Source organism: Chelon labrosus, assembly GCF_963514085.1.
Source record: "Chelon labrosus genome assembly, chromosome: 20".
Classification (NCBI taxonomy): domain Eukaryota; kingdom Metazoa; phylum Chordata; class Actinopteri; order Mugiliformes; family Mugilidae; genus Chelon; species Chelon labrosus.
Window position 1 is genome coordinate 19659666 of NC_140353.1, and position 286263 is coordinate 19945928.

Here is a 286263-nt window from a genome sequence, read left to right on the forward strand (position 1 = left end):
TTATTCCTAGATTGTGGCAGCTGCTGAACTGAATTTGACACATGGAGCTCTAGCACCACCCAGTGCTTTGTAGAGGAGCTGCATTGTGCTGATATCGCAGGTGAGTGAGCACTAAAATGGTAAACAAAACATATTTCCACAGAGACTGACTGAATGCATTTCCCACACTATAGCTCAGTACATTTTCTACCCATCTCAGAATTCTTGAGCATAGACTTTATCTCTGCATAAACATGGAAGTTTTGTGCGAGATCATCAGAAATACTTTTGTTCCTTCTCGATTTTATTTTTGTTTTGTGTGTGTTCTCCGGACATTGGCTTGGTGGCATAAAAATAGCCCGTAATGCAGTGCGGCGTGCAGACAGACAAATATCTGTGTGGCAAAAGCTCTGAACCTGATGAGTATTCAGAGGAAGACACCAACACGTCTGCAAGCAATCAGAGCACCCAGATAGAGTTTGTAAGGATGCCATTGATTAGCAGGCTGCAACAAGAGAGGGAGACTGGTGAAGGCTTTACCCCGACAAGAACAATAGATGGTTTTCTTTTTGTTGTTGCCTCTGCAGTCACTCGATATTCACCACTTGCACTTGGCTCCAATCAACAATCCATTGTTCTCTTTTTTTTCCCCACAGACAAATTCATCATCAGGGGAAGCACTTATCTTTACCACAGAGTAATGTGTGAAGCGTCATTATGTTATCAGCGTGAGAGCCATAACAGCTGCCATCAGGCTCGGCAGGTGTAAGTAAACCAGATTATCTCACAACTGGGAAGTGGAGATTCATAGTTTTGTCACGTCCTCCTACGCACACATCGGTATTCAATGACATTAAGACTAATTTGATGTGATGTGCTTTCATTTCTAAAGGATGAAAATGTGGTTTTCCCTCTGGATAGGGTGCGAGATCAGCCAGCAAGTGGGATTAAGTGTCTTGCTCACGGACACTTCAGCACGAAGCCAAGCAGTCTGCTAAAAAGATGATCTCACTGAGCACGGGGAGACTCTGCAGTCTGGTTTCACACATGCGACGAATGTGAGAATTAGAAACTGGGAAGCAAATGTCATGACAAAAAAAAAATATCACAAAATACTTTCATGCATTGATACCAGTTATTAGTTAAGAGTTTACACTTACAAAACAAATGTTTCACTTTTTCAGACTTTTTCAGTTAAATGAAAATGTCCCATCTCTTCTGATGGCTCTCAGAGCACACAGCTAGCTTGGAGATGGCCACTGTAACAAATGATATGACCTCGGTTAATAATCTGATACCATGTGTGATCCTCAGGAGGCATTATTGGTGCGTTGTTAGCCTTAAAAGTAGTAGCACTTCACAAAACACTTGAAGTTCAAGAGCAAACACAACGCTCTTGAATTGTATTGTTTGTGTGAAACCATGACTCCAGAGTGTCCTCATGCTTACTGAGATCTTGTCCTCCGTTCAGTTCAGTCCCATTCAAAAGACCTGTTAACAACAACAGGACTTCTTTCACACCTCCCTCTTTTGGGTCTGCCTCCGTGCCCCTATTACCATAATGCTTGGTCTGGTTCCAGGCACTGTGTTTTGTAAAGTGTGTTGGCCCCATTTAGAGTTTTACTGATGCTACATAAATAAGACCAAAATGAGGGACTTCTTCTTTTCCTTTCGGCTGTTCCCTTCAGGGGTCGCCACAGCAAATCATCTGCTTCCATCTTGGCCTATCCTCTGTATCCTCTTCTCTCACGCCAACTACCTTCATGTCCTCCTTCACTACATCCATAAACATCCTCTTTGGTCCTCCTCTGGACCTCCTGCCTGGCAGCTCTAACCTCAGGATCCTTTGACCAATATATTCACTATCATTATTCTGAACATGTCCAAACCATCTCAACCTGGCCTCTCTAACTTTATCTTAGCTGTTGCTCTAATGTACTTATTCCTGATTCTGTCCATCCTGGTCACGGCCAGAGAAAACCTCAACATCTTGAGCTCTTATACCTCCAGCTCTTTCTCCTCTCTTTTCCTCAAAGCCACTATCTCTAAACCATACAACATCACTGGTCTCACCACTGTTCTGTAAACCTTCCCTTTCATTCTTGCTGCTACTCTTTTATCACACCTTTCTCCATTCATTCCATCCTGCCTGCACATGCCTGTTCACCTCTTTTCAATCATCCCCATTGCTCTGGACCATTGACCCTGAGTACTTAAAGTCTGGCACCTTCTGTACCTCTTCTCCCTGTAGCCTTACCCTTCCACTCGGGTTCCTCTTGTTCACACCAGCCAAGTATGTCCATTTACTTGTAATGACAGTAAAAACGTGGGAGACACTTGCAATACGTATGTATTGGGTATCAACCTATCGGAAGAATTGCAGCTTAGAAGAGGAAAAGAGTTTAGACCTTGTATACATAGAGCTGCGTCGTCTACGGCTGCCGACAGGTGTGTGGTTCTTTAAAAGAGCATGAAATACACAGCTCATAAAATGACAAAGCATTCTCAAGAAGAAACACAGTAGCTGCATTGTTACAATTTAGTATTTTAAAGACAGATTTGCATAATGAGATATGTTCCCAGTCTGCTCATTATTGTTTGAAGTCTTTACAGTCTTCAGTCTGTGGTATTTAAAGTATAACAAACTGTTTCCCTATAGATTCCACAAATATGCCTCTTGATGGGTTGAATCATCAGAAACCGGTCTAGTCATCTACTGTAAATGAAATTTCTAATTAGAATTATCTCTTTGACAGGAGCCTTTTCTGTTGAATTCTTCTTTTCTCATTTCTTTCTTTTTCTCGCTTGTTGTTCTACAATACTGACAGACAGGCTCTGATGAACATGGATTTTACAATGTGCATGTACGGTGCCACCGGAAAGTATTCACAGCGCTTCACTTTTTCCACATTTTGTTATGTTACAGCCTTATTCCAAAATGGATTAAATTCATTTCCTCCCAGATTCCACACACAACACCCCATAATGACAACGTAAAAGTTTTTTTTCACAGTCAGAAGCTCAAAATTGAGTTCAGGTGCATCCTGTTTCCACAGATCATCCTTGAGATGTTTCTTGAGCTTAATTGGAGTCTACCTGTGGTAAATTCAGCCTATATAAGGTCAAACAGTTGACAGTGTCAGAGCACATACCAAGCATCAAGTCAAAGGAATTGTCTGTAGACCTCTGAGACAGGATTGTCTTCAGGCACAAATCTGGGGAAGGGTACAGAAAGATTTCTGCTGTTTTAAAGGTAACAATGAGAACGGTGGCCTCCATCATCCGTAAATGGAAGAGGTTCGGAACCACCAGGACTCTTCCTAGAGCTGGCTGGCCGTCTAAATTGAGCGATAGGGGAGAAGGGCTCTAGTCAGGTACGTGACCAAGAACCCGATGGTCACTCTGTCAGAGCTCCAGCTTTCCTCTGTGGAGAGAGGAGAACCTTCCAGAAGGACAACCATCTCCACCAATCAGGTATGGTAGAGTGGCCAGACAGAAGCCATTCCTCAGTAAAAGGCACATGGCAGCCCACCTGGAGTTTGCCAAAAGGCACCTGAAGGACTCTCAGACCATGAGAAACAAAATTCTCTGGTCTGATGAGACAAAGATTGAACTCTTTGGCGTGAATACCAGGTGTCATTTTGGAGGAAACCAGGCACCGCTCATTACCAGGCCAATACCATCCCTACAGTGAGGCATGGTGGTGGCAGCAACATGCTGTGGGGATGTTTTTCAGCGGCAGGAACCGGGAGACTAGTTGGGATAGAAAGAAAGATGAATGCAGCAATGTACAGAGACATCCTGGATGAGAACCTGCTCCAGAGCACTCTTGAATTCAGGATGGGGTGACGGTTCATCTTTCAGGCTGTAACATAACAAAATGTGGAAAAAGTGAAATGCTGTGAATACTTTCTAGATGCACTGTAGTTTAGAGAAGAAAACATTGTTCTTACTCTTAAGTGTGCAATATTATTACACCACAAGTGTAAAAACTTCTCACATATGTGCAATAGTATTACACTATAAGGTTTAAAAACTCCAAACAACAGCTTGACACCAGTCTATGCAATATTTTACAATTCAACCCGTGCAATATTACAATTCAATCTGTGCAATATTTCTATCTGATTCTATTTCATTATTTATCTTTTATAGCTACTCTTTTTGCTCTTGTTATTTTTTATTCTGCATTTTCTGTAAGCTGTTGTGAACTGCAATTTATCCATTCCGGGACTAATAAAGGTTTTTCTTATCTTATCTTATGATTTATTTATAATAAATATTGCATGATGACCAGTGACATTTATGAGTAAATGAATATTAACATTTAGTTTGAAACTATTGTTTAATGCGGCCTAAAATTTGTAGCCTAACATACAGTAAAGATAATGTTTAAAGAAACAGTGTATTTGAATCATGCTTTCTCGCTTAGTAGTGACTTTCTCTCAGGACAGATAGGTTAAACAAATCCCTGTCACTGCAGCCTCGACAATTTATTACCTTTTACGAAGGAAATGGCCAAACAGAGGCGTGTGAGTGAGGACTTAATGACCTTTTACTGATTAGATGTACCATAAAACTGTTTGATTAAATGATCTACAGGAACATTAGACTGTCAGACACCTGCTTGAACTCTGCTGGAGAGGTTGTGTTGTGTAACATGGGACTGAAAGAAAAAAGAGCAGGGTGATTACAAAAGTGGAATGAGAGAGAACTTTTACCCTGCGCCTGTACATTTCAGTGAATCCAAAGATTAAATCAAACTACGATTACATTAAGAGAATTGGTCGAAAAAAATATGTTAAACTTGTTTACTGAGAGCTCTGAGTCACCTGTTTGTTTTGTTAAGTCGAAAATAACAAAGGTGAAGATGTTAGCAGCACATCACTGTATAGTAGTTGCGGGTCATCAGGACCAGCAAAGCCTTCTCTCTTTTACCCATTAATCTCATTAAATTACTCTCAATAGCCTATTCTTTTCATGTTATGGCTTGTCCGTCTCTCAGCTGCAGCGATTCCTATAGTGTAACTTTGCATTAGAGCTTTTATGAAATTATATTTCAGCCATCACGTGTTCAGTCAAAGAAATCTGTCTGGGCCTTCACAATTAAATCTGCAGGAGGCTGAAGCTTGAAACACATTGTGATGATGCTGTTCCTCTAACCAATCACATTTCAAGTTTGTATTCTTCGGTCTTCTCTGTGGCCTACGGTAGCGTCAGTGTTTTCGCGTCCTCTGATTGGAGGGTCAGAGAGCTGCTCTGTTTAAACCTCATGCATCAATTAAATTTACGACCCTCTTGAGTCTTTAAGGACAAAAATGTCCGAATCCAAAAAACTGCCATAAAAACTTAACAGATTGATATTTTCTCTGCTTTTTCCTGCATAAATCTCTTAAATCACTTCAGCACTTTACAAAACTACTAAAAATTCAATCATTTCGAGGATTTTAACCCTTTAAATGCCAGTTTGATTACTTAAAGTCAATGTTGTTGTTTTTTTGAAAAAAATAAAAATAAAAAATGGGTTATTTTCCATAAAACTAATGTTGGTCTGGGGCATTTTTTTCAAAACAGTCTTGGATATGACCAAGATTATCTAAAATATTGACTTGATTGCATTATTAGTTTTTGTCAAGCATCATATTTTATATTTACTACCCTCTTGTGACCTTAGTGGACATGAATGTCTCATTGACCCCCATTATAATCACATTTATTAATCTCTCAGCCATGACACAATATAAATATTCATTCTGCAATATTAGAGATTTTTGAGAAAAATGGTCAAATTTGTCATTTTTAGTGTTCAACACTAAAATCAGCCATTTCCCCCATAGGGCCTACGCATAAAATGTTTGTTATTTCAGTCGTTTTTGTGCTCATGTTATTGAGCTTAGCAGGCTATTTTAAGCTGTGTGTGTGTGTGTCTGTGTGTGTCTGAGTGTGTGTTCACTTTCAAGAAAATAAAAACATGGGCCACTTCTCTTACTGCACTTCACTGCAGAGAAAACAAAAATGGTTAGTGAGTTTATGCACCTGGCTGGAGCCCTGTCACAGACTGTTTGGAGCTTGGCTGTCTGCTCATTTCATTCCTTTGACAACCAAGGAGCAAGATGAACATGTTCTTCTCTCTGTCCTGTTTTATTGCGTATCCGTGTATTATAGATGGTTACTATTGCAGTGGCATCATAGCGATTGTATTAAGAAGTGTTTTGAATAAGGTTGCAGGGCATTGAAGGCCAAGGTGGAAAATGCATGGCCTGCCACTGCTATATAGGGAAATTGTACCGTACTTGAAATCTACAATATAAACCTCAGGATGTCTTCCTGACACCACCTGCTGGGGATAAAATTACATAGCAGCTTTTCTGAGGGGTATAAATAATGAAAGGTAAACACACTGAAAGTGTATTCTGATATTGTTCCATGGCAGGGGTGTCAAACTCATTTTAGTTCAGGGGCCACATACAGCTCAATTTGTATCTCAAGCGGACAGGACCAGTAATATAACAGCACAATAACCCATAAGTAAGGACAACTCCGGATTTTTCCATTTGCTTTAGTGAAAAAGAGAACAAGTAAATTCGGAGAATGTTTACATCTAATAAATCAAATTAGACCATCTAAGGTCGCTTTTGTTTGATATCTGTTTTTATATGTTAAAAACATGTGGGGGGTTTTAAATTGAAACTTGAAAAAAAAAAAGATTGCACTTGTTGAAAGTTTTCTGAGCTGCCATGTATGCTCAGACTTTCAAAGATCCTCTGTCTCTGAGCTGCAACCATAACTTCTGGAAGACAGAAGGTTGGATCGTCTGAGATTTAAAAAAAAAAGGAACAGAATAAATCAGTGGTGGTGTGCAGTAAACGTCAAGAGGAACCTAAATTGTTCTGTAAGGATAAGATAGAGCTTTGTGTACTGTCGGTGAGTTTTCTCTCCACCAAAGTCATGAACAAGCAGGCAGTGACCTGAAGGAGCAGCTAAAATCTGACTTAAATTATCTGCAGGAAAGGAAGGACAAATGCAAAGAAGTGGAGAAATCATACAATGAGGTGATTCAATACTCCATGGAAGCAGCTGTAACAAGAGAGGCAGACTAGAGCATAGTCTAGTGATCTCTACAAGTTCCTGAAAGAGGAAAAGGAGTCTGGGTTGGCAGCTCTGAAGGAGGAGGAGGAGGAGGAGGAGGATGAGCAGGATGAGCAGAAAGCGAAAACTGCAGACATTATCACTGTTGTTGAAGGACACCTGCGGAAAACCCACTCAGAGTGGAGCCAGCGCTCAGTCCTCACTGTCAAAACCTCAATTGTTCTCTGTGGCGCTGATAGAGGTGACCAAACACCTTGGCAACTTGTCCTCCAAAATCTGGGAGAAGATGAAGGAGGTCCCCTTCGGTCCTGTCATTCTGGACCCAAACACTGCATACACCTGGTCTGTTTATCTGAAGATCTGACCGGTGTGAGGGGGTGGAGACACAAACGTGCAGCTTCCTGACAATCCAGGGAGAGATGCAAATTATGCTGATTTGGCTCTGAGGGCTTCAGTTTGGAGATACAGTCCTGGAGGTGCGAGATCATTCTGTCTGGAATGTGGGCTGGGTTGAAGAGTCAGTTGACAGCGAGAGAGCGTCCTCCGTTCCTAAATCACAGTGGAAAATACACTAATGGTGATGGTAAGACTCTCCAGAGGATCACAGTCAAGCTGGAGACTTCCTTCTACAACCCTAAGGACATGACTCACATGTCACCCAAGAAGATTCGAAGCTGTAATTACTCTCAAAGGGCTTTTACAAAGAACTGAAATCAGAGAGTTTTCACTATTTTAATATAGGCTGTTAAGTATGGATTGATGGGGAGATAAAAATGCCAATTTTATCCATGTCAAATAAGAGATGATGATACTAAATTCTATTTTTTTATTTCGGTGCCTTACTACTTAGACCTCTTCATCACTTCTTTTTTTTTTTCACACCTCAACTCCCCCCCCCCCCCCCCCCACGTAATCTGTCTGGAAATCTGTGATTGTGACTAGAAGAGAATGGAGCAGTAGTGATTCACTGTACTGCTATCTTGTGGCAATAAGTGGAACCGAGTTACTATTCTGCTCACTGAGCCCACAATCACTGTGATTACATCCCGTTTTTAAGTCTATAAATTATACATTGTGTGGCTTGCATGGGAAGAGAGACTGAGCTGTAATCACCGTGTTGCATATTTGATATCTGCAAGAGCTAGTGCTGTTTTGATAAATAATGTTTAGGGGAAAACAACAGATTTTAAAGGCAGACTACACATTCATATCACACATGCCCTTTCCAAGCAGCATCCTATATAAGGATCCTGCAGGAGTGATTACTTAAAACAGAGACATCTGTGCACCATTTCTGTTTTAAATCATGGCTTTCCAGTCCCAGAGGTGCATCCTTTCTTTTTCCTTTTTTTTCTCTTTGATGATATGTTGAAGAGGAGGTGTGGTGCACAGCTGACTGAAATTTGCATTAAACTGCAGTCCTATATTGCATAAATAGTACTGCTGCTCGTGGGATTGACAGCAGTTTTCATAGGGTTGTCACTATCATTTCTCCTCTGGCGTTGTTTTGGTTTCTCCATGCAGTCTGCCTTTGCAGTGGTTGTGAACTAGAGGGGTGTGTCCGGGTAGAAATAACTCCAAAATAAAGATCACGTGTTGGCTCGAGTTTTTACTGGCGAGAAATACCGCCCTCCCGCGGAGCACAGCAGAATAGCAAAAATAACAGCCTCTCCGGATGAAACCATTCACTGGACAATCAAACGATGCCATCACAAATTAGCCCGAATGAGAGACATTTTTCACGAGAGCCTTAATATGGTTTCATACGTAACATCACAATCACATCGAATACACGTAACGACACAATTTCGAGCTGATTTATTTTTTAATATTTGTTTATATTGTTTTGCTCCCCTCGCCTTGACAACAAGTGGTGCGTTCCAATAGTATTGAAGGCAAACCTGAAAAACGGTTTGTTTTTACCGAGGGGAGGAAGCGTCGCTGGAGTTCACCTCTACGGCACCGATTTAAACAACGGTTGTAACATTTCTTTCGTAGCTGGTTGGCTTTCAGGCAGTGGTTATCTTAGCTCGCCATGGCTCTGTGTGGGGGTGTCGGAGCCATGGCTTTGCCCAGCGAGCTTATCGTGCACATATTCTCCTTTCTGTCCGACCGAGACAAGCTCCGGGCCTCGGCCGTCTGTTCGCGATGGAGGGAGTGCCTCTTCTACCCCGCACTGTGGACCGAGCTCAAACTGCGGATAGGTGGCGGCTGTAACGGCAGCGGCTCCAGCTCTGACGAGACCCCGAAGCTGGAGTTCCTCATGCGGAAGTTTGGCTCTTTCGTGCGGGAGCTGCAGCTGGACCTCGCGCCGGTGGAAGGTAATCTTAGTCACCTGAACAGCGACCCGTCGTCCAACAGGATGGACCAGCCTCCCGAACCCGACAGCGACCCACGACTCTCGGAGCGATGGAGAGACGCCATGGCTACCTACTTGGACCAGGTGTTGTGTGTGTTCAGCAGCGTCCGAAACAACAGGTAACACTGAATGCACAGCAGGGTTTATTTGTTTTTATTCGGTTTTGGGGGGTTCGCGCCACACATTCTCCCGTGGTTTAAAATTTCACGGTTATTTGTTGCGTCGCAGTGAGTTAGCAACTAGCTAGCTTAGTTAGCTATAAACAAACCCTGGCATTAGGAGTTACGTAATGGTGCCATGTCTTTGCGGTGGAGCTAGCAGCCAGCGTCGCGCATCCGAAGACATTTAACGGTGTGTCACAGCCTAGTGCGACGTTTGCCTCCATCAAACAATGATGTGTGTATCGGTGTCAATGCCAGTCAAACGCTGCTCTGCGTTTCTTTTGTTGCCAGTTCTGCTTTGCCATGTTACATTGCTGTCCACACCAGCACATACAATGCAGCACTGGTGGTCGCTGGAGAAGGCTTTGTTGCCTATGACTTGCTGATATCAGCACTGACACACACACATATATGCACTGTGTTTGTGGATATATTTAGCTGCGGCATGTTGCTTTATACTGTACTGCTGCGTGCATAAAAATATCCTCACTTGGATCATGGCTGTGCACGTTTATTTTGGGAAGCGTTTGAATGATAAAACCGATTTCAGTGCAGCACCCCCCATTACCATTACTTCTCCGGCGTGCTCTATTATTCTCTACAATGCTTTGTAGTACGGAAATGGTTCCTGTCCAAAGCTGTGAGCCTACTGTATGTCTTGGTCGTGCTGAGGGGGCGGAAACCTTATCTGCTGTCTGAATTCATCCTGTCGAGCAGTTTCTCTTTAAAAAAAAAAATCTACAGACGAAACCTCACCTGTGTCACTGCTCCACTTTACACTCATTCTAACATGGTTTTGAAATGTGACTAAATCAGGTGAATCCAGATGCTGGTATGCTTGTCGAGTTTGTTTCATTTCAGACCAATCCCGAAAGAAGTGGACTCGTTTCCAGTCTCTGATGTTTTTTCGAAATATTGGATGGCGATGACAGGGCTTCAGAAGTATCTCAGATAACACGAACCTTTTTGAAACGGGACACAGAATTACCTTTTCCTGTCTGTTCCAAACATTAAAGCTAATTTCTTATGCACTAAACCCCCTATCAAGATCCGTTTACCACCAATCAGGACAAACCATTAGAAAACAGCTGTTTCTAACGTCAGCCCTCATCGAACTAGAGAAGTGTGTGTTTCTTTTGATAAACACATTGATCAGCTCAACTGGCATGCGTTCAGAATGGGTAAAAACAACCCAGTGTTCCCTTTTGAGGGCACTAAGCAGTTGCACATGAGGCTGCAAAGCTCCGCTCAGCTGATATAAAGGAAGTCGGTGCATAAAACACAATGCCTTACCTTGTAAGCAGCCTTTTGTCTTATGTGGCACACATTGTGGTTGCTGAGTATATCACCTTCTACACTGATGTTGGAGAAAGCGTTCGTGTGTGTCGTGACCTCTGTGCGTACATCGACTGCATCAATTTTTTATAGCATCAAATTTTGGCATATAGCCTGCTGCTTGATCTTCGCCAATCTATTTTAAGTGCCAGGGTATAAAGGGCTGTAGACAGCAGTGCAGCGAAGTGCAGGACAGCCATAGCTCTGTGCAAAAGAGAAGGCTGCTCAACAGTCTGCAGATCCAAGGCCAAATTCCTCAAAATGGCTGCAGTTTAACTAACAGGTGAACCTAATATAAGCTGTTCGGTAAGGAAAGCTCAGCTCTTACTTGCTGTTGCTTCTGTTGATTTAGAGCATCCCTCGTGTGTGTGCTATGTGGGAAAACCAACTTACTGAAATAATGACTTGCACAAATGTTGACAGAACAAACAGACAACAGACGTCACCCTCCACAGATAATTACCATGTTGCATGAGTGTCGGATAAGAACAAATGCAAAGGTAGAATATAGATGATTTAGCAATGTCACGGACTTTCCATCAGCAGACTGTGTTGTTGCTGTAGAACAATCTGTCATTGGGGGTTTTTTGTTTCATTTCTAACATTGTCTCTTTCACTCTGTAGAAACCTGCAGAAGCTCAGCCTGTATGGAGACACCTTCATTCTCCAGCAAGAGGGGCTATTAGACAGCTCGAACCTGCACCAGATTCACCAGGGGGACAAAAAGATCAATGAGTAAGCCTGAACATTTGACGACGAGGGCAGTTTTCTTTAGAATTGCGTGACATGATATTTTATGTAAGAATGTAACGCAGTATTACATTGGCAACTGAATGCAGAGCATGATTTAATAAAACAATTTGTCTTCGGTACTGGATGTTTAGTCGTGCACGTGGGCGAGATTAAGTATTATATGCAAAATGGCACTTCTGGCACCCTTGGAGGTTTGGAAATGGTGCAGTGTTTGGTGTCTCAGAATGATAATTCAGTTTCAAAATTAAAAAATACATCAGATACATCATCTGGTTAGAGAATACACGGAATAGCACACTCTCTTTTTGTCCGGCCTTTTGCTTACAAAATGTATAAGATACATCGCAGCAAGGTACAGACTGTGGATTCCAACAAACCCTGTGGGACTGTTAAAAGACTGAGAGCTGCAAACGATGATGTCATGGTCTATAAATAATCCATTAGGCAACAGGCTGGTTGGCAGACATTGGCCCTAAAAAATATTTGAGAATCTGATCTAATCAGAAATTATGCTCGCATCAGTGCCCCAGAGTCATCAGGGTTGTCTCAGAATTCACCCGAAGAGACCTTCTTACACAATGTACTGTATACCTGTGTGTGTGTGTGTGTGTGTATATGTGTCAATTTCAGGACCACTCAGACACGGACTGCTTTCTTGGGTAGTGTACAGATCTTCACGAGCCTCAGTAGCTTTACTTTTTGATGCGATACTCTTTTATAGCTGTCAAACTGTCATGAGGTTGTTTTCCAGCTCAGTAGGATGTAGGTGATATGACATGAAAGTGAGATGTCACTGCACATAAGTGCTGTACATGCTTTGCTTTGTACAACAGGTCTGGAGGATTTGGAGCAAATGCAATAATTTAATAATGAGCTTTAAATTAGCCACACAGTGCAAATGAAATGTAAGTTAATGCCCTTTTCGGACCTGGTTATGAGAGTAATCTGATCGCAAGTGGCCAGCTTACAGTACATATGTGCATGCTTTAAGACTTTACAGCCTGTTTCAGAATTTGTGTTGCACAAACAATGAAGAGTTGCCGCATGTGGTTCTGATACACCATTAGATAGCTATCCATTAGAGACAGCAGCTGCTAGAATATTCTACTGACTAGGGCTGGGTTTGAAATATTTTCGGATTCTAGTCTATTTTGATTTGAAACGGCGGTCGACAGTATCAATACTCAGTCCTGTTACTGACCAGATGATTGTGGAGTGGGATCGGATCTCAAGATGAACTCTCTCTAAATTTCTCTTCCTCTCTGCACTCAACAGAATCCAGCAGTTGTTCATGGAGTTGTTATCCAACAGCAGGCAGCTGAGGTGGTTGTCTTGTAGCTTCATGCTGGGTCTGGTGACTCCCTGTTCATTAACCTGCTTGTCAAACCCTTCAGCTGAGACCCTGCAGCACCTGAGTTTACTTGACCACCAGTTAGGTATGTATATGTCTGGTAATCTGCCTGTGTGAATAGTGAAGTATAATAGAGTAGTGTGCAATAATAGAGTGCTGGAAAACTCTGACAAAGCTAGCTCTTATTATAAGTTCTGACAGCGTTTCACTTTTTTTTTAATAAATTCTTCCCAGGTCCCCTCATCTCACCATCAGAGTTGGATCGTCTTTCTAACCTTCATTCTCTGGCTTTGGATTTCTCTGACTTCACGTCCGAGCTTTGCGGTTTGCTGGCATCTCCACGCCGAACTCCACTGCATCGTCTCTCCCTGCTGCTCAGCGGTGCCGCCCTGGAGTTCAAGCCATTAGAAGGAACAGCTACAGAAGACGATTGGAAGGCGCTGGTAATATAACAGTTTACGATTTTCCTTGCGTTTGGTTCGGGTTGCTGCAGAATTCTTGCTGAAATGCGTTTTTGTGTGAATAATTCAAGCAGTTACAAGTGAATGAAAACCTAGAGTAAGGAACTGAAGTGCAGTTTCTCTGCTGGAACATCAGCATAACAATAGTCAACTGTGGCTGCCGTCGGCAAGTATCCAGATATCAATCGAGCTTACGTGATCCCGCAGGTTCGTGTGAGTGCCAACCTGCGAGTGTACATCATGGCCCTGGAGGTCGACAGCTCGGAGCTCCTCAGAATCCTAAAGCCAAGCCTTCCGCTGGAGCGCCTGCACCTCGACAGTTACAGCACGCTGGTGACCGACGCCACATTGGAACTCATCTCTCAGCAGTATAACAAAACGCTGACTCACTTTCTTCTCCTGAGGGATGGCACCAACTTCCCTGACCTCAGCAGCAATCGCAATGAAGACCCTTTGGTCCTCTTGGCATGGAGATGCACTCAGCTGGCTGTACTGGTGATACATGGTGAGTTCAGTTTCTTTTAGGGATATAAGGAGACCTACTCTCTGTGCGTGGTTTGTACTACATTGTGGTGGTATACAGGTGAATCTAGTGACATGGAGAAATTGATCCAAGCTTGCTTGGAGTGAACCGCATTGGTTTAGGTTTGATCAAATTGACTGTTTACAGAATTGATTTGCTGAATTGCTAATTTTCTAGAGGTCTGTAGTGATTATTTTCTAAAGCTATATGGAAGTCATGGGGGTATTGCAGTGAGCTGTAAACACTGTTTAGTTTCTAAAAGTCAGAACAAACTAATTTCCACAATTCTTCTGCAGTTCTGACTCTACTGCTTGTTACTTCCTGTTTATTTAATTATTTACACGGTATTTTAGGCTTGCGTGATCATTTTGGTCTACAGACGTTATTGTATGAGCAATTATGTGTGATGAGGAAGAGATTAAAAGAAAAAGGAAGTTATTTTTAGAAATGGTTAATTCACCAGTTAATAGGATTTTCATTTGTTCGCTTTTTCACAGTCTGTTGTCTTATACTGAGGCTGAATAGCATATTCATTATAAATCTGTAGTATTTGTAAGATTAGTCCAGTGCTCAGGGATCTGTCTCTTTCTCTCTAAAGGTTACACCATTTGGTCTCATAACCTGGTGGCCATCTCTCGGCTGCGAGGCTCCAGCCTCCGTGTCCTGACTGTCTCAGAGGAGAGCATCGACTTCGACCCGGACCAATCGGTGTATGTGGAGGGCGACCCAGTCCACAACCTGGTCAAGGAGGTCTCGCTGGGCCTAGGCCGCGTCTGGCATCCCTGCCTGGATTCCAGCCTGGTTTTGGCTGAACCCACCCAGCAATTCCACCGCGAGCTGCACGCCTTCAGCATGGGCATGTAGACAAAGAACGGCTAACCCAACACGTCACAGCCTAAACAGTGTCAAGACCAGGCCAGACCAACAAAGTCCAGGTCAGCTGAACCGAGCCAAAAGCAGACAGAAATGACAAATCTAAAGCGGATCTTGCAACAATCGATAAATTACATTTATGTGATCTGATGTGAGCGGATTGTTTTTATTTTAATTTTATATTGCGTTTCTCTCACAGGGGTTTTAGCACACAATCAAGTCCTACCACTTTCCAGTAGATCCCCTGTTTTCTTGCTTTACCTTTTCATTCTATTTAGTTTCTTAGAAAAACAGATGCAGCTTTTGACGTTTTAAAGATATTTTGCAACTAAGAACCTTCAAACTGACCATTCTATTAAATTATGTTATTCGTTCAGTTTGAAGGAATATCACTCTGATCTGACTACAGGGAAGACTTCACAGATTTTAATTTGTCTGCTGCAATTGGTCGTCTTGCTGCTTCAAGCGCCCACTTAGCCCAGTCTGGTCTGGTCTTGCCCTCAAGTATTCAGAGCTCTCTCCTTCACCTTAATAACCTCCAGAGCCTCTGTATTGTGTAACTTTAATTAGTTTCTTGTTTTTCTTTCTTTTTTTTTCTTTGACTGTTTTCCATCCCTCCCTGCTCTGTGTATAATCTTGTTTTTCCCGCGTGGTGGTTCCCTTGTCCGTATAGGCTTTGTGTGTATTTAAATACAGATATATTATTATCCTGCTCACAGCTAGAACAGGAAAGACAGGCAGGTTGAGTGATGACCCATAGGGATTTGAATGGGGATGTGTGTTCAGACACAAGTTATTAGCTTTAGTTATGAAAGTGTTTTTCTGTGGAGCTCCACTCCAGCAACTCCACTCCCACTGGACAGTGTAAACTTACCAATCAGAGACTTCCTAGGTAATACAAACATAGCTGCTTCTTTTGTTGCTCTGAAGGAGCGTCTTGTGCACTTGTCCACTAGGTTGAGAGCGTTACCAGCAGGGTGGGAACCTCCACTGTATAATGGCTGACTTTGGCTTGTGCTAATCGGTCCTAATGCAGTTTTTAGCAACAGCCTTGTCCACTCCATGACTCAGGTCATTGTCAGGAGAGTTGCATTTCAAACCCTATAGGTTTTTTAGTAAGGGTTTCAAGCAGTTACCGATGGTGTTACGGAGAATATTGTTACACGATTGCCGCCAAGCCACTTCCCACCCTGCTCACTTGTTGACTTCTTGGGAAACCTCACCAGTCTAAATGGGAAGCCTCATTTAGCAACCGTCAGAGCCAAACTATCTCACAATCTGTCCACCCGCAATACAATATACCACTGATCTGTAGTGAGCCGATAGTAAACTGTTGCATTTTTCTATATTCAGGATGAATATATCTGCCTTTCTGGTTAGTATGACTGGTTCCAGAGCCCTTTTCTATTTAAGATGTCATCAGTCGTTTTGGTGCACCATTCTTATTACATTCAGGCGTGGAAGCATCAAAGTCAACCATGACATGAAGTCAAAGAAAAGAGCAGGAATGTGCACCATGATATGAAGGGCTCTGAGATCAAAGACCTCTTCGAATAGTTTTGCGTTATTAAGAGAAGAGGGGGGTCATGTTCCATAATGCCATATTTGTCTGGGTTTTGAGAGGCTTTGTAACTGCTTCCAGATTCTTGGTGATGCCATGCTGAAACAGCTTCGTGTGGCGAATTCCAAACCCAGGTTTTGCAGTCATGGCCAGCAGCACTGTAGTCTGGAGCCCGTTTTTTTTTTTTTTTTTTTTTTTTTGGAGTGGAACATTTCATGACTAAGAAAAGGATGCACTGCATGTAATTTAACTCACACTTTCTGTTGGCCAGTCGCTTAGTTTTTTTTGTTCTGTATCGAATGCTTATTGTATAGCTGTATTTGGCGCAGAAATCTCCCAGGGCTGCCTAATAACCGAGTGTGGGACGTACTGCAGATTCCACTGACAGCCGAGACAGCTTTTTATTTTTGCGACAGAAATGGCACCTACAACGCAGCAAGGTTTCTGGGTCATGTTGCTCACGTCTGTGGCGAAAAAAGTGCTTCGCTGTCAGTCTCAGGTAGGCTTTTAACATCACTATGACGAGGAAAGTGGTGTTGATGTTGCGCAGGATGTGTGAAACAATCAGCTAATGTGAGAAAAAGTAGTTTTTGTTTGTTTTTTGTTGTTTTTTTTTTGTTTTTTGTTTTTTCCTCTTGAGTCACAGTTGCCTTGGAAACAGCCCCTCGTTTTCTCGATACAGTTGCTGTCGTTGTTGACGATGTTGTTTATCTTGCCATCCGATAAACCCTCGCTCCGGCTCCGTTGGAGGGTCAGCAAACCTAATCATACATTTGTTTTCAAAGATTAAGGTTGATAAAGACTAAAGAATGGCAAACGTGCAAGCTGCTCGTTGCACGTGTTTTCAATCTCCAGTAGATGTTGTTGGGGACAGAGAGTGGCTGTGGATTGGTGGAAAAATCTGTGCTGTCAATAGAGGACCTGCTGGGCCTAATTAATGTCTGAAGCGGTCGGTTTTCTGGGGTGAAATGATTTCTCCCTGGCACGGCGGATCTTGTCTGGCTGAGCTTGTTCTTCAGAATTCATTCAGCAAGGCATGACTTTGATTAAATTCCTGAGGGGAATGCCTTTGTTCAAATAAATGAATGCTTTCCATGCTCTGTGGAAATGCTGCCATGTTTGTGGCACAGGCCAGCCAGAGTGGACCGTATCGCTTTTGCTCAGAGAAATATGATTATCATTTGTGGAGAACTGGGGTCCAGTGTGGCAACATGTGATTCTCCAGTGTTGTGACTGCTTGGCGGTTATGACGGCTGCACTTGTGTCTTAGTAAGGAATTTCCTTAGCTGACTTGGGACTTTACCAGAAAAACTCAAGTTAGTTTGGGACTTGTTAGCTGATTTTCCTGAGAACGGGCTACTGTCAGAAAAGTACCCTCCCAAGTGGCATCAGCACAGACATCGTTGTATACACCATGGCTTTGTGGAGGTAAGAACAACGGCACTGTAGACTGTGATGGACCATATCAAGGTATATAGTTTACAAAGCTGACCTGCTATCTTTTCCCTGATATGGAGCCAGCGTCACACAGTGCCAGCACTTTGCTAGCTTCAGAATGAACTGGTCCTAATGATCAGCCTCTTGATACCAAATGTTTGTTCCGTTTGTTAAGGGACCTTGATGGTTTAGCCACGATAATCTCTGTAGTCCTTGGTTCATATCTCAGGATAAATGCACTTTGGTACCAGGAGTTTCTTTTAAAAGCTGTGTGTGGCTGTATATAGCGCTGTACATTCAAACACCTGGAGGGGACACAAACGCCAACATGACACATTCAGACCAAAATATGTTGGTTTTTATCTTATCTTCCTTCTCCCCTCCTCTCCTCTCACTTTCCCTCTCATCTCTTTTAAGAGCTCAACTTTGTTTCTTTTATGTGAGGCATTTAATCTGTTAGTGTTTGTATTGTGTATAGATAAAAGCCACTTAAGGGGTGGAAAAAATCATAGCAGTTTTTAAGTCGAATGTAATGTCAGACAAAATATTCATCTCAGCTGAGCTAACGGATTTTTACAAACAACTATTTTTAAAAAGAAGCAGATTTTACTTCCTCCTCTGTTTCCCGTCTTCTCAAGTCTCTAGATGTTCCTGGCTCCACACAAGAAATCAGATTTTGCTGTTTGGGTCGTCCGGCCTTGCCCTTGTTGCGGTGTTTCAACCCAGAATAAACGGAGGGGGTGTGATGTTTGCCAGATACAGTAAGCTTGAGCACATTAGAAACTTGATTTAGCTCTAACGTTCCCAGTGTCAAAATGTAAACAAAGTACTGTTCATAGTCATAGAATATTTACGCCACAGAACTGGAGGTGGAGACATACCAAGATTTTTATGAAGATTTCGTGGAGAGTTCTTTTCCTGTCCTTGCAAGGAGAGAAGAGCGGAGACAAAGTTACGCTCGGCAAGGCAACTTACTTTGAGCAATTCTGGGACAAACATGGTTGCAGCACAGCAGCATCATGTGCCTGAAAGCCTCTGGAGTCTCACGGCTTTTTAAACCTCAGCTCTCCGCAAGCGATGGCCCTGTATTAGGTGTTAGTGGTTGCTGTGATTGTTAGTTCACTATTTAGGGAGTCGGCGTTACCAGCTACAGTGGCTAAGGTTTTTAAATTCTCTCGGAGCGTGCCTGTATTCGCTGCGCAAGTTTTCATGTATATCCAGTAGAAAGGTGTGAATAAGTGTATGTAAACAAGTTGTCAGCCCGTGCAGCCGTCTGACATTTTCTGCATGCTTGTGTGTAAGTGTGCGTCGGGAGGTGGGGTGAGGTGGGGTGGGGGGGGCTTGCTCATGATCAGCCGTGTAGTATCACTCCCATCGCAGCAGGAACAGAAATCGTTCGTTCTCAGGGTACAGTTGGTCTTTTAAAAAAACAAAAGGAGGAGAATGGAAAGTTACGATGCTCAGGCCTCTAGCTCTCTCACGTGAATATTAGGAGTCACTGGATCTGCTTTCCTCCGTTGATGTGTTCTAAGCTGCCAAAGACCACAGTGGAACAGACTTAACCCAGACACAAGTCTATCTGAAGTGCCCGCATATACACACACACACACACTGGCTGGAGGCTGATTCAGTGTTCTTTTTCTGCTCTACACCTCCTTTTAACACTTTCTGTTCTCCTTCTCCGAGTATCTTCCACTGAACTCTCGTCTACTAATAGTCTCTTTGTGTGTCTACGCCCTGACCTTGCTTTACTTAGAACCATTCTGTGCCAGACCTGGTAAAATGTCAACAGTCTTGTCGTACGGTTGGAGTGAAAACAGACCAAAGCAGACCTGCAAGCAAAGGTTTGGTCCATCTTGTGTTAATGGCTGTACTCTGTGTTAAGAAAAATAAGTGTTTCGGAAGGCATTATTGGGTGTTTATATTCAACACGACACTTATAGGTTAGCAGCATCGTTGCACGACTTGTACAATGTGGCCAAATTCTTACCTCTGAATGGCACTCAGGGTCCACAGTGCATGTTGCCAGGCCTGTCCAGTCCAGTCCAGTCCAGTGTGGTGCAGTTCTTCATTGTGACAGAGGTTTAAGCAGAGAGGTCTGGCGTTGGACCGCTCGCTACCATATTCCTACTTCTTTCTCTTTCCTGTCCAGCACTTGTTACACTGTGAGGAGTGAGTGAATGTAAAACTAAAGGCGAAGGGGACAAAGCGCTTGGTTCAATCTCAGAACATGTCAGGGATATAAACACTCCCACAGATGCTTCCAGAAGTTACTTTCTGACAGACAGCAGCTTCCCAGCCAGGACAATGGCCAGTGTGTCTGATGTGCTGTGTTGTGTTGTACGGCCCGTAAGCCAAGGTTAGATACGACAGGAAGTGTTTACTCCTGGGCTTTTGGAGCTCTGAAGTGATTCGCTGCTAAAGATCTGCTAGGGACAGGACATTCCACACGGGGGGCCGCTCAGGCCGTCTGACTAGCAAAAAGTTTATTACATGGCTACAGCGTCTGCATGAAAATTAGACTCTATATACAGATATTCTATATTTTTTTTACTTTTCATGGGATCGAAGACACAGCTAGCACTGACGAGTCACACCAGAACAGCAGCTGGTCTGAGCAGAGGTGAGGTGTGATACCATTTAGAAGTGGTCGTGTAGAGTGTGTCGCTCTTTCAAAGGTCAGCTGTGTTTCTAACGGATGTATCTGCGATGCCATGCTTCAGCATCCTGAGGCCGTTTCTGGGGCCTTTTGTGTCCGGTACACAAAAAAAAATAAATCACGACTGAAGGCGACACACTGTAAGTGTGTTAAATATGAGGAGCATGGGGTTAGTCACAGAAGTAACAGTATATATATATTCACTGTGGATACACAAGAGTGTGGGCTGAGTTTATTTATACACCGTGTGCAGACAGAGGTTTGTTTTTTGACTATGCTATACTGTGTAAACACAGACAGGCTGAGACACAGCAGGCAGGGCCTTATTCTCAATCAGTCCTGCCAAAAGAATCACAGATCTGAAGGCTCTAGACATGAGAGAGGGTGTCAGTTATTCAGGAGACCATTACCAGCAGTTACTGTATATTTAAGTGGTTGTAACCAGTTCAACCTGCCCTTTTGACCTTTCTGGTTTTTTTTCCTGTTTTCCTTTGAGTTTTTTTCTTTTTTTTCTTTTTTTTTGTGCATTCATAGAGTATTCCCGGAACATAGCAAGGCCTGATGAGTAATTGAATCCACAGAGCTGGCCTCTAATGAAGTCCATCTGAGTCCGCTGCCAGTGACGGTGTGTTTAACACTGTTGTGATTGTAGAACTGTAACGATACAGGGATCTGTTTGTATGATCGTGCCCATATACAAAGAATTGGGGTTGGAGACCTGGCCAATACCAATAACCACTGACACAGAGAGGAGGGAGTGTGTCTTATTTTAGTACCAAAGCAGCAGACTGTCAGATCTGCATCAGTCTAAACACAGAGCCACAGGCAGACACTCATCAGACTTTCATATCCACTTTGATCATTGCTCAGACTCGATGCCAACTGTGAGTGTTTATAATGTTAACTACCAGGATGTTTGCAATGTGCCGGAAAAGAAACCTAAAAATAGAATGGTTAAATGTTTCTGAAGAGACAGGGTTTCCTCATTACAATCTTCTATTTGTTTTGGGGTTGTTTTTTTATCTAAATGCTACGACCATAGAGTACTACCGGTAAACTGAATGGTCTCTCAGAGTGCTGCGCTCTTGTGAGAATGTGGCAGATCTGATTAACATCCTGATATCTTTCAGTAAGAGAAAAACACTGGATGTGCATTGCACTGGTATAAAATCAGTCCTGTGTATTAGATATAGATCTGTGTATGAGGCTAGATTCTCAGTGAAGGGGAGGCTCACACTGAGAGGAAGTTTGGATTCTCCAGTTCTCGATTTCAGACTTGGCTGACACTAAAACGGTTTCCTAGCCGGTATGTGATGATCATGATGATAATCTCAGCCTCCATGGGATATGAAGAGTATTATCATATACTGTCAAAAATGGCACTGATCTTATAACCTGGCCAGTTGTGTCAGTAGCTCTGGCGCATTACTGATATTCTTGCAGCGCTTGGCTATAATCAAGGAACTGATGGACATTCATAGTTGGTGTCAGCCAGCAGTCTTCATTTAGGTTTCAGCTACTGTGGTTCTGATGTGTCTGGCTGGTAAACAAAGTCTTTCTTGTCAAGTTTGGAGAGCCAAACCTCCTAATTAGCCAGGCAGGCAGGCCTGCTGCCCGGTCCAGCCTCACAACTATGCAAGAGGAATGCATATAATCCACACTCACTTAATTTGTTTTTCCTTTTTGTTTCAGTTTTTATATTTTCTTTTTCTCACTATCACACAGTAGAAATGAAGATGTAATAAGAATTTGCAATGACAATACTTGGCCTTATGATGATTTATGAAATCTTATCATTTAATTTTAAGATCTTTTGATTCTGGTCAGCCAGCCCAGCGACAGCAGCGGTGACGGCGGGCTCACTCTTGGTCTCTGTGAGACTGGCTAGACGGCCCCAGTTTTATCGTGGTACGAATGTTGTGCATTTGTTTAAAATCAGGACAGTTTGCAATAACAGCAGTCTTACTAGTGGCCACAAAGGGGCACAAGCAGTGCTGACAGCGCCCGGCTGCGTCTTTAGAAAACCATAGAGGAAGAAATATAAACTATATAAATAGATATATAAAGTCACACAGTGAATATTTGTATAGGTTTCAACAATGCATTACCATGGTGTACTCTTATGCAACACATGTCCGGGTTCAATTTATGAACATGAAGTATATTATGAAATCACACAGACTTTGTAAATCAGGAGCTATGTTGTTGTATGTTTTTTGCAGAAATGGTTTTACCATCATTGTTGTTGAATATTCTGAGCATAAAGTTCCTGTGTGATTCTGTTTGTTAAAGTGAGCACATAGCACTGGGTTCTACGTTTTTCTGAAAGCAGGGAACCGGACTTGATCCAAAACGCGGCTTCATATACATTCGGTAAGCTTCCTAAAGCTTTAGTATGTGATCTATGCAGAGGTTTTAAAATAAGTCTGCATTCTTACCCACCTGAAATATATGAACAGCTTTCAAAAGGTGTGGTTAAAAATTTAATATATTACGTTTTGTTCGGACCAAAAGTTCCAGCTCTGTCAAATTCCCACCAATACTGAGATATATAAACGTATCTTAGTTGAGGACCTGACTAACCCTTGATGAATTTTAAGTCTAAAATCCTATACAACAGTTATTTGGAATCTTCCCAGCTGTGTTTTGGATTAATGTCCAGGGAAAGAGAATCCTCTCCATCTAAGAGGACCCGTTTTATCGTTGAGAACAGTGTTGATCCATGGCTGTATTGTGGAGAAAAGGGAGGATGCATTACAAACCTCAATGTAAAACCTCTTAACTGACAGATTGCGTACACTTGAGGGGTCAACCTGCCGAATGTTGATTTGAATAAATGTTGAATGAATGCTTCTCTTCTTTTAGTCGGTGAATAAAAAAAACATTAAAAAGTCAATTGCTTCTGGTGTCTTATTTTTGTCTTTATCTGCTGTTTTAGCTCGCCTGGGAGCCAGCCCGACTTTCCCTGCTCTCAAAATTCTTGCTGCAGAAAGCTGGTCTGGTGTCGCTCCGTTGGGAACTGATTGTGCTCTGGCAAAGATCTGCTGGGCCAGTCAAATCATTGGGTGGGCTTTCGGCGATGATGGATAAAATAGTAGCGGTGATATAGTCATACATGTCATCTGAGCGCAATGAAGTTGAATTTGGTCACAACACTACAGTTCTGATTGGTTGTTGGAATACTCTGAATACTTGCAGAGATATTTTTTTTTCTCTAACACACTGCATAATGAAATCATGCCTACACCAGGCTAGTTTTTAGCTTCAGCAACTAGAACAAGTTGATCTGCAGATAAAAAAAAATATATAATTATTATTATTATTCAAACTGAAATTGCCAGAATTGTGCCTTGACTCCACGTTCTCCACAATAGTGAAGCCAAAATATATAAAGCTACTGGAAATGTGAATCAAAATGATCATGCAAAGGGTTCACAGAGATGTAACAACCACAGAGAGACACTACAAAGAACAATATTCTAAGCAGACAATTTAAGAATGACAAAGAGGGAGCACAGACAACAAAAAGACCACATGACGGCAAACAGAAAATATAAAGACAACAGAAGAACAAAGATACAGAAAGAGAAACCATATGGCATCAGAAAATACAAAGACTACAAAGATACAGAGAGAGAAAATGAATCAAAGCTGAACCTAGAGAAATGACACACCATCGATGATATATCCACAGCAGAGTACATTCACTGAATAGTAAAATGTTCCCCCTGTAGACCCTGTATTACTTCTGTTCAGTAAATCTATTCTGTCGGATACGTGTACGCTGAATAAAACGTTAACGGCTCCATTTCAAAGCAGCAGGGGGCGGTAGTGCGCCGCAACGTCGCATGGCAAGTCCCGTTTGAACCAATGGAGAAGAGCCGGCGAACGTAGAAGAAGACGGACACGTGATTCGCGCTAACTGGAGGCAAGATGGCGGTGGCGGTGCGGAGTTTGCAAGACCAGCTCGAAAAAGCCAAGGAAAGCTTGAAAAATGTGGACGATAATATTCGTAAACTGACCGGACGTGATCCAAATGAATCAAGGTTAGATGCACAAAAGCTTATTTAAGGTTTTTACGCATTTCTGGGGATAAGCTAACCAACGTTGGTAGCGTTCAGACGACAAGCGACGTGTGCTCGGCTAGCATGAGTCGGCTAACTAGCAAACATTTCCCCCTCCTTGCTTTTATGTGCTAAATGGTTAACTCTATATAAGCTCGCCATGTGTGTGTCAGAAATGCTGAGTTAACCACACAAACGTAATAAAAAACGATACATGCATAACCCAGGAGTGGGTTACTAAGCTCAGTGGCTCAGCTACGTTTAGGCCCCAGTGGAGGCGTTGTCCGAGTTTCACCTGTTAAGTAATATCAGGAGGGCGAAACTCTTAATAACCAGAGTATATTAACTGATGTAAGTTTGATTTTACTTTTGGGTTCATCTTTTTTGTTGCTGTGTTTACAGACCGGGTCAGACCCGTCGGCTCGGCGGTCCCGTAGCAGGCCCCGGAGGAGGTAGAGGAAGAGGAGTCAACCTGCTCAGGTAACCCGCTAAATTCAGCGATTCGACCAAAGACGCCATGATACTTTTTTGTCCCGTACGGGGGTGGTTGAAATGAAACTGTCGAAATGATTTATGTGGGCGCTCTTTAGTAAAAGACCTAATTTTCCTGTCTTTTTTTTTTTTCCCCTCAGGCGTAGTCTCTCGGACATTGGAAGCGGCGGCCCCCCTGCCAAACAGAGGGACATTGAAGGAGCCCTGCTGAGGTGGGGTCTTGATTTTTAATATTCACGTTATAAATATCAACTCGGCATAAAATGGCTCTCTGGTACATATGAAAGCAGGATTTTGCATTTTGGTGGAGTATTTATTTTGTGTGTCTTTTTCCACATGTGTGCAGGTTGGCAGGGGACCAGAGGGCCAGGAGAGACTCGCGTCACGACAGCGATGCCGAGGATGATGACGATGTCAAAAAGGTAAGAGACTTTGGTAATGCTGCTCTATAGTGCATCCTCAAGGAGCCTCAGGTTTACAGGTTTATCTGGTGGCATAGTAACGACTTGAATCTTGACATAGTTGGACATACTGATTTAAACAGAGTGGTAACTGGAAAAAAATTCTTTGAACGTTAATGGTCAACAATAATAATAAACACTAACATCTGGGTGGTCAGTTTTTGAAAGCTGATATTCATCAGTGGCTCAAAATAGTTGTATCTCCCAGAAGGAGATTATCATGATTGACTGCTAAGACATGTTGTAATAGCATTTTTTGTGAAAGACAAAAGCGCCCTAACAAACTGACTCACTGCATGCTTTCTGCTTTCTTCAGCCGGCGTTGCAGTCGTCTGTAGTAGCTACCTCCAAGGAGAGAACGCGCCGAGATCTCATTCAGGATCAAACCATGGATGAGAGGGGCAAACAGAGGTAGGCTAGTTCAAGCCTTGAGCTGTTATGATCAGTTGTTTGTTTGCATCTACTGAATAGTGAATGACAATGATATTAAGGAACATTAATGATTGCACAGCTGAGACTTGTCTTTGACATTGGGCTTTTGTGGTTTTGGACAGGAATCGGCGCATGTTTGGCCTGCTGATGGGGACCCTGCAAAAATTTAAGCAGGAGTCCAACGTCTCTACAGAAAAGGTGAGGAAATCTGACCTGTTTATTGGTGAACTGTTCAGCTGATTGTCATCATCTTGCTGTTTTATCGCTCACATGTCACAGATGAGCCTAGATGTTGTCTTTTGTTATTGAGGTTAATTCTCAATGAAGTGTAGTTTCAGGTTATGCAAGTGGTTACCATTGTGTTCACAGTAGCATTCCTTTTAATTATTGACACAGAAATACAGCTGCTTATACTGCCATGATTGTGTTGAATTGTAGGTCTTTGTCTTTCCTTTTAACTCTTTGCGACTGTCATCTGTTGTTGACCCCACAGCAAAAGCGACGTTCAGAGATTGAGCAGAAGCTCGAGGTTCAGGCTGAGACTGAAAGAAAGAAGGTGGAGAGTGAAAAGAGGGAGCTGTTTGAAGAGAGGAGAGCCAAGCAGACAGAGCTGAGACTACTGGAGCAGAAAGTGGAATTAGCTCAACTAGTAAGAAAATATTATTTAACATCCCTAGAAATAGAAGCCAATATGATCTAGTTATCTATGTTACATTAGTTTTCTTAAATCATTTCACATGGGATCTCATCCTGGCAAACTAATATCACCACAAAGTCCATCTAGAAGCTGTTATGTAGCTTCCAGTTGTATGTCATAATATTCATCGGCAGTTTGTCTCTGTAGCATAATAGTTGCAGGTTATCTTCTGCCATAATTCTAGAAATGTTGATAAAATTGAAAAGTTGTAAGACTGGAATAGAAAGTAGGGTTGGCTTTAATTTTAAGACGTGTATATATAACAGTGTTGTTGTTTTTTTTGCCGTCCACAGCAAGAGGAGTGGACCAGCCACAATAATCACCTGGTGAAATACATTCGCACAAAGACCAAGCCTCATATCTTCTATCTGCCTGGAAAAATGTGCTCCGCAACACAGAAACTCCTCGATGACTCCACCAAGAAACTAAACGGTCAGTAGATTTCTTATTCTGGAAATGCACTTAATATGTTGCAGTAATGTCCATTGATAAATCTGTAACCTGTACGTTTGTGATTTTTACTGGGCAGCTGTGTTTGAGGAGAGGCGTGAGGCATTTGCCGAACACCTCAGCAAGATGGAGTCACGCCCCAGGCGTCAGCCTCTCCGTGAGCAGGATGGCAACACAGCGGCAACAGGAATGGAGCAACCGACGGAGGGTAAGCCAGCAGGTCAGGTAGTCAAGCTGACAGGTAATAAGGGTCGTGTAGAGATGGAGGAAGAGGAGGAGGAAGATGAGGATGAAGAGGAGGAAAGGGTAAAAGAGGGGGATAGAAAGGTGACAGAGAGGGATGAAGGGGAGGAGAAAGAGGCAGGAGGGAAGGAAGTATTGAAGAAGGTAGAGGAAGAGGAGGAAGCGATGGAGCTTAGTGAGCAGGGGGGTGAGGAGAAGAAGGAAAGAGAGGATCAGAAGGACAAGGGAGACAAGGAGGTGAGTCCAGGATCAGAGGAGATGGAGGTGGGAAAACAGGGGGAAGAGAAGGAGGGCAGGGGTAAGGAAGAGGAGGTTGAAAAGGACAGTAAGCAGGGACTCGCAGACATCCATAATGAAAAGACTCAGGACACCCAGTCCCCTGAACCAGCTATAAGCACTCAAGTACCACCAGCCACCAGTCACCAGCCCAGCCACACTGCAGGGGAACCAGCAGTGCCATCTCCTGTGACCCAGGGGACCTCTCCAGTCCCAGAACCCCAAACCATCTCCACCACATCTGCACAGGATCTCAACATCTGTGGGTTTAAGGGTGAGGACACAGGAGTGGAGAACAAGGCAGAACAAACAAAGACGGTGGAAGAAGTCTCACAAAAACTGCCTGATTCCATGGAGGCCCCTGTCATCACTTCTACTAAGGAGGATGGGGATGGTAGCAGAGGGAGGAAGAAGGAAAAAGAACAAAGAAAGGGCCGCAGTCGTAGTAACAGCTCCTCATCTTCCTCCTCCGGCTCCTCCTCCAGCGGAAGTTCCTCTTCCTCCTCCGGATCTAGCCACTCCTCGTCATCCTCTTCGTCCTCATCGTCCTCTTCATCCAACAGCAGCAGCCGAAGTCGCAGCCGAGACAGTGGAAAGCGCAAGAGGAGGCCGTCGGATAGAGTCAGGGACAGGAAGAAAGGAGAAGAAAGAAGTCACCATAAGAGAGGAGGGAGCAGCGGAGGAGGGAGGGACTCAAAGGGATCCAAGGAGAGGAGAAAGAGGAGGAGCGAGGAAGGGAGGGGCAGGTCGTCCCGGAGCGATAGGGATCATAAAGATAGAGACAGGAAGGACAAAAGACGCTAATCTGGTTCTTACTCAGCTGTTAAATGCAGAGAAAATTAATCTCCCAACTATTCATGACAGGGGTTTTTAAACTAGTATGTCTCATTAAAACGTTTCACCTAGACTCATTGAAATTTTTAACATAGGAGGACTTTTCAGTGTCAATATGGCATTATCAGAATTGAACTGAAAACAATGGCTGGTTATTTTCTCCTAGCTTGCTCCTTTTGCTTGGCAGAGAAACGGCCCTTCTGGCCACCTTGCAGAGCAAATCTGTTCTACTGTCTTTAATTGGACCCCTGGCTAAAAAGTTCAGATAGGAGACACTAATGGAGATCTTTTTAAATCCAGATGAGTTATCCTCAGTCAGATTTGTGTTTTATAAAGGTTATTGTGGCACGATGAGGTAGAAATGTTTTTGATTTTTCTGTTTTTCATCTTTATCATAATGCCTTAGGCTGGGCTGTTGATGGTGACCGTTCACATACAGTAGTTGTATTTTCAAGTTGTTGTGGCAGCGCTGTTATCTCCACTGTTTGACCAATGTCGAGTATGATTTGCTCATACTCTGGGCTTTGAAACAGTTTTTCCTTTTTTTTGTATCGACTGATAATCTGCTTCAAATTAAAGGTGAGGTATCAATGGATGTGAGTCAATGAATTATTTTCACAAATGTATTGCCCTACTGCAGAAAACTAAAATGTCACACCTGAAGAGTTCAAATCTTGCATTTTTAACATGAATATTCAAGTTCAATAGGTTAGCCTTTCTAGCCATAGTCTAATAGTTACGAAAAACTCACTGATCTAACTACGAACGCTTAATGAGAAATGTCCACAAGTCAAGTTATTTCAAAAATCAGTTTAATAGACAAATCTTACAGCAAATGGCTAAGTCACCAATAAATTCACAAGTTCCACTTGTCCTGTAAAAGAAACCAAATGAACACAGCCTTCTTTTCTGCTGTATGAACACAAGTCTGTTCAAGTAACAAATTTCCTTGCTAACAGAAAAGTGTTCATGATCCAGTCCCTTTTGGATGCAGTTTTATTGCCAGCATGAGACCACAACCTGACGTGGATCCACTGTTTTCAGCAGCACTGAGAATATTTTCCTAAACATGTTGTTATGCTGAAAGTCATGTAACTGTCCAGCTTCATCTTCATTCTTGCTGATCGGCAAGATCATTCTGCTCAAAGTATCTGCAGGACAAACAAGAGGAAGTCAACGTAACTGCATGTAGAGTACATCTACACCACAGTAGAAATCATCAACATGGTAAGCCTTGGATATTAGTTGTTGGGTCATAAGCTCTTACTCTCATATTTGATTATGTGTAACTAAACATGCAGACCGTTGTCACACTTTTGAACTAATGACAAAATTTTTGGAGTCACCTGGCAACAAGACAGATGAGTAGGTTGAGGGCAGGCAGTTTCTCATCCTCTTGGTTATCCTGCGGAGTCATTTAAGCAGAACAGCGTCACTTTTCAGATCAGAGTGTATAAATTAGCAGTTTCAACAAACAACTTCTCACATTCTCACATTTCCTCTCTTGGTTATTCATAAAGTCTTATCTTACTTCTGTTCTCAATTGAGTGCACTGTGCAAGTGGTAAAGTACAATAAACTTCAAAATCAATCTAATGTAGGCCTATATGCTGGACAGCTGAATAGCTTTGCAATGCTCCAAGAACAGAATACCTGCCTCCAAGCTATCAAAGATTTATATTTTACACCAGTTGAGGCTTCTTCATTGTGCAAAATAAATAACATTACAAGAACTAAAAACTAAAACACCTAGGAGTTGGATGGTTTTAACAAACATAAATGACCAGCTAACACGTATAGTTATCTTAATGAATAAATATTTTCACTGTCACAGCCAATACTAAATCACAGTTCTGCTTCGACCAGCATTATAAACTGCTTCTTGGTTCTGTAAAGTACCTCCAGATAACAAGTCATGTTCTTTAGCGTTTGGCTTATTTACAGCAGTTGTAAAACAAATACAAAGGATGTGGCTTTGCTACGTGCTCCGTCTGACAATCATTATATCTTATCATTTGCCTGATCAGCCGTGATATCGGTCTGCTGATACCCATCAGAACATCCCCATCATATAGTGCATAACAGAATGTATTAATCCAATATTTGAACTACATTTTTGCTGCTAATATATACACTGTGTGCTTTATATTTTTCATATAGATCTTAACTTTTGAGTGTTTCTTCCTACATTGTTGTATTGGTTCTTTGACTTTAGTAAAGGATCTGAATCTTCTGCTAATGCTTGTAGATTTTAGAGAAAAGGCAGATTGAGTACAGTACATGGGTGTTGCAGCATGGAGGATGGTAAGATGGGAGCCTACCAATGTGCTGCGGAGCTGGGCACATCTCCTGGCCAGCTGTCTGATGGATGAGTGGGCTTCTGGGAGCAGAGGCTTCTCCAAGCAGGCTAACAAAGCGTACAACCAGCGACCCTGTAACCAACAAACAAATGTGAGTGAACTGAACCATTTGTGTTTGTATTTATAATGCAGAGGAGTCAATAAAAATAGCTACTGAAAACAAGATTAGTCCTTCTCCACATGTCCTCAGTGACACAATATAAAACATGACATAAAACAATTGTAGAAACCAGCAGAAAAAATGAGGAGTGACTTAGTCCCAGACTCACCAACTGTGGAACAAACTCTCGTTCCTCAAACCAGCTGATAAGGATTTCCAACACCATGAGCACCGTGGACTGTAGACACACAGTGGTGGGAGAAAATATAGGATTACTGAAACCAGTTTGGAGTGTGATACATGTCTAAATGTGAAGGCCATTTACCTGATTTAGTCTGCTGACAATGCTTTGAAAGGGAGGGAACCCCACCTGAACACAAACAAAAGCAGCCATCAAAAAAAGTGTGTTTTAGCAAATTAACATCTTCATTGTGTGCTCACACATAAAGATTCATACAACCTTCCTATAATCCAGTGCTGGCTCCGGATCTGCATCTGTATGGCTGGCAGAGGTGCCAAGATAAACCTTCTCTCCTAAACAAAACCTCTTCCAGCCCTCCTCATCTGTCAGCTTTGGCTGCAAAACACACATACATAAAGATATTATATTTTGAACTCAGAACAAATAAGTGCTGTGTAACATATAACACTCAAAGTCCCCACACTAAGTCTTTACACCTGAATCTGGCTGGACAGTGACAATCCAGTCCCAATGCTTCCATTCCATTGTCATTTCAATACAAACTATTGCAACAAGCTCTTCTGCGACCCACCAGGTTTAATTATATTTCATGCTGCAATAAATAATAGTACACATTTTCTCACAAATATAAAGCTTTTCTACTTATGCGCAAAAAAAAACTGGATTTGTTTCTAGCAGGTTTATCTTACAGTTTAACAAAGGCAGATTAACAACAGATTTGGAACTATATGTGAACATCACTTTACAAACTCGAAATCAGACTAATTTGAGTCTATGCAGGAGCACGTGCACTCGGGCTAAAACATCCAATATGTTGATATGAAACGTGCGCAGTACAATATGTGTTCAACGACTGAATGAAGTCTGTGATGCCTCCTCACCAAGAGCACGTTGTCATCCAGAGTCTGGCTGCTCCAGTGTTTCCTGTTCTTCGCGATGCTCTGAAAGAAATAAAAAGCAACAAAAGGAAGGTTTAAGGTTTCAAGGTTTTTATTGTCATTCTAAAACGCGAGGCACATGAAAGGGAACACAATTAAGCACTGAGGTGCAGTCACAGCACAGTACAAAAACCAAATGTTTGGACTTGGAGCTCGGGAACACGAATGTGGTCTCTAGTATCTTCAGATGGGCTCATTTATTTGATAATGGGCATAGATAATAGAAGCATTCATTCATTTACCTGTCTGACATCAGAGAATTTACTGACTTGCTGCTGTTGCCATCTGAGGCTGGGGGAGAAACCTGCTGGAGCAGCAGGGCACCCTGCAACCTGAAACACAGAGGACATATTCATCACAGCTCTATGTCTGTAACTAAGGTTTGTAATCGCTTTTAAACCAGCTTATGTGGTGTTCTTTACTTTGAGTCCTATTAACAATCATATAAGATAATCCTTTATCCTTAATCCTTTATTTAAGGACAGTGCAGACAAGAGAAGGGAAAGTAAACATTATATGATACAATAGTGGTTCTACGAATGTGGTCTACTGGGAGCAGGGTTGGTGGTACAGCCTCACAGCAGCAGGAAAGAAGGACCTGAGGTAACGTTCCTTTACACAAGGTGGGTGAAGCAGCCAGCTGCTGAATCCACTGCCCAGTGCTGTTATAGCGCCATGGAGGGGGTGGGACTGGTTTTCCATTGGGGATGACAGCTTCGCTTCCATCATCGGATCACCCACCGCCTCCACAGGCTCAAGAGAGCAGTCCAGAACAGAGCCGGGCTACTTCACCAGTCTGTCCAGTCTCTTTATGTCTGCTGCTGAGATGCTGCTGCAGATGCCACATACAGAGTCATAGAAGGACCTGAGTGTCCTTAGCAGGTAGAGTCTGCTTTAGCCTTTCTTGTAAAGTGTCCCATAATTCCCAGCTCCAAAGACAAGCAATAGACTGCGTTTTTTTACTCACAGATACTTGAACTGTTTGTTTCTTCTTCAGTTTCTTGGGGTCGATCTGAGCAACAACCACTTCTGGACACAATGACGCCTCCAGCCTTTTGAAAAGGAAACACATCACTCAAGCCGCCATACTGGCTTAACTAACACAGATTACTAGAAGAGGTATAGAAGGTAAAAAGACTTTTAACAGTGTTTTAACAGCATAAATTGTAAATAAAGGTATACAACCGAATCATGCACGACACACACACTATTACTATACACTATATAAACGATTTCCGGTGGCAGTATCAGTGTAGCACACTCAATAAGTATCTCAGTGTGGACGTACTGGACCTGTCGGAGGTATTCCTGTGGGTTTCTCGGCGGTCCATTCAGGTCCAGGTCCCCCGTGCTGGCTCCACACTCCACGGGCAGCAGCCTCGGCATTAACTCTTCCGCGTCCGACTTCATTTTGTATCAGTTGTAAGCTATCTTCAAACTATATGAGGCAAAAGTTTGACGAGCTCGAATAAAGTACCGACTCATTCCCGACCAAAAACACAAAAGTTTTAACAAGTGTGTAGGCTACAGACAAACTAAGCAGCCATCTTGCTTGTAAACGCGGAATGATGACGTTGTCTTTGTGCGCGAGTTTTGTTGCCATAGGAACAAAATGCCCCATGCGTTGTCAGCTTTTTTGGCTAAAGGGCGAAGTCCAGAACATGTTTTGGCAGCCAAAAATGTATCTGTCGACATGTTTGTTTGTTTATTTCGCAGTTAAATGTAAGTTTAGTAATATGTCATCTAATATTAACGTCCAAAATAAAATAAAAAAACTTTGACCACTGACCAGATACGGTTTAGTATTGCAAGCAGCTCTCGGATGTTAATGATTATCCCCATGCTACGCCTTATATCTTATCTCAACTGTTGCATTTACCATTGAGTCTTCATCACAGCAGCTTAGAGGCAATGTCCACTTGCCAGCACAACTGGCCGGAGTTACAGTATTTCCAACCCATTATGGACATTTTCTTCCTGACACATTTCTGCTAAAACACCAACAATGGATGTGTCACATGCTTGTAAATTCCTGTGGATTATAGGTGTAGCTTTTGTGATTTTTCCTCACTTATATCTGGGATTGCTGTCTGACTTCAAAATCTGTGGAGATTCGGAGTGTGAAAGTAAGTCCAAATATATTGCGCTTTTCACATTAATTTGAAAACAATCTTTCACTTATCATCATCACGTCTTTGTGCCTGTACTGTTATATATGTGTGTCCATGCGTGTGTGTGTACAGGCCTGATGAGCAGAGTGCGGGCAATAAGCGACCACCACGGTAAGGACTGCCGTTACCTGAGCTTCAGACGGGGAGACACCATCTTTGTTTACCACAAACTGACCGGAAAGAGGGAAGACCTCTGGGCTGGCAGTGTAGGTCCCATCTCTCCATGTCTTTGCCTGTTTGTCTGTCTCCATTTCTTTTTAGAGCAAAATGTAAAGAAGAGATTCCCTTATTCACAGAGCCACTCATCTCAGGCTCTAGGTGAAAGAGATTATGAGATAGTTAGCTGAGGTTCTGAGCACTGATTGGCTGGATGGGATTATGTTAATTCCTGTTGTTTTGCACCACTGATTAATGCAAATGTCAGTGAGAGCATCCTTTGAGTTAATTTTTTAAAATGATATATTACTGTACGCACTGAAACAGTCACAGACCTACACCGATATATAACTTTTAATTAGTCATTAAGATATTATTCAGCTGTATCCTTTAACTATACATAAATGTCATATAACTGGCACTGATGAACAATAAGAATACCATCAAATAAGTGGGAAAAAAGTGCTTTCTATCTGTTTGTTTCTCACTTTTTCCCTTTTATTCTCTCCTCTGTGCTCCCTCTTTTGTTTATCCCATATGTCAGTAGGCAATATGAAACTTTGACTGTTGCCCTGTGTTGTTTTTTCCCAGATCGACAAACAGTTTGGATATTTCCCGAAGGATGCAGTGCATGAGGAGCAGGTTCATGCAACCGTGGAGAAAGTGGTGGAAACACAGGTAATTTCAGCTGTTCTGTTAAGGTCCTTTAAACAAAACATACTTTGAACATATTAAGTGTGTGAAGTTACTTTAATATGTAAACTTTTAGAAATTATCATCTTTGCATCTTACCCCATTATTTAAGAGTTCTATTTCCCTTTTTTTTCCATTAGAAATCAGATTTCTTCTGCATGGATGAGTCTGGCTTTCCCATTGACACCTCTGATTTGGATGATAATGAAGATGGTGCCAATGTCAACGATCAAAAAATCCAAATCCAGGAGTCAGAAACTACACACATCCTCCCACACACTGATGACATGAATCCTGAAAGTCCTTGGACATCTACAGAGACCTCCACAGAGTCTCAGGTTTCAACGCAGGGAGCAGTAGGAGATGAAATCGTAAACGCTGGTGATGCCGTAACTGGGCTACACGAGGAAGCACACGAACCTCCAGCGCCTCAGAACGAACAAGGTGGGTCCCCCCCCTCTTCCTGGCTCGGTTCTTCAGTGACAGGATGGTTAGGTCTGGCTAAAGATGAGCAACCTGGCAGTTTGGCAGAAGCAGAGAAGGAGGATGAGATGAAAGAGACTCAGGCCGACCCTTCGATCGCTTCCTCTGTGACAGGGTGGCAGGGGTATGGAGGAGAAGGAAAATCTGATGAAGCCGAAAAAGTTGCGGAAATTAGAGAAGAAACTGCTGATTCTTTCACTTCAACTATGACCGGGTGGCTCGGCTTTGGAGCTGAGAAAAAAACCGATACTGCAGAAATAGAGCAATACGTAGAAGAAGAGGAACCAGTGGAGAAATTCAGGAGTAGGAGGATGTCTTTGGACCTAGAAGGTAGCCAATTACAGGAAGAAGAGAAGGGTGAGATGGGCACATTGGATTGGTTGGGAAATGGGCTGTCAAGCACGCTAGGATTTGGTCAGACCAATCAGGAAACAGGACAGGAGACTGTAAGTGGAGGAGACGCTGAGGAAGAGAAGGAACTGCCAGCATCTGGTTCCTGGTTGGATATGGGCATTGGAGGCATTTTAGGTTTTGGGATAGGTAATGTTAAAGCAGATGAAAGCACAGGACATGACGCTACAGAAACAGAATATGATACAACCCTACAGCAACCAACAGGATCACAGAATGTGGAAACCAGTGAGTCACAGACACAAGACATAAATTCTGAGAGTAGGAGTGAAGTAGAACCTCCTCAAGACCAGAATGTCCCATCTACAGAGGGACTCAATGCTGACACTAATGATAAAAATACAGATACTTCAGAAAGTAGGAAGGATACTGACTTACATGCAGATGCCGGATCCGAGATTGATCACAAAGATATCTCTCCTCATACCAAGTTTGAGGAAAAATCCCAGGCTGTAGATGGAATGTCCTCCATGATCAACGGCATCGGTGATGAAGAGGACAAAGAACATAATTTAGAAGGTAACAAAAAAGAAAGAAATGAAATAGTTGAGGAAAGATCTGCAGAAATGTTGGATGAAAGTCATCAGATGTCATCAATGGGAAATGGGAATGTGGATGATAACAGGGAGACAGGAGGGGAAGAAATTCAAACTGAAAGTTTCATCCCAGGCCACAGTTCTGTGGATTTAAAGTCAAACCCCATAGAGCAATCTGTTGGGGTGCAGGGAGGTGAGGAACAGCAAAGCGAGAAAACAGAAACTGTGCAGGAGGAAGGACCTGAAATTACATCGGTGGAGGAATCCATCGATATGTCTGCTGAAAATATTAGGGATGACAATCATGAAGAAGAGGAGGGTAATGAAGAGACAGAGCCAGTTCACAGAGAAATTTTCACAACTCAGATTGGGGAATCCACAGTTGAAAGTCAAGTCAGTGGTGATGCAGAAGACATCAGTGCTCAGCTTTTATCGTCAGCTGAGGAGAGAAATGAACCGATCCCAGTTGAGACTGATAGTTTGACAAGTAATGCAGATAAATTAGCTACAGATATTAATACGGAAACAGAGAGTCATAGTGAGTTAAGACAGGAAGCAGAGACAGAAATTGTTGAGGGCAGCTCTCTGGACTTTGCACCTTCACATTCTGATAGTGGAAATACTGAAAGTCTTAATGAAAATGTCTCTGAGGGGTACATCGACACTATGTCCTCTAGTGCAAACACAGATCAGGCCCCGGTGTCTCCACAGGTGGACCAGGGGATCACAAATAGTGATAGTGATGCAGACAGGCTTTGGGAAACTGTGGAAGAGACAACACCCTTTGAAGGCGTAATTGATCCAACGTCCACCATAGGCTATGAAATACAGAGCAACAATGTGGAGGAGATGGTGGAGGTGAAAGAAAGTGAGAAACTGGAGGATTTAAAGGAGCAGCAGGAGGTTGAGGTGTTAAAGGAAGAGGATCAGCTGCAATATGTGTCGGGGTTAAATGATGAGAAGAAAGAGGAGATGCTGAAAGAAGAGGAGACACTGCAAAAAGAGAAGGGGGATGAGCAGGAAGAAAAGCAGAATGTGATGGAGGATTTACAGGTGGATGGGAGGCGGGAGGAAGCAGAGGAGTTGATGGGAGCAGTGCAGCAACAGGAACTGGGGGAGTATAACGAAGAGACGTTGAAGGAGATGGGTGAGATAAAGCAGGAGGAGATGGAGGGGGTAATGGGAGGGGGAATGGAGACTGAAAAAGAGAAGGAGGACAAGGAATTAAATGAAAATGAGAATTCTTTAACGGAGGAAAAAGAGGAGAAAGTAGAAGATTTGGAGAAGAAGGAGGTGGCAGAGTTAAAGGAGACAAATAAGGTAAATCATGAGGAGAAGGAACTAATGGAGGGACAGAAAGAGCAGAGGACTGAAGAGTTAGAGGAAGAAATGCAGACCAGGGAAGAGGAGCTTAAGGAGGAACAGGGGGAGTTAATGGAGGAGGAAAAACAGGGGCAGTTAAAGGAGGAGGAGGAAAAACAAGGGGAGTTAAAGGAGGAGGAGAAATGTGTGGAGTTAAATGAGGAGGTGAAACAGGTGGAGTTAAAGGAGGAGGTGAAATGGGTGGAGTTAAATGAGGAGGTGAAAGAGGTGGAGTTAAAGGAGGAGGTGAAATGGGTGGAGTTAAATGAGGAGGTGAAAGAGGTGGAGTTAAAGGAGGAGGTGAAATGGGTGGAGTTAAATGAGGAGGTGAAAGAGGTGGAGTTAAAGGAGGAGGTGAAATGGGTGGAGTTAAATGAGGAGGTGAAACAGGTGGAGTTAAAGGAGGAGGAGAAATGGGTGGAGTTAAATGAGGAGGTGAAAGAGGTGGAGTTAAAGGAGGAGGAGAAACAGTGGGAGTTAAAGGAGGAGGTGAAACAGGTGGAGGTAAAGGATGAGGAGAAATTTGTGGAGTTAAATGAGGAGAAACAGTGGGAGTTAAAGGAGGAGGTGAAAGAGGTGGAGTTAAAGGATGAGGAGAAATGGGTGGAGTTAAAGGAGGAGGAGAAATGTGTGGAGTTAAATGAGGAGGTGGAACAGGTGGAGTTAAAGGAGGAGGTGAAATGGGTGGAGTTAAAGGAGGAGGAGAAACAGTGGGAGCTAAAGGAGGAGGTGAAACAGGTGGAGGTAAAGGATGAGGAGAAATTTGTGGAGTTAAATGAGGAGAAACAGTGGGAGTTAAAGGAGGATGTGAAAGAGGTGGAGTTAAAGGATGAGGAGAAATGGGTGGAGTTAAAGGTGGAGGAGAAATATGTGGAGTTAAATGAGGAGGTGAAACAGGTGGAGTTAAAGGAGGAGGAGAAACAGGGTGAGTTAAAGGAGGAGGAGAGATGGGTGGAGTTAAAGGAGGAGGTGAAACAGGTGGAGTTAAAGGATGAAGAGAAATTGGTGGAGTTAAAGGAGGAGGAGAAATGGGTGGAGCTAAAGGATGAGGAGAAACAGGGGGAGTTAAAGGAGGAGCAGAAATGGGTGGAGTTAAAGGAGGAGGAGAAACAGGGAGAGTTAAAGGAGGAGGAGAAACAGTGGGAGTTGAAGGAGGAGGACAAAGTGACACAAGATGACAACATCTTAGGGTCATCATTTATTGACAGCACACAGGCGGAGGAGGAAAGGGTGGAGTATGAAGAAAGTAAACAAAAGGAGGTGGAAGAGATAAAGGTTGAAAAGCAGGAGGGGGAGGACGTGGGAGAAAGGCAGCAGGAGAAGGATGTGGAGGACTACAACCTTAAATGTCCAAACGAGCTGTCTCCTCCTGGTCAGGAAGGGCCTGGGATAGAAAGAGGTGGAGGTGTCTCTGAGGATGGAGCGAGTTCAGCAGGTGAAGGACAGCAAAATGAACAAGTTGACAAGACAGGAGAGAGGAACACGATACAACCTGATGAAGAACCGTCAGATAACCCTTCCAGTGGGGCAGAAAACATTCATATACCCAATCAGGGGGATGAAACTAATAATGGGATTTACACTGTGGAGACAACACAACAAATACAATCTGACCAGGAGATACACACAGATGGAGGTGTTCTTATAAACGATAATGAGGATATACAAATGAGAAATAATGATGCTAAAACAACTGATGATCCAACCTGGACAGAGGGAGGGTGGGAGCTTTCAGCCTCACCCAGTGAACCAGTCGAAAGTCAGGTTATGACGCCTGAACAAACTGAAGCTCCTGCTGGGTCACTTCCACCTGATGATCACAGTAGTGGAGCTTTTGGTCTTCTCAAAGATGCCTTTGGCTTTCTGAGCCAAACACCGACCGCTGAGTCTAAGGAGTCCACAGAATCACCTCAGAGTTCCGACGCCAATCCACAGCCGCATGCCTCTCCAACTCCTGAGCAAGAACTGGCTTCCACTTCTGATTCTATCCAGAATCAAAATGAGCAAACTGACTCTCCACAGCCTGATCCTCCCTCGGCCGAAATCCGTCTCCATACTGCATCTCCAAACACAGAAGCGCCCCATCAATCAGCAACCCTCGATAAACACTACAGGAACCTTCTCGCCCACATGAGTGTGGAGGAGACGACTCTTTTGATGGAGCTGTTTGGGCGGCACAAGCTCCAGTTTTTGGATTACATTTTGGACACTTCAGAAGGCATGATTGAAGATAATGACGAGTCTATATTGTTGGATGTAGAGAGACTTCTGCATCATCACAAGGAGACACTGGTCACTCCTAGCATCAGCCTCTCTGATGCACCACAGGAGGACAAAGAAAAGACCAGCATGCTCATTGCACTTCAGAAGCTGGAAATGCTGCTGGAAAGAGTGAAAGAGACCTTTAACACACGAAAATCAGATGTCAGTAATCATCAAGGTACTTTTGCCTACACTGCCTTAACCATCATGGCCGATATTCATGATATTTTATTTTTATGAGTCTTTAAGTTCAGGTATGATTTTGGATTGTGTCAATCAGAATGTATGTGTTCCCCTGTCAAATGCAGCTGAGGCCAGCTGTGCCGGTGCATCCTGCTCAACTCACAGCAGAGACAGCAATGTGAACACTGGGGAAGAGTTAAGGAAAGAAGCTTCTTCTGTAGCCGAGGATAACAACATCCATGGAGGTGAGGGAATGGCAGTGGAGAATGACAATGACCGAGTGGGTGGTGGCACAGATAAAGAGAGGAAAACTGTAGATGAGGAAAGAGGACAGAAGGAGAAACAGAGTAAAGAAGAGGGAGTGTCCCCCCCTCCAGGATCACCACATGCTCTGGAAGGTATGGGTGATAATCAAGGGGGATTAAAAAAAAAATATTAAAAGTTATTGAGACATAACATATGAGAACAACATATGAGTGCTACCCGACCTGTTGCGTGCTCATTCCTGCAACGCACAACCTCACAACCTGGCGGTCATGGCCACAACATTAATTCCTCTTTTTGTTTCACACTCCTAGGCTTATCACACATTATGATTCAAGTTTGGATTATTGTACCATATATGTAACTGTGACAAACAATAGAAAGTCTAAATCCTAAATACCGTTCTGTGTGTGATTGTAACTACAGGTGTAATGAAGAAAATACTGGACTTTGTTTATCAGAGGGCTGAAGACTCCGCCATTTATGCACATGCGCTGAGGGAGCAACTCGTATGGTTTGTGGAGGTAAGAGTTACCGGTGTATCTTCAATTCAGGGAAACTGAATATAGGTGTGATTTGTTTGGCATATGCCATCCAGTTATACTATATTTTCATTAATCTGCACATATAACTCTATCGTATTTGAGAAAATTACTTTAAATCCTGGAAGAAAAGAACTACAGCTTGATCATTTTGTAAGGACACCTTTAGGTCCCATTAGGTGTAGCACCGAGCAAGGCTGTTATTTCAGTGTCAGCATGGTGTGGTGTGTCTGGTTCTTTAAGACACTGCACAACCAGTGGCATGTTGATCTGACTCTCCCTCTGGCATTTAGCTTTGCCTACGTCTCAGCTGTCAAGTTGACTTGGCTCAGTCATATTTGGGCCTGGATCACTATCTGGGCCAGCTGGCAACACAGCTGTAAAGACACCAGGTTTACATGTGTTTAGAGGTCAAGTGAGTCTCTATTTTCAGATGGAAGAAAATGAAGCCAGGTCGGTGAGTATACCTTTGGGTGGACATTAGCTGTCAGGCTGTCTCAAGTCTTCACCTGTGTGTTTAGCTTGTTATTAGCCTGTGGTTGTAACTCAAAGTAGAGAACGCAACGACGTACACAGCTCGAAATACAATTATATGCGGGTGTCCATGTGTTAAAATTGAGAAATTTATAATAGTTAGTCAAGAGGTTACTGAAAAGACAGTGAAATCATTTCAGTGACACCTGTTTCCTTTGGTGTCACTTTGAAAACGCTCCGATGTGCCTGTGTGGCATTTTACAATTGGTGACGTTGCGGTTAAACCATTTGCACCACCGGGGGTGTAATACTATCTGTGTCAAATTATAAATCCAGAAAACAATATTTTTATAATGCCAGTATTTAAATAAATGAAATACCTAAAGTGCTGTTCATTTGTGGAATAATTACAGTATATAGAGTTGTTGCATATAGTTTACAGAGAGAATACAATATTCTTAACCCCCCTGCTACGTATATCTAGGCGTGGTATACTCTGAAGCGTCGGTGTTGTGAATAGGATGTGAAATCGCCGCTAACCCGGGTGACGGCGTTAGTTTCTTTTTGCTGAATATAAGGATTTTAACTAAAATATAGGCCAAATGCTATAGCTCAGACATGGCGGAACATCCGACAAGTGACCAGTTGGCCAGCAAAGCGGTCGACTTCCAGGCGACGGCAGAGGCTTACTACAGTATCGCCGTGGAGAAAGTGAAGGATGTACGTTATGTGGCAGGTTTCGTTAGCATTTCTCAATTAGCCTTCAGAGCAGAAATAACGTAACGGGCTGTCATGTAGTCGAAAACACGTCAGTAGTTATTCGAAGCAGATACATGTTGTTACTTCGTCCCTCTCGCTTTTGACTACATGTGTGTTTTGCCAGTGCCGCTGAACAGCTGTCAACACTATTTGGTGATTTTATGTTGCTTTTTTTAAACGTTTTTAGGAGTTAGCTGGCAAATGTTAGCTAGCTAAATGTCAGTAATATTAATCTTTTATCGGGTGTTGTTGAGCTGTTCAGCTGCTTGGGATATTTTTGGTAAAAACTATACGTGAATTACACCTGTAGCACATAATTATACCACCATCATTTGTCAATTCTTCACACTATTTTGTTTATATAATAGCTGAACTGTCACGGCAATGCTTATTTTGTATATTAAACATTTTTTTCCAATGATTAATGAATAAACCACTGCAAGTACAAGAAGATAAACTTAGAAAAGTGCTTTGGCCCTTTTGAAAATGTAAGAAACGTATCCCAGCCTAATGAAGCAGCAGCTGTTTTTAAACTAATGCAACACCTAAATGCTGTAACCCCAAGGCAAGACGTATTAAAGATAAGATGTGTATAAAACAACTGTTACGTTTAGATCATTCATTGAAAGAATTAACAGACCATTGTGCATTTCCCGCATTCATTGATTAGTTTGCAGGACAGTCATGCTCTACTGAGCTGGTCTAGTGTGTTGCACTGTGTACTTAAAAGGGCACCAAGTGAAGAACGACTACCCTAATGCTGTTCGCAGACTCGCATATGTAAACAGCTCCTGTAATTGATGCTTTTCTATTTGTCTTCCTTCAGGTTGTATCAGCACTGCCTGACGACATAAGACCCGGGCCAGACCTGTACGGTGTGCCATGGGAACCTGTCATCATCACCGGTCTGTTGGGCCTGGTGACAATGCTGTTATTCACGTGTAGATGTTACAGCTCTGTGAGTGTTCAGCCACGCATATTCACATAAACATCACAACATTTTTTTATTTTATGGTGCATTCGGGAATTTCAATCCCTCCATCGACAGCTTGTTTACGGTTGTTTTCTTCTTATTTCCTCAGATCAAAAGCAGACTGTATCGAAGTGAGTGCTCACTGCATATTCCTTAATATCACATTTTTATGTATGACGTAAACTCGTCATTGACGCCTGTCCGTTTAATCTCCCTCCTGTAAATAAAAGCACGAGCCAGAAATGTTTTAGAAATAACAGAAAAGTATTTTGAATGTGTCTATATATTCGTTGTTTTTCAGGTAAAGAGCGGTGGATGGCTGAGCAGGTCGCACAGCTGCTGGATGAGAAGTGTAAAGTCCTTGAGACTCTCAGTCATTGTCAACAAGAGGTTGGTACTTTAAATCTGAATGACTGCTGACTAGAGACAGATTCCATCTAACACTCAAAACTAATATCAGATGAAATTCATATGATACATTTATAGGAATCTGAATAAGAAGACTTAGTTTCATTCATGTTTTCTATAGTGAGATCAAAAAGTAGAGATGTAGATGTCCTTATAGAGTAATATATATTATGAAAATAATTTTAAACACTGTTGCAATGCATGTTTGTGATTGTTATCATGCATGCGTACTGTGAAGTTTATTTCTTCATCATGTTTCATTTGCAGTATGATGACTTGGAGACTTCACTGAGGGACAGTGGTGTTTTGGCCCAGACTCAAAAGACAGAACATCTAGAGGTAAGGCACAGAGAACAGGAACTGAAAGGGGATTAAGAAGTGTGTGAAAACCTTGTATCATATATATTAAAACCTGACATCCAGACTCTGTGTAAACAGAACATCTTTGATCTGAGTGGCATTGCTGTTGGATGTGTCTCACATAGCCTGGTACTGTGTGCAGATTCAGATTCTAACGGAGTCTAACTCCATTTATTGAAAGTCAGCAGATGTTCATATGATGTAACTGGATTCACTCACCCATCTATCCCTGAACGTTTAAACTGGACTACCCAATGGAACTGCATTAAAAAGGCTTTTAGATATGTTCTTGTGCAACTCAGCATCTGCACTTCAGCAGCCACATGACTAGATTTGGTGGAATCAGACATGTTACACAATGAAGAATAATCAAATTACTCCTATATGCAATTCCAGATACATGGCTGCCCTCCATTGCGTCGTGTGTTTTGGCACTAGAATATTACCCTTCCTCTGGCCCAGTGTCCCTGTTACTTGAAGCAGCTTTATGACTGCATCTTGTTGTCTTGTGTACTCTAGGTCAAAGCTAGGCAGCTGGAACACTCTAAACAGGAGCTCGAGAGAGATCTGGAACAACTGAAGGATCAATTGGACCAGCAGAGAGAACATAGACTAGAACAAGAGAGGAGGGTAAGGACACATATGACACATCACTGTCATCAAAAGGCTGTGGTTGTCTAGTTACCTCTTCTAACCAAAAGTGTATTTTTGGTTCTCCCACCAGATAGCAATGCTTGAGGAGAGCATGAAAACATTCGAAGAGGAATCTAAAGACCTCCAGTCACAGGAGGAGCAGGTACAGTCCCCTATTGATCTCTTTGTACCTTCTTATGCACTTTATCTTCCCTATACTGCTTCTTCTTTTTCTCCTCACTCCATCCCTTGGGGTCTCATGTGTCATAATTACTGACTACCATCTGTCTCTAGGCACAAACCACTCTGAAAGTGTACAATATGAACAGTGACAGACTACAGAGGAACCTAGAAACAGCAGGAGAGGAGAACAGGGTGCTACAGGAGAGCAATGCTCAGGTAGGATGCTCTTACAACTCTTACAATACTTTGTATCATAGCAGGGGGTGGGTTTGGATCTACCTGGCCTTTTCAGTACATCCACTTGCATACCAAAAATTGAACCAAAATTCATGCAAAGAATTGTTGGCTTATTTTTGTATCTGTAGGCACACACCTTTATAACCCGCAGTATCACTTGAATGTGTCTCACTGCTTATCTCCTTCTCTACAGCTGAAGCAGCAGGTGGAGGGATGGGCAGAAAGAGTGAGTGAGCTGGAGGCAGAGATGAGGAGATGTGAGGACGCCCACAGTGGGATGCTGCGGGATGTGGCCAACAAGGATGAACGCATAACGGTATGATTGGTTCCAGCATTAATCACAGTGTATTATATCTAGTTACTATATTAATATCGGGTCTCAAATATTGGTCAAATCTATCTCAAGATCTAGTTCAGAGGAGAATTGGAATTCGATATGCAAGATTGGTAAAAGGATGAAGTTGTGTTATGTGATGTAATTAGTTAGATATGTTTGTATTCTTCCAGTCCCTGACAGACCGGCTGCTAAGTATGAAAGCTTGGGATTCTGATCTGGAGGAGGAGGAGGAGAAAGGAGGAGGAGAGAATGAGGCGACCAATGGCGCACCAGGAAAAGGAGAGGAGAATGGAAGAGGGAACATAACGGGCACTCAGGGTCATCTGCAGAAAGTCCAGAAACTCATTTATGCTGCTAAGGTAAATGAATTAAGTGGACACATAGTGTTATGGAATGCTCCATATGGGATATTAATACATTTGATAGATTTCTACAGTGCACTTTCTAATAAATAGTCTTTTTTATGTGTAGCTCAATGCAGACCTCAAATCAGTAGATGAAGATAAGGACAGAGTATTTGCCAAACTGAATGACGAAGTCAAAGCGAAGGAGGACCTGCAATGTAAGTTAACTGTACTTTGAGATGTTGCATGTCATTAATAGGTCAAACCAGATGTTTTACAATAATGGAACATATAAGCAGCAGGTTATAAAACAATTTTATGTAATGATACCAGACAAACTGTGTCACTAATGGTGTGTTTTGTGTTTTTTTTTCCTCTCAAGTGAGCATAAAGGAGCTGGAGAATGAGAAACGCTCTCTACAGTCTGACGCTGGGCATTACTCAGATGAGGTAGGTGACCTCAGCTACATATTAGTGTGGTATTATAATAAATTGGTTTCCCACATTTGTTAATAATTCATCTGAAATGTCTTTCATATGTGTTCAGGTACAACGATTACAACAGAAACTCCATATTATGACAGAAATGTACCAGGAGAATGAGCTCAAGCTGCACAGGTATACACACAGAGATAAACACACAGATGCATGAGTGTAGCTATGACAGCTGAACCATTCCACATGTGTTTTCTTTAGACTGCTGACAGTAGAAGAAAAGGAGCGCCTTCAGAAAGAGGAGAAGTTAAATAAAGCTGACAAAAACATTGCGATGGCTATGGAGGAGTTGAACAACTACAGGTAGTATTAAGAAATACATAAACTGCACGTAACATCTTGTAATCGTCCACGCACACACAGTCTCACTTCTACTTTATTTCAGACAACGAGCAGGAGAGATGGAGGAAGAGCTGGAGAAAACCAAACAGTCTTATCAGACTCAAATATCTGCGCATGAGAAGAAGGCTCATAATAACTGGGTCAGTAAAAGACCACCACAAAGCAATCCTAAAGCATGAGAGAGAGTTTAACATGTGTTTATTCATGTTTGACTGCTTAGTGGCTATCAGTTAATGTTGGTGTGGCTGTGGTTTGAACTTCAATGAAAATTAGTTCCTGCATTTTAATGACGTATTTAAACACACTGCGCTTGACTGTGTCTGTATCATTGTACACATGTTCTGTTACTGATGTTCACCTCCAGCTGGCAGCCAGAGCAGCAGAGAGAGAGCTATCCGATATCAGAAGAGAGAACTCCCTCTTCAGACAGAAGTAAGCATAATGTAAAGGTTTGGAGGGAGTGGGGAAAACCTCTGCAAGTTAGTACCTCATGAATAAAACTACATTCGTATGCCAACATTTTGGCACCTCTTGGCAAATCACTTATTTAGTTGTTTTTTTTTTTTAAGTGAAGTAACTACACTTTTTAAACGTTAAGGTACAGTTACTTTTTATTTTTTGAATTTAAAACACTAAAGAATCCGTAATTGTACTAGAATTTCAGAAATATAAAATGTAGTGAATTATAATGAGAATTCTTACTGTACATGTATATGCAGTACTGCACTACACATTACATAGTCAGGACCAGAAATGTTTGTCATACTTTAACTTTAGGTGTGTTTGTTCACAGGTTGACAGATACACAGTTTAAACTGGACGCCCTTGACAAAGATCCATTTGCCTTGGACACCCTAGCTAGACCGATGCCTTTCCGAGGTACACACACACACACACACACACACAGTGCATCCATCTGATGTATTACTAATGTGTCGCAGTGGCAAGTTAACCCTTCTTAAATATGTACATTTAGGTATAAATATGAAAATACTCAGAATCTTTTCCAACTAATAACACACAAATTGTATTGACACACCTTTGTGTATGTCAAGCACAGGGCAAATGATATAAAAAAAACTAACTGAAGTCAAGAGGTAGCATACCTCAAAATATTGAGGATGGGAGGTTTGGGTTAGAACTACTTAGATATATTAAAATGCCAAAACATTTAGTTTTCTATTCACACTAAGAATCTACTTATTATGAACCACACCAAACAAAAACAAAGATGTCAGGTCTTTTGATTGGTCTGGTGACCGCCAACCAGAGGGCTCCTTCTCTTTGACACATGCCTGCTTCCTTTGTTACTGTTGCTAGGTTAGACAAGCCTTAGTGTAGCCTTAGTTAGCAATGAAACGTGTAATTGTGGTCCTTCAAAAAAACAGAGTCATGTCATATGCAGAAGTTCTTAAATGACAATGCAATTGTGGAGTATATCAGGGATGGACAAGAACAGGAGTACAAGAGTCCAGTGAACAGCTGCTGGACATGTTCTATCAGACTTTCATTGCCAGTGCCCTCTTCTACGCTGTGGAGGTGCTGGGAAGGCAGTACTAAGAAGAAGGGCACTTAGTGGCTGGACAAACTGATACAGACCACAGGCAGGCTCTGTGGTAGGGGCAGAGCTGGAGTCCCTGACATCGGTAGCAGAGGAAAGGACCTTGAACAAACACAACACCATAGTCGGACAGAGAAGCTCATTCAGTGACAGGCTGCTGTCTCTGTCTTGCTCCACGGACAGGTTGAGGAGGTCGTTTGTATCCCTCAGGCCATAGGACTGTACAACGCCTCCCTATGAGGAAGCAACTGGATTTTGGTTATTGCTGCCTGTACTGTATATTTTTTACAACCCCTGCATAGCTTTTGTTTGTCTAAACCAGCAGCAGTAACAGGATGTTAGGGCTTGACACAGGGTGGGAACTCTGATTGGTGGTCACCAGACCAGTCAGAAGACCAACAAAGAGTCAGTTGTAGATTTGCAAAAGGTTGGAAAGGGTTTAAGTTATTCATCAGGCCACCCACTATATATACTGTGTAAAAGTATCCTTTTGTAGTGAAAATGGATAAAATGGCTCCAAAATGGGTTAGTTAGTCAGTTAGTCATTAAATATTTCCAGGTCTAGTAAAAAGGAAGGAACACTTGCATTTAATAACTGTGTTTAATAAATTCACTATAACGTGTTATAAGCCTAAACACATTGGGTTTGTCTGTAGAGGGACTTGGATGAAGATCAGATCACTTTTTATGACTAATTAATGCAGAAAACTACAAGTTCACCCACTTTTTGATGCCACCGTGTGTCTGATTACAGATTTCTTTGCCTTTGCATTCACTATTCTTTTCTGATATTTCTAGCTGAAAGGTCACCATACGGGCCTTCTCCTCTGGGTCGTCCTGCTTCTGAAACCAGACCTTTCCTCTCTCCTCCTACATTGATGGATGGACCACCTGCTAGACTGTCTCCCAGAGGTAAACACACCCAACAGGAAACTGAAAAGAGAATGATTTGCAAAACACTACAAACATACATTTCTTTGACCTAACTTGGAACCCTCTTCTGATATATTCTAGTGTTGAAACCATGATCATTTTGTTTATCCCTGATTTTGCAGATTGAGTTTACTTCCGTCTTTCTTTACACACTACACATTTTCTCATTCAGCCTAAAGAAATGCACTAGACATGTGCATGTTGCTAATGACTAGCTGACGGTAGCATGATGAGCTGTAGATGCTGATATGTGCTGCAGCATGGTGTGTATGCTGGCATGCTATGTGCAGTCTGGACTGTACAGAGGAGATCTGACTATGTTATGACAAAATGACTTCATGTTTCTCAGTCCTTTCTTGTTGACCTAATATATTTATACATTGTCCTTACTGTCTTGTTCTCTGTCTTTGGGTTATCACTTCTGCCCGTTCCACCTTGTCTCCCTCTCTGTCTTTCTCACTTCAATCACGTCTTCTGTCCTCCTTTCTCCTTTGGACTATTTCCTCCACTCCTTTCTTCCCCAGTGTCTCGTGGGCCAGGGGAGCCCCCGGGTGGCCAGGGGGAGATGGAGCGCAGTGGAGGCCCTCATTCAGACAGCGGCTCAAGCTCTCCTACATGGGACAGAGATCGCAGGGGACCCCCACCAGGACCCCCGGGGCCTCTAGGACCCCCAGGTGTGTGTATATCTAAGAGGAAAAAAGACTGAGAGAATCAGAGTTTTATGATAAACGGCCAGCACCTGCCTGGCTCCGAACATATCAGAGTTCATGACTGAGATCATAGCTGATTTCCCCCCCCCCCCCAGAGTTTTGTTTTGGATCAAAGAGTTTTTAACTAAGTCCTCAAGAGTTTCTGTTTACTAAAGGTAATCTGTTCATTGCTTATCACAAAATTTAAATAACAAGGTGGTCAAAAGAAAAAAAAAACTATGCTGACAATACTATTCCCACATTGTGAAAGCAAGAATGAAATTCAATCAGTTATAATCCTGTTGATTCCTGAACTCAAAGTGAGAAAATAACGTCATCAGTCTTCAGTCTTAAGATACATAAGATATTTGCATGTGGCACAGCTGCATTTCTGTTGCATCATCAAATATTCCAAACTGGGTATACTGGCTGCTGTTGTTCTGTGTGCATGTGCATCTGGATTGTATTCAGGACCAGTATTTGGAAACCCAAAAGCCTCTAAATGAATACAAGTAAGATAATGACTCATGTTTCCATGACACACAGCACCAGGCTCTGGGTTGCAGCCGTATTTGAGAATATACGTTGCACAAAGTTTGAAAAGTTACAGTGTGCACGTGAATGATGAATGCATGTTGACAGTGCATGTGTGCTGTCTTAAATGCATTTTGAGTTTGCAACTGAACTTGTCTGTGGTAAAAGTATATCAGATTATTCATCTCATGATCCTCAAAGAGGAAGTCCACATAAAAAGATAATTTATACGTTGTGTTGTTGTGTCCACAGGTAAAACTGACAACTTATTTTCAAGCTGTCATTCGCCCTACATCAGATTCTTGTTTTAATCTTTGCCCACAGTGTAACGCCTGTAAATGGACCAGCCTCATAGAAATCGACATCACAGAACAGATGAGAGCTATGTTGAACTTATTTACGCCTCTTGAATATCTTTGTGTACTCTCTTCTTCAGGTTATATGTTTCCAGAACCGGGGGGCCCGATGTACAGGAGACCTCTACCTCCTCCAGGAGCTCTGGGTCCTCTGCCTCCTCCAGGCTCCCTCCCTCCTGGGCCTCTCCATCCCAGGGGACTACCCCCAGGACCCCCTCCCCCTACAGACATGGCAGGTGAGTCTCTGAGTCCTTTGATGGTTTTATGATAAACAGCAGAAGCAAGGTGAGAAGCTGTTCAAAATAAGTGAAGCGGATGTTTTCTATGCCGTGTGAATTTCTTCCCCTGGAACATAGCCCAACTTCTGCTTTGTAACGCTGTGTAACATTCACTTCTCAAACATGTTGTAATGCAGGTCATGTTTTAAAAGGCACCAAAGCAAAACTGTGTTGGAGTGCACGCTCACTGCTTACATTTCTTTAATCCATTCACCAAATGTTTGTCAATGCAGATGGCTCGTATAGAGAAAACAGCCTGAGGCCTGGTGATTATAGAGAAGAACACAGAGAGGTAGGAGATGTGTGTTGAATGAGTGAAGCACGTGTGGATCAACGGTCCAGTCTCTGTAAAATCAGTTTTCCTGTGTCTGTCTCCAGTCTGGTCCTGGTGACCGAAGGACTCCCCCTGAAGCAGATCCAAGGATGGGTGGTCCACTCCCTCCTGGACCCCCAATGGGTCCCATGGATGGGCCCTTTCCTCGTAGAGCCCCTTATGGACCCCCGCCTCCAGCTGATTTCTACCCTCCCAGGATTCCAGGGGGGCCTCCCATGATGCCTAGTAAGAAGTCATCCTCCTTCTTTACAGCATGCAACACCTTATATCCAATATGCATCAGTTTAAACTTAACTCTTTGTTTCCTTAATTGTCCCTCCAGGATGGGCCCCCCCTCCTCCAGGGATGATGTTCCCTCCTCGATTCCCTCCTGACGGACCTCCACTCCCTCCTGCTCCTCATCCTCACATGCCCTCCTATGGTCACCCAATGCGCCCCCCTCCTCCTGAAGGACTCCCACCTCCTTCTATGGGCCCTCCCCCTCCTCAGCAGTTCCTCCCATCGCCACCACACAGGCAGTCGCAAGAGGAGAACACACCCTCGCCTGAAGACGCCATTTGAGCGTGACAGTTTCTACTTGAATGAAGAGATGCACATTTCTGGTTAAAAGGTAACTAGGTGGATGATGAATCAGGTTGCCCTTATTCTGTAACATCTATTTATTCACCAAGAGGATGTACTAAATGAATTATGTGTTAGTGGAGGGGCAACACCGGCCGTCACTCGCCTGTTTTGTTGCTCTACGTCTGCTTCAACTCCGTTTCTCCTCCAGTCACATCCTTCCGTCTGCCTTCTTTCTGTTATTCCCTCTCTGTGCCCCATCTTCCCTATGAGCTAGCTGATGTTGTGAAATCATGGTGACAGCAGTTATGCTCCTGCTAGGTTGTGATATTTGACAGGCAGTCTAAACTGTGCGGGTGCCACGTGAACAACAGTTGCTTGCTAGCTCACCAATGCCAGGAAGCTTTTTAATGGGACTCTGGTTTTTGCAGCATGTTGAAACAGTCTCACCATTTCTCCCGCAAGACACGGAAAAAGAAATTTTAATGATCACATGCCATTACGTTGGACTTTTATTCCTGGCCAGGAATAGTACACACTCGTCATTGTCATACAAAAATATCTAAATGTAGCCTCTGTGTCTGTTTACCTGGATTTGGCCACACTTCCGTCACATCACATCATGGCTTGTTTTGTCTGTGACTGAACACAGTTGATCTTAAACTTGAGTATACCCCAAAGGTCAAATGAGACAGTTTCTTTAAAATGTAATTGAAGTGTGTAGCTTAATGTCACAGACTTCCCTGTGATATTTGGGGGATTTGGCATTATCAACAAAGCTATTATTTTAAACAAAGAACCGTATGTAAACCAATCTTTGATCATGTTACAGTGATTTTCACATGGCCGAGGCTTGAAAAAGTCTTTTAACAGCTGCTTGTGTTCTGTCAGCGTAAGCTGCGACTCACCCTGACAGTCACGGAGTGGTGAATTATACGGACTGACTGGAGTAGAAGCTCCTTACAGAGCCAGTGAGTTGAGACCCATGTGAATTTTGTAAAAAGTGATTATTGATAGATGAATAAAGACTCTAAAATTTTACGTGTCTCTATTTCACAAATGTAATGTGCAAGTTGTGTCATCAGTGGCCACCATGAGTAACCAGGCATTGGAATGCAGTTATAATAATGTACCTATAACATACACAATGAAGATTGTTGGTACATCTATAACTGCAAAATAATCCAGAATATACTTTGATTTACTATAACCCTGATTGTAACAGTACAGTTGGCATGAAGTGATTTTTAACTACCCTACCTGACCAGCCTATTATAATATTTTAAACATGTACAGAATATGTATTTAAAGGTGCACAAAGGATTCTGAAAATAAATGTTTAGCTATAAACAAATTCAATGCAATTTATGCAAACAATATCCAAATAATCAGACTTATACACACAGCCCGACTCAGTGAAGCCTTCAGTGTTTTGATGCCATGGTCCTCGTTTGCTTTTTCTGTCAGAAGCCTCTGAAGCACGTTTACCAATCAGCATCTCAGAACTGAAGACTGTTCTGTACCGAGAAATTGGCTAAAATTCCTCCCAGCCTCTGTAGACGACTGATCAGCAGTTACCGGAAACGCTTAGTTGCTGTTATTGCTGCACAAGCGGTTCCTCTGCAGCAGTCCGCTGATGTTTACAGCAGTGGGATTTCATATACTGGCACAGATATTCCCAGAGCCTGCTCCTGCTCCATTAGACATTCAGCAGGTCAGCATATTTTATTTTTTCATAGGCTGGTTGAGCTGCACCTGAATGTCTTAAACGTCCAGCTACTTTACAACAAATGACCACCGCATCCGCAAAGCTTGAGCCAGAAGACATTATCTCATTAATAGCCAGCTAACTCGTGTCTACCACTGCACGGTTGCTGCATTAAATAACCTCTGCCTTGGTGTTTTTGCTGCTTTAACATTAAAGAGATGTCACAGTTACCTAGAAAACAACTTTAATTGTAAAAACCATACATGTAATTAAGAAAAAGACCAAAATTACCCAAAACATTACTGAACATAAATGATCAGAAAATACCAGTTTGAATATTCTTACCCACTTACTCTTTAAAATAAAATAAAATAAAATGAAATGTTCAAATATAAACAACGGGTTATATGTGTAAAGATTAAATGGCGTGGTAGTAAGGATGTGGTTTGGTTCTTTCCCCCTATGAATACAAAGAGCCAGTGAACACTGTAGGCGTTAGTATAAACCAGCAAATGATTTACTGTTTTCAGGTTGGCCATAGAGACGGCAGCATTTACTTGACATGGACTGATACTTAACTTGTATAAGAGAGAGAAGAGGTAGATATAAATCCCAGGACACAACAATACCTGTTGAATAACCTTTAAAGGGATGCCCCTGATTATCATTAAATTTTCCCCTCAGTAAAATCTGTTACTTATTTTATTGAACAGATTAACATCATTGCATTATTGAGACTGGTTTACAAATGCAGTGGCAGAGTTGTTAAACAAAGAGAGGCCTTTGACTTGGAGGCACATGAAAATAACCAGCTATGCAGACGGAAATTCTGAACTGTATGAAAGTATAAAAACGCCCAGGCATCCATGAATACTGTGAGTGTTATGGGACGGGATAATTAATGTACAAGGAAGTTTACTGATTGTTCTAAACTAACAGTGACTCCTTTCTGAATGCACTGACTAACCAGCCGTGTATGCAATTGTGAAATATCTTTTTTCCCCTACTGGATGCTCTCCAAAGCAATAGAAAACTGTACAAAATGTCTTATACTTACCACGTAACTATTCAAAACATCAACAAAAAAATTATTATTTGTCTTGTATTTAATCATATCCACATAAAATAAAAGTACAGAAATCCAAATGATTTTGTGGCACCATGGACTAGGCTTGTAGCTGAACAAGTCTGACTCTTATGTCACTGGAAGGCTGATCAATAACCATCAAGACTGAAAATCTCATTGCTTATGCCGAATCCATCTCTATGACCGGGTCAATAAGCGCAGAATAACTGTGACTTCCCGATTTGAACAGTCTATGTTGGAAAAACCTTCTGAAAGATTTGTTTTTTTGGCAAGTTTAAGGCTTTTTTAGCAACTGATCGATACGGTGCTACAAAGCTGTACAACATGCAAAAACCTCAGGCACTGACACTGACTGTGAACTAGATGTTTAAAAAAAAAAATAATTCAAGGTCCTCCGGAAAACCTGGCAAATTCAACGCTAGACTTTCATATTCCCACTCATTTGATTTAATTATCTTAACATGAAAAGACAACTACGCTCTCACCAAATACTAGCTTCCAGGAGGATTAAAACCTGTGTTTGCGTGGTATTCTAGTGTGTAGTTCATGTCAGGAAATTTCCCCCACAGACTTCCACCGCATGGACCAGGGTCTAAAGTTCCAGATATTATTTTACGTTCCCAAAAGTTGGGGAGAAACTTTGTATGTAGGGGTTGCAGTGCTGAATATTTCCGACTGGCTGAGTACTCAGCGTTTTATCTCGTGTTCAATCTCAGCAGTCGCTTGTAAAATGGGTTTGTTTACTTTAAAGGTGTGGTATTTCAGGTGTTTTGATTTTGCTTTGCTACCACTGCTTGACACTTTTCTAGACCAGACTTACTGTCTGTGTCTTTAAAACACAGTGTAAATGCAGACAAAAAAAAAGTCACACTCAACCTTTAAGTTCCTCAAAAAAAAAAAAAGTTCCTGAGACTAGACGTTTCCAGTATATTGGATGGAGACACGTTTTTTTGATGTACGCGTATGGATCTGTTCCAGATGTAAACGAGGACTGAAAACTACTTGTGTGTGATTATTTCAAAGTAAAACGTGTCACTTATTTTGAAGGCATACACTTGCTTAGAGGTGGAACAAACACTGTCTGAAATGATCTAGAACGCGCACATGCTCGAGTCGTGTTCAGATCATACTAAAAAGAATGTCAACAAGAAAAAAAAAAAATACATGAAGGTTTTGCACTTCTATGCACTAAATCGGAGCTCTAAGTAAACACATCATTTCTGTTGTTCAGTGATGCTTCAACTGCTGCATCAACAGAATTTCACTCCCTGAAAAGAAAATCTAGAGCTGCGTTTTTGTTAGCATGAAAAATATGAAATGAAAGGTGCTGAATGCTGCGACAAATGGGTTTCATTATCAAACTTGCATAAACCTGCATTGTCTGAGCTTGAACTGAATCTAACATGTCAGTGGGAATCAATAATGGTTCCATTCCTGTTTTTCCTTTCAATGGGTTCAAACCCATTGAGTCCTTGTTTTGTGCGTGACCATCGGCTCGAGAGGCAGCTTACAGACCGGTGTCGCCAACGGGAAGAGTTGCGGTCACTGTTAGCTGAGGAGTGTCGAGGGCTCGTGGAAGATGTGTGTGTTTTTATTCTTGTAGAAGTGATATGTGACATGTGTTGTGCGTGTGCTTGAAGTCCTTGTGTGTTTTGTCATGTGTGGCTCCATGAGTGTGTGTCTCAGCAGTTGAGAATGGGCCTGTTTCTGTCTTGTCTGAATGGGAAGACGGTGCTGTCCGAGTCGGCTCTCCCTCTGTGGGGACCCAGCGTAGCCACGGCCTGCATGACAACACACACGCATAAATGCTTATTACAACACACACACACACTGCTGCCAAAAGGGGGTAAAGACACATCTCTACATATTTACAGACACCCACCTTCCTGATAGCTGTCCAGTCCTCCAGGATGTCCAGATCGGGAAGCATATAGACAATATATGGACGTGAACAGAGTTAAGGAAAGTGACCAGAGTGCAGAAACTGAAAGGAACTGGACACATCTAGATGCAAGTATTTGGTATTTTTAGAAGCTGTAAAAGCAGAAATACTTAATAGTATTATCAGTGTAAGCAATGATGGAAATATTAGCAGGGGGAGGATATCAGACACCACCGAAGGTCGTCTCCTCTTCTTGTCCGGACTTAAAGCATCTCGCCTCTTCTTCTTCCCTGACAACTCATCATTCCACAGCTCTGATGGAAAAGACACAGTCGGAAGGATAAGGTGTTTTGGGTATATACTGAATATAATGTGTTGGATGTGTAACATATTACAATAACTGTGTTACCTGATGTAATGTCTATGCTGTGTCTGTCTTCCTCCAGTCTTCGAATCTTCTCCTCCAGTTCACTCTGCACTGTATCAAACAGCAGCAGCTTCTCACTCTGCACACACAGAGACCACATTGTGTCAAACATACACATCAAACATACATATCTCAATTTAGTCATTTTTTGAAAGAGGATAGTTAGTGTGTCCAACCTCCCAGTGTTGGCATGCTGCCTGGATCTCACAGTCATACTTGTTCTTCACAGACTCCAGACATAACTCTCTGTAGATACCTGACAAGGAGAGACACACAATAACGGAGTGAATGCAGAGACCGGAGTGTGTAACACTTTATGAGTAGGTCTGGGTGTGGAAGTTACCTGCCACCTTGGTGCGGACCTGCATGTTCTCCAGCAGAACCGCCAGAGGCTCCAGATACTCCGCTGCCCGGCCAGCCTCCACCTCTGCCAGCTTGCTTTTCACTTGACTGAGACGCTCACGATACAACCTGAACACAATCACAGGTGTGATTAGTACTGTAAGGCATTGTTATGTGAGACTTTTTTTTTTTTTTATTTATTTAAGACAGACTTGACGTGAATTTGTGTCAGTCTTACTGGTCTTTGAGATCGGTGAACTGTTTCTCCAGGTTGCACATTTCATCCAGACATTCCATCCTTCTCCGCTCACAGTCCTCCTCGTCCATTTCTGGAGCAGGAGAGAGTGTCAAACACACACATCTACATGTAACGTATTACGACACTGGACAGCAATGGAATAAGGAGGCAGCTCAGGAGCTCATATGACATTAATAAGATGTGCAAACCTCACTGAGCATAACTGCTTTTTCTTAATCAGGATCAGAATTTACTCAAACAATTATTTTCATCGTGACAGTTATAATAATCAGTTTAGTTTCAGAGTTTCTCACCGGAGCTGTCTCCATCCTCAGACACAGAGGAGGTGTCTGAATCCTCCTCCTCTGAGCTGGAAGCATCTTGGTCCTGCTCCTCCACCTCCATCTCCTCCGCTGTACTCTCCTTCTTCTCCCGGTCACGGTGCACCGGCATGACAGCAAGTTGGCGTCAGGCTGGTGGTGTTATAAAAAAAAAATATTTGTCAGGCTCTTTTGACTGTTTCTATGCCAGCACATTAGATGGAAATGGGGCATACATTTAGTATTGCTTATGTTCTCTCTCTGCATAATTAAAAATGATCACCAGATGGTATAATTGAAGAAGTGTCACTTGAAATTAGGAGCATGATTAAACATGAAGGGTTCCTATACAGCCCAACAACTCCAAAAATGTATTCTTAGTTTGCTGATACAATATTTTGGTTCCTGAACATTTATTTTAAGGGATGTGAGGTTGATTGCAACAAATAAACAGCACCTAGAACATGTTTTTAGATTTTGCATATCTATCTTTTTCTCTATTTGCCTGCGTAATATCCCCATTTTACCAAATACTGGTCGGGATGTGGGACTGCTGTATAGGTCGCACTTTCTTTTATAATATTTTTTCTTGTACTGATTATATTTTAACATGGATCAAACTGGACAATTCTTGAAGCGTGGGAAATACTATAATATGTAAACGAGGGACGCTTAAAAGCACTAATGGACCTATTTTGGTACTCTAAATCATGTTTGAAAAAGGTTCCGTTCACTTTATCTGAATACGAACCCTCTAGCTGCTACACTTCTACACATTCACTACACAAGACAAACAATAAACGTCAACACATTAAGTTAGCATGTTAGCAGAGTTAGCAAGTTTGGTAGCAAGAAAAATTACCACGACTTACTGCAAACAGAGAATGACAAGAAAGCTTAAACTTAAAACAAAACTCACGAGGTGGTGGTGTGCTGGACGTTTGCGAGAATGTTTAAAGAAAAGTTATTTTCTGGGGAAACTAAAACCGTATTGTTTTTACTCGGCTACAATTTGTACTCGTGTATCACAGCTAAGCTAAAAACAAATCACCGCAGGGCGCTCTTATTTGCGTTGGGAATTGTAGTTATCTTCATCGCTAACGTTCCCACAATTGAAGGTCTAAGAACTAGGCGTGAACTACCTTACCCATAATTCCGCGCTGCCGCTGGAGTCTGAGAGATCGAGCAGAAATGCTCAGAGGTGTTGAAAATAAGAGTTCTAAACCCGGTGTATTATATTGTATGTTTAAGACATGCACACATTTAATTTAGTTTTTAAAAAAATCAACTCGTGTACACTGCGAGCATTGTTTGTGTTGAATTTATCGGGTATCTATTATTTTATTTTCCCTCCTCCCTCCTCCGCCATGATGTTTTCTAAGTGATAGCTAACCAGTTAGTTTAGCTCTCAAGGCTGCGGGCTGTTGTGGAAGGGAGGTGCAATGGATGGATGCGTTGCCCCGCTCCGCTGTACATATTTGTCTTAGTTTAAACAAAATGCGTCCTGTCTGACAAATTGAACATATCGATATACTCCGCGCTGTGGCGGAGGGCTGCTAATCCGCAGCACGGCGTTAATAAATGATCCAGGAGCAACGGTTTTTCGTTTATAGTTTGAAGATTAACGCTAGCTGAGGCTGTTTAAGTGGCTATACAGCATACGGCTAGCTCCTCCTTGCTGTCTACCGTCGCATTCTTGAGTCTCCTGCCTCAGGAATGTTTTCCAAAAAGCCTCATGGAGACGTTAAAAAATCAACACAGAAAGTGTTGGACCCAAAGAAGGACGTGTTGACGAGGCTCAAACATCTCAGAATAGTCATAGGTAAGTTAAAAACCATTGTTAAGCAGCTAATAGGTTAGCTTCTGTGTGCAAGTCTGTTCATACACTTCATGTCACACCAAATCCATCTCGAAAATTTCGAAATTCAAAGTTGTTTTACATGTAAACAGGGATGCAGTCCTTTTATTACAAACTATAAGGCAATTTCAAATTTTATAGTGTCGTTCAGTAATTCGGCATCAGTTCTGTTGTCCATTATGAAGCCTTTTATCTTTTAAAGTAATTTTATCTAGTTTTTAATCTTCAGTGTCACTGCATTTCCCTTACACTGACAGTAGGACACACAACATTGCGTATGCAGGCTGAAAGTAAATTAGATGAGGGCTTTTGTTTTTGATATCAACAGAAGACTTAGATGAGATGTGATTTATATTATGCTCAAGTAAATTTAAATTCCACAACATCAGATCAAATGTCAGATTTTCTGAATGGTGTTTGATATAGAGTGTTTGGATAAGGGAGACTTGGATGTGACTTCTGTTAAGCTTATCATGAAATGCACACACAGTGATGCCACACTGTGTTAGTCAGGCTGTTGTGATTTCTCCAGGGGCGTGACTGTATGTTGAACAAAAACCTGATGTGGGAGAAAGGCTCTGTGTGTGGTTCAACGTAATTTACGATGTTTTACGGCACAACACCGGTTTTAAGATTTTGAATGTGTGGGAAAATAGAGAAGGAGACAGTGAAAGTGATGGCAGTGTGAGTCGATACTGATTCACAGATACAAGCGCACACACAGGCCGGAGAGGGAAATGGCCTCTACTATTTCCTCCCTGTGTCCAGTACAGTAGCTCAACTTCCTGTTTCTATTGTAAGAGCTACTGGGCTCTGTGTTTGTGTATGTGTGCATGAGACGGAGAGAAAGGGGTGTGCCTCCTCTCTGTGCTCTATAGGGAACAGAAGACCGTGATAACAATCGCAAAGACAGACGCACACAAACACAGTTGCAGTGACATTTTTGGAGAGAGAACACTTAAAACATTTGAACAAAGTCAAGGAAAGTGTAGTACTTGCTGCAAAACTGTAACAGGCTTTATAAAACACCCCAGAGCAGTGAAGTCCGAGTTGCTGATGTTGTTCTAGCTGTTGTTTTCCTTAAACTGAACTTGTTTCCTTTAGCATTTCCCAGGAAATGTTGTTCAGCATTGTTGAAAACAGAAAGTGAGCACCAAGAGAGTTGGGTAAATTTTAATAGGGTAGTCTGTAACTGATTTGATATAATGATTAAACAAGAAGCTGTTACATTGGTTCTGAAACAGGTTTTCCATGTCCTTTTTGTTGATTACTGACCAAAGTCTAAAGAACAAAAGTTGGGCATATATTGTTTTCAGCTCTTCTTAAAAAAAAAAATGTCTCGCTGTAAATAGTAGATATATGCTTATTTTGACTTCCTCACATATACCCACAGACCTCTATATAGTATATAACAGTCCTGTCCACACTATCTAAATATATCCCCTTGTTTTTCTTTTTTTATTATACGTATACCCTGTTGAAGACCACTGAGAGCATCGTGTAACCACGGTCAAATTCCTTCTATATGTGGGCATACATGGCCAAATAAAGCTGCTTCTGATTTTGGATAGTTGCATAACCTTGACTGTGTTTTCATAGAGTTAAAATAATCAAGCCATAGTCTAAATCAGATTTGTGTTAGAATCAGTCCATTACATGAGAGAAAATCCAATTGCAGTTTAACATTACAGGGCCAGGAAGTCTTTCTGTTTTGTGAAGTCAGACTCTATAAAGAAAGCATGAGTTGTCAGTCAGGTGGTGATGCGTGTTTCGTTAAACGGGTCAGCCCCAAGTGGAAAAGATAAAGAATCTCTCGGCCAGGCCACCGAGACCTTACAAGGACAACCGCTATGGCACGGAACTCAGATGTCCTCGGTGCGCCTGTGTGGCAGAGTTCAGCCTTTGGTCTTCATATAAACAAACCCGAGGACTATCACCAGCGGCTCCTCTGAATGTGAATGTACCTGTGTGTCGGCGCGGAGCTTAAACTCTGACATGCTTGTGTACTTTCTTTCAGTTTTGACCCTGAACTATGGGTATGGTTGTATTCTTAACACAAACCTGTGTTTTATCTCAGTGTCTCACTTAGTAGTAGTTCTTTCTGATGACAGCCGGTAGTGCTGAGGTCTAAAACACATGAAGATAAACTTCCCATTCTTGAGAAGAATTTATAAAGTAAATTGTGGCTGAGACCCAACGTGGGTTGTGTGTCTTTTCTACGGCAGCTTGACCTGCCATCAGTGTATTTAGAGAACTCGGATGTGGCTGTGAGGTTACATTAGTGAAATAGACTTCCTGTGTTGAAAAGTCTGCAAACATGGTCTTCACAACTGAGCATATTATTCTTATTATGATAGATTAATTTACACATCTAATTCTAAAACCACTGGATTATAAATGGAAACACAAGAACATATAATTATTATTGTAAACTTATCTTCATTTTCACTTGTATTTTGTTGTAATGTGTATTTTATGTGTGTCTCATACTTGTAATAGAGCGGAGGAAAACATTTGTGCGTGTTACTTTGAAGAAGTTAGTGGGGTTGTCAGTGGAAAAGTTTTATGAACATCTGATGTGAGGGACGAAAGTAGAGGCACACACAGCGGCAACTGTGAACAATTTGACTTAACCTTTTTGTTCTGAAGGTTTAGCCGGTTAATTCCCTGCTTTATTCCCCGTCTCATTTCCCAGAAAATGCAGAGCCGTCAGAGCTGAAGCAATTCTTCGACCTGAACTATTCCCATATCTACTATGTCTTCTTTGAGAACTTTGTCACCATTGAGGTCGGCCTCAAGCAAAAAGGTAAGTTTACAGATGGTCAGAATCAAAAACAGTGCTCTAGCAGGCGATCGATAGATAGATAGAGATAGAGAGACAATAAGGTGTTGTAATTAAAGCTACATTAATGTGCTGTCTTTAAGCTAATGTGCATTTTTCAGGTCACAAGTCTCAGAGGGAGGAGCTGGACTCAATCCTCTTCATCTTTGAGGTATCACAGTCTTGCATATATCTACTTTTCTAGTGAAAATGATCAGATTAGAAATATTGTGGCGTTGCATTTTAAAATTTGAGAATGTGTGACATGTGTTGCACACCACCCCTGCAAACCAACAAACTAAACCTAACAGGAAGTCATTTCTAAATGCTAAATGTTCCATTTTTTCTAACCACATTTGTTGTCAAAACAGTTCATGCAGCTTTTTTATCACTTTAAAAACATTCATTGGATTTGGTGTAGACAGAAATTTCACTCCCTTACTGAATGCAGTACAGCTACAGAATAAAGCCCTGGCATTCAACTAATGTACAGAGATGTTTGTGATCCTAAGCGCTCTAACTTTCTGTGGGTGGTCCTGCTCAGTGCCATAAAACTGGCTGACACTGACCATAATCTAAGACCGCTGGCATTTAGCAACACCCAGGACTGAGTGGTGGTGCTTGGAGTAACCAGGATAAGATAGCTTTGTGTGTGTGTACACTTGTATTTCTTCAGTTTGAGCTTGAGACGTGAGGATATTTTGACCTGTACATGTGCTAGAGTACAGTTTGTACGCGATATAGTTTACATTAGCGTTAGTGTAGTGTTAAGACTCTGTAAAGTGGTGCATATTTTTGGGCAGAGTCAGTGGAGGATGGAGGTACCGGGAGATGATCATTTCCTCGATCCTAATCTTTTTTCTTTCTTTTTTTTTCTCTAGAAAATCCTCCAGCTTCTGCCAGAGAGAATCCACAATCGATGGCAGTTCCACAGCATCGGTAAACCCACAGTTTAAACACCTTGCAGCTGATTCTGTAGACAGGTTTAACCAGTTATGGACAGCGTCTACACTCACATGGGTTTTACATTCTCCTTAAAACGGCTTCACTGCACGTTTTCTGTTCATTTTGTACATAAGCAGGTAAAACAAGCTGTACATTTTAGTTTGAAATAAATGATCCGACCTGCCTTCCTTTTTCAGGGCTAATCCTCAAGAAGCTGTTGCACACTGGCAACTCTCTAAAGGTACTGCTCTGATTCCTTCACCTGTCAGTCATAACCTCTCGATCCAGATTCTCCCAGCCTGCTTTCAGGATGTGAATGGTAATAATTCCAATGTCCTAAACTTATCTTTATCTTTTTAATAACTTTTCTCTTTTATCTGCATTGTAGATCCGCCGTGAGGGTGTGCGCTTGTTCTTGTTGTGGATGCAGGCGTTACAGAGTAATGCAGAGCGCGAGCAGCTCTGCATGTTCGCTTGTTTGATTCCTGGTTTCCCAGCTCCACTCTGCCACGGCACCCCACGCACCCTGGACACTCTGATCAACCCATCGCTGAGTTTGACTGAGAGTTAGTGCAATAAACACACACTCATATACACATGCACATAGGCTCAGCTTTCAGCTAATATGCACCTTTGAGATGATACAGAATTCCGGATATGGTATTTTGCAGAACTGGATTTCATTTTAACCTCCATACTTTTCCTCCTTGCAGCTCAGGTGACCCCAGAAGAAATCACTCCACTTGTTCCTCCCCAGTCAGGTGACAAAAACCAGGAAGACCTCACCGCTTACTTCCTAGAAGCTCTATTGAAATATATGGTAAACCAGGTATTATCATCAGTCTTTACTAACACAATTAACACAACATAACTGCACTGTTGAAACTGTTGCAATGCTTTACTAATGTCACTAATACTAAACGCAAACCAGATATTTGGATAATCAGGCACTGGTGCTCTTGTGTACATCTGACTGTACATTTGAAGTATTGATCTAATTCCTTCCTGGAATCATTAACCTTCTAAAAAACAAGATGCATCCACACTAACTTTGTGCTTGAATTTCCTCTGCTTGCTGCCATCGCACACTCGCATGCAGTCACACACACATTGATAACATTCTCCCCTGAAACAATGGTGCTCTTCTCTGCTTGACCCTATTTTATGTGCGTAATGCCTTCTTTATAACACAGGCTTGTTTGTCTGTGTGTGTGTGTATCGACCAGGCGAAATCTCTCGAGTGGCGGTGTAAAGACAACCACGAGCGTGGCTTCAGCTTCCTCTTCGGTCACTTCAGGAAGTTTTACCTTCCTCACATCTTTCCCAACTTCGCTATGGAGACCAGCCTCTACAACCCCATGCTGGGTTAGTACTATTAAGACATTAAGAGTTACCAGATACAGTAAATCCAAAATACACTGGAACACAGCAAATTAAACAAGTTTTCCCGTTTCTCTGTAGATGTGCCTCCAATGCGTCCTAAGCCGTATTACAGCGCAGTGCGCAGAGAGCAGGATGGGGGTGAACCGCTGTACTGCACCAAGGAGAGTTTCCTTCAGGCACGAGTCATCTTTATCCGCTGGTTGGTTTCCTTCTGGCTGGAACCAAGACCCAACACACAGACACACATCCCAGGAACAGAGGGAGAGAATGTCCCTAAGAACATACAGGTAGGTCGCACATACTGTATCTTTTGTGTGCAGATATGACTTTGCTGTTACTTTATTACTGTGCAAATAGTTCAAGAACTCATTCTGGACAAGCTTCTTGTATACTCCGCAGCACTGTAGAACCCACTCTGGCGGGTGTTTATGCTGCTGTGGCACAGTCCCAATGAATGGGGATGAATTCAAACATTTCGATGTATCAATGTAGCTGTAACAGGAATTGTTCCTCTGTTTTTGTTTTTGTTTTTCACCGTTTAATCTAATTCTCTCTCTCTGCCCATCTCCAGCGAGCAGCAGCTGGACTGGCCGCTCGCGCCGCAGGGAGCTCAGACGACAGCGGCGGAGGAGGGATGCGGTCCGACAGCCACCTGGAAGGGAGCATGGGCTCATCCGGGCCGTCAGGAGGTAGCATGGGGCTCTCTGGAGGTCCAGGGAATGTTGGTGAACCTGAACAGAGCCACTCGAACACATCCACTCTGACAGAGAGAGAGCCCAGCTCCTCTTCACTCTGCTCCATGGATGAAGAGCAGCTGACTGACATGGAGGTGGTGAGGAGGGTGCTGACCAGCTCCAGAACCAACGTCAACTTCATCACGGAGATTTTTAGACAGGTTAAGGAGAAATACTTCTCAATCAGGGAGCGGGAAATAACAAATACCTTTTCTCTACTGGGTATATATCACTGTTTTACATTGACGGGTGAAAATAATTGACAATATGTAGTATATTCTGAAACTGAACCTATTTTCGGGCTCCTCCTTTATAGGCATTTCTTCTTCCCATGTGCGAGGCAGCCGCAATGCGTAAAGTGGTCCGTGTTTACCAGGAGTGGATCTCCATGGAGGACAAGCCAGTGTTTATGAAGGAGCCAGAGGAGGGCCCCTATCCTATAGCCACAGCCACCAGCCTGGATACAGGCTCCCAGCTTGGTGACAAAGAGGATGAGGTGAGAAGTTTCTTGAAAACATATATTGAAGTATTTAAGATCTTTACGTTCAAAAATCGGACTCCTAAACACCCAAGCCCTAAGCCCAAGCTGAGATAACCCAATCACTCTTAATTAAACTATGAGAGCTGTTTTTTGGAGCTGTGTAGCAGTCTGCGTAATGAGTAAACATGCTTTCTCTCTTTTTCAGGGAATACACAAAGTGATTGACAGTGAATTGCTGGAGTACAGTGTTCACGCTGGAGTTCAGACTACACTACAGGTATAGTTCTCACACTGACTAAACATCTGTTACATTGAAGCCCGTGATAAACAAGCTCACACTAGAGCAGGCTACAGCAACTTGTATTGGCCCATGTTAGAAAAGTGGGAGTTATGAATACAACTTAGGTTCCATGAATTCACTGCCTCTGATGATCAAGAAGCCACGAGGACAAAAAGAAAAAAAAAAATCACTCATGAACACAAAGGTTTCATTGTTGCTGGATCTTGTTTTTCTTCTTTAACCGTTCTTTCAATCTGTGCTTATTTTCTTTCTCCAGGTATTTATCACCCACTCTGCCAACGTTTTCCTTCTGGAACCAGCCAACGACATCAAGATCCTTTTAGAGGAGCACGTCGACATGTGCAAGCGAGTCCTGAACATCTACCGCAGCCTTGTTATGCATGAAACCATGGACCAGAAAACATGGTAAAAAAAAAAAATAAATAAGAAACATACAGTAACTCTAAAGCTTGCCACATCAACACGTGTAATGTCATTATTGATATTGAGCTCAAAAGTTCCAATACACAAGCTTGCTTCTGATTGAAATTAGCTTTAACTTTTGTGCATGCATTTGTTTGTAGGGAGCAGATCTTACTGGTTCTGCTGAGGGTGACGGAGTCTGTGATGAAAAGACCTCCATCCATCATGCCTCAGGGAAAGAAGAACAACACGCTGTCAGGCAGATTGGCAGGGCCTATCTTTCAGGTACATCACTTTCACCACCATACACTGGCTTAATTTTATTAATAAGGGCTGAACATAGAAAAAGGAGACGGTCTAATACCTAAAAATGAATGGAGTTGTTGAAATCGTAAGTGTACATTATGTCATTACTTGTGTGGTGTGTGAATTTTGACATGGTTGCATTGTTTCAAATTGTACCCTTCAAGTTGTGCATTCACCAGAATAGATGCAGCTGCTCTGCTGCTCTAACCATAGCTGTTGCATTTTGCAAAGTGAAATAATTTCAGACTGCTAAATCAAGACTGATGGTTTCTATCTGACAAGAACATAGTGGTACTCGGACGTGTGTGCCTTAGTGTTTTTAGGGTGCAGTGTTTGCAGTTCCGATCTCAAGAGCTGCAGCTTCATCGGCCAATATTTACAAATTTGAAAACTGTTTGGTCGTCGTTCCCACTGCTCTGTTTAGCCAAGCTGGCGACTAACCTACATGAGATGTGTCCTTTTTTTCACCCAGTCTTTGACTATTAAGAGTACCTCTTAGCACTCGGGAAAGGCGATGTAGTTTAAATCTTAGCATATCAATTATCTGCCTGCATATCTTCTGTTGAGAATGCAGTATGTTAGTGGACACCATTGTTTCCACAATGATGCAATTTTAATATTTACTAAAGTACGCCAATGATATACAACACTGGTGCATATGACATGACACTTACTTCATTTCAACACTTTTTTCTGTGCAGACACTGATAGTGGCCTGGATTAAAGGGAACTTAAACGTCTATATCAGCAGAGAACTGTGGGACGACCTCCTCTCTGTTCTCTCCTCTCTAACCTGCTGGGAGGAGCTGGTCACGGAGTGGTCACTCACCATGGAGACCCTTACAAAGGTACTGAAAGCTACCGTATTCTCATAATGTTATTGCAGTGAAGTAATGACTACATATAATTTAAAATGAACAAACTGTTAAGCTGCTATCATAACAAAGTGTTACAGCAGCGTTTATGTCTCTGTGTCGTAGGTTTTGGCAAGGAACCTGTACAGCGTCGACCTGAATGAGCTGCCTCTGGACAAACTCAGCGAACAAAAACAGAAGAAACACAAAGGAAAAGGTTAATAAATCACGTAGACGTTCACAGACCTTCAAAGTACACATGGCTTATTAACAGCAGTTCTGAAAGCCCAGAAGAGCCAAGACATTACTAAAGCTAACTGCGACTCTTAGACAGTTGCTTTATGCCTTTTCTTTATTTTTAGTAGAGGTAGTTTTCATCCTAAAAAATATGGACCAGAGTGAAAAATTACATACATCCAGTGTAAAATGAAGCTTGGCTTATTTACAGAAATATAGCAAATTCCCAAATATGAAGGAAAACAGAACTGTGCATGCTTTCTGCTTGTTGGACCTTTCATGCACACATATTATCAGCACAAAGTCACAGATATCGACAGCAAATAAGCCCCAGTAGCTGCGAATGTGCACATAGATGACCCCACTCTCTCTCAACTTCCCTCCACTCATATCCCAGGTATCGGTTCAGAGGGCCAGCGGCAGATTGTGGATCGTTCCTTCTCTAAAGGCTGGAGCAGAGACCAGCCGGGTCAGGCGGCAGCTATGAGGCAGCGCAGCGCCACCACCGCTGGATCACCAGGCATTGAAAAAGCCAGAAGTATAGTGCGTCAAAAGACTGGTCAGTATCCACTGGTATTGGATGTCTGCCATCCACCTCTATGAATGAGTTGCTATTACTTGTGTTCATAACACTGACTGTCTAACCAATCTGGCGCTCTTTTTGTTGTGTGTGTGTGAGTGTTAAGTGGGGAGCAACATGCAGACATCCTCAGTAATCTTTAGATAGCGCCTCTTTCTTTACAAGGCATTTTCATTTGACTTGACGTCTTCTCTGCTTCTCTCTTCTTGCTTATCTGTCTGACAGGAGGTTGTGGTGTATTTCTCCTAAATAGATAGTCTTCAACTGAAACCATTTGTGGGACATAAACAGTCACAACATCAGGGTACTGACAGTACCGAGAGCACTAGCTTATGGCAAGACTAGAATAATAACAAATCAGAAGATGATTCGAGGATGTTGAAATTCAGCTCAGTGAGGATATTTGGAGGAGCTGATAAGGTGTTAACCTCTGTAACTGTAGGGCTAAACACTAAGTAGTAATATTGTATACTTGTCAAATTGGCAAAGTTAAAATGTTGTTGTGTTTTCACCTGGAACTCACACACATGCATATTTACTTTGAAAAACCTGTATCATCAAGGATCTTTCAGACAATAATGGACACAATCCATATCTGTTTGCCCAGTATGTTATGTCAGCACAGTATGTTATTAGTTTCAATGAAGGAGGTTCCGCTCCAGTTCTTTGTGATGATGCATCTATAACCAGACAGAGTGGTGTAAAACAAATGAGCAAATTAATGCAGAGGCCTCTGTGGATTTTAACCAACTAAATGAATAGTGTTGGTGTGGTAGGACCTAAACCACTATCTATATGATATATAAATATATTTAGTATCCCCAAATATCCTAGTAATCCCCTGTTTACAGATGAGCCGCCTCATTCGTTATGTTGCATATTGCAAATATGTTTAAAAAATATCACTGATATGGTCAAACTGATATTTTCTTTCTTGTGACTGTGAGTTACTTGTGCATCAGGTCAGAACTAAAGCTCTTCAGATTGCCAACCTACTTCCAGCCTCTCACTGTCTCACTGTCTTTCCTCCAGAGCTAACCCTGTCTCACTCGTCCTCTCACCTTCCCTGTTTCTTTCCCTCTACATCCGTCCTTAAACCCTCCTCTTTCCTACTCTATCCTGGCCCCTTTTTCACTGATTTCTGGTCTTTCTCCCTAAATGATTTTTTTATGCTCCATCGGTTTTATTTTTTTCCCCATTCCCACAATTTTCTCTCTAAATCCTTTCTTTCCATCTTCTAATTTAACTTTGTATTGTCTTTACTACGTTTTGCTTTCTGTTTTTTTTTTCTGCTATTTTCATTTCTCCTGGTTTCATTTCTTTTCACTTTTCCGTCGTCACCTTTCTTCCACTCACCTCTTTACCTCACTTCTCACTTCACCTAAACTCTTGTCTTCTGCCTTCCTTGCTTTCCTTTTCTGTCCCACTCTATCCCCCCTTTCTTCTTTTCCTGTTCTTCCAACTTCCTCAGCCCTGCGTAGCTGTTCTACGGGGGACTCTCTGCTGTCCTCAGCCTTTATTCGCAGTGCTAAGAGTGCTCCTGCTCTGGCTCCGCCTCTTCCTGTCCTCCTCCACCACCACCACCACCCTTTACTACCCCCCCTTGCCGACCAGCTGGCAGGTACACACTCTTTGCACTACCTGTCTTGCCTGCCTGCTGCCTGTCTGCCTGGAAACTGTAGTTGTCTTCACGTGTGTCAAAAACTGAAACTGTGCCTGTCGTTTTTCTCTTTCAATTTTTCTGACCGTCTATTTGTCATGCAACAGTTTGCATGTGCTCCATCAGAAATCATCAAGACTCTTATTAATTCACCTGTAACAGGGATGGTGTGATTTAAAGAAACACTTGAATGAGAAAAAGCAGCTGATAGCAGTGCTGGTCTGGTGCAGCTATTGTTTTAATAAAAGTTAGCTGCATATTTTCATTATGGTTTAATCAGACTCTTCTTATTGTTATATATTATAAATATAATCTTCTTTTCTCACGTATTTCTACAAACTAAGGTCTAACTTTTTTTAGTGGGTACTTTTCCTCAACACAAGCGGAGCCTTGACTGACATAAGTGTATGGTGATTTGTTCAGACGTCGCAAACGTTGCTCTTCATCTCTAAATAAAGGGTGATTTGTTTTAGTTAAGAGAACTTTTTCTGTAGAAGCCTCGAGCAATATATATTTCATAAGTGATCACATCCTGGATGTGATAGTAAATAAGAGCGTTTGGAATATAGCCTGTTCAGCCTTCCAGCCATTCAGCTGACTGGTGCATTCGTGTCTAATACTGGCTGTCATTAATTTCGAAAGAATTCTTAGAAATATTAAATACTGTCATCTTGTCCTGCACAGTCTGCTAAAATCTCATTTTCACTGTGATATATTGTTGAATTTATCCGGACGTATATTTTTCTACAGGTAGTTGGTGACAACCTATGTGTCGCTGTTTCTGTTGTTTCCTGCATGAGACTTGACATTCCTGTTTTCCTGTTTCTCTGCCTGTTAACCTGCATCCTTTACTTATCTTCTTGGCCTGCACACATGCATGTCCCTCTGTCATTCCATTACCCCCGCATGCCAGTGTCTCTTTCTTACAAGCGTTATTTTCCCTTTGTTTCTATGGTGTTCTTGTTGATCTTTCCTCCAGTGGTGTTTTGTGTTCTGTTTTGTTTATATTTGGCTTGACATTCAGTTGGACTCTTTCCTTTTTAGCAGGCAGTGATGATGACTTAATTTGTATGCTGTTTGTTACATTTGGTGTGTGTTTTGTCGTCATATTTTATAGATGATTACTTTGCTTTTTATTAATAATTTAACATCCAATGAAAGCTGGCAAACAGACATTTTCTGCTTCAAATATGCAAACCAGTGAGTTCACAATATGTGATGAATATGAATGATCTCAAGTTGTGAATATAGTTAAAGCAGACATTTAAAAGGGGCTTGTTGAAGTTCATAAAGGTGTAACAAACTGCTGCCATCAATCCATGAATTATACGCGCAAAGATCCTGTTCAAGTCTGACTTTAAAATGTCTGATAACAAGTGGACAAGACTACGTACAGATGTGAGGGCTTGCTTTAAGAGCCCACCACTTACACTACATTTGGTGTCGATCTTGGCTATATTCACCATATTCTATTAGCAGTTTAAACACAAATGTGTCCTGGGCCCATATGCTCAAAAGGACATATTTAAGATTCACAAAACAAAAATATGATAGTCATTGGAAGGGCTTTTAATATATTTTTTCCCTATAGTTGTAAAAAAAAAATGTCATTCGTGTTTTTGTTTTATTCATGATTTATTTAACAAATGTTTTCCACGTGTGGTTAATTCAGTGTGTTCATATTGATTTGTGCAAATTATCCCTGTGGAGTTACCATGTTTCTCCAAATAGTGACTGGGGCCTTTATTCATTTATCTTTACCATGGATGTACATAGAGCCGCCCTCTTGTGATTGGATCACTCACGGCTCATGTTAATGTCAGGTGTGAACAGGATCAGAGTGACAGTTGAATACTGATTTCAACGTCAATCAAAATGGGAAATCATGACTCAGAAGTTTATCATTTTGGTGCTTCGACAAACTCCAAACAGGCCAAACAAAAGACACAAAAAAAAATTCCAGCACGAAATATGAAGCTTGATATAAACAGGTTTTTGTCTTTACAAGGTAAGTCAGTGACCACAATTTGACAAAGGATCAGAGATTAGCTTCTGCCGACACACTGCTTTGTGTTTTAAAGCTTGACTTGGGTGTGTGTCATGTGTCTGTTCCACTAACGTCAGTCCTCTCCCTTCATTTTTCTTCCAGTAGACCTGGAGGACCCGCCCATCACGCTGACATCTCGCACATCTCGGATGCGCCACTCATCCCAGAGCGACGAGGCCCCTCCCACATCGTGTTCGGAGGTCTTCCAGGGAGGTGACCTGGACGCTCCGGCCCCGTCCTCTCTTGCAAGGAGCAGCAGTGCCTCAGACATCATGGAGCCTTTCATCGCAGAGCGGGTCAAAGGTGAAGACCCCCAGAGGGATCCCGCTGCGATCCCAAATCCCCCACACCACCCCTCCACAACTTCTTCCTTACTTGCAGCCAACAGCCACGCACCTCAGCCACTCTCACAATCCCTCACCTCCCCTTCCCCTCTTACCTTCCCTAATGGTGTTGTTCCCTCGTCTTCAGAGGGACAAGATGATAGTTATGACCAGTTCTGGCACCAGGTTGGCTCTCAAAGCCGTGGTTCTAGTTCTGATTGGGTAAGCGACTGGGACTCTGCCTTCACCTTTTCATGTGAAAAGGAAATTGATGCAGAAGAGGGTGAAACTGGGGCTGGAGTAGAGGAGGATGATCTATTCTCATCTATCAGGGACTACCTCACAAATAAAGGAGGTGAGAGGAAGGAGGAGGTTGGAGAGAGAGATAGTCCTGGTCATGTTTTAGAAGAAAACAGTGTTACTTTACCAGCAGCGGTGCAAACAGGGATAGCTAGAACACAGGTTGAATATACAGGGCATGAAGTAAAGCAGGTGGTAAGAGGAGACAGACAGGTAAGTAAATCAGTGAGACATAGCAGTGTAGACTCCATAGAGGAGAATGAGGCAGACCAGCGGAGCATTTATGAGTGCCTGGAATTGCAATGCCAGTGGCCTTCAGCCAATTCTAGGGGGAGCGGTAGCTTAGAAAGAAACACGGTGGAAAAAAAGGGAGCAGGAGGAAATACTGGAAAGGCAACTGGATGGGGAGGAAAATGTGACATGTGGAGTGAAATAGGAGAAGAGAAAGAAGACAAAGAAGCAGCAGTAAATGATAGGTCCAATTTGATTAGAGAAGGTACCATTGAATCTAGCACTGAAGTAACTCCCCAAACTTCAGACCCAACTAAGTCTAAGATGTCCCGTAGTACCGCTAAGAGACACCATTCTGGAGGTGTTCATGTCAGCTTCAGGCCCTCAACTGAGTCTGTCCAGTTCCACAACCCCCTTGAGAATAAGGAGGCCCATTGGAAAGCCAGGTTGCGCCGACTCAGTCACTTCCACACGCACAGCCACTCAGCTGGGGAGAGGCTAGGGCCTGGAGCTGGGGCAGGGTCAGGGGGAAAGCTGGGAGCAGGGGGTGCAGGTAAGTTTGGCTCTGTGTCTGGAATTAGCCATAGAACAGGGGTCCATGAGAAATTTTCTTCTGGAACTGTTGCGGACAGCACTGGGGTGGGGGGCACAGCAGGCGCTGGAGGCCTGGAGAATTGGCCTGGGACTGGAGGGGACAAAGACAAGCAGCATCCTGGATCCTGTGTGGGATCTAGCCTAGGCTCCGAGGTTCACTCAGAGGTATTATCAGGTAGTTCAGGTTCCTCGGGCGTGCCCTCAGGAGTACGCGGACGCTTGGGACGCTCGGCCTTGCGATCTCGAGGCTCACGCTCACGCTCCCAGGAGCCCGGTAGCACTGCTGCACGACACCACCAGGGGGCTCTTCTTGGTGGGGTCTATAAGACTGTGGTTCACGCTCTGTCCTCCAAGCCCCGGCCCAGAGGTCAGGGGTCATCCCAAGGCTCGTCGCCACAGCGACAGGGCCGAGCTGCCATGGGTGACGCATCTCTAAGGGATCTCTACTCTCATGTCCTGGGCTACTTTGGACGAAAGACGACTACGCCAGGTGAGGATCGCAACGAACGAAGTGCTCACAAAGGACACACCAAATAAAACAACTGTGGAAAGAGAGATACTCACCAATACACAAAACACCATCAACTTTCTTTTCCTTTTTGGCTGTTTTTAACTGGTTTGTTATGATGGAATGATATTTTTTTTTTTGGCTGAAACTCATCATCTTGCTGCTGGACTGAAATTCAAACACCCTATTGATGTGTTTACTCTTGAACGTAGCCCCTCCTCCAGCCTGCCTCCTGTCAAGGACCCAACCCTGTCTCCCATACCTTCCCACTTGTTTCTCTACCTCAGAAGCTCCCTCCCTCCTCCTTCTCCTCCTTCTCCTCCTCCTCCTCCTGTCTTCTTTCTTCTACTGGTTTGGGGATTTAAACTTTCTCACCTCCTTCCCCTATATCCCGCCTCCTCCCTTCTCCTCGATGTTGCATGCGGCCTCCTTGTGCCTCTTCGCCTCCCCCTGGACGCCAGCCCCTCCACAGCTACACAGAACGAATGAGGAGTCTACAGAAAAGCACAACTGTCTGTAGAAAAGATAAAAGCACCGGCTAAAAGAAAACTGATATTGTTATACATAATGCTACTCCAGAAAGCTCCCTGATATTTTATGGCGCTTTCCAACGTTAGAGCTTTGTTTATTGTTATAAGCGGATTGTAACTGAAGAACAATCTGTGGTGTGAGTTTACTTTGAGCCACTAATGCATAGATTCATGGAGAGTAGAAGCATCCTGCTGCAGTTCATTGTCACACCACTAGATTGCAGCATAAGATCTTTTAAATACGGCCATTTTGATAACGGTACACACACAGAATTTGAATGGATAAAAAAATGATGTGCACTTTTAAATCACTAATCTGGAATGGTTATTTGCCTTGTACTCTGCCATGTGATAATATCAGCTGATTGATACAGCTGCACATTTAAATCAGCAGTACAAATATCCTTTTTCTATTCATTCTAATTCTGGGTTCAGCAGACCATAGATCTGAGATACATGATTTTGTGTCGAGGTTCCAATGTTTGATAAGAGCACTGTGATTCATCGCCTGAATCGGTCTTGATGTGGAATTACTGTTAAGCAGTCAAATTTTTTATTTTTTTTTCTTTGCTTTTTTTAAATCTTTACTCAGGTGTATTGCTTGGCAACGTGTGCCCAGTGTTTACACCGATATGTTTGGTTTGTCTACTTATGTGCCAGATGTATGGGATTTGCCATATATGATAACCGAGTAGAGGATTGGATTATTTTTACGTAATGGCTGGAAGCTGGAATGGCATTAATGCAACACTGTTGACTGCAAAATCACCTTTACATTGTGTGAAATGACTTTAAATCTAGTCAGTTAATCATCTGGTACCACTTGAAGACTAAAACCAGACATTCTGCTCTGTGACCGGTTGTTTGTCTGGCCTTGTGTTGAACGGTTTTAACAGCTGATGGCTATGCATAATCCTTGTTGTATGAACAAAGGTGGGGCTCCATAAACCTGACCACACAACCTTACTCTGTGGTCAAGCGTAACATGCATGTCTGTGCCCAGTCGAATGAGCTTACAACTACATGGGGATTGAGCCTAAAAAAAGTGAACAACATCCTGTTCCACATTGAAGTCAGTTTTGAAATTGGCACAGAGCTTCTTCAGTGTACTGTATCACTTGTACTGTATTTGCTTCCCCATGGCAGCTGGCTCTTTTACTGGAATGTACGAGGAGTGTGGAACCGGATGGCGCAAGTCCTTAGTAGCTAGTGGATCAGCAAGAATGCTTGCAGATCCATGCTGTACTCTTACGTAACTTTGTAAGAGTACCTGCTTACAAATGTTCATACTGTTACTGTTGCCCAGCAGTATAAACTGTGTAGAACATGCAAATACTCAGTTTACACAGCACCAGAGATGACTTGTCAAGTCTGAAAGAGCATGTTGGAGGGAAAAAGGTTGCGTGAGATGTCTTTACTGTCAGCTAACAGTACAGCGTTGCATGTTTATTTTTTACTTGAACCAAAACATCTACGCTGATGTGGTCCTGGTGGGAAATGCATTGTATACGTAGGAACTTCAGTGTCTGTTTACCTGACCCTTTCAGGTTTCCATGTCGTATCGTAGACAAAGTCTGATCCTTGTTGCTGTTGGTGATGTCACGGCAAATAACCATTACAGTTGAATAATGTAGCAGTAGACACAAGCAGATATTTAACATCTTGAGTAGAGGAGATATGCACCTATTCTGAATATGGACGTGAATAGACAAAAAAGTTTTAGTGAAGGAAGTAGAGACATTTGATTTGCCAGTTAAGTTTGCTCTCTCCATACAATCACAGCAGCAAGATACATTCTTCTAATGAGCACATTTTAGAGGCAGGGACAGGACAGAAGAAGTACTGATCTGATGATTTGCAGGTCCTTGCATTTTGAGCAAAGCTTTCTCGTTCTGTTGTGTGTGTACCTTGGTGTTTTAAATTCAGCTAGGTGGCAGCAAAGTAAATAGTTTCATCCTGTGTTCAGTAACCAGGCTTATTGACCTAAATCTTAGTATTGAGCGAGGGGGAGAAACCGAGCTTCTTCAACCTTATCAGCCACAGGTTCAGGAATTAAAGATTAGCTGGTTAATACTGAACGCAGTAGATTTGCTCCCATCTGACTTTGGGTTGATGGAAGTTCTCTGCTTTTAGAGTTTACAAACTCACACTGACCGCTGTCGTTGCATCCGAGCTAACAGAAATATAACCCATAGTAACATAACTGCACTAATGTAGGTCTCTGGTATGCTGCTTGTTTGGACCTAACAAGGTGATACTCTCTGTCGCTCCTTGTGCATGGTGTGAATTAATCCTGCATTGCTTTTCTGGTGGATTCTGATGTGCCTGCTGTCGTGGCTTTCTATTTTATTTTTTTATTTTTTTAAACATTAGCCTTTTAGGAAACTCAATGCCTACAGTACACACACATCAGGACTGCTCTTACAATCCAGAGAAATGTTTCCTGTGTGGATATTGTGACATTTTAATGTAACATGTAATAACTCATGAATCAGCAGCTGCACTTCAAATAATGTTAGGCTTTTAATTATGCGTCAGGGGTGCTTCTGGGAATAAGAGGATCGGTTTCTGATCAAAATCAAAATGTCACCGTATCCCTAGTACAATGTAAAAAGAATTAGTCAGTAACTTAGCTCTGATTACATAATTAACTCAGTTCTTCTGTCTTTTGAGCTGCTTGTGTGGGTAAGCATAAGATAAGATATTCCTTTATTTATCCCACAGTGAGGGATTTCTGTCTGCTCCAAATATTCATCTACACCTTCACGGTCTAAAATTTTTCATAATTTCTGTGCGTATCTACATGTTCTTTTATAATCTGTCTGCTTGCCGGTGTCTTAATGTATGTTTGTGTGTGTAGTCAACAAAGAGGAGGTGGTCCCGAAGGCCCGTCCAGTCTCCAGTGACGTAGGAAGCACCAACCCAAACTTCTCTGACCTCATGGATGAGTTTATCCAGGAGAGACTGAGGGCCAAAGGAACAGCGGTCAGTACAACACACACTGATTTAAGGATAATGAAGTGTCACGAAGCATAGATGCTACAAACGCTCTACTTGATGTACAGGGTCGCCGTGGCAGCAGCCCAGGTAGCCTGGAGGTTCCCAGGGACCTGCCAGAGCTCCTGGAGGCTGGTCAGAGTCCTGGATCACGACCCTCGGATGATCATCGTCCTATTGACGATCCGGGAGTTCCCTCTGAGTGGACGTCACCCGCCAGCGCCAGCGGTTCTGATGTCATCAGCTCCGACAGCCAGTCGGACTCTTTTAATGCCTTTCAGTACTCTACCGGCAAATTTGAAAGTAAGGAACAATTCACCAGTGGTTTATTTCTAATATACTCCAAAATGTAACCCTGCTACACCTGTAATTTTTAAAACATGCTGTATAAAACTGCTTTTATCTTGCTCAAAATAGAAGTAAATAAATTAGGGCCGGGACTCGATTAAAAAAATTAATCTAATTAATTAGAGGCTTTGTAATTAATTAATCGAAATTAATCGCATTTTAATCGCATGTAAATATTTGACCTGAGAACAGTGAGAAGTAATTTTTTTCATATGGATTTTTAGTATACCATTGAATAATGACTAAATTTCCCATCCACGGGGCCAACCAAAGCGGTCTCATCAGCTTCTTCTTTCATGTTCACTGTGGTTTGTTGTTGTCTGAAGTAATGAACAGTGTTGCCAACTCCTCAGGAAAGGAAAGTAGCTATTGGCTGTCCTAAAAGTCGCTAGAAGTCGCTAAATGACGTCATCGGCTAATTTGCATAATTTACCTTTTGGATGTAATTGTGATGGACGCTGTATTATTAACGCGCCTCCTTTATCCGGGCTTGGTATTGGCAAAATGACTCTAAAGAGACACTCTGGCACAGTAACTTAAGTTTTTTTTTTGTTTTGTTTTTTTTAGTTTTCTTAAGTTTGGTTTAGTTTCTAGCCTACAAGTCACAGGCACAGAAGAACATGAGCATTTTTTGCCATAACTAGAATATTTTTAACATTTTTTGTACAGACGGGTTTTACTTGACAAAATTAACAATCTAAATGGATTATTATTTTATTATTTATTTTAGTGTGACAGTGAAGAAACATTTACATCCCGCTCTGTAAACCAGGGCTCACGGCAGCACCCGCTGCTTGTTGAGGACACTGGTAATGAACGCTAGTTGGTGCTCCAGTATAATCGGTCCGCCGAAACTCATCCAGTGAGAAACGTTCCGCGGTGCAAAAATAAGTGTGATTAAAATGCGTTAAAAAAAATTAACGCGTTATTTTTGTGTAATTAATTAATCTTAATTAACGCGTTAAAGTCCCGGCCCTAAAATAAATACATCCTTGTGAGTTTCATAGTAAAATAAAGTTAAGCAGGAAAAGGAGCAAGAAAAACCAGTGATATTCATTTAAGAATTATAAATCAGCAAGGCTAAGGCATTTCTTCTTCAGTGTAACTTTTAAAAGCCTTATACTTTAAGCTTCTTCAACATGTTTTTTAGGTCTGTAACCGTTAAGTGGAAAACCAGGTTGGAAGTAAGCACTGTGTATGACTGCATAGCCCTAATGAACGCCTTCTTTGTTAGATTTTTCTTTTAGTACAGAAACATGTGGAGGAGGAGGTGGATCTGCAACAGGTGGAGGAGGTGGAGGAGGAGGAGGGGGTCGAGGTAGTTCACTGGACCAGGATAGTCTAGGTGGTAGCATGGCCTGTGAAGAACAGGAAGTAGCCAGTTTGACAACACTTCACCTTGACTCAGAGACCAGCAGCCTCAGCCACACTGTCACTGTTACTGGTATGTCCATTATTTGAAGGTCCCTCTAACTAAATTTATGTAGATACATTAATCTATATAACGTGCACCCCCCCCCCCCCAATATTGTGTATTTATACCATGTAGGTAGTTACAAATATTTGCTCTTGTAAAAAGTGTGCGTGTCCACCTTCCTGTCTAGGATCTGAAAGTGCGTCCCCCATGCATTCCCTTGGAGGATCTCGCTCCCAGACTCCCTCCCCTGCTACGCTGACAGCAGAACACACTGATCACACACACTCCCATTCACACACACACTTGCAGCTGGACCAGAAACTCCACAACTCTGTCCTGCAGACCCCCGATGACCTGGGTATGCACACATTTGTCCCCTTCAAATTACATCTTCTCTGTTTATACAGAGTGTGGTATACTCATTACATCCAAGCATGTCTTTTAATGAGAGACAGGAGTCAATGAATATTTCTTTGATTCATTGTAGAAACAAGCGAGTTCCCCAACGAGGACTGCAGTGTGATGGCGGGTGGTTCTCTGACCGGTTGGCACGCTGATGTTGCCACAGTAATGTGGCGGAGGATGCTGGGTATCCTGGGAGATGTCAACAGCATCAAGGACCCTGAGATCCATGCTCAGGTCTTTGATTACCTGTGTGAGCTGTGGCAAAACCTGGCCAAGGTGAGGACTGATACACATAACTGAAACTCTGCTATGAATCTCTCTTGATTGTGTGGGTAAAAATGGGCTTTTCGTTTTTCAGATCAGAGATAATCTGGGCATTTCTCTGGACAACCAGTCATCTCCCCCACCTCCTGTTCTGATCCCACCCCTGAGGATCCTCACCCCCTGGCTCTTCAAGGTAGGTCTGATAGGAAATCCCTGTAGGATTTATTATAATCAGGCAGACATTAGAGTAAGATTCATCTGTGTATAAATGTTTCAGTGTTGACTAATTACTTCTGGATTAATCTAGGGGAATTTCTCTACTTTGTGCCAGTTTCCTTGATTATATAGCAGTGGAATTTCTTATTTGTTATACCACAGAAAAATATGTACATGTATCTTGTATGTGTTCACACACGTTTACGTGCATGCGTCTTTTTTTTCTCTGAAGGCCACCATGTTGACGGAGCGCTACAAGCAAGGGAAGCTTCACGCCTACAAACTTATCTGTAGGATTATGAAGAGACGGCAAGATGTGTCCCCGAACACAGACTTTCTCACACACTTCTACAACATCATGCACCAGGGACTGCTGCACCAAGACCAGGTAGAGTTTGCAGTTGTGTAAAAGCTTAAAATATTGTATTCCCCAAACATATAACAACTCCATAAAAAAATCAGTAATCTTTTGGAGACAGGGGTTAGACAGAGCATATGGTACATGGATTGTTAGAGGGATTTAATAGCTTCTTTGTTTGCCTAAAAGCAAAGGCGACTGGACTTCCTCCAAATGGTTTCTGTGGTTCTTATTGACTGGTTGAGGAGTTATTTAAAGGAACATCTGTGGGTGGTGCCCACTTGATACTCACATGATTACGGTGTGTTAAAAAGTTCAAAGTTCAGTTCGTTTTGCAGTTGAACACAAGGATAGGAGACTTTATAATAAATGAATCAAAATTCACCTGCAATTAGAGGGTGTTGTTCAGATTAATCTGGAAGATGTGCGGTTTAACAGCTGCCTTTGACCTGGATGACTGAGAAACTTCCCAGACAAAGTTTGTTTGCATCAGTCAAAATCGATCGTAAACTTGGACTTATTGGTTAGCTGTGTCTGGGGCAGGAGCAAAAGAATAATAATTCCAGGAGAAATGTACTGCGTTGTCGAGTAGTGCATGTATAAATATTGCAATTCAATTTCACATGGAGCGACGGCAAAGTTGGCCTTTTCTCATAATTGTGGCAATTATCTGTCCAATATATCAGGCAAAACTAAACAAACAGGATGTCAGATGCAGTATGTGGATTTGTCTTGAAAATACGAACTGCTCTACACTGAGGATGGATCACATTCACACCATAAACGTTTATTCAGGACCGACCAAGACCACCGGCCCTAAAGGGTCTCAGGGGCTGCTAAGACCTGGTTTTAAAATGCATCCTGTGTGTTCCCAGATCAACTGGTTTTCTTTAAGTACAGGTGTGGACACACCCAGGACTCTTTGATGAGATTGAAATATTTTTCTGCACCAAAGAGCGCAACAGTGAGATTACTCTGTGTATGGAAGCTTCTGGGATTCAATTTATAGTCTGGGTTTTGTGCGGGTAACTAAAATAACTAACATCAGGGTAGAGATACAGTGAACACATAATAACTTAAAGTATAGTGAGTGAAACTTTACAGCTTGTTCCAAAATGTGCATTATCTCTGCTCATGTCAGGGCGCACACACAATGAACAGCGCTTTTCATGGTTCTGATACAGCAGTAGGTCACAATCCATTAGTTCCAGCTACTGCAGCTACATTCTGCTGTGCCCCAAATGATGTCTGTGTTTATTATCATACAGAGTGTTAAAATTAGATCTGATCTTGAGACAGATTTGCGATAAGTTGTTATATGTGAATACATATTTTTCAGCTGGTTAATTGTCATCTGATCACTCAGGACACATTCAAATAAACAATAAACAGGTCTGCACTGCGCCTTGGTGTAGTTGTTTTGGTGCACACCCGGGTGAAATTACTCCGGTCACATTTACCCAAACTAACTAAATCAAGGGGTCAAAAACACAAGCGTTAGATTCAGATAGGCTAAGTGCTGAAGGGGTAAAAGCCATCTTAAACTACAGAGAAGTGAATATTTGTTTCTTAAATGCTGTGCTACTTCTACAGGACATTGTGAACACTATTATCAAGCACTGCAGTCCCAGGTTCTTCAGTATTGGTCTACCTGGAGCCACCATGCTGATCCTGGACTTTATCATCGCAGCTTCTAGGGTCACCAACTGCTCATCACTAAATGTAAGGCACAGAAACACTCCCGTGGCAGTGTGGTTTACCATTATTAATTCCAACAATAGTGTGACTAGATGCACAACACAACCTTGATCTTTCGTTTCATTTCTTACATTCTTCTTGCTTGTTTTCTCTGTGTCTTCTTCTGTCTTTGTCTTCATTCAAAGGCTCCAAGAGTTGAGGCCCAGATCCTTCTTGGATCTCTGGTGTGTTTTCCCAACTTGTACGGGGAGCTTCCAGCTCTCCATCCCACCACAGCTGATGTGGTACTTACCAAGTTCCCTGATGTCAAGGTAATCAAAAAATTATTTATTTGTGGGCCTGAGAGAGGTCATAGTAAACCCAAAGTTGAGGACTTAGACAAAATGAAATGGGCATGTCTACTCCTGCTATATATTTTAAAACAAAAATTCAAACATACACATATAAAGTAAAGCTTCCAAAGCACTGTTTAAAAAAAACTGTTATCTACTTGGTGTGTAATGTCAGTCCAAACTTTGTAACACATGTCTGCTGTCCATAGGGGATCTCAGTCCCACACTAATAGGTTAATGTCTCATCAGCCATTCTTGTAACAGCTCAAGGCTCCGGGCGTAATGCTGTTATTGTTGTTGTTGCTGTGTAAACAGCTAATGCCATGCGTGGCAGCACCTCAGACCCGCTCACTGGTTTCTTACGAGGCTGGAACTTGTTTTGAATCACTAAGCGGTCATTAACACTGACCGGAGGGACAAGACTAGTGAGTGTGTGAATGTGTCTCGGGGCGTCTGAAGTTATACTGTGTCCATATTTAGTTCAACACACGTGGATATAATATATTAGTATATAATAATGTAATTCCTTGAATCAGTTTTCTTATTATCTGACACAGTGTTTAAGCTCTTAGTCAAATACTACACACCTGGAGGTTACTTTTTTTTGTGTGGGGCATGACAGACAGGTTGCACACTATCTACATATTGACACAACGTATTTCATTGTTTTTTTTGCTTTGTTTTTTTAGGAGCACATTATCAAAACCATCCTGACCTCTGCCAGGGACGAACCCTCCGCTCCTGCTAGGTAAAGTGTCTGTTTGTGTGTGTCTATGTGTGTGAACACCAGAAAATGTAATGCAACCCAAACTTGTGAACTGTTGTTTAAGAGGAGTTTGTTCAATTCTGTGCTTCTTTATGATATTGTTTGAAGTTGTGTGTGGGGTTATATTGGTTAGCACTATTTCTAAAGGTGTGTTAAATAGATAATAATAAAATGCAAATGCATTTAAAATGCAAACGAAGATGTCAAGCATTTTGCATGACTCCAGTATACAGCATGAATGTGTATCTGATTGTTTCTATATGTGCACAACTGCTGGCTCACACTGTGATTGTTTTGTCAGGTGTGTGGCTCTGTGCAGTCTGGGTATCTGGCTGTGTGAGGAGCTGGCTCACGGTACTCAACATCCACAGATTAAAGACGCTCTCAATGTCATCTGTGTTACCTTGAAGGTCAGTCACACATCAGCACTGTTATAAAAAGTTTTGTTCCGTCTAGATTTTGAAAGTCCAGCTCCCAACATCACCACACACACATTTTTTTCTTTCAACTGTGTCAAACCCGCTAGTTAACATTATCATTAGTGTGGTGTGTTTGTTCTCAAACTTTGTCCCTGCTGACCGTGGCGATCCAGTGAAATAAGACCAAAGCAATGACTCTGACTCAAAGAGGCTGCTGACTGGCTGCTTGCTACACTGGTCTGCACAGCACAGAAGCTACTGAACATCTGTTACTCTCTTTTGCCCGGATGTTTGATTAATATAATTAAAAAAAAAAAAATCCACACTTCAAGTTTAACTGCAATAATATATCCCGATAGAAACACATATAGTATACTGTGTATAAAAGTGGATGGATGCATTCAGTATCCAGTAGCATCATTACACTGAGACAGGAACAATTATAGTCGGCAAAAGGGTCGAAAATAAAATAAAGAGAGGTACCATGTATAAAAAGTATGTTTAAAATATACAAAAGTGTATATATAAAATACACAATATGGTAGATGGGTAGATGTAGATATAGATATCATGTACAGTACATAGTGAGATGTATAAGATTCGTAGTTGTAAGATATATAACATATTAAATATGTAAAGCTGTAAAAAATATATATATATTTTTCTCAGAAACTATTTTTTTGTTTCTTTAATTATTAAATGTATTCTATTTTTTGATATCACAGAATGACAGTATAGTCAACATGTACCGTCTTGATTTTTTTTTAGTTCTTTCTCCCAGTGCCACTGCAGTAAAATCTTCAAATTTGCCCATTTTTTTTTTGCAGGAGATTTTAACGCAATGCCTATTTCATAAAGTGTAACCCAGGGAAACTTAAGCTAGATATCCAGTATAAGCACAAAGTCATTAATACAGTTTTAGTCATGTTAAATTAAGAAATACTGACTAAATAGTGAATGATTAGGTTGTGGATGTGTATAACATGGTGTGCTACAAGCAGCCATGGTCTGACGAAAAACATAGTTGGAGATGTTTGTGGGTGAAATTGCCTCAGATGGTATTGTCTGTTTTCAGACTGGGAGGCCTGTGGATCAAAATAAAACTGTCCAACATTCACTGTTTCATCTTTAGCCAAGTGGCTCGAGATGAACACACACACACATACCTTTTCCACCTTGGAATCCCTAGCTCATGTATCGGCAGCCAATGGCCCGCTAAGACACTACAGCAACACACACACACACACTTACATTCACTTACTCCTGGGAGCGAACCCTGGACTGTCAATATGTTTGGTCCTCCTTCAGATAGGAGACTAATCCAGCGGGAATGCTGCAAGCTGTGTCTCCCTCAAACACACACACACACACTCAGATCTTGTCCACTTTTGAATCTCTTGCCTTCATACCAGCAGCCAGGAGCTTCAGCCACGGGCTCTGTGACATACACACACAATTATACACACAATTATGCACACATACACAAAGCTTGAGGGATTGTCATATTTCCATGCAAAGCCACTTCCTCCTGTTGTCCTCCTTCCCTTTCATCTGTAAACATTTTTTTGTATGTTATATCTCTTCTTTATAACCACGCTCATGTTTATTGTGATGTTAATATTATTTACACCACAAGTGTTGAGAATAATATTAATAATCCTCTTGGACAAGATCTAAGGTGTCTGTTTTACATTAAAGCAAATTCACGTCTGTAAAATCATGCCAATGACTGATGTAAAAGGAATGTAGAATATATATTTATAATAACAAGATTATTATTTCACACACAAGCTAAGAGAGGGAATCTAGAGAGCTACCACGGTCTTTAGAAGAAAGAAAACATGCTTTATTGTAAACATGGTTGACCAATTGATGTTGAGCTTAAGCTATTTAACACAACTGCTTAATAGCCCTGTGGTGTCACTTATCCTTTCCCTTTGTCCCAATCCCTCTGCTACTGATGTGAAGAGACTATTTGCTGGACGAGGATGAGCCTCAGGATCTCGAGATTGTTGAGTAATTTGTCTCAAAAGCATGGAGTCAAAGATGCCACATTTGTGTTAAGTTAATGTGTAATTTGCTCAGCAAGTGTTTGATAACTGACACTGGTGGTTTTGGCAATTATTCTAACTAGCACTGTGCCAGACAAGTAGGGAGGAGGTGTGTGTACAGTTGGTGGTTTGTATTGTGTTGGCTAATCTGCGAATTTAACCGACAGAAACTGTAAATTAACATTAACATGTGTCTTTCATCTTCTAGTATCCCAATAAGAACGTAGCACTGGTGGCGTCAGACATCCTTCACCTCCTGATCAGTCACGTGGATCATCTCCAGAAATTCCCCCCTGACACTCCAAAGAAGATCGTAGAGGTGAGACATTAATTATTTTTATAAATTTGTAATGTAATATTTTGTCACCAAGTCTTCACTGTTGACGGCCTCAAAAAGCCTAGAATAAGACTTTAAATTTCTTTTGGAAATTATTTTAGCACCATTAAACATTTTGCTAGTGACAAATTAGCGTTTCTTTTTATTATTACATTGCTAACTTAATGCTTAATGATTTGTTCTTACTTGTTTATCCTTGTGTTGGAGCTGTTTTGGTAAAACAATGTCTGCTTTCCTTTAGATTTTAATCGCCACCATCACATACTTGCTGCCTACTACTGAGTCCTCTCTTCATGAACTGGATAAGAGGGTAACACCTGATCAGTCATCTCTAGTTTTACGGCCTGTATTATTTGTTCTTCATAGAGAGTAACTTTGTGCCCGTGTGCCCGTGTGTGTGTGTGTGTGTTGCAGCTGGTAGTTTCTCTCTTGTTGTGTCTGTTGGACTGGGTCATGGCTCTGCCTCCTAAGACTCTCCTTCAACCTGTACAAACACGAACCCCTCCAGAGAAGGACCAGCCCACCAAGACCCTGCTCAGCTGTATTTATAAGGTAGGTGTGAGTGTTTGTATCATTATAGCCAAGACACACACTCTGTATTACATTTAAATAAATATTAATTCCAATAGAGCCTCTTCTGTTTTTTATCAGGATTAATACAGTAAGGCTTGTAATCCATCATTAAACAGCATTTCTTTTCTGTTTCAAAAATGTGTCCAGGTATTACATGGTTGTGTGTATGGAGCGCAGTCCTTCAGCAGTTCCAAGTATTACCCACTGCAGCTGTCGGACCTGTGGAGTCCAGACTACGACCCGTTCCTGCCATTAGAGAACCTCAGAGAACCAGAACCACTGCACAGCCCGGACTCAGAACGCTCCAGCAAACTGCAGCCTGTCACTGAAGGTAATTTATGTAACACTCGATACACAGTACTGAAACCCACTGTAGCCACCGTTTGGTACCGAGACTGAATCAGCTAATCAGAAATACAGCATCCAGTACATCTCTCTATTGAGTCTATCTGTTTTCTACGTATGTGTGGTTGCACACAAACCCTCAAAATGTCTGTACAAAATGACCTAGAGCCATCTAACAAACCACTGCCTATCACTAAAGACTGAAGCAGGTTGGTATGTGTATGTATGCACACCTGTCTGCATCCGTGTGAGAGTGTGTATTGTCCCCTGCTGTGGTCCACCAGGACTCCGTGACTAGTCTAATGACTGGAGCACCCCGATAGTCCATGCTTTTCTTCTCCTCTCCTCTCCCGTCTTCTTCTCCTCACTACTCTTCTGACATTATTTGCTGCTAACATTCCTGTCACATCTATTGTTTTCTTCAGAAGTCACATAATTTTATTATTTCCTCCTCCTCCCCTTTATTACGTCCTCCCTCTCCTCGTGCCCCCTGAGGTTTAGGAAGCCATTGAGAATGTCTGATCAATACATATCTGTACTCTACGCGGAGCCTGTCGATAAGAAGTTGTTGGGAAGTGTGAGCGTGTCACAGTGTGTGTGTAATGACGTTGATTAACAGAGATCTCCTGGCAGCACAGTGTGTGATGGCATCGGCTTCTTCTCAGCAAGGGGCAAACTATGTACAAGCTGAAATGGTGTTTGTATCTTTTCCTAGTTTTCCAGTAATGTATTAAGTTTGGCTGCAACTTGAAACATAAGAAACTAGAAGAACATTTAAACCCACTGTGGAATTGCAGGTTTGATACCTTTTTAAATTATCATTCTCGGAAGTAACACTCACTGATGCCTATATGAGTTCATTTATCAAAAAAAAAAAAAACATGAAATCATGGCAAGTGGTAAAATATTCCACTTGAATATCTTCTTCCTTGAATATATTGGATATACTTTCCATAATTTTTCATCAATTGTTGTCTCTTTTTGTCTCTGCAGTTCGTAGCCGTATTCAGCAGGGCTTGGTATCCATCGCAGCCAGAACAGTAATTACCCACCTGGTCAACCACCTAGGGCATTATCCCATGTCCGGAGGGCCCGCTACTCTGTCCAGTCAGGTACTGTTATTTGTGTGTCCAGCAGTAACCGTGGCACCAGTACAGTTTACATACTTGGTGATGATTGCCAGTTATACGAAGGAGAATGAGCTCTACAAAGTGTATGATGCTAGTGTGACACTATAACCCATGCTCTGCAGGTGTGTGAAAACCAAGACAACCCGTTCTGTGAGAGCGCAGATCTTGGACCAGAACTTTTCCATTCACCAAACCTACAGTTCCTGGTTCTGAACGGCTCCACACTGCTCTCAGTGCTTCAGGTAACCACAGCCATGACTACTTGATTCCAGGGACGGGAATATGAGTTTGTGTGCATTCTAATATTTATGTGGCTTAATAGTAGTTTAGTTTATAATTCCTGCATAGCATGTGTGCAAATATTTCTTCCCCTTAAATGCAGCAAGTGAGTATTTATTAAACTCAAAGATGAAGCAGTAAGAAATACTAGATTCAGTAAGCAGTTCTCTTTGAGTTTGTTTTAGATATGATTCTTCGTTGCTGTGGATCTTCTTATTGTGCACTGCCTCCGTGGTCTGGCATAAAAATGTTTTGGTAGTTTTAACTTTTCAGGCTTAATACCGAGTGTGATAGCCCTTTTAGTGTTTCTGCTCCAACACGGCATCAAACTCCCCTAGAGCAGGAGATCCGCTACAGAGCCACATTTAAAAAGAGCTCCATACACACCCACCTGGGTTAGCTGGAATTTTCACAACTGAATAAATGTGTTTTTCTTTTTATATTTTGCTATGTTTTCTATGTTTGAGGATTCCCTGAATTTTTTGTGTATTTCACGATGAATTCGCAACAGATTTATAATATGTTTTATGTGCACTGGTGAGGCGCAGCGTTGATTTTAAAGGCGCTATAGAATTAAATTTATGCTTCGTTCTATCCCATCTGCAAACATTGTGTCCAGAGCAATTTAGTTTTTGTCTCCTCCCTACTCTCAGAAACCCCTTGAGGGATGTTTACAAGTCTTTACACAAATGCCATATCGGATAAAGTGATCAAGTAATGGTGCTCTCAAAGGTCAACTGTCAAGATATATAATACATATATAAGTCTGGACATGTGTGGATGTACACAGCTACAACATAATGTGATGTGGTTGGAAGGTTACAAAGCTCAGGAGTAGACTTGTGAGCATGTATGAATACTCATGTTACCAAGGTCAAACAGAAATTATCTGATTCTTTTAATTGGAACTTTTTTCTTAAAAGTATTGGATAGTATCCTGAAGAGGTTCTGAAAAAAACAAGAGAGGCATTTTAAGGTGGCTTCAGTTGAATTTGAGATGTGAATTATGTGGAAGGTGCTGCAGCTTAGTATCAGGATGATTTCTTCAGTATTTGGAGAAGTTAGTGTTTACCACTTGTCCCTTGTCTACGCTATTTTCTAGATCCGGTCAGAGTCTGGTGTACCAGGAGGCGGAATGACTGCCGGTTTGTCCTCTGCTCCTGCCTGTGTTCGTGTCATCATTCGAGATGTGGCCGGAAAACACTCCTGGGACTCTGCTGTCCTCTATGGGCCTCCTCCATGTTCCCCAAGCAGTCCAGCGCACACACTTTTACCACACACACAGTCACCTCACAGTGCGAATCTTCATTTACGCACCCCACCAGGAGGTCCGCCGAAAAAGATGGGAGTGAAAAGAGACGATAGCGAGGAAGATGGGCAAGAGGAGAGGGGGGCAGAGGAGGGAGGAAGAGGATTGGAGGGCGACAGGCAAGAGTTTCAGGAAGAAGGAGAGGATGAAGAAGCGGAGAGCCAAGCCAGTGAGGAGGAGAGGGAAGATCAGAGAGGAGGTGGAGATGAAGGAGAAGGGAAAGAGGAGGAGCAGGAGGAGGAGAAGAATGATCATAGAATGGATGGAGAGGAGGATGGGGGGAGTTCCGGCCTGGAACAGCTTCTAGCTCCACCACTGGCTAAACGTGTTTGTCGGGAGGCGGTGCCAGCGTGGGATTCACTGAGAGACGGGGATGATTCACTGGATGAAATGCTGCAGTACCTGGGATACTCCAGTCCTGAGTGTCTACAGAGAGCAGGTACGCCACGTATTGTAGTTTAAACTTTCATGATTATTAAATTTATAGCATTTAAATATACTAAGGAACCTGAAAACATTCTTAAAAGAAAAGAAAAACGCTGAACTTCTGACGGTTTAACTCCTGATTGTTCCTGTCAGGCATGCCGCTCAACATCCCAGCCCCTCCTCCGGCGTGTGTTTCAGAGAAGCAGGAGAACGATGTCATCAATGCCATCCTGAAACAGAGTGCTGCAGAAAGAGAGTTTGTCCTCCATGTGCGTGGTGTCCATATCAGTATGAGTAAAAACCATGTGAATTTCTGAATGCTTAGTTCCTCCATGAAGGGTTTACTGGCCTACTGGATCCTCACTAGTGCAGTAACAGCTAGTGTATACTAAGGCTAGCACCACTTGGTTGGAAGCTGGAAGATGTATCACAATATCATAATACTGTCAGACTCATTTTATTAAACTTTGCTTAACAAAATGAGCACAGCGATGATTCCAAAGGCCTTTTCACACAAGATATGTATTTACATCAAAGCAAGAAAATTAATAACGGGTTACTGAGATTAGTGTTTACCTTATTCTCAGCACCCTGCTGAGAAAAAGGTCAGTTATCCCTCCCTGATAGCAGATAAACATGCTTCTTAAATGTAAATCTAAATACTGCATTATTGCTTTTACATTATGAAAAAATAAATCTACGCTATCGGCTTCTGTGCTCTGATCCGATTGTTTCATACTGGAGGAGAGGAACATTTTCATTTTATCCAAGTGAGATCACTAAAAGAAGAACCACTAGAGTACTATTTATTTTGTTGCTTTTCAGTGTGCTTCTTTTTGTGCATTGACTGAAACGAGTGTCTGTTTCAGAGAGGCGAGGAGTTGAACATGAGAGCAGTGCGGCAGCCTGAACCAGAGACCCAGACGCCACAGTCAGCCTTCTACTACTGCAGACTACTGATCAACATACTGGGACTCAACTCCTGGGAGAAGAGGTGAGAGCAAGCACACACTGAGATTTCCCTTCCTGGCCACTTGTTTCTTAATCCTTATCCTGGGTGGATTTAATTTTTTTTTAAATATTATGAATCTGCTTTCAAGACAAGGTTGTGTATTTTATCATGTAATGCTTTTTGCACAGTTTGTACCGTAAAGTAAAAAAAAGTCTTTTTGCTGCAGGTGTAAGAGGTGTTTTTTGTGTGTTTGTGTAAGACATGTGTGGGATGTATTTCAAAATTTTGTGTCTGCCCTGGAACAGACTAAATACTTGTTTTAATGCAAATGAGGGGGGACAAAAAATCAAATTCATCCAAGTATTCTGTCCTCATTGGACTCCACACTTTGCCATTCACAGGGCCCAGCATTTCATCTTCTCAATGACTCTGTGCTAAAATACACAATGTCAGGGTATCACTTTAAATGTGTCTGGCCAGCTAATGGACACTCATCGCTCTTTATACTTTATCCAGGGAATTACACTTTCTGCATTCAACCCGCACAATAGACTTTTTAACACACAGTGTGTGTGCGTGTGACAGTGTGTGATAATGAGTATAGTGCTCTATTGATCAAACTCAACCCATTTGGAGTTAGAATAAAAGGCAGTAGGTGAAGAAAAGAATGATAGAGGGTGAAGTGGCAAATCAGAAAACATGATGAATAATAAGGCACACGTACGTAGGTTTAGAGTAAAAAACCAAAAAGAGATGCAGTCAGAAAAGGTTAGTGAATATGTAAGAGGATAAAAGAGATGAGAAGCCTCGAGAAACGTGGATGTTGGAGAGAAAAAAAAGGATAGAGTATGAAAGAAAAGATTGTCTAATCATCTGTTATTGTGTCCTTATGTCTCTCCAGGTATTCATATGGGGCATTACAGACACTAAGATACTGACAGTCAGCCATGTGTGTGCATGTGTGTGGCCTCTTTTATGCTTTTCCCTATAATCCAGGGTGTAAATGGAGTCTTTGAGAGCAGAGAATGAGGCCATTACCAAGTATCAGTTTAATAAAGAGCAAATTGCTGTCTCTCTCTCCCTCTCTTTATCTCCTGCTCTTTCTCTTTTTTCCCCTTTCTCTAAGAGTGAAAAGAATGACGTGTCATTATCAGTCCACTCCAACCTTCACTGCTCGAGTCTTGGTTTTATATCAGCAGTGCAGAGGTTGGTGACTAGTCGCCGGGACATTTTGAGCGACCTCTGGACGAGCTGTTCTGTTGTGAAAGGCTTTTGTTTTCATTCTAAACCAACAAGGCCCTTATCCTTTTCTGTTTGGACTCTCAAAGTGGTGATGACACAAGCTGTGGTCAATATGAGCTGATGTATTCTGTCATTTGTATTTCACCATTAATAATACCTAGATGTCTTGGTAAGGTCAGAGTCGAGGTGGCGGTCTGTTCCATGCCAATATGGTTTCTTCTCAAAACGTTTTAAAACAACAGTATGGACAAAGATTATTTCTAAAACGGTGCATAAAAAAAAAAAACGCTTCTGGAAACGCATGACGCGCCATATACATTTTGATAACGTTGCCAGGCACAAGAATGGCTGCTAATAATTGAATAATATGTTAGAGTAATGTGTAGGCATTAGTATGTATTAAAGGGGAACTACTGTTTTTTTTTTTTCAAACCTGGACCTTATTTCTACCATAAAATATGATCGTTTACTCACCCATATAACTTCGGTGTTATTTGCACTCGTTCAGGAGATAATTAGATCAGCGTATATCCATATAGTGAGAGTGACTGGGGCACCGAGACGCAGCCTCTAAATAACGCATTATCTGCCGCGAAACTCGTTCATTTCACCAATATTTTGTTATGATACGCTAGTGCTATTCCCCATTGAGTCTGGAGTTACCTGTTATCATCGGGGTCTGTAGATTGACGTACAGACCCCGGATGATGTCTTCTGACCTGGATGATGTCATCTCTGAGCGCCGCACACACCCACGACGGTCGGCTTGTTTACCTGTAATTTGCTACTGCTATTTTTTTACAACATGGCTGAATATTTTTCAGATTCTGAGGTTGTGTACGAACCATAGCAGTAGCAAATTACAGGTAATTTTTTTGGAATGAAACAAGGTAGAAGCTTTAGAATTAGACCTCAAGTGCCCCATATGGAGTTGATGAAATGATTATAATTGCTTTGCTGCATACATTGGCAGGTCACTTTTCAGGCTATTTACAAGCAATATCCTGTCTTTAAAAGAGGGCTTTGTTTCCTCTTTAACCAGTAGTAACTATTGGTAATTGGGGGAAAACAGCAAATAATATTTACTCTTGGCTTCTGAATGCAGCTTGAAACTAACTCAATATTCTATTTCTAATATACTGTAAAACATCCTTTGTTTGTACAAATCTTGTCTTGGATTTTTACTGCTTTGGATTAGAAAAGGCATCACTCTTAAATGCACACCAGTCTTAAAATGTGAGATAAAGGCTTCTTTCAACTGTGGTTATTCATTGAAAATGTTCCCATAAGTTCTATATGAAGTCTTCTACCCTCCATTTTCTTCTTGTTAAAGTGCTTTTCTGTTTCTTTTGAGTCACATTTGACAAATGATGGACCTGGTAAAAATGTTTTTTTAACCAAGGTTTAGTTTGAAGAGTTTTCTTGTGAGTTACTTATTATCGACGAGCTGAATGTGTGTTTAGAAGGTCATGGAAACAGCCTTGGAGTTACAGTCTGTATGAATATTAATCTTTGTAAAACATGTATTTGAAAACCTTAATCATCATCTCTTTTAATGTGCCCCCACCCCCCACCACAACTTGTGCATCTGTGTCTTACAGGAGCAACTTTCATTTGCTGAGGAAGAATGAGAAGTTGCTGAGAGAGCTGAAGAATCTGGACTCGCGCCAATGGTGAGAAAATAGGGAAAGTCAAGCTCCTCTTATCGTTCACGGCATTCCTCCTCCATCCCCTCTCTAATCTTTTCATTCAGCTTTTAGTCCGGTCATAGTTTGTGCTGGCTGAGTGTTGTTGCATTAGCTTTCCATTTCTGAATAGTTGCTCTGTTGGTCATCATTATTGTCCTTCATTCTCTTCTAGCCGCGAGACCCATAAAATTGCAGTATTTTACGTGGCTGAAGGCCAAGAAGACAAACACTCCATACTAACTAACACAGCAGGCAGCCAGGCTTATGAAGACTTTGTCTCTGGACTGGGCTGGGAGGTAAGAACACATCTATTCAGACACTCTACATCATACACACACATACCAAAAAATAGTCACCACCTGGATTTAACCCATTCAGACCGGATCACGCATCTGTGCGTGTTTACCTTTAAGACCGGATCGCGCATCTATGCGTAGTTACCATTAAGACCGGCAAACGCGTCATTTTGAGCGTTGTCGTCTTTTTCGAGGCACATGGCCAATTATATGCACTGTGATTGGCTGAAATATTCTTGGGGTGAGTGACAGAGATGCTTAGGGATTTTTTTTAAACTCATGTGACTAATAAAACGCTTTGTGATTGGTCGAAATAAGCCTACACGTGGAGTATGTTTTGGTCGAAAATTTTAAACACCGTGCTAGCGATCCGTCATGGCTGACTCAAGTGAAGGAAGTGATATCGACGAAGTAATTGGAAAAATAGATCTTTACTGATTTTCAAAATTTTAAAAATGTTTGGTGTTTATTGATTTTTAAAAAAAATGCATTTGAAGATTATGCCCTAGCAAGTCAGTCAAGTTGAAAGCCAAAGAAGTAAGCTGTCAAATGCTTTTTATCTCATGTTTTTATCTGCTATAGAGCCTGAGAAATTAAGGTTTTAGTAAGCGTTGACATATTTTGAAAAACCTCAGGTTTTGAGAGGGGGTTTACAGAAGAGTATTTAGGCCTGAATGGGTTAACTAAGCAACTAGGTACGAGCATCCTATTGGATAATTACTGCATGGGCGATTATCTTTCAGCTGGCAACCATCATCTAAAACATTTTTTCAATGGCACGCGATCTACCCGCACTACCTTTGTGATCTACTGGTTGATTGCGATCAACGTATTGGACAGCTCTGCAATGTTTGTCTTCTTCAGGATTTAATGTTCTACATTTACCTTGAATGATTGTTGGTGATGGCCCAAATAAAATCATTGTCATTTATCATTTATAGATTGACTAATTAAGTACACTAGAACCACTTTATAGTATAGTGTAGATGTCTTGGTGTTTTAGCAGTCTGATAATGGAACATTATAGTATATACTGGACTATTATTCATGGTGATAATGTGTTTTGTAAGTTCTCCTGACACAACTAAATCCTCAAAAGTTGAAAACAAAGACCAAAACATTGAACATCAACATTTTATTTTATTTTGCCGCTTAAAATGTTTGATTTGACTTTATACTAGGCTTTAAACTTCTAACTTTAGTGTAATTCACACATCATCGTGTGTGTCTGCAACCATTAGGTGGACCTCACCACTCACTGTGGCTTCATGGGAGGCCTTCAGAGAAATCGCAGTACAGGACAGACCACACCTTACTACGCCACTTCCACGACTGAGGTCATCTACCACGTCTCCACCCGCATGCCCCACGACCAGGACCACAACCTCACCAAGAAGGTAACACACAACTCCATCTTCATTCTGAGGTGTTTTTAAACGTGCTCCGCTCTCCGCCAAACTGCGGTTGAGTGTGTTGCTTGGTGAGAGATGTATAATACTTGTTGGTTCTCTATTTTCACTCTGTTTATTTCGTGAGTGGAGAAGTGCATTGAGTGGAAACTGTTTTCCCACTCCCTTCTTTGCCTACATCTGACACTGCAGTTGAGCATGGGTGCACACAACAGTCTGTTGATGTTAGTTTTTCTACACCTAGGTCTTTCACAGTTATGACATTGCTTATAATTATCAATCGTTTTTCATAACAGAGTAATTTCTGTTCACATGTAACAGCTGGATGAAACTAACAGATTTAGGTTTCACTGGAGCTCTTCTAGTGATTTCAACTCGTTGCTTCCTTTTCTTCTGCTGTGTTTTAATGGCGGCTGAGGGGGTGATTAGTGCTGCTGACTGTTTATCTTAAGACTCTCAAAGTCTTGTGTAGTGACTGTCTACCCTGATCAGGTATAACATTATGACCACTGACAGGTGAAGTGAATAAAATTGACCATCTTGTGATAATCCATTGTTCTGGTGGGAAACGTTTGGACCTGGCATTCATGTGGATGTTACTTAGACATGTAGCACCCACTTAGACCTGACCAGACACCCCCACCCCATAGCAATGACACTCCTTGATGGCAGCAGCCATCCCCAGCAGGATGTAGCCTGACACAGGCACACACACAAAAACTCTTTAGGAACAACTCAAAAAACATGAAAAACAGAACAAGACCTGGCCTCCAAATTCACTAGATCCCAAACTGATGATCCACAGAGGCCCCTAACAACATTCTGTTGCCAGACACCACAGGACACCCCCAGAAGGCCCATGTCCATTCTCTGATGAGTCCCAACTGTTTTGGAGGCACAAGGGAGACCTACACAATATTAGGAAAGTGGTCATAATGTTATTCCTGATCAGTGTATAGCTGTGTAAGAAATGCAGCCATTCAATACTTTTGCCTACAAGCATTTATAGAAATGCTTCAGACGTTTGACAAACACTATTAAGTTGTTAATCACAATATTTTTCGTGGGGATTCGTTTCATGACCGTGACAATCTTATCTATCACCACACCAGTGTCTCCAATAATTGTTAGAGGCAATCACGTCTGTGTTTGTGGGTTGTGTGCGGTGTGGGCTCGTATCAGTGTCTAGGCAGCCAGGTTTATTGTCTGTGTGTATGTGTGTATGTGTGTATGTGTGTATATGTGTGTATATGTGTGTGTGTGCGCGCACCTGTCAACCCTCAGGCACTGGTCGCTCTGCACATGGCCATAATGTCCCTTTAATCAGATCATACTTCCTGCTTCTCGGCCTATCACATCGCTTCAGGCTCCTGATTGGATTATCAGCGCCTGGTCCGACACCATCCGTCTCCTTGATCAGCTGATGGCCCCATCTAACACGCATAGTCACATACGCACACACGCATGCGGCCAGACCATAAACCTGCTTAACTTGACACAAACACACATCCACAAAGGGCTTTATTCACATGGTCCGTCTGCACAAATAATCACACCGCTATAAATTTGTGTTAATGCTGGACAAAGGCGCACTTACATATGCACATGTTAGCTAGTACACACAGGCTTACAGACACAGTTAGACAATTGTGTCCACAAAGAGGTTATACTGACAAACGTGTCCGTACTGGCAGACATTCATCATCAATCCTCCGGCCACACACACACACGTTCAGTTTAGTCCATTGCAGGGCATTTGTCCAGCTCTCCCTCTTTGCTGTGTGTCGTGTTTCCTCTCATACCACATCTGCTCAAAACATGATTAGAAGGATTAAGACCGCAATACACCAAGTGATTGGAGCATCAGGGATGACATCACTCTCATCTTTAGCACTGAAATATTTTTAAAGTAGTAATGGTGATACATCAGACAGTAAGACTCCGCTCTGCTTTAGACTGTGTCACCTAATTGTTCTGACAACTAAAAATACTGCTTGAAAGCCATAACTCTCCCGTTCCAAATGCAGTAATGGAAGAGTTGTGTCTTGCCGACACTTTGAATTGCTCGGGTGGAGATAAGTGCCTCTAAAAGATTTATTTTATGTAAAACCTATAAACTACATCAACCTAATATATTGCTACTGAGTATATATCAAGTTATGTATTAGGTCAGGTTAATTTTGCCCTATAAGTCAATGCGGTGAGGTAAATTCAAGGAATGTCACTCTGGCAAGTGGGTGAAGTCACGCGTCAGACATGATGCGTAAGGTAACTCACGTTCCCTGTGCTCACATATGAATGAATTCAACCTCAAGGAGGTTTTTAAGTCTATAAAAAAAAATCTAAGCAACTAAAACTTATTCAATGTTTTGTTCATTCATTTTAAAAATAGCATTCTTTGCAATGTCACAGATAACCAATGTGCGACTTTTCGGAGAAAAAAGATAAAAAGAAAAATCTAATAAGGATAAAAGTGTGCATCCTTTTATAACTGAGTGTGCTCTTTTGTTCAAAATCAAAATGTCCTCAAGGTCATGTGAAATAGCACATACCTGTCTCCAGCGGAAGAGACTGCTTAACTAGTGAAATACAGTTGTTCTTAGTTTGATCATTTAGGTGAGGCCTACAGAAAATATCCATGGAATTAGACATGTCATGGAACACAGTGGAGACGGTGGAGACAATATTGCACAGCAGTGATATCAAGAACAGGACATGCCTCCAAAATCAGTGAGAAAACTGGTGAGGGAGGCTGTCAAGAGGCCGACAACAACATTAAAGGAGCTGCAGCCCTTTCTGGCAAGTATATGACATATACAGGTCTGGCATAACATTATGACTACCTTAATAATATTGTGTAGGTCTCCCTTGTGCCTCCAAAATAGTTGTGACTCGTCAGAGAATGGACATGGGCCTTCTGAGGGTGTCCTGCAACAGAATGTTGTTAGTGGGGGCCTTTGGGTCCTATGGGTTGAGGGGAGGGGCCTCTGTGGATCATCCCACAGATACTTGATCAGTATGGGATCTAGTGAATTTGGAGGCCAGGTCAACCCCTTGTGCTGTTCTTCATGTTTTTTTGAGTTGTTCCTAAACCGTTTTTGTGTGTGTGTGTGTGTCTGTGTCAGGCTGCATCCTGCTGGGGATGGCTGCTATGGGGTGGGGCTGTCTGGTCTGGTCTAGATGGGTGCTACATGTCTAAGTAACATCCACATGAATGCCAGGTCCAAAGTTTCCCAGCAGAACATTGGATTGTCACAAGATGGTCAATGTTATTTATTTCTCCTGACAGTGGTTTTAATGTTGTGGCTGATCTCTCGTCTATTTGGACTATGGGCCAGGAGACGCAAGCTTTTTCTCATGAAAAACACAATCAAACTAAAATTTCCCAAAAACATCCAACTTTCCCAAAGCCTTGTTAAAAAAAGGAGTTCTAGTCAGATGAGAACATTGTTGAACTTTTTAACCTAAAATGGTGAAAGGTATGTTTGGTGCAAAAGCAACACATCATGCTGCTTTTCTCCAGTTTTAACTGGGGCATTGGAGGTGGAGAGAATCAGAAATAGCTCCAGGTACCGCTCAGTTTTGTCTGAGAGAGCTGGAAATCAAGAGAACTTTGACCTTTCATCATGACAATGATCCAAAGCACACACCCAAATCAACAAATGAACGGCTTCAGCAATAAAAGATGAGTGTTTTTGGAATGGCCCAGTTGGAGCCCAGACCTGAATCTTGAATCCTCTCTGGGGATTGTGCAGTGGGGTGCAGTGCTGGGAAGTTTTTGCAAAGAAGTGTGGGAAAATATTCCCCAAGATGTGCCAAGCTGATCCAAACAGAGTGTAATATATTCAAAGTGTGCTTCATCCAAGTATTAGTTTAAGGGTGTGAACTCTTATGCAATTAAGTAATTGCACATTTAGTGTTTGTGTGTGTTTTTAAGTTTCTGTCTCTGTAATGTGTCACAGTGGTTTTCATTGCATAGGTTGTCAGTTTTAAAATAAAATTTGATACGGGTGATTTTTTTATGCCCAGTGTATGTAAGAGTCCTGCCCCTTTTATGAAACTCTGTGTCTTGATAAACTGTTTAATAAAATGGGGGGAGGCGTTTGGGTTAACCATCGCTCTAATATTAGCCAAAACAAATGGTACATCTTTGAAAATCTTGACAAACTGACTGCCGTTAAACAAAAGGAAATGTCTTGAATGTGTTTGCCTCAGGGCCAAGGCCAAGACTGGCGTCCATCTGAAGGTGTGTAACAAACCAGACAGCTAAAGAGACGTCTGTGTGGGGAGGTGTGTGGGGGGGGGGGGGTATTTTGGCAGACATCAAGGTTAATGACTAAGCTGTCACCAGCCCTGACTGCAGCCTGCTGAGTGAACGTGAACCACGCACACACACCTCAGCACTCTGCATCGCACATGATCCCATCTGTCATCCAGCCCATACTCCATCTTTCCGGGGCTTCACTCCGTCTTGTTCTCCACTCTCCATCTTCACACGCTCACTCCATCATGCCCAGGGCCACCTAAACTACATACACACCCCAAGTTAAAAGCCTTGGGGTTATGATGGATACAGCTCATTGTGTAAGACACTCTTAGTACGTGTGTGTATGTGTGTTTTGTTGGTGTTGACTTTCGATGAGTTTGCGTTGTTTATTCTGTTGTGAAATGCTTATTCAGATTTGATCCCAGCATTAATTTCTCTTTCCTGTTCCTTCCCGTCTCTACGCCTCTCCAGCTTAGACACCTGGGCAATGACGAAGTCCACATCGTTTGGTCAGAACATTCCAGAGACTACCGACGAGGGATCATCCCCACTGAGTTTGGAGATGTGTTAATCATCATCTACCCCATGAAGAACCACATGTACTCCATCCATATACTAAAAAAACCAGAGGTAATAGCAACTTGCATTGGATTCAGAAAATACACACAGCCCTTTACTGTTTTGTAGATTTTAAAGGGTTAAATACCCAGTAATCAGTTTCTCAGTTTTTGAATTAAGCCATTTGTTCATTATCATTAGTTTATCTTTTGTTGTTGCTTAATTTTAAGTCTTTACATTGTATGGGCTTGCCTTGGAGAGTTTGAAAGCTGGGTGGGTCAGAGTGTTTTGATACATCATTTTATGATTCCTACCAGACCACACAGATATGCCTCCAGATTGACTAACAATCCTAGAGAGAGTCTTGCCCCAAGTCTTGCTGATCTGGTTAATGTATCAGTCTAAAACACACAGACATTAATACCACAGCACTGATGGCATAACTCTATTTCAAACAAGACCTAACACAATAAAATGCTGCTTTTTTTTCTATATGACATAGATACCACAGCACTAATAACATAATCATATTCTCCCTCATTCATTCTGCAAGGAAAAATATTGAATTATCATGAATCCAAAAACCAGTTAGATAAGATATTCCCTGTGTTGTTGTCCTGAAAGCACATGTATTCAGCCATGGAGCGAATGGCTCGGAGACCTGGTCTACAAATAAACTCAATAAAAGGCCCAGCATTATTCTCTTTGGTGGATTCCACAAGCAAAGTATTGAATTAAATCAGAAAGCCATAGCCTGAATCAAATATTGTATCATTAAAAAAAAATCTGTTGTGTCAATCACTACTTGTCAGACTTGGTTCACTAAAACACAGTTGTTCCCACAGAGTATTCTGTTTCATGTTTCATAACACGTGATGTTTTCTTTGATATACTTTCTTAAGAATTAACTGAAGTGTATAACGGAATAATTAATGATTTTTTTTTTGTTGTTGTTTTCCTGTTCTGTTCTCTGTAGGTACCGTTCTTTGGTCCCCTGTTTGATGGTGCCATAGTGGACATGAAGATTTTGCCCACCATGGTTAGAGCCACGGCTATAAATGCCAGTCGAGCTCTCAAATCCCTCATTCCTCTATACCAGAACTTGTATCCTTTGAAACTTTTAGTAAACTAAATGTGAAAAATCTGGATCAGAAGCCAAAGGTAGGTCAGTGAAATTTGTTTTTCCTTCTCACCTTTCCTCTTTTTTGTTGTTTTTTTTTTTTTTTTATTTAATTGAAGCAAAGACAATTCACATTTCACAGCCCAAAAAGTTAATTAAAAGAGCAGTTTAAGATCTACGTAGAGCACATTAATATTTCATTGGTTATCTAAATGCTTTATTTAAATATGGACGTACAATTGCACTGTTTACTGTCAGAATACTGTAGATGTTCTTGCAGCTAAAGTATATAGTACTGTGTCAATTTCTATAAATTAAAATCCATCATGCAGTGCTTCCAGGTACTGTCTGTTGGCTCCCAAATATATTCTGCAGCATGAAAATCACCCCAGCTATTCAGCAATATTATGTATACACTATAAAAACAGAAAGGGACAGAAGCAGTCATCTAAATCCACTGCAAGCAAGTGTAACTAGAGGGATTGGAGAGGTTTGGGAATAAATGTTTAAATTAATTTCTTTTCATTTGTAAAAAAAATAACTAATAACTAGTCATGTGCATTAATATCACAAACAGTTTTCTCTAGTCGGGGCATTATGTGCTAAAAGTTCTTGATTCTTAACTGAATACAAGCTAAAAACTACGAAAATCCTCAAACTTAATGAATTGAACTTTTACTTTGTGATGCAGTTTCACTGATATAAAGATTTCTGACCTTCTGATACTGTTGAAGACGATACAGTTACAAAAAGAAACACGGGAAGACTTTATTTAGACCAAGTTTACCCTGGGCTCTAATACCCTGACTGTCATCTTTGACTTAATTCCCCTAATATCTATGCTAATATGTTATGCTCAACTTTTTGAAAGTGATTTTGCTGTAGCCTTTGCTTACCTATATACGAATATACCTGTGCTGTCAGGCGTGTTGAAATCCTTGCACCTATGTGTGAGTGGGAATGTATCTCTCAGCTCAAGGATTAAGAATGGCAAATCAATGTCCAGTGGTGTTTGGCTTTCACAATATAAGTGTTCGTGTGATAGAGCTGTATTTAGTCACCTCTGAAGTGCTATATATCAAGTGTGCGTGCTTACCGTGCACAGCCAGGCAGAGAATGCTGTGTGTGCACGGGGGGGTAGGGGGGTAGAAACAGACAGACAGGTGTGTACACAGTGTGTCAGCTTGATCCGATGCGATGGTAGTTTGTTTGGAAGAAGCCCGGCGGTCGATACTTATCGATGACTCTCCTTTCTAACGCTGTTTCTAAATGAGGGGCTTTGCTCTCTGGTCTCAGCCACACACATTCAGACAAGCATCCTCGCTCATACACACCGACAGTTACACTTAGACACAAGGACCACAGAGTAATGCATCCATATAAGAACATGCGGATGCATGCAGAGCTGGTGAAAAACCATGCATACATATTTCCATCACTGTGAGATGACTGAGTACCTTGTCAGCGAGCTGACCTGACTGATCACTGGAATTTCCTCTAAGTTCTACTTCAAACAATTGGGTTTCCTAATGATGCTGTTGTAACTGCAAACGTCCATGATTATGTGGATCAAGTCTACTGGTAACATCAGCTGTAAGTCGTAGTAACATCTCTGCTAGGCAACTGTTGGCGTCTAGATGTTTAGCAAGGTAACAATGGGTAACTTAATGTGGGAAATTCAAAGACATCATGAAACTATGCAGCTAAATTGCAATATATTAATTTTGAAACTAGGACCTTATTAACATATCCCCATAATCCAAGAAGAACTAATACTCAACAGGGTACCTTTAGGGTGAAGGTTTAAAAAAATAAACAGAAAGAAAATGCTTGCAACAAGTGCAGCACCACGGGTCTGTAAATGGCTATGACACGCTCACAGCCCATGTGACAGCTTTGTTAAATAAAACTGAAGCCTGAAAAACAGCTTTTATGCATTATGTCCACAAGGATAATATCATTTTAAAAACTGATTCGGCTGCTTTAAGGACTGTGGTTGCAACTAAAACGGGTAACCACACGGTGGGATGAAGCTTCCTAGCCTACAACACACAGTAAACCCACATAACACTGTCTTGAAGTAAATTAAAAGTCACTTAAACTTAAGCTAGTGCTTGCTCCATCTAAAGAGATGTAAACAGTCCAATTAGTCCAGTTCACACTTGTCAAATGTCTTCCCCTCAGTACAACCGATTCTATGATTGGTTTCTATGCTTACACAAAAAACATGTTTCCTTCATTTTCTTTCATTTCTCTTCTATTTCATCTTAGGTCTTCCTTCAGTCTCCTTCCTCTGCTCTCCCATTATCCTTCTTTCCCTCTTCCCTGTCCCATCCATCCTGTACAGTGCTTTATCTCTTCTCTTCTCCTTCATCTTTCCTCCCTTTTCTCCTGTCTACTTCAGTGTTTTGTTTTCACTTCAACTACTTGATTTCTTCTATTCTTTCTCCTCCTTTTCCTCTTCTCTTCTCATTCCCTCTAGCTCCTCTTTTGAGAGAGGTGGTGGAGGTGATTCTAACTGAGAAGATGGGGAGACATAGACGGAGAGGTGGAGGGGTGGGTATGGGGGTGAAAAAGCGATTTTCTTCTGCCACGTCCACTTACAAGACAGAGACGAAGACATTGTTAGGCTCAGTGTGGGGCTGTAGCTCGTAGCCAAAACCCCCGACCCCATTGTGTGTATGTGTGTGTGCGTGTGTGTGCATGGGCACCTTCTTGAACACATTTATTTCTTCGTGTGCATTTTGTGCGACTCCAGTCATCTTGAGTGTGTGTGCAGACATGTGGACGTCTTCACAATCGTCTTTGTGCCCGTGTCGCTGTGGGAGACTGTGTCCACCAAAGGTGTGTTTGTGTCCGTGGCCGTGTGCAAGTGATGACACACATGTGTTGTGCATGCTTATTTCAGGGTGTTTGTGTGTGTCTGCGAGTGTCCTGGTGTGTATTGATTGGTGGTAGCAGCAGGTCGATGTCTCTGACAGGCTGAATTACAGTAATCAGTCATTATTGACTCCCCATCTCTCTGCTACACACACCGCTCTCCTCCACTCTTCTGTCTCTCCACCTCTCCCCCCCGCCTCTGCTCCCTACTTCTGTCAGTCCTTCTTTCTTTTCTTTCCCCGCTCCTCTAACTCTTTGTATCTCTGCCTTCACATCGCTGTACATCTTGCAGTGCTCTGATATTTTTCTGCTCCAGTCTTGTGCCTCCCGTCGTTAAAGTCTGTCCCTGTATTGTCTCTCTTGTCTCTGTAATTCCCTTATCGCAGTGCATCTTTCTTTCTTCTTCTGTCGTATTGTCATATATTCTGTTTTTTATCTTTTTCAGATTTATTTACTTTTCTTTATTCATTCAGATTTTACGAGGGTTGTTTTTACTCCCAAACCTTCTTTATCAACCCACAACTGTTAATGAATCTTTAGGGCAACACAAGATTATAGAGATAATACAAAATATGTCAAATGTGAATGATAAAGTTCAGTCAGTTTTGACCTCTGTTCATCTGTCATGATTACATGATGTAAAAAACTGTAGCTCAGTAGAGATATGTGGTGGTAATGCCTTATAGATGAGTGTAATGAATAACATTTACCGAACATTCCTAGAGATTAGGACTCGACATGAGGGTTAGATGTCCTTATGACATGAATCTCCTCAAGTGCTGCTAAAGCTGTGTGACTGGGTCTGATTCCTGAGTGCTGCACTGTAACATGAAGAGACCCCACTGACACAGAAGCACATGGGGGAGCAGGGAGATGGAGAGAAGGTTGGCAGGGCAAAGTATGCCAGTGTTAACTGGCATTCTTCTTTCTTTTTCAATCTCTCTCCCCCTCTCTCTCTGTCTGTCTGTCTTCATCCCTCTTTCTCTTTCTCTCTGTGTCTCTTGGCCCTCAGGGCAGTCCATCTGCCTTTTCTCTCTCTCTGATCTTTCATTCACCATGACTAGAGCCATCCAAAAGCGCACAACACACTCGCTCACAGTGCCAGGCTGCTGGGGCAGCTGTGTGTAAGCACAGCTCTATCTCACATATCAGCTCATTGCAGCAAGAAAGGCAATCCAAGACTCTCCAACATGCATACGCATACACACACTCTTCATATAACCCTCACTTCATTCACATGTACCAGGATGAAAATGCAGCACTGACAAGCTACACGCTGGGTTTCGGAAACTTTCTTTGCTGTCCGATGACTAATCATTTGGTTTGGTAAAGTAAATGGGAGTCCCCGTGTAGCCCACCGAAGTTCAATCAAACAGTCTGAACTCAGATGCAAGCTACAAAGCTGACTGCTGAGTCATATATTAGTGTCACCAACCCTTAAGCAGCAGCAAATAATGTTGCACCTAATTCTGCACACAGGTCTAGTGACAAAAAGTGATTTGGAGGTTGTTCAGATTTTTACAAAATAATTTTAGTTGATGTCTGAAAAAATAAGACATGATATTCTTATTCAGTGAAAAGGCCAAAACAGAAATGACTTAAATCACATAATCCTCAACTAAAGATAATTTAAATTTAACTAAGAATATTTGACATTTCTCTTAAGACTTCAACAAGCTAAGGTTTAAAGCAATAATAACTTAAATCAACAGTGAAAGGAAGTGTTCCTTAGTGCTGCAGTGATTCAGTCTTCTCTGCTTCAAACCTCATCAAATGAAACTTGTTGTAGTTTTCCTTGAGTTTTGTAACCACGAGTTCTCTGAGCAGAGTCACAGTGGACAGTTTGACCACGTTGTCCAATGTTCACCTAGCTCTGTCTGCCACGACGGCTCCACCATCTGATAACCGTGTGTGCATACATGTGTATGTGATTGTATTGCTGTTTGTATGTGCGTGGGTGTACATGTTAGTTAGTTGGTTTGTTAGTGTGTGTGTGTGTCAGAGGGAGAGAGAGCAAACTGTGGCCGTCCTCCATCTGCTCCTGGGTGATTGTGGTTCTGGGGAACAATGTTGGAGAGGTACTAAGCTGCTACACACACACTCACTCTGCCAGCAAGTGTTTGTGTCTGGATGAATTTTCAAATGTATATCATCTATCCATTTACACTTTCTGTTGTTTATGTTGCATGTGTGTATATATTTCCCTCCCAGGATGAAAGCGTGTGTGTGTGTGTATGTGGGTGCGTGTGGGACATCCCCTCTAGTTGTTGATTGGCAGAGATATCTGCACCGAGGCTGGGGTCAGCATATGGCTCGGTGTGATAGCGATGCTGTGTTTGTGCGTGTGTGTGTCACTGCTTTTCCCTCTCTTTCACACTCCGTTCCCAGTGAAACGATGGCAGCTCTGGGCATGTAGCACTATTATCCCCCATATCCACGCACACACACACACACACACACACCAAGGGCAGCCAAACGCCTAGCGGCCTGCCTGGCTCTTCTTTGCCAGCTCCCACAATAGAGCCTATTGTCCCAGCGAGGCTACAATCTGCTGTGTGTGACAAGGAGTGTGTGTGTCTCTCTCCATGGTAGCTAGGTGAGGGCAAAACCTTACAAATTGAAGACATTTTCTTATTGCTGATGCTGAAATGGGGTCATGTTATCCTTAACCTCCCGAGGCTCCACTGCACCCGGCACACATGGAACTTAAAAGTATGCTGCACTGATTCCCTCATCTTGCCTCACTTGCTGGGTGGGATTGTGCAGATTTGCAAAACACTGATAGCATTTAAAAAATAAAATCTGTGTTTTTTAGAAATTGAACAGAAGCATAAATGAACAGAATTGTAGAGGAACTTGTCAGCACACTGCACATTTGTGTAGTGACAAATAAAGCTGCTGCATCACGTACAATAAGGATGAACGTCGGTGTATTTTACCAATCTGTCCCTCATTGAAAACACCTTTTTGTGAGCAGCTAAGACGACAAATTGTCAGCAAATCACCACCACACCGTGAGTGATATTTAATGCTCAAAGACACAATTAGGATTAAGTTAAGGGTCTGAGTATTAGTGAGGGCTAAGGGTAGTTAAATGAATATGAGTGTGTGCATGTGAATGCACGCAGAGGGGGAGGTGATTGCGGTTAATTGTTTCCCGTCGGGTAGATAGAGGAAATGAAAAGAAAGGGGCGAGGAGGAGGGGTCACGGCTAATCTCTTCCACTTCTCCTTGGGGAAGTGCGTGCGTGCGTGCGCGCGAGTGCTTGTGTGTGACGCTTTCAGGATGTCGGCCAAGCTTCACAAGCGCATATTAGCGACATGATCTCTGACACTTGAAAGTGTGCAGACGTTACGGTTAGTCTGCTCGGATGTGTGAATTATAGATCACTCTATCTCTGGGATTTTTCAAGTAATTCAACCTGATGGTTGTACAGACATCATTTGCTTTAGATTTTGCTTAACATTCATTTCCTCTGACTCATGTAGTCAGTGCTGCTGCAGTAAACTTAATGTATCAAGACCTTAAAGCACCAGAATATATATTATTTTTCCAACAATGGCCCACGATAGAATTGGGTCTCACAAAAATAAAAAGTGTTAATGTCTCAGTTTAGAAAACTCAAAATATATGCCTAGTTTACACACAGCAGTGACTGATGTTCTCCATAGTCAGAAGTGTGAACTGTAAAAGAGAAAAGGAGAAACTGACGCTTAGTGGTGTGTATTTCGTTAGATATTACTCATCTTCTGTCATGCCTTTTAGCTCTAATTTCCCAAATATATTATTCATGTCACGGCTGAACTAGTGCCTGTGTGTGTGTGTGTTTGTGTGCACACGTACACACACCCGGCACCGGGAGCTGTGCAGACACATGAGTTGTAGCCATCAGTGGCTTGATCACACCTTGTTGCAGCAGACCCCCCTCTGACTGGTAAACAAGCTAATCTGCAGCGCGCGTGTGTACGGCCGGCGTGGATGTGTGTGTCAGTGCGTGAATGCGCTTTGCGGCCGGGTGTGTGAATGTAAGTATTTTTATGTGATAAGGCGTTTAAGATTCAGAGTGGGATCTCATAGTTGACCAAGACGAAGTGCAGCACAGCGAACTGTTTCATGAGCTCTAATGGCTGTCTTGAGCCTTAAAGAAACGGAAAGAGGACCGCATTTGCAGTTAGGGAGTAGGAAAACTAACGGGACTAACAAGGGATTAATCATTATTAATGATAGTAGTGATTGTTTACCCAGAACTGGTGAATGAACGAGAACCAAACCAGTTCTCCGTTGGTCCAAATGCCTTAAAAAAAAGTTTCCAACCCTTTTATCTGCATTATTGAGCAGTTCACTTCACTTAATCTATTACTCAAATGATAGATTTGACTGTAAAACCTCAGAAAACCGTCATCACCAGTAGCTGAGAACCCTAAATATTTAATTATTCACTTACCAAAAAAAAAAAGTTGATGGTTTTTGCTTTATCTTATTCTTCATCTTAGTTCAGCAAAAGTACAGCACATCTAGGCTTCTTGTTTTAATTGCTTTTTTAAACATTGTGAGCACTTTATTAAGAGCAAAACCAAGAATGGCTGCCTTGTGGTTGTATGCCTCCACCAACAAGTACGGTTGCAATTCACATCTGTGTCCAGACTATGACCTTTTGGGTATATAATGGCATCACTTTATAATTTTATTCTATTAGACAATGATAGAAACCTTGTTATAACTGATTGTATGAATTCTTGCATTGGAGTCAAAAACATGTGGTCACATTGACCTTTGATCGTTCCAGAGATATCTGGTTCACAACTCAAAAAGCTAACGCCCACGGCCGGTGCAGTACGAGTGGGAGATCAGGGATTACTTTTTTTTTGTCACCTCGTATATCCGTGTTATGTCAATATTATCCACTGCCTGTGGAAAAGAAGAGGATCCATCTCCTTAATATGAGAATTATAATTGCGGCCTTGGTGACGATCAGCATCTCGGTGTGTATGTGATCTGTTAAATAAAGCTTGTAATTGCGCTGGCAGCTTTAGGGCTCCCCAGTGGTGACATGGAAGAGGGTTAGGGTCTGTGTGTTTGTGTGTGTGTGTACGTGCTCACACACATGTCAAAGGGTGAAATAGTGGGGTGACAAAGGGCCAATTAATGTATCATGTCTGTTTTCCCTCCTCTGTGCCTGTGTCTGCATCGGGTTAAGCAGCAGATGAATAGGGGTAAACACAATTGGGTGTATGTGTGTGTCTTTCATGCGCATCGTCCGCTAACAATAAGTAGTGCATTAGAACAACCTATCTCTGTCCTCATCTTTGGTGTACGTGAACACAAACACACACACACACACACACACACACACACACTTGTAATGAAATCACAAAGCCTCCATATCATTGCTATCACAGAAAGATATAAACCCATTAGCTTGTTCCTTTGGGCAGAGACACACACACATACATGCACAGGTTTATCATTACACGCTGTAAAGCTTTTCCAATTGTATTATCCCTCTGATGTCCTTCTTTCTGTTGTCTGTTCCAATGCCTGGGGTGGAGAGGACAGATAGGGTGTGTGTGTGTGTGTGTTTGGGAGATTCTGAGGGAGATACAATGCGTGTTTGTGTGCGAGGTGTCTTTTTGACAAGAGCATGGACAAGTCGCGCCGTTTTTTAACATAATTTTGTACCTTTCAAGATCAAAAATCACAAAAAGTTGCTGTTTAAAACTGAAACCATTAGTAATTTTTCCTGTTTCATGCTAATGGAGACGTAAAGGCTGTTGAATTAGGATTTGATTTGTTCACTTATCTGTTCAGTTTCAACACCAATAAGGTAAAATAATTCAAGTATGCTCTGTATATCAGAACTGTAGATTATTTATTTCTGCCATGGATCTCCAATGTTAATAAAGCATGAACATTAGCATTAGCACTTTAGAACTTTTTTTTTTCCAGACAAAAACATGTCAAATAATTTGTGTTTGAATGTCTTTTGGATTGTTTTCTGACTCTTTGCGGTTGTTTTGCCTCTCTCTGTGGTCGCTTAGTTTTGCATGTCAGTGTAATCTTTGTAATAGAACTCCGTGACTATCAAAAAGACATATTAACAGTGATGCTTCCCTTGACTACTATACACCAATCAGGCATAACATTATGACCACCTTCCTAATATTGCATAGTGCCTCCAAAATAGTTGTGACTCATCAGAGAATGGACATGGGCCTTCTGAGGGTGTCCTGTGGTGTCTGGCACCAGAATGTAGTTAGTGGGGGCCTTTGGGTCCTATGGGTTGAGGGGAGGGACCTCTGTGGATCATCCCACAGATACTTGATCAGTTTAGGATCTAGTGAATGTGGAGGCCAGGTCAATATCTTGTGCTGTTTTTCATGTTTTTTGAGTTGTTCCTAAACCGTTTTTTTGAGTGTGTGCCTGTGTCAGGCTGCATCCTGCTGGGGATGGCTGCTATGGGGTGGGGGTGCCTGGTCTGGTGCTACATATCTAAGTAACATCCACATGAATACCAGGTCCAAAAGTTTCCCAGCAGAACATTGAATTGTCACAAGATGGTCAATGTTATTTACTTCTCCTATCAGTGGTTTTAATGTTATGCCTGATCAGTCTATATTATAATATTAATGCTCCCCTTTGACCAGCAGGATGGAAAAGGTCTTGATAAGTCTTCATTGTAATTTGGTGAGGACTGCAGGAATCTCATGTTGGGTTAAGAATGCAGTCACGATGCTAAACAACATTTAGTGGAAAAAAGTAAAGACAGATTATTTTTCCTATGTAATTTAGTCACTGCTAGGACTCTTTAAAGTTCAGATTCACTCATATGTTGCGTTCTGCACCCGTGGTCTTATTCCGTAGCATGCATCGCTTTCATTTCTTGACTTTTTCATGTTGTCCGGCCAAACTCTTTAAACAAAGCAGCTCTTTTAGTAGTAGACCCCATACATTCACAGGTACAGCCACATGAACTATATAGACTACATTTACATACTGTACTCACAAACACACAGCCGTCATGCAAACATTGCCATGCACACACACACACACACACACACACACACGCACATCCCAGCAGTGGGCCCGCTCCTAATGCGCTAACAAGCTCCCTTTCTCCTCCCCTCACCTCCTCTCCTCCTCCAGCCTCCCTCAGTCTCAAGTGATCACAGGAGTCGAACACTGCCACAATGAACTGCGCTGCGGGAGAGAGTGGGAGAGAAAAGGGCTGAAAGAGAGAGAGAAAGTGAGAGAGAGAGAGAGAGTGTGTGTGTGTGAGAGAGAGCGAGAGAGAGCTAAGGAAAGCATGAACACTTCACTCTCTCCACTTTTTTTTTTTCAGCCACGCACAAGAAAATGAGTTTCTGACTCGACACAAAAGAGCCTCTTTATGTGCCCCCTCTCTTCTCCTCTCTGCCTTTCTCTGCTTTCTTGTTTCTCCCTCACCAGCCTTTTCCCCTCTTTCTCCCCTTATAATTTTCCCTCTTTCTTTCTCCTTCTCTCTCTGAAAGAGAGATATTTTTCTGCTAATGACTTAATAAGAGGAGCCATCTGAAATTCAATTACCGCAGATTTCATAGTGGCGACTGTAATTTGGATGGAGGGAAGGATCGAGCCCGAGAAGTGTGAGCCCGATGCATGTCATCTATTTTCTTTGACCTCTCGATGGTTTCTGCTTTTTTAATACCAATAATAATAACTTTATTTGTAAAGCATGTTTCGTGCAGAGAAGCCGCATGAAATAGAACAGGATTAGAAAAAGGAAACAGTTCAGCAGACTACCTGAGCACAGATAGAAGATTGTCATACAAACCAAAGTATGATGAAGGACCGCTAAATTTCAGCAGCTGATTCGAAGTCAGCATTTAGTTTTCTGGCTTAAATAAGTAACATGTAAGATTGTAACCTTGTGGCATTACTCTCTTGATGTAAAAACCCTCTAATGCAAAGACAGTCATGCAGTTTTGGTTTCTGACATGATTTGTGCTTAGAATACAAAGTGGGATACCAGCATGTTCAGTGGAGGCTACCGACGTCTGCATCAACAGAAAAGTTGAAGGGAAATATATGAACGTGAAAAACTAATGTGTATTAGCAATGACTTCAAAGAAAAAGACAAAGTACGAATAAACGGTAAGCAGCAAGGAAACCATATAAATTCCCAGATTTGCGGGACCCAGAATTCTGGGTAATAAAAAAAAAGGCTGCATCATCTCATAAGCTTGAAAACTCACCTATAGTCCTTGCTTCTACGTTTGGTGCTTTTTTTGGTGTTGCCTGATTTAACCAATTCTTAAGACCGTCTCAGTTAGGGGTGTTTTGCCATTTAATATTGTAGTTGAAATGTATTCATCATATTCATCTTACTTTACTGCTAACAGTCCTGAAATGTGTTGACTTGTCATAGTAGGAGAAGCACAGCTATTACTGATGGCAGAAACAATGGCTCCATCCTGTTGACCAGTAACCATGCACAACACTGGAACTCTGGACCAATATTTCCATACATCTACTGCACTCCAGCACAAATTAGATATTTCATTTTAATGGCACTTAACACTACTTTATCAGTTATTTAAAAAACCTATTACCGGTTAATAGTTTGAGCAGTTTTTCTCAAGAACACCCTAAAACAGTTCCTGGTTTCAGATGTGTCGACGCTGACCTGGATTATTCTGAACTGTAATCTAACTCTGGGTTGTTGACATTATCTTCCTACAGTTAATGGATTGATCAAGAAGATAATCCACGTATTAAGCTATGATTAAAAGTTCATCAAATGAATCATTAGTTGTCGTTCTTTTTCAAAACGATAAACGTAAAAAAAAAATATATCTACTATATACACCCACAGTAGTTCTCTCTTCAGTACTTTTACCATTAAGTATACTAGTTTTCTAATAATGCTTAAATACATTTACAAGGGATGTCACTGTGCTCGTGACGAATGTGATATTAGTGTTTATCAGGGGCACACCGTCAGGACAGGCAAACCAAGCAAATGCTGGGGGCCTGCCAAGAAAAAAGCAAACACATTTTTTGGAATAGTTTGCAATGACAAACATAACCCTCCTTAAACCCGTGGATGCCTTACAGTGCATCGACAGTGCTCCAGGGCCTCCTTTCACTAGTTTGGACTTTGGGGTACGTCTTTGCCTGGGCCCCCCAGAACCTAGGATGGCCGCTGGTGTTGATGTAGGTTTTGCATGTTGGTCCCCCTCCTAATGTTACCTCCTCCCAGTGGGGAGCTGGTGTTTGTGACACTGTGACATGAGGCCACAGGCAGAAACCCACACTGAGAGGAACAAAGAGGGGGAGCGGTATAAAGGAGGCAGACAGGGAAAGAGTGAAGAAAAGTAAAGTGCTGCTCGTGTCATTTATCTCAGCGGTGGTAGCATGTCTCTGTATGTATTTCTCCTTCTCCTCTCTTTCTCAGTTTCTCTTCTTTGTGGACTCCTTTCTTACCTGCAGGTGTCCTTTAAACCTCCTCACCTTCTCAGAAATTATGAAACGGCAGCCTTTTATACGGCTGTCTGCCTTTCCTCCCCGCTGCTTCTTACAGTCGCACATTATTATAACGTGGTATGAAGATGATTAGGTGTTGTTTGCTGGAATATATAATACCTCTTCCTAATTGCATTTCATCCACACATCTCTCTCCTCCTCGCATAAACACACACTTGCTCGCCAAAAAGGGGGAAGTGCGATGCAGGGGAGCTGGAAGCAGGAAAAGGCAAGCGGTGAGATCACATAGCGACTCGGTGTGAGAGACACTGGCTTGACGCTCTGTGTGGGCCTGCTGCTCTCCTCTCAGCTCTCTGCAGGTGACAGCCACGCACACACTCACACCGCATTGTGTTGCTACTTAAATATCCTCCTTCCCGTCTCACCCACTGTCCTCCCCCTCACCACCTCCGCGATCCGCCGCGGGATTCTCACCCTTCTTCCTCTCCGCTCTCGCTTTTTCCCCCCATCATCTTTTTTTTACAAGTTCTCTTCCTCCCTCAGCATCTCGCTTTCTTTGCACCTCTAACCTCCGTGCCTCCCTCTCTCCCTCTCTCTCTCTCTCTCTTTCTCCCCCACTTTCGTTCCCCTCTCCGGCTCTCGTTTCCCTCGTTTTGTTAGTATGACAGTCTGAAACGTGTTTTAGAAATACAAAGTGCTAAGTCCTCCGAGTTCCTGTGAAATCAAATACGTCAAAGAAATGTCAGACAAACTGCATTATGCGTCCGCAGTTTCTGTTTCTTCCTCTTCCAGCTTTTTCCACTCATCTCCACCCTCCTCCTTTCTCCTCCTTTCTGCCAGCGCACTTTAAAGGAGCCATATTGTTGTTATTATCATTGTCTCTAACCGAATCAGTTACCATTAGACCTGAATCTCTCTCCTTCTGAGGCCCATAGACCAGCTCTCTAACCCAATAGAAAACCCATGGGCGCTATTACAGATGGCCGCCCCATTCACAACACACCCACACACACACACACACACAGACAAAGGTACAAACACACGGATTTCATTCTGGACATTCATTGGCCTAATCCCATCACACTCTCAGACGGTAACACGTGCACTTACATACACACAACCTGTTCACGACCAACCTTATTGAATACAGACACACATAAACGCTCATTGAAAATCCCTTGTTATTGGAGCCCGCCGAGGAAACGGCAGCGCTGTTGGGAGATGATGGGGCTGGATTGTGTGTCTGTGTGTGTCCAGGAGACTGTAGCCACTGCATATGGCTGTCATTATGGCTGGATGTATGAGAAGGACTAAGGAAGAGAGGGTAAATGTCATTCTATCAATGAGGTTATCTCTAATAGATGGAAAGCTGAAGTCCTGGTTTCCATTTACTCTGTTCTCCGCTGAATCCCCGAGCCTCTCTCTTTGAATTCATCGCCGTAATAGCAAGTGATAAAAGGGCTCGGCTTTATGGGTTTTTATTTAACGGCCGCTGTATTCTCGTCTGAGCCATATGGGCGTCCAGGTACATGGCTTGTGTTGCAAAACCGGGTTTTCACCTGGCAAATCCTGTTTATTCAACGACCACATAGTATTATATGTCGTTTTCTTTACGTTATCTATCTATCAGTACTTTACAATTTTTCTGTTTTTGTCTTTCTTCTACAGTTTCCAAATCCGTTTTGTCATTTATTTTCTGTTCAGCTCAAGGTCACTGTTGTATGTTTATTTGATGTTTTTTTTTTTTTTTTATCTATTCTAGTGATTATAGTCCTTTTATCCTGTGAAAGGGTGTCCCAGCAATTTCTTTTTATATTCATATGCATTTGAGGACTGAAAGATGACTCGCATTATGAAAACGCAGCATTTGAAACATGCCATTTTCTGCCAGGGTTTGATATTTCGTGTGAGGGGTTTTATGTGTCTGTTTTTGTCTGAGCTCTTCTTAAGTGTTTCAAAGTTAGCCAAACTCAGTTGAGGTTGAAAGGTGGCGTCACATACTTCAGGGTTTGGCAAGATTCAAAATCCGACGATAGTCTGGCTGTTTGCTTATGATTCCAGGGCACATTCTTGATAGAACAGATTTGTTTTTGACCTCATTTCTGACACTTTTATATTCATTTTCCTCAAAAACCTTGGGTTAAATGTTTTCAAATAATTTAATAATATGCGTACATGTTGCATGTTTAGTCAGTAAAAATTCAGTCAAGTAGAAAAATGTCAGAAATCTTTGCAGCAGAGACTTTTTTCCCTACATTCCCCAGCATGTGAAAGGGGATATATTAGCTAACCCTGCCTGGAGTACACCCTCCTCTTTCTAACTCCACAACCCTATTTTCTAACTTTGTGAAAATATATCAAACCCAAGCCCTGAGCAACATAAATAACATCACTGTGACATTGTTGGGGCTATTATCTCCAGCTCGACAGGAGCACTAGACATTGTACAACTGCTTTGACATGCTGAGTAAGACTAACCATGACCCGAATATAACAAACATTTTCAGTGGTAGTAGTTTTCTTGTGAAGACTTTTCCAGAGCAGCTGTAGTGGAAACTTTCTGGAGAAAACCAAACCATTTCCATCAGTATCTGTATCTCTTTATTGGCGGTTCGGCCTTAACCTTCGACATCAGCTACGAGGAGCGAGCCCGATACCTAGAGACCATTGTGCAGCACCACCAGGAGCCGACTACGTTTGAGGATTACGCAGCTCGGGTCTACAGTCCAGCTCCCTGCACTCACCTGCCCTCTGACACAGGTAAGATATGAAACTTTTGCACCAGCAGCTGTGTTTGGCATTGACTACCTCGGTGGCAGGGTTTTAGAGAGCACATGACTAATGAAACTTGGTAAAACTGCTTCTAGGTCAGCCCAAGTAGCCAAATCTGGACTGATTATCATCTGTTTTTCTGACTTCTTTCAAATATTTGAACGAGTTTGACATCAAAACATTCATAGTAGGAATCCATATGAATATTTGTACTGGTTTTCTACTAACAAGATGAAATGCTGAAGAGAAAATACACACCTACAGCATATTAACTTTACATCTTGTCTAGATTTGATTAGATCACTACAGAGCTGCCCTACACACACACACACACACACACACACACACACACACACACACACACACACACACACACACACACACACATCTACTTGCTGTCCAACTCAGACTCTCGCAGGGTTTGATGACTTCTGTTTAGTATCCAAAGCCGCGCTCAGCCTTCTTCTCTCTCCAGACCATCTCTGAGGAATTAGCTGACATCTGATCAGCCGTAGAGATGCCAGCCATGCACATGAGAGTCATACATGCATGACTCTCATATGTGTCCTGTTAATTGTGTTACATTGATGCTGATCATTTTTGCCTGTTACATGCCTGGTTAAGTGTAATTCAAAATAGCGTAGTGTCCTTTGACTCATGTTTAATTCAATTATTCAACGTGGCAGTTACTTACAATAATTGAATTCTGCAGGTAAGCCACACACTATCTATTAACGTAAAGGAACAGGCCTGTGTGATGTAGGCCTGTGTCGGTCACATGTTTGTGAGGACACAGTGACTGTGTGTTTGTCTAAATGTGACTATAACTGATCTTTGTTCTTCTCGGCCAACAATATTAATAATTATTCAGTCATAATCAAGCTGCTTTGAGGCTAAATAACATCTGTCACAACCTGAGACACTTGTCCCAAATGTTTACTGAGACCATATTTCTCTGTGTCGGTTTGTCAGTGATGTGCTCCAAATGCCGTTTCAGAGCACAGGATCACAAAGATTTTACACTTCCCTTTACCTGGTCCTAATCTGAGTCCTAATCTGAGTCCTAATCTGAGTATCGTGTCCAAAGTTCAGACGTGTTTCTGATCAGTTTTGGACAGTATCATGATCCTGTGCTTTGAAATAAACCCTGATCAAATTACTGCTGACTCCCCCCTCCCTCCCTCGCCCCCTCTCTCTCTCTCTCTCTCTCTCGTTCTCTTTCTCTTTCTTTCTGGCTTTCTTTCTCATTCCCTCTCTCCTTCTTTCTCTTTCTTTCTTTCTCTCTCTGTTTCTCTCTCTTTGCCTTTCTCTTTCTTTATCTCTGTCTATCTCACTCTCTTTCTCTTTCCCTCTCTCTACTTCTTTCTCTTTCTTTCTTTCTTTCTCTCTGTTTCCCTCTCTTTCTTTATCTCTGTCTCTCTCTGTCTCACTTTCTCTTTCTCTCATTTTCTCTCTTTATCACTCTCTCTTTCTCTCTTGTTGTCTCTCTCTCTCTCTGTCTGTCTCTTTCTCTCTTTGTCCCCCCCACCACCCCCGTCCTCTTCTTGTATTTACTCACAGAATCCCCTCCCTTAACAGTGCAATGATCAAACATTCTTCTCTCTTTCTGTTTTTGTTTAATTTCCCCATTTTTTTTTTTTTCAAATTACTTTTCTGATTTATTTTTTCTTTCATTTATTTTGTTTTTATTATTTTTGTTTGTATTTTTATTTTTTTTCCTTTTTTCCATCTTTTTCTTTACTTTTTGTTCCCCCCCCTCCTTTAGATCGTATTGTCTCACTTGCCTATAGCTAAAAGGTAAGCCTGGTCATGTGATTGACACGCCCCGTTCTGATTGGCTCTTCCTACTGACATTTCAGCCTAACCTCTGCTCTCCTCCGATTCCTCCACCGTGTTGTGTTTATCTCACTGTTTCTTCCTCTGTGTCTCCTACGGTTCAAGCAGGTCTGCATGTGTCTATATTTACTATTTGGAAGGACGCGTCACTTTCAGCTCCTATTAGAGTGTTGTTTGGTGTGACTGGGTTACTAATTAATTGTCTGTCATAAAGGCAAGAGATGGATTTATTATTAGACATATTAGTTTTGTTCTGCTCTCACATGATTGACGGTGTGTATGTTCCAGTTATTGTTCTTAAATAATTTAGATTGGCATTACTTGGTCAGAGCAACCAATAGTCAGCTCAAAAATCCAACTCCAAACTCCTCTCTGTTTTTACCTCTGTTTTGGTCTCCACCAGCACCTCAACTACATTCACTCCAGTTTTTAACTTTGTCAAACAATGAGCTAAAAGCAGGTAAATCTTCTCATTCGTCCTTGAGGACTCTGCAGAGCCTCAATTGAGTCAGAACGGACACATTCCTGCAGCTTTAAAATATAAAAGCCTGACTTTATTTCATCCAGTTTTTGATTTAGAGTATTATTTAAGATTCAGATTTTGTGTGACTGACTCTGAAGGACTCAGGTGGCTCTCCTGATTAAAACTACAACTTACAACCATGTGTCACTCTTACCAACCGAAACTCTGTGGCATGATGAAAGTGAGACCTCCTTCACTAACAATGTGGGATTTCTGCTGTGTCGTCTGTTCACTCTCTCAGTAATTTCCACGGTCGTTCTGTTAACCTGCGATTTCTCACTGACCCAGTGGAACCTTTCCTACCTAACCTCTCTGTATGCTCCTCTGTTCCTGGTTTTGACACGATGTACAGTAGCATTGTAGTACACAAACACACTCTGACATGCTTCAAAGTGGGTAAGCATATTAAGTGTAGATCTGCACAAATACACAAACTGTTTGAATGAATAGCTTTGGACTAACATTGCTCTCTATTGTCTTTTCTATTGGCGCGATATTCTTTTACATATCAATACTGTAGTTTGTTGTTAGATAGGATAAATGAAGCCTCAATGTTTATTGCCTCAGTTTGTCCCTGCACTTGTTGTGTTGTGTTTTGTGAGTCTGTTGTGTCTTTCCATTCTGTCTGTTGAATGTGTATGTACTGGGCCTGTGTTCTGTATTCATTTGATTCATTTCTGTTTTCCCTCTTCACTCGACTAATCATCTTGTCCTTCTTTTCACACCTTCTTTTTTACCTTCTCTCTATCCCTTCATTTCCTTTCCTTTAAATTCCTGTAATTTCCTTTCATTTCCTCCTATGTTCCTTTTCTCTCCATTAATGTCACATTCCTTTTCCTTCCTAACATTTACTCTCCTTTCCTTTCTGTTCCTTTACTTTTGTTTCCTCTCCTCTCCTCTCCTCTCCTTTCCTTTCCTTTCCTTTCCTTTCCTTTCCTTTCCTCTCCTTTCCTCTCCTCTCCTCTCCTCTCCTCCCACTTTCTTTTCCCTTCCTCTCCTCTCCTCATCAGAGGATCACAGTGTTATGTGTCTGATGGTCCCTAAACCACTAGACAGCTTTAACCTGCTCAGGGTGAAGGGGAAAGGTCTGAAGCAGAAGGTCCTTCATGCTAGCTGCGAATGGTGCGTCAGAGACAGAAGGTTTAGCTTTAGCTGGTAAAACTGTGTGTAGAGCTTCTCCTCAGACGATCAGCTGACGTGTGCTCAGCTGATTCTGTCTGTTCCCCTGGAAGCATCAGTTAAGCAATTATGAAAACCATCCCCTCAATAACGATCCAAAAATCTTTACTTAGCCTTATATTAGTCGCCATGATTTACTTTGACTTAGTGGTGTTATAAACACAACCTAAAAAGCTTAGCGCTTTAACAAAACACATATTTTGGATCAGCCATAACATTATGACCCACTCGTTATCTCATAGTGAATAACACTGGTGATCTCATTAACACGGCAACCTACAGGGAGTGGGATACATTTGGGAGCAAGTGATCAGCACCTCCTTGTCTCTGCCATGGGGCTATGCTTGGTCTGTAACAATGTCCATCCTAATGAGACCATCAGTGTTATTCACTTGGTGCTTTTAATGTTGTGGCTTATTGGTGTAGTTTGGTCATTTCACTTCATGTATAGCTGTTAATGATCTAGTGGTGTGATAAAAAACAACATATATATAGAGAGAGCTATATATACATATAATTATATAAAGCCGGACATGAAAAGTAAATTGATGAAGGTGAAGGTTTAAAGATTAGTTAGTCTTAACTCCGTAAGACCATAGTTCTTAGTGCGTCAGTAGTCCCAGGAACTAGTGTCAGTAGTTCTAGGAACTAGTCTGAACCAGTGTAGAATAGATCTTGAGCACATAGAGCTGTGTAGAGGTTTTGTGTGTCCTTGTGTGTGTTTCTGTCTGTGTGTGTCCTTCGCTCTGTGTGACTGTAGTAATCTGGCTGAGTAGACAATCATAAGATGAGATGTAATGACCTTGTCGATCCCTCATCCTTTTCTGATTATTGACCTCCTCCCTCCTCTCCCACCCATCCACCCCCTCACCTCACCGGACTCCTCTTCACATTGTCCCCCGGTGCCTCTTCTTCCCCCTCAGGCTCCTGCCTAGAGATTCTTCGGGGAGAAAGTCCGGCTCTTGGGGAGGCCGGGAGCGACTCGGCGTCCCCCATGTCTCCTCGGACTAGCAAGAGCCGCATGTCCATGAAGCTGCGGCGCTCCTCCGGATCGGCCAATAAGACCTGAGCTTTCCAGATGACACAGCTCGGTCCGAAACCAACACTTCAGATCGTATTAGGAAACAAAAGCTTTGCTGTAGAAATGAACCTTGAATCAACACGTCCCTGTCCCTTCAGCCTGTTACATTTCTGATTGGACACTGGCTATAATGCTATAAACCCTGTTGTACTCTCAACAATACATATAATAGTGTTCTGTGGACTCTTTAGTAACTTTATATTGAAAACGCTGTCTGTATACCTCTGCCGCTTTGCTTAAAAAACCCAGATACCAGTGGAACCAGTGCTGCAGCATGCTGATCCTCGCCACAGTAGGCATAAGCACAGCCTAAGCAGTGCAGTATTAGTTCGTAACCATCTGTGCCATGTTAGAAAGTGCACAAATGCCAGTTTAACCACGACTGCAACAAGCTTAAGTGTGCCACAGTATACACTGCTCTGCAGACAGATTGGAGAGCATTCAGAGAGAACAAGTAAAGCAGAGTCTCTGTGTTGTTGGGGTGTCGGACGTCAATGCACGGGCAATCTGTATATTTGTACTATAGTGAGCAGGTCTGTGTGTACAAACAGGAGCAGGAGTTTTGATATCAGAAGCAGCACGAGCGATGCCTGTAAAGTGTTGCATGGAGAAAGCTAAAGAAAAGTCTATTTTTGTTCTCGGTGCAGCAGACTTGCAGTGATAATGTTTCTATTTAGTCTCCATTAAATGTAAATACAGATTCATTCATTTGCTAACAACTAAAAAAAAAAAAAAAGAACGCACCTTTCAGCGTTCTAAAGCCAAAAAACCTTCACTGAGAATCCAGAAGAAAATCCTCAGCCTCCACTGAATCAGGATGGATGGATTATTTGTCTTCCGCAAAGTCTGTTTAGAACATTAACAACCGATCAAAGAGGAAGCACTTGTTACATAAAGTTCATTTGGACTTTCTGGCGTGCTGTAAACTGTGGAAGAGCACTGATGTTCATTGCAGTTGTTGTTGGTTTTTTTTCTCGCTTTTTATTTTTTACATTGACTGTAAATTTTGTTTTGACCCGAACATGAACGTTGCTTTATTTTTTTGATCACTTTTTAGTCATCCAATCCAGGAACCACAGCTTTTCTTTCTTCTATAGGAGTATAAATACATAGAGGTATATATATATAGTAGATATATGAATATCTAAAAGAATGTGTACAGTGTGAGGAAGCTTGTTGTGTATATATGGTGATGTGAGAATAGCTGCCAAAGCCAAACTATGGTCAAGCCTCAGACCGTGTATTTGCTTAAAGAAAAATACAAAAAAAAAAAAAAAAGAAGAAAACACACTACAAGATGTTATTCTCCAACGGTTCTCGTTCATATCCAGTTTGCACTTCTTTCTCTAGGAATTTAAATATTATCTTATTACTCATCTTTTTCAGTTGCTAATGCTCGACTCTGGTGCCACGGCCAGATCCTGGAAGATCGGAGGGAACTTTGTAAATCCGAATGAGACTCTAAGAGTGCCACTCAGTATGTTTCCCTCCAGACGTATATGAGCCAGACGGGGCCTGGTGTTTGAACCGCTAATAGTGCATGCACTTAACAATCCAGCTTCAAATCCACGTCTATTTGTGAGGGGAGTTTCTTTTAGGGTCTTTTTTTTACTGTTTTAGGAGTGAAAAATCAAAAAGAGAGAGATGCCGCAGATTCACTGCCAAAGAGAGGGAAGAGAAATAGATGACGGTCTATTATCACTTTTTTTTTTTTTTTTTTAAATATTAAATCTCATATTTAGACTCGTCCCCAGCTCCACTTGTGGATGGAGGGGACCGGCATGATAACACTATCACAGATGGTTTTCTTGTGTTTAACGTCCTCATTTCACTCGATCACTATAAAAAACCGGCGTTCTACTTTGTACAGTTGCAGGCACTGGCACCGCTGTGGCCCCGAATATTTACCGGACTTGTCTCTGTAAAAGTCAAGGCTGTGGTTCTTCGCGGCGTTGTGTCCTGTTACTGTAGCACGACTGATCCCTGATAGAGGAAGCATCCACGTTGCACTTAAGATCTGTATTTGAAAATGCCGATCTCTGTGTCAAAGGGTTTGCCGTAATGCTTCACTGCTTGAAGTCTATGTGTACACAACTGTGTTTGCTGTTATTGTTTTGGGGGTTTTTTTTGTTTCAGCCATAGATTCTCTGTCGAGAGGAAAGGGATTGTACAACATTTTATTATTATTTTTTTTTAATTTTGCCCGTCTCTGGGGTTGAAATTGTTTATTTTGAAAAATGCCATTGTAAATTAAGGTTTAATTCATGTTCTGTTACATTTTGTGTATTTGAGTTGTCCCTTTTACATGACTTAGTAGTAGTTGTTATTATTGCTGAGGTTGCAGCATACTGACTGGTTAAGACATGTGGTCCATGCTGTACAAAGACTACAGATCACTGACTGCATCCCAGTTAGCTTGGTGACATCCCATAAACACTCCGACAGCCTGAGCCCGTTCCTACAACTCTGCCCCAGTACCCGAATTATGCTTTGAATCTCCTCAAAACTGCATTTTGGTTATGGACTTGGTTTCGTTTAAAACCTCTTGATTAGCAGCGACCAAAGCCTTCCAGCATCATTAAGAAAAAAATATATCATATCAGCTACACTGAAGCAGTCTGTGTGGAGGACTTTGACTCGGTCTGTATATGTTTCAGCCTTTTTGTCTCATACCTGACCTCTTTGTTGCCTGGAGAGGAGGAAAAAAGTCTTCACATTTGAGTTGCAACAGCTTAAACTTCCTCTCTTTAAACGAGTCAGTGGATGCTCTGACAGCGAGGGCCGCGATGGATACGGGTTCAGCTGTGGTCCACGCGTTAGTTTGGGACAAAGCTGATATATGTAACTACTGATTATACATACTGCATGACACCAGTTCAGTACTAACTGCATGTTTCCACCACGTAACAGCTGTACCACGACACACACTCCACAAACTGTGTTACTGTCAAACCTGTAGTATGTAAACATGTGTACCGTCTGTTTCAGGCGCACACAGTGTGGATGTGCGGTGATGGAATTTGACAATAAACGTTTTGAACCAATGATTCAGATATCGAATGTGTGTTTTTAACAGTCTTAATAAGCTGACAGTGCAGGCCTGCACGTTGATCGTACCGTGTTAACATTTATTGACAATAATTTAGCATAAATTCCACATTCAGCTTCAACCATATCAAAATAGTACTGTACAGGCTTCATAGAACCACGATTACATTTTAGCATCATAAAGGCATTTAGCAAATATCTCAACAATATAATTAAATACGAGACATTTTGTTTACTAGCAGTACTAACATTAAATGTTCCATTTCTGTAAGAAAATATTTTATAGCCGTGAAGTTAACTGGCACGTTTACTATAAAAGGCATGTCATGGTCTGATTGTTTGTCTTTATTTTTATTTATTGTTCTCTGTACACGAAATTGAAACACGGTCAGGACAACGATCCTGTCCCTCAGGTTAAGGAAGGTCACATTCTAATTATGGATTGTACATGATGATCTGACTCTGCTTCAGATTTCGCACCAACCTGTAATGTACTGAGCTAATCTGATTGCTTTGCCACAGGAATATTAAGGTATGCCAAATGTAGAGAGAACTGTCAGTCAATATGCTTCATGTAAACCTTTTGGGGAGGGGCATTTTGTAAGTTAATTTTCACTTATTATAAGTATCTGTGTTTGCGTACATGGTGTATATCCAAAAGAAGGCTTATTTTGATTTGCTTTCACTTTAACATTTCTGTCCTAATATTCTTGCCTTTATTGTATTTTTTTCATTGTTAATTATTTTGGAACATCTTAGATCTGCCTCGTAATTTAAAATGCCTTCCTCCCCATTCAAAAAAATCAAAAAAATCAATGAAAGACTTACAGTCAGTGGAATTACAATCCTGCTTGAGCATCAGAGAGTCTACTAGTGTGTGCAGACGCTCTCACTACGGTATTTAATCGTGTCAACCTTTTCACAGCACTAGTGACACTTTATCACGTGGATGTTTATTGACCTTCAAAGTAAAGGCACGGTGACTCAAGTGTAGTCCTTGTTCCTGTTAACACACAGTGATCAACTCAGTCCGAACAGAGTCATACATGAATATTTGAATGTCAGTGTAAAGTACCAACCACCGTTAGTCGGTTCCCTTTAAAGATAATCAATAACATTTTTCCAAATAAAATCTTGGCTTATTTTATTATATGTGCATCGCGCGTGCGTTTTATGGCCGCACGGTCATTTGCAGCAGCATCACTTGCCGGTTCTCGGTGGGATGAGACTTGTTGATGTGTCTCGTGAGCCCCGGGGAGCTGAAGAATGTGGAGGGACAGTGTTTGCACGTGAAGATCTGCTGCTGCTGCTGCTGCTGCTGCTGCTGCTCGCAGTCCCCGCCGCCGCTCTCCTCCCTGTGCGCGTGGAAAACGTCCGGTCTGCGTCCTCCTCCTCCTCCTCCTCCTCCCAGTGTCTCCGCCAGCAGCTCGTCCCTCATCGCGTGCCACAGACGGTGCTTGTCCCGGATTTCAACCGACGGGAAGCGCGCGCCGCACAGGTGACACAGAAACACCTGGCTCTGTCCGCCGTTGCTCTCGCGCGCCTGGCCGTAAGGCGACGGGGGCGGAGACGCTCGCGCTGTCATCTCGTGCGCGGCCAGGTGTTTCTTCAGGTAAGCCTGCCGGCGGAATTTCTTCCCGCAGTACCGGCACTCGTACACCTCCTCCTCCGGTAACGACTGGACAAACGGTAAAGGCGGGTGAGGGAGGGACGGCGGCTGCTGCTGCGGTAAGTCCGCGCGCTCGTCTGGGTTACCGTTTAGAAGAAGGAGGCTGGACGGCGGGCTGTCTGCAGCTCTCACCTGCTGCTGCAGCTCCAGGCAGCTTTCAACCGGGTTCCGGTAATGAGGCAGGGAGTCATAGTGAGGAGGCGCGAGGCTGTCACTGTCCGTGCTGTCCCGAGACCGGCTGTGAAGCAGCAGCAGGGATGGCTCGCGCCTCATGCGGGAACTGTCCAGCGCTCCGTGGTGCTGATTAGTGTTAATGCGCAGCAGCTCGTTCTCTTTGCCCTCCATCCCTACCGGCTGCCTCTCGTGCTGAACGAGCCCTCGCGCCTCCTTCAGCGGTAGGCTCTTGTTGATGGGAGTCTCTCCTCCTTGGTTGTTTACCGGGCGAGGTTTGTGCCAGCGGCGGTGAGAGGCCAAGTTGGCGGGACAGCTGAAGACTTTGTCGCACTCGGGGCACCGGTACTCCACGCGCACTATGCGGGAGCACTTGTGCTGCGCGAGAGAAAAGGGGTCGGGGTACTCCTCTTTACACAGCTGGCAGATGAACTCCCCCAGCGGCTGATTCCCGGCGAGGGCAGACGACTTCTCCCGCTGCCTCCTCAGCTCGGGGCTCTCCTTCTTGATCCGCAAACCGAGAACCGGGGATGTCGTGACCTCATCCTCGAAGTTAAGTTTCCGGTTGACTTTGGGTTTCTTTGAAGGGTGGACCGCAGACTGTTTGCTGTGCCTGCTGCTGTTCAAGCGGTGATCCGGTTCAAGGTAAGAGCGTTTTCTCGCCGCGTGATGCTGCTCCTGGTTCATCAGTGTGAGTGGCGGGAACAGGTGCACGTGAGCCATATTCGGGTCATATTTTTCGCCTTGGCCGTAGGGAGGCGCGTGGTGGTGGCGGCTGCTGCTTGCGAGAAGCCTCTCGATAGAAGCGGACACTGAGGTGGGCGTGGAGCTCACCAGGAACGGCAGGTCCGGTAGCGCCGGTACAGGGGATGATGTGGGGCACCTGCCGGGGAACAACTGTTTTTCTCCTTCCCCGTGCTGCTCCAACAGTCTGGTGCCTACCGGTTTAACGGGGCTGCAGGAATCGGTTAAAGTCAAGTCGTGCGGAGGCGGAGGTGGGAAGAAGCAGGAGAAATCATCATCGGGACTCAAGACGTCCACTTTTCTCACCTGCTCTTCGGTCTCCGGCAGCTGCGCGCGCCGGTCCGCCTCCGCCTCCAGCGCGGATTCCACGTGCGGGCTCCACGCCTCCTCCACGCGGGACACTGGGAAATCTCCATCCGGCCGTTGAAACGGGAGGACGCACGGCACATGGCTGTCAGGTTTAGCCGCTCCGGGGCTGTCACTGTTGCTCCTGTCGCGGTCGTGTGTCTCGGGTTTGTTGCTGCTGCTGCTGCTGCTGCTGCTGCTATTTCGTGACCGGTACGACGCCGAACCTCGCCGGGTTCTCTTCACCAAGAATCCTCGAGGCATTGTGGCGATGACGGCGGAGCTCGGAGAGTGGCACCACCGGGCGGACAGACCAACAACTCTTGTCTCACTCCCGCTTTCAAGTAGAGCTTTGAAGTGGTGGAGGGAGAGGGAGGGATAGGCGCGCGCAGGTGTGATGAGCGCACGAGAGAGAGAGGGAGATAGAGTAGCTGTCCATGGTGCGCGTGTTTGTTTTAGTCCACCAGTTACTTTACCTCTAATAATGACGTTGTTTCAGGCCAAATAGTAACCTTAGTAGTTATTATAACTGAAAGTAAATATCAAATTTATTCAACCTGTTTTAGTGTTTAAGCGATACAGCCTACCGCATCTCACGGCCTCTTCAGTATCATTCGGTCTATACTATGCTATACTATACTATACTATACTATACTATACTATACACCCAAAGATTGTCTTGCAGTGAGGCGGGAACTTTTTTTTTTTTTTTTTTTTTTTTTTTTACAATTAAGACGCATGTAAAATAGCTTTTCTGCTAATTTACACCAACATATTTGGTCAAAATTATTACAGGATGTCAAGGAGGGACAAAAAAGGATTTAGACAATTAAAAATGTGTCTGCAAAATGTTCAAAAAGTGTTCAAAAATTAATTCCAAAAGCAAGAGCACCTGTCAGTGTTAAAGTTTGCATTTTTTGCATTCATGAATTAAACATCATCGAAGGCATTTCACAGAGACTGTTGAATGGCCGTGTCGTGTAAGCTAAAAAGTATGCTTTACTTTATTGCGACGTCTGTAAAATAAAACGAATCTGGTGTATGGGTGTAATGCAGCCATGGATTCTTTGAGGTCTACAAGAGCTAACTAATGTATATGTTATTTTGTAAATGGTAATATAAAGACAAGAAAACGACAAAACGAAGATGGCCAGCCGGACTCAAGCAAGGTCAACTCCATTATAAGTACACCCCTAAAACATTAGTATTATTATAAAAATTTTGCTTGATGATTATTTTAACCTTTTGTAGTTGAGTCGATTTTTATAATAACACTTTCTTAATTTTATTATGATTTTTTTTATTATTATTTCAGTTTGCGAGATGTGAACTCTGTTGCTTCTTTTCGGCAGATTTTAGTTTGTGTTTTTTTTTTTTGCAGCCCTTCCTCGTAGAGGCTGGTGTGAATATATGTCAAAGTGAACATACACACACATGGACATCAAGAGGAAATCCCGACCAGGTTCGTGCGTGTAATTGGGAACAACACCGTGGGGACTCGGGTCCAGATCGTATCTTTCTTTAAGACTACTAATGACCGTTTCTGTCCCACTGGAGTGTCTGATAATCGGTGTTACTGGTGAGAATACCTCGGGCATAGATTTCCCTCTCTGTGTGTGTTATCTCCCCAGCAGAACAGAGGGGCAAGGCAGAGAAAGAGAGGGCAAGAGGAGAGAGGGAGATTGTGATCTGGGGTGTGTGTGTGTTTGAGGGACTATTCACACCAGCCCTCCCCCCTAGAAGCTGCTCTTGCTGATAAGAGATCGGAGGGAGATTCATCCATCCATCCCTCCGTCCGTCCTCTCCCCCCGGGCTGAGGCCCCTCTGTGCGGGCCAGGAGCTCCATGCAGCTCGGCCAGTGCTGCTCCGGCCAGCCGGCTTCGCTTCCTGGAAATCAATCAAGGCGGATGAGCGTGAGAACGAGTTTGAGGGTCTGACTGCTGGCTTGATGAGGGGTCGCCTGGGGAATAGACATGAGAATAGAGATGGGATGGGTGGAGGAGAGTCCATCTCTAAAATCTAATTAAGCTCCCAGATTCTTTAGCTGTTTTTCACTGTAATTGTCAGTTAATGTCTCCCACGGAGAGGAAACCTTGACCCAGGTTCAGCCTTTATGACCCCAACGATTGAAACAGTAAGAGAGACCTCTGTTTTTCTACCTCCATTCAGTGCAGACACAGTTTATTGTTTGGAAGACAGTTTCTACCCAAAGAGAGAGAATATATATATATATATATATATATATATATATATACTGTACTGAATTATGAGAACATATTATTTTGATTACTTAAATTATGACTTGTTTTGATTTATTCATGAACTTTTTTTTGTACTCAAGCAGACACAGGCTTCCTTAAAGCCATCACAATATAATAAATTAGACCTATTATGACCTATCTATAATCAGAAAATAAATATTTTGTATCAGCAATCACACCTTTAGAAATGAAAATGCAGGCTTTGCACCAGCCAAGTAATGCTTTTAAATTCACAGAATTATTATTATTATCTGCATTATTAGTTCATATTGAAATCAGCCTTCGGTCACAGTTTAACCTCTTTCTATATTAATACTACACTGTTGATTCACTCTTCTGTAAATGGCTGACACATCATTTGTGCAGTTTAATTTACATACCCTTCATGCAGAAGCAACCTGCAGTTGCAGGCTGTGTTGTATGTATCTCTGATGGACATGTGTCTTTAGCTGCAAGAAGACTGAATAAGAGAATCTTTTATTTACTGGTAGATTGATGCATATCATATGGTAATGTTTGGAAATCACATCAAGAAGCAGAAGAACGGGCTGATACACTTGAGCTCTGCAATAAGGATGAAATAAAAAAATATCTGATGAGAGGAAGGACAGGATGGAGCCGGCAGCTTTTAGTAGTTTAAAAACAGGGTAAATGCTCTCAGTCAATCTCCTGTAAAAATATAGATCCACAGCCAGTCTGAGGAGGCTGCTGGCTGGAGGACATGAAGCGAATGTGTGTGTGTGTGTGTGTGTGTGTGTGTGTGTGTGTGTGTGTGTGTGTGTGTGTGTGTGTGTGTGTGTGTGTGTGTGTGTGTGTGTGTGTGTGTGTGTGTGTGTGTGCCTTTAGTTTGCATCGCATCAGTGGGTAGTGAAGTGGATAATCCTCCCGACTGCTGAAAATGACTCTATTGATCTGTGCTTCTCAGTCTCAAGCCTTTAAGTACTGCAGCATTATACAGCTGATCCGGCTGACTGTCTGTCTGTCTGCCTGTCTGTGTTTACATGGGGTTTACATCTTAACTAGGTCCGATGGGAGCTGTCTTTGTACATGACTGCATCTGTGAGCCGAACGTGGTTCTTACCTAATTCGCAGTCCTGTAGTTTATAGTGTCAGGACTTCATTTTATGGTTAAATGTGACATTAGAAACAGGTTTAATCTCCTGTCGTGAACACTATTTTGTAATGTGGCCACGGAAAGGCCTTCATAATGACAGTGATAGATTGTCTTCTCTCATATTTAAAAGCTCCACAACACATCAGAGAGGGTCTAAAGTCTAGAGTCAATAGGCTGTGAGGTGTGGTGTCTGTCTGGGCTCCATTAGTTGCTTCTGGGTTATTATAAGATAAAACAAAATAAAGAAAAACAAAAGAATCTCCTTTTGATTAAAGGCACTTATTCTCCTTCAAAATGACAGACTGTGAGATAGGTTTTAGTAAACTGTTCACATTACATCTCAAATTCACACTCCTTACACAGACTCCTGGTCATCAGTTTTAAGTCTTACAAAAGACACGTATGAAATAATTCTTTAAATATATATTGTAGCGTAGCCAAAGTCTTATTTGTACCTAACAAAGCCAGGTCAGAAAGATTCTCTCTCTGAATATAAAGCCTTCATTAAAAGTATGACAATGTTCCAAAATTGGCTCCAAAACAAGCAGCACAGGAAACCAATAAAGAAATATCTTATCTTGTGCTTATGGGCCAGATTACTTAAACTCATTTCCACCAATTAAATGATGACAAAGAAACACAGTCACGCATGAGTCCTTCCTGATCAATCAATGCTCTGCTCCATGGAGACAGTTTGGCATCATACTGAGAGTCAGCAGGCAGCACTGTCTGTGAAGATTCTCAGTTATCTGTGTCTCGGTATATCCAAACAAATAAAGCTACAAAATAAAATGAAGACCGCTCATCCAAGCAGCTTCTTCAGTTCTAAAGTACTAGTCTGTAGTTTAGGTTTTATCAGGAACATATATACATGGCGCCCTTGTCTCTCCAGTGTGTCCACTATGTTGCTCGAATGTCGATACCCGTCACTTCTCAGTAAAAGTGGTCATCTGTCGCCACCTAGTGGTTGAAGTAGTCAGGGCAGAGTTTTGTATGAGGAGCTTTTTGGTTGGAATGGCTTGGAAGGACAAATGGTACAATAACAAAGGTTCTTTCATAGTTTTGATGTCTGTATTAATTAATACATGCAGAAAATAATAATTAAAAACAAAACAAAACACTGAATTACTGGCGCTGGAAATATACGGTATACCGCATGTTTATAACTTCTGCTGTGTTGTCAATAGGATTTCCATACAAAAACTATTCAAGGATTATGTATCCTTATGCAAGAGCTGAATGTACAGGAAAAGCCTGATTGACTGACAACAGCCTTCCTTTGCCCCCTGCTGACAGAGATCTCACCTGCGGAGACAGGAAGGCTGCCTCCACTGACTAATTCCTCCCAGTGACCCACTTGGAGCTGCTCTTTCTGTCATTCTTTCTGGCGGTGTATTTTGGCGTGTTCCATCAGATCAGGTGAGATCAGCTTACACCCTACTGACCCAGTGGGACACGTGATTAGATGAGATATCCATGGCTGCTTGTTACCCACAATCCTGGGTAACAAGCAGCGCCCTGGTGGTGGCAGAGAACCAGCAAGTTTCCCAACAAAGTGTGGTGAAATACATGGAATGGAAAAAAATTAAACAAATAAAAAGTCAGCTGCTGAAAAGGGAAGTCTGGATTGCTGACTAGAAACTCCGCAGGTCATGAAAGCAGAGTCAGCAACACCGAGGAACATCAACAAATGAGTTAATAACACTGACTGCACGCAGACAGCTGCAACTGTCAGTTGGGCAATGTATTGTACGTATGTTAGATATTTAATCTTTGACTCTCTCATTTGGTAAATGCAGTTAGTGTGTGTTTTTAATCCACTTTTTATTTACATAAAGTGGGGTGAAAAGCTGCGGGCCATATTGAAATGTGTCATCAAGTCATACAAATCTGAAAATAATCCAAAAGTTTCAGGATTTACAGCTTAAAAATGAAGAAAGATTAAGCACAATTTGTAGTCATCATTCGAACGGGTGTAAACTCACCAGTCATTCACCATGTTAACTTTCTTGTACTAAAGACCAGACTTCCTTGAGTTGTATCGTTTGACGCAGTGTTCAGCTGACGCGGATTTTGATCAACTCACAGCTATTGTTGACCTGCTATAATCATGGCTCTGTCTCTAGTTTCCTGCAGGACATTGCTCACTAGGAATTTCATATCCGGAGACGTAGAAACCAAGTGAGCGTGTCAGAGGTTAAATACTTATTCTGAGCAAATCATGAATAGAGTGAATTTTTCTAAGGGGGGCAGTGTGTGAAGCTCTAAATCCTTGTCTGAATCACAATCAGGAAGACCAAAAGCAACAACAGAAGGTCAATACATCAATACAGCTTTGTTTACTGAGGGAGGACTAAGACACATGAGTTTTACGTACAAAAAAAAAAAAAGTGGACTGATGAAACACATTGAGAGATTTGTGGCAGCAACAGAAGAATGGGCTGTAATGCAGGGTGGCAAACAGGAGGCAGAATGATGATTACAGTCTATCAAACACAGGGAATATTCACCTCTAGAGGTGTTTTGCTGTTCTGGAGTTGTACACCTGCAGTAAATCAGCCCCAACCGAGGAGAACGGCACTCCATCGTTCAGAGACATGCTCCCACCCTAAGGTAGGAATAAATATGAGTACAAAAACACACCTCAAAATGTTGCAGAACTATTTGAAAACCATAACAAAAAGACCAGGGAGTGTTGACTTTCCTCCACTCTCACCTGACCTCAACCTCACTGGACGTTTATGAAGCACTTGAAGAATGGGGAAGCAATGTGTTAAAAAAATAAGAGGCTGTATAAAATATAATTTCCCTTTATGATGAATAAAGTACACTGTATTTTAGCGCTGTAGCAGATTTAAATAATATTCATTTTACACTGTTGGGTAATTGAATCCATAATGTTGCATCTCATCTTATATTTTGTGCACATAATCTGACTTTGCGAAATAACTTCAGCTGTCAGAGCAGTATCCGCAATTTGAACAATTAAGCGCCATTTTAAATCATTTTTGTCTGAAGCTTTTTGTTTAATGGGAGTGAACTGAAACAACAACAACAGTGCGTTTACAGCTCATGACTGTAAAATCTTCCAGTAAAAACAGAGGAAAGCCGGCCAGATAAGAACACGTCCGTGTGCAGTCCGGTACGTGAAGCGGGAAATGGAGAAAAGGGGAAGCAGGTGAAGGAGCAGGTGAACACAATGAAACACAATGAAACCCCGTGGATTTTTTCACAGCACATGTCGCTACATGCTTTCAGATTTAACGAGTTCACAATGTGACTCGATGAGTCACTGTTCACTGAGACCACTTTGCCATATCACTGTATGGCTGTTTCAGTGATTCGTGATGAGTCACTGTGTTGTACATGTCCTCTCATGTCTGCAGTCCCAGGGATTCCCGCCGACATGCACAGATACTGTACAGGCAGGTGCACGTACAGTCACACTCTTTAAGTGACAGCGGTGATTCTTCTGGAGGGCAGAGCAGACATAGTTCACATAGTTAAGCCTTCCACACCTCCACGACCAGCTATAAACTACAGTTTCTTTTTGTGGGGGAATCATAAAGCGACAATAAAAGAAGTAAATCCCCTGGCAACTTTTATAGATCCAGCAACGTGATCTGAATTTTATGGACTTCAGGGAGAAATATTTCTGACCTCATATTCTGCTCTTTTATTATCTTAATGCTGATCAGTGTAGTGAGCAGCGCGGACTGATAAACTCTTTGTGCATAGTTAGTTTTGGTCAAAGAAACAGCTTCTAAGCCATCCCAGCCAGGCAAAACTGCATACCAGGAACTGCCGGCATTGTTCCTGTTATTTCAGCACTTCCACTCGTCTTTCTTGTTTTCTCTTGTGTGATCGGTGGGCCTTTTGTTATCTTTACTGTAACCAGGAGAAACACAGAGGTGTGAGATTAGGAAAACGTTAGAAAAACGTGTGCCAGCTCATTCGTTCAGCTCAGCTCCTTTTACATAGTATTCCAGCACCACTACACTCGTGGGTACACCAGTACACACCACACACGATACCAATCGCTCACGTGTCCAGTTTACAAATTCGCTTTGATGTCAAAAATGCCATCAAAACACAGCTTATCAGATACTTGATAGCGCCATCAAATTTTCCACTTTGAAGACAATCTGTCAATATGGGCAGGTGCTGATGGCTCGGGTTATGTTGCCTGAAAAAACACACTGAAAGTACTGACGGCACACAGAAATCCATCTCTATTTACTTCCTTCCAAGTCCTTAGGGGCTGCTGCGAAAATATTTAAAGCCTTTTCGGCATGTTGGAATTTTGAGTCTGTACTGTTTTAAGTGTCAGCTGTTTCAGGATTTCTTGTTAGATGATGCGGCGATGCCCCTGACTTCCAGTCAGCAGAGCCTCACTGGTTTCATTTGACTGGTTTCCGCTCAAAATGAATTACTTCCACTCAGTCCAATCATGCCTGCAGCATTTACGCATATCTGGAATTAACAGAAGAAGCTGCACCGTTGACACACTTGTTGATCAGTTTGACTCCTCTGTATGGTCTTATCTGATTTGCAATGTGCCTAGTGCACTACCGAGAAGAATAACACCCTTTAGGACATCTTGAGGTTAGGCCTCAGTGGTCCACCAACACTTGAAAGATAAGGGACACTCTTTTGAGGACAACAATGTACACCCTTTAGCCAGAGAAGACAGATGGCTTGAACAAGGAGTAAAGGAAGCCATCTAGGCAAAATTGCAAAACCCCTCTCTGAACACAGGAGGTGGACTAAGATAGACCCATTAACACATCAGCGACTTTCAAGAGAGTCTTAACATCCATTCCCAGAAGGTTTCACCCTCGTTCACACCATGAGTCTGCAGTTCCTGGGCTGCTTTTTATTTACCATGACCTGGATGACTGAGAACCTTCCCAGACACATACTGAAACAGTATTGTCTGCTTTGTACAGTGTACACAGGGTTTGGCGATCTGCACCGCTCAGAAACAGAAGAAACATCAATTTTATACGTATACGAGAATGGAAAGATTGTAGAGACGACAACAAACCATATAAGCCGCAGTTACACCCACAGTTACACAGCGAACATATATTGTTGATCAAAATCAGCTTTGAAGGTTGCAAACGAGACCTGTGTTTGAACTGTAATAAATGTAAAAAAAAAAATGAATGGTGGAAAGAAGTGTGCATGATAGACACACTGCAGCTGAAAGAAAAGGAAAACAAGCGTCCCTCAGAAGTTTCCACATTGCTGCAAAAAAATTACTCGAAACGTCGGCGGATTTTCACACTAGCCCTGAAAGAAGACAAAGAGAACCAAATCAAACAAATGAAACTTACATTTATTTTTACTTGTGCGTGTATTTATTCAAGAATATTAATCATTTTGTACATATCTGTCATCTGCAAAAATATGTGAACCCTTGTTTTCAATATGTGACCCCCTTGTGCAGGACAACAGGAACTAAACATTTCCAGTAACTGCTGACCAGTCGTCTACAGTGACATATGTCCACATGATGTTTAGCAAACTGCAGAGGGGCAGAAAGGTTCTTTTTGGAGAGCAGTGGCTTTTTCGTTGCCACTCTGACATGAACACCATGGTTGTTCATGAGTTTTCCTGAGGGTGGACTCGTGCACATTAACATTAGTCAATATGAGAGGGGTCTTTAGTTGCTTAGAAGTAACTATGGGTTCTCCCTGCACAAGGGGGTCACACCAGATATTAAAAACAAGGGTTCACATACTTTTGTAACTCACAAATACGCACAAATGATTAATATCCTTGAATAAATACATATCGTCTTATCTTCTTCCGCTTATCCGGGTCCGGGTCAAGGGGGCAGCAGCCTCAGCAGGGAGGTCCAGACGGCCCTCTCCCCAGCCACACGGAGGCGAGCCCATGTCTCCAGTTCGGGCTGGGCCTGGCTGGACCCCATGGGCGAAGGCCTGGCCACCTGGCTCCAGGGTGGGGCCCCGGTAACCCCCTAGGAGAACTCCTCCACCACGGTAAGGTGACAGTTCAAGGAGGAGTAAATACATGCACAAGTAAAAAAAAATTCAAGTTTCAATTGTTTGATTTGGTTCTCTTTGTCTACTTTCAGGACTAGTGTGGAAATCTGTGGATATTTTGAGTAATTTTTGTTGCAATGTAGAAACTTCTGAGGGATGCAAATACTTTTAAGCAGTGCTGTGTAAAAACTACTTTGTTTTCCTTTTGCATTAGCTGCAGTGCAGTTACTATTGTGCACATTTCTTTCCTCCATTCATTGGCCTTATTACAGTTCAAACACAACCTTCAAACTGATAGTGATCAACAATGTGTTTGCTGTGTAACCGTGGGTGTCTGCGGCTTGTATGGTTTGTCGTCCTCTCGACAATCTTTCCATTCTCACTTCAGTCACTGATATACACGAGCAGAATGCCACAATACATTAAAAACTGTTTTACAGTAAACAGTGCTAAATGTGTGCATCTAATTAATGTTTGCATGTTTGTGCACAGACATTTTGCATGTGTTTGTATTTTCCAAATATGTTGATCAGCAGTTGCTAACGTGACAGTACATATGCTGAAAGAGAAGCCTCAGCTTCCCAGTCTAACTGGTCACACAGACCGAACAATGGGAGGTAAAACAAGCCTGGAGTTTCCCCCAGGCCTCCAGAACATCATGTTCAAGTTGACATTTGTTTTTAAAGGGATAGGTCACAGCCTTGTGAAGTATCGCGGCACTTTGCCAGAACTTGGAGTCCTTCCATTTTATCAGCCAAAGAATGGAGGAAGCGATTTGATACTGGGTTATTAAAGGCACCGTGGCAGAATCGGTGGGAGTTTACTCCACAATCTGCAGAAGTATCATTCAGTGTGTTTACAAATAGCTGGCAAGGATGGCAAGTACAGATAGTAAATGAATGCAACCTTTGACCTAAATGCATACAAGGAACTGAAAGCAAAAAATCAATCATTTTATATATGCATTAGTAGCAGGACTGCACACAAACCTAATGCACATATTGTTTATGACAGCAGTCTCTTGAGAGCTTTAGTCTCATTAAAAATGTCTGTTATATCAGTAAGTGTTACATATCTTAAAAAAAAAAAAAAAATGCACTCACTTGATCATGTGTGTCATGGTGGGGAAACTCCACTGCAGACCCTCTGGACTCTACTTGTTTTCATCTCCTTATTGCCACAGTATGATAAATAAACCGAAATCATATTGCAATCACGCTTGAGTTTTGGAGGAAACTCCTGCGCCTCTGAAGTGCAGAGGGTGTGCTGAGCAACATTTCCTTGAGTGATTCAGCAGGGACATGCTAACGAGCATGTGCACTTTCAGGACTTTCCATTCATGCACAGTGTGTCAAAAAAGAAACCCACTCATGGAACTGAGAAGTGTCCAGCTTTACCAGGGGCGACACTGATGATACAGCCTTTGAAATTATTCAGATTTCCTGTACTTTTAGTGTTTCCCCCTTCTTAAAGTACGTACAGTACATATCTAAAGGCTGATTGTCCGACCTTCCTGTTTGGAGATTTGAAGCAAATGTGCACGAGTGTTTATGAGTGAGTTTGAAGTGACTGCTGATTGTAAATGTGACCCTTGAAAATGTTTAAATACAATGGAAACTGTATATACTTCAGTTGCGTTCCATGCAGCCTGCAAATGTATTTTTCTCACTTGCTAACAAACTGGGCAGCGCATTTATATGCGTCTCAACAGAAATCCCCTGTTGGAGACAGCAATCTGTAGCTGTGATAGACTATTCTCAGTGACAGTTTTCTGGAAATCCCCCACCTAGCTGTTAGCTCCGCCCCTCCGCAGCCACACAGAGGGCATTTACAGACTGCTGCACCGCTCCGTCTGGATACAAGCGAACGCACCACGTCTCGAATCACACGGACTATCATGGACCTCCACCGGACCAGTATATTGAACCAAATGGATTACAGTCGGGAGTCTAAAGAAGGGAAGGCGGCTCAGTCCACGGACGAGCGTCTGGACAGCGGTTTGGACTCGCTAAAAGAGGAGGAGTACCAGGCTGTGGCGGCCGAGATCCTCCAGCTCCAGCTGGAATGTGATCACAAACAAGCTCCGGCCGTGTGCGGAGACCACCTCGACTGGCAGACACAGATCACAGATGAGGGAGACACGTAAGTTTCACCAGGAATATGGTTTCAGAGTTAGGTTGTTTTATGAGTTTTCGGAGGTACCGCTAGGCTTGTGGTGTCGCCAGAGTAGGCCCAGCTCGGCTCTTTGAGGTAATTTGATGCCTTTCCTGTCGGGAATGTCTTCCTCCAGCCTGTCATTACGGCGCACAGGCCCAGGCCTAAATCCTAGTCTCGGTTTAGTTTTTAAGCTTCGGGACATGTTCGAGTATCTTGGTGCAGCGTTAACAATACACAGAACGTGTGACCGGTTTGATAATGGGTCTATCTGCGGTCATGGGCGGCCGCACTGGACGTAAACAAAAGGCTATTGTCAGGAGGGAATCTACTATGGCCGCGGGTCAGACTGGGAAAGTCCCGGGCGCGCCGCCAAGGAATCCGACCGCCGCGCGTTCACGTGAAGAGGGAAAAAAAAAAGACTAGAAAAAAAAAGTACCTTAAAAATCAGTGGAGGGTGAGGACGAAACCCTGCTCTGAACGGAGGCAGGCAGGGGATTACTGCGGTAAAACCGAGGGGGACGGGGAGCAACGGTAAATAAGTCCCCAAATTTAATTTAGCGTATTTCCTCTGCCGAGAGCGACACAGTGTTGTAACTGCTCTCATAACTCTCGTTAATGAAACGGATCCTAGTTGAATAAGAGTAACGTGAAGACAGGAAGTGCCTCATATAAAGTAATGAAGCATGAAACCATTTTACACTGATTTCAAGTCGAAACAGAGCAGCGTTATGGAATATTTGCTTATGGAGTATTTTTAGTCATTTCATTGCTATACTGTACTGGGACTCTGAACTTATCCCCTCCCTGCTGCTTCAGGTGTATATAAAAAGCAATTGCACTAATCAGACTTGCATAATCTCTATCTAAGGTTTTTTTAATATATATTTGAGGGCCTGCCATGTGGAAACATGTACTTTGTGTTGTTTTTTTCTCTCCAGATAATACTTCCTAATGAGACTCCAGTTTTTATTTACAGCCATCATATAAGATTGAAATGCGTAATTTTAATGTTGTAATGTTTAGGGCATTAGTAAGTGAAACATACACGGGGGTGGATTTTAAGGATTTAAAACTCCAATTAAAAATACGTTGTCAACCACGTGCGTCAGATTTAGGACAAAGTAAAGCTTTTATGAAACAGCATTTGATGTAGAGGGTAAGACGCATCCAGGGTTGTATACATATTTGCCGTTACTGTTTTCCTTGAGGAAAATATTCCTTTCTGCTTGTGTATATGTACTGTAACACGTTGTACCTTCTTCTTGTGTCTCGATAGGCTGCTCCACCTGGCCATCATCCACGAGGCCAAGGACTACATCAAAAGGATGATCGACCTGTCCAAGAACACAGACTTCCTCAACACACAAAACGACCTGAGACAGGTGAGCAGTAGACGCCTATTTCTGCCTTTTCCAGCCTCTCTGATCTTTTCTCGTTGCTGTGGCGTTAAAGTATATATATCAGCAAACAAATGAAAATGGCTGCTGACTGTGAAGCCCACCCTGTCTGTCCCTCCTCAGACTCCTCTCCACTTGGCTGTAATAACAAACCAACCAGAGGTGTGTCACGGTCTCCTGGTGTCCGGCTGTGATCCCACGCTGGTGGACAACAGAGGGGACACTCCTCTTCACATCGCCTGCCTTCAAGGCAACCTGCATTGCTTCAGCGTCATCACACAGTACTGCCGGCCAGAGCATCTACACACAGCAATGGCTGCCTGCAACTATAACGGTAAGAGGCAACAGTTTGTCACCTGTGCATTCATTCCAAATGTCTGCATTGTTATATAAAGTTCTGAGGGCCATTTTCCATCCTGTGGTTGCCCAGCCTTGTATGGAAAGAGACAGAACCTGCTGTTTGTCCTTAGCTAATAGTGTGCACAAAGAGTAATTTCTGCTGCCCACTAGCCCCAAGTACTATAGTTAGGATGAAGGAAACATTTAGGTAAGCAAGGGGAACACCACGTCCTTTCTGAAAATCACATTCAGGCTAGAACCCATCTATTACACAGCACATAATGCTAGATGAGCTGAGGCTCTAAATAGAAAGGTGGACAGTTCTGGTTTTAGCTTAAACACAATAACGTATAAAAATTCTGACACGTTTAAATGAAAATGACATTTTATGAATATCTGTGTTTTTCTGGAGTAACCGTATTTACAGCGTCATGTAAGCCTAATTAATCTGTGGATACTAGACTCAGCTGTTTAAAGTCGTCTTCTTGTGTTTTGTGCAGGTCAAAACTGCCTCCACCTGGCCTCGGTTCATGGTTTCCTCTCACTGGTGGAGAAAATGGTGGACCTGGGAGCTGACATTAATGCAAAGGTAAATGACACACTAACGGATTCATTCACAAAATATCTGTAGGTTTCATAACTATTATTGTAAGTAGTAGTAGTAAATATGTTGATGAGCCAACACTGAGCCCTTGGGTTGTGTTTACATTTGCCTCCCTTTGCTAATAAAAACCGTCTGTCTCTGTGGTGTAGGAGCAGCATAACGGCCGCGGTGCTCTGCATCTGGCTGTAGACCAACAGAACCTCTCCCTGGTCAAACTGCTGCTGCATAAAGGAGCAGACGCCAACCTCCTCACGTCTGGAGGTCACACCCCCTACCACCTCACGTACGGTTACGACAACTGTGACATCAGGAAAGAACTGCACGCGCTGACGGACCCCAACCTGAGGGAGCTGCCCGAAAGCGAATCCGAAGACAGCGAGGAAGAGGAGGACCAAGAGTCTGACGACGAGGTGTGTTGGGAATCAGATATTTCACTGTACGACGTGAACGTAAAATAAAATATCATGCTCGGTGTGTAACCGGTTTCCTGTCCCTCGTGTGTGTGTTTGCGTGCAGGTGGCTTATGATGACATTCAGTGGAATGGACATTAGCAGGAAATGAGAGAGCGAGGAAGTTACAGAGGGCGGCTGAGGATGACGATGAAGGACAAATGGTTCGGTTTTGTTACTGTGCCGGGAAGATGACGGAGCGGGTGACGCGGTGAGGGCACGGCTGCTACCGAAACAAGACGCGCGGGCAGCTGCAAAGAAGATTTAAACAGAGACTGACGGCTACAGAAGAGCAAACACACAATCGCATGCCACACGTCATTATGGGGTGGAATTTGCTTTGTAAGAGGACCGCTTGTATTCTGTGGACACTGCAAATCATCGTCATCATGAAAAAAAACACACATCCACCCATCCATGCAGATGTACCTGTAACGGCTCTGGTGTATGATATTGTAAATGCTGTGTATACAAAGATGTATTTTTTATGGAAGCTGTGAATGTGTACAGTTGAGCAAGGTGTATATGTCAGACAGCGAACAGTTCCAGCACACTCCAGTTAAATTAAAACACTCGTATTTAATGGCTGAGTCCTCTGGTGTGAATATATTTATACAGCTGGGTGACTTGGAGGGGCAAATGTCAGTTCATCCTGGACCAAGAATGTTTTCTTACGTGTACAGTAATAATCATAATCTTTGTGATATAAAAACGCTGTACAGAAACAGGCGTGTAAAAGACGGCGCCTGACAATATTACTGGGTTGTAATTATACAGGAAATTACTCTGACCATGTGCCTCCTTGCTGCCGTCAGTGTGTCTGCTTGCGTGAATGTCGCCATCTAAGCATGACAGCTGAGTTGCAGTTCTGGCCGGGCCGCCTTTTATTTTCATATATGATGCAGGAAAGAACTGATAACTCGACAACTTGTTTCCACTGAATGAGGAACTAGCGACCAATTGAGCCTTGAGTGCCGCAGTTCCTCCTGCTAGGTGTGTGTGTGTGTGTGTGCGCGCGCGCGTGTGTGATAGAGATAAGAGGCTCTGGGAAATTTTTTGTGTGTGGAATGAGGCTGATTGCTCAGTTGTCTAAATCAGGAAGTTTTTCGGCGGGTGGGGCAATGAAAGAACGGACAGGAAATTCCCAGGAACAGAGCGCTTCAGCTGTTCGAAACATTCCTGCTCCCAAAGAAGGGAATCTGATGAACAACAGGATGCTTGAGCCGACTGGCAGAAGACGTGGAGGAAGGGGCTTTCAAGTAAAATAATTATCAAGATTTGTGTTTAGAACTTAAAGCTACAATAATATTGATGTTATATTTTAAGTGCAACTTATGTACACCATAAATTATTTTTTCTCAATTAAAGTGGTCAAATACAAACACATGTCACGACTATTTATAGTGAACATACTCTATATTATACACCCACCAGGCATAACATTATGACCACTGACAGGAGAAGTAAATAACATTGACCATCTTGCGGGGAAACTTTTGGCCCTGGCATTCATGTGGATGTTACTTAGACATGTAGCACCCACCTAGACCAGACCAGGCACCCCCAACCCCTAGCAATGACACTCCTTGATGGCAGCAGCCATCCCCAGCAGGATGCAGCCTGACACAGGCACACAAACGGTTTAGGAATAGCTCAAAAAACATGAACAAGGTGTTGACCTGGCCTCCTCTGATCAAGTATCTGTGGGATGATCCACAGAGGCCCCTCCCCTCAACCCATAGGACCCAAAGGCCCCCACTAACAACATTCTGTTGCCAGACACCACAGGACACCCTCAGAAGGCCCGTGTCCATTCTCTGATGAGTCCCAACTGTTTTGGAGGCACAAGGGAGACCTACACAATATTAGGAAGGTGTAATTGTACATTACTCGTGTACGATTATTCTTAAAATCCAATTAATCAGTCAATTATCAATTATTATTTTCTGAGAAGTCAGAACAAACCATTCTTTCTATCCAAAATCTGTCAACCTTTTATTCAAACATTAATAATTGGGGATGAATATAAACCTTGCAAAACGTGTTCCGCCATCAATTATTAAAGTAAAGCCAGAAAAATGTCAAATATGCACAGTGAAAATAAGCACAGAAACAGTTGTTAAATAAAACACTGTTTAATAGAAGTGCAGTATTGTACAGCAACAGACGGGAGACGGTGAAACACCTCGAGACTTCCAATTGACGTTGACCTGAGCAGACTTAAACATGGGTGTGACGATGACTGTCGCATTAAGGACAATTCCCGCAGCTGTTCCCTGGGTTATCACGGAGCATAAACATCCTCCTGACACTTAAGACAGTGGAGAGAGAAGAGTTTAAAGCAGATGACTGAAAGAGACACGCGCAGTGGCAGCCCTGAGTAGAGATGGTTAAGAAGCACCGCAGGAATACAGTGACTCCAGAGAGCTTCACTCGTCCATGTTTAAGAGGTATTGTGCTGTAGTTGTAGTGTTACCACGCCTCCATCTTCCTATCTGCTCATGTCATCACCTGAAGTCGTTTAGGCCGAGCTGCAGCCAGAGGCGACATTGTGGCTGGTGGTCGTCTGACACATCAGTCACCAAGGAGCGTATCAGCCTCATGTGTCATATGGTGGACTTGAATATCCAGTATGTTTCCAGGATCTGTGACATTTGGCAGCTGGCTGCAGTCAGGATGTCTCGGCGTGGAGAGAAGGAAAATACAGGAGGGCTGGGTGTGTGGATTCTAAAATGTCCTGTCAGGTCACCCCGTGTGTGACCAGTTAAAAAGGAGCGGGTATCATTGGTGGTGTGGATGGATAACGTATTTTTACATTTCATGTGAACAAGACAATGTCAGTTCCTCCTTGATCTTCCTTCTAGCTGAGACTGTGAGGGATATTTCTGGTTTTACCGTTAATCATCCTCTTCATAAAACAGCCGCCAACTCTCCTCATTCTTTCTCAGACAAAGCCACCAGGTGAACATCTATCTCGGCCTCAGACAGAATCCTGGAACACAAACACACAATTTAATGGTTGGATTTTTTATTTTTTTTTGTGCTGCCAAATCATGTAGTCCTCAAAGCACACACACTCTCACTGGGACATGCTGAGAGCACACTCGACCATGTAAGCTCTTGCTTTGAGCTCATCCCTGGTTTTAGTTTTAGGGAATTTCCATTACAACACTGCCCTCTTTTTCCACAAATTTTTTAAATAATCTTGACGAATTCCTGACAGAGCCGACACAAAGTTGCGTTGTGCTCTGTCTAAACCTTTTCAATAAATGCCCCGCTTTCTTAACAATGCTCATTTACAGCAGCAGCTGGGTCGTGAAAAGAGCCTTTTACCTGCGGCCAAGATCGGTTTTATTACTCAAGAAAAATGCTCACTTGAAACTGGGTTCTTGTGTGGTGATGACTCCCACCTCCAGCTCCGAGGGCTTGAAGTCGATGGACAGAACAGTAGACAGACATGAGATAGCCGTCTGCGTAGAGACACAGGGGAGCGTTGTCATGAAGCAAGAAAACAGAATTAATAAAGAGAAACTAACTCCAGAACTGACTAAATCTAGTGAATGCTGCCTTTGCTTTGTAGCACAGCACCGTGTACCAGCAACTGCATGCTGGAACGCCTGTACCTACTGACAGGAGACACAATGTTCAAGACTGAGGAGTAACAGCTGTGTTCCAGCATCTGTTTTAACATTTTAACGGTTTAAATGATTTGGTGATGGTTTATCCTCTAAAAACCGTCGCTCCTCTGCCCTGCTTCTCTTGAATTGTGAATAAGGATTTGACATCTCCTTCATTTATCATTGATATGCGACATGTATGAACTAAAGTTTCTGTGCAGAAAAAAACAGATTCTGTAGAAGTATTAAGCGTTTGAGGTCCTGTGGCAGCTGGTGGCACAGATAGTTGCATACAGTTGCGTTTTGAAATCAACACAAGATTTCACAAGACTTTACTTTTGCGTGAATAAACAGTACTATGCATATTCTCCTACATGCTATTATGTTGCTTATCGAGAGCCTTGTTAGTTGAAGGCTCATAACCTGACAAACAAATCTACTTTGCAGTGCATTATGAGATATTACAGGAATGGGCGTAGAGTGTCAAGTGTTTGCAAACTTCATATCTTACACTACATACTGAAAGAATCTCACATGAGGTTTTAGCGTGCTAAACTAGACAGTGCTTTTGCATATTAAAGAATTCAGTAGTGACTCCTCACATGCTACTGCAACGGTCTGCTTATCATTTCGGTTGACCAGAAGAATGCCAAGAAATTTACTGATGTTCTCAGTCACAGCTGTAAAATACCCATACGTTTTCTGATATCCAAATTAAATTACTAAACATCCTCAACTGTCTATTAATTATCTAACAAAGTTTCTGCCAATCTTGAAGATTCACATCAGTGGAAATCTTGCAATGTACTAAACCTTGTTGGACTAAAGTCTGTTGATAATTAAGGTGGTCATGCATTTGGCAGTTATTTGTGTATAATATCTGTACTGTATAAACCATATCTGTGTGTCTGCCTGTCTCCTACCTCTATAATCTGCTCGTAGGTCCAGTCCAGTTTCTTCTTGACTTTCTTTTCCAGGAAACTGGTAGCCTCCGTCTGTTTGACTCCAGCCGCTGTGGCCTTATAGCCACAGTAGTAGCCAGCTGGATCACACTTATACAGCTGTGGGCCCAACTCCTCATCCAGCCCAACCACTAACATGCCTGGAGGAAGGACGAAAAGAGGAGTGGAATTATTACAGGACAGCGCGATTATATTTCACAGCCGTTTCTAAATGCGTTTTATTAAAAATTTGGATGACTATTAAGAAAACTAAAAAGCTGGTGAGTTTTAACAACTTCGTGCCAAAACACAGCTTCTTGACCAACAGTTTTCAGTGATGTTGTATGTTAATAGAAGCTGCTGATAACAGATTTTTCGGGATGATATTCAAAATCAAGGTGTGGTGAAAACTCTCTGGAAAGCCATTTATAAAATAATCTAACACTAAACCTTTTCATACTAAAAATGCAAAACAGGAACACACGCACACACACAGGCATTACTCACAGCAGCCTAGTGGTCTCATCTCAGCGTTCTGTGTGTAGACTTGGGAGATGTCAGCCATGCGCTTGCACAGCATGTCCACAGGGATGTCGTAGCCGTACTTGTATTTCCAGTTAGCTGCTTCATAGCGAGCTCTCTGCACCTGAGACTTGCTGTCAGCTGGAGGGAAGGAACAGACACAAACAAAATTCACATGAATAAACTGAAAAACAGTAAAATATAATATAATGGAAAACAATCAGTAACTAACCAAATTACTGCTAATAACATTTACCTAGGGTCTGGCTGGATACCAAAACTATATAAGAAACAGTTTTATCTTAGTGACATATTTTGCCAACTAACAGCTTAACTAAATCAAATTTTATTGATGGCTGCACTTCCAAGACTTCAGTCTGACATTGCTTACCGGTCATGCCAGTCATAACACAGCCTATGTTCTCAGTGATTTTGAACAGATGTGTGACTGTCATGGCATCCAAAAGCTTGTCCTGAGAAAGAGAAAAGGAAAAAGCATGCTAACAGGGATATGTACAGCACACGGTCCACCAGTGGCGCAATAATCATAATGCGAGCTGGGGAATATGATCACGCAAATGCTGTGAAGACACCAAAACACAAACGTCTTCGTGTTTACAGTGTGTTGCATATACTAACTGGGACTTTCTTCTGTGTGACGACAGCAACACAGTCCTTCCCTCTGATCGCCACGGAGGTCAGTCCTCCCTGGTTGATGGCTTTGAAGGCATACTCTGAAGACAGACGGAGAAAGCTGTGTTCACAAGCTACAACTGGAGATTTCTAATAGTATAATCACCGTGGCAACATTTTCATCAGGAAGCAAGGTAGCTGATGATTTTGCATGCAACTGTGTACGACTCTTTATATGTGTATCATGCACTCGGTGCCCTAGATACAAAGCAAATTATAACAACCCAGTTAAAAATAGTGATGCGTTTTGTTTTGATGAAAATCCTTTCAGCAACGTAGTCACAGTTGCTCTGTGACTTTTTTTTTTCCTACAGTGCTTTCTTCAGTTCAGGTTCATAACACAGTGGTGATAGCTCTGAAATTACTCTGTCCCTGATTGTACATACTTTTACATCAAAATACAACTTGACATTTGTATGAACTGCTAAAATTAATTCCTGTAAACATAACTTTATGGAAGACCCCACAGCAACTAGCCATTAAACTAGCCCAAATAGCTAGCACAGCTACAATAAAAATAACACCTTCTTATCATTAATAGCTTATTTAAATGTAACCGTATTTAATTAATTATATATTAACTAAATGTTATATTTTAAATTAAATATGCATGTATCTCAGACTGAGACATGTATGAGTAAGCTAGAAGCCGCTAGCTAATGTTAGCCTGTTAGCAGTGATGACTGAGCAGGTTCAGTTTTTCTCGTTTCTTTCGCTACTCACCGACTTGGTACAGTCTTCCCTCCGGGGAGAAGATGGTAATATGCCGGTCAAAGCCTGCGCTTGACCCCCGAGACATAACGACTGGAAATAGTTTAGTTAAACTGCTGTAGTCTGTAGTTGAAACTAAACAGAGAGGTAACAGAGACAAAACATGGGAAACATCTACACCGGAAGTGAAGGTTTCTACTTCCGGGTCAACCTGTAAGCATTGTAGTTTTTGTATATTCTCACCCGATTCTCACCCATACGTAAATGTTTCACTGTTTATGAAAATCCTTACTAAAAATCACACCAAATCGCAGTTTTTATGGTTAAAAGTTGGATGATAAAGTAAAGGCAGCGGTATCTCAAGAGTGGTACAATTGTTTTATTAAAGGTCAACGGTTACATCCAAAACATTTCATCCCCAGGACTGTCACTAGGGTATTTTCAGTGCTTTTTGGTGAGACACAGCCATTTCTGCGGCACCTCATAGGTGCTCCTGTCCTCGGTGTCGTCGTAGGGAATGTGCCACGAGTCTCCTGAAGTCTGGACAATGGTGTCATAGCTGGGGATGCTCTATTAACACATACACAGACACAGTTATTTGATACACTTCTATCTTTGTATCTAACCATCATAGGTTAGGTTCTTACATGCTTGTTCCTCACCTGAAACCTGACCCTCCTGCCTGCTGCAATGTATCCATTCACCACCATCTGATGGCCCCTCTGCCATTTGAAGAAGAGCCGCCTTGTGGCTCCGTTTGGCAGACAGGCCTTGTGGTCCCTCATCAGGTCCCTGCTCACAAAGCGACAGTGGTTCCCAGAATGCAAAGTGAAATACAGCAGGAAGGGGTCATCCTCTGAACTGAAAAACAGACAGGCAGGCGTGAGGTAAAGTCATTACAAATAAATAAGAAGTACAGCAGCAGAAAGGGCTCTGAGTTCTACATGTGGCTTCATATTCCCTGTTTGGGTTTACTACAGTCAGCCAGCCATATGTTGCACTAATACCTTTTAGTTTTAAAGCATCTTGAGTTACAATTTAATGACTGAATCAGTAATCTTTTCTAGATTGTGTCTTTTATGATTAGATGCTCACATATTGTCAGTGAAGAAGCACTGGGCTTTCTCCTGGATGAGTTTCATCTTGCTTCTATCCCAGGATCTGGAGGGCCGCAGCATGTGTTTCTTCCCCAACACCAGAATAGTCAGGCCCTGACGCTCGAGCTCTGACACCACAGCCAACAACTGAAACACACACCTGTTACTCAATACTTTCCTTTATGCTCACTTCAAAAAAATAAATGTCTGTCTGGTGCTCCACACTCATTCATACACAAAACCACATCTGAGGATGAAAGTAGCAGCTCATACATGAGTAATACATATTTTAAGATAGGAGTTTACACACTTTGCATCCTCCAACGCAGGCCGTTAGAGTGGATGTGTGAGTGTAGACTGTAAAACAGGCCATTGAGTATTGAAAAGATAAACAGTAAAGATTAGACAAGCAAATTAGAATAAGCTTTGCAAGTTGTGGTACACAGCATGTAAATGACATGCAGTTGTATGTGTGCTCACCACAAGCCATGCTTTTTTGGGATGTCTTTTTACATATGGAATGGGAAGAACAACCGTTTGTTGTTTTTGAATGGACCTCAGGCCTCTAGCTGCATTTCCCACTAATTTAGTACATGTGGTGATCTTGTACTCATACCTGCCAACTTATTGCCACAGCAAAAATGATGTTAAATAAATCTACCATTATAATAACAATGACTGAATTCCAGCAAAAGTAGTGACATTCCCATTATCCTCAACTGTAATTTGGATTTAGTGTCAGCATTGTCCCTGTGACTACATTAACATCATCAACCTGATTAAAGTCATTCAGATTAGACGTTCCAAATTAACTTAAATAAAATGCAAAATAAAATTATGTGATAAATGATACACTTTTATACGAATTCCTAAAGATTCTAGCGGTAAGAGTTGCTCCTAGTGGCCAAATTGAGAATCATGATGTTCTCTAAGAATTTCTCCTCAAAGTTAAGAGCAGATCCTGGTAAAGATAAAAGGTATTCCTAAAGAATCTTAGCTCTTAAGAGAGCTCTTAAGGTGAGATTTGTTAAGAGCTGGGAGGGGGACTTTTAAGAGGCTTAGGAGTTTCTTAAGCAGAGGAGAAAACGGTGGAAAGGAAGCATTTATCTGTTGTGCTATATTTTCCCATATCTGCTTCTTGGCTTGTAGTGTGACATTGGGGCCAAATCTACATCTCAAAACACTTTTATTCTCATTGACCAGTTCAGCCAGAAGCAAACACCGTTCCTCTGTCCAGTTGGGTTTCCTACTCCTTTTCTTCTCCATTGCTGTTCGGTTTGTGGAAGATTTGAACGCCAGCCAACACTGCTTCTTATCGGCCGGTTAGCAATCTCAGGAACTGATGAAAGCTGAGCCATTTTACCCTCGTTAATACCAAATGGATGAGGTGCAAAAATGACCAGGGTGGTAAATGAATGCAAATAAATAGAACTATCTGCATGTGAATACTCTGCAAGTGGGCCTGAGTTTTCACACATTTTGTATTTTTAAAGTACAGCTTACTATTATTTCACAGTGATTTTCTTTTTATGTAAAATATTATTTATAATTACACATTCTTCATAGAGATTAGATCCTATGATTAAAGTCTATTGATTTGACAGTCCATTCCACGGCCATTATCACCAAAAGTGTATTTTTATCTAGCTTTTAGGGTTTTTGAAATGACGACTCATACCAAGCAACGTGGCCAACCACACCTCCACCTCCGGCCAGGGCCCGTATTCCTAAAGATTCTGAGAATCCTCTAAGAGAGCTCCTATCTTAGCCTAAAAATTCCTAGCTAGGAGTTTTAGCTTAGGAGTGATTCCAGAACATTCTCAGAGAACTCTTAGCAAGGAATGGACAGAAACTCTTATCTTAGTGAGGAGGTGTGGTTGACCCCGTTGCTAGGTATGAGTCATCATTTCAAAAATCCTAAAAGCTCGATAAAAATACAGTTTTGGTGATAACTGGCCTTGAATGGACCGTCAAATCAAGAGACTTAATAACAGAATCTAATCTCTATGAAGACTGTGTAATTATAAATAATACTTCACATAAAAATAAATAAATAGTAAGCTAAACTTTAAAAATTATCCTATAAAATGTGTGATTCAATTCAGGCCCACTTGCACAGTGTTCACATGCTGATAGTTCCATTTATTTGCTTCCATTCATTTACCATGCTGGTCATTTTTGCCCTTCATCCATTTGGTATTAACAAGGGTAAAATGGCTCAGCTTTCATCAATTTCTGTGATTGCTAACCAGCCTAGAAGAAGCAGTGTTGGTTGGCGTTCAAATCTTCCACAAACCAAACAGCAATGGAGAAGAAGTTAAGTAGGAAATTCAACTGGACAGAGGAACAGTGTTTGCTTCTGACTGAACTGGTCAGTGAGAATAAAAGTGTTTTGAGACGTAGATTTGGCCCCAAGTCATCACTGCTGCATTGTTGCATTTTTGCATTTTTTCCTGTTGCTAAATACCTCAGTGTTGTGATGACTTTCATTTCCGATGATATTGCGATTGTAACAAGCTTGATTGTCATTCAGTGTTTGGAGAATTTCTCGCCTGTCTCTTCTTTCAGCCATTTTCTCCTCTGCTTAAGAAATTCCTAAGCCTCCTAAAAGTCCTCCTCCCTGCTCTTAACAGATCTCACCTTAGGAGCTCTCTTAAGAGCTAAGATTCTTCAGGAATACCTTTTATCTTTGCTAGGATCTACTCTTAACTTTGAGAGGAAATTCTTAGAAAACATCATGATTCTAAGAATTTTCTTAGAATCTGGCCACTAGGAGCAACTCTTCGCGCTAAGAATCTTTAGGATGAGGGCCCAGGTCTTAAACAAGACCAAAGTGGTTGTGCCTGCTGTGAAGAAGCTGAACGCTGAATCTGAGGAAGAAGGGTTGCTGAATTCATTCATTCAGTAGCAGAAGACTAAGATGGACCCACATTTTCAACCATGCTGCCCACATTGATTCCAGCATCTGTTCAAACATTAGTTTCATTTATGACTTATTGTTTTCCAATTTTGGCATGTTTATCCCACACGGAGCAAACATGCATAGAACGAATGTTTTCATTCTACCCAGAGAGGAAGGATCAGATCAAATTATTTTACCGTACGCTTCTCAGTCTGATTTTAGTCTTATTGGCCTATTTTTTTTGTTAACTGCATACTACGGTCTATGTCAACCACTGTTGAATTTTTCCAACTGTGAGCGTTGGCGTGGGTTTTGCTCAACCTGGAGGGAAATAACGACGCTCACCCCCGTTTGGGAAAAAAAAAGAAAAAGTTTTTTTATGACGGCTGTCAGCCGACGTGCAATCTATGGCACACAGCATGGCAGGTGCAGGTGAAAGAGAAGCCGCCTCCTGCACCAGAGAAGCAACTGATCCACACAAACAGTTGAGTTGTTTCCTAGTACTGTATATACAGTTGATGGTTATTCAAAAAAGCAGAACAGATTCTGGTGGAAAAAATATCACGGGCTGGGGATGGATGAGCAGGTCAGTCAGAGATTCTATTGAACAAGAACAGCTCGAGCTGCTCATTTAAACATAAATAAAAAAATACGGAAAAAATGCAGACCATTCATTTTGGAGTCTATGAACTTAGTTCAAAATTAAATAATGTGAACTATGAACTTGAACTAGTTCACTTTTATCTGTGTGAACTGGACTTCGAAATAGTTCTTGTTTAGAGTAAACTTGCACAACTCTGATGTCAACATAGCCTATGTGAGGAAGGTGACATCAGTATTAAGTCCAGACTCACAGAACCATCAGCATGGTAGTAGACTTTAGGCTAATGAATTGTAAATTCTGCAGGTATTTTCATATTTCAGGCAAACCACTGATTTCATTCATGCATTTGAATAAAAGATTCTGTTGTCGGCCCTGATGTAAATTTCTATTCCCTTTGCATTCATTTTCATAATTTATTTGGCTTTCCCACAAACTCAATGACGAGATAGGGAAATAGGTTTGTCTCTCTGTACTTTCCTCCGTCTTGCAGCCGCATAATAGATGAGAAAGCAGTGACATATTTTTTCTTGCAGAGAGACAGAACACAAGTTGTCACAGACACACACACATCCTGACAGACAGATGTGGGCAGGCAGACAAGTAGGCTAGGTGTTGTTAAAATCAGGTATGGGCCAGTTTTAAAGGCGTCTCCTACACACATCGATCACTCACACAAAAACACACACTGCAGGGTTAGTCATTGTGCAACCGACAGAAAAGCCCCTGGGTCGGACAGCCGCGCATGTAGGAAGAAACCACTAAAATCTAAACTGTAGAAGTGTGTGCAGAATGAGCACACGCACTCAAGGCCGATTCTGTAAAACAATCAGCTTAACTCTTTTATATGTTGGGTATAAATATGCATGTATGTGCGACTGTGCATATTCTCTCACCGTCTCTGACTGCTTGGCCTTGTCTTTGTTTATGTGTGCTACATTCAGCCCATCTACAACCACATCAAAAGGCTTCTTCGTCTTCACAAATGTCTTGAACCGCTCCAGCTCCTGAACAGACATGTAAAAAGACAGAGAGAAATGAGGGACATTATTGAATACAGAGATATCTGCAGATAGAAATGTCACTGGAGGAGTAGTTATAAAGAACAAGATAAAGATAGTAAAATTACACCTGGATATTGTTACTTATTGTACAAAAAGCATTTAAATTTACATATAATTGTGTTATTGCTTTGTGCTGCTTAACCAGACACTGTAAAATATGTGACATTAACATTAGAAATGCAAGAAAATAACACTAAGCTAAGAACAGACAAATATAGAAATTATACATTAAATACAGTGAGACAGAAGTTTTTCACTATACTGTCGTCACAATGCAACAAGACTTGGCTCTGTGAGTCTGTTTCTCAGATCTTGCTAACGTTAGCAAGCCTTTTTGCTCACAATGTCAATGCTAACATGCTGAGATTTTGCAGGTAATATTTGTACATACACCGATCAGGCATATCATTATGACCACTGACAGGAAAAGTAAATAACATTGACCTTGTGATAATACAATGACCAGGCACCCCCACCCCATAGCAATGACACTCGTGCGTGATGGCAGCAGCCATCCCCAGCAGGATGCAGGCTGACACAGGCCCACACTAACAACATCCTGATGCCAGACACCACAGGACACCCTCAGAAGGCCCATGTCCATTCTCTGATGAGTCCCAACTGTTTTGGAGACACAAGGGAGACCTACACAATATTTGGAATGTGATCATAATGTTATGCCTGATGGGTGTGTGTACAGTCTGAATTACCGTGCCAAAGTAAGTGGTTAGCAGGCTATGGCTGCCTGGAAGATGATGGAAATTACCATTGGCTTTACAGTTTTTGGTGAATTAAAATTGAATTGAAGCTGGTGCTACAGGACAAGTGAGGGTTTGTGGCCCACGAGCGTCTGCACAGAATTGCCTTCCCTCTCATGGGGCTGATGTAGAGATGTTTCACTGAACATGTGAAGGCTCGGGGTCAACATCATCAAAGTCTGCAGTTTATCCTCATAGGACCATGAATGTCTAACAGTCTTCACTCTAATATAGAGTATCATAAGGATATTTTAGTCTGGACCAAAGTGAGGACCTAACCAACAGGCTGATGGTTAAAAATGACAATAGAACTGCAGAGCATGTGTAAGAGTTGTTTTAACTGGGTAGAAAGAGGAAGGAATTAAACTTAAAGCCTGAAATAATTATGGTTAGAACTCTCAAAGTGTTAAAGTGAATAAAAACCGTCCACTCACACACACTGACAATTCTGTAGCCATGAGCCATCTGGCAGTCCTCACTTTTACTCACCTGCATTCCCCATTAATGAGTAAGACAGAAATCAGAAATGTAGACGTCTCTAAGTACATTCGGACTCGCTCATTTCTAATAAATTAACCTCCTTCAAATGAATCCAACTGACTGACTGCAAAAGCAGGTGGCAATCTGAATCTAAATAAGTGTAGAGCTCTCTAACAATAACATCAGGAGTTTGTTCCTTCTTGGAGTCGAGAAGCGTGTCTGAACTCCACCTGTGAGATGGTCGGCTGGTTGTCTCACTGACTGATCAAAGGCCTGCCAGTAATATATATATATATGTGTATATATGTGTGAAGCTAGCCTTTTCTTCTCAGTAGTAAGATGGCAGCATGCCAGCTGGCAGCACAACTAACACTTTAGTGTTCAGTGTTAGTGTGAAGTCTAAAATCTGGATATGTTTTCTACACCTTGTGGGACTAAATGTGTTTTCAATTATTCTGATATTATTACATTAATTCATGATGTTATGTGTTAATTGCTTGTATTGTATGTGCTATATTTGGACCAGATATATTATGGGTTTATATGTTTTTATTAGTTTATTAGCAGAGAAGTTTCAGGTGGTTTCTAAGTTTTTATTGTTAGTTTTACTTTTACTTCTAGTATTGGTTTTATTCTTTATAATTATAATACGGGAGGTATTTGTCAGAGGCAAGAGTTTTTAAAGTTCAGATTAGGTATAACAATAGAAAAAGAACATTTTTTGAGAGCAGCTGACTCAGTCAGTCATCCCAGTCTCAATAAACAGACAGTCTATAAAAAGAATTCATCTCCTTGGATTTAGAAGTCTGTTTTCACTTCGACAGTAAAGAGTTTATTTTTTTTAGTTTTTTGTATATTCTTGTCAAAAAAAGCCAAATTATATTGAGCTTAATTACATTTATAAAAGCAATAAAAAGGAAAACATCCAAAGGGGATGAATAGCTTTCATAGGCACCGTGTGCACCAGCTGCTCCTCATGGTTTCCTTGTTTAAACAAAAGTAAAACAAAAGACATTTCCTGTGTATTTTTATTTCACTTAAGTTTAAGTACAAACTATCATTTCAGTTTACTTTTTTCTAAAGTTTCGTTTTAATTTTTATTTCAGTGAACTGAAATGATTTTGACACATAATAGTTTTCATTAATAACTGGGACATATTATAATTGCACAGTTCATAACTCCTATCAACTTTCTTAAAAGGGGCTCGGTACCCAACTAAAAAAAATAATGTGAAAAGACATCTGTACATATTCAGGGCCGTAAGCTTAACTTACCGTTACTGCAGCACCTAAGAATGCAGCAAACAGCCAAGTTACAATTTGTGGAATCTTTCTGATAGTTAAATATCGATACCACAAGTTTTCTTTTGCACTGCAGGGAATTAGTCAGGCTTCATCTGCATGACATGGGGAGAAATGCTGTATTTGAATTTCTCATAATTTCAGACCGCATTTTATGATTCTGACCCACCTGGGAGCTCAGTTCTAGTCAGTGCCTTAAACACCGTGCGGCTCAGTACCACAACAGGAAAGTTGTGCTTAAGCTTAGAATAGGCCTTCGGCACGGGAACATTGTTAGTGCTTTCACTTTTAGATAGCAGCAATATGGAAATAGGCTGCTGTGAATTCCCCTGGACTTGAAACTTGACTGCATGCGCAGTATCGTGAATGCACAATCAAAATGTGACTGTTAAAATGTAATAAAGGCTGAAATATTCCTCCTCTGATGGAAATGTGATCTAGATAAAACGCCTGCCAGAGCCTGCTGCTTCCGATCTTATCTGTTTAGATTGTTTTAGTGCACAAGACAATAATTACTTCTACAACAATGTGCAGTTACGCAAGCTAGCTCTGGTTAAGGTGGGAGTGCTCGACGTGCGTTTTGGGTAGGAGGCTAAAAGAGTAAGAGTAACTCTCAAAATAGAGTAAGAAGATGGACGTGTTGAAGATGAGGTATGAGTTATCACCATGAAGATATCAAAATGTAAAAAAGAAACAAGAGAGAAGAGAAAAAGAAGAGAGCAGGAGGAGAAGAAGGAAGAGAATGATGCAGAGAAAGTCCAGTATAATTATCCAGGGACTTTCCAGAGCTGACATGTGAAACCAGCTCATTGTGCTGCTGTGGATTATATGACTGCTTAAAACACACACATACACACACACACACACACCCACACACACACACACACACACACACACACGCACACACACACTCACAGGCACATACATAAGCCTACAGTACTACTTAAGCCCACAGAGAATAACAGTATTCTGTAAACATATCCAGCAACATTACCACTGACGTGCATACAGTAACGTGCAGAGTAAAGTAAAGTTCAGTTATCTCAGTTCAAACACTTGTTTTCAGTTCCACTTTACAATACACCTACATTTTCATTTGGTTATAATGTTTAGATTTAGGGTAGCAACTATTCATGCCTCAAGTAAATGGTTTGTGTTTAATAGGCCACATTTGGGTAAAATTGTAACACAAGTAATGTTTGGAATAGATGGGATTATCCTTTTGTATACACACTGACCTAACATGTCTATATCATACACTGCACAACTGAAAAATCTACCACTGCAATTGATTTCAAAGTGCTATACTGAAGGAGAAAGACACTGTAGACTGCATTACTTCACAGCATGTTAGAGATTAGTATAGTAATGAATATCCACTCCACTAATTTAATTGGTTATGGGCTATAATTCATTAATGCACTGTATGCAGCTCCTCATGGTTGTCTTGTTTAAACAAAACTAAAACAAAAGAGATTTCCTGTAGTTTATTTCATATTATGTACATTATCCATTCAGTTTAGTTTTTATAGGCTATGTGCAGGTTGTTTTATATTCAGCAAGTCCCGACATGATGTTTGTTGCCAGATGCACAGCAGCCCCCTCTAAAGCAGGCTTTAAGGTTCTTCAGGCCGGAGGCAAACTTCACTTTGACATCGTGATATTCTGCAATAGCGCCTTTTTTAATCTATTCCCATCACTACCTATATTAAATGAGTCTATAAAGACATGGATGTCAACCGCAACTTTATTAGTTTTCTCCTGATTATTATTCTTTAAACTGGGGTGCACATTTGCACGTGGTGAATTGAAAATCAGATGAAGCCATGGTGTGAAAATAATTTTTGTGAATTTTAAACGTGTTGTGTGTTGAAACATGGTCTGTGCAGTAGGGCAACATCAGATGAAGCTCCTGCTGGCAGACAGGCACACTTGCATGCCGGTACCTTATTTGGGTGTGAAAACAAAACTCCGAAAATTCATCAAAAAGGAAACTTTGTGGAACGTGACCATTTTTATTGAAAGGGCATCAGCAAGGCGTTGACTAAAACCTTGAATAAAAGGTAATTTCCCGTTTATTATGTAAATTACAAAGTGTAGAATTAATAATGCCTGTTCGGTTAGATTACACTGTTTTGCATACAGGTTTCAATTTTTGTGGTCACTGAGAACAGAGTCAAAATGCTAAGTGCTTGAGATCAGTCAGCCTTGTTGCGTGCCTCAACACCTATCAATACTTAAAAATACACCATGCTTTCCTGGTAGTAACTCCAGTAATCGCCACGTACAAACAGAAAGACACACTGCTCCTCTGCTCTTCCCCTTTGCATTGATGCCCTGCCTCTGTCCCCTTCCCTGCATCTGCTACCTCATGGATGTCTAAGGCACTTTGCTTGCCCCTAAAATGAACTGCCTTAAAATGGGAATGAATGAAGTCCACTTAAACTGCATGTTTGTCTGCCTTCCTCTGTCTGCTTTGCAGGGGTTAGTTGTGCTCCAAATTCACATGGCGCTCCGCATGATGGAAATCCCCTTAATTTAACTAACTAATTCAAGGAACAAACTCCCCTTGACTACCAAAAAACAAAAAGAAACACATGTGTTCATAAATTAAATATGACATATAATCAACCTCATATTGGTGAGTTTATTTTTGGAACTACTTCAGGTGAATAACTTTGTTTTCATTGTAATTGTATTATAAAAAAAAACCATAGCCAGTACATGCCAATCCAATGATGTGCGTTGGCTCTCCACATAAGAGTGCTTGTATGCATGGAAGTAATGATTGGCAAAACATAATTAATTTTGTGTTTAAGTTTTCTCGCAAGCCTGTGGTGTCCTGTTACTAATCTCAATATCCTAACCGTCTGTGGGATGCAGCTGTCCATCAAACAGGTTGCGTGAGTCCTAGATATTTTCAAGCATGAGCCGAATGACTCTCACTGATGTATGGGCCACATTTGTTTCCCATGACAGGAGGAGCTCTGATCTCTGCCATCTCAAAGCGTGCAGATTGTGTTTCATTTTCCCTTCATAATTCATGGAACACATACTTACAGCTGGCTGCACAAAGCTGCAAACGCATTTCCCCTAAGCAAATAGATTTTGGGAAATATGCTCATTTACTTTGTTGCCGAGAAGTAAGGAAGACCACACTCATATTTGTCTGCTCAGTATGAAGCCACTAGCACAAAGACTGGAAACGGGGGGAGAACAGATAGCCTGGCTTTGACTAAAAGTAATAGAACACACCTACTGGCACCTCTAAAGCTCAAAAATATGTAATTAGTTTAGTCCATACAAAGACTTCATTAAGCTACGTTGGCTTAGTCAACCCCAAAGTTTATTTTGTCTAAGCTACATTACTCTCATTGTGAAACAACAACTTTTTTTATGCTTTGGTTTTGTACAAATTAAACAAACAACATATAACACGTTGGGTTTTATAGCTACTGGTCGAAGAACTTGTTTAAAAACTTTGTTAGCTTTAAACTAAGATAGCTAGCACCAGCAGCTAACCAGCTACCTTATCTGATGAGAGTAAAGACAAATGCGTAAACCTTCTACCCAAAATGTCAAACTAATAATTTAATCTCTGTTTTTAGTTTCCAAAACTACTGAGTAAACTTAAACCTATAAATAACTTGCTGTAATTCTTATCTACAACTTTGTAAATGGTAATGTCCTTGTAATGCTAGCAAGCTTAAAAAATAGAAAAGTGGAATGTACTCTGACATTAGTGGATGGCTGCTGTGCCAGCTAATAGCCTTATACCCAAAAAAAAAAAAAAAAAAGACTATAAAGGGCTGAAAAATATAAAACTTGGCAAAGATATCCTCATCCTCCGGATCTTGGACTGATTATGATATAAATATCAAAGTCATCCCAACCAAGAGGAATGAATCAATGAAGTGTTTGAACCAGAAGGACAGACAGCTGCCTCTCTGCAGCTTATGCTAAACTTTTACAGAAACTTAAAGTCTGTCAAAAGGAGATCTGTTCAGAGGCTGTTTTTCGTCTCATTCATCTGGACAGTGAAAGCAGCCGTTTGAACGGCGGCTCCCTGATGCTGCTCGTGTACCAATACCGCCATCTAGCAGTAGTTAGCAAGAAACGCCTGGAAAGCTAATATACCAGCATGTACTGGTGCTAAGGGATAAGTCTGGTTCGGAATCTGTACATTTTAAGTTATTTGTAATTTTCATGATAAATTATTTCCAAATGAAACATTATGCACAATTCAATTAATATAAGTTAACAGTAAATGTATATCATAAATAATCTGTTCATACCAGTTTGTAATTTCAGAAATACATAAGTGACTCAAATGATTATTGTATACTATGTAATCTAGAGATGCTTCTCAGCTTTATAAATACGTTTTATGATCCTTAAGGGCCTGTAAAGATTTGTATCGTTAGAGAATCCTGATTTTTCCTCTGTGTGTGTGTGTGTGTGTGTGTGCATATGTATGTTTACCTCTGGAGTAGTCTTCTTGAAAACATCTTTTCCCTGAATGATGTCAGCCATCACTCTGTCTTTCAGCTGCCGGTACTCCTCAACGGTGAGCTGGATGGACTCTAAATCTGACCCACAGCACCGACACACTCCCCTAAAGCCACACACACATTATATACGTGAACACATGGCATCATAAAGTAGGTATTTTCACTCGGAATGCAGAATTTTACAGGATCAGATAAAATAAAAGAGATAACATCACAGGATTCATACTGAAATAGGAAATAGTTTCATTACTGCGGAGTTGCGCTGGTCCAACTTCCTGTCCATGTCTGTCCTGCGAGACTGAAGACGGGAGGTAGGAGGCAGAGAACAGAAATATGAGAGTGAGGAGAGATCATATTAAGTTTAGAGAAAAACCTCTCCTGGTATGAATGTCACTTTAAAACACAAAGGTGTACTAAAGCTGAATGTACTATAGCTGATGTAGGAATAAAGGGTTTATTGGCCATATTATGGTTCTAAAAAGAAGCCAGCCAATATAGTTGATTTGCATATTTATAAAGGTAAAATGTGCATCCAGCCTCAGTTTCCCACCTACACATTAGTATATTGATCACTCTGTCGTACCTTTCAAACCAGGTCTTGATGCTGCTGGCGAGGCTCTGCTGGGGGTAGATCTGGTTGTTCCTCATGAACAGCAGAATGTCCAGCAACCTCTCCTGATGTTCAGTCTGAGACATGGTCTCTGTGCCCTCTCCTTCTTCCTCCTTAATCTTACTCAGCTCCTTGAAAAGAACATCCCAGGTGTCTTGATTTGGGCTCAGGCCCTTTTCCATTAGTTCATCATAAAGAGCCCAGGCAGTGGCTGTGTCCCCGTGCTGCACTGCTGCTGCAATAATATCCCCATAATTGCGTGGTGATGTAGTAAAGACCTGTTGGGATGAAAGTAAAATTAGATCCTAATTTATAAAGTATGTACTTCTCACGTATCCTACTCCTCCCCCTGCGGTGATGCCTCAGGATCAGACCATGGGAACACAGTCCAACCGGCCAGGTGAGGAGACAGCTGGAGAGACTAAACCAATGCAAGGCAGCTGGCCCTGACGGCATCAGCCCCAGGATACTAAGGACCTGAGCCAGCCAGATGTCTGCTGTTCTCCAGCTCTCTTCAATCTGAGCCTCAGCCTGTCTGCAGCTTCTCTGGAAGACCTCCTGCCTAGTTACCACACCTAAGAAGTCATCTCCATCTGGCCTCAGTGATTACTGTCCAGTTGCCCTTACATCCCATGTGGTGAAAGGTGCTGGAGAGGTTGGTGTTGGCCCACCTAAAGCCACAGGTAAGATCATTTTTAGACCCCCTACAATTTGCCTACCAGCCGTGTCTGGGGGTGGATGACGCTGTCTTCTATTTGCTGCAGCTCACTCACTCACACTTCAATGGTGGTGGAGGCTCGGTGAGAATCACATTCTTTGATTTCTCCAGTGCCTTCAACACCATCTAGCCTTTGTTGCTGGGTGAGAAGCTGCGGTCGATGGGTGTCGGTGCGTCCACTGTCTCCTGGATCGCTGACTACCTGACAGACAGGCCACAGTTTGTGAGCTTGCGTCATGTCCTGTCTGATGTGGTGGTGAGTACAAATACCTGGGAGTGACCATTGACAACAGACTGAACTGGAGGACCAACAGTACAGCTATGTACAAAAGGGGCAGCAGCAGACTCTATTTCCTAAGGAAGCTGAGGTCCTTCAATGTGTGCAGCAAGATGCACACACTGAAGTGTCTTTTACCAGTCTGCTGTGGCCAGCATCCCTTTCTCTGCTGTCACTGGCTGCAGACAGGAAACGTTTGAAGTGGTGGTGGAGAGAAGGACACTAAACAAGGTGCACCTTCTCCAGAAGCCCAGACAACTTTGTTGTCTCAACTCCTCATCTGTGTGTGACACTCTGGACAATTGTTGTTGCACATTTGCACATGGTTGCTTGGTTATTGGTTGTAAATTAATTTCATTTCTATGCAATTTAATTTTTTTCTTTCTTTTTTCACTTATTTTAATATTCACTTATTTAATGATTCTGTAAATATTGTGTATATAGATTTTTTGTTTTTATTTCTCTATTTTTGGTTGTTACTGTTTAGTTTTATTGTTATACATTATGTATGGTGTCGAGCGCCTGCACAATGCTGCTGCAACTGTATAATAAAGCATCTATCTATCTGTCTATCTATCTTATGAGCTTAATTAGCCTTTGATCAAGCAAATACCTCCTCACCTTATTAAGGTCCCGCAGGATGACAAGAGCCTCCTTCCACCTCGCCGTCCGGGTGAAGGACTTGATAAAAAGAGTGGAGGCTCCTGTTTCAAGAGTGGGAAAACTTCCCTGCATGATTTCATAGATGTCAAACACCTCGGCATCATGGCCGCCACGCACACACAGCATCAGATACTTTAGTAACAGCTCATAAGACAGCGTGCCTGTCTCCATGGCTACAAAATTCAGCAGCGACCTGTGACACAAAAGGACATGTTTTTAGTTGCGTGCTTCATTCTGGCCTTAAAATGATTAAACTTGTATTTTTTTCTATTTAGTTGTTGCAGTTAATTTACAGGTTTAACCTGAAATGCTATGATGTAAGATTTTACTCTCTACACTGAACCACCACACATAATGTAAATGTTATTTTACTATAAGGACAGTTGGAACTGTTGGAACTTCCTCTTACTTCGCAATATCCAGCCCAGCCCCAGAGGAGAACAGCGCCTGCATCATCTGGATGTCAAAACGTTGTGGATTTCCCAGAGACTCCTTCAGCTTCTTCCACTCAGCAGCAGGGAGCGGCCTGTCAGGAGCCTGCAGCTTTCCTGAGAAACATCCATTTTTTTTTAGCACACAAAGTTCAAACAGTTATTGATGTGGAGTTATTTATTTCTGTGCTCAACTGATTGCATTTATTTTCTGAAAGATGTATTTTGCACGAGAACAGTTTGGCTATAAACTGAGAAGTTTTTCTGAGTGGTTAAACTGTTAAATTAGGCAATTTATGTTCATCTTACCAGTTCTTCTAGCTGTCCCCTGTTCAGGCTCTTCCTTATGCTGCTCCTCATCCACAGAAGAAAGAGACGCTTTCTTCTTCAGCATATCTGCCGTCCTCTTTGCTGTCCCAGCAGCAAACACAGATTTGGGGAAGGAAGGCCTCTGCCGAACAGAACTACTGTGGCCTATTTCTTCCAGGTCATCATACCATAATTCCTGTTTCTCCCTTCTGATGCCGCTGTTTTTCATCCCACCTTGTCCATCAACCTGTCCACTCTTCCTTCTGTCAGTCTGTCTTCTGCTTAACTTTGGGTTATTGTCTCTTGTACATAGAAAGCGTGGAGATGAAGAAAGCTGTGATGGCTTCCACAGAAAAGTCCTTGAGAAAACTGGAGGTCCTTGGTGGAATGAAGGCTGTAAGGACTTCAGACATATTCTGACTTTTAATATCAAGGTCGAGCCCATGTTAGGATGTCCAGCCTGTGTGATTGGAAGAAACTAATGTAATTTACTCTTACTCTTAAAGGATTTTACAAACTGTATAAACTCTTAATTCCTAAACAAACTAATCACCAAACTGACACAAGCTGCTAGTTACATGAATCAGTGACTTGGGAATGAAACTAGCCAGCTAACCTTGTGGTTTCTAAACGTGTAGTAATTTAAAGACAAGTCGTTGGTTCGCCAGAGTATTATAATTATACAATTATAAATGCGACTCACAACACCCCACCAATATCCCGTTTGAGTTACTATTTCTCGTCCTGTCCGGGTACAAAACAACTTTACAACTGCAAGAAGGCATGCATTCAGTCGCACACCTCGACGTCATCAATGCTTGACAGCTTAGTTTTTGAGCTGTCACAAGTTTTTCAAAATAAAGGCGTAGACTTCATTGCCTAACTAGGAAATACATATTACCCATGGGTCTGTACGAGGGCAAAATATAACGGACATGACTTTTCAACTTCAACCAAAGGAGCACCTTTGAGGAGTTTGTCTTTCCTCATATTTAGAGACATTGCTTCTTTTATTTTGAAATTGAGAAAAATCTGACACCGGAAGTGGCTTTTTTTGTTCGACTTGATGTTGTTTGGGTAGCTTGGCTACACAAGTCGGCTTCATACTGTTGACTTTTTGAATAAAATGATAATGTATCACTGTTAGACTATCTTCGGAGCAGATATGGCTAAAGAGGAACAGCCTCTCTGGTCAGATATTCTGAAAAGAAGAATAGCAAACTCTGAAAAAGGTAAGAAAGTATATCATATACTTGTCGGCTAACGTTAGCTACCTAACTTCAGTGTACGTTACCAATATAAAGTCAGTTAACTCAGTCAGTGTTGTCATTTATCCAGATATTCAATATTGTGGTGATTTTGATAAGTTGTTTCTGTTCCATTGGTTCCCGTTACCGCAAAGACGAGAAAAGAGAAGAAGAAACAAAAGAAGAAGAAAACGAGTTGTTCACCAAATATTACACTGAGTGGAAGGAAGGAAACGACAAAGACAAGTCCTACAAGACCATCCCACGATTCTACTACAGGGTATCATTTCAACACAAGACATTCTTAAAGCCAGTGAAGAATTACATGTCATTCTTTCATTGTACCTGGGTTATGAAACAACAAGCGACTCAACAGTTGTGAAACAATAAATGTGCCTTTGCGTTTGAAGAAAGGCATTTCAAGGACCAAGAATATGTCTAAACATTTAGATATGTAATGTTGGACATGTTCCTGTGTGGCAGAACGCCCAGAATGCAACCCAGGCCACATCAAACTTATTAAACAGCAGTTATTAGTGAATTAATTGAAATATTCCAAGACTGTCTGTTCGGACACGTTTATTCTGAAAACAGACAACTTGATCCTAAGGCAGAAGTGTAATACAGAAATAATGATACTGACGGTCATTACAAAGACGATCATGATTAATGTTAATGATGCACCTGTGTTGTATTAAATGTAACTGATGATGATGATGTTCTGCAGCTACCAGCAGAGGATGAAGTGTTACTTCAGAAACTGAGGGAAGAATCCAGAGCTGTCTTCCTCCAGAGGAAGAGCAGAGAGCTTCTAGATAATGAGGAACTGCAGGTAAAACAAACCTTAAAAAAACATAATAACTTATGTTATGAAAAGCAGCACTGTATATTTCTTGCTGGGACCATCGGCTCTGTTGAGTTTTTAATCTTTCTGTTTGCCTTTCTGTAGAATCTGTGGTTTCTGCTCGATAACCACCAGGTTCCTCCACTGAGCGGAGAGGAGGCCATGATCAACTATGAAGCCTACCTGCAGGTTGGGGAGAAGGCTGGGGCCAAGTGCAAGTAAGTAATAGCATGTAAATATTAACTAAAAGGACAGTTTGAATCAAGGATTTATGCTTGATCAAAGGTCCCACCTCTATAGCCTTGATTTTTTATATCCACTCATCAATAAAGTGTCTTGATTGGTCTTATTACCGCATATTCAAATCAGGTAAAAACATAAAATCCTAACTGCACTGATGGTGTGTTGACACAAATCGCCTGTGGAGTTTGTCAAAGAGGAATTTGGTCACACGTGTGCAGACTGTGTCAGTAAAAATTAACTTTAGAACCAGGAAGTTGAACACATGGATAATTTGATGAGTGTCCACTGTCAGTGGAAGGGAAAGAAACTTTCTGTTGATGTATAGATGTGACAAATAATGAATATTTGAATAATAACATCTTAAAAAATATCTGTCCATTCTTTTCTCTTTTCTTTACTTCAGGAAATTCTTTACAGCCAGAGTGTATGCCAAGCTGCTGAACAATGACCCGTATGGCAGGATCTCCATAATGCAGTTCTTTAACTATGTCATGAGGAAAGGTCTGGACCCTCATTTTTCTTCTACTTTGTCTCTTTTGACCATGTTTTAGTGTGATAAGAATCTGCTGGTACTAGATATATGGAGTTGTAAAAACAAACACAAATCAGTTTCAAGCTTGCTAACAAATTTCTTACCTAAATTTGTCTTCATATTTGCTTTTGTGAGTATGTCATAGCCCACTCCTTCTATCTGAATGTATGTGTAGTGTTGATATGTGGTCACTGAATGTTGCTCGTTCTGCTCTAGTTTGGCTGCATCAGACCCGAATAGGCCTGAGTCTGTATGATGTGGCAGGACAGGGCTATCTCAGAGAGTCGGTAAGGATCACCCATAATACCCCTACTGGTGCATTATAGTGGCACAGCCGTACAACAGTGACTCTTCTCATCCTATGTAGGATCTGGAGAACTACATTCTGGAGCTGATTCCCACTCTGCCTCAGCTGGACGGACTAGAGAAGTCCTTTTACTCTTTCTACGTTTGCACTGCAGTTCGCAAGTTCTTCTTCTTCCTCGACCCCCTCCGAACAGGTGAGAACGAACACCGCTGTGTAACTCAGTCATTAAACCCTATTACGTACCATGTATGAACCAAGACAAGTGGGAGCTTTGGGTAATAGCATAACACAATAGAAAAATAGCCATGTATTTTGGTGTGGTAGTTTCCCATTGTACAGATATGTAAACCAGTGTTAAATGTAAACCATGAATGATGAAACAAGTTCAAAGTTGGCAGGCTTTCATTTTTCAATGTGGTAAAAATCTTTTAATACTTTTACAGGAAAGATTAAAATCCTAGACATCCTGGCCTGCAGCTTTCTGGATGACTTGTTAGAGGTAAACACTCCTACATCAATCTTTTGACTAGTAATCAGTTGTGTTGGTGAAGTACAGTGCCTTATGTTCAGGTTTTTTATAACACTATCTGTAGATAAAACTGAAAGACCATGACCGTTTAATAGGACTACTTCACATTTCATACTCCCTATCCCCTTTGTCTTTCCAGTTGAGAGATGAGGAGTTGTCCAAAGAGAGTCAGGAGTCCAACTGGTTCTCAGCGCCGTCCGCTCTTCGAGTCTATGGTGAGTAAAAGTCAGCATGTCAAAACTGGATTTTCTAGTTCACATTGCTGTGGAATGATCTTCTGGTATAGTGCACAGTAGGTGTGAACTTTAAATACTGTCGGGAAGCCTCACAGTGCAATTCATTCTCACAGCGACAAGTGAGCGATATAGTAGAATCTCTGTTAGTGCAGGGTTAACCATAAACTGCCGGTTTCTGACAGTTGTTTTTATACAGGATGAGTTTTTGAGTCAAACTCCCTGCGGCCACATATGCATCTCTGAAGTGAGAGAGCAGTTGTGCAAATGTTGGAGTGTGGCACAACCATTGCGAACTCATTCATTATTTTTAATTATAATAGTTTATTATGTGTTATCCTTTCATGCCAACTACTGGAGCATTCAGGATGATTCATGAGCTCTTTCAAAAGTTGTCAGGACATTTTGACTTGTTCAAATTTAATTTGATTCTGACTTTGGTTCTGTTATGAAATTCTAACTACTGCAGGACACACAGTCACGTCTGCCACTGTTCAGAGTAGCATCAGCCTCTAGGAGCAGCTAAAACAGTCGGTTTACTAAAATAAACTGACTCCCACTCAGTAACACGATGGGCAGAGAGCTGAAAGCTGCAGACATTTAACTATACATTAAGCCTCATTTTCGTTAATTTCTCTGTGTTGTGATTTAGTCTAACAGTTGAATTATGTACTTTTCTTCAGCACCACACACATAAGAAACATTTGATGCTGTCCGTGTGCATTTAGCGCATTTTTTGGAAATTAATGTGGAAATTCAAGAGCATTCAAAAATCATTTGGTTATTATTGGGAATAGGGACGCAGGTTGTTGTGTTGGTTTGAATGTTGTTCCTCCAGGTTTTTAATCATACCAGTGTGATGTATTCAGTGTCTGGAACATTTAACACTTTTAGTTTAGCTTTAAATTCAGAAGTTGATTTGTTGAAAACAAAGATAAACATTTAAATGAGCAGTGATATTTAAGTCACTTGTCGGTCCACTTTGCATCAATGTCCCTCTTTCTTTATATGGCTGGAACAGGCTTTTCATCAGTTTGTCAGTTATACGTGTATTTGCAGAGTTGATTCTGGTTCAGTAGAAATGAAACCTCATGTATGAAGGTCACTTCAGATACTTCAACGTGTAATTGTATTTTCCATAGAGCTTATCTTTATCTGCATCTCTCCAGGCCAGTACCTCAACCTAGATAAGGATCACAACGGCATGTTGAGCAAAGAGGAGCTTTCACGTTACGGCACAGCCACTCTCACCTCCGTCTTCCTGGACAGAGTGTTCCAGGAGTGTCTCACCTACGATGGAGAAATGGTACAACCAGCAACAGTTATTACTGCTGTTCTTTGAGTGTTTGTAACTCTATAGGAATTAACACCATTCTGCCTCATTTTTTGGTTTTGGTGGTGACAATTAGATTTCCTTGTAATTGCTCACCTGTCTGCATGTTAATGTTCAACTTCAGAACAAAACAGAGTTAATCCTCAGCTTCTCGTGGAGCAGAGTTTCCTCTTTAGCCAGTTGGCATACATCTGAGAATTATTAACTTGGAGATCATGTGCTGGGTCTCAGTCTCGATTTTCTGGACATAACTGTGCTTCTTCTTCATCTCTTCCAGGACTATAAGACCTATCTAGACTTTGTATTAGCCCTGGAAAACCGGAAGGAGCCAGCAGCGTTACAGTATATTTTTAAACTGCTGGACATGGAGAATCTAGGATACCTCAATGTCTTCTCTCTCAACTACTTCTTCAGGGTATCAGCTGCACACCACTCACACAAACCCTGTAATGGGAGCAAAAACAAGACTTTGATTCAAATAATTCAAACTTGTTTTTATTGCTACCAACATCATCCATCCAGACTTATTTCTTTAATTATCAGCCCATTCTCACCCTAAACTCCTGTATCTAAAAGACCATCTTTGTGTTACAAGAACTCAGATTCAGTGTGTTTATTGTGTCAGTGTTTCATGATGAGTTTGTGGTTTATTTTTATTTTTTTTTCTCCAGGCCATTCAGGAGCAAATAAAGATACACGGGCAGGAGCCTGTCTCCTTCCAGGATGTTAAGGTATACACACACACACTTTTGTTCCACTATACCCATGGAGTGTCCACTCCACTGATGTAATGCATTCCCTAGGTCCTTAATCATCACAAATGGCTTACTTTTACTTTTAATTTGACCCTTGTCCCCATGGGTTGGTGTGTTTTCAATTTTAAACTCCCCATCAGGATATAAAATTGGGGACAACATCATAGACTTGTTCAACAAACTAATTCTTGAATAGCAGTGGTTTTGCAAATGCTGAAAATGTTTAGAAGGTGAAAGTTGCCTTATTTCCCTTCCTCCTCAGGATGAGATCTTTGACATGGTGAAGCCTAAAGACCCCTACAAGATTACACTACAGGATTTGGTGAACAGCTGCCAGGGCGACACGGTCGCCAGCATCCTGATTGACCTCAACGGATTCTGGACCTACGAGAACAGAGAAGTGCTGGTTGCCAATGACGACAGCGGCAACACGGCTGACCTCGAGGACACTTGATGATTTAGAGTTGATATGTCATATAAGAGACTTTACTCCAGACAGTAACAGTGTCTGTCAGCTGTAATGACCCTCTGTAGCTGCCAGCTAGTGAAAGCCTGGTAATGATGGATGGATGAAGAAAAATCATTCATCATGCTCTGTGTAAATATTGTTCTGTATTCTTATTTTCCTGTAAAGAAAACCTAATGTAATAACTGTATAATTTTGCCTTTTCAAAACACCTTTTTAATAACACCTCTCCATAGGACAGTGTCCTGGAGCTTAATTTGCCATAGTATCATAAATAAAGATATTTTCTAAAATGTGGATTGCAGATATGCAGGACATCCCAAATTTGCTTTGTTCTTTTAGACCACATTTTTCTGATGTTTTGATGTTTCAGATGAGGAGGAAGTTAAATCTGAGTAAATGGATGATACAGTTAAAAAAAAAAATAAGAAAAAACTACCTCTTTTAGAAGCTGCCCTTAAATAAATGTTCTGGGGAGTGAAGCACAGTCAAAAGAATCTGTTCCTTTTTAACAGTACAGTAGTTAATAATTATTATGAGAAACTCAGATGACGTATTACCGGTATAATAAAAGCAACTAAGGCAAAAATCACCCATTTTAATACTTTATTAAAACACAGAATATAAAGATTAATTAAAAGTAAGTAAAAATAACTGAATAGTTGCATATGTTTTTTAAATTTAAAGCATTACATCCTCCACTGACTACTGCATTAAAAGACATTTACCAAGTGGTCTAATGTGTTAACGTTTCAATTAAAATGCATCTGACTAAACATGTCACCATGTCGCCTGTCACCACAGCATACAGCCATATCAGTGGATAAAAATAATTCATAAGAAGCTTATGGCAGGTCACGCAAGGACACTTGAGGAAGGAGCACTATATGGACCGTGTGCTCTTCCTGTAGATCATTAGTCATCAGAAGGTCTGAAACGTTATTTAATCCATGAATCCAATCATTATGGAAACATATTTTTACACTGTGGCCAGCATATAGAGAAGGTAGATTATAATATCTTTGAGGTTGCCATCAGAGACAGTTATAACAACACACTGCTGCTTCTTGTCTGAACTGACACACTGGCTACAAATCTTGATTACATCCCACTAAAAACAGAACCAGGGTGCCGTGGCATCTAAAGAACAGGAAGTAGGAAAAGAAACACCAATAAATCACAGGAAGTTTATCAAAACACTAGGCAAGTTTGTGTAGCACTACAACATACATAAGAATCAAGTAAAATCAGGATAACAGATAATCTCCAGTCACGTTTGAAAGATGGGTTATGAGAAATTTTTACTACAGCTCGGAAGTTAGATCTTCTACAGCAGAGGTAAACATGGTGTTTACAGGAGCACTTACTATATTAAAATATTTAAAAGTAGTAAAGCTCTTATGCCAGCCCTTAGTTCGGCCCTGCAACTGTAAATATTGGACATCTGCATGTGTTGGACCATTCATTCACAGTAAATGAATGAAAGTCAGTGAGGTCAGCTCAAACAGCACCCAGAGGGGACGTGAACAACCACTGACTATATGATGAAACCCAATTAATCAGTCCAATCTGTTTCCTTCGAAAAATTGGGAGAATACATTTAACTATTTACTGTAAATTTATACACAGTATACACATCTAATAAGTAAATTCAGGTCCATCATTCAGTCTTCAACACATTTCTAAATCCCAAAGATGACAGTATAGCAATGATTAGATGAACTGGAGAGTGTACCATGTTCCTTGTGCAAACTATGAAGCAAAGCTTACTAAATATCTTTGTTTGCATATCAGCATGTATAGTAAGAGGGGCCAATAATTGTACATGTAGTGCTCCTTAAAAATATTTGCACCCCTCAGAACTTCTGCTTAAAAATGACTCAAAACATTTGTGGATTTTCACATAAGTCCTGAAAGTAGGAACAGAAATTTTAGCCTCACTACGGAAACACTTCAGACGCCAACCAAATTAAGAAAATGAGCCAGTCTGTGAGTTGCAAACGTAACTCCACTTCTAGGATTACAAGTTAATTACAAGGCCAAATTAGAGTCATGTTTGGACACAAAATAACACTGCTTTCCAGCATCACAACCGCATAATGCTTGTGAAACATGTGGGGTGGTAATGTCCTTGTTTGGGCCTGTTTTGCTGCCAGGACAGATTGTTATCACTGATGGACCAATGAATTCTGATTATACCAGAAAATTCCAAAAGAAAATGTCAGGACATCTGTCCATGAGCTGAATCCTAAGAGAAGCTGGTTCACACAGCAAGACCTTATTGTTCTACAAGACAATGGTTAAAGAAGAAGCAAGCCCACTAACTTCTCAGAACTGAAGTGCTTCTGTAGTGAGGAAACAGGCTAAAATTCCTCCAAGACACTAAGATGACTAATCAGCAGCTATCACAAATGTTAACTCGCAGTTATTGTTGCACAAGAGGGTCAGACCAGATACAGAAAATAAGGGTTCTCTTGCTTTTGCAACTCAGATATGTGTTATATATTTGCAACTCATTTTCCTGAATAAACAAATGCGCAGGTATAATATTTGTGTTTCATTCGTTTGATTGGCTTCTCTTTGTCTACTTTCAGGACTTGTGTGAAAATCTGCTGACATTGTGAGTTGTTTTATTCAGAAATGTAGAAAAATCTTAAGAAGCACAATGTATATGATGTGTGTACAAGTTTAGATAGAGATTTAAACAACTCACTGTCTGTTGTCTATTTAGCTTGACATGCATTTCTATATGCTGTAATTAATGTCCTTTTTTAAAGAGAGTTAAGCCCTGGTCAGTCTAGTCAACAAATAGTTAAAATAAATTCATCTTGCATATGATTACACACTGTAAACAAATATACATTCACAGGTAAGGCTTGTGCAGTCACTTCAACAGCCCTTTTCATTTTCCCTGCAGTGTGTACTAAGATAGAAAAATAACAATATAATTAGTTTGTACATTAAGGTTTTGCAAAGTGATAGAAATGTGTGATTGCTTAAGTTTTCAGGAGGGGAGAGGAGAAGGGACTCTGTTGGTGTCTGGACTCCTGAGAGGAGGCTCAGGCTCCGGCTCAAAGCTCATGTTTACAAATGAGGCCGCGGACGCCTCTGGCTGTTCCACAGTAGCAGGACGAAGAGCTGCAGTATCATCCTGCTTGCCTCTAAACTGCTCTGCAAACCGTTGCTCCGCCTCCTCCGACAGGCGGTTCTCCTCCTCTTCCTCTTCCTCCTGTAAGAAGACACCAGTGTGTGTAAATGTTTGTGTTCATGCCTCTCTGTAAACAGCTTTTAAGGTGCGACTTTCTTCCTATTTACATACGAGACTGACATGGATGTGTGCTTGCAGACATGTCATACCTCTTTCTTGATACGGTAGAACTCATCAATAGCATACTGGTACTTAGGAGTAGTGATGCCAAACAGAGAGGCCAGTCTCTCTCCCATGTAGTCACACACTGCAGGAAACACAAATTCAACCCACATATCTTGAGCCAGCTTTTTTCTTGTTGTAATCACAGAAATCACAGAAGACAAGTGCGAAAAAAAACGTAAAACACGCACCAATACATTCCCGTAAGGGATTTCTCTGAGGAATTTCTAACATTTCTTGACTTCCCCTTTCAAAACTCACAATGTTTTCGGGAATTCCACACCTAAATGTAGCCTCCTTTACCTGAGACAGTGGAGGTGGCCATTCTCCACATTTGAAACCAGACGTAAGGACCCCAGGTCATTCGGGACTGGAACACATTTGAAGAGAGACAACAGCAACAATTTAAAGGACTTTAAAGATCAGCAGTGAAGTACTGACAACTCCGTTCAAATTCAGTTTCATTTCAATAACAGTCCAAACTCCTTCAAGAGGCTTAACAGAGCCCAGAGCCTGAAACCCCCAGAGCAAAAACTAAGGCGACAGCGAGCATAACCTAGTTCATATGGGGGGCCCATCTGCTTGAGGCTGGCCAGGTATAGACAAGAAGGGTAAGAAAGAAACAATGCAATTCAAACTGATAGTCCAACAAGGTTTTCATCACTGTTTTGGCTCAGTCTAAACTCTGGGGAAATCTATCTTTTCATCTCCTAAATGCTAGACTACATCTCCAGCGTGTCACTGACATTTTTGGAGCTATTTCACATAAAACTCTAATGTAAGTAAAGTGAAAGTTAAACCTTCTTTGTCGTCACCTCACCGTATCTACAGTATTAACATCTGTCTTCACCGGCTCCTCCTCCTCCTCTTCATCAGTGCTGTACTCCTCCATGGTCTCTCCACTGGCAAAGTAGATGGTCCTGCGGGGGACCTTCACCTTCCCCTGCCTCCCTGAAGACTCTCCCATCTCCACACTTTCAAATCCTGCCTCGCTCATTGTACTCTGATAATACAAAACAGACCATATGCATGAAGTATCTCATTGGCATTACTGGCAGTATTAGTATTGTAACAGAATACTTGTTTGGTTTAGTATTGTCTGGAACTGGTTTGACATGTTTGGTGGCACAATAGTCACAAAAATAAAATAACTGACACGTTTTAAAGTCTTTTAACTGACGTTACGTGTAGTGTATTAATTATTTAATACACAAGTGAGTAATTAAAATAAATGACGCTTCACTCATAACAAAACACATTTACCATAGCAATGCACTGGGTGGTTTGTTAACGTTAGCTTACACTAGCTACTTTGTTGGTGGACTGTTAGCTTGTTCGCTAAGGAAGTAATTGGCTATTATTCTAACAAGTTTTTGTTTTACTTTCACCCAGTAGAAAATGGCGAAAGCTGTATCAATATCAACTAACCTTGTCAGTTTCCATAGTTTGTCCCACTGAAACGCTGACATTAGTTAGGTACAACGGTAAATCTGCCATCTCAGTCACTCATTCCACCTCACTACACTACAGATGTCCGTGTTTTGCTTATGGTAGCTCCACTTCCTGCTGGTTCTTTTCATAATAAGGGTCTTTGTGCAAAGGTTGGCAATGTGGCAACAATTCAGTCTTGTATTTTCTGGTAAATGCACTGTATAAATTCACTTTAGAGGCATACCAGTTTGAAAACTCCTTTTAAATGGTTCCCTCTTACTGATGTATTGGTCAGAAATACATATTAATGCATATGAGTCAAAGGAAGCATGTTGATAAAATAATGATTATACTTTTACTGTAATTAAGACAAATGCAGAAAACCATAAAATCGACTTATTTCTGTCATTATCTCTATAAATAATAATTATAGTTAATAATATAATATCGAATATTTAATTTAATTCATGGCTACTGGTAATTAAACATTTATTTTGGAGGTAGTGGCCGGAAGCGTAGTTTGTCCTAAACGTTAGCCTGACAGCTGTACTAGCGAGAGGGAGCCTCTGGTGGTGTTTTGGTCCAGTCGACTTCACTCACGAAAATGACAGCGAGGAAGTCTGGCTCACGACTGGAGACAGAGATAGAGCGGTGCCGCTCGGAGAGCCAATGGGACAAGATACCGGAGTTAGTACGACAGCTCTCGGCCAAACTCATATCAAATGGTAAGAAATGTGCGGGTTTACTCGTTGTTCTTTCATTCAGTGTAAGGCCTCCTCCCCGGCCTCAGTCCTCGGTACTTCCTGACAGCGGCTGCCGATGCTGGGAGTTTTCAGCACTCTGCTCTGTTTGGAGCTAGTTAGCTGGCAAAGGTCAAGTAAGACATTAAATGTTTCACAGTAACTTGCTCTACATTTGAGCGCTTTGGTATGATACGTTAAGCCTTAAGCGTATGGACAACTCATTCCCTTACAATTAGTTGTTGTGGTCTGACAGCTCTAGCTCTGCCCCCTGAAGCGGAACTCCATTCAGAAACCTGCCGATAGGTTAATGCTGTCTTGCTTGACTTGCGTGACAAGGTAATGACGTTTTATAAATGATCACCACCACAGTTGTAGTGAAATAGAATTGTTTCACATTGTCTGCTCATTTCCCCTCATTCACCCAAATGATTGATTCTGGCTGCTACGATAGCTGCTCATCCAACTAACTAGCTAGCTAACAGTTGAGGTTTACAATGAGTGAAAAACCCTCTGTTGGATCTTTAGTGGAGCCGATATTTCCACAACAAGTTGTTCATACATTTGCCGAAGCCGTATAATATTGGGTATTTTTTAAATGATGGTTTTGCATGATTGAATTGCTACAGTTTTACTATGTAGCTAAGATGAGCTATGGCTACATGTTCACTACGGTCAGTAATGTATCATGAGGTAAATATTATGTTACGACAATGTAACTTTTTATTCAGAATTTAAATAAATATTAAATCATGCATTGTTAAGTTCACCTTTAATGACGAATTCAAGTTTTTATTGTAAACCAAACCTATACAAAACTGTACACATTTGGCCTCGTCAACATCGTGTTGCGTTCACACTGACACGGATTTTTCACTTTCCTTTTTTGGTTTTATAAGAAGTTTTATTACATTATCTTAACTGAGCTCCGTGTAAAAATCCATCTCATTCCATCATGCCATGTGATTCAAGTTTGCATATTCCTGTTACATTAATATTAATGGATCAGGCTTGTTCCAGTACATCCCACAGATATTTGATCAGTTTGGCCATGATTAAAAGTTTCCCAGCAGATTGCATTGTCACAAGATCATCAATGTTATTTACTTCTGTCAGTGGTTTTAATGTTATGGCTGATCGGTGTACAGCACTGCAGATCCTGTGCATGGTGGTTTATCCTGCAGCCATTACTAATAGTGGAAGCAGACTGCTTGTGGTACTTAATGCATTTCCTTAACATAAAAAATAAACTTCTTATGTAATTAATATCTCCTGCCGGTGGCATCTTCATGTCAGGATTTCTGTATGGCAGCATAATGCAGAGGCAGCATCCAGAGCCAAACTCCACTTACTGAGAAATTAATCAGTAAACAGTAAAGGCTAAACATTAAGAACTCAACTTACTGAATAAAATTAGATGGCAAGCTGCCACAGCCAAGGGAAATAACTGAAGAAAGTGCTCCTTGTATTTGTAGTAGGTCTAAAGATAATCTCTGGTCTGTCCCTAGCATCACAGTCTAAAAAGTATTGTTCAGTTATTGTAAACTGCAAGCCGGTACTTTTGTTCTTCAGGTTCTGTGCTTTAACACATTTAATTAACATGTGCCACTAAATTAAAGTGCCAGGTCTTCAATTTATTTTTAATAGTTGTACATTAATATGGATATATGGCCACTCAGCACATATTCAAAGGATTCAAATGTAAATCACTTGGTAAACCTTCTTTTGCGCAGCAAGTTGAGATTGTACACCAGGATAGATACAAACTTGTTCTCTACAACCAAGACAGGACTTTATGACCATAGCCTCAAATGATTTAGCAAAATGGCAAACTGATGCCAAACTTCAAAAACAAAACGGCTGGTTGCAGTTAGCAGAGTTGGTAGTAAGGTTGTAGAACAAGGTTGTATGGACAAAACGATCTTTATTACAATGATGGAAAGAGGAGAGCATGGAACACAAGCACACCTTAGAGCAGCACTTCATCTTCTGTTGTGACTTCCACAGGAACTGGCACACTGGCATTTACTAATCATTTCACTGCTGGCAGAAGTGTGGAGGAGAGCATCGAAACTCATTATCATACCATTCATTAATCAGCAGGACAACAGCATTAAGCATAAAACCAAAGCAACCAAAAGGCCAGTCACCTGATCTCCTTCTGATAGCTGCATTCCACCTGCTGTAGATCAGACTAAAGACAAAGTGACTCCACAACAAGAACAAAAGCGCTGCAAAAGGTTTAATTAAATTAAATTAAATTAAATATAAAAAATTTGATGTGACTTAATGTGTCCTGTTACCTTTAAACAATTAAATCTTGGGCATTGTGTATTTTCAAGAAAAAGATAGATTCAAGAAAAAAAATGTAACAAATCAAATACAAACATGTGAGCATGTTCGATTTCAGTGAAATCATTTCGGAAAACTTCTGACTTTGTTTTCCCATTTTTATCTTGTTTGGACATGCCTCCATATAAAATGCATTTACATTATAGAATACAAAGAATCATTTAGAATTAGTGCAATTATGAATGTAACCTAAAACAAGGATTCTTGGTAGGACTGTGAAAGGTTTAAATGTTGATGTGGATTTCAGTGGAATGTAATTTGGCACATAGGTGACTGACTGGGCCCAGTAACAGGATTACAGGCCATTTCAGGCTTTGAAAATCTCAACACACACACACACGATTTAGAAACTTGTCCATAATTCTAGCTGGTATGTGTGCAGGCAAAGCAGTCTTTCCTTTAATGTATATGAAAAAACAAGTCACATCTAGGGCAGGCCTTAAAGTGAATGCACTGAATTTCCTTAACTTTTTGACTAACCTTAGACTGATCATAGATTGACCTTAGACCCGAATGCGGCGATGTGTTCTATTGGATTTAGTTTTGATTTGTAGACCCTGTTTTATTTACCTTAATTTTGTTAAAATTGAGACATGAAGGACTAATAGGAACAGTGTCATGATTGCTCTTAACATTTTGTGTGTTGTATCTGTGTGTAGATGACTTAGGTGAGCTGCTGTTGGGAGAATGCAAGCTTCAGGTGTACTTGAAGGAGAATCCCATCAAACAGGGTGCCAGTCCCAGGGGCCCACGGCCTAAACTGGTGGAGGTCAGGAAGCACCTCACTGCTGCTCTGGACAGGGGAAACCTCAAGGTAACCATGGAGTGAGAGAAGATTTACAAACTGACTGAATGACTGTGTTGTTCATGTACACTTTTCAGAAATCTGAAGAGCCACACATCCATTTAGTCTTTTTAATATTCCACCTTTCTCCTTCAGGCTGATTACCTCCAGGAAGCTAGCCTGTTGATGGCCAAAGTCTGCTATGTGGAGGGGGAATACAGAGATGCTTTAGGTAAGCCACAGTTCTCGGGTCTGTTTTATCACACGCGCTCATATGTGTTCGCTCATATTAATAAAGATAATAATTTTATTTATATAGCACCTTTGTGTGAGTTTGCTTTGACTGACAGCTTAGCGTAAAGTAGAGGTGAGTTAAAAGAACTGAAAGATGCAAGAACATAGTAGAGAGAGGACACGAGAATGAAAGAAATCATAAAAGATAAGGATGTAATTGAGAATTTTAAAAGCGCAATAAAATAAATAAGAGAAAATAGATGATTTCTGCAGTTAAACGACGCAGTTAAACAACAAAAGACTACAATAAGCAGTAAAAAAGATATTGTCCCATAAAAGAAAGTCAGAAAGTCTGTGTTTTAAGAATTGATTTAATTTAAGTCTTTTAGACTTATCTCCTCAGGCAGTTTAATCCAAAGCTCTGAGCGGCTCTGATCCTAAAAACATGGTAACCTTTAGGTTTAAAACTGGACTTTGGAACCGCCGGAAAAGACCCATTGGAGTATTATGTGGCTTGAAACTTGACCCAAACCTCATTAAAAGTGATCGGTACATTCTTGAAAGTTTGTATGTTAAGTATGTGTTGATTTGTTTACATACAGAGTAAGTGCCATTGATTTTCATGTATAAAATACTAATGAGTCAGTGATTTTCTTCATCGATGCTTTGACAGGTCACTACAGCAGGGTGAACATGGATGACATGCAGCTGTCGGGAGCTCCTGTGTACAGGCTGTCCATGATAGCGGAGGCTTATGCTACTAAAGGTACACACAGACACACAAACACACAGTTTTATGTCTCATGTCCTTCTTGAACGTTACCTTCTGTCCACAGGGTGGCAGTACAGTGTCACCGCTGATAATAGCTGTGGAAAAACGGGCAAAACCAGTAACACTAATACATGAACACAGGCATCACTGTTTGTCCTTGAATAACGAGTTTTTAGTTCACATTTTCTCTTTTTTTGTTTTGTCGTCCGATTGCCCATAACAGAGTGCAGTTGTTGGGATGACTGTACACAAGTAGCTGTGTAACTGAATCTTTCAGTCATGACTGATAAAACATAAATGTGCTGAATAAACTTATATATTATGTAAGTGCAAAATGAATATTAGGCACTGATAACTGACTCGTGGCCATTTTCACATTTCATTAATTTTCCTGTCACCCTGGTGATTCTCTCTCTCTCTCTCTCTCTCTCTCTCTCTCTCTCGCCCCCCAGGCTTGTGTCTAGAGAAGGTCCCAGCTGCCTCTCCTTCCCTGTCCAATAAGAACACTGGGTCTCCATTGTCCAATAGGAGCACAACAGACCGAGAGCAGGAAATCATCACCTGCTATGAAAAGTCTGGAGATATTGCTTTGCTCTACCTGCAGGAGGCAGAAAAGGTGTGTGTGTGTGTTTGGAGATGTGAAATGCGCATACTTTTTGGTAACTACGCAGCAAAGTGTTTTCTCCCAAGAGCCACACATGTGCAGATATCTTGTTAGCGCCTGGACTCTCAAGTGCTCTGCCATCCTTGTGGGTGTGTGATGAATATTCTGCTGACAGTGTGCAAGTTGACTAATGCGCCACCGTCCACGGTAGCCAACTGGCAAACAGACCTCTTCCTCTTTATTTGGAGAGCGTCTGAGAGGACACACAGGCTGACTTGGCGAAGTAAACGGCAATAGAACGCAGAAGGAGACAAATCAAATAGTCCCAGCATGAATGTATTTATAATCATGTGAGAAACAGTCTCTAAATTCAACAAAAAAAAAGATGAGATGCTATAGGTGTGATTTAAGGTATAAAGAAAAATTCGATAAGTATGCACACATTATATAAAGACAGAAATCAAGAGTTATAGAAATATTTTAAAATGTCACAGTGATGTCTGGGGGTGCTACTCTGTTTATTACTTTGTGGATTAAATATGTTGCTAAAAGCATTATGATATACAGTCCAAATCTGTCATCACTCAGCCCCCAAAATAACTGCCCCAAAAGAAGTTCAACCTTGTCATATTAGTAACCACTGAGATCCTTCTTCTTGACTTTATGCAGCCCTTACCCATGATGTTCTCCATTTTCTCAAATTTCAAATCCCCTGAAACAAACATACCACAAAGGTCATTAACTTCCAACTCTGCATCGTCATTTGAAGAGCTGAACTTCACATGCAGGTCACAAACGTATCAGTCAACCCTTGTAACTGATACAGAGCAGCTCGTTATTTTTAGTTAGATTTTGGCAAACCATTCTGTCACTTCACTTAACTATCTTTCCTTCTTTTATTTATCCCCCTATGTGCATTTGTAGGCGATATCAGCAGGGATTCAGAACCGCAGCCCAAAGCCTGGCCCAACAGCCCAGGACCAGGAACTGGGCTACTTCCTGGAGACAGGCCTGCAGAGAGCCCACGTCATCCACTTCAAGAACGGGTAAGAGAGAGAAACAGACAAAACAGTTCACCTCAGAATCCAGAAAGCAGCTTAATAACCACAGACTGACTCTCTGGAAAGTTTCTAACACCATGCTTGCCCTCACTGAACTTTTTTCAAGTTTAGAAAGGGCGTCAGTTGCCCAAACTGAAATCACGAGCAACGCTTTGTGGGCACTTTCCACCCACTTTGCAGTTGTCGTGTTACAAAGCTGCTGACATGTGGATGAAAGCAGAAAAGTGTGAATACGGTTAAGTAACACAATGAAGCTCGAAGCAGTTCCCACAGTGTGTGGAATGAGTAGTGGTGGTGCAGCAGCTGCCTGGAATAAAATAGTGTTATCTTGTATTGCATGGAATTTGTCTTTGTTGTTGCTAATGATTGTTTATGCTAAGAGTCTCAGGAACAGGAAAGAGAGCAACCTAAAATATGTTGACACCGTAGATGGGCCCCTTTTATGGGAAATGGTCTGAACTTCTGTAGCAGTTTTCTACGTCAGCGTTACTTAGAGGTCTTTACAGTGTTTCTCATTCATCCATTAAATCACACAAACACACATGCACACACACACCAATGGTGGAAACTGCCATGTACCATTAGTTACTCATCTGCCATTGGGAGAAATTTCAGGTTCATTGTCTTGCCCAAGGACACTTCGCCAGGCCTACGCTTAGTGAATAACCCACTCTACCACCTGAGCCACAGCCAGTACATCCATATTAAATCCTAGTGTAATGTGTAAACACATCATCATGGCAAGAATTCAGGACTTGCTCTCCTTCTAAAAAAAAAACATAAACATAAATCAAAGTTCTGAGTTTTGAATATTTTTTGCGGGGTCATCTTGAACTAGCAAACTTCTACATATGCATCCATGCTCTGATTTATACAAAGATAGAAACAAGGAAATGTTTGAAACATGCTAGACACATACATTTACTCACTACACTGTCTGATGAGTGTTTTTCTTCCATTTTCCTGTCTGCATCGCCATAGCAACCTGACACAAGGTGTGGGCAGGTTTCGGGAGATTCTTCGGGCAGTTGAGACCAGAACCACCCAGAACCTACGCATGGTGAGAACTTAGAAGGCTGTTCGTCTGTTTTGATTAGAGATGAGAAGATGTTTACTCCTCAACAACAAACGAACATTTATGCAGAGCTAAGCTAACCTTAGCAAATAAGTGCATTTCTCAAAATAACAAACTATTCCTTTATAACTAAGGTAGTAATACCCAGCTATTTACACAGTCCTTTAATCTCTAGGCACACCCATTACCTTTAATCTCTAGGCACACCCATTAGAAACTCTAATAAGGGCAATTTATTTCAAAATACACCACTAGACGGTAGTAGATTTAATTTGTATGTGATGACCAAACGGTCCAGAGTTAACATCGACAAAAGTAAAGTAATCCCAGTGAAACTAGGAAATCTCTTTGCTAAATGTGTGTGTTTGTGTTTGTGTTTGTGTGTGTGTGTGTGTGTGTGCATATAGACCATAGCCAGGCAGCTTGCAGAGATCTTGCTCAGAGGTATGTGCGAACAGAGTTACTGGTCTCCTCTGGAAGACCCGCCCACAGTGTCGCCGCTGGACGATCCTACACGGCAAGGACACACTCACAGCAAAAACTACAGCATAAACCGGCGGTCACGAGTGTACTCGGGAGAGAAGTAAGCGACTCCGTGTGCTCGTTGGTGCTGCTAAACTGAGAATATTATGGGAAAATAGCCAACATGGCTCTAAAGTGAAATCTGTTGCCAATGTACTTTTTCACCAGCAGCTCTTCCTATCACTTTTCTGCTCATTTTACTCTTTCTCTATCTCTCGTTCTTGTCCAACTCCATCTTCCCCCTGCTGTGTTTCTCTCCTCTCAGTCTGTTTTGCCCTCAGGAGAACACAGAAGAAGCTTTGCTGCTGCTGCTCATCAGTGAGTCTATGGTAAGACACAAACACTGTACATTCATAGATGTTACACTTGACTTGTAAACCTTGATTAAGTATTTTTTTTAAAGTTTTTTGAGCATCTATATATATGTTTGTGTGTTTTTCAGGCTAATCGTGATGCTGTTCTGAGCAGAATTCCTGAACACAACAATGATCGTATCATCAGCCTGCAGTCTGCGTCTGTGGTGTACGACCTGCTGACTATAGCTCTGGGCAGGAGGGGGCAGTATGAAATGTTGTCAGAGGTGAATAATCCCTCAGTGGTCTGCATACTCACAATCTTAATGATAGTGAAAAGTCTTCTATGTTTCCCCTTGTACACCCACTTGAGGGACTTTACAACCTTTGAATATAATAATATTGACAGCTGTGTCCTATGTCTGATGTGTCCAGTGTTTGGAGAGAGCCATGAAGTTTGCCTTCGAGGAGTTCCACTTGTGGTACCAGCTCGCCTTGTCGCTAATGGCAGCTGGCAAATCAGCTCGTGCTGTTAAGGTCCTTAAGGAGTGCATTCGTCTGAAGCCTGACGATCCCACCATCCCACTGCTGGCTGTCAAACTGTGTATTGGACCTCTGCACTGGGTGAGAACCATACAGCAGTCATGGTCTAGCTTCTCAGTTTCTGCAGCTGTTCTTAAAGAGGAACAAACACTTTTGCTGAGGTTGTCTTCAATATCTGATAGTGGCCTACCTGAACAACATCATCATTTCTGACTTCAAATGTTAACCCTTGTTTCCTCTTCCTCTGCCTCATTTTCCATTCTCACAATCCAGTTGGATGAAGGAGAGTGCTTTGCAAAGCTGGTCGTCGACATGGGAGAGAAAGCAGCTGAATTCAGAACTAAAGGCTTCTTGGCCATTGGCCTGGTTTACAGCTTGAAAGCCACCGATGGTACGTCTTCCCAGTGCTTGAGAATCTCACCCTCTTGTTGTTTCTTCCTTAAAAAACATTAGAATTAAAATCTGTGTTAGTTTCATGTTTAGTAGGAAGTGTAGCAGACTGTGTAATGAGATTTGTTTACATAAGCAAAACCCTGCATCCATTTCTGGTTTTGGCCTGGATGTTTCCCGCTGTGGAAACATTATGTGCCAGATACTCTGCTCTGTTAATATTAATGCGTCTCTCAGATGACTGCAGTGATTCATAAACAGTATCATTGTATTATGTTTCTAATTGTTTTTCCATGTGTCTCTTTAGCATCACTGCGAAGCACACAGGAGGAGTACCAGAGAAAAGCTTTGGGAGCGTTCCAAAGGTTTGGGCTGAGCTGCGCTGTTTTCTTTTTCACACGCATGTTTCCCTCTGAATTGTTGCTGCGTTTTATCTCTGACAAAATTTGCACCAGTTGGAAGTTAATACCCTACCAGGCTATTGTATTTTACATTGACCCTACAGCTGTTTGTGTAGTTACTAATATGTCCTCAGTGTATTTGTCTTTTTTTGCTGCTGCGCTGACCTCATTTCCCCACGGGGATCTTTAAAGTTTAAACCTTATTTCATTTTTTATTCAGCATGTCTAAACACAAAATGGCTTTCTTCTTCTTCTCATCTGCAGAGCTCAGAGTCTGTCTCCAACCGACCATCTTGCAGCCTTCTACTTGGCACTGCAACTTGCTGTGTCCAGACAGGTAACACAATATATAGGAAAAGAAGAGGGTACAGTTTCTGTGTGCATATTAAACCATGCAAGTCTGAGGTCTGAGAGGGACACTGAGGAGCTGTATGTCTTTCATTGAACTTGGTGCTTTTCACCCCAACTTTAGTAAAACCTTGTACCATATATACTGTATATATTTGTGTGTGTGTTCTTGTGTGTAGATCCCAGAGGCGCTAGGCTATGTTCGGCAGGCACTGCAGCTTCAAGGAGATGACGTCCACTCCCTTCATCTGCTGGCCCTGCTTCTCTCTGCTCAGAAACACTACCACGACGCTCTCAACATTATAGAGATGGCACTGTCCGAGTACCCCGAGAACTTCAAGTAACCACCGCACACTAGCACCACATTTCTTTGAAGACACACATGCACTGCTGTGCGTGTATAGGAGGGTTAGCATACTGTGAGCTTGCCTGTGTTGTGTTTCGTAGTCTGCTGTACACCAAGGTGAAGATGGAGTCGATGTGTAGAGGACCAGAGGAAGCTCTGCTCACCTGTAAACACATGCTGCAGATCTGGAAGAGCTTCTACAACCTTACCAACCCCAGGTACACACACATGCTATGTAACAAAACATCCTAAAATAAGAGTTTAGAGGGCCACTCATATTAAAATGAATGTGTCTGGGGCCTACACAGTCAGGTGATAAGAAAAAATGTGTTTTTGTTATTTTGTTGAATCAACACCTTAAGCAGTCCCAACAAAAACAATATAATCTTTATGAAGGTAGGATTTACTGCATTAGTGTTGGATAAGATTGCATTAGTTTTTGCTTGATGAACCCAATATCATACACTTACTGTGTATGCCTACACACAGAAACATGCTTTTAAGATTCATGGAGTTTTGCATTAGAGAAAATGTCCCAACATTCAGTCTAATGGTGTTAGCGGTAACTTTTGTAGCAGATCCTACGTGTGTCGTGCTATTTTTGTGAATTTAAACACATTTTCATTACAAAATTACAACATTAACATGTTTACTGTCTATATAAGCAAGCCTGTATTAGTTTGATTATTTTTTAAAGATTGTGCATATTTGGTGGAAACTCAATTTACTTTCACTTACAATGGAATTGGGCTAGGTTTATCCTTATGAAGAGCTGGTACGCTCAGTTTTCTGGGTAATGAAAGCTTTGTTCAGGCTGCGGGCAAATCTGATTTGTTTCTCTAATCTGATCTTTGGGACTGTCTGCACTGTGATTTGCAAATGATCAGGCTGATTTGTGTGTCTGTACATAAACAATCTATCTGCCTGGGTCAGTCACTATGTAGCTGTACTCGTGAGGCAGCTTTAAATCGTCTTGTTTTGGTAGATGCCTTCCAGCTTTGTGTGTGCAGAAGCTTTGCCCAACAGGGCCAGCAGACAGTTTACTGCATTTGTTCACAGGCTGTTGTTCTCCGTGATGTCCTCCATTGCCCTTTCTCTCTCTAGTAGCAGCATGGATTTTGCTCAGCAGTTTTGTTCCTCTGGGTTTGATGTCGTTATGTGGTCACATTGCGAGTTACACGAAAGACGCTTAGAAGTTCAATTTCAATTGGTTCTGGGCATGGTGTTTGCTGAGCAACCCAGGCCGTGCAGAAACATTGTTGTATCTGTGTGTGTATCTGTGCCCTTATTTACATTCGTGTGCGTGTTTGTGGCAGTGATTCGGGGCGTGGCAGCAGTCTGTTGGATAGAGCCATAGCAGACAGACGACAGCTCAATGCCATGACTCTGCCTGACTTCAGTGACCCAGACACCGGTATGCACACACACACACACACAACTCCTCTCAACAAACGCACAACATTATTTTCTCAGATCTAATGGTGACCCTCAGGATTTTATTTTACTTTTTTGCACATGGGAAATCAGCTCTTGTTTTTAATGGTTTAATCACAGGAAGTGATTTTAAGTCTGTCGAGGGAGAGATACTTGCTCTTTATTTATTGACCCATCTTCCTTCTTAAGTACAGGTACCAGGGGGAAATGTCTATTAAAAGCAAAAACTCTATTTTACTGATTTCTGGTCAGATGTTGTTTTGGTAACAATATGTTAGAACAATTCAAAAGTTTGGGATACAGTTTAATTTTAGAAATGCTTTTTAGGTTTGTAAAAGTTGCATACAGACTGAGGACCAGTGGCCTGTGTTTCTTTCCTTTCTTTATTCCTTGATTTATTTCGCTCATTTCTGTTTTATTTCCTTTGCTTTAGTCTCAGGTTCTTCCTCTTCCTACTCTGGTTCTGAACCCATCTCCCCCATTTCCCCGTCCATTATATCCACCTTCTCCTCCCCGCTGTCCTCTCCTTCCTCCTCTGTCTCCTCCCCTGTCTTCATCCTCCAGCCTCCTCCCCTTCCGCCACCCAAACATCCATCCTTCCTGCCTTCTTTCCCTCCCCCTCCTCCTCCTCCTCCACCACCTCCACCCACCAAGACGAGGACACACTCCTTTTGCAACCACGTCACTCGCCGCCGGCTGTCCTCCAATTGTAATCTGCCTCCACGTCCACCCTGCCCGTAGCATGGTGTGGAGAGTGACCTTAAGATCATCAAGTTTTGGGGAAATTTGCCGATTGGTTGATATGCAGGTTTCTCTGGTGTTTTGTTTGCTAAACAGCTACAAATGAGTTCTTCAACAATAGCAGATTATTGATATATATCAGATGGTAATGTTAACTTGTCACTGCTGTTACATATAGCGTCTAAGATTGGCTATGCCTGACGTGTTACTAAATCAGAAATATGCATCTATCAGGTGTCTAGCATTTTTTAGAAGTACACTCAACAGACTTGTGTTTGTAGCAGACTTCTTTTTCCAATGGAAATTTAGACGCAAGCTTCAATTTTTGGTTCCATGCGTTACACACTTGTTGTAAACATTCCTACAAGATTGTGCTCACAAGTTGACACAAATGCATCACATAATTTCTGAAGATTTATCAGCAACATTCACGCTGCCAGTCCCAAAGGCTCATTGTCATGTTCACGGGTTAGGGTTAAGGTTGAGACGGCTTTTGCTTTGTGACATGGTACATTACTTTTAAGTGGAAGTAACTATAATTAGGACAACAGAAAACTGTCACAGATAGCCATGTTAATAATTCAGTACCACCACAATACTGTCAGGAAATTATCCAAATTTTGAAGAGTCACGAGTTGTCTGTGAATACAGTGTTAGCACAAAGCACCAGAGTAAACAATCAGCCACGGATCGTCTTCTCATCACTAAACTAATAAGCTGACCAACAAGCTAATAGCCCAGAAACTCTCCGTGCCATCGTGTACTTTTAACCTTGAACCCGAGTGACTCGTTTTAAGCCTCACAAACATGGACAAGGAGTTTAAAACTAAAGTGACTAACCCTTATGGAGTGTTGGACCTCCCTCGTAGTTGCACAGATTGCTCAGACCTGCTGTGAGTTTCAGCATGTTTACAGATACTTTGAGTGTGGATTTGAGTGCAGCTGAGCCTTGCTTTGCATTTCTGCTACTTGCACACCTCACACTCGATGCAGCCAGGATTTAGAGATCAGTCTGGGTTTTTTTGTTGTTGTTTTTTTGTATTCCAAAACAATTTTCACAGATTACAGCTTCACTCTCTCTCTCTCTCTCTTTTTAATTCTGCCCTGGTTGTTTGTCTTGTGTTCTTGTTATTATTTTGCATCTCTCTCTGAGTATTTTTCATTTCAGCCTAACACTAATTTGTCTCACCTTCTATGTTGCCATCTTATCTAGTAATGATATTCGTGCAGGAAAATAATAATGGCTCTTTTTTAGTTCCATCACCTCCTTATGTTGTTTCGCAGATAGTCAGAGAGCAGTGACATTATTTAAAACTGCGTCTGTAAATCATCATCATCATGATTACTGAAGCGTTGACTTTTTTTTTTTGTATTTGCACTCTACATAGGCCAGCGGGGACTTTTTGTGTACACTTTTGTCACTTGAAAACCTTTCTTAGAATCGTGGGCTTATCTCTAATTTAAATCTCACTGTGCTGAAGTGCAAAATAAATGTAATGTTCCTCTGCTGTACCTCATTTTGAACCGAAGAAAAATGAGCCTCTTTTGTGCTTTCGGTTAATTCAACTTTATGGCTTTTACTGGTAATAAATATTCCAGTAGGTAAGTGCCTATTTGAACAAATTAGAATGTTAAAAAGGCACAAATGGAAGCAGCCCGTCTGGTCATGTCGTCTAAAAGGACGCTGCGAAGAGTGAAAACCTTGCTGTGCTCTACAGTCTACCTTTTGGGAATCAGCGCTCTTTTTCTGTCGTAATGATCTGGATGATTTGGATTTCTTCTGCCTTTTCCTCTTCCTCTTCCAATCATTAACAGTCGTCTTTCTGTTTTTCTTTCCCATCCATACGTTTTTTCAAGGCGGCCTTCAGGACGCTAACACTCTTGGTTTTTCCTCCATGTTTTCTGTTTGTAAGTAGCCATCTAACCTCCATCTGACCTTCCTTTTTCCATCCATTTTCTGTCTGTCCTTTGTTCCCCGTTGACCTCCCCTTTTTCCGAGTGAGGTTCAGATATATGCGCGATATCAGTTCGAAGAAAATATGTGCATGTATCTTCTGCTTTAACGTCCGCAGCCAGGGAGTATTTTTATCATTTTGCTGGTGTATGATTTAAAGGAATACAGTGACTTGGTGCTTTAGTGCTTACACATTATTCGCATGCTGTCACATTAAAGTACTGAGGAAACAACTTTGCCTTTAGTTGGAAATTGTTCCCATTGTTTTATAGCACAATACAAGACAAAGGTGTAGTTTTTCTGCACATTGTGGATCAAAGGGCAGGCTGAGTTATTATATCAGCCATGTTTATTCTTTTCAGTAAAGCAAAAGAGAGAAAATGTCGAGAGTAACATCGAGAAAGAGGTCAAGAAGCAGCTCCCTAAGCCTCTGTGACACGTGGCTGTAACTGTGACAGATCGTAACTGTACTGCAAGCCTGAGGCAGATCGCTAACAACCTTAGACCCCTGCAATAATTTCACCAAACCGTCATAATAGATAGAAATCTACTGTGGAAAGTCTGTAAAGGAGTATGAATGAAAAGAAAAAAAAAAAGGTTGTGCAGAAGATAAATCTACTATGAGAGGCCCCTATAATAACGTGTTCATTTTTAATACTTTGTTTAAAGTGCTTTGCAGGCAGTGACTTTGTGATGCCAGACCTTTACTGCAGCTGTATTCGGTTGTTTGTGGGTCTTTTTTTCCTTTCCTTAAAGAGTCTGCACTATAAGCCCATATTCATCATAAAACTGTAGCTAGAATGTTTTTGTCAACACCTAAAATAATAAAAATCGTGTCTAACATACGTACATGGACATAACAGTTACTGTTACTTTGCAAATGTGAAGGAATATTGAGTTCTCCGTGAAGAAATGTCATCACAGTCGATTCACAGAGAGGAAACACGCAGCTTTTGTAGTGCTGATTATTCGCTTTGGTTCCTGTAAGTCAACGTATTCCTTTAATTCAGTGAACAGCTTTAGTGCATGTTCCTGTGTGAATTGTGGACATTTGAGGCACAAATCACTCCAGGAGCTACCATGGCAAATATGTAAATGTTACGTTAAAAAAAAAAAAGAATTTAAAGATAAATGTTCTCCCTCTGGGTTTTTGTTTCTATTCATTAGATGGATTTGAATGCATATTACAGGCACAAAATGGCACTAGTGAAAGCAAATCCATATGAAAACATACAGTTACCCTTCAGTTCCTCTTTCACCAACTGACTGCTTTTATTCTTCCACTGTCAAGGACTTATCGCCTGTATAAGGTTTAGGCATTACGGTGCATAATAAGAGTTGCACTCAGGAAAGTAGAAGAGGTGAGTCTCGTCAATGTGAGGTTAATCTAGGGAACAATATGTGAGGCTCTGTTTTGACATGATGTCTTTGAATGTGCTCTACTAGGCTGGGCTGCTGCATGGTAGCATCTAATAAATGTCTCCTCAAATTAAACAGCCCTTCAAAACAGGATTCTCAGCTTCAAATGCATTTGTGTTTGTGAGACAGAAGCAGACATCCTCTTACCGTTTTTCTAAATCCACTTATCAGCAGCACGCTCTTCCTCTCTTGCTCTTTCTCTCAGCTTTAATATTCAAATCTCCTTTTATCCTTATCTCAGGCATCTTTTACACACGGGTGGTTTCTCTCTCTGAAGACACAAACGCAGTTTATGTCAGTGTAGCGGAGAAGAAATGGGACGCACCGGGGGGGGAACCGGATTAATAACAGAAGGGGGACGGGAAATCTTCCTTTCATAAGAGTAAAGCTTTTATTCCAGCTAGCCAAGATCATCAGTATTTTTATGTAACTCAATCCCCTCGTGCTGTAATTGACAAGATAATTCAATAAAATGAAGGAAGCACAAAGATAAAATGAAGTCATGTGTAACTGAAGCACAGCATTTAAAATGATGCTTCAATAAACATCGACCACGGTCTGCAAAATGAAAGAAAACAGAAAATGTGGTTTATTATGTTTTAACCATCGAATTTATGAATTGCACACGTACAACACATTACTGGGGATTAAATCATTGTTGTTTAGTTGATATTTATCAGCTGAATCTATAAAAACAGTCAGAGATTTTGATTACATATGAACCTGTTTATGCTGCGAACATCTCAACAGTTTCTGTCTTAATTTATGTAAGTACAGTAGAGCACCTACTAAGGGATCTTTAAAAGTACTGAAATACTTTTGAATCACTCAAAAATGACAAACAAAAGGGTGTTGCTTTAACTAAAACAGTATGTATGGCCTTATGACAAGTCCTAAATACTTATCACGTCATGTTTTGCTTTCACAAATGTGGATTGCATCTGCATTGTCCCATGTGGTGGCCATTTTGCATCCCTGTAATAGTCGAATGTAATTTAAATGGGGAGACAAAATATCACAGTAACACTTGTTTTAGTTACTAATGAGCAGAGCGATGCAGTTGATGCATGTTGGTGCAGGAATCATCTGCACTATAACACTGTGTGTGGAATGGTGTGGACGCATTAAAGTGCTTTCGTGCTGGCACAGGAAACCAACGTGTGACTTTTCACTGCGACCAAACACTTCCGAAGATTTCACTGATAGTGCCCTGCTCTCTTCCTGAGGCTGTGGTGATCAGTGAGCTCTGCTGTTGCGTTTGGTTGAGTTATTTACTTGCATTGTGGCACACGGCTGCCTAACGCTGCTGTAGTGGTGAGATGGTGAATTCAAAGACGCGGCGCGCGTGACAGTTAGATTCTTTCTCTCCAGGTTCGGTGCACGCCACGTCCATAGCGGCCAGCCGGGTGGAGCAGGCTCTGTCCGAGGTGGCCTCCTCCCTGCAGAGCAGCGCCCCCAAACATGGACCCCTGCACCCTTGGATGACCCTGGCCCAAATCTGGTTACATGCAGGTGTGCTTGCACGCATTCACACATTTTTTTCTACATACATATTAATATTTTAGCACTTTTTAAAATAGCACTTGCATGAAGGAAAATAGCATTTGTGGTGAGAGCAAGGCTAGATGATATCACGATAGCACTTCCTGTCTGGGGAAAACAACATTATAAAAAAGCTTGTACATCGCCTAGGCATGTGTTAGTTTAAGGTTGGCAAACAATATCATGAGTGGGGTTCATGTGCAGTGATACCGCTGGGGGTCAGACCTCCACCAGGGGGTCTTCAGGTAAATCTGAAGGGTATTCTTGTCTCAAAACTCTTGAAAGAAGTGAAATTCGGGATGCTGTCATCTCTTCGGATCCTCAAAATACTTCAAATGGTGCATAGTTACACGTATTCAGGAATGAAAAACACTTTCAGTACGAGAAACTGAAGAAGAAAACCTGACAAACTGGCACCTCAACACTAAAAGGCAAATACTTACACACGCCGTAACGGTCACACACGCAGTTTCCTGCACAGAGGAAACACAAGAAAAGAAAATAACACTTTTTTTTCACTCAGGATGAGGTTAAGGGACTCCTGACTACTGTCACGTTATTTCTGGTATATTTAATCAGAAGATGGTGTTATTTCACACTTACAGTATATACATGTTATTGGCTCTCAACCGCCATTAAGTGCAGAAATGTCTCCTTCAGCTGTGATTGTATCTTGAAGCTTCTGCCTTTTCTTCTCATTCTGTCACATATGCTCATCCTCCCAGCACAGACCTCATCAAACAAACAGACATGAGGTCACGGCGAGTGTGCCGGCATTAGCTGGCAGCACCGTATTTAAGAACAGTTTGATTAGATATGTATTAGATTTTAGATGTCCCCGGCGGTACTCTGGAGCTCTTGATCCTCGTTTCGGCATCGGCAGCAGACCAAATCGTAAACAGGCTGAGGGGCACACGTAAACACATGCAAGCAGTGCACACACACACACACACACGCACACACACACAGACGGAGGTAGTTTGTGCTTCTTGTTTATCTGTGCAGCTGCTTCCTGTCAGAGGTGGTCATTTCCAGCTTGGCGAACAGCTAATGTAATCAACCAATCAGAGGACAGACAGACAGACAGTTCAAACTCATTTCCTGTCTGCCTCATGCGCTGTCCGTATCGTTCTGTCTTCATCACAGCGACACAATGAAAGCATTAGATGACCTTCACGTAGAAAATGTTTTTCTCGTCGGCGCCATTTGAGGGTGAAAAATTAAAGTGCGTGCTCCTTTAATCATTTTTGCTTTGTGTTTGTTACCTCAGCGCCACGATACGTCTAGACTACAGTTAGCTATCTAGCGGTCATGATTCAGTTTAAGAAGTTTACCGATGTTACTTGCATCAGGGCAACATTTAAGGGATACGTGGCCTTGCGGTTTCCATGAAGCGGCCTGCCGAGCGCTATTTGTTGCCGCTTATTTTTGTAATTCCTGTAAAAACCACGGTGACATCACCCGTCCGCCACCCAAAAGATCTTTTCAAAAGATCTCAGCGGCGCCGGTCTCCACCTAATTTCTAGCTAACTGAAAAATGAGGAAAGAGGTGGAGCATGACTGGAGCTGAGACAGATGGGGACAGCTAGAGGGACAGCTAGCAACCGGTGAAGACACACAGCTGTTACTCAAAGTGGCCCAAACCTTATTTATGCATAACTTTAAGCGTTAGTACAATCAAACAGGTGAGATGTATTAAAAGTCAGTGAATGAGAGACATGGGGGGAGGAAGGGACATGAAAACTCCTGACCATGTCTCATAACTATGCCTAGAACGCCAAATGCCAAAACGACTGTTTACCTCCTCTCATATTCCAACCTTTCCTTCCCACAGCTGAGGTGTACATCGGCATGTCCAAGCCCGCCGAGGCCACCGCCTGCACGCAGGAAGCCGCCAACCTCTTCCCCACGTCCCACAACGTTCTGTACATGAGGGGTCAGATAGCCGAGCTGAGGGGCAACATAGACGAAGCCAAGCGCTGGTACGAGGAGGCCCTCTCCATCAACCCGACCCATGTGAAGACCATGCAGAGACTGGTAATACACCTAACATTCACATGCTCTGCTCTTGTGTTTGGTCCCTTAAGGACACAACAAATCTTGCACTGACCGCCCGGTGGTTTGTGTGTTTTGTGTAATCAGCCAGAATCCTCTGGGGCATCCCTTTTAGACCTCCTCTGAAGACGGGGAATAATGTCTTCCTCTTTTTTTTTTCTTTCTTTCTTAATGGCTCGGTCTCATTCTGAACACCGTATCGTCTGCCTTTGTTTGTGGTGCTCCACGCATCACAGCCACCCCCAACCAGAAGTGAAACATTAAACCCTCATAGAGCCAGTCTGCATCAGGGCTGAATTACTGGGCCCCACCGTCCCCAAACTCAATCAGTAAAGGATTACTTAACCATACATGCAGTGATGCCCAGTCTCAACAGTTCATCACACATAGTCATGGCAGCCAGGTCCAGGATGCTGTGGATACATTTTGAACAACAAGAAATGCATTTCTCCTTTGAGTTCATGAATTGTTGAACTCTTGGGGGCCGCACATTTGTTAGACACGTTCCTTCACTTTAGTTTCTTGCAATTTATTTAAGTTACAGCTGGTAATGTCCCTCACTCTCTGCAGCCTCATTTGTAATCCCAGGTTTAAAAGAAATTGAGAATATGAAGGACACTTAAAATGAGAATGAATAACGCAATGAAAAATAATTCAGGTTGATGGATGCATCGTTTTAAAGGGTAGTAAAGTCGTATAAAGTGGCCTCGTCAGAAGAATTCCTTTAGGCGCATCGTAACGTGCCTGTCCCTTTCTCCACAGGGTCTGATTCTGCACCGGCTGCAGCGCTACAGTCTGTCTGAAAAAGTCCTGAGAGACGCTGTCCAGGTCAACAGGTAGGTGTGGGGGTAGCGGTGTGGGTGGGGGGAATTCTGTCGTTCTTTATGGCGCTTTCAATCATTTTCTCTTTCCTGCTCTCCTCTAATCTCTGATTCCTACCTCCTCTCTTTCATTACTTTCATTTCACGACTTTCATTTCCTCTCCTTTACTGTTTCCCCATCTCTCCTCTCCTCATTCCTCCTCACCCCCTCCTCTCTTCTTCACTCTCTCCTCCTCTCCTCTCCTCTCCTCTCCTCAGTACGGCTCATGACGTGTGGAACAGTCTGGGTGAGGTGCTGCAGGCTCAGGGAAACGCTGCCGCTGCCACCGAGTGTTTCCTCACCGCCTTGGAGCTGGAGGCCAGCAGCCCCATCCTGCCCTTCACCATCATCCCCAGAGCACTATGAGACACACACACACAGCTTCTACACAGTACTGTAGCAAAGTGGCACAAATGATGGACCTGCATACACACCACACCGCATGCCTGCATGCCAACCACAAACACCTGCACAAAGCTGTACTGCCATACCTGCAGACACACACACACACACACACACACTTTGTATATACGTGCAAATAGTACAAATAAACAGACACAGATGCTTCCCTTTGCCCACCCTCCTTTCCCACAATGCCTTGCTGTGGCTGTGGCACATGGGCGTGTTTGGGCGTGCGTGAGGGTGTGAGTCCGTGTGCCGATACTTCACGTGTCAGTCTGCACTTTCTGAGTGCCTGTTTGTGTCTGTGCATGTGCACCCACGTCCGTGTATGTGCGCCAACGTGTTTCCCCGCGCACACTCGGCTGTGTGCGGTTTCTAGTATGCTGTGTGCGCTTGTTGTCTAGTCCTGTTCAAAGATGTAAATACGATTCGGTTTGATTCACTACTCTGGTGTCGCGTTCAGGAGATTTTGTTTACGTTACTTTGTCCAAAAGTCCACACACGCACACACGCACATACATACGTCTATAAAATTTTACTGAAATGGATAATTGTTGGTTAAAAAAAAAAAGAAAAAAGGTTTATTGATGTTTCCTTTGAATGCCAAATATGTTATTTACTCAGATGCATCACACGCATTCACTTGTTGCTGTTCATATGTAGAGGATCACCGTTACTGTATAGCTGGCTACGGACAGCCAGGTCTTTGAGAATCCACTGGAGCGTCGACAGACATGATCAACAGATCACCGAAGAATCAATCAGTCAGTTAAGTCTCAATGCCAAAACGCTGGGTGCATTCACGCGCAGAAAATCTGATCCGTAGGAGGTAACGTTGAAGCGGTGGATGTCTTTTAAACTGAAGCACATTTATTTTCATACGCCGGTCTTATATGCCTTTTTTTTTTTTTATTTGTTGAACCATATTCCACTGATGTTTCGTCGTGGTGTACATTTTCCCAGCACGTGCAGTATTTTAACCAGTGGCAGCAATTGAAATGAAAGGAACAGACCTTCATGTCTCTTCTAACTACGAGGCTCTTCCAGCAGATCGAGTCCCACTAGCTGGACACCTTAAGAGAGTGCCACCTGCAAAACATTGAAGTTTTGAGTTAAGTTTTAATAACAAAAAAGGAGAATTTGTTACATTTACTCAAAGATCAGATTTTCTGTTTCTGTAACTGCACCCTGGGTGATTGTGTTGTTTTTGTGTCCTGTCACAACCAGATGAATATAGTTTTATTTTTCATTTGATTATAAATACAAAGAATTATCGTTGTATATTTGACTGTTCCAAGTGTATTATTATTATTTTAGAGAGTAAATTATAATTCTATTTTCTGGAGAGTCACTGAGATGCTGTTGGAGGAATGAAAGGATGAGCTGATGTGAGTCAGTGAGTCTTTTGTGCTGTACATGAATGACTGAAATTAGAATGATAATAATGACCAAGATAATAAAAGTGTCTAAAAAATGAGGAAGGCTTCTGTGTTATTTGTTGGATGTGATCCACTGAAAACATCCCCCTGGTTTCTTCCTTCGTGGGATGAGAAAAATATTTGCTTTCAGGCTTAGTGTTTCTGTGTGTGTGGTATTCCCCCGGGCTGTGACCTCGAGGCCGGCGGTGTGTGTTACTTTCTCGGGTGTGTGTCTGTCAGCGCGCAGGTGGATTCTTCTTTTTGTGTGTTTTGTATGGGAGGATTACAGCGCTGACAGGTTTTGTCCCGGAGTGTCAGGAAGCCACGGTTCAGTCTCGCACACACACCCCCAGTGCTGAGGACCCCGCTGGACTCTCAGGTGTCACTAACAGTTAATCTCTCAGAAAGGTCATTGCTCGGGCCCAGAAACAAACACGGGGCCTTCACTAGCCTACTGATGATCAGTGTTAAACAGAACACAAACTTTTTCCCAACTCTAAGTGTTAATATTTTTCATAGGACACTATTGTACATTTCACGTGTCTGCTGAACCTATTTCTAAGGTTTTAGTTTGGTCCCTTAGAAGAACATCTCCCAGCTGTGTGAGAGGGTTTATCACCAAGGCGTTTCATAACAAGTACTGAAGACAGGTGTTCACACACTGATCAGCCATAACATTATGACTACCTGCCTAATAGTGTGCCCTTTTGGTGCCACGGCAAACCTCACCAGTCGAGACACGGACTCCACCAGACGTCTGAAGGTGTGCTGTGGTGTCTTCAAGGATTCTTTATTGTCATTTCAACACATGTTGGTACATGAGATGGAACGAAATGAGTTTCTCTGGTCCCGATTCAAGCCATAGCAGAAATAGTAAAAAGCATAAATATAGAATAAAATTAGCTAAGTATACTACAAAATACCAAGAAATATATCTTGCACCCAGACGTTAGCAACAGATCCTCCAAGTCATGCAACTCGGAGCGTCAGTGGGCCAGCCTTTGGTCCCCATGTGCATCAGTGATCCCTGGCCGTCCATGACCCTGTTGCTAGCACACCACTTTTCCTTCACTTGGACCACTTCGACAGGTACTGACCAGGAACACCCAACAAGAGCTCGGGTTTTAGAGATGCTCTGACCCAGTAATCACAAGCTGGTCACAGTACATCTTCTGAAACATCGCCTTTGAGGACAAACTGGTCACTCGCTGCAACGTATCCCAGGGGAGGGGATACCGCGAATGGCTATTTCATACATTTTTCATAAGGAAATGTTTTTTTAAAACTGAAAAAGCTAAATTGAAATTGTTTTTTGTGACAGTGACTATAATAATCACTACATGTTAATATAACCTAACATTCCTTGCAGTGATTACATATAGTACAGGTTTATATTTCATTACAATACTTACATGTGCCTACTTTTTAATTTCCTAAGTAGTCTCCTACTGTAACATTGATACTAAAGGAGTGCTAATCCTGCCCTCTGATGAATGATCAATAATTAATATTCAGAGCTTTTTTCAGACTTATCATTTCAGAGGATCTTTGTCGTGGCTGATATAACCTGAGACTTCTATCCTTGCTCCAGTTTGGCACTCAGAAATCTTGTCACTGCAAATAACATCAAGACACACACCAGTTAATTAAAACTTTAGCACAATAAACACACAGAAATGCTGCTTTTCAAACATCTCAGTTAAAATCCATCCATGACAGATGACTTCAGATTCAAACAGTTTGTCCACCCTGAAAACACAAAATAAAAAAACTGTCTCCAGGGTATCTACCCTGTATAATGTTATGACCAACACACGTTTGCTCCATTCTTCTGGCTCTCAGGTGAAAAACTGAAATATTCATGCGAGTTTAATCTGGAGCCGGCAGCACCTGGTGTGTGTGTGTGATAAATCTCAGGAAGAATCTTCTGCACGCTGGAGTGGCAGTTCACTAATAGCAAGCAGAGAGCAGCAAGATGTATTAATACATTCAGACAGTTGCATAACTCCAGCTAAAAAGTGTGATACATGGATACATCTAACACCTCCTACACTCCACCATCTTTCCCCTCTTCCTTCTCATCAATCAGTCAGCACCCCTGTTATATATCCTAGAGAGTATTGCTTTTAAGTACTTGTAAACAAATATTGCTTCCAAATTACAGATGAAAGAGGAAAGCATTTCATGAGATTGTATGTTTTGAGATGCAGTGAGTCCTCCTACAGTCTTCATTTTCATCCCTCATTCAAGTCCTGGGATTCTATTATTGTCTTTCTACCTCTTCATTGCCCCCCTCCCCCCCCCCCCCCTCTTCTTTTTCTCTCTCCTCCAACTCCCACTGTTTTCAGCTCCCTCTTTCCCATCCCGTGCCCGGCTCTGTTGCCTAGCAACACCTCCTCATCTGCAGACAGACGTTCTCGACAATCTGGAGAAGTCCTTGTGACACCCCTCCATAAACACACACGCAATAATTGCACAATTACATCAGTAGAGAAACGCTGGTGTTCACGTGTCAGCTTGACTTTTATTTTCATCATCCTCCAGCCTTTGATGGCGCGGCGAGCTCGTTCCTTTGTCGTCCTGTCACAGCCGCTTTCTAGATAATTACATGAACAAGGCAACAATATTGGTTCAGAGAGACAGGGTTAGATCTCCCATACTGTACAATCGCTGAGCTGCTACAGAAATTCTTCATCTGTGTGAAAGACTGAAGAGTTGCAACCTCTTTTTTGTTCTTGCATCTTCAGCAAGTCATATCAAAGGTTAATCCTGTCATAATGTTGAGCACAACAGCTGAAGCTCAGTAGTAAGACATCCCATGAGATAAATAGCATTAATGAGTCATTTTAAAGCTGTACTTCCCCCACAGAGCTCTCACACGTCGGCTCCTTTTTGAAGAAACACACACACTGCGACGTCTTAGTTCATGGTATTTTATTGGAAAAACAAAATGTAAAGACTAGCATGTACAACTTGGAATGCAGATCAACTGAACTGAACAGAACAGTTGGACTGGGCCGGGCCTCGCCGCACCCACACGCACACACGCAAACTCACACACAAACACAAGATAGAAATGCTGCAAAGCACCGACCCTGTCCCCACTAAACTGAAACAACCCCGTGGAATCATACACAGCAGCCTTTGAGGCAATAAACTGCACCTGAGCACACTCCAGTGAAAACTCAGATTTGATTCTTTTAAGTTCACTGCTGATTATTAAATCTCCAACTCTGCAAACCAATACTCATACTGGTACCAAGTATTGGTTTACTGGATACCGATACTGCCCCAAAGACTGGACTTGTATATAATCCCCTTTGAAGCCCACCCAACCCCTCCAATAGTGTAGGACACAACAACTGCCCAAGGGGCTGAAATCTGCCCCACCCAGGCTTCACCCTCAAAAAAGGTAAACACACAAAGGATAAAGTGAGTATCCTGACATGCCGGAAACACAGAATCTAAAATGAGCTCTTGTTTATTCCATTTTAGTATTTTTCTTAAAAATATCTGTCGTCATTTAGGCAAGCAAACTGCGACTGTTCCGCGGGTTCACTCACTCCCATCCCTCTGTCAACTACCCCTCCCCTCTGTGGGTCCCAGGCTAACCTGAGGCCCATCGTCAGCCTTCTGCCACTGGGCTCACAACAGTAACCCATCTAAAGCTGCATGCATGAAGAACAGAAAAAAGAAAACAGGAAGTCATAGAAGAAAAGCAGTAGGCTAGCCCAAATAATCATCATGAAGTCAGGCAGATGGAACCGGGAAGCAGAAGAGCAGCGGCCAAACCAGCCAGCTGCACAGAGGCTGCTTGCTAACAAGTTGAGATCCAATTGGGCAGCTCAGCGCTGGGGGGGGGGGGGGGGGGGGAGATACAAGCCAGTACATGCAGATTCATTTAGGTTTTTTCTTTTTGTCTTTTACCTTTTTTGAGCTTGTTTATATGGACAGATTTTCAGTTTTCCAACATTCAGTTTAAGTTGTCTATACAGAACAGTATGATTAAATGTAGATTTTTGCAATAAGAGGTAAGTGAAACATTTGACTGATTCTTTGTCTGTAATGGGAGCCCATTTCATTTGGCGGTCATCATCTGAACAAATTCTGTGGGGGGAAAAAGAAATAGAAAATCCATCAGGAACAACAAAATTCATGACTGCTCAGACTAAAGACACCAGCCATGAGAGAACACCTGTAACACACACAACTACAGAGCTTCAATCAGCTGTGGTTCATCATCTTAAATGATTTGGCCCTGTTCCATTAATCATAACACTAATGACTCAGAAAATGAGGTGGGTGTGTGTGTGTGTGTGTGTCATCAGTGTGGGCGACTTTGATCTAGTGTACCTTCATAGTTGACCTGTCCGTCTCCATCAATGTCAGCTTCTCTGATCATCTCGTCCACTTCCTCATCTGTCAGCTTCTCCCCCAGGTTAGTCATCACATGACGCAGTTCTGCTGCACTAATGTACCCGTTGCCATCCTGACCAAGGGACACACAGTAAGTAGTCAGTTACACACCAACACAGTACTAGACTCATCACTCCAATTCAGTCTCTCATAAATATAAAATACACAGAGGCTAATATTCTGCTGAATCTTTGGGAGCACTGAATTCATTTCACTAATGTGATTTTTGCATCAGAGGTACACCAACAATCACAATATTACAGTAGAAAAGTGTAGAGATTAGTGGCATCGAGCCATGTGATCTCCATCAAAGCTCCTCTTCCTGCACAAGAGCCTTCAGTGGTTCAGATTATCATACACTATAGAAAACATATTCATGAATACTATATTTTATTTCTATTGGTCTTTTTAAAATCAATAATTTTATGATCTTGCCTTCACAAAATGCAGAGAAATGCACTCAAGCCTACCTTATCAAAGACTCTGAATGCCTCCCTGATCTCCTCCTCACTGTCAGTGTCCTTCATCTTCCTTGCCATCATTGTCAGGAACTCAGGGAAATCAATGGTCCCGTTGCCTAGTGGAGCAAGGATACAATAGGTGTTAAATATGATTACTTCTTATTGTTAAAAGGATCAGTCAAGTTTAAAAAGGGGGGGCCGGCGTACCATCAGCGTCCACCTCATTGATCATATCCTGGAGTTCGGCCTCAGTTGGGTTTTGACCCAGCGACCTCATGACAGTGCCCAACTCCTTGGTGGTGATGGTCCCATCTCCGTCTTTGTCAAACAGGGAGAAGGCCTCCTTGAACTCTGAGGGTGGAGGGAATGAAGGAGAGAAAATATTAACAGTAGCAGACGTCAGTCTAACATATTTAACAATCCAGTGAACAGTCAGAAAATTCAAGTTACTGCTCAAGATTGTAAAATTGTCTTCTTATAGTGACATCTTACCAGCAATCTGCTCTTCTGTTAGTTGGTCAGCCTAAAAACAAACAGGAAACAATTAACACACTTTTCAATGATGAACAAGCTCAGCATTCAGGTAAAGGCTGGAATGAAAATAGTAACAGATTATAATCTGTGTCCTAAACTGGATCATTTGCTTCATAAATATTAAAAACACTACTTCCTTCCCAACATCCAATCAGCAACAGCCATCACGCTGCAATCACAAGTCACACGGTAGCCGGCGATCACACAACAAATGGATGGAGGCTTTGAGGACGCTCCATTAAATGAATGTGTCATCTGTAATGGGTGACTGTGACTAACAGACATCAAGAAGCACAATCACAACCACAAGCCATCTCAGAAACACTGACAGCAGAAACTCTCACATTAGTCATATATAATATTGTGAAATTAAAAGCTCACTCATTGCATCTGTGTACAACCTTTATGTCTTCAAAGTGGATATCTGTGAGGTCTGCCACCAGTTTCATTGCTTTTGGTTCTGGTTTTTTTATGTCTCTGCCTCCTCCTCCTCCTCTTCCTCCTCCTCCATCCAGCCTTAATCCACCACCACCCCTGCGCTGCTTCAGATCCACACCTCTTCCTCCTCCCCCAATTACTCCTGTTTTGACACTGAGTCCATCCAGCGCCCCCCGGACCATCACCAAGCCTTCAGCCAGGCACTCGGCCCGCTTGCTGTTCTGCACGCCCTGTTTTTTAATCTCAGCCAGCTCGGCTTTGGTTCTCTGCAGACAGTTCCTCAAGTCCTGCATCTCTCTGACCAGGTTGTCCATGCGGCTGGACGATGAATCCATCAACATCTGTAAGAAGGCTCTGTAGTTCCTCTCCTGCTGCTCAACGAGCTCCTTGTAGTAGTGCTGCTGTTCATCCAAGAGGTCATAGACAGTGGACAAGCTCACCAGCTCATCCTCTGGTGGGTATACGGCAACTTTCTTAGGGAACATTATAAGGGAGTGATAGCAACGAGGGCAGGAATTATGCGTTGGAACGGAAGGGATAGGTGGATGAAAAAAATAATGGGTAGACATCTATCGGTCACTCCTGGTTGACAAAAAGGACAGAAGGAAGCCTCAAAGACCAACAGATGTCACCATCTCCTTGAATAGCTACATATTTGTACAGATGAGGAAAAGTCTTTAACTTTGAGTCTTGGTTTGAATAAGTGAAAAAAATAGGCATCTGTAGACCTCCTGGATAGATGGAAGCATGAACTGGACAACTGCAAGACTCGTCTTTCAATCCTTCCCGTGTGGATGGCTGGATAGATGACAGATGTTTTCACAATCCCAAAGGAGTAGCAAGGATGAGTGGACTGGCACTGACCTGACAAGCAAGGTCTCTCTCGTCTATGAGCTGGATGACAAGTTGATGGAATAGCTAGTCGTTCTGTTGACGTTTTCCTGGTTAGTTGTCCATCTGTCCATCTCTCAATAAATCTGTCTAACTGCCCATCTTTCCTTCCATATTAGGGTCTAGCTACTGTGAGCGTACGTGACCAGACGCTGTCCCATCCTGCCTGCATCTGACTCCTAGAGGGTGACACTTTGGAGAAACCCTTTCCCTGTGCACCCTTGTTGGGGTGTGTGTGTAAGCCTGGACATGACAGTGTCTTTCTCCAACAGATGTGCAATAAAGATGCATGCAGTGATGAAGTGTCCACCTCCTGCGGTAGTTATATAGATGAAGAGCCTTCAACGGTTTGACAAAGGACAGGAATATGTGTGTGTGTGTGCAGAGGCCAGGAGGTCAAGCCAGAGGAGGTCAGTCAAATGTGTCAAGAAAATTGATTTAAAGTGTGTGAGAGTAACAGTGTCCAGACCAGGGGAGGTCAGAGGAGTTCTGTGTGTGTGTCTGCATGTATGTGCTAATCTGTGGCCTGTCATCCCACCGCTACAGTTGCAGCTCCTAGGGAGGATCAGTTGGCTGGTCATCTGACCTCCCAGACAGCATCATGGGTCACACCAAGTAGACCCCTTGGACAGGGCCCCTGTTTACACACTTACTGTTACTGTGACCAACACATTTATGTCCTCAGGAGCAAGCACTAACACACAAGTTCAGCTCTGTTTGGAGGACGAGCCAAACTGGAACTACCCTTCTTACACAATACATACCATCACTATTACAAGATCAGACAAGACCATGCAAGAATGGATTTTAACCAGAAGTGTGCAAGATACTGCTGCTAACACTATTACACAATCATATAAGCAAATCCCTATCACGGTGATTGTCAGCCGTCTCACAGCTTTCCTTTCTACAAAGTATGCTCCTTATGATCTGTGACAGCACTAGAAGTTTTGCTCTGGCAAAATATGAGGCTGCTAATCTCTGACGAGTGCCACTGATTCTGCAATGACTGTTTCTTACAAATAAAACAGAAAGACAACACATTACATTCTTTGATTTTTTTTTTTTTCAGTCTCTGGGGTTTTAGAGCTTGTCTGATCTGAGGTATCTGCACTACCAAGCAACTATAAGGAAATGATCTCTACGTATCCTTGAATGTGTGAGACCTAATGATGTTTAACAAGCTGCTAACCCTTCTAATATCCAGGCCAAATTCCTCTCAAGGCGATGCAATGTCTGGCAATAGAGTCCACGTTCCTGTTACAGCAGATGATACTTTTATAGAACCCACGGGCAGAAACTGAACTGCGTGCATGGCTGAGATCAAAGCGGAACATGAGAACACAACAATGTCTTTTTTTTTGCTCGTCACTGCAAACAGGTTTATGACAATACACGTGAGTCACACATCCGTAATCCAATGCACAGGTAATTCTGCTTTGGGAAGAAAAAAAAAAAAGGCAGAAAAAAATAAAAGGAACTGTGACAAGTACAACAGATATGACACAATCTCAAAGACTACACCCTACTTCCTGTATCAACTTCCACAACCTCCGAATCCAAACATGTATTAATGTTATCCGTTAAAAAAAAAACCTGTGAGACTCCTGGGTAACCATTTTGAAAATCTTTTTAAAATAACCACAGCTGATTCCATTTATTTCTATGAAAACGTAAGACTTTGTAAATAAAGACTCAGGCGTAATTAAATGCAAACACTATGGGCAGCAGTGAAGAAAATCCCAGTATCTACACACTGTGCTCAATACATGTGGTGTCAAACGCAGATGTAACATAGAAGGCAAATCACCTATAATCAACTGATTCAAAATCAATCTCACTTACTCTGGTTGAGGGATTCAAAATACCACACAACACAAAACAATGAAGCATTAAAATCTCTTCTAGAAACAAGGGACCACTTGTATTTGTTAGATAATATTTTATCCCTGGAATGCAGATTATAACAACTTAGCGTTGCTAGTAAAGCTGTGCAAGAGAACGATGTCTCAAAGACTATGAACCAGTATCGCAAAAATAATCAACTGCAATCAGATTAAGTGACACGTCGCAGCAGAATTTGTTAAAACCGTATTTACATAACTAATGAAATTCAGTCGAGTAGATGGAGCTGCTTGCATAATCAAGCCAGGAGCCTGCAGCATAGTGCAACTGTCAAAGTTTGAGTCAATTTAACTCTTGACAACAGGGTACTGTATGTGTGAACGTGAGCAACTCCCTCCGCAAGCTATAAACTACAGACAATGACTAATGCATGATATTAACACTCCCTGGGACACACACACACACACACACACACACACACACACACACTAATTAGCTGTCATTGTACATTTATGGACAAACAAACCAGATTTCACAATTATGTAGACAGCCCCGTACTAGAACTCATAGGCTGGTAAATACTGTATGAATATATTGTATATACTGTATAAATAACCCTCTGTTGCCTGCAGTGTACAGATAGACCATACTTTAGGATGTTTCTTCTTACTGCATCATTCTGTTTCCCAAAAACCCCACAGGTCGTAAAAACATGTTCACATAACAGATAACAGCAGCTGACATATTCCCGAGTTATTCGATGACATATGATATCCATATAAATGTTGCACATGTGACCTCATTAATTATGGCTGTCAGCGCTGCAGATTTTACAAAGATTAAAACTTGTACTTTGAAACCCGTTATCGTCGATATGAAAACCCTTATGAAAGCACTATAAACGGGAAGAGTGATAGGTTGGTAGGTGGACTAGAGTCCAGGTGTGTAAAAATGTAATCTATACCCAACAAACACCTCATTCATAATTCTTCCTCACTGATCTCACTCACAGAAACAGATCTGCGCAGAGACCCGAGCCTAACAATAGGAGCTGTGCTCTCAGCACCACTGAAAACTATTTTAACTTCTCCCGAAGAGAAGATGAATCGTTGATTGACCGGAAAAATCAGTCACTTGGGGTGTAACCGGGTGTTAGCTGTGATGCTAACGTTTGCAGGACCGCCGCAACTAACTACCGTGGCCACCTGTAACAAGTAGGCACACTTCAGCTTGAGGACACATCAGCATAATTTCATTGACAGCTAACAAAGCCATGGTGATAAGCTTCTCACCCTCAGGCTAACGGTATTAACCGCTAACTGGTAAACGTTGGTTGGTAGGTTAGCTAACTCGACGGTGCATTCTGCTCGCGCTCACTGCAACCGGGGATGTTTCAACAAAACGTCTACCCGGGAGTTGGTTAAGAGCCGCCGGCTTGCGTGTAGTCAACGCAACACAGTTTCATTTCAAGCTAAACATATCACAAACCGCGGTCGATTAAATACTCACCATATCTGTTGAGTCGGTGTGGTTAGTCTACTAACGCTACAGGGAGAGAGGAAATGGACGGTCGCCACTGAACAAGGTAGGCTGAAGGCGGGTAAGCAAGACGAACCACCGCTCTACGGCTCACTGTATTCCTCCGCACTGTGGGAGGGAAATGCGCTCAACCAGGGGCGGTCTCGCTCTATACGTGGCTCTGTTAGTCAGGTGCGCGCACGTACACATTGCTGCTGCTGCTGCTGTGCGCATGGCCTTGTCAGGTTACTGTAAACGTATCCGCTGTAGCTGAGTTGAATAAATGTTAGAAAATTTTGCCAAGAGCAACCTGAATATTAACTTGGTAGTGGTCATGAGTTACGAATTAGACCCAGAACAATCACCACCTACTGACAGCCCACTTAAAGTATAGCTAAATGTAATCAGGGCCACAGACACAAGCTTGTCTTTACACCAAGTTCATTATTAGTTATTGTTTTCTTTTTACAACACCATTACATATGATTTGGGCAGAAACATTCACAAAACTAAAGAAAAAAATCTTAAAACATGACTTTCACCTACGGTCCAACTGAAAGAAATGAGGAAAACTACTCACCAGCGAAGCTCAGACCCCAGGACGGTTGCCTGCTTTGCCTTGTTGACACTCTAGCTTTGATGCTATGTATATGAGAAGTGGACTGGTGTGAGACCCCAGCATGCAGAATGCAAAACAAAGTCTGCTCTCGCAGTTTCAGAATCAAGAGTCTTTATTGTCATTATGAGAAGTTTTTGCAGATACTCCCGGCTTAAGAGGCACACATATAAATAACATGATATTTAAGTAAAATACTTATGAAAAATATAAAACACCTTAAAAAGAAGAAGAAATGTAAATGTGCAGCTATAAATGAGAACTAAATGAAAATGTTTATGATCAACCAATCGAAATAACTTTGCAAAACATTATTGTCTAGTTTCTGGGGCTAGTAGTACTTTAAATGAAGGCCAAAACGTGACAATGGTTTACATCCTTGTGTTGATCTTTATGTTTACCTCATGGGACTTTTAAGTCATTTGGTCTGTTGCAAATACACATGCCCTACATAGGCGCTACAACACTGAGCACAAAAATTTCACAGTGTACCTTTTAATATTTGAGAACTGAAACAGTCATATTAATCAATCAATGAGTCAGACAGACAATTGCAGTTGCCAAGTCCCTCCAGAAAAATTCATCTGTCTCTCTGTCTGAAATGGAGAAGCTCTTTCTTCTTCTCTGCTGCATCTAAACTAGTACAAATGCAGGATGAATTTGCTTAAAGAAAAAATTGCTTAAAATACAGTCTCACGTAATTATATTGAGTTTTCTCATGTATGAAATAAAGACCTGTGGTCTAGGACAGTCAGAATAGCTATGTGATCACAAATATAGCCAACTGTCATCAGAACTATACTAAGATCGTTGTAATTATTACAACTAGTCACATTTTGGCTTTGGCCAGCCTTCCAAATACTGTTCGGAGTATCTTTGACAAAATCTAACATTTATTTCATTCATTTTCCATTATCTGTTTACTCTGGAATTAAATGAATAATCCTCTGTATGGCAAGTAATGTTATTGTAATCTGAATTTGTTAGAACAAACATCTTATCTTACCATTGTCAAAATCTAGCCCACTATAATGTGATAAATACAACAAACTACATCCCCCAGTAGTTGTATTTTCAGGCAATATCATTATGCAGTGGAGGTTTATTATGATGACAAAAATCTCTTGTAACAAAATATAAATCACAACTTTTATCTAAGACCACGGACGTGCTAACCAAAGCGGCGGATTGCTTCTGAAAGCCGCGGCACAGACGTAGTAGCAGGGTAACACAGAAAGTGACGGACTAGTTTATGTTACACTGAGTTTTATGTGGGCGGAAGGATACGTTCTAAATGTCGCGGCTGCCGGCACTGTGGAAGTTGCGGTTTTACGTTTGAGAGGCGAGTTCTGATTGGACAGGGCGGACCCGCAATATTCTGTACACTGTATGGAGGCCGCTGGTTGGCTTGGATGGATCTGCAATGCGTCAAACCACGGCGCGGCAACGATGGCAGGGGGAGCGTCTCCACCGCCGCTGTGTACATGATGTCCTGTGTTGAGAGTAATGCACAGAGAAGGCAGGTGAAAACTTCAGGTAGTTTACAGGTGCGTTGCCCCAGCTGGAGTGTATGAACCATGAGACCTTGAATTTTGCAGATATATGTAGGTAAAAACGAGACAAATTCCCTAAAATATCTAAAATTTTGCATTGCATTAAAAACATTGACTGTTTAATTCTGTGTCAGATTTTAACATTATTGCCAATTTAATAATAGAAAAATAACTAGAACTGCAAGTACAAAATTTGAACATAAATGTGTTCATCAAAGTGTTAAATAGCAGGTTTAATATTAATATTTTCATATATTTTTTAATATTTTATTTGTGATATTTTTCACCAGACTCTAAAGCTGAGCTAATCTTTGGAATATAATCTAATATAAACACAGTGTTTTGTTTATTATCTAATTATGCGCCATGTGTCATACTCGTCAACAAAAGTACAGCAGGCAACACATGAATCAATCTCATATTTATTGAAAACTGCACGTACTAAATCACAGCGCTAGTGGTCTGCTGTGGTAATTAAAACATTTCTAGGCATTATATACAAAGGACGACCTCTTGTCCATCAGATCATTGCAACTTCACTGGTCAGTTCTGCAACTATGTATGTGCATGTGCCGAGTTTGCCTGTGTGCACCCCGTTCCTCCCATTCCGTGCACCAATATGTGGATTGGCTTGTTGCCAGTGAAGCAAACTGGAGTTGTTGAATCAGGCATTGTGCTCAGTCTTCCAGTAGTATATCCAGTTCTTCCAAAGGCAGCCTCAGTCGGAGTTCTTTCTCCGTCATCAGATCTACAAACTCCTGCAGATGCTCGGGGAACAGCTGCACCGCATCCATGTACATACCCTGATCACACATGTGCCAAACGTGCGCACATTTGGATCAAGGACAATTTGAATTCATACAGAGAAAGAGAAAGAGAAAATGAGGGAGGATTTCTGTTAAGTACAGCTTAAAATTGACTTGGACAACAATCAGCTGCTGTTAGAAGATATTGCTGTATCACCTTCGCCCAGGGAATATTCTGTAAGGCCTTGTAGAAGATCCCTCTGGCTCTATCCACCTTTCCTTCTGACACCTACACAGTCACACACGAAGCACAGACACAAGACTTCGCTGTCAATATTTGTGTACCCAAATGATTACACAGAGAAAGCCTGTATAAGCTGGCGTTCCTGTTGCTGTGTTTTCAGGCTACATTCACACCATTAAGTTATTATTTTAAAACGCATAACTTTTGCTATGTTTACACCTACCACCGACTTCTACTCCAGCGTATTAGGACTCCTAAACCTTTTGGAGATGCTGACCCTGTTTTTGATTAAAAAAAAATTGGTTCAAGTTGGCAAAAACAGAGACTTTTGGAAACTATGACGCAGACATCCATGTTTGCTTCCTGGGCGGTTTGTTACTCGGGGCAACTGGGCGATACATTGCCAAAGGGGGAAAGAGAGGAATTTTCATTTGAATTGAATTGGACGGTAGTTGAGGAAAATATTAGCACCTATTAACCACGCAAACACATGATGAGACCGTTTCACTCTAGGTGGAATATATACATTATTTCTGCACATATTTGCCCCACGTAGGGTAAACAATAGGTGATGCTACAATTATACAGGAGGGACAAATATATATTTCCATCTCCAAAGTGGGCAAAACCACTTTGTGCACGTTTAAAAAGTTCTGCCTGATGTTGTTTTGAAGCCATGTTCCATGGAGTACTGCAGGTGATCCTATACAAAGCCTGATCCTGGGGACAGCTAATGAATTAGCGATCAACACAATGCTTTATTGTAATTTAAATAGTAATTTAGGCGATTGCACATATTGTTTAATTAGTGGCTGAACTGAATTGGAATGGTTGAATTGTATATCTTTCAATTTACAGCACATTATCAACCCCAGTGTCACTGCTCTTTATTCTGGATTAGCTGCACCTAAAATGAAATGTGATGAATGGAATCAGATGATAGTGAAGTGTATTTTCATTAATACTAAATTATTCGGTGCCTCTACATCCAAAGCTGCTGAACTGGTAAATTGCAAACCTTGTGTTCATGATCACTCTGGGATGTGTATTTATTGTGTAGACAAGTTCTTAACTGACATTGACAAAGCTTTGTGTAATGTCTCCATCTAGTGGTTACTGGTCGTATCGCTATCTGTGTCAAAAAGCAAAAAACATATTTTTCCCTCTCAGTGTAACAACTTAATAATTTCTGTACAGTACCTACTAAAACATGTTAGTGTGGATGCATTTTGTGGATGCCTTATACTATCTTCTATTCATGCAATTCCTTTTTAAAATGATATTTTTCTGATCCAGAACTTTTGTTTTCTCTTTTACGCTGACAGATGTAGCAGACTTGTTTCCTACTAGTGTCACTGCTCCAGGGTAAGAAAGAGTAGTACATGTGTGAGAATTTGTGTGAGCTCTTCTCACCAGGAAGTGGATGTACATCCTCCAAAGTAAAGGACAGTGAGCGCCCATCTCTGTTGCTATGGCACTTTCAAAAAGTCCACGGATACGGTTGCTGAGGCCATTCTCTGGCAGGATGGGCATGGCATCATTATGGCAACAAGATCTATAAAGGCCATAAATATTGGAATGCATACTTGTCAAAAAATATTTTCATAGTGCAAAAGAACAAACAAGAAAACTATAATCATTATTATCTGATTAGGGTTTTGTTGTTATTTTTTACATGGGCTTACCTCTGAGCAGCATCTACCAGCTGCTTTCTTTGTTGTTCAGCAACAATGGCAAATAGGCGTGGTACCACACTGCTGTTGTTCCTGGATACAGAGTGAAAAAAACGGCGTGCCCGCCCAGCGCTATGGTAACGGTTCTCCACCTGAAACACAAGTCATATGAATGTCATTGTGTCAAAACAAACAAGTACTGATACAATTCAACAAACACACCTGCACAATGATAAAGTAAATGATTTGATTTTAACCTATGATGATTAAAAATATGATATATTGGTATTTGAATTTTATATTTATGAGCAGATCATGGCTTGCCTGTATGTATATGCTCCAGAGGGGTGCGTTGTTGGGCCAGGCTGAGAGGGCTGAGGTCAGAGTTTGTCTCAGTGTAACCAAAGGAAACACACTGATGCTGTTGTGGTACCTCAGCAGTGCTGCCTGCTGTACGGCTAGTACCTCACACTCAGAGGCCAGCCTGTTGACACGGTGCTTTTCGGTGTGACTGGAATCAGCTGCTGTGTGGCTTTCTTCAGCTTTAGTGTTCAGGCCGTTTTCAGGTGTCAGAGTACAGTGCAGTTGCTCCATCCTCTCTCTGGCCTGGCTGTAGACAGCGTTAGCCGCATGGATGCTCACTGTGAGGTATTGAAACAGAGCATAGCAGCCGACCAGACCCCTCAACCTCAGCTTGTCTCCTAGCAGGTCCTCTTGGCCTGAAATGTAACAAACAAGATTAAATGAGTAACATATTTAACTGGGTAGCATTCAAAAACTTTATATACCTTTTAACATCTCTAAATGATGATTCAGATATCTAGTGTGTGAAATAACTAGTGTGAAGCAAGTATTTCCAGTGGCTTTTACTGCAAATATAATATTTAAATCTAAATATTTCTACTAATATCCTGTGTTCTGAGTACTAATGACTAATAGTTGAAGCACAATACCTGTGTTGCTTCATGTTTAAGACCATTTACACAGTATTTCTACTTCACATTACTGGCAACCCTTTCTGAAGCATTGTAATGAAGATTGACAAAAAAAGATAAAGGCTTTGTTATATATTTTACATATATTTATATTTCCTACATTGGTTTTTATGCCCCAGAGAATTGGTTGGTTAACACTAGCTGGACAAAATGGTCACCACTAAGTATGTGGCTTAATTGTGCAAACTGGCCAAAGATAAAACACACAGAAACAGTTTAGAAGATGAACCTTTTCTGCTGGGCTGAAGACTGTGGGAGTTTTGTTCCAGGGCTGACAAGCTGGCACTCAGAGCCTGTTCATAGGATTTCCTGGCTTTCAGAATGGAAACTGGGGAGAGAGACTGAGAGGACGAAGGGGAGGATGAGGAGGCTCCTTCTGCTAGTCTGGTGAGTACAGACACAGCCGGGGACGCAGTTACATCCTTTAATCGCCCTGCTCGCTCTTTTGCTTCGTCCTCCACTTCCAGCTGGGACCACAGGAGGCACAGGTCACAGAGAGTGGGGCTACTCAGTCCTTTGGTCCCCCCTATTGCTGTGGCCGTAGAAAACACTTTGCGAGCCTCATCCAGGTTACCCAGAATCCACTCCAGGTGTGCATACTCACGCCACAACACCAGCGACGAACGGTTGTCTGGTTCTTTCAGCAGTCGCTTGGCAACCCGCTTGCTGCTCTTACCTTGGCTGCGAAGACGCTTTTTATTGCCGCTGCACAAACAGCGCATCACCTGACACATACAAACAAATAGAAGTAAATAAGTGAAAAGGTCTTAGGGTTTCCTTCAGTTTCATAAATATGCGTAGTGACTTAAACCAAATCCAACCTTGACTTTCTCGTACTGGATCCAGCTGAGTGACAGCAAGGTTCGGTGGTGAGGAGGAAGGACAGGCTGGACCATGCTGAACACGCTGGTGAGAAACTTCTCACCCTGCTTCCCCAGCCCCATCCACTTCCTTGTTCCCTGGAGAGTGGTCATGTGACCCACAGAGTTAACCCCAGGGTCAGGTAGGTCGTAAGATGTCAGAGGCCGCTGGAGATCATAACCTAGGATGTGGTACGGAAACAAATTGGTCACTGAATTCATCATATGCTTCATTCAAACTGTTTGCAAATAAAAAAACTAAAAAAACCCAGATACTTTCTGTTACTCTGACATTCTTTAATTCTTTACCCTGAGTGAGTAGAGAAAGGTTTTCCAGAAGCAGACCAGGTTGACAGGGGGCAGCAGACAGCCCAGAGTCAACAGGCAGACCCAGGAATGACAAGAAATGGAAAAGAAGACGGAGTTGAAGCTCTGCTGAAGACAGACAAATAAGGGATGGGCCGATGTCATCAAACAACACCTAGAGTTGGAGAGAGGGAGGCAAGGATGTCAGGCTATAAACACATTCACTCAATAGTTTGATTTAACATATTATTAATAGTCATACATGGACAGACATATTACAGCACCTGTCTGTCTGGGTCCTCACAGTCCTCTACTGACTGGCCCTTGGACTTGTCAGGCCGCCAGGGCAACCAATGAGCTGCTTCACGAGACAACTCCACATCCAGCCACACTGTCCCTCTGGGCTGGCTCTTATCCTTCACCTCTTCTTCATCCTCCTCCTCATCATCTTCATCTTCTTCTGTGGAAACACAGAGAGACACGCACAAACCCATGAAAACTGAGAGCACATGTTCATGTTTCTAGCCCACAGATTATTTGCTCAACAGTTTATAGAGTAAAGCCCGCTTCACATTTACACCGCTGTAATGATGTCCATATCTGTGTGTATGCTTTTTACCTGCACTGGGCTGTAACCAGCCTCCTCGTTCTTGTTGGAGCATCCAGGCTTTCCATCCTCTGGCCCCCAGCTCCCCAACCCTTGCCTCGCCACTGTCCCAGAACGGCTCAAAGAACTCGGCCTGTACGCACACAGACATAAACTTAAAGGCACAATTTCCTTCTTATTTGTATCACTGATGTGTATTCACTCCCAAATTAGAACTACTGGACAACACAAAATAGACAAATTCCAAGTGAAGAACTCCACAAACTACAAACTATTTAGAGTTAAGATTACTTTTTAAAGATATATGCACAATTATACGAAAAAAACACAGCACCTTCGTTCATTACTTCAGACATTAGCTATGTAGTGTTTAAATATACTTCCAGGACAGTTTTATTTATCTTCTCATCCAACTCTCACCATAGTAAGGATAAATGTAATTCCCAAAATGTCAAACTATTCCCCTGAGATCAGATTAAGGTTTTAAATAACATTATCAAATCTCACATTTGTTTTACAGTCTTTGTGTGTGTGTGTACCTGCTGCTTGGTGGACAGTTTTCGGACGTTGTCAGGTTTATAGAAAGTGAAGTCGATCATGGCCTGAAACAGAGAGATGGCCTTCTCTGAGTGACCAGACTGACGCAGGAAGTGACACTGTTGCATGAAGATATCTGGACAGGAAAAAAACAGACATCATTCAGAAAGTATTGCGTATTTATGTTCTACTAAGTGTTCTCCACCTATCAGTCCTCTCACAGTAGACAACAGGCTGATTAATATCTCATTTACCCAGCAAATCTTCCTCTATTCCGGGCAGAGCTGGATGAGAGACCATGCTGCCGTCTCTCACAGCACTGAGCGTGCTGAGACACTTCCCATAGGCAGAGTTGACCTTTGACACAGTGAAGTTACTGAAGTAGCTCTGGGTGAAGAGCAAATACTCTCTCCACAAGGGGGCGCTGTTTGGGTGGAGGAACACCTGGAATACAACAGAGGAAAAGTGAGCGAGCCTCATTACAGACATGCTTCTAATCATCACAGACACATATAAAGACTGTAGACTTACCAGCTTCTTCCATTCTTTAGCAAGAACTGAGGGCTCCCAGAGCTCTTGGCAGATCCTGAGCCTCTCGAGCTGCAGAGCTATGCACACAGGGTTGGTGGCTACAGCACGCTCTGCAATACTGAGCTTTTTCTCCAGGACCGCTCTGTAGGAAGACTTGCGGCGCTCAGCCGAATCACCACCCTGTTGCTCGTCCTCGCCTCCAAACACCGCTGCACTCATCTCATCCTAGAGAGCGAAAGAAGAGTTTATAGGTAATGCTTCATAAGAGGACTAATTAAGTGAGTCTAAGATGAACTGACCCCTATCAATTAAAAAGAAAAGTAGTACCTTGCAAAAGTTTAAACACCTAAGAAGCTCAGATATAACTTTTACCAACTTAATTAGCCTGTTAAGACTACAAGGTAACAGGAACAGTGGAGGTCAAGTTTAAGTCTGGAAATCTAACAAGACTTTAATCGCCCTTCATGAAGAGCCATCAGGACTAATCTCATCCTCGCTACATCCTTCAGTGTCAGACATTTGCAAATCAACATCTAAAAATCTAAACACCTTAATGCTTGAAGCTGTATGTATGTAAAGGGAATGAAGAATTTCCTTAAGAGGAAATGTGGATCAATCACACTTTTGGCTTGCGTTGCAGTGGAATATTGCTCTAGCAGAGGGAAGATTGACTTCAATTAAATACCATTTAATCAAGACAAACATCACACACAAACATTTAGCTAATTACGAAAAAAAAGGAGAGCTTCTACACCAGCACATCCTCTGAAACATAGGTAAAGCACTCATGTCAGTTATAATGCAAACAGGGCCTCCATACCTGGTATCGTATGAATTGTATCCACAGCTGTGTGTCTGCCGGCTCCTCTCTGAGCCGTCTGTTAAACTCTTCAGTCCTCCCAGTCAAAAGTGCAACACTCTCCCCTGTCTGTGGGTCTTGTTCCTGCTGGTCCTGCAGCCCTTTTCCTTGCAGCCAGAGGGCCGTGGAAGAGTCGTACACACCAAGGGGATTTGCTGATGAAGTCGGAATTCTGTCACCTTAAATAAAAGATTGGAAAATGTAAGGAATGAAAAAATGAAAGCACGTATCAGAGATACTGGACTGAAGCACTTCAATTTGGAAATTGGCAGAAATACAGAAATTGTAGTTAGTAAGCTGATGACACTTTGTACACCATTGCCTGGAATGTGAAGTTTCCATTACCAAAAGACCACTGAATTCTGTTGATATTTCTGACTGAAATCTGTTTCAGTTTGGATACTGCCATGGTGTTTAAATTCCTACATTGTAAGTCTATAATTCCAAATCAGTAAATGTCAGTTTCAGTTTGAAATGGGACTAAACCATTTATTTAAAATCCTGAAATAACAGCAAACTGAAGTTTTTGCTTGTTTTTTTAAAGCTGTAATGTTTAAGGTCAGAACCCTCAATACTATAGATACATACCTCTTTCTCCTCCTTTGTTCTCACCCTCATTGTCAGCCAGGCGAAGGAAGGAGGTGGAGGTGATGGCGTCACTACAGTCAGGATTCGTTGGTAATATCGGTACAGGAGGCTCAGACCTCAGCAGCTGCCGACTGGCTGTGGAGAAGTACCTGTCTGCTGCTTTCTTACTTTCTTTCTGTTTTTTATTCGCCTCTGTATTGTCCCAGCTGACTGCCTGCTTTCGAGCGTCCAGACCCAACGACGAGCTTCCTTTTCTCTTATATCTAGGACACGCATAGTTTGTTGTTGGGGTTCATGCAAGATTTTGTTTTCTTAAGAGATAGAAAAACTTTCCCATTCAGAAAAGTAAATTATGGTAGTGATAAACAAAGAGGCAAGTAGTTGGATGGACACTAAGACAGACACTGAAATCTAATCAGATAAAAAAATGCAACTTTGTGTGTTACCTGGCTACGTCTCCTCTGTACAGGGACTTGTACGTCCAGTTGGCTGGGTCTGGTTTACGGTCCACACAGAAAGGCTGCTCTGTAGGAGACTTGACGTCATCTAGCCAGGAGAAATGGCTTGCTAATGGAGCAGCCTGGTGTCTGCATGGACACACAACAATTCTGAAATAAGCCAGTGTATAAAATGAATGGTGTATGTGATGTAAAAGTTTGGCAATACCTGTCTTGTTCCCTCTTGAGATCACTGGGGAAGATGATTTCAGAGTCAGACCCACTGCTGTTCGAATACCTCCCACTCTTCTTTTTATGCTTTTTCTTCTTTTTCCTTTTCTTTTCACTCTTCTTTTTCTTCTTTCTGGGCACATTATTCCCTCTCTCTCCTTCACTATCTTCCTCCGCAGAGCTCACCTCTCTGGACACTCTAAAAATCATGTTAACGCAACATTAATGGAAGTTAGAGATACAAATAATCGATTCCAAGTTGATGCCTGCCTCAACGAAACGCAGAGATTTTTTTTGCTAGTCCACAAATTCACTGAGTACTTCTTATTAGAAAAGTGTTAGAATGACGACCGTTATTTAGCAAATTTCTTAAGAGACTTACACAGTGCCTGACAGTAAAACAAAAAATAAAACAAAACACCACAGCCTATACCATTTATGCGTGCAAAGTAAATTCTGCAGCATGGCCTGCACGAAAGAAAGAACAGAGATGTTCCACCTTGTTTCCTTCTTGTTCAAGTTATTGCTGGTATCTTCTAAAAACCGACTGTGAAGAGAGAGGGCATCTCCAGTCTGAAAGCTCTTGTTATTCAGCCAATCTAATTCTGAAAGGAGAGCGGACAGAAAAAAAAAGTGTTAATAATATTAATATCTTAATGTGGAGGAGGAGGAGGACTTAAGAATCGTGGCGTTATCAATCACTGCTCGTTTTTTTTACATGCAGCATGTATCTCACAGATGTGAATAGACTAGACAAGTAGAGAGCTCAGTAGTGTCTATCAGACAACTGTAATGGCTCAAACAGACCACCTGTAGATGATCACTTAGGAATTCATGGACACATTCTGCTTTCGTTCTCATACAGACGTTTAGAATTGTCCTAACACAAACGACAGCAATATTAAACAGAAAGTTACTGTGGTTAAGAAGATTAGGCGAGACGAGCGCTGTATTTGCTAGCTTACTGTGCGGACACAAACGCCATACAAGGGGCAAACAAACAGAAAGTATCTCGTCTTTTTGAGGGAAAAAACGCAAAGTTAAAGTTACACATTAGAAACGCCGACTTCTATCAGTCTGCTTCAACGACAGGCAGACGTTAGAGCGGTTAATATGAGCTAGTTAGCTTTGTTTCCGTCAGCTTATTATTCAATTGTACTGACAACAGAGTATCTGGATGAAAACCAATCGTTATTTAAACGCGTTCAAAGTGAAGAAGTGGTCACCTTTGGACGAATCTTCAACTTTGTTCTCCTCTACTTCTGCAAAAGCTGGAAACAGCGCCATGACTCCGTGTCGCATATAAACAGTCGCAGGAACATGACGTCAGCTGACAGCCAGCGTCGTGCCAATGTAATAATCTTCCGCACGCAAAGAATGTTAGTATTTGCTGTTAATTCAAATAAGTCTTTACCGGAAAATAAAGGCGATCATGTTTCCTCCTAAAAACGGTTTCCATTGTAACTTCACAAACCAAACACGTTACACTTCAAAATATTCATCAAGATCACGCTAATCATGTTAAAGTATTGCTTGCCTCTGCCATAAATTGTATCCCCTCCTTATAAGCTACAGTATCTGTCCTACAGTCAAGAGTTTTAGTTCTTACATACTTCTATTAATGTCTAATTATACTGGACATTATGGATTAACCTCTTCAATCATAGTAAAAATTATAGGGGGATACACATTCTGTCAGAATGAGGTTTCTCCTCTGCCATAAATGTCATCACTGACACCATGATGACACCATTGTAATAAGGAAGTATCAATCATTACTTTACTCTGTCTTCAGAAAGATGTGAAGATCCTAAACAATTGTTTGAAAACAAAATCTTAACTTGGGATCCAACTGCTTTCTTGCTATGGGGCTTTAAGCTGCATTTCTCAAGTCTTTTAAATAGACTCTTTTTGTCAGGCTGTATTGAGATCTTTTACAGGTTTTACAGGAGGTTTGGCATCCCATACCTAGATGAGCACTCCTGGGTCTCAGGTTTTGTCATTCTGACTGAAAACTCTCACAATTTCCATCCTGACCGATGTGGATACAAGCGGAAACAAAATCTATATTCTAAAAGAGGAATGCACAGAAACAGGAAGGTCAGTTTTACATTTGTTGACGTTAGGTTCAGGCTGACAGCTACAAGTTTTTTGTTTTTTTTCGGATCTACTGCAGTCAGATTGTCAAGATATTATTGAGGCAGCACAGACCTGATCTTAAAAACAAATCCCTACAAACGTCTGTACATCTGTACAGATTACTGTTTTAAGGGCAGTTACATCTGTAGATGAATCATGAAGAATAAACAGACATCAAGGACACCTATCTGTGATTACGTCATTGCAAAGACAAAAGGAAACCATAAAAACATTAAGACTTACTTTATGTGTTGCAAGATAAAAGGCCTATGTTGATACAGTTTGTTTCCTGAGTGATGGGGTTTATTCAAACATACATTTATACAAAACCTTAAAAATGTGACTCGTGAGATATTAAAGCAATTTAAAATATACATCATGCTATAAAAACTGTATTTTGTAGCTTTATATCTTATTTGAAAAGATTTCCATGCACAGTGATATTGTATGAGATCAGAGCCCGCTCATGTAACAAATACAGACACACAGGTAATTTATGTCTATCAAGTTCCAAAAGAAAGCCAAAGAAATTAGTTTAAAACTTTTGAATAACGAATGAAGTCTTACATTAAAGATTCACCTGGGATAACAACATTTGGTGGGTTTGAGAGAAACATATTCAGACAGAATCAAATTTCTTTTACCTCAAGATATTCTTGTCAGAATTTGCGTAAATCCAGATGTATATTGCAGCTTCAGAATAATGTCTACTAAAGTGTATTTACCAACGACAAGATCATTTAATCAACAATTTAAGGATGAGCTAAAAAACTATGAGAAGAATCCGTTGAGTAAAACGTTCTGAAACATCAGGTAAGGTGGTAAAAGGAGCTAAACTTAGAACCTGATATTCAATCTTCTTTCTAATCCTATAATTGGATTACTTATTTACGACTAGTTTTGCCACACATTACATCACAAACTGTAATTCTTGTTTTTTATTCATTTCAGTTTTTTGTTTATAACACATTGCAAGACGCTGGGGAAAGTAGCCTACAGATATAGGTTTCTCTCTCTTCCAAAGTCATACGTAACATTGGATTAGTTATTAACTACTACGTTCTCCCTAATAGTCTATAATCTAATCTTATCTTATCTTATCTTATCTTATCTTATCGTATCTTATGACCTTTTGAATTGTAATTCAATTTTAATGTTGTGTAAAAACACAAACGGTCACGCCCACAAAATCAGTCAGTTTTTTGTTTCCACAGAGACGCTGCGAGGGTTAAATTCTGCTTAACGTTGCCGCGGTAACCAAAATATAACTGTCCAATCAAAACTCGGAACAAAGTTGTCTCGTCCAATGAGGTGCCTGGTATGCTTTGATTGACACCAACTTTCTCCAATTGCGTTCGAGCGCCGTCTGTAGTTGCCAACGCTCATATCTTCTCAGGTTAGTCCGTTGCTGGAGTGCGAGAGCGGTAATAACTTTGTTCTGTCGTCGTTGAGAAGTTTTTTTAATTTCGACAAAAATGAGAGAGATCGTCCATTTGCAGGCTGGCCAGTGTGGCAACCAAATCGGAGCGAAGGTGAGAAAACGTTTCTTTTTTTAAAAAAAGTCTCAGTTCATTAGAAAACGGTATTAATGCTAAGTTTGGTTTTGGGCGGGCTGCTAAAGTAGCTCACCGAGCGACAAAGCTAACGCTAGCACCGTTGGTTCTGACCGGTAACGGTAAGTCGTGCTAGTTAGCCGGCTAATTTAACCGTTGTTCTTTATCCTCTCTGTGGGTGTCTAGTTCTGGGAGGTGATAAGTGATGAACATGGCATCGACCCGTCCGGGACATACAACGGAGACAGCGACCTGCAGCTGGAGCGCATCAACGTGTATTACAACGAGGCTTCAGGTTAACTTGACTTTGCTAAAGGCTTTAAGCTACACAGTTAGATTATGTGGTTGCTTGGTGAGCCGAGGTAATTCAATACTTGGGTGTGTATCCAGACACTCGCTGTTGAATCAATGGGCCCTTCTTGACTCTGCTTCCTAGTTACTGTTGCTCAGTCTCCATGACACAAGAAATCAACAAACCCCCAGTTAACAACACCACCTAACAATTAAGACCTGTATTTCAAAAACCTTAACGTTATATGTGAGACTGACTTTAAAACGTTAAATATAAAAAGTAGCCGAGGCTGAGGTTTTATAAGTAAACCAAAAAAGAAAAACATTAGATAAGATGAGTCATACCTCAAAATGTAGATGAACACGTTTCTCACTAATGTTAAATATGAACAGTCATTTATAAATTATATAAAGGAGGTTCAGGTGGTGTTCAAATAACTTAATGCTACTTTTGATTGTCTCGTTGAGCTTGCAAGATAAATAAAGTCAGAGGAATGTTATGAGTACTAGAAATGTGGGTCAAAATTGCCTTTTGGCTTTTGCATAGTTTAAAACTAGTTTACTATTATAATGCTCAAAACTCTGGCAGCTCTGTTTGTTTCTTACAGTCATTGTTTTGTTCCCGTGCTTTTTCACCAGGCGGCAAGTACGTCCCTCGTGCAGTGCTGGTGGACTTGGAGCCAGGCACGATGGACTCCGTGAGGTCTGGTCCCTTTGGTCAGGTGTTCAGACCAGACAACTTTGTCTTTGGTGAGCATTTAAACACCAGTCACATTCAGTGTATTCACTGTTCATTGTATGTAAATAGTGTTTTCATTTGCATATACTAGTAAGTCATACTTCAGATAAAATAAGATAGGGGAGGTTCTGACACCACAGCATTCAAAGACTTCTGTATTTGCATGGAACTCAGGTCAGAGCGGAGCAGGTAACAACTGGGCTAAAGGCCACTACACCGAGGGAGCTGAGCTGGTGGACTCAGTCCTGGATGTGGTGAGAAAAGAGGCAGAGAGCTGCGACTGCCTCCAGGGCTTCCAGCTCACACACTCTCTGGGAGGAGGCACCGGCTCTGGCATGGGCACGCTGCTCATCAGCAAGATCCGAGAGGAGTATCCGGACCGCATCATGAATACATTCAGCGTGGTGCCCTCACCCAAGGTTCACACAATACATTCACATATTTTCACGTTAAATGTTTCACCTTCCGCCTGGTTCCTCTGTTCACTGGCACTTCTTCACCTTTCCTCTTTCCCATCACTCTATTCCTCCAGGTGTCAGACACAGTGGTGGAGCCTTACAATGCCACTCTCTCGGTCCACCAGCTGGTAGAGAACACCGATGAGACCTACTGCATTGATAATGAGGCCCTGTATGACATCTGCTTCCGCACGCTCAAACTCACCACCCCCACCTACGGTGATCTCAACCACCTCGTCTCAGCCACCATGAGTGGGGTGACAACCTGCCTGCGCTTCCCCGGCCAGCTCAATGCAGACTTGAGGAAGCTGGCTGTCAACATGGTGCCCTTCCCCAGGCTGCACTTCTTCATGCCAGGCTTTGCCCCCCTGACCAGCCGAGGCAGCCAGCAGTACAGGTAGACAAGCTGGACCCAGCTTCTTCTCAGAGACCGTCAGACTCTTGATTGAGTTTTTTCATTTACTTTTCAGCTCACATAATATCTTTCTTTTTCTAGGGCATTGTCAGTTCCTGAACTCACCCAGCAGATGTTCGATGCTAAGAACATGATGGCAGCTTGCGACCCACGCCACGGCCGCTACCTCACGGTGGCCGCCATCTTCAGAGGACGCATGTCCATGAAGGAGGTGGACGAGCAGATGCTGAACGTGCAGAACAAGAACAGCAGCTACTTCGTGGAGTGGATCCCCAACAACGTCAAGACGGCCGTGTGCGACATCCCTCCACGTGGCCTCAAGATGGCTGCCACTTTCATTGGCAACAGCACAGCCATTCAGGAGCTCTTCAAGCGCATCTCGGAGCAGTTCACCGCCATGTTCCGCCGCAAAGCCTTCCTCCACTGGTGAGTAAAAGACAGTGGGGGAGAGATTCGTCTACACGGGCCAGCCTGTTTGTAGCCCAACGTGCCTACACTAGCATAATGCCCGTCAGTTAACATTTGACTCGTATTGTTTCAGGTACACGGGCGAGGGCATGGACGAGATGGAGTTCACAGAGGCTGAGAGCAACATGAATGACCTGGTGTCTGAGTACCAGCAGTACCAGGACGCCACTGCTGAGGAGGAGGGAGAATTTGAGGAGGAGGGTGAAGAGGATGTCGCATAGTCTGGAGACGTATGGATCCAGTTGTAGCAGGAACTTGCTGATTCCTTTCATCAGCTCGGTGGTGTTGTGAAGTTGTACAAATGTTTCCTCTCTGTTAACTGTTCAAAATATGTTTGTGATGAAAAATAATGTAACATTGACCACTTCAAGGCACTCTTTGCTGAATTTTAGAGTTTGTTATAGAATATCATTTGTGGCAGAACTCAATCATTTATTGGACAAAAAATTAAATGCACTAAAAAACTGAAAGCAACTGAAAGATTGTCTGGAACCGGTTACTGATATGAAATCTTTAGTGTGCTTGTTCTGGGATGTTGAAATCCAAAGTTTATAGAGATTTTAATAAAGATGGACCTGTTACTACTACATATATCACTGAAACGTTTCTTTTGTCTATTTAAAGAATCGTGGCTTTTCCACTGTAAACAGGTGAATTATCTGTCCTGTTTTTAAAACCCACACACACCTGCTGTAGACTCACACTTGTGTGTTCACCTCATTTACTTGGACACAAATTTCAGTTTGATTCATGCAAACTAGAAGCAGGTTATGTTAAGCTTTAGTCTTTAGGTTGAAGGAAGTTATCTGTCAGACATAGATCTGATAATGTCCAGCATCCTTATCCACCAACTTTCCTTTCCTTTAACCCTTATTAAATCACTACTCACTAACATTTTGTACAACAAACACGGTGTTAGTGTGACTGCAAAGAATATACAGTAGAAGAAAGTTGATCCGAATCACTGATCCACCTTCTGTCAGATGAGGAAGTAATGAAAGACTGAAGTAGAAAATTGTCTCTTTTGATGTCCTCAGGGGATAAGATTTGCTCACAATAACATTTACAAGAGATTTTTACATAGAGTCTAGATGTAAGGAAAGCTTAACAGAATTTATTTAAATACAAAAGGTAACTGAAAACCTGCTTGAAGCATAAACAAAGTTTTCCATATTGAAAACAACAAACAAAAAGGCCTAAGTATCTTCTCCACTAAAACAGGTGGCACCAACCAATAATCCTACTGTTCATGCATTCATTTTCTCTAACCGCTTGTCGTGGGGGGGGGGGCTGGAGCCTATCCCAGCTGTCACTGGGCAACAGGCGGGGTACACCCTGGCCAACACAGAGACAGACAACCATTCACACTCACATGCGCACCTACGGCCAATTTAGAATAACCAACATGTCTTTGGACAGTGGGAGGAAGCTGGAGTACCTGGAGAGAACCCACGCAGACACAGGGAGAACATGGGGAGTCCACACAGAAAGGCCCAGTCGGCCTGGACTCAAACCTTCAGTGCTAACCATCACGTCACTGTGCCGCCTTAATCCTAGTGTGTATAAACCATAGATTACCTGTGTGTTAAGGTGTATAGGGTACTCAATCTTACCTTCCACCACAACTAAAATAGATGGTACTCAAAGGGCCACACGTCTTGACAGTTAACAAGGTAGGTAACAAATCAAAACAACAGTCGAGCAGAATAGCAAGCAGGGAGCAGAGACTGGATCAATCGGGCCAGCCGAGAGTGAGCATCCAAGCAGCAGAGACTGGATTAAGCGGACCATTCGAAAGCAGAACAGCAGAGCAGCAAAGAGGCCGAGGAGCCTGTAGCTGGATCTCTTTTAATGTACAGTAGGACTTTCAGGTGGGATCACTTGAAGAATCAACTGTGAATAAACAGGGGAGGGGGTGAGAGAGAGAAACAAACAAAAGAAACACAATGCCCCTGTCTGGCACGTAACACTGTGTTAATAATTTAATAAAAAGACCAATTATCGGTCATCAAGAAGCAGAAGCAGGTGACTGGAGCTGAAGGACAAGAATCCTTAATATCTGAATGACAGAACAAATGGACATCATTATAGAAAGCTTCATGTTCCCTTTTCACTTGTTCATACATCCAGAAATTATCACATGTCCATTAAAAACTGATTAAAAGAGATACTGAACTATACTTATTGATGACAGGTTAAAGAAGGAGATAGGAACATTTGAAAGAAATCAAAGTTCAGGTTTCTGATGGGGTTAGTATTTCTGCTCAGCTTCTATCTATGTTTTTTAACTAAAGCTGTGTTCACAGCTTTCATGTAAGGTTGGACCTGTTTATAATTTCATTTTTTTATGGTAAGCTTCTTGTTTACAAGAACATTTAAGGAAATATTGACAAATGCAGAATATGTTCATTTCAGAATTTGTCTCATAAAACCTTGTCAGTAAATGAACCAAGTATCAAGAAACAGAACCTTTGACTAATATAAAAAAACTGTTTCACAAATACAAAAACACAGAATGTATGTTGGCACAACAACAACATGCAAATCATGTCTTCAGGTTTGTCCTCCTGCCTTCAGTGCCTAAGAACACACTGCTGTGTTTCCTCCTCCAAGCTCCACGTGATAGTCAGCTGTCTGTCTGTCTGTCTGTCTGTCTGTCTGCCAGCCTCCTCCACACACAGTGTCTGCTGTCTGGATGTGGAGCTTTCTATCTGAGTCCAGGTAGCAGGTGACACATTCAAGATACAGGCCATTGGGCAGTTCAAACTGCTGTCTGAACTTTTGGAGTCTGTCATCCTCCTGCTTCTTCTCTGCCCCTGTGCTGACTCTCTGCTTCCTGCCTGACAGATATCTCTTCAGGAGGATAAACCCTCTTTTTTACCTCTGGTAGGAAAATAGTTGAATGGCTGCAGTGGTTTGGAGGCTCCTGAGGAGCCCAACAAACTTCAGGAACTTTCCTGTCGTAACCACAACTCTCCACTGAGTGGAGCTGTATCACAGGACCCCTAAGTATGCTGGATAATTACTTTGTTCAAGGAGTCTGTTCTAAATTAAACCAATCTATGTTGGAATGAAACTAGAAGTGCGTCATCAGTCACTATTTTCTACTTCACAGTCTTTCATTACTTCCTCATCTAACAGAAGGTGGATCAGTGATTTGGATCAACTTCCTTCTACTGTTTATTCTTTGCAGTCACACTAACATTGTGTTTGTTGTACAGAATCTTAACGAGTAGTGGTTTAATAAGGGTTAAAGGAAAGTAGGCGTTATCCTGATGGAGGAAAGTTGGTGGATAAGGATGCTGGACATTATCAGATCTATGTCTGACGGATAACTTCCTTCAACCTAAAGACTAAAGCGTAACATAACCTGCTTCTAGTTTGCATGAATGAAACTCAAATGGATGTTATCAGCATAAGAATTGTTTGTACTGATGTAAAACACCTAGATAAAAAAATAATTTTCTTCAAATCTTTACTTGTACTTGTTTGAATTCAGTCCAAACAGGTTTATTGTTGGTACTATTTGATATTTGTGTCCAAGGGACGATTCTTTAAATAGACAAAAGAAACGTTTCAGTGATATATGTAGCAGTAACGGGTCCAAAACTCTTTATTAAAATCTCTATAAACTTTGGATTTCAAAAGAACAAGCACACTAAAGATTTCATATCAGTAACCAGTTCCAGACAATCTTTCAGTGGCTTTCAGGTTTTTAGTGCATTGCATATTGTGTCCAATAAATGATTGAGTTCGGCCAAAAATGATATTCTTTAACAAACTCTTCAAGAGTGCCTTGAAGTGGTCAATGTTACATTATTTTTCATCACAAACATATTTTGAACAGTTAACAGAGAGGAAACATTTGTACAACTTCACAACACCACCGAGCTGAGTTCCTGCTACAACTGGATCCATACGTCTCCAGACTATGCAACATCCTCTTCACCCTCCTCCTCAAATTCTCCCTCCTCCTCAGCAGTGGCGTCCTGGTACTGCTGGTACTCAGACACCAGGTCATTCATGTTGCTCTCAGCCTCTGTGAACTCCATCTCGTCCATGCCCTCACCCGTGTACCTGAAACAATACGAGTCAAATGTTAACTGACGGGCATTATGCTAGTGTAGGCACGTTGGGCTACAAACAGGCTGGCCCGTGTAGACAAATCTCAACCCAACTGTCTTTTACTCACCAGTGGAGGAAGGCTTTGCGGCGGAACATGGCGGTGAACTGCTCCGAGATGCGCTTGAAGAGCTCCTGAATGGCTGTGCTGTTGCCAATGAAAGTGGCAGCCATCTTGAGGCCACGTGGAGGGATGTCGCACACGGCCGTCTTGACGTTGTTGGGGATCCACTCCACGAAGTAGCTGCTGTTCTTGTTCTGCACGTTCAGCATCTGCTCGTCCACCTCTTTCATGGACATGCGTCCTCTGAAGATGGCGGCCACCGTGAGGTAGCGGCCGTGGCGTGGGTCGCAAGCTGCCATCATGTTCTTAGCATCGAACATCTGCTGGGTGAGTTCAGGAACTGACAATGCCCTAGAAAAAGAAAGATATTATGTGAGCTGAAAAGTAAATGAAAAAAATCAATCAAGAGTCTGACGGTCTCTGAGAAGAAGCTGGGTCCAGCTTGTCTACCTGTACTGCTGGCTGCCTCGGCTGGTCAGGGGGGCAAAGCCTGGCATGAAGAAGTGCAGCCTGGGGAAGGGCACCATGTTGACAGCCAGCTTCCTCAAGTCTGCATTGAGCTGGCCGGGGAAGCGCAGGCAGGTTGTCACCCCACTCATGGTGGCTGAGACGAGGTGGTTGAGATCACCGTAGGTGGGGGTGGTGAGTTTGAGCGTGCGGAAGCAGATGTCATACAGGGCCTCATTATCAATGCAGTAGGTCTCATCGGTGTTCTCTACCAGCTGGTGGACCGAGAGAGTGGCATTGTAAGGCTCCACCACTGTGTCTGACACCTGGAGGAATAGAGTGATGGGAAAGAGGAAAGGTGAAGAAGTGCCAGTGAACAGAGGAACCAGGCGGAAGGTGAAACATTTAACGTGAAAATATGTGAATGTATTGTGTGAACCTTGGGTGAGGGCACCACGCTGAATGTATTCATGATGCGGTCCGGATACTCCTCTCGGATCTTGCTGATGAGCAGCGTGCCCATGCCAGAGCCGGTGCCTCCTCCCAGAGAGTGTGTGAGCTGGAAGCCCTGGAGGCAGTCGCAGCTCTCTGCCTCTTTTCTCACCACATCCAGGACTGAGTCCACCAGCTCAGCTCCCTCGGTGTAGTGGCCTTTAGCCCAGTTGTTACCTGCTCCGCTCTGACCTGAGTTCCATGCAAATACAGAAGTCTTTGAATGCTGTGGTGTCAGAACCTCCCCTATCTTATTTTATCTGAAGTATGACTTACTAGTATATGCAAATGAAAACACTATTTACATACAATGAACAGTGAATACACTGAATGTGACTGGTGTTTAAATGCTCACCAAAGACAAAGTTGTCTGGTCTGAACACCTGACCAAAGGGACCAGACCTCACAGAGTCCATCGTGCCTGGCTCCAAGTCCACCAGCACTGCACGAGGGACGTACTTGCCGCCTGGTGAAAAAGCACGGGAACAAAACAATGACTGTAAGAAACAAACAGAGCTGCCAGAGTTTTGAGCATTATAATAGTAAACTAGTTTTAAACTATGCAAAAGCCAAAAGGCATTTTTGACCCACATTTCTAGTACTCATAACATTCCTCTGACTTTATTTATCTTGCAAGCTCAACGAGACAATCAAAAGTAGCATTAAGTTATTTGAACACCACCTGAACCTCCTTTATATAATTTATAAATGACTGTTCATATTTAACATTAGTGAGAAACGTGTTCATCTACATTTTGAGGTATGACTCATCTTATCTAATGTTTTTCTTTTTTGGTTTACTTATAAAACCTCAGCCTCGGCTACTTTTTATATTTAACGTTTTAAAGTCAGTCTCACATATAACGTTAAGGTTTTTGAAATACAGGTCTTAATTGTTAGGTGGTGTTGTTAACTGGGGGTTTGTTGATTTCCTGTGTCATGGAGACTGAGCAACAGTAACTAGGAAGCAGAGTCAAGAAGGGCCCATTGATTCAACAGCGAGTGTCTGGATACACACCAAAGTATTGAATTACCTCGGCTCACCAAGCAACCACATAATCTAACTGTGTAGCTTAAAGCCTTTAGCAAAGTCAAGTTAACCTGAAGCCTCGTTGTAATACACGTTGATGCGCTCCAGCTGCAGGTCGCTGTCTCCGTTGTATGTCCCGGACGGGTCGATGCCATGTTCGTCACTTATCACCTCCCAGAACTAGACACCCACAGAGAGGATAAAGAACAACGGTTAAATTAGCCGGCTAACTAGCACGACTTACCGTTACCGGTCAGAACCAACGGTGCTAGCGTTAGCTTTGTCGCTCGGTGAGCTACTTTAGCAGCCCGCCCAAAACCAAACTTAGCATTAATACCGTTTTGTAATGAACTGAGACTTCACTTTAAAAAGAAACGTTTTCTCACCTTCGCTCCGATTTGGTTGCCACACTGGCCAGCCTGCAAATGGACGATCTCTCTCATTTTTATCGAAATTAAAAAAAAACTTCTCAACGACGACAGAACAAAGTTACTACAGCTCTCGCACTCCAGCAACGGACTAAGTAACCTGAGAAGATACGAGCGTTGGCAGCGACAGACGGCGCTCGAACGCAATTGGAGAATGTTGGTGTCAATCAAAGCCTACCAGGCACCTCATTGGACGAGGCAACTTTGTTCCGAGTTTTGATTGGACAGTCATATTTTGGTTACCGCGGCAACATTAAGTGGAATTTAACCCTCGCAGCGTCTCTGAGGAAACAACAAAGTGACTGATTTTGTGGGCGTGACCGTTTGTGTGTACACACAACATTAAAACAAGAGTTATTCTGCCAGCTGAATCTTTAAAGTAAAACTTAATTCAGCAGATAAATGTCAGTCAAGAGTGTAAAATTCACTTATTTGGGGTTTCTTCTTGATCTGGATGACTTGAATTGTGTGGTTGTATTCATTTTATGAGTTGGCCCTGATCTCATACAGTATACTCTAGGAAAATCCATGGAACCACTGCTCAAAGATCAGAGAACAATAACTTGAAATGAAAGATATACTTTGCACTTTTGGTCTTTTAAAAACTGAATCATTAACTTGTCATCATGTGTTCAACCACAGGACTATTACTTTACCACTCATTCTCTGGACGTGTTGTCTTATTTCACTCATAAAACATACATGCTTAATCCTGTTTTGCTTTTGTGTTTCAGACAATAAAATGTCTGTGTTTTCTCCTGAAACTAATAGTTACATACAAACATTTACTGTACTCACCTCTATTCAAACTCTGTCATCAATAGTTGAATTAGTCATTGCGTGAAAATGAAGGGGAAATGAAAACCAAAACTTGAAGTAAAACAATTCAGATGAATACAAATGAGTAAAATTTATTTAAAGTATTTATTGGAATCAGAATTAATCATGTAAATGATCTTTCTCCTTGTTTGAATTGATGACATAAAGAATTGTCACGTCATTTCTTGATCAATATAATTACCTTTGTCCGAATAACTGCTCCTTGCTTTCTTCAGACAACATAGTTTTTATTTTAAGCTCACAGTTTCCTGCTTTATGTTCAGTTGTTTTTGTAAGGAAATTATGAATGTAGCTTTTAAGCATTTTAAAATCACTGTTCCTGTTCTAAAACAAATACGGGAGTTACCTTGAACTGAGCCTCTTTGGTCAACACTTTCAGTCCAGTGTATATGAAATTACATACATGTAAGTAAGTAAGTAAGTAAGTAAGTAAGTAAATTTAATTTATAAAGCACATTTAAACACAGCATAGACTGACCAAAGTGCTGTACAGGGGATAACAAGGATTAAAACAAATAATACAGAAAAACACATTAGTCATAAAAACATAATTAAAAGGAACCACATAAGATAAGCAGGAGTACAGGATTAGGGAACAAGGAAGGCCAGGGAGTAGAAGTGAGTTTTTAGCCTGGATTTGAAGGCAGAAATGGAGGGGGCAGATCTAATATCCAGGGGGAGCTGGTTCCACAGACGTGGAGCAGCAACTTCAAAAGCCCTATCACCCCTTTGTTTGAGCCGAGAACGCGGCGCATGGAGAAGCCCTTTACCTGAGGATCTCAGGGACCTTTGCACTGAGTAGGGCTGTACAAGGTTGGTGACGTAGGTTGGGGCCTGCCCATTTAGTGCCTTAAAAACAAACAATAAAACTTTAAACTGAATCCTAAAAACAACTGGGAGCCAGTGCAAGGAGGCCAAAATGGGGGTGATGTGTTCACGCCTCCTAGTGCCAGTTAGAAGACGCTAGACGTTAGAAGATGTATAATGAGTACTGCTGTAAGTGCCTTTCGCGACTGCGTTCAGTCTGTTTGTACCAAACATACAAAAAAAAAGTGAATCAAATAACTGACACATTTATGAATGGACGGCAGTGCCTTTCAATTAAAGTAAGGAAGTGACAGGCACATATTAATTTTAAATATGCTCAAACACAAAATCATTTTTTAAAACATTTTATGAACTCCTGTTCCAAATCGGTGCCAGAAGCAACTACACCTTCAACATTTCATCCCCATCATGCTTTCGTCATAAATCAAACAAATTAGATGGATTTTCTTTTAATAGCCAGTGGTAATACAGCATTTTGTGCATGAAATAGAACATTACGCTGTCTTTGGAGTCTTTTCATACTGAACAATCATCAGACAGCAGCAATAATATTCAGACAGATATTTCATTTACACCAGCAGTGGCGATAATATGGTACAGGGTGTGGTTTAAAGTAATCCATCTTTGTTTGAGTAATGCTAATAATTTTGCCATTGGTCAACATATTTATGTGTTAGCATGGAGCATGTGGAGAGCTGGGGCTGGTGTGATTTATAGCTCCTAACTGGTTTACACTGTCTCACCATATAAAACACAAACATGAGACCAAAGTAAAGGAACGTCTGCCTCTGTGACCAAACATACACACATGAAACTGCAAAACAGAGACATGACAATATACCCGCTCCCTGACAGATACAATTTTCATTAAATCCCAACATAGCAATATACCAGATTTCTGTCTAGAAAACATGAATATTTTGGTTAAAAAAATTCTAAATACAATCAAACATACCAACGTATTATACATTATGTATTTGCATTCATGATTTAGCATGTTCAGACATGTTTGGGTAAGGTGAGCTTCAGATTTTCATGGCAGACCCCGCGCCATGATCCAAAAGCCTATTATAGAAAACAGGAAGGAGTCCATATGTTTGCAACACCCACTAAAAACCCATTACACATTAGACATAATGGAGGAAACATTAAGGGTTAGTAAAAGAAGAGTTCTAGTTTTGATTTGTTTGCTGCTTAATGGAATTCTCTCAACTCCACTACAGGTGGAAGAAACTAAAAGATGGGATGATGTAGGAGGATAACACAGGGGAAGATAATGGCACTGTTAGAAACAAGGGGAAAGACAGAAGACACGGATACAGGAATAAACATAGGGAAAGCATGTAGTAGGGAGCGGTAGTCCCATGTTAACAGTAATAATAATACTCCCATTCATAATAATGGTCAAACAGTTTTTGTAAATATTCATTCCTTCATTCATTCATCTTCTCTACCCGCTTATTCCTGTTAAGGGTCACGGGGGTCTGCTGGAGCCTATCCCAGCTGTCATTGGGCGAGAGGCGGGGGTCTCCTCAGGAAATAATGTACAGAATAATGGAAGCTAGTATGTGTTTAGTATGTCTTGTTTCCCACATTGTTCAACAACTGATAACACTTTTAGAGTGGCAGCAGTCCAAACAATTACACACATGCCGAGATTCATCTTGGTGTTGTTTCTGATGTCTCACCAGAAGGAAAGTCAGTCTCCAAGTACATCATTGATGAGGTTGGTCATCAGCAGTAGCGGATTTAGGCACGGGCGAACCGGGCAGCCGCCCAGGGCGACATTTTTTCATGGCACAAGGGGGGCGCCCACGGCCACTTGTGCAAAAAAAATAAAAAAAAAAAAATCTGCGCCATGTTTTTCTCAGATTCTATCTGTCATATCTGTGTGGGGAATTGGCAAATTGGCGCCCCCTGCTTGCTAAAAAGGTTCCGTGCACAGATGCTACGTTTGAGAAAGGGAAAGGAAAGGGGAGGGGGGCGCGGGGGACAGTTCACCTCTGGGTCTCTCCCAAATTGAACGGACGGGGGGGGGGGGTCCACTCTATAAAAGAGCTAAAGTCAGTCACACCTCGACTTTCTTCCATGTGACGCACATTTCATTCATAATATTATAAATACAGGCATATAATTCCTGCACGTTTTTGTTTTTATGAATTGTGTGAAATGGCCAAACAATACTAAACGATTATGTGGTCACCAAGGTGAATTGGTTTAGTCTTGACTTCTGGTCGTGAGTGACAGCGTTGGGGGATGAAAATCTGTTGATGTCGAGTGTCAAATAAACGCAGAGATGGACAGAGAAAGGTCAAAGACATCAGGTGACCAGTTTAGGAAAAAAAGAAAAGATAAAGGTATGCTATGTTCTCTCTGTATGATTACAGTATCCATGTCATGAATGAAGGGCTAATGTTAATTGGTGGTATACGTTTTTTAGCCTTTTTGCTATGATGCTTGCAATGCTTATACAACAGTAATTCGTCTTAACAAACACCACATCTAATTTCACCGTAAGATTGTGCTTTGCAGCAGAACTGTTACAAGTTCAGTTATTATTTATTTCCATCACGTTGGGTCCTGTAATTAGTCAACTGAATTTTCATATCAGTAGGTAGTTTCAAAGATGAACATTTGCCATTTGCTACAACTCTATTTCGTGACAAGACATAGCTTAACCAGTCATAACTAAAAGTGTGCCAAGCACATAATTCGAGGCAGTAACCAAGGAGCTAATTGTTCCTCCCTGAAAGATAGATTAATATAGCGTCTAATGACAGACATTTAGCATGTAAGGGCATGTTTATTTAAATTTGCAATTCATTGATTTCAGGTTTTGACTCTGATTTAGACAGTAGAGAGCTTGTGCAGGAAATCAAGAACTTCCCTAACCTGCCATCAACAACCATGAGCCTCCTTGAGCTTATCACTTTTATGCATGATAAGGATCTATCAGAGATCTACCCTTTTGGACTGCTCTCAGGATTGCACTTACTCTGCCAGTCACTGTGGCTCAAGCAGAGAGGAGCTTTTCAAAACTGAAGTTGATCAAGTCGTACCTGAGGTCAACCATGTCTCAGGAACGGCTCACTGGCCTTGCCATCATCAGTATCAATCACTCAATAGGGGAGCAGGTTTCACATGACATTATTGATGATTTTGCATCAAGGAAGGCCAGAATGGTCAATTTTTAGTTTCAGTTTTCTGTCCTTCGTGCAATAGTGTAATTATTAGATTTTCTTTAGTGTTTTATTTGTGTGATGAAGGATTTGTGCTATTTAGAATATTTATTCTATATTGTATTTGTATATTAATCTTAATATTTTATATTATTGTTTGTTTTATATATCTGATTGTATATATTTTTGCCACATTTATGTATATAGAGTTTATTTATTTAGTATTTAGTTCTGATAACTTATACTGTTTTGTGCAGAATTGTGTTCATTGTCTTTTGGCAATGTTGGAGGTGGAGATTGTGTACCTTAAAAAGTGTGTTTCCTGTTGTAATTGCAATAGTTGAATAACTGGATTCTCTTAAGTGTGATTTTCAAATGTTCTATTGAAGGATTTGTGCAACTGAGAAATATAAGTTTCTGTTTCACTTATAAAACATGGCTGTTTGTCGGAGGGGATCTTGCCGCGGGGAGTAATTCAATGTAGAACCGCCACGGGTGACACGTACATACTGCAGATGCAAGACAAACAGCGTGCTTTTTCCAAAAAGATTATGCTGTCGTCAAACAAACTCCAGGAGGGAGTTACAGAAATGTTCCCACTACTTCATCAGGAACTGCTGTCGTGATAATTTGGGCTCCATCTCTCCATTGATGCAGTCCCACCTGGAGCACCTCCAGGGATATTTCAAAGATTATTTCCCTGAGCTTAAAAACCCCTTGCCCCCGGTGTCGGTTCTAGTCTGGACGTAAATTTTCGAAAGGACTATCCCACCTTGGCTGACAGTGCAGTGAGATGCCTTCTCCCTTTTGCAACAACCCATTCGTGTGAGTCTGGCTTTTCAACTTTAAAGGTACACAAAACAAAACATAGAGCACGTCTACACGTGGACAATGACATGCCCATGGCACTGACAGAAAAGCTGCCCACGTCTTTTGTGTTAGCGGGTCAAAATTGACCTTAAACCAGCCCCAAAATTGTCAAAGAACAATGTTTATCAACTAGTTTTGTTTTTCTAACTTGTTTTGCATTCATATCCCTGTAAACATTGTATTAAATGTTTTTTTTTTTTTTGGCCCAATAGACCTTTTATCTTAGAATACACCACTCATTCTCATTTGAAAAAATGTTTAAATTCACTTCTTATCTTTGTTATAGCAAAGACATTCATTCAATCATCCATCTTCTGTAACCGCTTGTTCCGTATTAGTGAAGACACTGGATAATTATTATATCTGACTATAATAGATTAATATTAGAATGTACCACCAAAAATAAATTACATGTGGAGTTTTTTTTTTTACTTAATATTATTAACCATAGTGACATCTGTGGTGTTACGGGTCAAAACTGACCCGCACATATTTATGTTAGGATAGAGGGGGAAAAAAGTCTTTTTCACAAATTAAACTTGTGAAATTAAACTGCAAATATTATAGGCCCTGGTATGGCAAGTGCTCTAACCATTTGTTTCTCTAATGGGACGAAGTTTGTAATTTACACGGGGACCAGCTCTCATCTCCTGATTGTCAAAGTGGATAATTCTTGACAACACATGAAAGGTCTGAAGTGACATGGTAGCACGGAAAATACTCCGGCCTGACACAGCATCCCATAAAATGGCTGCAGTCTGATTACAGGAACTATACACCCCAGCAAGAAGCAACTGCCTCATGTAAGCATCCAGGTGTGTTTATCGTTTCCAATCCAGCTTTTGCACAACACCCTTCTCCCTATTAATGTTCTTCATCTCCAGCAAGATGTTCGCAACATACGACGCAGCAGATTAAATGTTGTCTTGATGTCTTGAGCATGTGACACAGAATATCTGGTAGGCGCCATGGTCATTCTGATGTTCTCAGCTGATGCTCTGCCTTACGTATCATAAGGGATTGATGACCATGAAATGTCACCTTCTTTTTGATTTGAAGATCTCTCTTTGAGCATCTGTGTCATCCCTCCTCTTCATCAGGTGTGTGGTGGGGAGAGTGGCTTCACCCCAGTGCCAGATAATTCTGCATGTCATAGTTTGTGCCAGCTCTCAGGTCTTGCCTTGCGTCTTTGAGGATTTATCTTTTGCCAACATAGAACTCATCTTTTGTGTTTTTTCCTCTTTTCCAGTGAGCCAGATTGTTGCCCTGGCAGCCGCTTTGAGTTTTTATCGGCTTCTCCTGGAGTTTCCAGAGCCTTTTGTTTGCCTTTTTGCATTTTTGTTCTGGGATTTACATCCCTGCTGAGTTTTGTGAATAAACTCAACCCCATTGACTTTAACACGCAGTATTGAGTTTCCTGCTTTGGGGTCCGGCCTCCGGCTGCACAGACCTTCACACATTGTCCTCAAACTGGGAGCTGACAGGACTGAGAGACACACCACTTTCAAGTGTAGAATGTTCTGATGGAAGGTCAAAGTGCCATCACATCATTACCCAAGATGAAGACTGGAAAGTGATATCGGCAGCCTGGGGTATTGTAACATCAGGACATTCATCCTCCTGAACTTCATCTAGCATGTCTGGGAGGATGGTTTAATTCTGAGCACTCAGCAGATCTCCTCTGTTGGACTGTAACAGCAAATATTCCACTGCAATACGCTCACCTGCCATAAGCAGTCACTAGGAAAAAGGAGGAAAAAAAGATGAGGTGTCACCAACAGCAGTGTAACCATCAAGAAACATTTGACAGTTTGGTCATTAATAGAATATGCAATGAGAATCTTACCAGTACGTAGGTTTCCCCGGGTGTATAAATTCTGGCAGAAGTGCACTTCCCAAGACTCTGTTGCTAAGGACGTTCACATTGGACATCAGACGTACATCATAGATCTTTATTCGTGACGTACTGCTCATATTAAGAGCTTGCTGAGATCTATTGATGTTCCATCTGGACACTCCTTCAAGCATGTGTATGCAGAGCATACATCCCTGGCAAGATGCTTAGGTGTGAGCCCAGTATTTAAACGTTTCAAATATTTTGTGTTCCAACTTGCCTGGGATGAAACTACACTGGTGCCGATGAAAACTCCCTCGAGAGGAGGACCCTCTGCCACATCTCAGGACGTCCAGTGTTTCGTCTCCCTTCTCCAACCCTGTTCCAGAGTTTTTGTGCAACTGTACACCAGGTGGATCTTGGATGCAGGGCAAGTGCTTCTGCTGTACCTCCCACACACACGAGACATGCTCTCCTGATTTATGAGATGTAAACCAGTTGTGTCAGTCGGTTCCCACATGGAGTCCAGCAGTTGCTGGATCAGGGCACGAGTCTCCTCAACCACTCTGGTTCTCCCGCGGCAGTGCTTGGCTAGTTCACCAGAAGTGATGCTGGATAAAACCTGGTTGTCAGTGGGTATGTGATGTTATGACCGGCCTAGGGGAAACCAGTACATAACATAAACGCTGACTCCCTGCTCCCAAAGAAATCCAGCGATCCACAAAATTGCAGTCCAGAAACAAACTATTTGCTGTTGTCATCTTCGGGGTGAGCATAGCTAAAATAACAAACCAACTGACCAACATAAATTCTTTCTTAACTCCCTAACCGAAACAGGAGAAAAGAAGGAAACAAAAATGGGCTTCTCACCCCTACTTAGCAGAACTGCAATACCGAAAACACTTTTTGATCATCACGTCATAATCTGACGTGATGATCATTGAATGTGCGGAGTGCTTCAGGAAAAGAGGAGAGCCCCTGGCTTCTTCTTCTTCTTCTTCTGTTGAATTTTATGGCAGTTTACACTCAAAGTGTATTACCGCCATCTGCTGGACTGAGGTGCAGTTCATTTTGGGTTTTTAAGAAACGTATAAAGTAAAAGAAAATAAATAAATAAAAATAAAATATAGGAAAACAAAATAATCAAAACAAAACAAAGAGTTCTAAATCCTACTTGCTAACTGTGTGTCTTTGATGAATGCTACTATAGAGCTATTTATGTTTCCTGACCTGGGCTCTGCCAATAATGTTTCTAAGGAGAATACTTTCTTAGCTGTATTAACCGCCCTTTTCAGTATTTCTCTTTCCCTAGAAACCCTTCTACACCTTAAAAGGACATGCTCCACATCTTCACTCTCTCCACAAACCTCACAATTCCCAGATGGATGTTTCTTGATGATAAATAAATTACTATTTAAACCAGTGTGTCCTATTCGTAATCTGTTAAACCAAACCTCCTCCTGTCTATTTGTGTAACTGGTCCTTTTCCTTGATATTTCTTGTTGCAATTTGTATAGATGTCTACCCCTCCTCTCCTTATCCCACTCAGACTGCCACATTGCATTCACTTTTTGTTTGATTATTACCTTTATCTCTGACTTACTGAGTGGAACATTTATTTGAATTTCCTCTTCTTTTGTTGCCTCTTTTGCAAGTTTGTCAGCTTGTTCATTCCCTTCTATGCCTTTGTGTGCGGGGACCCATACAAACTGCACTATTCTTCCCTGTTGATTAATTATAAACAAAATTTGATTGATTTCATTCAGGAGGTCCTGTCTACACACTGATTCACCATTCTGAATAGATGTTAATGATGACATAGAGTCAGAGCAGATAACAGCTTTAGGGAGCCTAGCCTCTTCTAGCCATTGCAATGCAATGATAATGGCTACCATCTCAGCTGCAAAGATAGATAAATGATCAGTAGTTCGCTTTTTGATATATATCTCTGATTCAGGAATATACACCCCAATTCCAGTCTTACCCTCAGAATCCTTTGATGCGTCTGTATATATTTTTGCAGTATTGTAACACATAGTCTCAATATACTGCCCTACTATATCTTTTGTTTCTATAATTACTCTAGGAGAACAAAACAACCAAGGTGGGGTTATTGCCAGATGTAAGGTCTTGCTACAATGTATATCCTGTATCTTTAACTGATTTGCTAATCTGTTGGCATCCCACCCAAAGCTACATATCTGCGATCTCCCATATTCCCAACATTCGCTTAGGGCTTCCTTAGCAGGGTGTGATGCATTGTGTCCTTTTAAATTGACCCAATAAGCCATACACAATTTCAGGCGCCTGAGGTTTAATGGCATTTCTCCTGTCTCTACTTGTAGCGCTGGTACAGGAGATGTTCTAAACGCCCCACTACATACTCTTAGACTTTTAGCCTGCATTCTGTCCAGTTCTTTGATTTGTGTCTTTGATGCAGATTGGTACACAATACATCCATAATCAAATACTGATCTAATCAGAGCAATGTAAATTCTTTTAAGGGACGTTCCTGAAGCTCCCCAGTTGTACCCTGCTAAACATTTCAATACATTATTTCCCTTTTTGCATTTCTCCAACATTTTTTGGATATGTTCCTTAAACGTTAACTTTACATCAAGCCACACTCCCAGGTACCTAATAGTATTGACTTGCTTTAATTGTTGTCCATATAGCTTTAGTTCTATGGTAGGGTTATTTCTTTTCTTTGAAAAACAGATAACTTGTGTCTTTTCCACTGATAAATGAAAACCCCATTCAAATGCCCATTTTTCAACCTTGTTAATAGCTAGTTGCATCTTAGCTGTAATATTTTGAATATTACGCCCTCTTACCCACAAAGCTCCATCATCAGCATATAATGCTCTGTTTATTCTCATATCTTCTATTGACTCAAATATGTCATTGATCATTAGGTTGAAAAACACTGGACTGCACACACTGCCCTGAGGTGTTCCATTTTCTATAGAATAGGTCTTGGAAAAATTAACCCCAACTCTGACTTCAATTGTTCTGTCTTTTAAAAAGTCCCTAATCCAATTGAACATCTTCCCACCAATGTTCATCCTGTTCAGCTTGATCAATAACCCCTCCTTCCATAGCATATCATATGTTTTCTCTATGTCAAATAATGTAGTCAGAACTACTTCTTTGTTATTTTGTGCTTTCCTTATCAGATTCTCCAAACAAACTACAGGGTCCATTGTTGTTCGACCACTACGGAACCCGCTCTGGTGTTTGGAGAGTAGATCTTTCTTTTCAACCTCATACATTAACCTCCTAACCACCATTCTTTCCATTAGTTTACATAAATTCGATGTTAATGCAATTGGTCTATAGCTTTTAACTTCAGTTCTGTCTTTTCCTGGTTTTCCAATAGGAACCACTACAGAGTGTTTCCAACACAAAGGTAATTTACCTTGCTCCCAGATCTTGTTATAAAGTTTTATAATCCCATACTTGGCCACATCATCTATCTCCTTAATCATTTTGTAGCATATACCATCTTTCCCTGGTGAAGTATTCTTGACCCCATTTAATGCTCTCTTAAGCTCAAATAAAGTAAACTCCTTATCAAGTACGCTCTCACTATCTACCTTTTTCCCTAGTGATCCTTTATTTTCCTCCATTACTTTAACTCTCCATGATACTTCTCCATCTGTTAAGTTTTTTGAGCTATGAATCTTGACAAACTCTTTTGCAAGCATCTCTCATCTTTCTCCTGATTAGTCACTGCCTCTACCTCATTATTTTTTAATCACAGGTATAGAGAATTCCCTTCTAATTCCTCCCATCTTTCTAATCATGCTCCAAACATCACCCACTTTAACTTCTGCCCCTATCTTATCACAAAATTCACGCCAATATTTCCTTTTAGCCTTTCTTACAACTTGTTTAACCTTTGCCTGTGCTCTTTTAAATTCTATTAAATTGGTATATGAATGGTTTGATTTAACATTTCTGAAGGCTTTATTTCTGGATTTTACTGCTTCCTTGCATTCATCTGACCACCAAGGTACCATTTTCCTTTTCCTCATGCCAGAAGATTTACCAATAACCTCCTCCGCTGCCTCACACAGTATATTTGTTATTTTTGAGTTTAATTCATCAACATCACAACTCCTATCTGATATTATCTCCATCATCTTACCACTCACTTTATAACTATACAGCCCCCAGTTTGCCTCTCTCATTTTCCATCTTGGAAACCAATTATCTTCTAAACACAAATTTTGATTCCCAACACTTAACCAGATAACATAATGATCGCTGCCAAGAAATCTTTCCTTAATCTCCCACTGACTAACCCCTGCTATCTGATCAGATACTATCGTAAGATCTAACGCAGATTCTGTCCCATGATATGCATCAAATCTAGTACATCTTCCATCATTTAAACATATTAATTTATTGTCATCCATAAATTCCTCAATAGTACTTCCATTTTCATCCACTTTTGTTCCTCCCCACAGAGTGTTGTGAGCATTAAAATCTCCACATAATATTACCTTTCCATTTTCGCCCTCATACATCCTATCTAGCACTTCTCTCACGATTTTTTTACAAGGATTATAAAAGTTGATGATTTTGGTCTTAGTTTTACCTATCCATATATCCACCAGGACTACTTCTACATCTACCAGCATACTCAAGTTTATATTTCTATAATTTATCCCCTGTTGAATAAATGTAGCCACTCCACCTCCTGTAGTGTCCCTGTCTTTGCGCACTGCTGTATATCCATATATAATGAAATCCAGTGTTGGTTTTAACCATGTCTCCTGTATGCAGATAATATTGGGTTTGTCTTCTAATTCCTCAATAAAATGCTTTAGTTCCTGACCATTAGCAATTAAACTTCTAGCATTCCACTGAAGAATAGACAGAGTCATAATGTTTGTGATTCCTCTCGCCCAACCTCTGCTAGTAGTAAATCATTGATGCTATCTATAGTTAGTTCCCCCACACCAATGTACTTCTGTGCTGCTTTTATGATGATTTTGATTCTCTCAGTTTTGCTCGCTGTTTGAGCAGAGCAATTGATAACTTCTGCTATGAAGGCTATAAACTTTACATTGTCCACTGCGATATATTTTGACTTTACTTCTTTTCCGATCTGTCTAATTTCCTGAGAGTGCCATTGCTGATTCTGTCCAGGTATTCCGGGACCAACTCCTGCTGTTAACACTGCTTCCTTTTTTCCTTTAACTTGTTTAATTGCTTCAGCATATGTTACCTTTTCCTCTACTTTTACTCTCTGAACCTCTGCTGCGCGTTTGTGCGCCTCACACCCTTTATACGCAGCACTGTGCTCTCCTCCACAATTACAGCATTTAACTTTAACACCTTGCTTACATTTACCATACTCATGGTCCTCCCCTCCACATTTGCCACACCTGGCTTTCCCTCTACATACGGCTGCTATATGCCCATATTTTTGACATTTAAAGCACCTGAGTGGTGGTGGGATGTACTCACGTACTTGGTAAGCTCATGTAACCTACCCCAACTCTTGTCGGTAATGCCTCCTCTCTCATGGATAACAGTATGGATAAACTCTCCTTTTTAATCCCGTTTTTGTTATACATTAACCTCTTCACTCTCTCTACCTTAGCTCCCGTCACATTTCTCATAATCTCATCATTAGTCAACTCAGTTGGGACCCCTGTGATCACTCCCTGCACTAGTCTTTTATTCTCCCATAATCCACACTTGATCTTCTTCCCCTCCAAGATTGTCATTTTAACCAGAAGGTCTCTTTGTTTGTTATCGACACATGTAATGATTAAACTTCCATCTCTCAACGGCTTAACTGACACAGTTCCTACAGCGTCATATAACGCTTTTGATAGCTTCAATGGATTTAAAGAACATGGCGAATCAAACTGAAGTTTTACCTTTATTTCTTCCTGTTGTCTTACATTTACTCCAGTATCGTCCTCACCTGACTTCAGAGATTTAGTATTTAAACTATTATCACTATTAGATCTTCTTCTCTTTTGTTTTTTCCTAGAAATAACTTTCTCCCATCCACGGTTTGTTTTTCCCGCTTCCTCATTCTCCATCTCACTCTCACTCGTTTCTGCTACGTCACTTCCTCCCATTGCCATCAACCCAGAACGCACCTCAGTCCACCTACCGGCCTCGAGCCCCTGGCTTCTCCAACAAAGGCCTTTTGAACTTCAGTTCAACCAGCCTCCTCCAATCACAGGATGGCCCACAGGAAGCTGAAACAAAAAGGAATGGAAAACAGCAACCCCTACAGGCAGGGAGGGAGCTTAATACCACACAGGCACACAGACACACATGACTCGCAGTCATAACAGTGATCCTGATGCTTTTTCATCAGCTCTGCCCTCTTGGCCTGTTTGAGGTGTTGAATGTCATCTTTGTCCCATTCGAAAATGCAGCTGGACAACTTGGAGCAGAACGTGCCATACAGTGGATGTTGCTCAGTGGTAAAGCCGTTGGTGAAACGCCTCATGAAATGAAACACATTCACTCTCACTTTGGATGTCCAGGGGCGAAACCAAGTGAGAACTGGGCTCACGCCTAAAAATAATAAATAAATAATAAACGAACCATAAATAAATGCAGTTCTGATTGTTTCCAGTTAGCTTTATCAACTGCATCAATTTCATGCCAAAACTGATGTCAGACGATATCAAATGTAGCAAATTCATAAGAACCTTAATAGAAATGGAAAGCAACACACCTGTCTCACTGCAGCAGTCTCTGTCCACATAAATTGCATCTGGCTCTGGCTCACCAGCATCCCTGTACCGCTGGACAATGCCTTGACACAGGTCATCAAGGCCAGCCCCCTCACCAGTGGTCAGCACACAGTTGAGAACTTGGCCAAAGTCGTTCCCAATACTGGTCATCCATGTGGCTGTGTTCTCAATGCCGCTATGAAGGTTTTTTTTAATGATCTACAGACAGTCAGTTTAGCTGTACCTGGACCCAAAATGCATACTCGCAGGCAAAACAGGGAGGTGAATCAAATGATTTATTCTAACTCACAGACAGGAACACGCAGGACCACAGGACAAAACACAGCTTGGAGGACAGGGAATTCATGCAGACTATCCGACAGAGACAAAGGGAAAACACTCAGGTAAAATACACAGGAGAAATCACAGAAGGGAGAACACAGGAAGACAGGACACTGAACTTCAAAATAAAACAAGAAGTCTCACATAAGACAGGGAAACACACCAAGGACATAAATCTCTAAAATTAATGAAATCAAGTTTACATAGGTTTACACTTACCTTCTTGGTGGAGTCAAGTTTCAAGATTCTGCCAAATGTTGATGTGATGACACCTTTCAACTCATCCAGGTGGCTAAAAATTTGTTTGCGTGAACAGTTTCAGAGGACAGAAGGGGGTGGCTGTAAACAGCTTTGGACTGTGTGAGGGCACAACCAGTGAGGTTCACCTTGCCCACTCCTCACTGTGTATCTCCTGCAAGGCTTGCTGTACATAGCTGGAGCTGTTCCCCATTGTTCTTGATCGCAACATCGCAACACACCTTCTGTCCAGTGCCAGATGTGTTGTGAGCACAGCTGGAAATTTGTTACAGTGGGATGGATCCAGCTGCTTTAAAATTAGAGATGCACCGGATCCTGATTTTTAGGATCCTGCCGGATACCGGATCCACTGCTTAAGATCCTGCCGGATCCGGAACCGGATCCGGATCCTACTCCGATCATCAGCTTGTACATTATAATGCAGTAAAACAGCGGAGATGTTGAGTACACTTTAACGTTTTTACCTCGAGACAAACTTTGACAGCAAAGCGTGCATATCGCATGACTTGAATCTCCCTCTACCAGTTTAAAGTACTGCCACACAGCACTTTTTCGGCTCCCTGCTTCCATTTCCGACGAGGACTGCTAACACAATGTAGTGGATGGCTTCTCTAAACATTAACCGCGTAATCACGTTCTTCCGGGTCCGGATCCGGTTGCCACGCTAGGTATCCGGCAGTAACCGGACCCCATAAAAACGCCATTATCCGGCCGGATCCGGAACCTGGATCCGGTGCATCTCTATTTAAAATGTCAATGCTCCAAGGGCAGTCAGGAATCATGCATTTACTGCACCTTGGATAATCTCCACCAACTAAATAGTATTTGGAGTCAATGTCTATTACCTCTCTGAGTTTTGTATAAATCCCAGAGTGGTGCATTTCCATATTGCACTGAGTGCATTTTAGAGGGAAGCCCCACATTCGCACTGGAGCCCACAAGAACATCCGCTGCCAAAAATAATTAAGTGGATCAGGTGGTGAGATGGATTTGGTGGGGCTTGGTGGATGAAACCAGTTCTGAGACAGGTTTTTGTCTAAGCTGTCCTGTTCTGTCATACAGAATTTGGTCAGCCTGCTTGAGGACTCTTGTGAATTGCTTTGGCAGATAACTCACCCAGTTCACCTCAGGAGGCCGCAGAGTGAGTGGTGTCGTTGTGGTGCTGGTGACGTCTCTTGGGCTGAGGGAGGGGCAGCAGCAGGAACAGGAACATCTGGTGGGTCGCTGTGTTGCTGTGGTGGTGGCACCACACTGCTCACATTGCTCCTGGTAATAATGTGCACTTGTACACTCGGAAGACCGAGAGTGTCCAGTTTCATGATGAGTCTGTCCGGGATTATTGTGAACGGTATTTGAACTGTAATCCACAAAGAGCATCCAGACGTAGCTCTGCTGCTGCTCCAGGTGGTTCAGCGCAGAGTGGAGAGCTACAGCTATGGCAGTGGAGTAGTCTAGTTTATTCTAGTGGATATACTCTGATTTTTCCCCTCCCAGCCTCGTACACCTCCGTCCTGGAGCAACATCTGTCCCGCAGCACCCCTCCCAGAGCAGCAGCTGCTCCAAAACGGCCCCACATAAGAACCACCAAACTTATTAATGCATAAAGTATGCATCCACACATAATTGAGATAATGAAAGACTGGATATGTGTCAACTAAATGTAAATGTATTGTAAGCAACACAAGATGTATAACAGGTTAACAGCTGGACTTTAATTAACCACTGAACAGCAAATGACCAGACAAGACAAATAAGTTTCAAATAACGAAAAATTAATTAATAAATAAATAAGATACTTGTACAAATAAAGTTTCAGCAATCAAGTTCCAAAAATGGTGCAAACCACACAAATAAACTTCTCTGAAACTTGAAAAGTAAACAGTCTGTAAACAGTCATGCACAAATTACATCACTTACACACCTCAACTCAACTTTCAATAACTATCAAACTAATGACTTCAAAACTATTTGCGTTCCTTTAACATCAACATCATATGATAACTGGGATTACTGTGTGTGCTTGGCTCAAAAACCCTGGAAAAAGAACAGAACTCTTCGAGATGACCCAGGTCTTGTTCCACCTGTTCAAGTGTCTTCTCATAGTGTGGGGTAAGAAGCGAAGGTGTGTGTGGGTTAAGTAGCCTGTAGTCTGCAAAGCCTTCCAAATGTGTTTGTACTCAAGCTTCTTTGGTGTGCATTTTCTCTTTGCCTGTGTGGCAGAGCAATGGCTTCTCAACCAAGTTGTGACATACTGCCTTGGCTCAAAAAGACTTAAAGGGGGCCCATTGATGCTGGTCATCATTAAATTGCATACATTGGAAAACAACAGTGTAGATCTCTTGTCTGTGCATACATTGTTCATTAGACTGAAACCCCTTTCACATTCAGCAGTGCTGCAAGGGATGGTCTGCATGCATCGTATGAGTGGTTTTAGGCTTTCAGGCTCTTTGTCTGGGTGCTCAAGGAATTCTCTCATACCATTAACAGCTTGCTCTTCAGACAGACTGAACCGCCTGCACACCCGTTTCACTTGTAACTCACCATGCCGAATGCCAGGTCTTAATGGCCAGGTTATGGTGTCCAGAACGCTGAGATCACAAAGCATTTCACCTTCAAATGAGAGGCGCTTCTCCATGTTGTTGATCAGACTTTGGAGGACCTGCTTTGCATTGATTAGTGTGAGCTTTGCATTTGAATCCAGGGAAACCGATCCAAAATGTCCCGAAGCCTTATTCCTCAGAAATTCGTCTGCTTTCAAAAGTGTGACTGAATGGGCCTGGAGTTGCTGAGACAGGTTTGAGAGTTCAGACAGTACATCATACATGAGTCCGAGGTCACACAGAAATTCCTTGCTTGGCATACGATGTGCCAGGCCTCTGTAAGTTTGCCTCTCTTTGCTGTTTCTTGTTTGGTCTCCCACAGCATTTTCAAAGTGTCTGTTCAGTGCTTCGTATGACCTCCACACAGCCTTTACAGAATGGAAACTGCTGGCCACCCATCGCATACTTAAAACTCTGCCAATACTCAGGACTTGTGAGCCCACTTCTTGTGCTGCCTCCAGAAGTTCCCGTGCATTCTTATTGGACTGACTGTAAAGATTGTGGATCTTCTTCATGAACACCTTGAAGTGGTTGACTGCCTGAAAGTCATCCACAGCCAGTTCCAAACGGTGGTTCATGCAGTGCCATGTGAAAAGGTTAGGATATCTTGCAGTCAGCCTGGTTGCTACACCAGTGTTCTTGCCCAACATGACACTGGCACCACCAGAAACAAATGAGACCCAGTTTGAAGCCATTCTTCACTGAAGCCTGCAGTGTTCAAACAGTTCAACAGAGCTTCCTCTATACCCACTGCTCTTTGGCTTTCCAGCTCAACCAAACCCAGAAACAAAAATTCGGGAGTAGCTCCATTTATAGAGGTTTTCACATCAGATTTGTGGCTGAAGCTCAATGAGATCATAATGGTCAGAACAGTCGGTTCATCTTAGCAAGATAGTATGCTGGTCTGAATACAGGATCAGTCTCAGCTAACACAGTCTCTGATACAGTTCTCAATACATTTCCAAGTAAATCCTGTCTACCTTTTTCAATGAGCTCCTGAGCTATTTCATGTGCCCTAGACGTCTCATGTCGTCGAATTTTGTTCCTATAGGACGCTAGAGCAGTTTATGTCTAAGTGCGGGAGGACTGGATTTTAAAGGACACCCACTCCTCAGATGTAGACACCCTTTTCTCGGTGAGGACGCCAGTGGATTTTGTGGTACTGCAGATAGCACAACCTGGAGATAAACAAAAACATCAGTAATTAACATTATAATACAAGTTGTAATTTCTGTATCTATATTAGCATTGAGACCTTCTGAACAGGGTAAAAACCTATTAATGAACTGTTTACAATCTTCAGCCATGGCTAAGGAAATGCATGAAAAATAGACAAAAAGAGGCAAAAATTCTGCTCTTTCAATAACTCGAATTATGTGACAACTACTGTATATCTAACATATCAGTTAGTCATTTAATGGCATACACAGTGTCTTAATTAATGGACCTTTAAGATGACAATGAATTAATTTAATTTTTATTAACAATTTTATGAATTAACTATATTAACATCTGAATATAGCATTAACTTTGTACATTTAAATTGTTTCTACCAGCTGTAAACCTTGTCTAACCAAGGATACCCGTTTTTAAATTTTCTTGCCTGACTCTCACTCCACAAAGCTGGCCTGCTCGAGTTCTCATCTACAATGCACACATGTACACACACACACAGAGCAGCAGCCGCACTTCCTTAGTTTCAACCAAACCACCAGTTAGCTAGTTTTAAATATAATTCAATGTGCCAAACACCTGCTGTTACAATAGCGGTTACCATTATTATAACATACACGAGTTCCACTTACCAGGTACGACGATAGCGTCAGCAGGCTCCCTACCATCAGGTAAAGCTGCTGTGGCCTCTACACAATCAGCAGGCTCCCTTTCCGAAATGCTAGCGTTAGTAGCTGTGTTGTCCCCCGAAGCGGCTGTAGTAGCAGCAGGCTTAGTGAAAGAATGAAATAGTGTCATCTGGCTGTGTTGTCTTTTCATTGTTTTATTTTCCACAATCCTTCTCCACTGACTTGCGTTGGACCAATTCTCAAGTAATCATGTCATTCCTGCCGTACAACTTCACTGCTTCATTGGTAGTTAACGTCGGGTCTACGTCACGTTTGACAGAAGCCCCTATGGTCCAAAAGTGCCCGCTTCGTAACACAGAGAAGGGAAAGTGAAAGTTATGTCACAGAACCATGCTGACACGTATCTTTGCGCATTTTCCAGTGGACTACACCATTGGACTATGGCGTCCTCTGTGGATCTGTTCGCACGATATGCGAACTGGTGAGGGTCGAAGTCTGGGGGGAGATAGTCCTTGATGTGGGCCAGGGAGAGGTAGAAGAGCCTGGTGAAGGTGGGGGCGAGCTGGTAGGCGCACACTCTGAGCACCTTGCCAGATACTCCATCTGGGCATGCTGTTTTCTTGGGGTTCACTGCCAGGAGCACCCGTCTGACATCGTGCTCCTGTACAGTGAGTGGAGTGGTGAAGGAGCCAGGTGGGGGTGAGGGCAGGGCTGGAGCAGATGAGTGCTGCTGAGATGTTTCAAAGCGGGCAAAGAAGCAGTTTAGCTCCTCTGCCAGTGGCGCACACAGGTCATCTGTTGATGCATCACAGCCTCTGAAGTTTGTGATATGTTGTATGCCCCGCCATACCTCCCGTGTGTTGTTACTGGACAGTGGGGACTGTAAGCGCATCCTGTGGTCCGCCTTTGTGGTCCGCTCTTTTTATTCCTCTATTCAGGTCAGCTCGAGCAGGTCTGTACAGAGCTCTGTCCCCTGACCTAAAGGCAGTGTCGCGGGCCCTGAGCAGTGTGCGGACCTGGCTGGTCATCCAGGATTTGTCCATAGTCACACTCCTGATGCAGAACTGGATATAGTCCAGTACCGTTCCTGTGAATGTCTCCAGCTCCTGGTGTCCCAGTCTGTCTGTTTGAAGCAGTCCTGTAGTTTGAATAGTGCATTTTCAGGCCAGGTTGTAACAGTCTTTGTGGTGGGCCGGAGCACCAGGAGAGAATCCAGGCAGTACAAAGAAAAATGGTGATGGGGCTTCCGTCATGAGCGGTAAGCATTCTGGGGTACAGGCGAAAATCACAGAGGAAGCAAAATATGCCTTTTACATCCATTGCACCGCCCACTGTCTAAATCTAGTTTTAGTAGACTGTAGTACTTATATTTTTTTACTACTGGCTGCAGGTACAACAATACATTTCACAGTTTCACTGTGCTAGCTATACAAAGAGAGATGTACGAAGGTGCACCAAGAGAGCTCCAGCGTTTAAGTGACACTCGTTTGGCATGTCGATTTAAGGCTCTACGTAACATCATGGATAGACTGCCTGCACTTAAGCGATTACAGCAAGAGATAGCCCAAGAACGTAATGGTGAAAGATCTGTTGAGGCTAGAGGTCTGCTGGCACAGATAGATCTTGAATTCATAGTGCATCTTATTACACTCTGTAAAGTGTTTGGAGAAACAAAACTTCTCTCTGATATGCTACACTCTTGAACACTTGACATTTCAAAAGCTGTAGATTTAGTAGAAGTTTTAGTTCAGACATTGAATGATTTCAGGCAGGAGTCGTTTTTTGATGATGTGTGGGATGAAGTGTTGAATGTTTTTGGGCAGTGTGATCCAACACCACCAGCTGCAAAATGACAAAAAAAAACGCTAGGCTCTAAACTCAGCGAGCACTGTATACTGACCACTGTTGGGCAGAGAGAGTCAGAACGAGATAAAGACTGGTTTCATACAAACCTTTTCTACCCTGTCATTGATCTAATGCTCAGTGAGCTTGAAAGACGATTTTCTAGGAGAAACTGTGACATAATGAATAGCATCCAGGCTCTAAATTCCAGAAAGAGACAGCTCTGTTTTCATTTGCTCGATTGTATAATTCAAATATCGATGACCTGGGGCATGAACTACATCAGTTCAGAAGGATCTTAGACAGGAAAATACAGACTGGGATGCAGAGACTCTCCAGTACAGTAGAGCTAGTACAGTTCATTGAGCCGTATAAAGAAGTGTTTTTTGAGCTCTACAGACTCCCAGTGAGCACTGCTTCTTGTGAACGTAGTTTTTCTACGTTAAAGCTTGTGAAAACATACCTCAGATCCACCATGAACGACGAGAGATTAAGCAATCTGGGTGTACTGAGCATCAAATCTAGGAGGGCAAAGGCATCGAATCTTGACTCATTTGTCGATCGGTTTGCCAGAAATTACCAAAACTGCAGAATACAGTTGTTGTAATAGTAGGGCAGCCAATGGATGTATATAATTTTTATCTGTTGTTTTTTTTATGTATATATATATAATTGTTAATTGTATATAATTGATTAACTGAGAAACTGAACCAAGACTGCACCTAACAGTTATTTTCATTACCAATTCATCTGCTGATTATTTTCTCCAATCAGTCAATGTTATTGTAATTTTTTTAAACTTGTGTCTCAAATGTGATGTTTTGAACCATTCACTTTGGTTACAATGGTTAATAACTAGTTTTATAAAAATAAAAATAAATCAAATAAGATTTTGAATCTTTTTTGCCCCGGGTTGAATGTGCCATTCTGACAAAACCCCTGTCATAGGTATCTTGGCATTAGTCAGTGGATAAATTCAGATATTTGTGATCTGTGGTCTATGACAACACTACAGTTTTGATTTTAGAGGTTCATTTTAAACCAGCCAAAGTTATCAGAACTGGAGTCGGCATTATGAGGTCATGACCTTAACGGAATGTGGACACCACGGGATCATGACCAGCTCATGTGACACTATGGGGTCATGACCTCTGGAGTGCATGACATTATGGAGGTCATGACCTTTTGGATCGTGTGACATTATGTGGTCATGACCCCAGCAGAATGTAACATCCTTATGTTTCCCTTGACAAGAGGTGGAGTACACCCTGGACAGGTTGCTAGTCTATCTTAGGGCTAACGCAAAGAGACCAACAACCATTCACACTCACATGCACACCTACGGCCAAATGTAGAATCGCCAATTAACCCAATGTACATGTTTTTGGACTGTGGGGGGAAGCCGAGAGGATCCAGGCAGTAGCCTACAAAGAAAACCAAGGCGATACTATAAGGGCCATTAATGGCCTTCAACATGTTTGGCTGAGGGCTACACAGCAAGCATGAGCTTGGTGGCTTGAGGAGGCTGAGACCTCCACCTGCAGCCGTAGTGGGCTGATCATCTGGCTGTTGGGCGAATGCTTAGGGCCCCCAAGCCAGCAGGGGTCCCCAAAGCTGCATATTCACCCTCATCTGAGGAGAATTAAAATGTCCTGTCTTTATCTGTAGCTGTCTTGTGTGTTTGGTTCATCCCTTATATGCTTAAAACTAAACATATGATATAAATAAAATAAACTGCAATGATAAGCTGTGGCTAGTGTTTTTGTGGCATTATTAGGTCATATTCTTTGGACCGCACTGTCACACAGTGAGTGACGTACCGGGCCGCCAACAGGTATGATGGGAATGATTGACAGCTACTCATCATTCCTGTTAGCATGAATATCAAAAAACAACAACACAGTAATCGCATCAAAAAGAAGTTATCTCAGTGGCGCGGAAAAATGGAAGAAAAAGAAAACGGAGAAAGAAAAACGGTCAAAAGACAAAGGTAAGGCATTTGTTGGTGTTGTGGGCTGGATAGGTGGAGGTGAAACACTGTTTTTTTTTAGCAAGTTTGTTTATTTGTCCTGCTAGCCAGCTAGCTAGGCCTGGATGTTTGTCATAAACTCAGTTTTAGTGTTTGCTTCATGAAAGTTGGCTAATATAAAATGAATATGTTGCATGTGAATGGACAGTCTGTCCTGAATGACTGACTGACTCCAGACCCCTGAGGGGATGGAGGAACAAAACCTGGAGGAAGCTCGTCAGGTTCTCATCAATGAAATGATGAAGAAAAGGCCAAATGGGTCCCTGGTTAAGAAAGAGATGGATATGACATTTGCTCTTCGCAGAAAGGAAGTCGTCCAAGACAAGCCTGCCATCAGCCAGATGTTCACACAACACCTGGAAGATATTAACTGGGGAAATAAATAAACATTACAAGTGAGTTTGAATTAAGTCAACTTGGACTTAAGTGCATTGAACTTAAAGATATTAAGCTGTGCCCGTTGCAACAGTATAACTGTATTTTACTTTAAAAATTTATTTTCAAGCAGGGCATCTCGACTAGGTCCTTTTATGGGAAAAGAAAGGAAAGCACAGGAATGAGAGTGATAGAGGAGATCCCTGCAAGTTCTTCTGACTCTGAGTCAAACAGTGATGAAGATCAGGAAGTAATTTTCAGCCAGCATGAGATAGAGGCAGTGAATGAAGGCAGTTCTGATGAGGAGGATGAAAGTTATGATGAGGAGGATGAAAGTTATGATGAGGAGGATGAAGAGATGGATAGCAGTACAAAGTCCAAATGATCCAAGGGATTCAGGTGACAGTAGTTTTATTTAGGGACACTTATATCTGCAATCCATACAAATGTATGTATGTAGTAGTTGATGTAAGGTGAAAAAACACAAGATTTCTGTATGGTTGTGATATTTACTGAAAGTAGCATGACACTAACCAGCTAAATTCAGTCCATACTTGCTAATAATACCACTTTGTACAAATAACACAACACAGTTATGTATTTATGTATATATTTTTTGTTTTTTACAGCTGGTGTAAGAAACGGTTTGAGCACCAGTCAACAGCAGCTGCCAGTGAATTCAGCGCACCTGATGAGCTGTCTTCTCCACATAGCTACTTTGCCCAATTTTTTGATGATGATCTCTTCGAACATATTGCTGAACAGACAAATCTGTACAGCTGTCAATTAATTGGAGCCAGAATTAACACCACTGTGGATGAGATCAGGACATTTGTTGGTATTAAGCTAATCATGGGAGTGGTGAGAATGCCATCTATGGATGATTACTGGGCAGGAGACACGCGTTATGCCAAAATAGCCAATGTGATGTCAGTAAAAAGGTTTAAATGCCTCTCACAATTCATCCACTTTCAAGACAATCAGACCCAACCCAAGATCAGCTCTGCAAAGTGACACCAGTGCTGGAGCACATAAGAAAGAAGTGTCTGGAAATTGAGAGTGAGAACAAGTTCTCAATAGATGAAATGATGGTCCCTTACAAGGGAACGAAGGCTGGGTCTCTCCGACAGTATCTCCCGAACAAACCTCATCATTGGGGCTTCAAGATGTTCTTTCGAGCAGGCGTTTCTGGGATAGTGTATGACTTCCTGACATACACCGGAAAGAGCACATTTGGCACAGGCCAGGGTCCAGCCAAAGAACTGGGAGTTGGAGCCAATGTTATCATTCAACTCTGCAAGACCATCAAGAACCCATCAGAGTGTGTTGTCTTCTTTGACAATTTTTTCACCTCACTCCCACTCATTGTTCATCTGAAGGAGTCCCTTGGTTTGCGAAGTCTGGGAACCATCCGCAAGAACAGGCTTAAAGGATGCACACTTGAGGATGACTGTGCTCTGCTGAGGCAAGGAAGGGGCAGCTATGACTACAGGGTTGATAATGAGACAGAAGTGGCTGTTGTAAAATGGTCTGACAACAAAGTTGTCACTCTAGCTAGCTATAAAATTTTCTCCAGTGTTCAGTTGTGTATGCATAATTTGAGAAAATGAAATTGCTGTGTTGTTTTGTTTTTATGTAATCTTCAGTGCACAGAAAGTTCAATATGTTCATCATGAGATGTTCCGTTTTTGTGTCACTTTTTATGAGATTGCTTTGTTATGAGATTACTATGCTGGATTGGTGAAAATGAATAAAATCAACTGTAAAAGTGCAATGTAAATGACAAGGAATACAACACTGTTTAATTTATCTTCATCAAATTGAACATTACAGTTTTTTCCAGTTGCTAACACACTAAAATGACATGGATGGCACAAATATTTAAACTGACACATAGGGAGCAAAACCTCATCTCAAATCTCCAAAACTTTAAACACATTTTCTGCTTTACACACATTTTGCAATTCGAAATGGCACTTTTTAAGTGTACTGAACGCGGTTCTATATACACAACAATCTGACATAAAGTCACATGTTTGCGATTTCAAAACACTGCCATTTAAAATGACGCACTACATGAGCTCATTGGCCACTATATGTGCTACCTGGCCAAACAGGTGTTATGTAATTGTTAACACTTCAATCAGGAAGTAAGCAATAAAAGACCACAGGTGAGCATCTTTTTTTTCTTTTACAACAACAATGGAAGACATTGCTGAGAGAGGAAGAGGAAGAGGGAGGGTTAGAATGTGATGTTGACGGGGCGTTGTGGCCAGACCTAATTGTCTAATTATTTTGCTTTCCTCTTTATTTTATTTATTTATTTATTTTTTTCTGCAATTGTATTTTTTAGCTTACTGTTTTGTGAGCATATTTTAGTTCACTCCAATGTAAATATATCTGCTGTGCATATGTTGCACTGACTTGTTTGGTGAAAAATAAAAAAATAAATATTTCAATAGCACGTGTGTATCTGCAAATATTTCTGTGCATGTGAACAATCTGAAGAATTCTCTACAGTTTGAACTATGTTAGCATTATGGCAAAGCATACTAAAGATGAGAGTGCTTTTCATTATACCCAACAGTGTGTAGTTGGTTCGACAAAAATCTGTAATACGAATGAAGTGTGTGCCATCTGGTACAAAAGTTTGATTTTTGTTGCAGTGCTTCATTTTGCGGGATATATGAGGTATTTTGCAGTTTGGGTGTGTGGTTTGGTGAATTGTGTTAGTATTTTGATAAAAACCAGCCTAGTTTGCAAAATTGTGTTTAAGCAATTGGAAAAAACTGTAATATGTTTATCAGTTGGGCTCTGTTTATAGATGTTAAGTGCAATAGTTGTGCAAAGCAGCTGACCTTGCAAAAGGTCTTCATCATACATTACTTACATTTTTTAAGACAACCGGTTTCCTCAAATTCTTTAAGTAAATTCAACTTATCCGGGCTTAGAGTGCAGCTGATTCAAAAATGGTCAAAGAGGTGGAACATGAGTGGAGCTGAGGCTAAAGACGGCTAGCTACCTGAGAGGACACCCACCTGTCACTCAAAGAAGCCATGCCCTTAATTCTGCAGAACATTAGTCTTTGATGAATATAATAATAATAATAATAATAATACATTTTATTTAAAAGCGCTTTTCAAGATACTCAAAGACACTTTACATAAAAAGAACATCACATTAGCAAAACAATGTGAAATATAACATCAAAAACACAATAAACTGAGCTAAACATTAAAAGCAATTTTATAAAGGTGTGTTTTTGTCAGAGATTTGAAGGTAGGAAGGTCGGTACAGTCGCGGATGTGTTTGGGGAGAGAGTTCCAGAGGGAGGGGGCAGCCACAATATGACAGGTTTATAATTAACAGGTGACTTATATATCATCATTCGTGTGCTATATACATAATGCGCCTGTGGCTGACTGGTACAGTCCAAACATTGGTTATAAAAACACAGAAAAGTGAAACTGTTATTTGTATTTCATTTCAGTTTACCCGCTGACAGTCTGAATTCTCAATAACAGTGACATCAGCCTTCATTTCAGCAAAACTCTGCTATTATTATATTTGCTAATTTTGAGAAATAAGCTCTAGAGACACCTTTTCCTGTGACACATGAACATGTGCAGGTTGTGAATGACAACTTCGCATCCTGTTTTTAAAACTTGACTCTTTACAACTTAACCGTTTTGGGACCAAACCATAGACGGTAAAGGTCGTGAATGGGATCCTGCATTTGTTTGTGAAGAGCAACTGGATAAAAAAAAAAAAAGGAAATCTCCCCGTCGGGGAATCGAACCCCGGTCTTCCGCGTGACAGGCGGAGATACTGTCCACTATACTAACGAGGAGCATGGCGCATGCTCAGTAGAAGCCCTCAGACTCGGAAATACGCCATCCGGAAGCGAACGTCTGTTTGTTCTTTGTTTTACTAATGTACTTGTTTTCCGGTGTGTTGTTTTAAATTGGTTCACCTGTGGGTCGATGTAAGGTGCTATATAAATAAAGTACATTTACATTTACATTTACATACAAGTTTATCTCCCAATGTGATCTGCAAAATTTTAATGCCATAAAAGATTCCATTGCATTATTAAGATTAGATAATTATGTTATTTTTTCACTCTGCACAAGTAATTTATCAAGGGAGGCATGTAGTGCACAGAATCAACAAATGACAAAATAACACAATCTATATTTCACAGGGGTGTTGCACTTAGGAAAGGAGACTAGCCCAACCCTCCCATTTACCTCTTCATACAGCTGGAACATGGATGCCTTTTCTCTCTGGCGAAGGAGGTTCAGTGCAGCGAACACTGGCAATGTGGCTTGAAAGAACAGGAGGTAGACTTCCGTCAGGGGATTGGAAAACGGATTACATGGCAGTCTCAAAATGTTTACATATCAAAGGCTGTCTGTTATTTATTTATAATTTTTTTTGACCACCTGAACTCATCCTGTGCAGTTTCCGTAGTGTAGTGGTTATCACGTTCGCCTCACACGCGAAAGGTCCCTGGTTCGAAACCGGGCGGAAACAGTTACACAATTTTCCTCGACTTAATATGCCAGCACAGAGGCCTTCACACTTAAATGACTCTAGACTGCATTGTTTGCACAAGAAGCTACTAACAAACTGCATCCAACTTCTCAGGGTGCCAGCTGCAGAGAGAAGGATGCAACTGAAGTGAACATTTGATGACTGTTATGTCCAAAAGCAGTGTGTTACATTATGTTGTGCACTCCTCCTCTCCTGTGTACTTTCAGGTATTGCAGGTGATTGTGCGTACTTGACGCCAGGAGGGGGAGCTCCTGCGTCTACTAGCAGGCCATTTGTTCAGGCTGTGCATTTTGGATTATTTCCTTCTGTGGGAAGGAGGATGGTTTGCTACCGGGCTAATGTGGTAGTTATTGCCTTTCAAATGACAGATATTATTTACTGTTTACATACGTTTTTAAGGAGTACATTTTAATATAACTGGAAGATTTTCTATTGCTTTGTGGTGTTTTCTGGTATGTTAATAAATGTGTGGGTTAGGCATATATTTTCCATCTCCCTATTCCTTTTTCCAGATATTTAATATTGTTTGTGTCCTTGTTACCTGTACGTACTCAGAGAATGTAATAATTTGGCTGCTTGTTTGGAATTTCAAAAAAGGAAAGGATTACAATGTCTTTACCGGCAACTGATGACACCTTCAGTTCAGCAGCTGTATGAGGGAGGGGACGAGGTCTGGAAATTGTTGCAGATGGGCCTACAACAGAAAATTGTAGGCCCATCACGGAAGTGCTGGTGTTAGTAAGAACTAACAAAGCCATACTTTTACTTCTCCTGCTTCTCATAGCCTTAAAATTGAAATGCGCTATTCCCCGGGCATGCCAAAATGTCCTAAAACCAAAGTTAGTCCAAGCAGGAGGAGCTATATGACTCAACAAACAAGCATGCATTCAAGTGTTAGTTTGCTACACTACTTAATTAATTTTTAATATAACAATAAGTGCATACTTACCCTCATTGTGGCTGGAATCAGTTCATCACGGAAGATATCAATTCATCGTCCTTAGGACGGTTAGTATAACGCAAGCAAACAACTATACTGTTAGAGGAACATGACCAGAACATGGTCAGAACATGACCAGAACATGGCCAGAACTCGCACACACACTCACACACACATACAAACAAAAGTCAGTGTCAATGTTCAGTTTTGGAGGGCAATTCATCATGTAAAAGAATTGTTCTCCAGTTCTGAAACTTTTCATTGAAAAACCTGTCTTTGCTCCTTGTGACACTCCAGGTGCAGCTGTTGGTGCTGGCACAGCAACTGGTTACACAAACAAATAAGTAGGGGAGACATCAAAAATAATTTAGACAGCCACCATCCCTTATAATATTTGGCCAGTGTAATAACTAATAATAATAATAATAATAATAATAATACATTTTATTTCTAGGCGCCTTTCAAAACACCCAAGGTCACCGTACAGGTAAAACAGGGTTTAAAATACATTACAGACATCAAAAGCATTTAACAAACTATAATACACTAAAAGATACGATAAAAAGACAAAAGATTACTACTACTTACTGCTCTGCACTTGTAGCTTTGGAGGTGTGATGCTCAACATTGCCCTTTCCAGTTCTTCATCCTCATACATCACTGTAGTGCAGACAAATATTAGTTTGCCCAAACTTTAATCAAGACATTTGTTACATGTCACATATATATTTTAACATAGGTGTATAATTGGGAGATTTTAAAGATGATTTCTCATCATACATAAGTTTTCTATTTTCTATTTAAAAAATGCAAATATTAACAAAATAACTTGCCCAAGGGTTTAGTTGTAGTGCTGAAAGGATCCTCAGCAGCAGTGGGAGATTGCTGCCTTTTCCGCAGGTACTGCTGCAGCTTGTACATGCGCGTCCCTTGGGCACAGCTCTTCCCTAAGATGAAGTCTGCATATCCATCAGCTCTGCTGTCCCATGTGTCCTTCCAGGTGTTCTTGGCCCGAGAGCCAAAGCCAACCAGTTGGTCATCTTCAGTTGAGGCTGACTCAACTCGCAACCGACTAGCCTCAAAGGTTAAAAGAGACTGGACCTCAGGAAAACCGAGAGCATACTTTTCAAAGGACAGTAGGCTGTCCTTATTATGCCCCTCACCCATGCAGACTCCTGAAGACTCCTCCTTCCTCAGGTTCTTCAGAAGATACAAGGTGTAGCCCACATCGTTCTCTAAAAGCCACCTGAACGATCTTCCCTTGTACTTCCCGAACTGCAGGATGCATTCTCCCAGCACCTCCATTTTATCTGAAGCACCCCCTCCTCTCTGCCGAACAACAGCTATAGCTTGCTGCCACACAAGGCCCTCCTTCGCTGGTGCAGACTTATCCTGCAGAGTGGGGTCATCCTTAATCCGCCTAGCCTCTTCAGATGGCTCCTGAAGGAGATATCCGAGGTGTCCCCTGCGGAATACTACTGAGGTTTTACCAGGAAAAAAAATTATTTGTTTTGTACATTTCAACCTGCAGTAAAAAATAACAGGAGTTAAGCTTTATTTAAGAATACACATGTGAAACAAATACTGATGTTTCTAGTGTTTTTTACATCCTATTTGATAACCCAACTCAAATAGAATTTAATGGCTTTTCTGATTTCTCATCTTCAATGAAATAGTTCAGAAGGTTAACTACACTATTGTTTTTGTGATTCTTATCTGCCCTTTGAGCCTCAGGAGAGGTCTGGAAGAAGAGCATTTGTGTGGGGGCGGGGTGAACAAATGGTGAAGGGCAGGGGAAAGTGCCCCATAAATACACTTGATTTATACTGCAGGTGGAAGTTAATTTACTCTTTGAAATACTACTCTGGTACTAGCCATATTTCTGATTAAAGTTTTCCTTTTCTCAGACATGAAGGGTTTAGGTTGCAATGGTATCAATAGCTTAGTTAAGATTTATCTAACTTTATTTTGTACATATAAAAGCTACAGTACTCACATGTTGGATTAGTGGTAATCTCCTGATGATGTTTAAGTTTAGTAATAGCAGTAATTACACAGTAGCCTCCAGTATACGAGTCAGAGGGACCAAACCCGTAACTTTGTTAATACTGTAATTACATTTAGCTCATAATGAACTTTTCCTTAAGACTTTCATGCAGGTTATTTATTTATTTATTTTATTTTTTTTACTGGAGATAATACGTTGCTGTATTGGTAAGTCGTTTCACCGGTACACCGGGACCGGTAAGCGCTCACTGTTGGCAAGTAACAAAGGACTGACGTGATTTTTTGTACGAAACTTACATAAAAAAAGGTATGTTCATTCATAATTCTCTGCTTCATTCACGAATTGTCGCTGTCCTTTTACTTTACTGAACCAGCAATGCTAATGTCAGTCTGGTGTAAAAAACAACAGTAATTCACGACAAAAAAATATACAAAAGTATTGTAATAACTTACCGAGAGAGTAACAACTAGTAGCCAGATGTTCTTTGTTCAGAAGTCTGTCAAAAAGTCAAGATAGCGCGAAACCGGCTGTCAGAAAATACCATAGAGAATGAATGGGAATCGGTTTAGGGGCGTTTAGCTAAAGAATTCCCGCCTGTTGCCCGGGTTCGATTCCCGGCCAATGCATACACGTCTTTTACTGCTTCATAGCTATGACTGAAGGCATTTGTTCCAGCTGTAAACCTTTGCTACCTTTGATTCTGTCAAGCAGACTGCTCCATTTTTGCCCCCAAACACTGCATTGATTGTTCAGTGGCAGAACTTCTTCTTTGGTTCCTCAAATCACTGAAGATTTGTTGAGAGAACATGAAAAGAAACAGCTCTCCTTTCTTGAAACCGGACAAAAACCTGTTGTGCCTTCGTGCTGTTGAGAGTGGTGGTCAAATTTTTCTGGCAACCCACGCATTGCTGGCATACATACAATACTCGACTCAGTGACTTGTATAGATGAAACATATCAGCAGGACCTCCATCACTCAGCTGTAAAACTGCTACCATGCAATGTGGTTCTACTCAAACTGTTTATGTCAACAGTGTTGTTCACCATGATAGTTTGGTCCAGTGAAAATGCATTAACACTAAAACACAGCTCAGAATCATTGAGGACAACTAAATGAATACATAAATATGACACTGGATTATCTCTGGGAGCTTCTCAAAATAACTAATAAATGGTAGAAATGTCAATAAAAGGTCTTAAATACACTTTAGTGATTCCCAATAAACACTTTTATTTGTAAAAATTTGCTTCATAGTTCAAAACTGTCCATTATATGACTCCAAAAAGGCTTAAAGGGTAACCTAGAATCCTCAGTTAGTTAGGCTGCTATAGGCCCAGGCTGCTGGGGGACTCAGACTCTCTGGTTCTTTAAAACATCTTGATTGTTATTGATGCAACATAAATGAAACTGAATTTAAAAAGTGTTGATAATCACTCAGATGTATAATGTTAATGTTAAATGAATGCTCTGTACACAAGAGTTGAAAATACACACTTTTGTTTGTGTTTATTTTTCTGTGAAGGATAGACACTGAATATCTGCTGAACAATAATGTGACAGCAACAATAGATGAAGTTCACTAAAGGTAATACCTCTATGCATTTACTATATATATAATGATTCACACCAAAACTGAGAAATCCTTGACTGTATATTTCAGTTTATTGAAAACATAATATTACATTTTAACATGACAAATGAAATAAGAAGAAGTGGACATTTTGATTTGTTGTTTTTTTTTGTATTGTATTGTATTTTTTTTTTTTTTAATGTGTTTGAACGATGTGAAAACTCACACCACTGAAGTGGGCAACAGCACACGTTGACAGAAGTTGTTGAAAGGGAAATCAATCCCTTCTCTTCTAGCTGTCAGCTTGTACTGCTGTCCACTGAGATGACAGTAAGTCCTGACCTGTATTCAGGTATCCTCCTGCTACACTGGTATCTGAGTATCCAGCAGAGGAGAAGGTAAACCCCAAAACAGGTAATCAGGAATAGAAAGTATCCATAAGTCCCCCCCCCACCCCCACCCCACCAACTCCATCAACGCCTCTTCCACTGCTCTCTGCATTGCAGCAACGTGTGAAAGAGGAGGTATTCCTACAAGTGGGTAACCCCCTCCTCAACTGATCTCTGACCAGCAGAAACCAGAAGAAGAGAAGGTATCTTCAAAAGTAGGTAACCTCCTCCTCAACTGATCTCTGACCAGCAGAAACCAGAAGAAGAGAATGTATCCCCACTTTTAAATGACCCCCTCCTCCAATGATCTCTGTCCAGCAGAAACCACAAGAAGAGAAGGTATCTCCACTTTTAGGTAACCCCCACCAACCAAGCCCACCCCAACCCACCCCACCCCATCCCACCAACCCCTCTTCACTGCTCTCTGCATTGCAGTAACATGTGAAAGAGGAGGTATTTCTAAAAGTGGGTAACCCCCTCCTCCAATGATCTCTGTCCAGCAGAAACCACAAGAAGAGAAGGTATCTCCACTTTTAGGTAGCCCCCACCAACCACCCCAACCCAACCCACCCCACCAACCCCTCTTCCACTGCTCTCTGCATTGCAGTAACATGTGAAAGAGGAAGTATTCCTAAAAGTGGGTAACCCCCTCCTCAACTGATCTCTGTCCAGCAGAAACCAGAAGAAGAGAAGGCACCCCCCCTTTAAATAACCCCCTCCACCAATGATTTCTGTCCAGCAGAAACCAGTGGAGTAGGTCTCCCCCCCCCACTTGTTTTTCTTTCTCGATGAATTGACTCAAATCACATATCTTCATCACGGGGTCTGAAGATTAAGTTGTGGGTGGTTTTTCGTGCATACGACAGGAACCTTCTGATGTTTCCAGGTTGTGTCACACGTTTCTTGAACAAAGAGACGATCATATCGTCAACCATTGGACTCTCTAAATCGATGAGAAGCATCACAGAGATTTTAGACTTCCACTTCTTGCTGAGGTCTTTGAAAACTGTCTTGTGAAGGTTGTTAAACTTTTCTGGGGCAATGTTGAGACAGTCGACTTCAGCCATGATTTTATCCACGAGACGCAGATGGTTGTCATGTATCACTTCTGGAGGCCAGGTCGCCCGTGATTTCTTTGTGGCCTTCAAAAGCAGGTCCTTAACGAAGAGGCTCACAGACATTCTGCATCTTTCTTGTTTTGTTTGTAGATCCTTTTCATGTATTTCCACGGATCCAAGGGTAGGTGATGGATATGCTGCCAGAGGTTCAATGACCTCTGAAGTGCTGCCTTCTGGAGACTCCTCCTCAGGCACAAAGGCCTCCACAGGAATAATCTCTGAGTACTCCTCCTCAGGCACAAAGGCCTCCACAGGAATAATCTCTGAGTACTCCTCCTCAGGCACAAAGGCCTCCACAGGAATAATCTCTGAGCACTCCTCCTCAGGCACAAAGGCCTCCACAGGAGTAATCTCTGAGCACTCTTCCTTGGACACAAAGGCCTCCTTAAGAGTGCCGTCTTTATCATTCGGTGTCTCCATTGGTGCCACTCTGTTGGCAGAATGTGACACTTTGGAAAATTGTCTTACGAAGAATTTCTTAATCCTGCTCCCTATTCTTCGTCTGCTGTTGGACTTTGGGTTTTTAGTGACTGAAGCTGGTCTCTCCAGCTCCTCAGTGTCTGGGGCCTTGTAGTCCTTCAGGGTTGGGATTTTCATGTCCAGGTCATTTTCAAAATGTCTCTCTGGTGCTCCTCCGGAGGCTGTGTCTTGGGTGTCCACAGTTAGAGTGCAGGAGTCAATTCTGGACATCACTCTCTTCTTCTCGGTTAACTCCTTCAGTATTTTAATGGTGTGATGGACCATAACGTCGAGTCTTTCGATGGGAGTGACATGTTCAACTGACTTTGTGTTGAACTTGTGAGCGAAGAGGACAGAGTTGATACACACTGTCACGTCGATGGCAATCAAGGCCTTCAAAATATCCGAGCTCTCGCAGTTGACCTCCTCTGGAACGTCCAGGACTCGAGCGAAAGTCTGAGGAAGCGTGTCGCCCACCGTGGACAAAACACGCTTCTGAGAGACGGGTGCTTTGTCGTTCTCCAGAATGTGTTTTGAAATGAGTGTTACCACCTCCGATAGCAGCTCTCCCAAGAAATACTTGGTTTCATCGTCAGGGTTCGCTGCTATCTGAAACAGCCACTGCTTGTTGTCGATCCTTTTGAAAAAGGTTTCGACCAGAGGGAGAACTGTGTCCACTGTAATTCCAGGGACCTCCTCTTCCTGGGAAAGGGTTCTTCCGTCCATGGCGCTGGTTGTCTGCGTTGTCTGCATTGTATTCCAGATACAGAAACCTGGACGAATGGTTTGTTGAGAAACTTGCATTAAGTTTTGAGAACTTCTGTTATGTGTTGAGAAACTACTGTTCACGAACTGGTGCATCAGTGTAACGAAACGTAACTGTGTGGACTGAAGAGGCTGAGTCCTATTTAAAGACTCGGCTTCACATCAAAGCATCAAAGCCACACCATGTCTGCCTTTGATCTTCAGTTGACGTTCTAGATGTCTAATACGTCATCATATCTTCGAACGTCGTAGAAGCCACGCCCCCTTTTCGAATTCCCTTCTGGCTTGTGTGGCATCGCTCTAGTTTTCTTCTCTTCTCGCGATATTTTTCCTTCCTATTAGTTAATTATTAAGTTTTTTTTTAATAGACGCTTCAGGCTTCCTCCCACATTCAACATGTTTGGGTAAATTGCTATACGTAGAATAATGTCGCCCCCTCCTGGTCGTGGTGCTTCCAGCTGGACATATTCTATACTAAATAACTTAATTATACTTAATTATTCTTTTTTAATGATGATCTGATCAAAGATTCACGTTAATTCATTCTTCTTCGATATTTATTTGTACTCTTAAATTCTTATAATTGTTTTTTACTGTACATTCTGCACTGATGGTTGCACAGTGAAATGTTGCTGTACTGTCTTTATACAATGACAATAAAGGAATTCACCTCAAGAAAATATAAGATGAACATTTATTGATCTTCCACAACCAAATTCAAAGCTCGTGTCTTAATATACCAAATTATAAAGGTGACTGGCTCAGCAGTTAGCTTGAATGTGACATTAGTACTAATCACACAAAAAGAAGTTGGTTCTGCGTTGAATTAATTATTGAAAACAATCACTTTATTTTTGGCTAGTAATTGTTTTTTACTGTACATTCTGCACTGATGGTTGCACAGTGAAATGTTGCTGTACTGTCTTTATACAATGACAATAAAGGAATTCACCTCAAGAAAATATAAGATGAACATTTATTGATCTTCCACAACCAAATTCAAAGCTCGTGTCTTAATATACCAAATTATAAAGGTGACTGGCTCAGCAGTTAGCTTGAATGTGACATTAGTACTAATCACACAAAAAGAAGTTGGTTCTGCGTTGAATTAATTATTGAAAACAATCACTTTATTTTTGGCTAGTAACACAGGATGAGGGGTTTTCTTAGTAGCATATGTTTGTACTGCGTGTATCGCTGATCTTTTACTTGTGATTGTTAGCGCAGCCCAACAAACAAAAGCTTCTTTGAAAGAAAATAGTGCAAAAAGGCCACAAGGTGAAAAAGTAAGCTGCCTATAAACTGGGACTGTTTCATGGTGCAGTGCATTTTTCTCATACAATCTTGATCCCTCAGTCTCACCAGTAATTTGTCTTGCTCCTTATAGGTACATGGGACGTACAGTAATGTAATCACAGCTCAAGTAACATGAATAAACCAGGTGAGTGGAGTCCGGGTGCAGCCGCTTCTGACTTTGCCATGTTTTAGTCTGTAAAACCACTTTTGCATTTTTTACAAGCTGGCATTTTTCATCTAAACACACCCTCTGAAAAGTGTTGACTCCTTCTCTTGAGCTGCTAGCTGCTGCCACTTAGCTAGTGCTCACCTTAGCTAACATCCACCTCTCTGCCCTGTCTGTGGGCTTGGTTCCTCATTTTAATTACATTTTTTTGCTCAACATAGCAGGGCTTGTAGCTGAAGTGGTTAACTAGCTAATATATCCAGCTAATGAATGAGTCTGTGTGGTTTTAGTTCAGCTGTTGTCAGTCTGGACCATAGACTGTATATAAATACGGACAATACGTTCACACTTCCTTGCATTGGTCAGTTGGTCAAATGCAATTGGGGGAGCTGTACTTGCTCTGGCTTCACTTTTGAGGAGCTGTACCAGTGTCTATATTTATACAGTCTATGGTCTAAACCTCCGCTAACGCAATATTAGTGTATTTACCTAGAAAATGCCCATGATTATAAGGGAGATGTAAGATAAAAGAAGGTATGACTGTACTGATTTCTGAAGTAGCAGGACAAGAAAGTGCATAAATTCAAGTAAAATAAAATAAAATAATAATAATAAGAAATAAGATTAAATATTTAGTATAACATATTATCTTTTTAATATATACATGTTAGTGTAAAACGTGAGGGAAATACTGGAGTTATAGATTGGAGGGGGCACCTTTGATTCTTAATTATTATCTTGAAGAAAGATAGAGTCAAGTGTTGTGGTATATGTTCCTAATGTAGCCCACAGACACTCCTCCAACGCATTTATTTATTTTTTCCCCCCAAGCACCTTTTTTAAAAAAAATTATTTTATTATTTTATTTTATTTTGTATTTTTATTTTATTATTTTGTTTTATTTATTTTTGTATTTTTATTTTATTATTTTATTTTTATTTATTCTGTATTTGTATTTGTATTTGTATTTTATTATTTTATTTTTATTAATATATTTATAATTTTTGATTTATTGTATTTTGTATTTTTATTTTAGTATTTTATTGTTATTAATACATTTATTAATTTTTATTAGTTTATTTTTATTAATATATTAATTACCCATATACTCCCAATTGATTTTAAAATTGTAATATCTGTTTTCAAAGCTCTTTACGGCCTTGGCCCGTCTTATTTGTCTGAGATGTTAACCGTTGGTGAGTGCGGCGCGGCGGCTCTGAGGTCGTCTGACCAACTCTTGTTGGAAATGCCCAGGTCAAAGGTTAAACACTGGGGGGACCGAGCCTGTTCAGTTGCTGCATCCAGGCTCTGGAATAAACTCCCCACTGACATCCGTCTCATCACTGACCTGGGTCTTCATCAAATCAAAACTTAAAAGTTATTTATTTAGAATGGCACTTTTACTTTTACTAATGTACTTGTTTTGTCTCTTGTAAAGTACTGTGCTTCACCTGTGGGTTGTATATAAATAAAGTACATTTACCTCAGCAGTAACATGTATATATATAATCCCCGTAATTCCTGTTTACGTCTACACTTTATTCACTTCACTCTTCCAGTCATGTTCACATCCTCCATGGACAGGTTGGATAGTTTATGACATAATTATATATTTCTTTTCTATATACTTTGTATTGTTCTATCTTTTGTTTTTTGTTTAGATCCCAAACTGATCAAGTATCTGTGGGATGATCCACAGAGGCCCCTCCCCTCAAAGTAAGTAAATATATAACAGTCTGATGTACCAGTAAAAGGTTTCAAACACAGAATTAGACTCTGAACACAGGAGCCACAGTTTCTAGGACTAACAAATGTTCTAACAGACTATTTTCTTCACATATTTACATAAACATCTTGCTCTGCTGCTTCTGTTCAATCCGTTCTGGCCTAAATATATTACCGCCTGATGTACCAGTAAAGGTTTCAAACACAGAAGTGCTTTATTGAAAATGATTATGTAACAGAAACATTATACAACACTGAGACATACCAGCTCATAAGCAAAGTTCAGATGCTGAACTAAAGGTTTCTCAATTAACATTTCATTTATTTCGTTCCTTAAGAACAATAAGAATAATTTGAGTGAAGGTGCTGACGTCGCACATTTTGTTTTATTAATGTGGAATTTTGATAATGAATAACATATCTTCAACTCTACACTTAAAGCAGGTGAAATTATGATCCCTTACAGTAACTACTACCTGTGATGTTTTACCTAATATAACATTTTTAAGGTCCCTTCCTGAATTTTACACATAATGAGCGTTCATAAAACAAACGGATTAAACTTTCTTTCAGGGTGGCACAGTGGCAAGGTGGTTAGCACTGATGCCTCATAGCAAGAAGGTTCTGGGTTCTAATCCATCGGCCGACTGGTTCCTTTCTGCGTGGGTTCTCTCCAGGTACTCCAGCTTCCTCCCACAGTGAATGGTTGTCTGTCTCTCCGTGATAGACTGGAGACCTGTCCAGCGTGGACCGCCCAATGACAGCTGGGATAGGCTCCAGCCCCTCCACGACCCACCACACGACAAGCAGTTACAGAAGATGAATGAATGAATGAATGAATTGGTTGGGTATATATTATGTAAAAATATTTTCAGGTCTGATGGTGCTCTCTGATCACCCTCAGACATGACCAAGGCGGCCTTGCGACACTGCAGCAGGATTTCTGACAAGAGGACGCAGAAAAATGGTGTGTATAAATTACTATACATCAACTCAACAATCACTTTCATAAATTATGAAAACATCAGCAAATAAATAAAAATAAAAATGTCACTACTTCTGAATTTGGACCTTGTTGAAAGTTTCCACTTGGGATGACTACCACAAGAGGGCGCCGTTTCTACAGACGCTTCTCGTGAACTGATCGTAATGCTGCACCTAAATCCAATCAATCATGACTTCCAAAAACTAATGTTAAAGAAAGAGATGAATGTCATCTGTTAGATTAATTAACTGTAACTGCTGTGTCAGATCTAAATGGCCTACCTACACAGTAGTTGGATGTGTACTTCAAACAAGACTAGACTAGAACCATGCGTGGTCTAGGATTCAGTCTCTGGTTCTTAAACCGTCTTGATTTGGGATTGTTATTGATGCAACATGAATTAAACTGAATTTAATTTAGGATAAAAAGTGTTGATAATCCCTTAGATGTGTTAATACACCACGAAAAAAAAAAAAAACACGAAAAAAAACTCTCTTCCACAGGCATTGGTGGTTCAGTGGTAGAATTCTCGCCTGCCACGCGGGGGCCAGTTGCGGATAACGGAAAACCAGCCAATAGGATTACAGCTCTTCTCGGGACTCCTCCCATTTAATTATTTATTTATATTCCCCAAAAGACGGGGTTCAAATCCCCCCTGGGACAAATATGAGATGTGCAAGTATCGAAAACGCTTGTGTTTAAAAATGAATAAGTGTAAATGTAAAGTTTATAGTTTATAACAAATTCATAAATGCTACTTTGAATGTAGTAAAACACTACAATAGATGCATGTAATTCAATAGTGTGATTAAACTGCAATTGTTGCTGATAAGGCCAAAATTAACTAAACATAGTAAGATATATTCTTATGATACCAAATGATGATGTAGAAAGCATATGTTTAATTTAAGCAAAACAACAGACAGCTACTACATCTCATGTGATAGCATGGAGGGCAACTGTTCAATGACGAATGTACCAGACTCAAACTGTAGCCTCCAACTAAACCTCTATGTGAGAGTAACGTCCAGTTTTACAACAGAAATAAACTGAAATGTTTCCAACCTGGAACAAATACAGTTCTGGTCTCTAGAGCTTATTTCTCAAAATTAGTTAATTAATATAACAATAGTGCAGTGTTGCTGAATTGAAGGCTGATGTCACCATTATTGAAAGTTCAGACTGTCGACAGGTAAACTGAAATGAAATAGAAATGACAACATTTTTCTGTGTTTTTATAACCAATGTTTGGACTGTACCAGGCAGCTACAAGCGCATTATGAATATACCACACAAATGATTGCAATAATTTATTGAATACCCTGTATGCTTGCTCAATTTACCATCGAAACAAATGAAAGAACTGCTAAACACGTTAACATGAACCTGACCAATATATAAGTCACCTGTTAATTATAAACCTGTATATTATATCAAGGATTGAAGTTCTGCAGAATTAAGGACACAGCCTTTATGAGTGACAGGTGGGTGTCCTCTCAGGTAGCTAGCTGTCTTTAGCCTCAGCTCTACTCACGCTCCACCTCTTTGACCGTTTTTGAATCAGATGGGAATTTGGTGGAGTGAAACAAAGATGGAGACGGACAGCCTGAGCTTCAAAACTTTTCAGGAAACATTATCAGGTACAGACCAGGTGGACACAATAGAGGAGTCAAGAATCAGGCAAACTCGGAGGTCGTTTTATTCAGTAGCAGGGTCAAAACCAGGAAGTCAGGATACAGGCTAAGGTACAATTATCCGGCAGGCAAAAACTCAGGTAAAAATGACAGGCTATGGTCACAACTAGTAATTACTTCGAAGAAACGGGCTCGAACACTTCAGGTGAACCTATAAGACGATCTGACACAGAAGGAGTGGGGAACACAGTTTAAATACACGAGGGAGAGGGAGACAATGAGACACAGGTGAAACACATGAGGGCGGGGAAAGCAATCAGAGACAGAACTAGACAGGAAGACAGACTTCATAAGATCACACTACAAAATAAAACAGGAAGTGACAAAAGGGACAGAAAACTGAACTAAAAAAAACAAACACTACGTGGTCCTGACACATATGGGTGACATCATTGTGGTTTCATCCTTAAATACAAAACAAATACAAACTATATGCATACAATTTATTTACATATTTACATACTGTATATAACCCCATACACACTATTTCTTCCTCTCTCCCAGCCATCTCCGTCTCTCTGCCTCATAGAATGGAGACTCCTTGAACTCCTTCCAGTTCATCTCTGTAGTCATGCCCTCATCACGGTAGAGACAGTATATTTTTGATGGGCAGTAAATGTATTTTCCTACCACTCCAGGGAAGCCTGTATGTACATGTGGGCTGTTTGGTCCCTGTTTAAGTGGCAGGTGGCAGAATCTGCAGAGGCGACCTGCTTGTTGTGTGTCTGGTCTTTTCCTCTTTTTCTCTGTCTTTTCCTCCACCCGTTTTTTTGTGGCTTCCAGCTCCCTCTGAAAAAACGCTGTCATAGAAAAAGTTTCAAAGGGCATTCTGGTGTCTGACAAACCCTCAGCAGCGTAGGTTTCATAAACCTTTTTGGAGCAGTAAAAATAACGGACAGGCCCTTGCTGATAAAAAAAGTGGACCGATGACCCATCACCCTCGTACTGTGACTTGGGCTGTCCACAGGCAAGACAGGTTTTTGTCTGCCTTTTTCTCTGCTCAGTCCTCTGCAGTTGTTGCTGCTGCCTCTCCAAAATGCCCTCCACAAGTTTTTCAATTGACTCTTGTGACAGAGTCGTGGAGAATGCAGGAGCAGGAGGGTTGATCACAGCTGGCCCCACTGTGTCCACAGGAACACTGACTGTCTGACTCCCCTCTTTCAGAGATCTCCAAACGGTTAAGTTGTAAAGAGTCAATTGCTGAGCACAGGATGCAAAGTTGTCATTCACAACCTGCACATGTTCATGTGTCACAGGAAAAGGTGTCTCTAGAGCTTTTCCTCAAAATTAGAAAATATAGTAATACTGGAGTTTTGCTGAACTGAAGGCTGATGTTACTGTAATTGAAAATTCAGACTGTCAACAAGATCCATCCAACAAGATGGATAGCTGCATTAGTGTTGGTGCTCCCTCACTCGAATGCAGACGCTAAGAGGGTTTTCTCCATGGTTACACTAAACAAGACCAAAACCAGGAACAGTTTGGCACTAGATGGAACTCTGTCATCCATCATGACAGTTAAGATGGCTGGCCTGGAACCACAGTGCTTCAAATGGGAGCCACCAACCCCTGTGCTGAAGGCCTCAAAACCTGCCACCAACACATACAATAAACACCACTGACCATTTCTCTCTCTCACTCTCACACACACACACCACATGTTTTTTGTTAGCTTTAAGGTAGGACTCAATGTTTCGGGCTTCTGCCAAATTGCCCTCTGGACATGAGACTATAACAATATGAGATTTGACATGAGTATGAGTTTGTATGTGTCACTTGTGTCATTAAATGAAAAGTTTCATGTCTATTCACCAAAAGGTGTCCAGTATCATCACTTCTTTTTTTTCTTCAGGAGGAAAACTTATCTACTGGATATAAAATAAACTGGGTGCATCTCAGTTACAAGTTTGTGACTATTCCCTTCTATTGTCATCTGGATACAAGCCAGACACTAAAGGAGGCGTCCAATTTTCTTGCAGTTCTTTAGCGTTTTATTGGCATAACGTTTTGATGTTAGAAAAGCTCATAACACTTTTTTTTAACATTTTTTTTTAGATAGTGGATCAAATAACTATAGATAGTGGGTCAAATAACTAGAGATCAGAACTGTAAAGTCTTATGTTGTTCTTTAATTATGACCTACCTTAACACCTCACCAAATGTTGACAACAGCATGTGGACCTCTCCACAATAATTGAACCCTACGCCAGTAAAAAAACAACAAGAGGAATGCTGCATATTTGACTCAATTGCAGAAATATCTGTAATTTGTTATCACATTGCTGCTTCTCCTCTCCCAAGTTCCTCAAAATACACACACACACACCTGCACTAAGAAATGCTGAATTAAATCGATATTTTTATTTGTGCGAATTTATGTGTCATTTATCAGATCAAAGACCCGTCCCCACCCCAACCAAATTCCCACCGTCGCTGCCAAAATCTCACTCTGAACTCAGTTCAAAACTTGAGAGCCCTGAACTCAGTAGCCTGCACAAGGTGTGGGACCTCAACTTGATACACCATGACATTTCTATCAAAGTGTATAGTTTGAAATGATTGGTATTCCAAACAATAAAGACTAGAATCAACAAGATGTTTTTCACCAGTCCAAATTCTGGCATATTACCATTCACCACTTTGGAAAGGATCACTGACTTCTGAGTTATGTATTTATTGCCATTTATCATAAGCCATTTGACTGATACAGCGTGGTTTACTTCATCATAACCTAGGAAGTCTCTCAGTTTTCCTTGTAAATATTGTAGATCTTTGATCTCAGATACTGGTCCCATCTCCTGTCTTCTCTTCACATGATGATAGAATGAGTTATACACGCGATATTCCTCAGTGCACCCGTCAATACTACACAGCAACCTGAAGTCAGGACTGCGCCTGTGCATTTGATTGATGTGGCTCAGTAAGAGTTTCAGCGAAATAGTGACGAAAACGAGGCAGATAACGCAGCGCCAAATCATTTTGAAATTAACAAAATTATGTTCAAAACGTATGCGCAAGTAGAGTTTCTTCTGCAGTCTCTGAAAAAGACGGGGGAAAACTACGTGAAAGAAATAGCGCTGATGTACTCACTACATTATCTAGCAAAATAGGGGAGTTCTATGAATCTTTTTTTAAATTAGTATTTATAATGGCCTCCATGGGAGTAACTGGTTGCAGTGAAACATTTTTGAATTTCTGCAGGAATTTCAAATTATGACTCTGTTAGTCATATTCTCCGTTTGTACAATATTTACAACATGTATGTCACCCCCATTTTATGACATGGTACCTTCCAAATGGAAACGCGCCAACAGAGGTCAGTCAACTCTCCGCCTAGCACTTTAGCTAGTTGTCCTCCATCATGCTGTCTGAAGTTTAAGCCGTTGCAAGTCCTCTAAAGTCGCAACGCCATGGATGAAGATGGAAAAAAGGTCTTTTTCGCGTATGGATCCTACAACAGTCGCAGTATTGAAAGGTAAAGTTAATTTGCTTTTGGCCATCATTGCAAGTTAAGCTAATTGTGAAGTTGACTAACAAGTCGTAGCATGCTAATTTTAACAAACTGGTTTACATGCTGAGCTATTACATGTGGGCTATGAACAGTTAGTAACTACACTAGCAGTCACCCCTTCGAAATTTATTGATAGTGTTTTATTGCCAGAAACCGTTATAAATTACAGAATGTAGGCAATTAGCTTAGTTTATCTTTGGATTAATTTATTGGCTGATGTTAGCATGACTCATACACCGTTTGGCGGGAAGGTCTCGACCCTCTGCGCAGTGGGGGTATTAGCACATTCTCACTCTTTGAAATACAGATTGTGGCTTAACAACCAGTGTATTACATTATGTTGTATATTTACGGTGTGGTTGTATGTATTTTTCAGCTGCTAATAGCAGCACAGACATGCTCCCAAGTCTTTCTAAGGAGGACTTGCATGATCTCTTTCCGGGGCCTGAGCACTTTCTAAGGAGAGCCATTTGGAGGACGACACATGGAGAAAATGAGGTGATATTAAATTTTAGCATTGTGGAGATTTAATAATGCTGCGATTCATAATGTCAGTGAGGCATTGCCTTTTTTGTGTTGTTATTTCTAGTGCACTGCTATTGACTTATAATTACTACAAGATAAATGTTGTTGGTTTTTTTTTTTTTCAGGGTGAAGAGTCTGAGGCGGTCCTGGCTAGATTTACGCCCTGGGCGAAACACCCCCCCCCCCCCCCCCCCCCAAAAAAAAAAAAGACCGCCACCGACACAACAATATATTATATTATTTGTATTATTTTATTATATATAATCTTAAATACAAAAAAGGTAACAAGAACAGAGAAAAAAACAAGATAAATAAATGAAATACAGTATGTGCCGCCCTCAATATATGTACTGAATATATCTTGGCATTAAGTTAAACGCCTTCTTCTCATCAAAACTCTGGAGACAGTCATCCGTTTATCCACAGGTTTATTGACTTGAAAAAGGGTGAAACTGAGAACGCACAAACAGACAAATTGCTTACTGTAAATCTCTTGTACATACGCCGTAAACAAGTTTTTATCATGAATTAAATCACTCACTTTTAAACCTTTTTAACTCACTCATGTTTACATCTGTATTGTGTATATATCGTTTTTAAACTATCACTTTAGTTAGCCATAACTTTGTTATTCTTAACATGTTATCGATCTTTTACTGTACTATAAACCCCCGCTGTCTATACACGTAGCATATGTTAAATTAAATCAATAGAGACTCGCTTGGAATCAACTGAGAATTGTTATCAGCATTCTTCTTAAAACTTCACAAAACCTTTGTAATGACAAATAATGAACCGTAATTAAACATAAGAATATGCAACAATAATACATACCGACGATGCTTCGTATAGCATAAGATGTAAACGGTTATTCGCTCATGTAAACAGACAGTATGCTTCGCCGTTTCCTAGGTAACATACTTCCAACAGATATCGAACGCGACTTCTTCTCTCCACCTGCTGCGTCTCACTAAGATACCATCACCCACTAGTGGTGGTATTATGAACTTACTAAACTATAAAACAAAACTATGGTAACAGAACACAGTATATAAACACCAATGTAAATTGCACAAATCCTTCATCACAGGATAATAACCATGCTTGAAAAGTCCCTGAAGAAAGCTAAATAAATAAATAAAAAACTACATAAAAAAAGGTTCCTGCAGTAAACTATTTCGTATTTTACATACGAGTTTTGTTTTGCATCATCCTAATACCATCTGAACAGTCCCAGTTATGATAACACACCAGTTTTGTACATAGAGCAACAGCAGATAATTAACATAATCTGAATTCAGTGCTCAGACTGTAGCAGATTTTTCAACCTAGATTTTTCACCCTGTTTACAACTGGCATTAACAACAGGTGTGAAGTGCAATTGCCTCAATTCTAATAGTTGCTAGTTCAGCAAAACTAAAAACCAAATACAGTCGTCTTCTGTGACTAATAGCAACATATTAGCAAGAGGCTAATAAATAGCCTATAGCCTACTGTCACTCATGTCACTCATAGAAATCTGCATACCTTTATCTTTTGCCCGTTTCTCCTCTTCTTCTTTTCTTCTTTTTCTGAACTGGGCACCTGATGGCTTCTTTGGTCTTTTACTTTGATCCATGATGAAGATGAAGACTCGACATCATTAATATTTGTATTACCTTTTGCCAACACCGTCCGTTCGCCCGTCAATCAACCGGAGTTACGTGAGTCACGTAGATGACTGAACAGATTTTTTTTTTTCATTTTTCACATAACCCAATTAATTCCATATAGGTATATGGGTCTATGTTAATTTTAGGAATGAAATACAATTTATTTGAAGCAGTTTGTGTCGTGTGGCCTGGGATCAGTCTATCCTTCGCCCCCCTCCCCCTTGCCTCTTCTGACACACACACAACCTGTATGACTCTCAGCAGCAAGTTGACGTGACAATGAAATGACTTACTTGACATGGAAATGAGCGGTAGTCTGGAAAACTGGCGAGTTTTGTTTTGAGTTTTTTTTTTGTTTTTGTTTTTTTGTCGAGGGCACTCGTCTGCCCTCACATAGATTGCGCCCTGGGCGGTCGCCCACATTGCCCATAGCAAAAACCGGCCCTGGTCAGACCAGCTTCAACCAGGCACCTCCTCTGGGACTTGTGAACTTGCCAGCTCCCACTGCCCCACTACCCCAACTCTTTTTAATAGGAATACAGTAACAAGCATGATTGCCATCAAGAGAGCTGCAGGGGATGAATTCCACTATCCATGCAGCCATGAGCTAACTCTGATGGCTGATTTAAAAAAATAAATAAATAACCGACTTCCGTAAATAAAATGAGACTGTTTTGTTTTTCACAGTAAAGCAAACCATTGTCATGATGAAAGCTTTGCCTGACATGTTCCCATCACCTATTGCTCCACCCGAGAAGTTAGGACATGCAAGTGAGGGTATGGTTCACATCCTTGAGGTAAGAAATGTATGCATGTATGACAGTATACAGTTTTCTCGTGTTCCACTACTTGACCAAAGTCTCCAAACAGTGAATTGTTTTGTGATCGTTTTTCTTTTTGTGTTTCAGTCTGCAGAAGGCCCCAACACTTTTCTTGAGGCAAGACCACTCTTCAGCCCTCTGCCTGTGCTGATCTTCCCAAAAGAGGACATCTCTGACAGTATGATGTATATCATGGCATGTTACTACACATTTCACCTTACATATCCCAAGTGCATAGCCACACTCCTCTCTGTGCTGCAGACAGAGGTCCTCATGGACACCATCCATGACCGAGACATGACTTCCTCATATAAAAAAGCTATGGCTGAGTGGAAGAAGTTTATCACTGAGTAGAATATTAGTAATAAAGTTGGTGCCCTGTTCCAGTAATGTTTGCCTTGGATGATACAGTTTGTTGAGGTGTCACAGGAATATGGCAGTGTCAGATGTTTATATATTATTATGTATTTTATTATACAGTTAACCATTCAGTTTACCAGCCTTTCAACCTTGACCAGTGGCTGTCATGTTTTGTTGTGCATTTAAAATACAATAAAGAAGCATTTCATTTAACCAAGTCTGACATTTCTTGTTCTAGTGCTGTCAGGAAATTCCACTGCTTTTGCCTTATTTCAAGAATTTTAAGATACATAATGAGAAAAATATTGTTAATTGTATCAAGAAAAGTACAATAGTTTTAAGTATAACTTTGCTGGTTTCAAGAAATATAATCCCTAGTGCATGGCATTATTGCAAGATGATGGCACTAGCATTTTCTTAATTTAAGAATATTTTAAAACATACTGAGAAAATAGCTCTCATATATTGCATTTAAATAAAGAAATATGCACTTGTTTTTAGTGAGAATACACTAATTTTGAGGTATTTGTGCGTTCATTGAGGTTAGGTATTTTTAATTGTTTTGGAAAGTCTTGACAAGCCAAATTTTCTTGTTCTGTTGGCAGATAATTTTGCTCATTTTAAGTAATATTAATATTAAGTAATTGTTGTACTTTTTTCTTGTCTTTGAAAACTGTCTTTTTGCAGTGTAGAGAATTGTGCAGCAAGGCAATGAGACCAAACACACCTCAACACTTTGAAGAACTACTTGAAGACCAAAGAAGACCAAGACATTCTGACAAACATTTCTGAATCACCAGAAGCTTGTTGTAACATTGCCAGCAGGCTAGGACTCAAAATACATGCATTTGATGCATGCATTTGTGTACTGGCCACATACAAAAAACAAATACTTGTTAAGCTGTGATTTTTGTACTGTAATGACAGAAATGCTACTGACCATATCACTGTGAATTTCAAAAAACATCACGTAATTTTTGCTGGAAGTTAAGTCAATTTATTACCAAAGAATACATCAGAAATACAGTCTGAATGAGCAAAACTTTTAATAATGGTATTGCAGACCGTTTCAAGGTGCATTCCTAAATTTTCTGCTTGTGCTTTTGAAATTTTCTGTAAGAGGCCACAGAGCTCCTAGGAGAAAAAGAAAAGTTAGTCTGGAGCCTTGATGTGCGTAAAAATTGGTACCAAAAAGAGGGATGAGTAAGGGATTGGAACTGGTAAGGCCATAAATCATATGACACAAATTCACATGTCTGAGAACTAATAAATGGGCTAGGGGATGCTCTGTCTAACAATCAGTTCCACCTAAATTTTGTGTTGCGTTGTGTTGAACACTTGACAATATGTCTTTAAGAGGGTCTATCCCTCCCTAACCCTAACCCTCTGACAATGTTCCATCCAAACATGTTTCCTACTGTTCAGACTCCAATGTTACAGTTTTCAAACTCTTCTATTCTTATATGTTATATTAGTCATTCAGCTAAATTACAATCACACCTTTTGCATGGATTTCATGCCATAATTTGAACCTGCAAAAACTTTTGAAACATGGAAGTATTTGAAATATCCAAAAAACGCCACAGACAGGCAACTGGACTTGAAGACACTTCACCACTCATCCAAGTAGCTTCTTCAGTTCTGAAGACTGGTGGGGAATAATTTACTACTTGGGAAACTAATGAACTGGGGGAATAGTTACTAATTTTATGCTCTGAAGATGTATTGGAGGAACACTGTAAAAAAAGAGCTGCAGCGGTGAAGAAGAGATTTTAAGCGTACAAAATATTTTTTTGCAGTTCCAAATTATGGCATGGTATAAACAGATCACTTAAAACAGTGTACTGCTGCTCTCTAGTGGCTAAATCACTGTAACGTGTCAGTTCCAACTAATCCATCAGTCAATACACAGATCAGGCATAACATTACGACCACTGACATGAGAAGTGAATACCCCCAACCCATAGCAATGACACTCCTTGATGGCAGCAGCCATCCCCAGCAGGATGCAGCCTGACACAGACACACACACAAAAATGTTTTAGGAACAACTCAAAAAACATGAAGAACAGCACAAGGTGTTGACCTGGCCTCCAAATTCATTAGATCCCAAACTGATCAAGTATCTGTGGGATGATCCACAGAGGCCCGTCCCCTCAACCCATAGGACCCAAAGGCCCCCACTAACAACATTCTGTTGTTAGTGCCGCCTACGCAATAATAGACATAATGTTATGCGTGATCGGTGTATACTAAATGTAAAAATGCACAGTAAAAACATGGCAAATAGTTTAGAGTAGAAAACATTTCTGATCATTTCAGTCATTATCTTGACAGATGAACAGTAGGAAACACCAGTTGAATAGAATATTATCAGCAGACCCTCTTAAAGCTCTTATCATTGTCAAGAACATATTCAAATTTGGTTTGGACAGAAAATCTTTGACAATAGAAAATCTTTAAATACTTCAAACAAATTACCTGAAATTTCCTCTTTAAATTAACAATAGACGTGTGTGATTACATACCCTTATGTTTTAAATTTGATCTCTAAGGTTGGCGTCATACACTAGAAAGGCTTGCAATACTTATTGCATATTATTTACTGACCAAAAGGAAGCCAAATAGTTCAATTAAAAAAAAAAATAAATCTCCAATTTTCAATTCAAATTCCAATTTAATTTTTTTGTTGTTGAAGAAAATGGTGTTAACGTCTACAAACTAAGAACTAATGAAAATAAGAAAGTTAACTACTTACTACTAAAAAGATTATTTTGTTTTGTTCTTTTTAAGGAAATTCAATTCAATTCAATTCAATTCAATTCAATTTATATAGCACCATTAACAAAACAACTCGTCTCAAGAAGCTTTACAAAACCCGGCCTGAAACCCCCAGAGCAAGCCTGAAGGCAACGGTGGCAAGGAAAAACTCCCTTTTAACAGGAAGAAACCTTGAGCAGAACCCAGCTCATATGGAGGGACCCATCTGCCTAAGGCCAGCCGGGTTCAGACAGAAAAGAGAGAGAAGAGAACAGCAGGAGAAACGCGATAAACATACATCTGTCATGGATAGATAACTAAAGCGTAATGTGGAATAAAGGTGTTAAAGACTTAAAACTAACCTACAAACTAAGAACTAATAAAAACTACAAAGTAACCTATGAACTAAAAAAAGGAGATGAAGGAAATGGTGTAAAAGTGTTAAACATATCTACAAACTAAAAACTAATAAAAACTAGAAAGTGGAGGAAAAGTTTGGACTACAACTAACTGTACAACTATCTTTGTGAGGACCAGTTTGGGTTTTAGGGTTTTTGGGTTCAGTGCAGTGAATTTTTTTTATTTTTTATTTTTTTATGAAATTGAGGTTGGTTTATGGGTGAATGGTAGAATTTAGGTTAGGAAGGATTAGGGCCGGGAACATAGTTATAATTATTAAATTCAGGAGAAGGATCTAGAGAATGCTGTATATCAATGAATGTCCTCACAAAGATAATAGTGCGTGTGTGTGGGTTAGTGTGTTCGTGTGTGTGTTACTGTAACAGGCCTGCAGCTGACTGGTCCGGCTATGGAGCCCACATAGATGGAATGGCGCTTAGCATCTGGCCTGTTTCCTGCAGGAGGCTCACATCAACGTGTCCACGGATGCGTTAAAAAGCCTGAGAGAGAAGGAGAAGGAAGTTCCAGACTGGTTCAGCTACACTCTCTAAACTGATACAGCAGTGTGGAATGAATGATGTGTAGGGACTATGGAGCTGGGGTAGGACAGTCCCAGGCCAGAAACACGAAAAAATGGTGAAAAGATGGTGGATTACTCACCCCTGCAGAGGTGGAGGGCTAGGGGCTGGGGCTCCACTCCATGGGAACAGCTGTGGTTACACTGAGCCTTGTCCTTGGAGGTTGCCGGGAGGATCTGGAGGTGCTCTTATGCACCTTCCTTCTCTGTGAGAAAGATGAACAGGTTGAATGCAAAGGACTACTGATGGAGTAATATGGGATACATGTGTAGGGACCATACAGGTGGAATAAAACAGTTCTACTCAACGGAAAAACAAGAAGATGGTGAAAACCAACATATCTGGATTACTCACCCCTGAAGAGGTGGAGGGCTGGGGGCTGGGGCTCCACTCCATGGGGACAGCCTTGTCCTTGGAGGTTGCCAGGTGGATGTGGAGCTGCTCTTATGCACCTTCCATGAGAGAAAGATGAACAGGTTGAATGCAAAGGACTACTGATGGAGTAATATGGGATACATGTGTAGGGACCACACAGGTGGAATAAAACGGTTCTACTCAACAGAAAAACAAGAAGATGGTGAAAACCAACATATCTGGATTACTCACCCCTGAAGAGGCGGAGGGCTAGGGGCTGGGGCTCCACTCCATGGGGACAGCTGTGTTCACACTGAGCCCTGTCTTTGGAGGTTGCCATGTGGATGTGGAGCTGCTCTTATGCACCTTCCATTAGAGAAAGATGAACAGGTTGAATGCAAAGGACTACTGATGGAGTAATATGGGATACATGTGGTGGAATAAAACAGAAATTATTTTATTAAGAATAACAGAGTCGCTGGAATCTTGTTTAAAAGTTTTACTTGCAGCAAGGAGTTGACACATGCACTACAGCAAGTACAGAATCAACTGGCAATAATAAGGTTACATTCACTTTTCTATAGTAGGTGGTCCCAAACTAGTGATGGTTACAGAGAGACAGCCTTGCTTCATTAGTCATAATAAAAGGAGTCATAATAAAAGTGACTTGGTGCATCAGTGCCTAATCTGTGGGACCTTTCCCCTAATATTGAATAAGAAGATAAGAGTACATATTTTGTGCGACAGTTTAACCTCTGTATTTTTCCAGCACTCACCACTATCGACCTGCTATGTAGGCCAGCGGTGGAGGGCTGGGGGCTGGGGCCCCACTCCATGGAGTCATCAGTGCTTACATGAGGTCGTCTCATCTTACGTTTCTGTGAGAGAGATGAACAGGCAGTAAGTAAAGGACCCCGTCCAACTGGTTCAGGTAGAGTGGAGCCAGACTGCTGCTGTAACATCAGTAACATCATTACACCTGAGTTTCCTGTCTAATTGAATTTATCATTGTATTTCAGCCAAACTGGTTTCTGTTGTTTACCTAAGTATCATATGAAATTGAGTTAGTTAAGTATAATTATATAGGCTACGGTGGCTATACTGGTAGCATGTGCTTCTAAGAAGTTTAAAATGACAGGGACACTGGACATAAACAAACACTTCTATAAAAGTTTAATCTGTGGGCTAATTTTAAAGTGCAGTCCCTGGGCAGGTGTAAGTACAACACATTTAAACAGGAACTGCAATACCAAACATATAACAAAACCCTTCACAAGAACATAGAAAACATTTTAAACTACGGCCAACAATACAGACAACAGAAAACACGAATGTTGGCTTCATCTTGAGAAAAATGAGAAATAAAAGCAGAACTCATTTAAGGATGTTGCTATTAAATTTAAAATATATTTCAGCTTGACCTGTTTAGTAAAACAGTTCGTACTTATAATTATATTTTGCCGATAAAAACTTGACATAGCATCAGAGTCAGTTGTTGGAAGTTGTGGAGTAGTAGCTGCATGCTATAAATACTTAAGTAGCTACTAGCTAAGCATCAAGTATAACACTGCTAGCTGGCTAACTACTTCACCTGGAATAAGAGGCTGTCATAAAATATTAAGATAATATAAATATTCTCACATTTGCCACAGAGTAACGGAGACGGCTTGAGGTTCGTGGGTTCATCTGTCGTCAGGAGTCAGAGTGTCTTCTTGGAAATCACTTGAACTTTGTTCTCTCAAGAGTGAGTGAAATGGTAGTTTAGAAATCGCTTTTTCAAACATAAACGTACATAAACGTAAACACTCTTTCGAACATAAATGCTCTCCATAGCAACCGGCGCCATAGCTCTTAAAGCTAGTCCTTTTACGACCTACGTCACTACGTGATGGCGGTTACCTGGAGGCAAAAACCCCAGAGTGATACTCACGGTCTTGGAGAGTGGGTTACCGTACATATTAAGAAAGAAAAAACAAACAACAACAAAAAATAAATAAAATAAAATAAACACGTTACCCCCTGCCTCTCGCCCGATGACAGCTGGGATAGGCTCCAGCAGACCTCCGCGACCCTTAACAGGAATAACCGGGTATAGAAAATGAATGAATGAATAAACACGTTTTCCTTCACCATTGTCAAAAACAAGCTAAACAGCAAAACTGTCCAGGGTGTAACGACCAATGACAGCTGGCGAGAGGCGTAGTAACAAAAATGTTTTTTCGCCTGATGCAGCTTTTATCGCAATATGAGTCTGGTAACAAAAGGATTATCATGACCAGGGGCCTAGACACCCAAACAATGCACCGGGCAGCACACAACCACACAAAATTACTGTCATTTTAGGTCTGTTTTGTTTGGCACCTACATGAGAGAGAAAGCAAGCTCAAATAGCCAGCCCTTCCAGTATTATGAAGTATAGGTAACCACCTAAAACAAATCGCGAAAGTAATAAAGGCAACATGATGATCATCAGTAAAGAGCCACAGCTGCGACCACACAAAACCACAGTGA

General features: G+C 41.6%; 17 protein-coding genes across 21 annotated transcripts; 8 read left to right on the forward strand and 9 right to left on the reverse strand.

Moving 5' to 3' along the window:
* Positions 1–8850: 8850 nt before the first annotated feature.
* On the forward strand, positions 8851–19196 carry fbxo33 (F-box protein 33). The gene is made up of 6 exons (XM_084569003.1): positions 8851–9546; positions 11548–11658; positions 12952–13112; positions 13262–13470; positions 13696–13993; positions 14610–19196. Exons 1-6 carry the CDS (start codon positions 9104–9106, stop codon positions 14873–14875), a joined length of 1488 nt encoding a protein of 495 aa, XP_084425129.1. The 5' UTR covers positions 8851–9103; the 3' UTR covers positions 14876–19196.
* Positions 19197–24428: 5232 nt separating this feature from the next.
* pnn (pinin, desmosome associated protein) lies at positions 24429–29083 on the forward strand. The gene is made up of 9 exons (XM_084569256.1): positions 24429–24587; positions 25008–25085; positions 25238–25309; positions 25444–25519; positions 25875–25969; positions 26113–26188; positions 26484–26639; positions 26981–27119; positions 27217–29083. The coding sequence occupies exons 1-9, from the start codon at positions 24475–24477 to the stop codon at positions 28458–28460; spliced, it is 2049 nt and encodes a 682-aa protein (XP_084425382.1). The 5' UTR covers positions 24429–24474; the 3' UTR covers positions 28461–29083.
* A 202-nt stretch (positions 29084–29285) lies between these two features.
* On the reverse strand, positions 29286–33660 carry gemin2 (gem (nuclear organelle) associated protein 2). Its single transcript, XM_084569257.1, has 10 exons — positions 33378–33660; positions 33057–33141; positions 32332–32421; positions 32033–32092; positions 31410–31526; positions 31275–31319; positions 31119–31187; positions 30811–30921; positions 29837–29895; positions 29286–29641 (listed from the first exon to the last, which is right to left on the reverse strand). The coding sequence occupies exons 1-10, from the start codon at positions 33497–33499 to the stop codon at positions 29602–29604; spliced, it is 798 nt and encodes a 265-aa protein (XP_084425383.1). The 5' UTR covers positions 33500–33660; the 3' UTR covers positions 29286–29601.
* Positions 33661–42123: 8463 nt separating this feature from the next.
* mia2 (MIA SH3 domain ER export factor 2) lies at positions 42124–53522 on the forward strand. 2 transcript variants are annotated; one of them, XM_084569326.1, is made up of 23 exons: positions 42124–42346; positions 43212–43343; positions 43468–43489; positions 43660–43748; positions 44034–44105; positions 44646–44756; positions 44851–44922; positions 45054–45158; positions 45373–45495; positions 45687–45875; positions 45988–46078; positions 46243–46310; positions 46408–46478; positions 46557–46658; positions 46741–46837; positions 47062–47129; positions 47491–47576; positions 49057–49170; positions 49716–49865; positions 50851–51006; positions 51282–51340; positions 51406–51607; positions 51705–53522. In XM_084569326.1, the coding sequence occupies exons 1-23, from the start codon at positions 42245–42247 to the stop codon at positions 51941–51943; spliced, it is 2520 nt and encodes an 839-aa protein (XP_084425452.1). In that variant the 5' UTR covers positions 42124–42244; the 3' UTR covers positions 51944–53522. The 2 variants fall into 2 exon arrangements, with proteins under 2 accessions (XP_084425452.1, XP_084425453.1); XM_084569327.1 differs by having other exon boundaries at positions 51427–51607; positions 51705–53521.
* A 361-nt stretch (positions 53523–53883) lies between these two features.
* Positions 53884–59004, reverse strand: brms1la (BRMS1 like transcriptional repressor a). Its single transcript, XM_084569262.1, has 9 exons — positions 58867–59004; positions 57942–58100; positions 57628–57718; positions 57391–57518; positions 57224–57303; positions 57030–57126; positions 56845–56934; positions 56621–56685; positions 53884–56519 (listed from the first exon to the last, which is right to left on the reverse strand). The coding sequence occupies exons 2-9, from the start codon at positions 58078–58080 to the stop codon at positions 56421–56423; spliced, it is 789 nt and encodes a 262-aa protein (XP_084425388.1). The 5' UTR covers positions 58081–58100; positions 58867–59004; the 3' UTR covers positions 53884–56420.
* Positions 59005–59024: 20 nt separating this feature from the next.
* ralgapa1 (Ral GTPase activating protein catalytic subunit alpha 1) lies at positions 59025–125115 on the forward strand. 4 transcript variants are annotated; one of them, XM_084569260.1, is made up of 46 exons: positions 59025–59769; positions 62501–62611; positions 62749–62798; positions 63508–63565; positions 63769–63812; positions 63960–64137; positions 64285–64391; positions 64798–64936; positions 65033–65241; positions 65526–65849; positions 66005–66184; positions 66375–66446; positions 66727–66875; positions 67034–67157; positions 67880–68026; positions 68159–68249; positions 68667–68828; positions 72659–74494; positions 77903–78027; positions 78108–78342; positions 79622–79831; positions 79992–80162; positions 80292–80485; positions 80568–80666; positions 80922–81077; positions 82641–82769; positions 82931–83056; positions 83767–83825; positions 84145–84253; positions 86522–86632; positions 86892–86960; positions 87065–87202; positions 87371–87554; positions 88562–88680; positions 88821–88940; positions 90080–90725; positions 90866–90981; positions 91582–91706; positions 94508–94579; positions 94767–94890; positions 96132–96287; positions 101038–101196; positions 102101–102228; positions 117222–117346; positions 119124–119155; positions 121820–121954. In XM_084569260.1, exons 1-45 carry the CDS (start codon positions 59664–59666, stop codon positions 119150–119152), a joined length of 8121 nt encoding a protein of 2706 aa, XP_084425386.1. In that variant the 5' UTR covers positions 59025–59663; the 3' UTR covers positions 119153–119155; positions 121820–121954. The 4 variants fall into 4 exon arrangements, with proteins under 4 accessions (XP_084425386.1, XP_084425384.1, XP_084425385.1 ...); XM_084569258.1 differs by lacking the exon at positions 119124–119155 and having other exon boundaries at positions 121820–125115; XM_084569259.1 differs by lacking the exon at positions 119124–119155 and having other exon boundaries at positions 72662–74494; positions 121820–125115.
* Positions 125116–126155: 1040 nt separating this feature from the next.
* insm2 (insulinoma-associated 2) lies at positions 126156–128377 on the reverse strand. Its single transcript, XM_084568561.1, has one exon. It carries the CDS (start codon positions 128216–128218, stop codon positions 126197–126199), a length of 2022 nt encoding a protein of 673 aa, XP_084424687.1. The 5' UTR covers positions 128219–128377; the 3' UTR covers positions 126156–126196.
* Positions 128378–139076: 10699 nt separating this feature from the next.
* On the forward strand, positions 139077–143684 carry nfkbiab (nuclear factor of kappa light polypeptide gene enhancer in B-cells inhibitor, alpha b). The gene is made up of 6 exons (XM_084568752.1): positions 139077–139482; positions 140774–140879; positions 141018–141228; positions 141734–141822; positions 141987–142247; positions 142354–143684. The coding sequence occupies exons 1-6, from the start codon at positions 139238–139240 to the stop codon at positions 142387–142389; spliced, it is 948 nt and encodes a 315-aa protein (XP_084424878.1). The 5' UTR covers positions 139077–139237; the 3' UTR covers positions 142390–143684.
* A 700-nt stretch (positions 143685–144384) lies between these two features.
* psma6a (proteasome 20S subunit alpha 6a) lies at positions 144385–148943 on the reverse strand. The gene is made up of 7 exons (XM_084569004.1): positions 148784–148943; positions 148007–148101; positions 147759–147840; positions 147353–147508; positions 146828–147006; positions 145663–145757; positions 144385–145279 (listed from the first exon to the last, which is right to left on the reverse strand). Exons 1-7 carry the CDS (start codon positions 148857–148859, stop codon positions 145222–145224), a joined length of 741 nt encoding a protein of 246 aa, XP_084425130.1. The 5' UTR covers positions 148860–148943; the 3' UTR covers positions 144385–145221.
* A 193-nt stretch (positions 148944–149136) lies between these two features.
* On the reverse strand, positions 149137–165252 carry prorp (protein only RNase P catalytic subunit). The gene is made up of 10 exons (XM_084569263.1): positions 164495–165252; positions 164164–164302; positions 163713–163947; positions 162070–162374; positions 161737–161784; positions 161458–161590; positions 154268–154378; positions 149867–150015; positions 149434–149632; positions 149137–149341 (listed from the first exon to the last, which is right to left on the reverse strand). Exons 1-10 carry the CDS (start codon positions 164937–164939, stop codon positions 149213–149215), a joined length of 1893 nt encoding a protein of 630 aa, XP_084425389.1. The 5' UTR covers positions 164940–165252; the 3' UTR covers positions 149137–149212.
* Positions 165253–165387: 135 nt separating this feature from the next.
* On the forward strand, positions 165388–171435 carry ppp2r3c (protein phosphatase 2, regulatory subunit B'', gamma). Its single transcript, XM_084569264.1, has 13 exons — positions 165388–165726; positions 165897–166021; positions 166469–166573; positions 166691–166803; positions 167232–167329; positions 167577–167647; positions 167728–167860; positions 168111–168166; positions 168336–168411; positions 169599–169735; positions 170040–170177; positions 170434–170493; positions 170780–171435. Exons 1-13 carry the CDS (start codon positions 165660–165662, stop codon positions 170969–170971), a joined length of 1371 nt encoding a protein of 456 aa, XP_084425390.1. The 5' UTR covers positions 165388–165659; the 3' UTR covers positions 170972–171435.
* Positions 171436–171575: 140 nt separating this feature from the next.
* On the reverse strand, positions 171576–176125 carry fam177a1 (family with sequence similarity 177 member A1). Its single transcript, XM_084569266.1, has 5 exons — positions 175782–176125; positions 175174–175356; positions 174657–174723; positions 174341–174438; positions 171576–174212 (listed from the first exon to the last, which is right to left on the reverse strand). The coding sequence occupies exons 1-5, from the start codon at positions 175848–175850 to the stop codon at positions 173988–173990; spliced, it is 642 nt and encodes a 213-aa protein (XP_084425392.1). The 5' UTR covers positions 175851–176125; the 3' UTR covers positions 171576–173987.
* Positions 176126–176345: 220 nt separating this feature from the next.
* ttc7b (tetratricopeptide repeat domain 7B) lies at positions 176346–198114 on the forward strand. The gene is made up of 21 exons (XM_084569328.1): positions 176346–176509; positions 179536–179690; positions 179817–179892; positions 180568–180660; positions 181119–181282; positions 182195–182316; positions 183313–183391; positions 183814–183989; positions 184194–184257; positions 184371–184508; positions 184657–184845; positions 185038–185155; positions 185462–185519; positions 185820–185892; positions 186083–186243; positions 186351–186467; positions 187566–187663; positions 193169–193309; positions 195174–195376; positions 196157–196230; positions 196474–198114. The coding sequence occupies exons 1-21, from the start codon at positions 176389–176391 to the stop codon at positions 196619–196621; spliced, it is 2568 nt and encodes an 855-aa protein (XP_084425454.1). The 5' UTR covers positions 176346–176388; the 3' UTR covers positions 196622–198114.
* A 2880-nt stretch (positions 198115–200994) lies between these two features.
* Positions 200995–208298, reverse strand: calm1a (calmodulin 1a). Its single transcript, XM_084568946.1, has 6 exons — positions 208170–208298; positions 203445–203475; positions 203160–203303; positions 202962–203068; positions 202429–202564; positions 200995–202182 (listed from the first exon to the last, which is right to left on the reverse strand). The coding sequence occupies exons 1-6, from the start codon at positions 208170–208172 to the stop codon at positions 202154–202156; spliced, it is 450 nt and encodes a 149-aa protein (XP_084425072.1). The 5' UTR covers positions 208173–208298; the 3' UTR covers positions 200995–202153.
* A 498-nt stretch (positions 208299–208796) lies between these two features.
* On the reverse strand, positions 208797–220283 carry nrde2 (NRDE-2, necessary for RNA interference, domain containing; the record flags this gene model as incomplete). Its single annotated transcript, XM_084569700.1, is given in 20 exon segments — positions 208797–211150; positions 211311–211382; positions 212751–212892; positions 213023–213162; positions 213335–213729; positions 214235–214730; positions 214827–215047; positions 215175–215346; positions 215456–215631; positions 215791–215911; positions 216318–216451; positions 216570–216759; positions 216847–217071; positions 217667–217884; positions 218294–218556; positions 218740–218880; positions 218960–219160; positions 219461–219566; positions 220188–220253; positions 220256–220283. Coding segments are annotated over 20 exon segments (3633 nt in total). The 3' UTR covers positions 208797–211024.
* A 2224-nt stretch (positions 220284–222507) lies between these two features.
* Positions 222508–225611, forward strand: LOC311505210 (tubulin beta-4B chain). Its single transcript, XM_084568660.1, has 7 exons — positions 222508–222632; positions 222840–222948; positions 223584–223694; positions 223858–224102; positions 224216–224538; positions 224638–224982; positions 225098–225611. Exons 1-7 carry the CDS (start codon positions 222576–222578, stop codon positions 225243–225245), a joined length of 1338 nt encoding a protein of 445 aa, XP_084424786.1. The 5' UTR covers positions 222508–222575; the 3' UTR covers positions 225246–225611.
* A 2996-nt stretch (positions 225612–228607) lies between these two features.
* On the reverse strand, positions 228608–231711 carry LOC311505278 (tubulin beta-4B chain). The gene is made up of 7 exons (XM_084568753.1): positions 231566–231711; positions 231251–231359; positions 230505–230615; positions 230097–230341; positions 229661–229983; positions 229217–229561; positions 228608–229101 (listed from the first exon to the last, which is right to left on the reverse strand). The coding sequence occupies exons 1-7, from the start codon at positions 231620–231622 to the stop codon at positions 228954–228956; spliced, it is 1338 nt and encodes a 445-aa protein (XP_084424879.1). The 5' UTR covers positions 231623–231711; the 3' UTR covers positions 228608–228953.
* Between the last annotated feature and the right edge of the window lie 54552 nt (positions 231712–286263).

Excerpts from the sequence above, each read along its gene's own strand:
- pnn (XM_084569256.1), top strand. The coding sequence starts at position 24,475 with ATGGCGGTGGCGGTGCGGAGTTTGCAAGACCAGCTCGAAAAAGCCAAG. Across the intron at positions 25,086-25,237 it reads AGAGGAGTCAACCTGCTCAG|GCGTAGTCTCTCGGACATTG; the intron begins GTAACCCGCTAA and ends TTTTCCCCTCAG. Across the intron at positions 25,520-25,874 it reads ATGATGACGATGTCAAAAAG|CCGGCGTTGCAGTCGTCTGT; the intron begins GTAAGAGACTTT and ends TGCTTTCTTCAG.
- fbxo33 (XM_084569003.1), top strand. The coding sequence starts at position 9,104 with ATGGCTCTGTGTGGGGGTGTCGGAGCCATGGCTTTGCCCAGCGAGCTT. Across the intron at positions 9,547-11,547 it reads AGCAGCGTCCGAAACAACAG|AAACCTGCAGAAGCTCAGCC; the intron begins GTAACACTGAAT and ends TTCACTCTGTAG. Across the intron at positions 13,471-13,695 it reads AAGACGATTGGAAGGCGCTG|GTTCGTGTGAGTGCCAACCT; the intron begins GTAATATAACAG and ends GTGATCCCGCAG.
- LOC311505278 (XM_084568753.1), bottom strand. The coding sequence starts at position 231,622 with ATGAGAGAGATCGTCCATTTGCAGGCTGGCCAGTGTGGCAACCAAATC. Across the intron at positions 230,616-231,250 it reads GTATTACAACGAGGCTTCAG|GCGGCAAGTACGTCCCTCGT; the intron begins GTTAACTTGACT and ends CTTTTTCACCAG. Across the intron at positions 229,984-230,096 it reads GCGTGGTGCCCTCACCCAAG|GTGTCAGACACAGTGGTGGA; the intron begins GTTCACACAATA and ends CTATTCCTCCAG.
- psma6a (XM_084569004.1), bottom strand. The coding sequence starts at position 148,859 with ATGTCTCGGGGGTCAAGCGCAGGCTTTGACCGGCATATTACCATCTTC. Across the intron at positions 148,102-148,783 it reads GGGAAGACTGTACCAAGTCG|AGTATGCCTTCAAAGCCATC; the intron begins GTGAGTAGCGAA and ends GTCTGTCTTCAG. Across the intron at positions 147,509-147,758 it reads TGTTATGACTGGCATGACCG|CTGACAGCAAGTCTCAGGTG; the intron begins GTAAGCAATGTC and ends CCTTCCCTCCAG.
- brms1la (XM_084569262.1), bottom strand. The coding sequence starts at position 58,080 with ATGCCGGTGCACCGTGACCGGGAGAAGAAGGAGAGTACAGCGGAGGAG. Across the intron at positions 57,127-57,223 it reads CAGCATGCCAACACTGGGAG|AGTGAGAAGCTGCTGCTGTT; the intron begins GTTGGACACACT and ends CTGTGTGTGCAG. Across the intron at positions 56,520-56,620 it reads ACTGGACAGCTATCAGGAAG|GCCGTGGCTACGCTGGGTCC; the intron begins GTGGGTGTCTGT and ends GTTGTCATGCAG.
- LOC311505210 (XM_084568660.1), top strand. The coding sequence starts at position 222,576 with ATGAGAGAGATCGTCCATTTGCAGGCTGGCCAGTGTGGCAACCAAATC. Across the intron at positions 222,949-223,583 it reads GTATTACAACGAGGCTTCAG|GCGGCAAGTACGTCCCTCGT; the intron begins GTTAACTTGACT and ends CTTTTTCACCAG. Across the intron at positions 224,539-224,637 it reads CGAGGCAGCCAGCAGTACAG|GGCATTGTCAGTTCCTGAAC; the intron begins GTAGACAAGCTG and ends TTCTTTTTCTAG.
- prorp (XM_084569263.1), bottom strand. The coding sequence starts at position 164,939 with ATGGGCTCGACCTTGATATTAAAAGTCAGAATATGTCTGAAGTCCTTA. Across the intron at positions 163,948-164,163 it reads GCTGGGCTGGATATTGCGAA|GTCGCTGCTGAATTTTGTAG; the intron begins GTAAGAGGAAGT and ends TTTGTGTCACAG. Across the intron at positions 161,785-162,069 it reads ATCAAGACCTGGTTTGAAAG|TCTCGCAGGACAGACATGGA; the intron begins GTACGACAGAGT and ends TCCCGTCTTCAG.
- mia2 (XM_084569326.1), top strand. The coding sequence starts at position 42,245 with ATGGCGGAACATCCGACAAGTGACCAGTTGGCCAGCAAAGCGGTCGAC. Across the intron at positions 44,923-45,053 it reads TCCAGTCACAGGAGGAGCAG|GCACAAACCACTCTGAAAGT; the intron begins GTACAGTCCCCT and ends ATCTGTCTCTAG. Across the intron at positions 51,608-51,704 it reads GGGGCCTCCCATGATGCCTA|GATGGGCCCCCCCTCCTCCA; the intron begins GTAAGAAGTCAT and ends TTGTCCCTCCAG.
- gemin2 (XM_084569257.1), bottom strand. The coding sequence starts at position 33,499 with ATGAAGTCGGACGCGGAAGAGTTAATGCCGAGGCTGCTGCCCGTGGAG. Across the intron at positions 32,422-33,056 it reads AACAAACAGTTCAAGTATCT|GTTGCAGGGTGCCCTGCTGC; the intron begins GTGAGTAAAAAA and ends TCTGTGTTTCAG. Across the intron at positions 31,188-31,274 it reads TTGTCAGCAGACTAAATCAG|TCCACGGTGCTCATGGTGTT; the intron begins GTAAATGGCCTT and ends GTGTGTCTACAG.
- ttc7b (XM_084569328.1), top strand. The coding sequence starts at position 176,389 with ATGACAGCGAGGAAGTCTGGCTCACGACTGGAGACAGAGATAGAGCGG. Across the intron at positions 179,691-179,816 it reads TGGACAGGGGAAACCTCAAG|GCTGATTACCTCCAGGAAGC; the intron begins GTAACCATGGAG and ends TTTCTCCTTCAG. Across the intron at positions 183,392-183,813 it reads CCACCCAGAACCTACGCATG|ACCATAGCCAGGCAGCTTGC; the intron begins GTGAGAACTTAG and ends GTGTGCATATAG.
- calm1a (XM_084568946.1), bottom strand. Across the intron at positions 203,304-203,444 it reads AACAGAAGAGCAGATTGCTG|AGTTCAAGGAGGCCTTCTCC; the intron begins GTAAGATGTCAC and ends CTCCACCCTCAG. Across the intron at positions 202,183-202,428 it reads CGGACAGGTCAACTATGAAG|AATTTGTTCAGATGATGACC; the intron begins GTACACTAGATC and ends TTCCCCCCACAG.
- insm2 (XM_084568561.1), bottom strand. The coding sequence starts at position 128,218 with ATGCCTCGAGGATTCTTGGTGAAGAGAACCCGGCGAGGTTCGGCGTCG.
- ralgapa1 (XM_084569258.1), top strand. The coding sequence starts at position 59,664 with ATGTTTTCCAAAAAGCCTCATGGAGACGTTAAAAAATCAACACAGAAA. Across the intron at positions 66,185-66,374 it reads TTGGTGACAAAGAGGATGAG|GGAATACACAAAGTGATTGA; the intron begins GTGAGAAGTTTC and ends TCTCTTTTTCAG. Across the intron at positions 101,197-102,100 it reads ATATACTAAAAAAACCAGAG|GTACCGTTCTTTGGTCCCCT; the intron begins GTAATAGCAACT and ends TGTTCTCTGTAG.
- ppp2r3c (XM_084569264.1), top strand. The coding sequence starts at position 165,660 with ATGGCTAAAGAGGAACAGCCTCTCTGGTCAGATATTCTGAAAAGAAGA. Across the intron at positions 166,022-166,468 it reads TCCCACGATTCTACTACAGG|CTACCAGCAGAGGATGAAGT; the intron begins GTATCATTTCAA and ends GATGTTCTGCAG. Across the intron at positions 170,494-170,779 it reads TCTCCTTCCAGGATGTTAAG|GATGAGATCTTTGACATGGT; the intron begins GTATACACACAC and ends CTTCCTCCTCAG.
- nfkbiab (XM_084568752.1), top strand. The coding sequence starts at position 139,238 with ATGGACCTCCACCGGACCAGTATATTGAACCAAATGGATTACAGTCGG. Across the intron at positions 139,483-140,773 it reads ATCACAGATGAGGGAGACAC|GCTGCTCCACCTGGCCATCA; the intron begins GTAAGTTTCACC and ends GTGTCTCGATAG. Across the intron at positions 141,229-141,733 it reads GGCTGCCTGCAACTATAACG|GTCAAAACTGCCTCCACCTG; the intron begins GTAAGAGGCAAC and ends TGTTTTGTGCAG.
- fam177a1 (XM_084569266.1), bottom strand. The coding sequence starts at position 175,850 with ATGGCAGATTTACCGTTGTACCTAACTAATGTCAGCGTTTCAGTGGGA. Across the intron at positions 175,357-175,781 it reads AAACTATGGAAACTGACAAG|AGTACAATGAGCGAGGCAGG; the intron begins GTTAGTTGATAT and ends TTGTATTATCAG. Across the intron at positions 174,724-175,173 it reads ATGTTAATACTGTAGATACG|TCCCGAATGACCTGGGGTCC; the intron begins GTGAGGTGACGA and ends AATGTGTTCCAG.